At 35.9% G+C, this 245,353-nt stretch overlaps 6 protein-coding genes and 3 long non-coding RNA genes across 11 annotated transcripts; 3 read left to right on the forward strand and 6 right to left on the reverse strand.

Annotated features, from left to right (window-relative positions):
• Positions 1–14,057: 14,057 nt before the first annotated feature.
• Positions 14,058–19,782, reverse strand: LOC121373945. Its single transcript, XM_041500790.1, has 5 exons — positions 19,746–19,782; positions 18,301–18,535; positions 15,518–15,622; positions 15,058–15,123; positions 14,058–14,131 (listed from the first exon to the last, which is right to left on the reverse strand). Exons 2-4 carry the CDS (start codon positions 18,491–18,493, stop codon positions 15,071–15,073), a joined length of 351 nt encoding a protein of 116 aa, XP_041356724.1. The 5' UTR covers positions 18,494–18,535; positions 19,746–19,782; the 3' UTR covers positions 14,058–14,131; positions 15,058–15,070.
• Positions 19,783–23,135: 3,353 nt separating this feature from the next.
• On the forward strand, positions 23,136–27,468 carry LOC121376528. Its single transcript, XR_005958461.1, has 5 exons — positions 23,136–23,235; positions 25,050–25,227; positions 26,039–26,140; positions 26,569–26,648; positions 27,400–27,468. It is a non-coding gene; the product is annotated as an uncharacterized LOC121376528 (long non-coding RNA).
• A 24,175-nt stretch (positions 27,469–51,643) lies between these two features.
• Positions 51,644–54,561, forward strand: LOC121374947. Its single transcript, XR_005958262.1, has 4 exons — positions 51,644–51,975; positions 52,647–52,748; positions 53,632–53,711; positions 54,494–54,561. It is a non-coding gene; the product is annotated as an uncharacterized LOC121374947 (long non-coding RNA).
• Positions 54,562–58,248: 3,687 nt separating this feature from the next.
• Positions 58,249–120,262, reverse strand: LOC121375449 (coiled-coil and C2 domain-containing protein 2A-like). Its single transcript, XM_041502912.1, has 43 exons — positions 120,086–120,262; positions 117,849–117,951; positions 117,510–117,575; positions 115,618–115,689; positions 114,918–115,176; positions 114,520–114,680; positions 112,562–112,654; positions 110,896–110,988; positions 109,828–110,052; positions 108,514–108,532; positions 107,744–107,884; positions 105,362–105,504; positions 104,666–104,788; positions 103,241–103,450; positions 101,872–101,928; positions 100,902–100,969; positions 100,106–100,246; positions 99,553–99,709; positions 98,736–98,846; positions 97,909–98,041; positions 95,614–95,680; positions 94,552–94,644; positions 93,778–93,862; positions 92,513–92,666; positions 91,328–91,478; positions 90,572–90,710; positions 87,498–87,704; positions 84,288–84,377; positions 83,616–83,707; positions 82,631–82,801; positions 81,905–81,962; positions 79,008–79,117; positions 78,297–78,393; positions 76,481–76,579; positions 75,020–75,157; positions 71,001–71,183; positions 70,149–70,238; positions 67,796–67,892; positions 66,201–66,355; positions 64,300–64,422; positions 63,197–63,357; positions 60,591–60,666; positions 58,249–60,207 (listed from the first exon to the last, which is right to left on the reverse strand). The coding sequence occupies exons 2-43, from the start codon at positions 117,945–117,947 to the stop codon at positions 60,019–60,021; spliced, it is 5,196 nt and encodes a 1,731-aa protein (XP_041358846.1). The 5' UTR covers positions 117,948–117,951; positions 120,086–120,262; the 3' UTR covers positions 58,249–60,018.
• Positions 120,263–123,598: 3,336 nt separating this feature from the next.
• LOC121373899 (lysosomal-associated transmembrane protein 4A-like) lies at positions 123,599–133,175 on the reverse strand. The gene is made up of 7 exons (XM_041500707.1): positions 132,976–133,175; positions 129,494–129,665; positions 128,939–129,015; positions 128,227–128,355; positions 127,588–127,683; positions 127,151–127,252; positions 123,599–126,628 (listed from the first exon to the last, which is right to left on the reverse strand). Exons 1-7 carry the CDS (start codon positions 133,075–133,077, stop codon positions 126,551–126,553), a joined length of 756 nt encoding a protein of 251 aa, XP_041356641.1. The 5' UTR covers positions 133,078–133,175; the 3' UTR covers positions 123,599–126,550.
• Positions 133,176–133,226: 51 nt separating this feature from the next.
• On the forward strand, positions 133,227–161,082 carry LOC121375400 (nucleolar protein 10-like). Of its 3 annotated transcripts, none has more exons than XM_041502830.1 (18): positions 133,227–133,538; positions 135,371–135,416; positions 137,118–137,216; positions 140,056–140,171; positions 140,517–140,653; positions 142,137–142,202; positions 144,358–144,418; positions 144,982–145,067; positions 147,055–147,133; positions 147,882–148,031; positions 149,696–149,815; positions 150,196–150,274; positions 151,217–151,344; positions 152,849–152,947; positions 154,104–154,181; positions 155,732–155,908; positions 157,897–158,123; positions 159,881–161,082. In XM_041502830.1, the coding sequence occupies exons 1-18, from the start codon at positions 133,473–133,475 to the stop codon at positions 160,011–160,013; spliced, it is 1,947 nt and encodes a 648-aa protein (XP_041358764.1). In that variant the 5' UTR covers positions 133,227–133,472; the 3' UTR covers positions 160,014–161,082. The 3 variants fall into 3 exon arrangements, with proteins under 3 accessions (XP_041358764.1, XP_041358766.1, XP_041358765.1); XM_041502832.1 differs by lacking the exon at positions 133,227–133,538 and adding an exon at positions 133,645–133,736; XM_041502831.1 differs by lacking the exon at positions 133,227–133,538 and adding an exon at positions 133,688–133,820.
• Positions 161,083–163,471: 2,389 nt separating this feature from the next.
• LOC121375553 lies at positions 163,472–166,574 on the reverse strand. The gene is made up of 2 exons (XR_005958323.1): positions 166,383–166,574; positions 163,472–163,840 (listed from the first exon to the last, which is right to left on the reverse strand). It is a non-coding gene; the product is annotated as an uncharacterized LOC121375553 (long non-coding RNA).
• Positions 166,575–171,368: 4,794 nt separating this feature from the next.
• LOC121376557 lies at positions 171,369–223,019 on the reverse strand. Its single transcript, XM_041504468.1, has 18 exons — positions 222,958–223,019; positions 217,100–217,302; positions 205,075–205,169; positions 202,987–203,283; positions 201,411–201,564; positions 196,388–196,557; positions 194,544–194,689; positions 194,051–194,128; positions 191,478–191,555; positions 189,161–189,323; positions 187,201–187,286; positions 185,383–185,605; positions 183,984–184,138; positions 182,118–182,310; positions 180,505–180,589; positions 179,683–179,743; positions 173,471–173,524; positions 171,369–172,583 (listed from the first exon to the last, which is right to left on the reverse strand). The coding sequence occupies exons 3-18, from the start codon at positions 205,142–205,144 to the stop codon at positions 172,137–172,139; spliced, it is 2,460 nt and encodes an 819-aa protein (XP_041360402.1). The 5' UTR covers positions 205,145–205,169; positions 217,100–217,302; positions 222,958–223,019; the 3' UTR covers positions 171,369–172,136.
• Positions 223,020–225,560: 2,541 nt separating this feature from the next.
• On the reverse strand, positions 225,561–226,232 carry LOC121374505 (swi5-dependent recombination DNA repair protein 1 homolog). The gene has a single exon (XM_041501607.1). The coding sequence runs from the start codon at positions 226,230–226,232 to the stop codon at positions 225,561–225,563; it is 672 nt and encodes a 223-aa protein (XP_041357541.1).
• Between the last annotated feature and the right edge of the window lie 19,121 nt (positions 226,233–245,353).

The following is a 245,353-nucleotide window of genomic DNA, read 5'->3' on the forward strand; positions in this document are numbered from 1 at the left end:
ATGGACCGTCCTTAAATGAAACAAAACATTTCCCTTAAAGGGACTCACCCTAGTTACAGTTATTTGTTAACCATTACGGCGTTGTTTTTTGCTATTAAACCCTATTTTTCACAAATAAAATTGCACTTTACTTACATTTTATTATTTAGACTACACATTTCCATTCACCTGAAGTGTTTTTGCTAATCCTGATGTTTGTAAAACCACGAAATGCGTTTTTTCACAACACGTGCTATCGAGAAAAAACCGTTAAGCAAGCGAGGTCCAATCTATTTTTAGAGGGAATCTTCCTGTGTAAACGTCACAGATGTTGGTATACCACGTGACCGTTATCATTTTGGTTCGGTTTGTTTTCTCGTGCACGGTTCGCGCAATCAACATCCGATTTGTTGTTGTTCATTTGTGAGATTTTTCTTAACAGTTCGTGAACATTTTCAGTAACAATAAAGTTCAGACAAGTAAGTGTCTCAATACAAAACGTTACAAACCCTTAAAACCAATAATTTTGCTAAGTCTTACGATATCTGGAGAGGGGACACAACCAGGACAGAACAGTTGGAACATGTCCAGGAAAGGTGAAAAGAACGCACCCCAAGTCTGTGCGCACTCTGTGAAATTTGTCGTGACGTAGGCATTGTTGTGCTTCGAGCGACATCTACCGGTGACATCAGAATACTAACTTTCAAAATTATTTCAAGCAATTGGGACATGGGGATTCCCATGGTATTTATCGATATAAAACCTGCTTTTTCACTCCATTTGATAAAAACGTGATCTAAGTGTGTTACAGGTTTGTCGATTAACCAAATTATAATTTATTTTCGCTGGAAGGAACTAGGGTGTGCGGCTTTAATTAGAATGTTTAATTATTACTATTTATTTTTATTTTTATTTTTATTATTATTACTACTACATGTTTTTGTTGTGTTTTTGGGGATAGCCATTACGTGATAATTGCGATGCCTTGTTTGTGTTTTGTGTTTTCGTTTAGCAAACCTGCTGTCTAATTAATGAACACACAGAAAACTTTATTGTGTCTTTTATCTGTTTCCTTTATTCTTTCTCTCTTTCAATAATATTTATTTCTGTGCATATTTAAATTGCAAAACTATATTACCGTCGCAACATGCATGTATTATGGAGAAGGTTGTATAACTTGTGTCTAATCAATTTGTTCTTTTAAACAGCAACAAAACATATTTCAATCAAACCATTTGGCAAGCACTGGAACGATGGTCAGTGAAGTCTAGACATTACAAGGATTAAAATCTAAACTGTTTAGGATATAAATGTAACGGAGTTGACGAGTACATCAATTATAACAACGCACCGGCCTCGATAGCGTAGAGGTTAAGCCGTCGGACATATGGCTGGTAGGTACTGGGTTCGCACCTTGGTACCGGCTCCCACCCAGAGCAAGTTGTAACGACTAACCCATTGTCCTGGACAGATAGGGGGCAGGATGTAGCCCAGTGGTAAAGCAGTCGCTTGGTGCGCGGTCTGTGTGGGATCGATCCCCGTCCTCCCAAACAAATTTGGAAAAGAATAGTTAATAAAAGTGTTTTTGAGTATGAGGAAGCAAAATGGAAATCACACATTTCTTCAACTCTAAACATTAATCATTTCCTGCAAATTCATCCAGTCTTAAAAATGCACAATGCTTGGAAAATAGCTCATTCCACTCCTTTACTAAAAGAGCAGGGCCATCATGTCATTAGTGTTTGCGCTTCGAGGAGACCACAGTCATCCCAAGGATCGTGCACTCTTTGTAAAGTGCAATACTCTGATCTTCTTGTACATGTTATAACTTACTGTAACTTACACAAGTTTTGGTGTTCTCTCTTTTTTATTGGTCCAATAGAGCTAAGCACTGAATTGCATAATCTCTCCGACGATAAATTTATCGTACAGTTATTGTCATGTAATTCTCCAATTAATGTTGACGAAGATACCGCAAAATTGTATAGTGAGGTTGTTATTCATTTCATCTACTTGTTAAGTAAAATATATTTTAAAGCATTACTAACTAATCAAATATTTGCATACTGCAGATATTACTATATGTACACCTCAGTGTGTGTCTGTGAGTACGTGTGTGAGTGTGAGTACGTGTGTGTCTGTGAGTACGTGTGTCTGTGAGTACGTGTGTGTCTGTGAGTACGTGTGTGCGTGTGTTATATAACTTGTTTCTCATAATCCTGTAATTGTTTCTGACGTTTACCTTGATTTTCAATAACTTGTCTTTTTTTGTGCTATTTTCTTGTACTATTAATGCTATTGTAACTCTCTTTAAGAGGAATAAAGAATATACATAGGACTATACGTATATTTTATATATAGGACTATCCTACAACATTTGTCAATGGAAAACACCCCTATCGGAAAAATCTGCCGTCTATATTAACTGCCAGTAAGTGAACCACATTATTCTTGGGTGCCAAACTATAGCTATTTTGTGTTTATCAGAATAAAATTTAAGCATATCAATATTTTAAAACAAATATTGAAATAATGTACAAATATCCTTAAAAGGTGCGGATCTAACGGGGTGACATGTGTCTTTTGATCACCACCCTCGGTCTCCTGGATACTGATATTTATCCAGCATAGACAGGACCAGTCTAAAGTGCATTAAAAAAATTAAATAGAACAAAAAAACATAAAAAAAAAACACACCACAAACAACGTATCAACCGACACAAAACAAAACATATAAAAACTAACAAACAAAACACACAAACAAACAAAAAAAACAAACAAACTCGTTTCTGAGATAAAAAAAAAAAAAAAAAAAAAAAAACCCACCAATAACTACGGTGCTATATTTAGGACACACACTTAATGGTTTTTTACTCAACTAATTATATCGAATTATTATCTTGAGATCTTTACTTATCATGAGACTTCGACTCATTATGTCGAACATTCAACTAATTAGGTCCACTTATTATCTTGAGATATCTACTTCTCGACTTATTAAGCTGAGCACCCAACTTATTATCTCGAGATCTCGACTTGTTATGTTAAGTGTTCCACCTATTATCTCGAGCTCTCGACTTGTTATGTTAAGCGCTCCACCTATTATCTTGAACTCTCGACTTGTTATGTTAAGCGCTCCACCTATTATCTCGAGCTCTAGACTTGTTATGTTAAGCGCTCCACCTATTATCTCGAACTCTCGACTTGTTATGTTAAGCGTTCCACCTATTGCCTCGAGCTCTCGACTTGTTATGTTAAGCGCTCTGCCTATTATTTCGAGATCTCGACTTGTTATGTTAAGCGCTCCACCTATTATCTCGAGCTCTCGACTTGTTAAGTGCTCCACCTATTATCTAGAGCTCTCGACTTGTTATGTTAAGTGCTCCACTTATTATCGTGAGCTCTCGACTTGTTATTTTAAGCGTTCCACCTATTGTATCGAGCTCTCGACTTGTTATGTTAAGCGTTCTGCCTATTATCTCGAACTCTCGACTTGTTATGTTAAGCGTTCAACCTATTGCCTCGAGCTCTCGACTTGTTATGTTAAGCGTTCCACCTATTGCCTCGAGATCTCGACTTGTTATGTTAAGCGTTCCACCTATTGCCTCGAGCTCTCGACTTGTTATGTTAAGCGCTCTGCCTATTATTTCGAGATCTCGACTTGTTATGTTAAGCGCTCCACCTATTATCTCGAGCTCTCGACTTGTTAAGCGCTCCACCTATTATCTAGAGCTCTCGACTTGTTATGTTAAGTGCTTCACTTATTATCGTGAGCTCTCGACTTGTTATGTTAAGCGCTTCACCTATTGTCTCGAGCTCTCGATTTGTTATGTTAAGCCTTCCACCTATTGTCTCGAGCTCTCGACTTGTTATGTTAAGCGTTCCACCTATTATCTCGAGCTCTCGACTTGTTATGTTAAGCGCTCCGCCTATTATCGCAAGCTCTCGACTTGTTATTTTAAGCGTTCCACCTATTGTCTCGAGCTCTCGACTTGTTATGTTAAGCGCTCTGCCTATTATCGCAAGCTCTCGACTTGTTATGTTAAGCGCTCTGCCTATTATCGCAAGCTCTCGACTTGTTATGTTAAGCGCTCTGCCTATTATCTCGAGCTCTCGACTTGTTATGTTAAGTGTTCCACCTATTATCGCAAGCTCTCGACTTGTTATTTTAAGCGTTCCACCTATTGTCTCGAGCTCTCGACTTGTTATGTTAAGCGCTCTGCCTATTATCTAGAGATCTCGACTTGTTATGTTAAGCGCTCTGCCTATTATTTCGAGATCTCGACTTGTTATGTTAAGCGCTCTGCCTATTATTTCGAGATCTCGACTTGTTATGTTAAGCGCTCCACCTATTATCTCGAGCTCTCGACTTGTTATGTTAAGCACTCCGCCTATTATTTCGAGATCTCGACTTGTTATGTTAAGCACTCTGCCTATTATTTCGAGATCTCGACTTGTTATGTTAAGCACTCCACCTATTATCTCGAGCTCTTGACTTGTTAAGCGCTCCACCTATTATCGTCGAGCTCTCGACTTGTTATGTTAAGCGCTCCACCTATTATCGCGAGCTCTTGACTTCTTATGTTAAGCGTTCCACCTATTGTCTCGAGCTCTCGACTTATGTTAAGCGCTCTGCCTATTATTTCGAGCTCTCGACTTGTTATGTTAAGCGTTCCACCTATTGTCTCGAGCTCTCGACTTCTTATGTTAAGCGTTCCACCTATTATTTCGAGATCTTGACTTGTTATGTTAAGCGCTCTGCCTATTATTTCGAGATCTCGACTTGTTATGTTAAGCGCTCCACCTATTATCTCGAGCTCTTGACTTGTTAAGCGCTCCACCTATTATCGCGAGCTCTCGACTTGTTATATTAAGCGTTCCTCCTATTATCTTGAGCTCTCGACTTGTTATGTTAAGCGCTCCACCTATTATCGCGAGCTCTTGACTTCTTATGTTAAGCGTTCCACCTATTGTCTCGAGCTCTCGACTTATGTTAAGCGCTCTGCCTATTATTTCGAGATCTCGACTTTTTATGTTAAGCGCTCCACCTATTATCGCGAGCTCTCGACTTGTTATGTTAAGCGTTCCACCTATTGTCTCGAGCTCTCGACTTCTTATGTTAAGCGTTCCACCTATTATTTCGAGATCTCGACTTGTTATGTTAAGCGCTCTGCCTATTATTTCGAGATCTCGACTTGTTATGTTAAGCGCTCCACCTATTATCTCGAGCTCTTGACTTGTTAAGCGCTCCACCTATTATCGCGAGCTCTCGACTTGTTATATTAAGCGTTCCACCTATTATCTCGAGCTCTCGACTTGTTAAGCACTCCACCTATTATCGCGAGCTCTCGACTTGTTATGTTAAGCCTTCCACCTATTGTCTCGAGCTCTCGACTTGTTATGTTAAGCGCTCTGCCTATTATTTCGAGATCTCGACTTGTTATGTGTCACGGGGATCCTATAATACCCATAACTGAATGAAACACGATTATCAAAATATCTCTCCTAACTGTATATCTATTAGATCTCTCTGTAACGGGCGGTTATACCCGCGTGTGGCTCGTCTAGGTATGATCAGAGATAAGATCTATATATAAAGTATATGTAATATAGAACGTTTAGTTCACTAGAAAACACAACAAAAACACTACACACTTTGGAATCTGTATTACTACTACGCACACCAATGTACTGCCGCAGTAGTTAATTAACAACAACAAATAATAACAACCCAGAACTGATCACTTAATTAGTTAATCTCTAGGTGTCTAGTTTACACAATATTGTAATCACTTCACTGTGACACAACACCCACACGTGTGATAATTGAGAAACGCTTCCAGGGGAACTTAATTAATAAAGGAATTGCAACTCTATTCCTAACTGGTTAATTTTTAATTAACCCTTACTACTCATTCAGTAAGGTGTGATAATTGAGAAACGCTTCCAGGAGAACTTAATTAATAAAGGAATTACAACTCTATTCCTAACTGGTTAATTTTTAATTAACCCTTAACTACTCCTTCGGTAACCTTGTAAGACAGAATTAATACTGGTACCTATCACAATAAAAACAATAACCTACAGTTTACCTAGGTCCTCTAGGATGACTGGTTAAGTTTTTATATATATATTAGATCAGTGAGCCTACAGTTTACTGCGTCAGATGACCGGCAGCACCGTCTAAATAATATTGGTATAATACAGTATTAAAATATTTAAAATCACATCAATCACATCAAGGTTATACAACAGAGCAGAAATGATATTTACCAAGTCCGGACGGACTAACGTTCCCCCCAAAAGCGTTCCTATGTTTCTGCCTGATATCTCTAAAACCCTAGCTATTTATCAAAAAACCGAATATCGCCTGGGGGTACATCGCGGTATCTCACGTATCATGAGTTATTTCCCCAACTCCCAGAGACGCATTTTTCTCTAAGAAGACCAGACTGTCTGACGCCTAGTCGCCAAAATCACGGTCATCGAAACCGCACTCGCAGAGGTATTACGTAACTACTGGCCACATGGCCTCCACACCTGGTCTAAGTGCATATTGGGATGCACGGTCGCGCGAAGGTATTACGTAACAAAGTGCCCACCTGGGCTAAGTGCATATTGGAACTGCACACGGCCCTCTAACACAATTAATATCGCCACAGGCGAAAACTAAATTAAGAGCATGTGCCGTCACATTATGTTAAGCGCTCTGCCTATTATTTCGAGATCTGGACTTGTTATGTTAAGCGCTCTGCCTATTATTTCGAGATCTCGACTTGTTATTTTAAGCGCTCCACCTATTATTGCGAGCTCTCGACTTGTTATGTTAGCGCTCCACCTATTATCTCGAGATCTCGACTTGTTATGTTAAGCGCTCCACCTATTGTCTCGAGCTCTCGACTTGTTATGTTAAGCGCTCCACCTATTGCCTCGAGCTCTCGACTTGTTATGTTAAGCGCTCCGGCTATTTTCTCGAGATCTCGACTTGTTAGGTTGAGCGCTCCACCTATTATCTCAAGATCTCGACTTGTTATGTTGAGCACTCGACATATTATCTCGAGCTCTCGACTTGTTATGTTTGGGATTGGGATTGGTAGTACCAATCGTTGGGGCATGAAACAAGGTTGTCCTCCGACGGGAATCGACCCTACGATTCAGCGTATCCCAGACGAACTATCTACCAATAATTTACACACTCATTTTTAGATAATATGTTACTAATTATAAATGACAGCTTTGAGGCCAAATTAGGGTCGAATTTACGAAGCCTGTTTTTCTTAAACGCAGGTGTTTAAGCATAGTAAATGTATATAGTTACACACGTGTAACATTATAAACATACTTTGTAAATTCGACCCTTATGATTTATAGCTCGAATGTTATATAAATGATGCCTACACTAATACTAATGTATGAGTGCAGAGAGAGAGAGAGAGAGAGAGAGAGAGAGAGAGAGAGAGAGAGAGAGAGAGAGAGAGAGTAGTTCGAATTTCTGGTAGTTCGAGTTTTCGAAATTCGTATAACACACCTCAAAACTGGAACTGTATTACTTCATTGCAGATGAATTATTTCGTTTGATATAGGTATAACGGTTCGGACCAGGATTTAAAGTCGCACACCCTAGTTTCAGCCCGCGAAAATTAATTATAATTCTGGTTAATCTACAAACCTGTAACTCACTTAGATCCGTTTTTATAAAATGGAGTAAAAAAAAGAAGGTTTTATATCGATAAATACCATGGGAATCCCCGTGACTCAATTACTTGAAATAATTTTGAAAGTTAGTATTCCGATGTCACCGGTAGATGTCGCTCGAAGCACAGAAATGCCTATGTCACGACAAATTTCCCAGAGTGCACACAGACTTGGGGTGCGTTCCGTTCACCTCTCCTGGGCATGTTCCATCTGTTCTGTCCTCTCCAGATATCGTAATACTTATTGGTTTTAAGGGTTTGTAACGTTTTGTATTGAGATACTTACTTGTCTGAACTTTATTGTTAATGAAAATGTGCACGAACTGTGAAGAAAAACCTCACAAATGAACGACAAGTAAACGACAACAAATCGGATGTTGATTGCGCGAACCGTGCACGAGAAAACAAACCGAACCAAAATGATAACGGTCACGTGGTATACCAACATCTGTGACGTTGAAACGGGAAGATCCCCTCTAAAAATAGATTGGACCTCGTCTGCTCAACGGTTTTTTCTCAGTGGCGCGTGCGTTTTTAAGAAATACAAAAAATGCATTTCGTGGTATTACAAATATCAGGATTACCAGGATTACCAAAAAATACTTCAGGAGAATGAAAATGTATATTCTAAATAATAAAATGTAAGTAAAGTGTAATTTTATTTGTGAAAAATGGGTTTAATTTTGTGCTGTATTGGCCATTCTCAAAGAGAATGTTACACCCCTGCACCACGGTGAGGTTACAGCACACGCAGGGGTCATGTTTGATGATTACCAATGCATCTGATCGTATTTGAAAAACAAAAGTAATTTAAACAATTGTACATATCAAAAAGGATATTACGGAACCCCAGATTTCCCATACATAACGCACATAGTAATGTGTTATATGTGGGACAAAAATAGTTTACTTTGGTTTTTAAGTTAAGTCATAATATAAAAATGTTTTGCATCTACATCTTTATTGACCGGAATTATTAAAATTGCTGTTGGGACTGTTTAGCAACACAGCATAAGAGGATTACACTGTTTTTTAAAGATATATTAAAGTTATGTTTGACATGAACAACAAATAATGTATCATTAGTAAACATTAGTCAAATCATATGTCATTGTGACTAGTATTTACAGTCTGGAAATGTGTTTTGAAATTGGGGGATAGAAAAGGTCCATTTGACAGTGTTGGTTTTATAGTGATGAGGTCAGCGACACAAGCAGTCCTTCAACACTTCACTTTTTACAGTCTGTAGATGGACTGTTGGAGGTCACGGCCAATTACAGTGGAAAACGAATTGAAAAAGATGGGGCGTGTACAATTGTTGGATAGATAGATAGATTGGATAGATAGATAGATAGATAGATAACAATTTAACGTGTCCATATACCACTAGGGTTTCGAACACGCCCATCCAGAGTCCGACCTCCGATAAAATCGGTGGCCTGACTCGGGATGAGGGGAGGATAGAGTTGAAAATGGGCAGAATTTTGAAACTAGCTATTAGTAAAAAAGTTAATAGAATTAAAAAAGAAAAATTAAATAAAAAGTTACAAGCCAAAAATAAAAAGAATTGACTGCTCGGCCGAATATTTAAAAAAAAAATAAGAGAAAGAAGAGAGGATCGGACTATTTAATAATATTTAAAAAAAGAGAATAATTTCGACATATAATTTTGAACGGAGGTCTAAAAGTTTAAAGTCCGATCTATATGGTCCGGGCCGGGGGAGGGGGGGGGGGGGGAGTTTAAGGTGGGCGGAATTTGGAATACGAATTTAGTAGTTAGGTCAAAGACCTAAAGTCAAATTGAGCTCATTCATACAACTCATGTCTGGACAAAAATTTAAGTCCAAAGAACAAAATTAGAGTGCTCGACCGAAAGGGTTTTAGGGTGATTTGAGCTATTTAGACGGGCTGCCAAAATAAAGTGCGTCGGACTGTTTACAAAAAAAAAAAAAAAAAAAAAGTCCAACTAAGCCCTTGAAACGGTTGGCGATTACGGGGACAAGATGAAGTGCTTGGCGTTGAACTGTGGCACCAGTTTCCTCTAACGGTGGGCTAGCAAGGTCTTAGCCAGCTTGACGTAATGGGCGCCGGCGATGATCTTCAGTACTCTGTGGATGGTGTAGTTGTCCATGTCTTCGAAGAGTATTCCCTGTCTGTAGAGATCATCTCGGCGCGACGTCACCACAAGTCCAAACTTCCCGTCTCGTAGTTCCATGGCGTGGATGGCACACTCAACTCCGTCAGGAAATTCTTAAAGTTGCCCTCCAGAATGCCTCCCGGCAGTGAGCTGGTGTCCGAGGTGTCCCCGACCAAGTATCGAGCGTACTGGCTCTTGATCTTGGAGATGGCTAGGCTCCAGGCGCCGTCCCTGTCCCGGGCGGTCGCGGAAGGCCGGGCCTTGGCTGGCTGGTCACTACTCGGTGGGGTGACGGCCTTCCGCTTCGCAGCAGCGCCATCCATAGAGGTCTTGGCGGAGCCCCCCGGGGGTGGGGGACTCGACGCCGACCGCCTCGAAGGGGTTGGAACGGGAGACGCACGCCGTGGAGTTTCGCAGATCGGTGTGTCCAACTGCGGCGTCGACTGGTCCACTGGCTCAGTCTGTTCAGAGGTTTCTGCGTCGGCTGGCACTGGTTTGTCGGGTCCCGGGGGTGGGGGCGGCGACGCAGACAGGACCGCCGCTGGCGGTTGAGCCGCCAGTTTAGGTCCCCCCCCCCCCGAGCCGTCCCTGGTGCAGGTTTCCTCTTCCTCCTTCCTCTTCCCTTCCTCTTCGTCGTGTTCGTTACCGCGTTGCCATACACCAAAGTCACGGTTTCCCGTGAGCCAATGTAAGTGACGCGGTACTCTAACAACGAGCCGTAGCTTGCAATAAGTCCCCCCAGGTGGTGGGGGGGGGGGTGAACTCGAGAGAGCAGAGCGACACGTCTTTCCTCATCGAAGGCATAGCTCGGGACAATTGTTGGTGTATATCCACCAGTAATTATATATTATACCCGAACACTGGAGTGTGTTCCGCACATGATCGCAAGACCTGAATCAGATATTTGTGTTCAGTTGTTAATTCGACGAATGTAGGTCGAACCCATCAAAAATAATAGTTATGTTCCCGTTTAGTAATTCATATTTATTTATATGTAACTGTTGTTATGGTCTAAAATGAATTGTCTACTGACGTGCATACGTGCAGACGCTATCGTGATGGCCGTAACGACGACAGCGATGATGTATACATCAACATTCCTCAGCGCTGCCGTCATGGTTCTGCTGACATGACTAATGTTAGTAATCTTCTAATTACAAAGTTTTGTTGTTGTTTTAGGGGATAATATCCCTGTGTTTCGTTGTTAACTATAAGGATTTATCACACAATTTGGATTTGGGGACGATACACAGTGATATTATCCCTATTCTAATACTACACATATTAGGAGTATCTGTAAGAAATTTTATGTGTTTTTATTAACGAAATACGACAAATTTTAAAAACTTTATTTTCTATTCTTGCGATATTCAGTGAAAACGCTTGTAGTAAGCAAAAGTATGACGTTTTTGTTTTCTTTCGACATGACGTCACTGACTGAGAAGTAAAGGCAAATGTATTAGTATTGTAGTATTGATGATGATCTAACTAGTTTAACGTGCCCATATACCACTAGGGTTTCGAACACGCCCATCCCGAGTCCGACCTCCGATAACATCGGTGGCCTGACTCGGGATGGAGGGGGGGGGGGGGTGGTTGAAAATGGGCAGAACTTTGAAAATAGCAATTAGTAAAAAAGTTAATAGAATAAATAAAAAAAATCGTACTGACTTGCTCGCTCATCACTCATTGAATTATAAGCTACGCTAGCCTTCCCCTTAAACTTAGACACGGCTAACAATGTCCACTTAGACTGCGGCCAATTTAGCTGCTTAGCGGCCCGTTCAAAAAGTTGAAAGAACATATCTACCTCCTGGTCATCAAATACAGGCACTGATCTATAAGCCTCCGACATGTTAAAACCATTTCCTGCCTCCCGTCTAACTTCTTCAGTATTCACATGGCCTCCGCACCTGGCTGGGTGTGTATTAGAAACTGCACACGGCCGTCGCGCAGAGGTATCACGTAACAAGTTGCCCATCTGGGCTTAAGTGCAATTTGGAACTGCACACGGCCCTCTAAAACAATTAATATCGCCACAGGCGAAATGAAATTAAGAGCATGTACCGTCACACTAGGGTTTAGATATATCGGGGAGAAATAGATTGGAAGGCTTCCAGGGGGAACGTTAGTCCGTCCGGACTGGTAATTATATATTTTCTGCTCTGTGTATAACCTTGATGTGATTGATGTGACTTTTAATATTTTAATACTGTATTATACCAATATTATTTACACGGTGCTGCCGGTCATGTGACGCAGTACACTGTAGGCTCACTGTCTTAGCCAGTCATCCTAGAGAACCTAGGTAAACTGTAGGTTATTGTCTTTATTGTGATAGGTACCAGTATTAATTCTGTGTTACAAGGTTACTGAATGAGTAGTTAGGGTTAATTAAAAATTAACCAGTTAGGAATAGTTGTAATTCCTTTATTAATTAAGTTCCCCTGGAAGCGTTTCTCCATTATCACACGTGTGTGTGTTAGCGTTTCTCAATTATCACACGTTATTGAACGAGTAGTAAGGGTTAATTAAAAATTAACCAGTTTGGAATAGAGTTGTAATTCCTTTATTAATTAAGTTCTCCTGGAAGCGTTTCTCGATTATCACACGTGTGGGTGTTGTGTCACGGTGAAGTGATTAGCATACTGTGTAAACTAGACACCTAGATATTAACTAACTAAGTGATCAGTTCTGGGTTGTTATTATTTGTTGTTGTTAATTAACTACTGCGGCAGTACATTTGTCAGCGTAGGTTAATACAGATTCCAAAGTGTATTGTGTTTTTGTTGTGTTTTCTAGTGAACTAAACGTGCTATATTATATATACTTTATATAAGATCTTATCTCTGATCATACCTAGACGAGCCAGCGGGTATAACTGTCTGTTACAGAGAGATCTAATAGATATACAGTTAGGAGAGATATTTGGACAATCATGTTTCATTCAGTTACGGGTATTATAGGATCCCCGTGACACACAATTTATTTTTTTTTAATTAGTCTTTGGTGAATGTTTCTGTATTTCTGTTCTATGAAAATCATTAAACGTTGGAGTGCTTGAGATGCTAGCTTATGAGCTCTTATTTCTCCCGTGTAGTGTTTTCCTGCCAATTCCTAATCAACACCTACAGGGCTAAATGCCTATCCATGTTTCATATACATAAATGTATACCCGAACTGTTCATGTGATGTCAGATAACTTTAGTTCATAGCGATGTGTGAACCTCGCATTATAGGTATAGAGGTTGAAAAATGGGCATATATCTGACATTGGTTAACTTGGGATTGATAATAATATACTTATTGTTGTACTGTAGACTTGATATATATATATGACACAACCTTACTTCTATGTAGTTCAAATTGATGCATCCCTACCACAGTGATCGGCTGAAGAATTATTATTTTAGATGATGCTTCAGATACCTTTACTTTTAGATATTGTTAATGGATTGGACACCCACAAAACATAGTAGTTGGTTTCAAAATGACTGTTGTAGGTGATGCATATGACGTGGTCATTTCTTTTATTTTGGCAGCTATAGCCATCTTGGATTCAAGCAGTGATAAAAACGTAATACAAGAACTGAATTCCTTTCAACCACCTCCACCCCACCCCCATACCCCACTCACCCCCAAAAAACCGTTATTGTCTGGAATGCAAGCTATTAGCGAAGTCTTATACGTCGCGGCCATTTTTATAGTTATCTTGGAGTTAAATTATGACGCAATATCTCATTTAACAATATATTGTTATAAATGAATTCCTTGATCTATAAAACTCAATCACTAACATCACAAGCGTGCTCTAAATGATGTAAAATGTGATACATTATGTCCATGTTCTGGCTACTATAGTAGTGGCCATCTTGAATTTAAATGATGTGGCAATGGCTTGATTAGCTGGTGGCAGTTCAAAATTAATTCCTTGACCCTTAAAACACCATCATAGACATCAACAGTTTTGCCATAGCTAATATATTATATGAGATATTGTCAGCTATGTGGTTTCTCAGCCATCTTGGATGCCATGTTGAATATTTTAAAATGCTCAAGGGTGTCAAGTTTGCAACCATCAGATCCTCAATCAACACCTTCCACAAAGAACAATTGTGGGTACCGAACTGCAAGCTTAAGTTCACTGGCAAGGAGACTTGTTCTAGATTGTGCGCCGGTAACAAACTACTTATTTAATTTCCTTATTTAATCGAGTTAGTAAGTTTTAATAAATAAATAAACTCATGTTTGAGTTATACTCAGCTTTATTAGAGTAAAATAACTTTGTAGATTCAACGATCTCTGAATTGCGCCAATGAACCTGAAATGAGACAAAAAATCTGTGTATCTGTGTATTTATATTATATATATATATATATATATATATATATATATATATATATATATATATATATATATATGACTTATGGGGAACAAACCTAGCCTCCTGTCTATTTCTTCCATGGTCACTTCTCCCACGGTGCCTCACCCCCATCCCACCCACCCACCCCACCCCCACCCCCACCCCCACCCCCACCCCACCCCATCCCCACTCCACCACACCCAACACACATCCAACTGTTCAACCTAAGCTTAACATGGCATTGGTCTTAGAATACATTCCCCATAGCTTTCTTATCCAATTCAGTTATTTCTCATTTCAACTAGTGCTTCACACTGGCACGCCAAAGACCATAGTATGTGATATCTTGTCCATGGGTAAATCAGTAATATGAATAGCTTAATGGAGACGTCACACGATATACGATTGTGACAAGACACCATTACAATTTCATCGGCTCCTATCGTGTCGCGGCACCTTTAGTTTATTTTCTCATATTAAGTCCCAAACTGTTTTAAAATTCTAATAAAACAAACAAATTGGATATGAGCAAAATCGTCAGCTATAAATATATCATCATCGTTATTTTAATTTATCAAAATATTTTTAACTCTGGTCTCCAGTGTCATGATATCAAAGGCCAACTCAGGGGCCGATCTAAAGGGGCTGATCTAAAGGCGGTGACCAGCGCGTCACAACGGTTAAGGAAATTCAGTTTTTAAATCCTCGTATCCTCGTTCCTCTCCCTTGGAAATCTTAAATTCTCCCTTGATACTAATAATTTGGTTATAGGCGTATATATATATATATATATATATATATATATATATATATATATATATATATATATATATATATATATATATATGGATATGCAAACTTCCGTTATACTTAAAATAATTTACTTTCTATTTTACTTTACGCTTCATCCATTAATTGGTGTAATTCTTCAAGGTCGATTTCATCGTTACCTAGAAATAAAATAAAATAAACATTATATTTTATCCGTAAATGTGTTTGTAAAAAGATTTATTAGAATTCAAAATAGATGCTATTAACAATAATATTTCAATATAATTGGTAAAATTAACAGTTGTGTGAGCTGGTCACAAGATTGTAACACTACCATCGATAGTTGTTGGGGTTTGTTGTTGGGGTTTTGGGAGGGGATTTGTTGTTTGTTTGGGGGGTTTTGGGGGGTTGAAGGGGGTTGTAACCGAGCCTGTATCACACCCGCGCTGCATCAAATAGCGTGCACATGCATATGGAAAACGGCCCTTGTACAATTCAAACTCGTGTGTTGCAAACTAGTTTATTAGTGTTTGCTGGTTTTATGCAAAACAAGAATTTATGAAAATACGTTACCGTCAGCGAATCTGAGAAATTCCTCTGCCTCTCTGGTATTTAGTATCGACTCGATTTCCTCCTCGTCTAGTACACCATCCATATTTGTATCCAAGTCATCCGCACCTGAAGACGAACACTTATATAATATTATTACAATAATGGCAATGACCCCAATACCATCGGAACTAATTTTTAGAGTGAAAGAAAACACGTACTGTTCACAAACATAAAAGAGTTTGTTGCCCTTCGTTATCAGTATTAATCGCTATTTATTAGGCTCTATATGCTACATAGCCTCCACATACACACACCCTCCGCTGCCCCCATATATAAATAATACGCACCATATCTCCCTTAATAGAAATAAGGTGCTTATACATATATATATATATATATATATATATATATATATATATATATATATATATATATATATATATAAAATGCCTTTTCGAATAACTGACGATGCGAAATTACAATCTTTTCAGTTCAAATTAATCACCGAATATACTATACTAACAGTAAGCTGATGCAATGCAAACTTTTTGAAACTAAATTATGTACATTTTGTGGCGATACTAAAGAAACTCTTGTTCATTTATTTGTTGAATGTCAGTATGTTAAAACTATTTGGTATTGCTTCCTAGATGACCTAAATGTAAAATGCGGCACTGTCATGCCTAATGCCGCTGAGGTACTTCATTTTGGTCTACCGGCCTCGGTGGCGTCGTGGCAGGCCATCGGTCTACAGGCTGGTAGGTACTGGGTTCGGATCCCAGTCGAGGCATGGGATTTTTAATCCAGATACCGACTCCAAACCCTGAGTGAGTGCTCCGCAAGGCTCAATGGGTATGTGTAAACCACTTGCACCGACCAGTGATCCATAACTGGTTCAACAAAGGCCATGGTTTGTGCTATCCTGCCTGTGGGAAGCGCAAATAAAAGATCCCTTGCTGCTAATCGGAAGAGTAGCCCATGTAGTGGCGACAGCGGGTTTCCTCTCAAAATATGTGTGGTCCTTAACCATATGTCTGACGCTATATAACCGTAAATAAAATGTGTTGAGTGCGTCGTTAAATGAAACATTTCTTTCTTTCTTTCTTTTTGGTCTTTTAATTAATAGTCCAAAAATTGACATTATCAATCTTTGTTTGCTTTTAATAAAATACTATATACATATTTGTAGAATGAAAAAAAACTCAGCCAAATTATATTTCATGTTTAGCTAACATACGTCGTTATAATGAATGAATGAATGAATGTTTAACGACACCCCAGCACGAAAAATACATCGGCTATTGGGTGTCAAACTATGGTAATGCACATAAATAAAGTGATGATCAACATCAATATAAAAATTCAAGGTTTAAACAAAAACAGTGTAAAGAACTGTGCCAAAAATACAAATACAAATATCACAGAATTTTACGGACACCGAATTTTACTCTAAACTTCAATTTGTGCTGTATTGGCCATTCTCAAAGAGAATGTTACACCCCTGCACCACGGTGAGGTTACAGCACGCGCAGGGGTACGTCGTTATAAGCAGATTGAATTGTATTCTCTTTATCTTTACCCCCCCCCCCCCCCCCCCCTCCGGAAAAAGCTAGTAAAATAAGAAAAAAAAAGTGGCACTATCTTAGTAGAGTGCTTCACATGTAATACATATCTCCTTGTATTAATTAATAACTGTGTTTTTTAAGAGAAAATTTAACATGTCATTGTGTACTGTAATAATATGTGTTTGAAGCTCCGAATACAAGATTGAAAAAAAAAAAAAAAAAAAAAAAAGGGGGCTTATACACGCTTTAGAAGTATTAATAGATTAATATTAAAACGTTAATAACTAACTAACATAACATAACATAGCATAGCACAGCATAGCAATGTATACAGCATAGCATATATTGTAGCGTAGTGTAGCATAGCATAGCATAGCATAGCATAGTATAGTATAGTATAGCATAGCATAGCAATGTATATAGCATATCATAGCATATATCGTAGCGTAGTGCAGCATAGCATAGCATATATTGTAGCTTAGTGTAGCATAGCATAGCATAGCACAATTTAACATAATATAACATAGCATTGCATATATATATATATATAACATAATACATATTTCTGTTTATATGTAAATTGCATAAATATATTACTGTCGTAACGTGTACGTATTATAGATATTTGTTTTTTTTAAAAAGAAATAAATTATGTTTCAATTAATCAATCCTAAATCAGAGAACTAAAGTATACTTTATGTGAAGGCATACATTACATATTCTACTAAATCATTTTAATATCATCACAAATTGCAGCATGTTAAATTGTCACTGTTATAATAAAATGATTACTCTCTCTCTCTCTCTCTCTCTCTCTCTCTCTCTCTCTCTCTCTCTCTCTCTCTCTCTCTCTCTCTCTCTCTCTCTCTCTCTCTCTCTCTCTCTGTGTGTGTGTGTGTGTGTCTGTCTGTCTTAAAGAAGTTATTAAATAGACGTATTTTTATTTTATCTGGCGATTTCCAAGTAAATAAGTTACTTTGAGAATAACATGTGAAAACAATATGTATATTTATTATTTTTACACAACATTGTATACATATCTATTGACTGCGCCATCTCACAACCTACTTGCACCGGCCGTTTTAGAAATTATTGTAACATTATTTTTATTACTTTTATTTTGTTTTTTATTGTTATTTTTTTAATTTGAAATACTTTTATTTTTTTCAATAATATATTAGTACACCTAACGCTATGTTTAACTGTATTCGTTATTACACTTTCAAACTAATTTATTACTTCTTTTGCCAAGCACGGACAATGCTTTTCCTTTAACATATTTCGAGGCGTAGCATTTTGCTGTTTCCTTTGCGAGTGGCTTGACTACCCGCCAGATTGGACGAACTATCCTACGCAATCTGAAACGTCCCCAGGCATCAGTACCGCACACGGCCATCACGAGCAGAACAGCCAGGACTAGAGAAATCCTCATCTGAAAAAGTATGAATATGTCCAAGCTGAAATGAGCAGTTGGCTGAAACATATAGACAAGATACATTTTGATTATCAATACAATAAAGTGTTACCTAAAGAAAACATAAATGGTAACAACGACAGCATAATAATTAATAATTTTAAAAAAACAACATTCCAGGAGTACATTAACTGTTAAAGCAATATATGTCCCCTACCGTGGATGTAATATCCACCTGAAAGCCAAACGCGATCTGTAACTTTACTTGATAAAGATATATTAGAATATTATTTCAATACTATGTTCACGAATTGCAAAGAAAATTCCAGATATCTGTGATGGTTGTAGGAGTAACCTATGGGTTGTCAAGTTGGTTAGAATGACTGATATCATTATTAATAGTGAAAGCTGTATACACTGACAAATTAAGGATGTACTGATGAGTAGTTTTATTCCGTGTGTGTGAAAACAGTGAATGCCTAAAACTAAATCATAACCTCCCGTATCTGTGACGAAGTGTCAAATGCACAAAAGACCATATATGAAATCAATAATCAGTTTAACTGTTTATTTTATATTGTTTTGTTGCTATAATCATTGGCGTAGCAAGGATTATATACCAGGACGCATCTATATTGGGTTGGATGGGGTGGCAACGACACTGTCCATGAATTGTGTTATGGGGCGACCGGAAAGGAAATGAGTGTTTTATTTTATCTACGGTTATATGGTTAAGGACCACAGAAATAATCAGAGAGGAAAGCCGCTTCCGCCACTACATTGCCAACTTTTCTAATAGGCAAGGGATCTTTTGTAGGTATCATCTCATAGACAGGATAGTACATACCACGGACTTTGTTACACTATTTGTGGATCACTGGTTTGCAAGAAATAGCCCAATGGGCCCACTAGACCGACCGCGCTTCAGGTGCGCTCTTTATCACCGGGCAACGCCCCCCCCCCCCCCCCCCCCCCTCCCTGGAGCGAAATATAAAAAGTGGTGGGGAAGAAAAGAGATATGATTGGATGGGACAGGAGCCCCATGCTCCACCCTCTGGCTACTTTCAGTTTTAAACAAAAGCAACTGAAATGTGAGGGAAAATGTGGTAATTGAATACCCAAGATAGGGAAACTTTTTGCATAAATGTTTTAAACGTTTACGTATTTATCACACAATACAAAAAAAGGAGAAAATTATGTTTTATGAACTATGCAAGGTTCGTGCCGTTTTAAATATAGATGATACAATATGTGAAACCGAATGTCTTACCTTGATGCCTTGGAAATGGAAACTCCTCAAAGTGTACAACGAGATGGTGGTATTTATTTTGGTTTGGTCCAGGATTTAACACTTTGGGTATTTGCGTTGTTCCACAAACACCTAACTTGTTGCACACCTTGGGATATCGATTTTGGATGCCATTAAGATAGCAATCTCTATTTCCATCACGTTTTCACACTTCCTTCTTAAAGGGACTATCTCGAGTTTGCTGCCATTTTTGACATGTTTCTAATAAACAGTTTTAAATGACTAAAATTACATTTTAAATAATTATTTTGTGTTTAGAACACCCAGTGTGTTTGTGATTGTTCTAATGGTTGCAGAAACTTTTTTTTTTTTGGGGGGGGGGGGGGGAAGCCAGTTTGGACGACAACAAATATTACGATGTCCAGACACACGTTGAATAGACACTGATTTCTAGACAAGAACATACATTGCGTATGTAACAGTAGTCGTTAAAAAGGCTTTACTAGTCGAGAATATGTTACAAGACCAACAAACTCAGTACAGTTAAAAGTTGAAGTTTTTAAAGTTTGTTTTGTTTAACGACACCACTAGAGCACATTGATTTATTAATCATCGGCTATTGGATGTCACACATTTGGTAATTTCGATATATAGTCTTAGAGATGAAACCCGCTACATTTTTCCATTAGTAGCAAGGGATCTTTTTTAGCAGCATCCCACAGAAAGGATAGCACATACCACGGCCTTTGATATACCAGTCGTGGTGCAGTGGCTGGAACGAGAAGTAGCTTAATGGGCTCGCCGACGGGGATCGATCCTGGACCGACCACTCATCAAGCAAGCACTTTACCAATGGGCTACAGTGTCTGACAGTCTCTTTGATGGATAGTGGCGGAACGTAGCAAGAAGGTTGAGGTGCTTGCATCACATGATCGAACCACATCGATGGACTCATTCAGCTGATTGTTGTTGTTTTTCTCGTTCCAACCACAACTGGACAAAGGCCGTGATATTTGCTTTCCTGTATGTGGGGAAATGTATTTAAAAGATCCCTTGCTGCATTAGGGAAAATGTAGCGGGTTTTCTCTGATGATTACGAGTCCGATTTACTTAATGTTTGACATCTAGTAGCCGATGATTAATTAATTAATGTGCTCCAGTGGTGAAGTTATACAAACAAAACGTTTTTGTTTCTTCTATCGACAGACATCGGCGTTTGATTCAGCGTTTGAAAAACGAATGTAAAACACAATTCAAGAACAATTACAGTACATTTTTTGTGGATATACTTTTATGTTAAATAACGACGTTTGGGCGTTATTGTGGATTAACTCTGTGTCTTGCAAAACCATGAATTATATATAGCATGTATTGCTTATTAACTGTAAGTGCTCAACTGAGAGAAAGAAAGAAATGTTTTATTTAACGACGCGCTCAACACATTTTATTTACGGTTATATGGCGTCAGACATATGGTTACGGGCCACACAGATATTGAGAGAGGAAACCCGCTGTCGCCACTTCATGGGCTACTCTTTTCGATTAGCAGCAAGGGATCTTTTATATGCATCTTCCCACAGACAGGGTAGTACATATCACGGCCTTTGATATACCAGTCGTGGTGCACTGGCTGGAACGAGAAATAGTCCAATGGGCCCACCGACGGGGATCGATCCCAGACCGACCGCGCATCGAGCGAGCGCTTTACCACTGGGCTACGTCCCGCCCCTGCTCAACTGAGAGAGCACATTCTATGTTAGTGAGGTGGGTGGGGTATGGGTTGGGGAAGTTGTATGTTGCGATGCTCACTGTGGCGTATTGCACACGATTTTGAATAACTGCTATTGGTTGGGCATGTCACCCTGCCAACACACCATCCCCCACCCCCAGCTGCGCCAGTGATTTAACAGACAATATATTGACTTATTTACCTCCAAAAAATAATACTAGTAGTTAATAGTAAAAGTTGGTGTATGATGGGAAAAAAGATGAAAAGAAATGTTTTATTTAATGACGCACTCAACACATTTTATTTACTGTTATATTGCGTCAGACATATGGTTAAGGACCACACAGATATGAGAGAGGAAACCCGCTGTCGCCACTTCATGGGCTACTCTTTTCGATTAGCAGCAAGGGATCTTTTATATGCACCATCCCACAGACAGGGTAGTACATACCATGGCCTTTGATATACCAGTCGTGGTGCACTGGCTGGAACAAGAAATAGCCCAATGAGCCCACCGACGGGGATCAATCCCAACCAGACCGCGCATCAGGCGGGCGCTTTACCACTGAGCTACGTCACGCCCCATGTATCATGGGAAGTGTGACTAGACTTGATTTAGGAGCCCAAGTAAACTGAAAAGGATTTTCTTTCAAATATCATATTCTATTTTAAAGTTTTGGAAACGCTATAAAGAATGGCCGACCGGTTAAAAGGACTAACCTGAGTTTTCGGCGATTGTTAAGATGATGTCAACCAGCAAATACTCTTTAACGACTGTAGTTACGTATTAAATATATCTTTCTAAATAAAATATTAGTGGTTATGTATTAAATGTGTTTCTCATCATCCTAGTGTTTGCACTAGGTCAAACTTCATTTTATTTTCTAATATATATTTTTTCATACATAAGAATATATTGGCAAACCAAATCCAGTTTGTTCTACTTACAAATATTCGGACGATCAGAAACACTTAGAATATACAGACACTGATATTCAAAACCAGAAAATATATTTAATATGTAACATTTGTTAGCCTACAGAATTGCATTAGTCAAAAACATTTTACATTTCTTTTACGTTCATCTAGGTATGAAAAAAAATCATCTGCAAAATGTGTTTGCGGATGATTTTTTTTGTTCATGCCTAGATGAACGTGAAAGAAATAACAGACAATCTTTATAATTAAATTTAAAACATACTTACTAATACTAACATTAAGAGTTCATATTTTATTTAGAATTTATTATTATTATATATATATATATATATATATATATATATATATATATATATATATATATATATGGTTCTAAACAATAACGGACAATTCTTAAATAAATAAAATAATATTTTTAAAAACCCAGTTTTGAGTAGGAATTAAACTGACGTAACATTAGCAAAAACAAAAACAAAACTTAAGTCTTAAAATAAATGAATATGACTTTAGTTAGGTAAATCGGTTATTTTTCCCCGTGCTTCTGGCAACCAGGATCCGCGTCCAGCGAAGTGTGAAGGAAGAAGTGTGAACATATCGTACCAGTGCATTAGTGTTATGTCCGAATGAAATAGTGTGTCAGTTAGGTTTTCACAATGCAATGATACGAGTTACAAATAGAGATTGGTATCTAAATGACATCCGCCGTCGATATTCCAGGGCGTGATATAAATTAAGTGTTTTAGGAATGACGCACATACCAAGTGTTAAATCCTGGACCAAACCAAAATAAATACCACCATCTCGTTGTACACTCTGAGAAGTTTCCATTTCCAAGGCATCAAGGTAAGACGTTTTGTTTTCACATAGTCCTACGTGTAGGTCTATTTATCTTCTGTATGTCACGACATGGAACATACATTTTGCTCGTTTAATAAAGCTATGTAAAATTATTTCAGAGCACATACTTTCAGAAGATAATAACTGCAAATCAGATATAAATTAATCAAGTTACACAACAAGTTACACAACTTGGGTGCTTGTACATGTAAGCACGTATAAGCAAACACGGCTGCATTTTCTGTCGGCGTCGCAAGACAGTTGAAGACATCATGTATTTTCTATGAAGTCAAAATGATTGTGCCACAAGAATGAATGAATGAATGAATAAATAAATGATTGAATTAATTAATTAATATTAATGAATGTTTAACGACACTCCAGCACGATAAGTACCTCGGCTATTGGGTGTCAAACTAAGGTCAATGTGTACATGAAGTGATGATCAACATTACTATAAAACATTCAAGAGTTAAATTAAAACACAGTAAAGAACTATGGACAGGTGGACAAACCCTGAAAGTAACTTTGGAGAGGTATCCCTGAAAACTGTGAATGAATGAATGAATGAATGAATAAATTAATTAATGTTTAACGCCAGATACGAACAAACATTGGCCATTGGGTATCAAAGCTGTGGGAAAATATAATACAGAAACGAAGATGAGTATAATTTAAAATATTGTATAGAAATCAAAATGTTCTTTAACATTTTTACTTAATTTTGGTTGGAATTTAAAATATTCTACTACATTAAAAATTCTGTTTCCAAATATATCTTTTTCGTCGGCTTCAGATAATTACGCTCCACAACAGTGTGGCACACAGTCAGTGTACACTGACAATGTTCATACTGAGGAGGAGGGTCCTTCTTTAAAATAAACGAATGTTTAAAGTTTGTTTTGTTTAACGACACCACTAGAGTACATTGATTTATTAATCATCGGCTGTTGGATGTCAAACATTTGGTAATTTTGACATATAGTCTTAGAGATGAAACCCGCTACATTTGTTTTCATTAGTAGCAAGGGATCTTTTATATGCAAGATACCACAGACAGGATAGCACATGCCACTGCTTTTGATATGCCACGCACTGGCTGGAACGAAAAATAGCCCAATAGGCCCACCGACGGGGATCGACCCTAGACCGACCGCGCACCAGGCGTGCGCTTTACCCCCTGAACAAGGAATACGGTGTTTGTTATGTTTTACTTCCGCAAATTCACCATTATTTTCGGGGAATAAACAATTATCAAACTCGTGTCATAAATTCCGTATGGCACTCTCGTTCAAGCAATAATCTATATGTATGTATTGATGTATGAATATCTATATATTGTATGTATGTTACATACATAGATATTAACGCACTGGCGCAGAGAATAATTAAATCCTTTCTCACAAGTTGTCCCGTGCCGTTGCTGGGACTCGAACCTATGGCACCGAATCGCCCGCAACTTGCAGACTTGCCACGATACCTTTGGAGCTATTGAGGCATCCATATGTATGTATGTATGTATGTATGTATGTGTAGTGAAACATCTCAAAATCGAACCTTCTGTAAACAGATCTCAAACTTGGACGTTTTCTTACTATTCGTTTTCTAGTGGTGTCGTTAAACAAAACAAAATTTTAAACTGGCGACAACATTTCACATTTACCGTATTTTTAGAGAGAACTTTGACATTCAATAACCGATGATTAATTAAATAATATGTTCTAGTGGTGTCATTAAATAATTTTAAAAAAACACTTTAACTTTCAGCTATAAAATATAATATATTTACAGTAATTTACTGCTTGATTTTCATATCTCAGATGAGGATTACTCTAACCCTGACTGTCCTGCTTGTTGTGGCTGTGTGCAGTTCTGATGCCTGGGGACGTTTTAGAGTGCGCAAAGTGTGGCGTAAAGTTAAACCCCATGCAGTACAAGCAGCAAGATGCTACGTCATCACGAAAACTATCGCAGCCGCTGCGGCACTGGGCAAAAGAAGTAATAAAAACAACTTTGAAAGTGTAATAACGAAAATAAATACAGGCATTTCTAAATATATATTTAAAATAACATAATTGAATTTCATCACAGAGAATTCGCCTTTCATTTCTAATGTATGTACACCTACAAATTAGAAGGTATTTTTTTTTTTTTTAAGTTATTGTAACTAACGTATGGTAAAACATATTTAATATCGGTGTCTGTATATACAATTGTCTCAATGTTTGTGGAAGCTCAAACTTCATTTTATTTCCTAAGATTGTTTTTCCTACGTACAAAATTGTTGAGATGTAATTTGTAGTGTGAGCAACTAACTGCAAAGATGTGGACGAATAGAAACACCTAGTGTATGCAGAAAGTGATATTCTAAATACGAAAATATATTTAATGTATAAGTTTAGCATTCAATATTGGGCTATTTGTCGTTCCAGCCAGTGCGTGCTATATCAATAAACTTGAGACCATTTCTTTAATCGAAGATGTATTGTAGAGGATTCTAGATCAGCTTTTCAGTCATTGTTAGATGGGCTCTGACGACTTTGGAGTCACTAACATTATCGTAATCAGAGCCGGTTTAAGGATCCGCGGGGCCTGTAACACAAATAACAGGGGTGGGTGGGGCCTTTCCCAGGATATATATTTTGCAACCCCCTTGTGGAGAGGGGAAAAATGACCTGGGGAAAATAAACATACACATCACCGCGGGGCCCCCTGAAGCGCGGGGCCCGTATTGCGTGCTATATGTGCTACTAGAATAAACCGGCTCTGATCGTAATATCGTGCATACAACATTAATGATCTTTTGTAGGTGTGGATGAATTTGATACTAACACGGATGGTGTCCTAGATCAGCCAGAACTCGAGTCGTTCCTTAACACCAGGGATGCAGTCAGATTTCTTCAATTGACTGGTAAAAAATGCCAACATTTTGATGGAATTGGTTTTTTTTTATATATTCATCAACAAGCAGAACATTTTTTTAAAACGCAAATAAATTAAGTTTTGTAATCATTCTGACCGGCTGTAAAGAACATAAAACCCAATATGGCTTCTGTCTTGACATATCAATTAATGTTCGATTTTCATGAAATAGTTAATGTCATTCCAGGTTCATTTCTTTAGTCAGGCTTACTGATTTCTTGCAGAATTAGTCAGAACATCTTGATGACAAGCTTATGGCTTATCGGGGGTTTTAGGAGGGGTTTTTTTTAGGGGGGGGGGGGTAATTTGCTTTTCAATATTTTTAAAAGCATTTCTGTTAAATTCTATGATTCGACTGCCTCGGTCTTGAGCAATAATATAATGGCAAATGCATGTAATGTTTTATTTTATTTCTAGGTAATAATAAAATTGATGTTGAAGAATTTCAACAGGCACTGGACCAGGCGAGACGTTATGATTAAGTAAATTTAATAATGGTAAGTATAAGAAGGAAGAAAATGTTTTATTTAACGACGTACTCAACACATTTTATTTATGGTTGTATGGCGTCAGACATATGGTTAAGGACCACACAGATAGTGAGAGAGGAAACCCGCTGTCGCCACTTCATGGGCTACTCTTTTCGGTCAGCAGCAAGGGATCTTTTATATGCACCACCCCACAGACAGAATAACACATACCACGGCCTTTGATATACCAGTCGTGGTGCACTGGCTGGAGCAAGAAATAGCCCAATTGGCCCATCGATGAGGATCGATCCCAGACCGACCGCGCATCAAGCGAACGCTTTACCACTGGGCTACGTCACGCCCCTGGTAAGTATAAGGTCTTATGATAGTAGATAACCAAATTTATACCCAAATGTTCCGTCTTGTGTGGTAATAATCTAGAACACTCAGTTAGTTAAAACAATTGTTTGATGATAAGTTGATAATGATTATTATGATGACGATGACAATGTTGATCCACTTCCGTCCTTCTGTCTGTCTGTTTGTCTGTCCATCAGTCCCATATACAGTTTTCCGGGTGTTTTTTTCACAATGATTTCAGATATTGAAATTGTGTGTATAGCTTTATCATTTTCTGTTATAAGTCAAGTTTGACTTTCATTGCAATTTACCAATTTTTCACGTTGAATTTAGGAGATACGAAATTTGTTGTGCCCCGATAGGGGACATGTATTGGTTTAGCCGTACTCTCAGAATGATTGTTTATTTTTTGTTTCAGGTTCATTGCCCAATACGTGAGATGACGAATCTACAAAATTATTGTATCCTAATAAAGCTCAGAATAACGCGAAATGAGTTTATCTTTATTAATAAGATTAATAAGAAATTGGAATGTTAGAAAAGCTAGTTGCCACCATCGAGGACGTTAGAACAATCCAATCCAATCTAATCCAGTAAATGTATATCAATACAAGGACCGATTTCTCGTTCACGAATCTAACAATATGCATGATTAAAACATTTATCCAATGAAATTCAACTTAAAATTTTGGAACCGAAATAGAAAATTAGCAAGCTTATAATAAACTCATGCTGTCGCTAACAAGCATATGTCACCAAGAGCCTTAGCGGGGAGAGACGAGGCCTATGGTAAAACGCTGCTTTGATGCGTGATCGGTCTAGGATCGACCTTTGTCGATGGACCACGACTGGTATACTAAATGCCGTGGTATGTGCGATCATGTCTGTGGGATTGTCCATATAAAAGATCCCTTGCTACTAATGGAAACATGTAGCGGGTTTTCTCTCTAAGACTACATGTCAAAATTACCAAATGTTTGATATCCAATAGCTGATTAAAAATAAATCAGTGTGCTTACGACATGTGTTCAAATCCCGTTAAAGCTGGCTCACACTTTCATTAATCTTTCTCATCTATCTCCTGCTGCCCATCATCCTAATTATCTTAATATTGAAAAAAAAAAAAATCAATTTCTCGCACGATTTTAATCTGGTTCGACACGGTTTGTCAGTTTCCTCCGACTCTTTTGTCTTCTGAGCTCTCCACACTATCACCTACCTGTCTCAACTTCCTCCACAGTTGTAGTCTGTGTACCTCCCTGCACCCATCTAGCACCCTCGTTCTAGGCCGCTAATAAAGCTCGTCTGACCCACCGCACTAACTAACGACCGCCGGTAGTATGGTAGTATAGTATAGTAAATGGTTACAAGTGTCTCTTAACAAAAAAAAGAAATGTTTTATTTAACGACGCACTCAACACATTTAATTTACGGTTATATGGCGTCAGACATATGGTTAAGGACCACACAGATTTTGAGAGGAAACCCGCTGTCGCCACTACATGGGCTACTCTTTCCGATTAGCAGCAAGGGATCTTTTATTTGCGCTTCCCACAGGCAGGATAGCACAAACCATGGCCTTTGTTACACCAGTTGTGGAGCACTGGCTGGAACGAGAAATAGTTCAATGGGTCCACCGACGGGGATCGATCCTAGACCGACCGCGCATCAAGCGAACGCTTTACCACTGGGCTACGTCTCGCTCCTAGGTTATGCGATAACTTAGTGTTAATCTAACCCAGACACAAAAAATCGGCTCATGTGTGTGTGTGTGTGTGTGTGTGTGTGTGTGTGTGTGTGTGTGTGTGTGTTAGAGATAATTGTAGTGTAGAGATACACGAGATACCCGAGAGGCGGGACGTAGTCCAGTTGTAGGCTAAATCACTCGCCTGATGCGCGGTCGGTTTGGGATCGATCCCCGTCGGTGGTCCCAGTGAGCTATTTTTCGTTTCAGCCAGTGTACCACGATTGGTATATCAAAGGCCGTCGTATGTGCTATTCAGTCTGTAGGTTGACGTCTATAGAAGATTCCTTGCTACTAATGGAAAATTGTAGCGTGTCTCCTCTCTAAGACTGTCAAAATTATCTAATAGCCGATGATTAACAAATCAATGTGTTCTAATGGTGTCGCTAATCAACACAAACGTTTGTGCGGTCTCCAGCTGATATATGGGAAAGCGTGCAGCTTGTAAACGTGTAGTTTGTCAACAGTGTTGTGGTGATTCATACTAGTTGTGGCCCATACAAATGTAGTTCGTTTAGTGTAAAATTAGTTTATTTCGGCCAGGTTTATTGTCCCTTTTCAGGATAGTTGTCCACAGGCTAGCGAAGATGTATAAAAATCATTGGCCTACTGGTATTAATAGAAGTCTTGACTCTTGTGGACTGATTCTATAAAGAAACATGAATTGTGGCCTATTGTTCATACAAATAGACAACTCCATGTCAACAATAAATAGTTTTTCGGAAGAGTTACCTCCCTGGCCGCTTAAGATGGTGTCTCCTGCTCGCATAAAGTAGTAGCGTATATCAGCATGAACGCACTATTACAATCGATGTTTATGATTATCAAAACGAATGAATATAAAATGTTTCCGTACTTATTTATACGACTATTCGAAATTAACATTTTTCAAACTGTAATTTTACTTTTTATATTTATGTTAGAAGAATTAATGAAAATTTTACATCCTTGATCCTGATGACCAGACTTCATGATTTCGTCATGAGAGCTATGTTCCGTAATAGCCTATGTAGTTTTCATGCTGGGGTGTCGTTAAACATATATTCTATTCTATTCTATTCTATTCTATTCGATTCTATTCTATTGTTTTTATTTGATGAATTTGTCTGGGTGTTGCAGTCCTCTGTGACTGTGTAAGGAGGATGTGTTGTCCATAGGGGATCTGCTCGGGAGTGGCTGTCCTCCTATGGACGACACACTAGAGATAGATTCGTGGCATCAGTCACTATTTTACCAAATGCCTATTGGACTCTGTATTGTACAGAGATACGGTCTTGATTGTGCATAACGGTTTTGTCGTTCACATTGTATGGAATAATATTCGAAGGGACATAACTCCGTACAACCAAAGCTTTGGTAGATGTACGATTTGTTAGTATGATGCAGGGAAATGTTTGTTTTGTTTAACCACACCACTAGAGCATATTGATTTATTAATTATCGGCTATTGGATATCAAACATTTGGTAATTTTGTCATATAGTCTTAGAGAGTAAACGCGCTACATTTTCCCGTTAGTAGCAAGGGGTATTTTATATGCACCATCCCACAGACAAGATAGCACATACCACGGCCTTTGATATGCCTGTCATGGTGTACTGATTGGAAGGAGAAATAGTCCAATGGGCCCACCGACGGGGATTGATCCCAGACCGACCGCGCATCAAGCGAGTCCCGCCCCTATGATGTAGGAAACTATCATGTTGACTTCCTGTAAAACAAATTGCAACTATAAAGGGTATTACGCAGGAAGAAGTACGAGTCTGTAAGGAAGGAATATTTCCTATAACGACACATTTAACACATTGTAATCTGTCGGATATCTGGTGAAGGGCAACATAGATAATTATAGAGCAAACCTGCTGCCGTCACACCATGGGTTACTATTTTCGATTAATTAACAGCAAGGGATCTTTTACGTGCACAGTACATATCACGACCTTTGTTACACAGGTACCAGTTGTGTAGCATTTGTCGGAACGAGAAATAATCTAATGAGTCCACCGACAGGGGTCGATCCTGAATCGGCCGTGCATCAGGTGAGTGCTTTAGCACTGGGCTACGTCATGTCCCTTGGTATTATGCCGTATCCCTCTCTTTAGATTGCTGCTGTAGCAGTTAAAAATATACTTTAAAGGGACATTCCTGACTTTGCGGCATTGCAAGGTGTTTCCGACTTATAAAATATTTCTACGATTACTCTTACATATTAAATATATTTTCTTCTTTAGAATATCAGTGTCTGTATATTCAATGTGTTTCTGGTCATCTTAATATTTGTAAGAAGCCCAAACTGGATTTTGTCTTCAAATAATTTCGTACGTACGAAAAACAATATTTTAGGAAATAAAATGAAATTTAACCTAGTACAAATATTAGAACGATCAGAAACACGTTTAATATACAGTTACTAATAATTTATGCAGAAAAATATATTTGTGTATGTCACGGGGATTCTATAATTCCCGTAACTGAATAAAACACGATTATCAAAATATCTCTCCTAACTGTATATCTATTAGATCTCTCTGTAACAGGCGGTTAAACCCTAGTATGGCTCGTCTCTAGGTATGATCAGAGATACGATCTTATATAAAGTATATATATTTATAGCACGTTTAGCTCACTAGAAACACAACAAAACACAATACACTTTGGAATCTGTATTAATCTACGCTGACAAATGTACAGCCGTAGTAGTTAATTAATAACAACAATAATAACAACCTAGAACTGATCACTTAATTAGTTAATCTCTAGGTGTCTAGTTACACAATATGCGAATCACTTCACCGTTACACCACACCCACACGTGTGATAATTGAGAAACGCTTTCAGGAGAAGTTAATTAATAAAGGAATTATAACACCATTCCTAACTGGTTAATTTTTAATTAACCCTTACTACTCGTTCAGTAACGTGTGATAATTTAGGAACGCTTCCAGGGGAACTTAATTAATAAAGGAATTACAGCTCTATTCCTAACGGGTTAATTTTTAATTAACCCTAACTACTCATTCAGTAACCTTGTGACACAGAATTATTACTGGTACCTATCACAATAAAGACAATAACCTACAGTTTACCTAGGTCGTCTAGGATGACTGGCTAAGCTTTATATTACCAAATACTCGTATAATGTTAGAACAAAAAGTCTACGATTTACTTCGTCAGATGACCGAAGACCCTGTCTAAAGAATATTGGTATAATACAGTATTAAAATATTTAAAAGTCACATCAATCACATCAAGGTTATACACAGAGCAGAAAATATATAATTACCAAAGTCCCGTCTGAACTAATATAGTTCGTTCAGTGGACGACGTCCGTGATCCCCTGGAGCCTTCCTAGTTCGTTCTCCTAGATATCTCTAAATCCTAGCTATTTATTCAAAAATCAGAAAACGCCTGGGGGTACAAGGCGGTACCTCCCCCTATCATCTGAAATTTCCCTCTACTAGAGTCGATATATTTCTCTCTGATCGTCAGACTTACTGACGCCTTGGTCGCCAAAATCACGGTCGTCGAAACCGCACTCGCAGAGGTATTACGTAACTACTCGCCACATGGCCTCCACAGCTGGACTAAGTGCATATTGGAATGTCCGATCGCGCGAAGTATTACGTAACAAGTTGCCCACCTGGGCTACGGGCAATGAAACTGCACACGGCCCTCTAACACAATTAAAATCGCCACAGGCGAAACAAATTTAAGAGCATGTTCCGTCACAGTGTATGTAATTACAATCGTTAAAACGTCTCTGTTAGTCGATAAAATCTTTAAAAATTGCAGAAAATTCAGGAATGTCCCTTTAACCATTTTCATAATGAAAATTTGGCAAAACTTAAATTCGCAGACACTAGTTTAGTTAATCTAAAATGGACACTAAGTTGAGTTAATCTACAAACCTGTAACACGTTAGGATGAAGTTACAACATAGTGAAACAATAGTCTGTGACGTTGAAACATTGACTAAAACACGACTCCATACCGTTATTTCTCAGATGCACGTGCGTTTTTAAACATAAATACAATTTATTTTGTGATATTACAAACACCAGGATGACCTGAAACATTTCGGATGTACGGAAAGGAATAATCTAAACAATTTATTTTGTGATATTACAAACACCAGGATGACCTGAAACATTTCGGATGTATGGAAAGGAATAATCTAAACAATAACATCTAAGTAAAGTATGATTTCAGTTGTTAAAAACTGTTCTAATTGTGAAAAATATGGTCCAGTAAATAAATAAACTCATGTTTGTTATACTTAGCTTTATTAGATTAAAATAACTTTGTAGATTCATTGATCTCACATATGTGCCAGTAAACCTGAAATGAAAAATATATATCTATCTAAATATGTAACATGACCCATCTATCTATCTATCTGTGTGTATATATATATATATATATATATATATATATATATATATATATATATATATATATATATATATACACACTTCTAGCCTCCTCCCATAGTGCATCGTGCCCTCACCCCCACCCCCACCACCAATCCCCCAACCGCCTGACCTATATTTAAGATGACATTGTCATTGAATCGTATTCCCCTAAGCGGACTCATTCAATTAAGTTATTTCCCGTTTCAACCAGTGCTTTACGATTGGCATGTTAAAGGTCATGGTATGTGCTATATTGTCAATGGGTAAATTAGTAATAGGAATAACTTAGTTTCTTCTCTCTTTAAAATTGCAGTCACAAACGCGACAAATCTTAACTGGATACAATCAAAACCGTCAGTTATAAATATATGATAATCTTAACTTGAAAACACTTAAAATTGGTCTCGGGTATCATGATATCATACTCAGGGGTGATTTTAAGGGGTGACCCGACGGGTTTTAAAAGTTAAGGCAGTTCATTTTTAAAATTCTCGTTCACCTCCCTTGGAAGTTATCGATTGACCTTTGTAACTAATAATTCGCATATATATAATTACACTTACCTTAATTTACTTTCTATTGACTTTAGGCTTCGCCCATTAGTTTTTGAAATGCTTCGACGTTAATGTGATTGTTTCCTAGAAATAAAATAAAATAAGTATTTTTTTATCGGCAAATCAGTTTGTTAGTATATCATTGCATTGTAATATAATTTGTGAAATTAAACGTTTTATAAGCTTGACACACAACTGTAAGCTTTCAGTCAATATTTCGTTGCGTTTTTTACAGCAATCATATACATGTTCTTATATTAATATGTCAAGTTGAAGGCCAAACAAAATAAAACGAGAAGTTCTAACCCAAAGCTATCCAAATGGCGGTGTTAAAATGTTAAATATTTATACTTTTATGATAGCGTTAAAATGTATATGGATTAGCAGACTATTTTAACAAACGCAAAGTGGAAAGTATTTTTTGACGTTACTACAAAATTATGAATACAAAATCTCATTACGTGTGAAGATTATTTTATTAAAATATAAATTAAAAAACAAAACAACAGTTTCTGAAAAGATGTTTTACATAGCTGGTTGTTAATTCAACAAAAACAAATTCCTGAGTGTACAAATGAAATATTTAGAATCAATATTTGGTACAACAGTAAATTAATAGTTGATAGGAAATCCTTACATTATGAACAGTATATGAAAAATGGGGTTATATTTATTCAAGATTGAATGGTTGAACAGCGTCAGTTTTTAACCTATGAAACATTTAGAAACAAATTTAACATACGATCGAATTTCTTAGAATGCATACGTCAATTATGGAGTGTCACCTTAGTTTGCTTAAATGTCAATAAACCTAGTGCCGTGACCGCGATTAATTTGCATATACATGTAATTTGCAAAGTTATCAAATTCTTAAAGTATGTGATCTGAAAAATATCACATACTTTGAGTGCACTGAAAATGTAAGATATTATATGATATATGTGTGTGTATATATATATATATTTAGAGAATAACTAACGAGCTACGAGGAATTACGGATTATCTGTCCCGAGTTAATTAATGTTGTAAACCCGAGCCTCTGGCGAGGGTTTTACAGCATTAATTCACGAGGGACAGATAATCCGTAATTCCTCGTAGTGAGTTGGTTATTCTCTGTATTACCCATTGTCAATCTTTAACGATTTTAAAAGTATATTTACGTTCTCGCTACTGTAACAACTAACAAGCTCTACCAGCCATAACAATATATTCATACGCGCCGTTACCGGTGCACACCCAACAGTATCCACCAAAGAATAGTTCCAAAAAAACCCGGTCAAAATAATAAAATAAAAACATTTTTAAACATTTGTACATATATTTTGATTTTTAATTCCGTAAATGTTCGTATCGTAAAAAAATATTTGAAGTTCGTAGTAATAGTTTGACCGATGAATGGAATCACGTAGTCCCGGCAGTATGTAATTGCCAATTAAATCTGGTCTTTTTAAAGCCAGCCAATCAGTGACTGTAGAAGCAATCTGCACACTGTGCAGAGATCGAAAAAATATTACCCCGTATATTTGAGCCCATATGGGTAATAAATATAATATATATATATATATATATATATATATATATATATATATATATGTGTGTGTGTGTGTGTGTGTGTGTGTGTGTGTGTGTGTGTATGTGTGTCTGTATGCGTGTGTGTGTGTGTATGTGTGTGTGTGTGTACTCAGCGTCACTACTGAAGAGTCACTCATATTGTTAGTATAGTATAGTATAGTTTATTAGCTTTAAGCCTTACGGCTCATAGGCATATACATATACATTCAATAAACAATGATACAAACAGATAATATATACAATGGGTGATTGTGTAATTGGAGGATGGACAGTTATATATGCTTAGAACGTAAAAAGGTTGCATGTTTGAGAAATTTACCGAGATTACATAGTTCTTTTCTGTTTTGAACTGATAATAATTGTACAATTTTAAACATAGATGGTTTGAACCAATAATATTTTTTTATGTAAGTAATTCGTAAACCTGTATACAATGGACATATCAGAATAAAATGGTATTCGTCTTCTATATCGTCCTTATTGCACAATTTACATTTTCTTTCCGATCTTTCTATACCATAATATCTTCCTTGTTCAATGAGTACTACACATGTTAACGATGCCCGTCCAACACACTAATTATGAAAGAAGGGATGTATGGCCGTCGTGGATTAGGCCCAGAGTGAGCTTTTCTAAGTAGCATTTGCATTTCAATATGAGTAATGGTACTTCCGGTTATAGGCCACAATAAAAAGGTAAAAGGTATGCAAACACATGCACCTACTATCACCCCAACAAATGGGTTGTCTCAACGCATCCATGTCTAAAATTCTGTATGTTGTGCCCGTGCAATGCGTTCTCGACATGGGCATAAAAGTGTGCATGATTGCCATCCACATATTCACGCACACTTCGGTTGAAAATGCGTCGTGTTTTTGCTTTGCTTAATGCTGGCCCTGGTCTTTGTGCATAGGAAACGGATCGAGTCATTTGAAGTCGTTGCCTCATCCACCCAATCACACTCTGACTGACATTAAAGTGCCTCGTTGACTGTGTTCAACCTGTATCCGACCCTTCTCAACATTAGTCAAAACACGACGCATTTTCAACTGAAGTGTGCGTGAATATGTGGATGGCAATCATGCACACTTTTATACCAATTAGTATTCTGTCACACAGCTTTGGATTTGGCTATAAAATCTTCTTTTTTAATTTATGTCCAAAATACTGTTTTTATTGCAAGAACAATATCGAAGAATAATCTGTATTTGAAAGTATCTATCTTGGTTGATAATCTTTTTGTCTTCTTATTTATTGACATAATTGCTATACCAAAAACGTTTCTAAAAAAAAAGAAGAATTAAATACAAAAGGCACTGGATAACATTTAATTTTATTTGAGTGATCTTAATCTGTTTCTTTAACACTATTAACGTTCCCATATACCACGAAGGTCCATCTGTTAGTTCCAAGTATGGGTGACACACGAACATAGAACTCTCAACTTCTGTTAGGATCATTTGTCGGAGTCATAGTTATGAAACGTTTACAGATTTACCGCAGTTTTTTATTTTGTTAATGGATTGTGGATATAAAGAATAAAAGAATAAATGATTACACTTTAAGGGGTTTTTGTTATTGTTGTTGTTGGGTTTTTTAACAAAATAAAAAACGTCACAAACATTCAACACAGAGACGATGGGATTTTTTTACAAATATGGATGATGATGAGATGAATGGTGAAGCCGTAGTATTTCCGTTTCGATATGGGACACTTGATAAGGCAGTGCCGTTTACACTTTAAGGTTAAGAAAGTTATCTTTACAATTTTGTCAGGGTGTATAGTGACAATCACATACACTCTTAGCCCCACGAAAAGTGAACACTCGAGTATATACTATTTAGAGAATAACTAACGAGATACGAGGAATTACGGATTATCTGTCCCGAGTGAATTAATGTTGTAAACCCGAGCCTCTGGCGAGGGTTTTACAGCATTAATTCACGAGGGACAGATAATCCGTAATTCCTCGTAGTGAGTTGGTTATTCTTTGTATTACCCATTGTCAGTCTTTAACGATTTTAAAAGTATATTTACGTTGTCGCTGCTGTAACAACTAACAAGCTCTACCAGCCATAACAATATATTCATACGCGCCGTTACCGGTGCACACCCAACAGTATCCACCAAAGAATAGTTCCAAAAAAAACCAGTCAAAATAATATAAAAACATTTTTAAACATTTGTACATATATTTTGATTTTTAATTCCGTAAATGTTCGTATCGTAAAAAAATATTTGAAGTTCGTAGTAATAGTTTGACCGATGAATGGAATCATGAATGAACAAAAAGTGGTCCCGGCAGTATGTAATTGCCAATCAAATCTTGTCTTTTTAAAGCCAGCCAATCAGTGACTGTAGAAGCAATCTGCACACTGTGCAGCGATCGAAAAAATATTACCCCGTATATTTTAGCCCATATGGATAATAATTGTATATATTAATCAATAACGGCATTGCCACCGGAACTCATTTTTAAAGTACAAGAAAAGAATTCATTAAAACTGACAATGGAACATAAATTTCAGAATTGATTACCGAATTCATAGCGGCACCAATTTTATATTCGAGTAGTCGTGTGTATTACCACGTTACGGTCAAGGCCTTGGTTTGTTTTTATAAGACGCTATAAATGTGTAACAAACAACACACAAAACAATATTTATTGCGAGATGCACTAGCAACCACCACTACACCCTCCTCCGTTTCTGCGGGTCCTTATATAATTATATGACCGGCCTCGGTGGCGTCGTGGTTAGGCCATCGGTTTACAGGCTGGTAGGTACTTGGTTCGGATACCAGTCGAGGCATGGGATTTTTAATCCAGATACCGACTCCAAACCCTGAGTGTAAACCACTTATACCGACCAGTGATCCATAACTGGTTCAACAAAGGCCATGGTGTGTGCTATACTGCCTGTGGGAAGCGCAAATAAAAGATCCCTTGCTGCTAATCGGAAAGAGTAGCCCATGTAGCGGCAACAGCGGGTTTCCTCTCAAAATCTGTGTGACCATATGTCTGACGCCATATAACCGTAAATAAAAAGTGTTGAGTGCGTCGTTAAATAAAACATCTTTCTTTTATATATATATATATATATATATATATATATATATATATATATATATATATATATGTGTAGATGTAGATAGATATACGTAGATATATATATATATATATATATATATATATATATATATATATATTAATTTATTATTAGTGGGGGTTTTTGGGAGGGGGGTTTGGGGGGATAATGACAAAAAGAAAAGTAAAATAAGAAAATCACAGTAACACAGATCGCACATACGACTTGACAGAAATTGTGGCAACTTACATTAAGGTCCGTTTTACATGTCCGCACTATTTTGGAGTGACGCGGAACGAGAAAAACGGACGCATCCAGAAATCGATTCTGTGGTTATCAACAGCAGTATTTTCATTTGAGCGGCGCGCCGCGTCAATAATCGCGCACATATTAGCTTTCATTAGCTGAAATTATACAGAGATTTACATAATAGGTTGTACATTTAAAACTCGTCAGATGCGAAACAGTCTATTAATTTTTGTTTACTTTTCTCCAAAATAATAATGTACTGACGAAAATAATAATGTATAGACGAAAATAATAATGTGTAGACGAAAATAATGTGTAGACGTTCGTTACCATTATCATCAGCCAATCTGAGAAATTGCTCGGCTTCTCTGGTGTTAAGGAACGACTCGATTTCCGCCTCGTCTAGAACACCATCCATATCTCCATCCAAGTCGTCCGCCCCTAACGATGAACAATTATATAATAGTATGCAATAGTGGCAATGGCACCAAATCCGTTTTCAGAGTGAAAGAGTGAAAGAAAACATGTACGATTCATAAACATAGTTTCTTGGCTTCTTTTATCAATATTAACAATTATTTACTATATGCGGCATAACCTCTCCTACCTCCACCCCCACCCCGATACAATTATTACGCACCATATCTCCCCGTAATACAAATAACATAGATATAAACGCTTTACAAAATTTAAAAGTTCAATTTTTAAACGTTAATATAATTAACATGAAAATCACATCGCCTTGGCTTCTTTGGTCGTAGGCTCGAACCCCCACAATGGTGGGAATTTTATTTTACTTTTATTTGGCGACTTCCTAGGACATAAATTATTTTGATTATAATAAAAAAAAAAAAAAAATGACAATCTCAAAACTAACTTTTTGCAATATTATATTATTTTCGTTACTTTTATTTTAATTTTCTTTTATTGGTTTTTATTTTATTTTAATGACACTAAATATTTTTTTAATAATGTACCTAGTGTTATGTTTAACTTGTCTTTGCATTAGGTATGTGTATATTTATTTGTTTTTCGGGGCGGGACGTAGCCCAGTGGTAAAGCGTTCGCTTGATGCGCAGTCAGTCTAGGATCGATCTGCGTCGGTGGGCCCATTGGGTTATTTTTCGTTCCAGCCAGTGCTCCACAACCGGTGTAACAAAGGCGTGGGATGTACTATCCTGTCGGTGGGATGGTGCATATAAAAAAATCCCTTGCTGCTAATCGAAAAGAGTAGCCCATGAAGTAGCGACAGCGGGTTTCCTCTCTCACTATATGTGTGGTCTTTAACCATATGTCTGACGCTATATAACCGTAAATAAAATGTGTTGAGTGCATCGTTAAATAAAACACTTCCTTATTTATTTGTGTTCGTGCTGGATTAGCTCAGTCGGTAAAGCGCTTGCCTGAGGTGTTTGGATGGTGGGATCGAATCCCCTCAGTGAACCCTTTCTTTGATCGAGTTTTCCCTGTTCCAACCTGTGCCCCACGAATGATTTATCAAAGGAAGTGGTATGTACTGTCCTGTCTGTGGAAAAAAAGAGCTATAAAAGAGCCTTTCCTGCTAAAGGAAAAATGTAACGGGTTTTCTCTGAAGGTTATATACTAGTACCAGAAATACTAAACGTTTGAAATTCAATAGGACATGATGAATTAATTAATGTGTTCTAGTGGTGTCGTTAAATAAAATAAACTTTTTATTTTGATTCGTCATCACACTTCCATACTAAATTATTACTTCTTTTGCCACCCAATCCTTTTGCATAAGACCACGCTTTTCCTGTAGCATATTTCGAGGCGTAGCATTTTGCTGTTTCCAATGCGAGTGGTTTGACTACTTGCCAGACAGGTCTAATTATATGGCGGATAGGTCTAAATATTCTGCGCACTCTAAAACGTCTCCAAGCATCAGAACTGCACACAACCGCGACAAGCAGGACAGTCAGGATTAGAGTAATCCTCATCTGAAATATTAAAACTATGAGTTTATTATGCCAAAGATGAAATGAGCCATGACAAGGAGAGTAGTCAGGATTAGAGTAATTCTAAGCTGAAATATGAAACGCAAGCAGTAGATAGACTGTGTTGACCACAGCCACTTGACGTTCAATCAATCCGTTTTACTACTAATGGTATTATATTTTGTATATTTACTTGTTCGGTATGTTCAAATTTCCTGTGTAGTTGGTACCATATACTACTACTACTACTACTATTACTACTACTACTACTACTACTATTACCTCTACCACTACCTACTACTACCACTATTACTACTACGACTACGACTACTAAAATACTGCTATATATTAATGACTAATTATGTATCATTAATGGACTTCATGTACTACTACTACTACTATTACTACTACTACTACTACTACTACTACTACTACTACTACTACTACTACTACTACTACTACTACTACTACTACCACTACTACTACGACTACTAAAATATTGCTATATATTAATGACTAATTATGTATCATTAATGGACTTCATGTACTACTACTACTACTACTACTACTACAACTACTACTACTAAAATACTGCTATATATCACTGACTAGTTATGTATTATTAATGGACTTCATGTACATACCACTAGTACTTATTAATATATCGTATGCCGATGACGTTTATTAATAATACATGGTTAACTAAATTAGTGCTATTAGGGTTGGGCAAACTTGAACTTTTTTCTTAAAGTTGATTTTGCAGAGTTGTTTCTATGGCCATTTTGTAAATAGAATCTGAATCCGATGGAATTGTTGACGTCGCAGGACGTTTGATATCGGTTAATAGCAAACCTACAAAATGGTTGCTACAAATGACAATTTTCCTAATGTTAGGTTTGTTTTTAATATATTTATGGGTTGTAATATATGGTTTGTTATGTTTCTCAAGGTGCTGATCTTAAATATGATGTCCAAAATATGATCTGATGCATGTATATTGATATTTACTGGCAAGGTATAGAATCACATTAATTTTGACTAATATGTTGTAGCCAATTGCCCAGGTGCCAGATCCCAAATGTAAAGATTGGTTGCTGTTCTCAGAGATATCATGCAATATCCCATTGCTGTTTTATGCATTACTGAGTAAATGAAACGAAAAATAAGACGTGAAACATATTTCCGGATGGAACATTATATAAAAAAGAATGGGAATTCAAAGCCCAACAATCTAATGGAAGTATTCTTATGTGACGAATTATATAATTATGTGAGGAACCAACCAAAGGACAGAATTTACAGTTGTAGGTACTGGTAATAATCTAGTGGTTAAAAATGTTCTTGTTGAGTAGATAAACAAATGTAGACCAGCACAATATTTAAAATACACTCTATAATCTACACGACACTCAGTATTATTGTTATAACTTATTCTGATTGCAACAGCTGAAGATATGATTGCATTCAATTCATTATCATATCATTGAGATGCTTTTAAATGAATTTGTTTCTTGTTCCCAATAGGAAGGCAACATTACCGTTGACTGAAGTTGAGGCCATACTATCTAAGTCTGGATTTAAGTCACCGGACTCGTCTATTTATAATTTGGTGCATATAAGTCTCATCTGTTTGATCTCCTTTTTATTCCAGACTCATTCTCAAATTTCTTCTTGCATTTCTTTCTTTTCACCCAAGAGCTTGATACCGATATCCTGTTACGTATTGTAGTGTAGCTTTCATATTAAACCAAAGTCATGTTCCAGCTCTTTTCGATGCTCTTCGCTTTTCTTCATTTATGATAGGCATTCATGTTTATGCTATCATTAAATGTCCTTACCTTCTTGTACCATGTTTCTGTTTTATTGTATTTCTCTTCATCTTTTGAGAAAAACCTTTAGATCAATAAAGGGATATACTGGTATATTTATCCATTCACTATACAGTTCTTAGCTATTAGATTATTTGAAGTATAAACAATTATAGCTTTCATTTCTTTTTATTTGTTTGCATAAGTATTCACATTCCTTCTGGAATAGCCTCATTTTGTAGTTTGGTATTGAATTTGAATGTACATTCTTGTCATTCCGGCCCAAATTTTTTCATGTTGTCCTTTTGCGTTTCATTATCAATATGCTGTATAGCAAATACATATAGGACAGAACCAAGAATGTCAACCAATCTGTACATCTAGGTCAATATTAATGTAATTCTATAAATAAATTAATTCATTATAGGTCACTTCAACAGCATTTTTTTATATCCATATTAAACGTTTGGCATCATATTTGAAATCATCATCCTGAAAACTGTAAGAAATCATATATTACAAGCCATGGTGTATTGAAATACACTTAATGTTGTAAAAAGAAATTATACTTTTTGGCCGCTATTTTGATATTTTGCCATTTACCGATATCAAACGTAAAGATAGGTAAAAACAACAACAACATTCCAACAGATTTGGATATTACAGATAAAATGGCCATAAAAAACAAGTCTGCTAAAAACAATGTCACAGTTCGCCCAAGCCTAGTGTTATGTAAAAGTATTTAATGGTGGTATTTTAAATAGAACAATTTCAAGCAGTAGTATGTACATTTAATTGCTTTTTCTACAGAAACAGAAATGTGTTCGTGGGAATGGACAAACTTGATTGTGAAAATTTATTTACCATAAATAGGTAATTTTTCTAAAATGAAAAAAAAAAAAAAAAACTCAAACCACCCACATAGGAATCACCCCTTTAACATAAATTATTGATTCGCACCTAAAATTAAATAAGCATTCCGAGAGCAGTGCTAAAGAAATACTAGTCCCTTGCCCGGCCCAACAAATATTCGTATCTCCTAAATCTAAGGGTCATAATTCTGTGGAAAAATGGGTAAATTGCCATGAAAGTTAAGCTTGATCTCCAACAGTAAAGCTATATACAAAATTTTATCTCAGTGTCTTCAGGCATTCCAAAAAAGTTTGGAATTTGATTTATTCGTATCTCATAAGTTCAAGAACGATAACTTTGTGAAGAATGGGTAAATCGCCACGAAAGTTACCCTTTATTTATTAATTCATACCATTTTCGTATTTTGTTTTGATACTATAATTTTAAAACCGAAAATTTAATAAAGATGTGTTAGCAAAACGCCAAAAATAAAGCGAATTCTCTTACAAATTAACTCTAATTAATAATGCATGTGCTTTCATAAAATTTATATCAAGGCCCATTTTTAAGCCGTTTCCATATTTGTTATACGATACAAAAAAAAAGAGAAAAAATTATGTTTTATGAGCTATGCAAGGTTCGTGCCGTTTGAATATAAATGATACAATATGTGAATTGTCTTACCTTGATACCATGAAAATGGAAACTCCTCAGGGTGTACAATGATATGGTGGTATTTATTTTGGTTTGATTCAGGATTTAACACTGGGTATTTGCGTCGTTCCTGAAACACTTAATTTGTATCACACTCTGGGATATCGGTGACGGCTGTCATTGCGATACCAATCTCTATTTGCAGCAGGTGTCATAAACAATTCAATTTATACTTTACCATGCAGTGTTTGCGTGACAAGGAAAAATGATCAAACTAAAGAACTTCGCAAAATCGATGTCGCCCAGTAAGAAAAACATAAATTAGTAGTGCCACTTAATACACGATCACGAATGAATATTGAACAACTTGAAAAAAATGTGTCTGAACACTTCTTCGTAGAGTCAATTGCAATTATTTGTTTTTAAACCGACACACTGGTACACCAAAAAAAATCATGCATTTCTCTTGCATACAATAAATATATAAACCGTATTCATAAATCACTTATTTCGCACTAACATAATATTGTCACATGATCACACACAGCTTGGTTAGTGTAAGAATATCGTATCTACAAAGCAACATTCTGTGTTTTCATGTTTATTTAAATGTTTGTGAGCATGTTGTCAGTGTCAGTAAATATCAACTATTTTTTTTATTATGTCCTATAGTTTATCATAATATTGCATGACGTATATCTATAGAATATAAATTCTATTTTATATTTTAATTTTAATGTTATCCGATAATAATGAAAGTTCAAGGTTAGGTATAGTGTCATGATATCTTGGACGAGTTCGCGTTCTACTTGTCTAAGTTCAGTGTTTCTAGAAATAGAATCACGACATCACTGCCCTGCCGAAGTAATTTCGTATTCGATTTTCATGAAACTTCAGATATTTTAATAGAATCATGATATCTTGAATGAATTTGCATTATCTGTGTCAAAAGTCACGTACACTGTTACTAATCATAGACATTACGACGTCACCACCCTACCTACTTCATTTCTCATCTGATTTTTATGAACTTTATATATAGGGATAGGATCACAATATCGTGAACGAGTTCGTGTTTCGTCTCACTGCATCAGTGGTGAAGGCCACTGTTGCTAAACATAAAAATCAGACATGGGGCGATTATATGACAAAAGTAATCGATTACGATTACAATTACTTAAGAATATCATGATTACGATTACAATTACGAGGAAAATGAAAGTAATCGATTATGATTGCGATTACACTGCCCAGTAATCATGATTACAATCATGATTACATTTTCACAAATATGAACTATTTTTGAGGTGATGTTACCAACATAAAATTGTTCACTTGATTTCACTAATTAAGAACAAATAATGGATAATTGTAGATTATTTATTACATCATATAAAAAATCATATCAAAAATGTATTATTATTATATTTAACGACAAAACGTAATTACAAGTGCGTTAATCCCCAAGCTGCTAAAAGAAACCAAAGCATGCCCCTTTAATCGCCGAACTGCTCTAGTTCAGTGTCACATAAAACAAGACATATAGTTTACAGTTATCAAAGGTCCGAGTTGTCAACTATGATCATTTGACAATACATCAAAAGTGTTAAATGCGATCGGTTGTACTGTGGCAGACTCTTTGCTTTTGTTAGTCTTAATGACTGCAGACGGACAGCGCACAATCTTAACCTTGTCTGTAAGCTTGACTGGGTAGCCAAATCCACACACAGCAATAAGTTATTTAACATATATAACCCCTCCCTCAGAACAGAACAGAACAGAACAGAATTTATTTACACTCTGGCCGTTCAGCAACGGCATAGGAGGGCTACATAATATAAAGGAACATATATATATATATATACATGAAGAATTTGGGATTTACAATATAAATGTATATATATATGTACACACATTCACTTCACAATATACGCATGACAAGATGGTGGTTGACAATATATGCAGTAAATGTTATTTTCCAGTATAAACAGTACAATCCTTAAATACTGTTAGTTTGGGTGCATTTTGAGCGTTTAAAGATATTAGTAATAACATTTATTAATTTTGATAAATTCTTTAATACACTGATTCGTTTACTGTTCATGAGTTGTTTGAATTTGAAAGTATTTGGTCGTGTATAATAATATGGATGTAGAAACTGGACCCTGGAATCATGAAAATATTTACAGACGAAAATATAATGGTATACGTCACCAATGTCTATTTCATCACATAGGTTACATAGCCTGTCTTTCTTAGGTATGTTATTCCAGCGTCCAGTTTCAATAGGCAAATAGTGATTAGATAATCTGAATTTCAAAATAGTTGTCCACATCTTTTCAGGGATAATAGTAAAATATTTTTCTAGACTGAGGTGTTCTTTGTAATATCTGTATGTAGTGCCTTTCGATGAGAGTTCTATTTCGTTACTCCATGTATGTAAATATTGGTCATATTGTCTATTTTTTATTTGTTGAGAGAGGACCTTAACTGATACAAAAGATTGGGAAAGCCAGACATCGCTCATTCCTAAATTATTCAGGATATTTTTTACTGTAGTGATCCAGTTATAATTGGTATTATTGCTAAGATGGTCTAATAACATTGCTCTATATAATAAGAAAGATAGTTTAGATTGTTTCCCCGATACAATTCGTGCCCAATAACAGACCATTCGTCTGTATATAGTTAGCTCGACAGGCATTCTCCCCAGCTCTCCATATAACATAAATAGTGGTGTCGATTTTTTTACTGGTAAAATATGTCTGAAATTTTTTATTTGGACAGCGTTTAAGATATCAGTTTTCTCATGTCCCCAAATTTCGCACCCATGTAGTAAAACTGGAAGGATCATCGAGTCGAACATTTTAAGTTTACAGTCGACTGACAGAAAATGTTCTTTGGCTTTTGCAAGTACAAAATACATTGCTTTGGTAGCTTGTTGTTTAAGTCTCATCTTTGTAATTCGGAAATTATTTTTATTAGTAAATGTAATTCCTAGATATTTATACTCTTTAATGTTTTCTAAAGCAGTGTTTCCTATCTTGAAAATATGTCTGTAGTCTTTAGCTGTACCGTTAAAAATAATTACCTTCGTTTTAGTGATATTAATTTTAAGTTTCCATGTCTTGCAATATTCATAAAAGGTGTTTAACGTATGCTGTAGGTCAGATGCAGTTGTTGCTAAGAGGGCTGTATCATCAGCATATAGCAGACAGATAAGTTGAAGACCAACGTCAGTTGGGTTTTCGGGATTATCTGGGATAGGGGAAAGCCCTTCACATCCATGACTGAATAAGTAATCTTCTAAATCATTTAAATATAAAGAAAATAAAACAGGTGATAAATGTTCGCCTTGCCGGATACCGTTGTTGCATGGAAATAGCCCGGAGTGTTGGTTGTTTACATATATAAGTGATTTAAGGCCTTGGTACATCTGGTGTATGATTCTAAAGAATTTGCCGTTTATATTATTATATAATAACTTTTGCCATAGATTAGTTCGTGAAACCATGTCGAAAGCTTTCTGAAAATCAACAAACGCGCAGTACAACTTCTTTTTTCTTTTTTTCAAGATATCTATCAAATTATGTAAGGTGAATATGTGGTCTGTTGTGGAGTAGCCTTTACGAAAAGCAGCCTGGACTTCACTCATGATATTATTTTCTTCAATAAATATATTTTAAACGGTTATTGAGTATAGATGTAAATAACTTAGAACAACAGCAAAGCAATGTGATCGGTCGGTAGTTTTCAGGCGATAGGCGGTTTCCTTTATTTTTAAAAATTGGTATGATGATACCATTGAGCCATTCCTCCGGCAAAACACCGTGCTCGATGAGTATGTTAAAAAGTTTAACGTAAACTGGCAAGAGAATTGTTGCGGTTGATTTAATGTACTCGTTAACGACTTTGTCAATACCAGCAGCTTTATCATTTTTAAGTTGTTTTATGCCTTTTAAAATTTCATCTTCGCTGAATTGTCCATTAATAATACTGTCATTGTTTACTTCATTTAGTGCTTCGTCCATATTAAATTCGGGTGTATTATCCTCATTTGGTTCGCCCTTGTTTAAATTACTGAAGAAATTGAAGAATTCATTTACTGGGGGAACGTTTATGTCCGATTTGCGTGGTCCCTTCAATATTTTATAGAATCCCTTGGAATCGTCTAGTCGTAATGTTCTCATTTTCCTTTCAGTTTTAAATCTGTGTTGTGAGTATGCGTTAGAAATACATTTCTTATAGGACTTACTGGCATTAATTAACCTCTTTTTATTTTCTATTGTTTTGTGTTTTGAGTATAATGTTTTTGATTCATGATACTGCCTTCGCAAATATTGACATCTTACCCCAAACCAGGGTCGCTTATTAGCAGTGGCCTTTTTATCACGGTTGTTAGCGCGAGCACGCACCTGACCAAATGTTGAGACTGCCGAGTCTAAAAATAGATTTTTCAGCGTGTCGGCTGCTTGGTTAACACGTGCTTGTATATCAACAGATTCATCGTCCAGTACTAAGAGGATTGTTTGAACTAAGTTATTATCGATATTATTGATATATTCCTCTCGTTTACTTGGGATCCACTTACGAATGTTACTGGGCGCGACTTCATCACTTATATTCTTCCTAATATCAACATGCGTGTTTGAGTAAGTATTGCATTTATATGTAAGTGCTAATGCACAATGAATATCTGAGAAAAGTGGGTCAAAATCACAGATATCGAAATCAGTTACATTTTCAAAAGCATCACTACAATCGTTACAATGACTTTATTACTTTAAGATACATGTATATTGAAGGATGCTATAATAATGATTAATATATATATATATATATATATATATATATATATGAAGTCACTTCTCCCTCTATACAAAACGGTAAAGTGAAATACAGTATGTTCAACAATTATCATAATATATATATATATATATATATATATATATATATATATATATATATATATATATATATATATATATAATTGTTGAACATACTGTATTCACTTTACTGTTTTGTATAGAGGGAGAAGTAACTTCATCCTACAAATTGGACAAAACTTCACCTCACATTAAATGTTATATCAATTTAATTTCTATTCAATACTGGTTTTGTTGAAATACGGATTAAAAATAAACCCAAACCCCAAAAGATTTCATATAAAATTCATCATCTAAAATCCATGAAGTTTAGTTCTTTTAATTGTAAACAAATCTCCACAGGTATGATTTGAACGCAAGTTGTTTTTTTCTGCTACCAACACTAAAACCTATTTGCATAATACAAGATTAGGCTTTGATGGTATGTAAGATTTGGCTTCTGTTACAAGTATATTTTATACTTTTTTGGAACAAATACGCAAAAATACTAGACATCTTTTGTTATTCAATTACCTTTATGTGATGGTATCAAAAAGAGGTGCATAGACTTGTTTAAAATTGGAGAAAAAAAGCTATCAGTATTGAGTAGGAATTAAGTCGATATTGTATTATTGTAATATTAGTAAAGAACTTAGGCTTTAAATAACTGAACAGGATTTTAGGTAGCTAAATCGGTTATTAATTTTCCCCGTATTTCAATTCCATCAATGGCGAGCGTTCAGGATTCGCGTTGACGTGTGAATGTTACAGGAAGTGTGTATATGTTGAACTAGTGCACCAATTGTCTGTTCGAATCAAACAGGGTGTCAACTAGGACTTTGCAATATAGTATATGTTACAATAGAGATTAGTATCTAAATTACATCCGCCATCGATATACCACGGCGTGCTACAAATTAGGTGTTTCAGGAACGACACAAATACCCAAAGTGTTAAATCCTGGACCAAACCAAAATAAATACCACCATCTCATTGTACACGAGAAGTTTCCATTTCCAAGGTATCAAGGTAAGTCGTTTTGTTTTCATGTGCATAAGTATTTATCTTGTATACGTCACGACATGGAACATATATTTCGATCGTTTATAATAAAAAGTTCATTTTCCTTTCTAGGCACCACCGGACCAACCGGGTGCTCTATTTATTTATAATTTTGACCTACCTGTATAGATTTAACCTTTTAATTATTTAAAAATAATAATGTACAATTAAAATTAGTTAGTTCTTGTTTGTGTGTGTGTGTGTGTGTGTGTGTGTGTGTGTGTGTGTGTGTGTGTGTGTGTGTGTGTGTGTGTGTTGTTGTTGTTGTTGTTGTTGTTGTTCGTGTGTGTGTTCTTTCCGGGGCTTGAGGTAAATTTAGCCTATTATTTTAGAATCCCGTCGAACAGCTTCTGCCAAAGTTTCAATTACTAAAATGTACAAAATAGTGCTGGGAGAATAACCGTTGAAATTGGTAGTCACGTGACCCTCTCCATATTGTTGTATTTTTCACAGAATATATTCGGACATAGAAATTGTATTGACTGGTATTAATGGCGGTGTGTAATCTTAACGATTTTGTCATTTTATTAGAAATTAGATAATAACTGGTACCGAGTTTGTTATTCTATTTATTACCTCAGCTATCTCTAAAAGCCTTTATTTTCGACGCACATGCATGAAGACCAACCTGTATAGAAACTATGTAAACCACTTTACGCATTGTTCTGAGTATTGCTATAACTTTGTAATTTAATCACGTTCATAGATAATTTTCAAAAACAAAAGTTATCTTTATTCTGCTAAAAAAATCTATAAAGAATTGCATTAAAATTACATTTTGTTAAAAATTTAACACCAAAAACAGAGCTGTAAACGCAAACTCTTTAAACTACATGACGTCATTTTGCCAAATCGTGATGACGTCATATTTAGTACCGCCAAGGTCATTGGTTTGTAAACGTCAAATTGTCCAATAGTATTGTTCGTTAGACCAATGCAGAACATTTCTCACTGAGAAAATATGGAAAACATTTTCCCTGTTATGAGTGTCCGCTGGGGTAATAAACTGTATTACAACCTGGATTAATAAAAGTAATTTTACATTTGTCAAAATGTTTTAGATGAAATGTGAATTGTTCATCAATTTATTAATAATAACAACAATAAAATATGCATAAATAAAAATGAATATAATGTCTTCAATATTCAAATATCAACACATTTAGGTAAATAATAATGGAAAAGATGAAAATAAACTGTGAAGCATTTGAATTTTATACTCTTTATTTTCAAGTTACATTTAGAGATATTTTTCAATTTTTATTTTGAGACTACTTGTCTAACTAGCAGTTTTGAAACTGTCACTGCAAAAGCCTAAATAATGAAGCATGTAATGGATATACAACGTAAAGCTACATAATTCCTCAAACCCGTACAGAATCCTACAACAGCATTTGCTACAGTTTTTCCATCAGATACATTAATGTTCATGATATTGCCTGACTCCGCATCAATCTTTAGTCCTGAAGCTTGGGCAGTCATTAAAGCCTTGGAAGAAATAAAGGATCCTATTGTATCCAAATTTATTATTTTTACAGATGCACTTTCCTGTCTCAAACCTTTTCGAAATATGAAGTTGGAACATCTCTTAATTGGGATGGTGATGTGAAAGTGTGTCTTTTTATCCATTGCCAATAAAGATATTGTATTTTGAAAAGGCTGATTCAACTGCCAAGTCTGCTTTGGATTTGCCTCATGCCACGGTTGGTGTGCCTTATACTGATTTTAAACATAGTATCGACTTGGCAAAATGATTGGAACGGTGCTACCAAGCCAGTCTTGGGAGAGTGGCAGTCATCCTATAGGCAGTGCAGGAAGGACGAAATAGTCTTGTGTCGTGCCCGTACATTCAATAGCCGATGATTAATTAAATTAATCAATGTGTTGTAGTTGTTTTGTTAAAAAAAAAAAAAAAAAAAGTTTAACTTTCAGCTATAAAATACAATATATTTACAGTAATTTACTGCTTGATTTTCATATTTCAGATGAGGATTACTCTAACCCTGACTGTCCTGCTAGTCGCGGCTGTGTGCAGTACTGATGCCTGGAGACGTTTTAGAGTGCGCTTCAGAGGAGTGCGCAGAGTGTGGCGTAAAGTTAAACCAATCGCAATACAAGCAGCAAGGTGCTACGTCATCACACACGGTATCGGGGCCGCTGTGGCGTTGGGAAAAAGAAGTAATAAACACAACTTTGAAAGTGTAATAACGAAAATAATTATAAGAATTTCTAAGAAACAAAATGTCAGATAACTGAATTTTATCACAGAATAATTTGGCTTTCATTTGAGATGTATGTATACATGTACTTACAAATTAAAAAGTATTTATTGTATCTTTTTATTGCATGTTTTACTTCTTTCTATTGTAACCGTTTATGTTAAAAGTATTTATTATCGGTGTCTCTATATGCAGTTGTCTTTCTGATTGACTCAGTGTTTGTAGTAGCTCAAACTGTTCTTGTACGTACGGAATTGTTGAACGTTAAAATCTAGTATTGGACACTGCAAACATTTGGACGAATAGAAACACCTAGTGACTAAGTGTATGCAGAAACTGATATTCTAAATAAGAAAAAATATTTTATATGTAACTCGACAAAACATCTTTAATCGTAGATAGATTTTGGAGTATTCTAGATAGCTTTTCTATCAATTGTAGATCTAGGACCCAATTCACTAAACTCTCGCAACTTTGCGATCTCGCAGTGCAATGCTAAAAGACTTGCAAAGAGGATTCTTTGTTGTCTAGCAGAGCCTAAAGGAGCTTTTGTGAATTAGGTCCCTAGCTCTGAAGTCACTATCATCATTATTATAATATCTTTAATAGAAAATTAGCTATATTTTGTAGGTGCGAATGAATTTGATACTAACACGGATGGTGTCATAGATCAGCCAGAACTCGAGTCGTTTCTTAATACCAGGGATGCAGTCAGATTTCTTCAATTGACTGGTAAAAAATGTCGACATTTTTGTGGAAATTGTTGTTTTCTTAAATATTCATCAACAAGCAAAAGAAATTTAAAAACGCAAATAAATTTAGTTTTGTAATAATTCTGATCAGCTGTAAAGAACATAAAATCCAAAAGTCTCGACACATTAATGGCATTCCAGGTTTCTCTCTCTAGTCAGACTCATTGGGTGTTTGCAGAATTCGCTAGAACATATTGGTGACACCGGCCTCGGTGGCGTCGTGGTTAGGCCATCTGTCTACAGGCTGGTAGGTACTGGGTTCGGATCCCAGTTGAGGCATGGGATTTTTAATCCAGATACCGACTCCAAACCGTGAGTGAGTGCTCCGCAAGGCTCAATGGTTAGGTGTAAACCACTTGCACCGACCAGTGATCCATAACTGGTTCAACAAAGGCCATGGTTTATGCTATACTGCTTGTGGGAAGCGCTAATAAAAGATCCCTTGCTGCCTGTCGTAAAAGAGTAGCTTATGTGGTGACAGCGGGTTTTCTCTAAAAAAAACCCACCAAAAAAGCACAGTGTCAGAATGACCATATGTTTGACGTCCAATAGCCGATGATAAGATAAAAAATCAATGTGCTCTAGTGGCGTCGTTAAATACAACAAACTTTACTTTAATTTATATTGGTGACAAGCTTAAGCTCATAATCGTTTAATTTGTTTTAGTTACATTTCAACATTTAAAAAATATTTCTATTAAAGTCAACGCCTCAGTTTTGAGCAATAATATAATGAATGAATGAATGTTTAACGACACCCCAGTACAAAAACACACATGGGGTAGTGGGTGTTAAAAAGGTTAAGTATATGATACGAGCAATAATATAATGTCAAATACATGTAATATTTTATTGTATTGTTAGGTAACGATAAAATTGATGTTGAAGAATTTCAGCAAGCAATGGATGAGGCGAGACGTCATTATTGAGTAAATTTAATAAAGGTAAGTATAAATGGTGATCATAATTTATACCCGAATTTTCTGCATGCCGCGACGAGTGTGATATGATTGCAAACTTCACGAGATGAGATATTAAATTTTCTATTTATTACATAACTTTGGACAATTTACCTTTATTTTTAAAATGCCAGCAACAAAATAGTTCCGGCTTTCTTACATTAAAGATAACACTTTCTACAGTGACGATAACACATTTTAGAGTGAAATAGTGAACTTTTCACTCTAAAATGTGTTATCGTCACTGAGTGACGACTGATAACATTTTTATTTCACTGATATTTTAAGATATTTCACTAAATGTTATATAATAAAATATAGTACACTCAATTAGTTGATAATGATGATGATGACGATGGCGATAATGCTGATCCATCTCTGCGCTTCTGTCTGTCTGTTTGTCCTATATATATATATATATATATATATATATATATATGGAGTAGGAGGGTGCCAAAAGGTGTGGGGGACACGCGCGCGCGTATGAATATATGTATATGTGTGTGTGTATGTGTGTGCGCGCGCGTGTGTGTGTGTGTGTGTGTGTGTGTGTGTGTGTGTGTGTGTGTATATATATAAACCAAAGCTGCTACTATTAGATCAAGAAAAGTGGCCCCCTTGCCCCTCCGCTTCCTACGCCAGTGTATAATTTTACGGATATTTTTGCACGATGCTTTGAGAAAATGTTATATATTGAAATTGTGTGTATAGCTTTATCATGTTGCTTTAGCCGTACTCTCGGAATGATTGTGTATTTTATGTTTCAGGTTCATTGGCCAATACGTGAGATGACGAATCTACCAAATTATTTTATCCTAATAAAGCTTAGAATAACGCAAATTGAGTTTATCGTTATTATTAATAAGATTAATAAGAAATTGGAATGTTAGAAAAGTTAGTTGTCACCATTGAGGAAGCTGGAACAATCCAATCCAGTAAAAGTATAACGTTTTTAAATACAAGGATCGATTTCTCGTTAACGAATCTAACAATATGCACTATTGAAACATTGATCCATAACCAATGAAATTAATCTTAAAATGAATCTTTGCTCATTTTGGAACCGAAATACAAAATGAATCAATGTTTAATAAACTCTGTTGTCGCTAACAAGCATATGTCATCAAAGAGCATTATACATCTACAAAGTCTCCGATACTTTGTTTCTGAAACAAAGTCTCCAGTGGCGGATCCAGAAAATCCATTTAGGGGGGCGGATCTAGGGGGATGAGTCCCCCTCCCCTAAATTTTGCGACAGTTATAATTTTCTTTTTTGTTTTACAATCCCCCTCCAAACCTCCCCCAAAGTTCCTTTGACATTCCGCCTCGTCATTGCCCCCCCCCCCCCCCCCCACACACACACACACAAATAGATTTTCTGGATCAGCCACTGGTCTTTCGGAGACTTTTGACGATACACTTATTTTATTTTGAGAGACTTTGTCTAGTATCTTTGCACAATAGCAGACAAGCAGCAACCTTGGTTGCTGTTGCTACCATTACCATTAGTTTAATAATTTAAAAACAAACGGAGAAGAAAACGCAGGAATTGTATTATATGGGTCCGGAAAGCTTTTTTTAATTATTGAATCTCTTATGTTCCTGTTATAGTATATATTGCTTTTGGTGTTGTACAAGCAATGTTTGTCTTGCCAAAGTCCGGCTAATACTTCAATGTTCTCTCTGTTCCACATAATAGTATTATTACCGGGCATCGCCATTTTGACAATATTATGTAACCAGTCATGTCATGTGATTTATTTATATATTCTGATTGGTAGTTGATATATTGTTTCGGAGACTTCTCTCCGCAAACAGAACACTTGTCGGAAACAAAGTCTCGGAGACTTTTGACGATACATTACGAAAAGTAGATGTATCGTAGGCTCTAAGTCGTGACCCAGGGTAAAGGGCTGGCCTGATGCGCGGTCGGTCTAGGGTCGATCTTCGTCGGTGGACCACGACTGGTATATCAAAGGCCTTAGTATGTGCTACCCTGTCTGTGGGATTGTGTATATAAAAGATCACTTGCTACTAGTGGAAAACTGTCGCGGGCTTTCTATCTTAGACTATATGTCAAAATTAACAAATGTTTGACATCCAATAGCTGATGATTAATAAACCAATGTGTGTACGACAGTCAAAGTCCCGTCAAATCTGGCTCACACTTTCATTAATTTTTCTTGTCTATCACCCTCTGCCAATCATTCTCATTATCGTAAAATAAGAAAACCTTCCAATTTCTCCCACGATTTCAATCTGTTTCGACCCTGTCTGTCAGTTTCCTCCGATTGTTTGCCTACTGAGCTGTCCACATAATCACTACCTGTCTCAACTTTCTCCACGGGTGAAGTCCCAGCACCCACCTGGCATTATCGTCCTCTGCCGATAATGAAGCTTGTCTGGCCCATGGCACTAACGACCGCCGGTGGTAGGGGAGTATAGTAGGTGGTTACAAGTGCCTCTTAACAATGACAGAAGTAACTACTGAACACACTCCGAATTGGTCCGACTAAGCCCACAGCTAAAGCTGATGGGAAATGACATGTGTGTGGCACGAATAGCCACAAGAGTCAAGCACATGTCATGGTTGGAAAGACAAAGAAAGAAAGAAATGTTTTATTTAACGACGCACTCAACACATTTTATTTACGGTTATATGGCATCAGACATATGGTTAAGGACCACACATATTGAGAGAGGAAACCCACTGTCGCCACTTCATGAGCTACTCTTTTCGAGTAGCAGTAAGGGATCCTTTATGTGCACCATCCCACTGACAGGGTAGTACATACCACAGCCTTTGATAAACCAGTCGTGGTGCACTGGCTGGAACGAGAAATAGCCCAATGGGCCCATCGACGGGGATCGATCCTATATCGACCGCGCATTGAGCGACCGCTGTACCACTTGGAAAGACAAGAACTAGGATGTGGTGCCACTGGAGATGGACTGCGACAGACGTTTAAAGATAGGAGGAGCTGCCAAATCGGGAAGAAACGAAATGGAAGTCAAAAGGAGAGAAAGGAAAGAGGGCTGGGATAATATAATTAAAAAACAAAAATCAATGTGCGCTAAAGGTGACGTTAAACAAAACAAACTTTCAAAAGCATTTTTAAAAACTCCATTGTAGTACAGTGTTAATGAGAATGATCATGTCGATTTCATTATGCAAATGTTCTCGGATTTGGCCCCTTTGGGGGTTGTTTCAAAAAGAAAAGTGCACTATAAAATGAAAGTTCATATCTGTGCGGGGTGCTTCATCATTAAACAAAACAAACTTCACGTGTTGGTAGTTTGTTGACCACAGCTAATTTGACCCATCTGACCAATATAAAGGCACTTGTTTCACTTTCTACAATCCTGGACAGGCGTGCGCTACAACAGCTTGTTCTGAATGTGCACGTAAAACCCTATGACCTGACCTGACCTTTCTACAATGTTGGGTTTTTCTGGCTTGAAGAATTATCTCTTCACTTTGATAAACTTTATTTCCATGTACATAATCATCTAAAAAATCATCCAGCTTTCTATTCCACGGACAACTTTTTTTTAAATTTCTTATGGAAAAAAAGTAAATCTTTATGTTTATGATCAGTTTAAGTTCTGAACTGCCAAACAGCCGGACAATAAAATAAGATATAATTATTTTTAACAAGTACAGTGGACTCTGCCAATCCAGATTCAAGGAGGACTGATGAAATCTATCAGACTGGACAGATTTTGTTGGTTTATTTAAAAATCTGAATTACACAGATGCTGGTTTGGACAGAGTCCACTGTACTTACAGCATCAAGCACTGATCCAGGGGTTTGTGAAAGGAGGTGGGTGCGCCGGATATGTAAGAGGTGTTTGAACAGGCTTCTCGTTTTCTTTCTTTCTTTTTTTTTAAAGTTCAGCTAAAAAAGGATTGGTCTCCCACAGCAATTTTTAAAAGAGTTGCCATGGGTGAAACGTCCCACAGACGGCTATTGTGAGCCTGCCTATGGCAATTTTTTTAAAAAGTGACAAATAAACATGACTGAAAGGCTATTTTGCTGTATGTAGACATATTTCAAATGTGCAAATGTTAAATATTGGCAGACAATGTACACATTCTTGACGAGCTTTACTGATGGCAGAAAAGTGTCATTGGTGATGATCTCTACCTACGGCAATTTATATCTCAACGACGGTAATTGTCGTCGGTGCCGCCGTTAAGTTAGAACCATGACAAGGTGTGTGTGAACACCCCTCAGCAACTTATTGGTTTCACCCTCAAGTATTTACCCATTTTAGAGCATGTTTTGGAATAGATAATGAATCATTCCAGCAAACCAAGATATCTTATGTAAACTCTACTACTGAGATGCATCGAGCTCTAACCGTGATTTAGAGATCTAATGAAGCAATATTTCTATCTTTAGTTACTGTAAACAAAAATTGTGCATGTTGTAAAGTGTATTTATTTACATAATACACCAAACAGCAAATGTATAATACAAAAATAAGAATGCGGTTTTACATAAAAACTACAACAAAGACTAATGATATGTTTAATCAATAAATTATTATATAAAATGTAACAAGGCATTATGACAAATCTGTACATATTATGTACAAATATTTCATTTTATAAATAAATTTAATTTAAAGGTGCCACTTGATACAATTTGGATAAAATCTACTGGTAACTAAAAACAATAATATTCGGATAAAACTTTTAAATTAAACTTCCTATATAAAGTCCAAGGCCATACAAAATATGGAAGATATATTTTACCTCTACATGATAGGAGCAATATATTTGTAAGAAAGTGGATTTTATCTTAAAGTGATGGGGTGCAAAATATTTGTAAGAAAGACATCAGAAATCCTTTTCTGAATTTGGATTCTATAAGAAGTGCTTATAATAGCAGGTTGATTGAAGTAGCTACAATAATAATGATTGTAACATATTCAGATTCAGGTGACAGGCTAAACAAAACTTGCCAGACAGCAATGTTAGGTGCCAACTGCAGACTTCATTGCCACCTACTTGTTAGGTTTACAGCTGTACACCTCAACAACCTAAGCAGACATAGCTGCCTTTTTTTTTAAAACAGATTCTTACATTCAAAGATAATTAATCACAGAGGGGTTGTGTGTGGCTATTGAACTTTGAGAGATGCTTACTTTCAGTGTGTTATGTGGTGGTTAATCTCAGTAGGAAAATAAAAGTTCACAGGATGTTTGAATGGCCCTTTTACAAAGCTAGGTATAAGATGAAAATGTCTACCAATTGGTATGCTATGATGGGATAAAATTGCTTTGTTTAAAAAAATATTAATAAAACTTAAGAGACAACATAAAAAGTGACATTAAAACAAAACAAATGTAATCTTATTGCTTATAAAACGCAAGGGGTTTATGCTCAAATTTGATGCATCTGACATTAGTCTGGCTCCCATACAGAATTTAACGGCTTGATGGAGCTACAAGTTTAATTGGATATGGGCACAAAAAATTAAAAAGAAAATGAAAATGAAAATAAAAAGTGCATGCCCATTGTAAAGAATACTTTTAGTATGGACGGAGTCTTGATATAATATGACAATTTGTTAAAATATGTTTGGAATTCACAGGACATAACAATAATATTACATGAATGGATGGAATAATGATTAAAATGTCTCCATTGTGCAAACGTTGAACTATTTAGGTGGCATTATCAAACATTATCAATTATCACAATTTTCACAAATGTACAAACCACATGCTGGATGGAGAGTGGATTAATGCCAGCATACGCTTAAGAATAAAAATAAAATTACAATATAAATATCTCATGCACCAAACAATTTTGATGCTTTTAAGAGGCTAGGGGTGGCAATGAGTTCTCTTTGTAAACTTGTTAAAATGATGATAAATATGAATGGTCCCATAAAGCTATAATCAATAAGCTCTTTATAAGGAATACACACAATGTACATATTCAACTATTAAACTGATGCTCGCACCGACAGGAACTGATGATATTAAAAAACATGAAACAAAATTATGTCCACATGGAATATAACACTTTTGACTCAAACAAAAATATTTTCATCCACATAGGTAATAATGAAAAATATTCAACGTTAAATAATATTCTTTATATTTTGGACACAGGGGTGGATTTACCAGATTAACATTTGGTTGCAGTCCGAGAGCCATAGCGTTGGCATCTTAGTCAGCATAACCTGGCCTAACTTGCTATATGGCCAAGAATACTTAGTCTAACAATCCACCCTGTATGGACGGAAGCCTGGAATTGAAATCAAGCTGGATGTTGCTATCTAATCCTGATGAGTGAAGCAACGTAGACCCACACCGACAGAATGGAGCTGGGATAGGCTTTAACATACACAGCCAGTGCAAACTCAATGTCACTCGTGTCTTGCGCATGTACGCCAGTGGCTCGCAGTGTTTCAATGATGTTCTCCAGGTTGCTGAATGGCATATGCAGTGGGAAGCCAGATACCTGAAACAGTAAAAATCAAAATCGTTTTGAATTATAAGTTGCATTCTTACTTCAGTTTTGGAAGTCACGGTTATTAATATTTCAATTATAGTCACTGTGGTATAATAGAGCATCTGAACAGACACATTCTATTAGAAATGGATCTGAAATGTTAAATACCCAGTACATCCCTAAAGTAATATCCATTTAACAAACAAAAAACTAAATATTCATGAAAAAAATTGAAAAAAGTGTAATTTAAATTTTAGGTAATTTTTCAACAATTCATATTAAATTCAGTCCACCTGAAAACTGAAATGCAATAAAGTGGAGAAAAAGTACACAGAGTACAATAAATGAATCACAATATTACATTCTGACGTTACATGTTAAGATCTACGCACCTTGTACTGACTGAAAGAGGTCTCCAGCTCCTGTAAATATTGTGCATTAGGAAACTTGCCACAAGTCTCCTCCAGCCTGAAATTATAGAAAATGTGGAACATTTTTTACATTTTCCTTTTTAGTCCTGTCACTGTGAATGGTTAAGTATGTATTTTGAGGGACAGATAATTACGGTTCAGATGATATATCTAGACCACAAGAGATGGTGAATTTTTGTTTTAGGGTAAACTTTCTGAATGGAAAGAAAGAAAGAAATGTTTTATTTAACAACGCACTCAACACATTTTATTTACGGTTATATGGTATCAGACAAATGGTTAAGGACCACACAGATATTGAGAGAGAAAACCTGCTGTCGCCACTTCTTGGGCTACTCTTTTCAATTAGCAGCAAGGGATCTTTTATATGCACCATTCCACATACAGGGTAATACATACCACAGCCTTTGATATACCAGTCGTGGTGCACTGGCTGGAACGAGAAATAGCCCAATGGGCCCACTGACGGGGATCGATCCCAGAACTTTCTGAATGGTGGCAGTAGCATAGATAATAACATCACAATTTGCCTTATATTTCCAAAAATCATCAAATACATGTATGCCACTTTTATTTTTCTCTCCTAATTGCCACTAAAAAAAAAAGGCTCTAACGAATTAATATATGTACTAAAGAGATGGCAGCATTTTCCTAATTAGCTGCCAAAGCAATTTTTAATGGTCATCTACATAATATTCATCCTTGAATCTTTTTTAACTTTCAGGGTTTCTGCCAGAGGGTAAAATGGGTATGGCGCCATATCCAAAATTTAAATTTTTTACTTGACATTTTGACAGAATTAATTACTCATCATTATTGTATGATTTTCTTAACCCTAACCCTAAACGTAACCCATTTTCTTTCTGAGGTAGGCCCCCCATACCCCCTGTTAACTGTGGTTGCATTCAATTCCATAGCGCCATACCCAAAAATTTGTTTCTGGCAGATATTATTAAATCTGTATACTCTATATTTCCTTGTCAAACATCATCTGGATTCCCCATAGAACCATGTAAAAAGAGATTTCTATGATCTATGTACCAAAATCAATGAATGTGAAACATTTACTCCGCACATAACCTTGTCTGTCTCCTCACTTCATAAATATAGGGTTACAATTAAAGTTTATTTAACGACACCACTACAGCACATGGATTTATTAATCATCAGCTACTGGATGTCAAACATTTTGTAATTCTAACATAGTCTCAAAAGAAACCTTTTTCCCGATTATTAGCTGGAGAAATGTTATATGCACTTTCTCACAGATAGTACAGCACATAACAATCAAGGTGCATTGGTTGGGTCAGGAAAAAACCTAATCGGAGAATGGGTCCACTGAGGTGATTCGACCCTATGATGCAAGCACCTCAGGTGACCACTCTACTAACAGCTAGATCCCACCAATATTATTTCAAGGCTTTCTCAAGAGTCTCATAGTTGCATAATGACCATAAAAAAAATATATAAAAAATTGAAATGTAAAGATTACACCTTGAATTACATGCTTTCCACAAATTACATCCAAATATCAGTTATATTTTTTACTATTTTATAAATTTACATATTCTAGTACGGTTTAAATTTAAATAGTATTGAACTGGCTGATATTTTAATGGCTATACATGTACAATATTTAATTTCTATGTTGGTCATATTTCTTTAGGCTCGTGTGCAGAAATTTTAGCAGGGGAGGGGTCTAGGCTATGGCAGGCAAAATTTAAAGGGGAGTCCAGTCATACTCCTATTGAGCAGGCTGGGGTGGGGGGGTGGGGCTTTGACCCAGGAAACACACACCCTGCACCCACAATTGAGAAAACTGGAATTAATTTGTAGTTACTTAACCCAAATATGTGTAAAAACATCAAAATATAACACATGCAACTTTGAGAAGGAAGCTGTGGCATATGCTATGTTCATTTCATTTCATTTCAACTTATTTCCGTGCTTATATCCAATTAAGGTTCAAGCACGCTGTCCTGGGCACACCTCAGCTATCTGGGCTGTCTGTCCAGGACAATCGGTTAGTTGTTAGTGAGAGAGCCTTAAGAACTCACTCTGGGTTGGAGCCGGTACCGGGCTGCAAACCCTGTACCTACCAGCCTGTAGTCCGATGGCTTAACCACTGCACCACCGAGGCTGGTGTGCTATGTTTGTAGGATCGTGCATATATACTATTCCTGGCTACTAATGGAAAAATGCAGCAGGTTTCCTTTCTAAGACTATATATCACAATTACCAAATGTTTGACATCCAATAGCTGATGATTAATAAATTAACAAAATAAACTTTAACATTTTAGAAGGAACATTTAAGTTGTCATTCGCTAAATTAACAAATACAAATTAAAGTTAAATTAGGTGAAATTTTTTTAAAATTATTAATTCACCAAAAAGCTAACGAGCAAATGCCCTTTGTGGGTCCACCACCATTGGAGCTGTTTGGCTAATGGAAAATTTAACATTGCTACCGATTTTTAGACCAAATTTAATCAAATTTAATATGTTTTGTGTGGTCAAACTTAAACCATGGGCATGTTATACTTTGTACATGCTAACAATACATACGATGGCAGGATTTTTCTCATGATCTGTGTGCAATGTCTGTTCCAGCGAGTGATAAAGCGTGCTCGCCAATCCATTATCTTGTTTTTCAGTGCCTGTTCGATCGTCTCTTTCAACAACAACACAGAACTTTCGTCTACTGGTTCATATATCAGTGCTTCTGGCTGAAATTTAAAAAAATATATTCACAAAGTTTGGTGTCATAATTACAGTTTTGAAAAAGACATTCAGTAATTTGGTGTACTTGTAGATGATATTAACACAATTATTAATATTAATGTGAAAGTGTATTCTTTGTAGAATAATAATTTAAAATGTTGCTATGGAACATTATGAAAATACATGTAGCTTTAAATAATAACGTAACAATATTTGTGTAACTGTTTATTTTAAACCATCTGGATAAGACAAAAATATCATTTATCAAGTTTAATATCACCTAAATGTCCTTTCTGATGTTGGGATGATAAACACTGACACCATAATGTGATCTAACTGCACAATACTCAACTTCCACATGTTAAAAGGTACACTCACTTTTTTCATCCATTGAGAAATACAATTTTATAAACCTAACTGCATCAGTTTGGCAACTACATGACACTGGATTAATCAGACTAATGTTTACAGTAAACATATTTTAAATATTCTTTTTATTTACAGAATATTTAATATTTAAAACTAATTTGCCATATGATCACATTATGGGTCTTCTTAAAACGTTTGTCCTACTACATTTCAGAGGATAACTTCCATCTGGGTTTCTGTCATGTCATATAAAGAGGATTCGTCACAAGTGTTTTTTAATATATAAAATATCAACCAAAACTATGTTAATTGTAATTTGTCGAGGCTCAACTAGAAAAAGGTTGATATTTTACATATTAAACAAAAACAAGTAGCGAATTCTATGTATCCTTTAACACTTCTAAATCATATTTTCATTCAATATTTAGTAAACTACAGTACTAAAATCACCTCCATCGGCAATATGACGTCATTATTAACTGGGTTAATACACTAAATTATGATATGGGTCTATGAGATGGATATCATGGGTAAGTTATAGGGTAAACTGTAATCAAACAACAGATAAGTTAACAAACCTGAATGGAGCTGAGTCCAGGAGACGGATACCCTTTACCAAAAAATGGCTTCCAGTTGGCCGTTTTACTCAGGTCGAAGTCCAACTTTGCCGGTTTGTCAGCCTCATGAACATTTGCCCAAATCTAGATCAAACACAAACAGAAACCTCTAAACATAATATTGTAAAGTTAAAGTTTCTGTTGTTTAACAACACCACTAGAGCACATTGATTAATTAATCATCAGCTATCGGATGTCAAACATTTGGTAATTCTGACAAGTAGTCATCAAAGGAAACCCGCTCTATTTTTCCTCAAGCAGCATGGGATCTTTTATGTGCACTTTCCCACACACACAAAAGCCTTGAACCAGTTGTGGTGCACTGGCTGGAATGAGAAAAACCCCAATCAGTTGAATGGATCCACAAAGGTGGTTTGATCCTGCGATGCAAGCGCCTCAAGAGAGCATTCAACCGACTAAGCTAAATCCCACCCCAACCAAACTTAATGGATAGTTGTTAGTGGTTAATGAAACCGGCATCAGTGGTGGTGTGGTTAAGCCATCGAACACGGTAGGTACTGGGTTTGCAGCCCGGTACCGGCTCCCACCCAGAGTGAGTTTTAAACCGGCCTCGGTGGTGTTGTGGTTAAGCCATCGAACATGGTAGGTACTGGGTTTGCAGCCCGGTACCACTAGAGCACATTAATATTTTATTTTATCATTGGCTATTGGACGTCAAACATATGGTCATTCTGACACTGTTTTTTAGAGGAAACCCGCTGTCGCCACATAGGCTACTCTTTTATGACAGGCAGCAAGGGATCTTTTATTTGCGCTTCTCACAGGCAGGATAGCACAAACCATGGCCTTTGTTGAACCAGTTATGGATCACTGGTCGGTGCAAGTGGTTTACACTTATACATTGAGCCTTGCGGAGCACTCACTCAGGGTTTGGAGTCGGTATCTGGATTAAAAATCCCATGCCTCGACTGGGATCCGAACCCAGTACCTACCAGCCTGTAGACCGATGGCCTAACCACAATGCCACCGAGGCCGGTCAGTGGGTAGGTATAAGACCACTACACCCTCTTCTTTTTCACTAACATTTAACAACTAATCCACTGTCCTGGACAGGCAGCCCAGATAGCTGAGGTGTGTGCCCAGGACAGCGTGTTTGAACCTTAATTGGATATAAGCATGACAATAAGTTGAAATGAAATGAAAAGGTTAATGAAAGAGAACTCGGTGTAGAGGGCTGACATCTCTTCACTGGGCCATTACATTTCACTCTGAACAGAAACCTGTACTAGGATGTGAAATTGGCACATTGAAGCTGACAGTTTAACAACTATGCCAGCAATGAAAAGGTTAATGAAAGAGAACTCGGTGTAGAGGGCTGACATCTCTTCACTGGGCCATTAGATTTCACTCTCAACAGAAACCTGTACTAGGATGTGAACGTGGCACATTGAAGCTGATGGTTTAACAACTATGCCAGCAATGTCAATATTGTGGTAGTTTCTCAAAGTATCTACTTGAGTAAAAAATTACCTTTTCTAAATACAAAATTAACTTTTTATACCAAAATATTGGTAACAAGTGGGATCCGAGGACTATGTAATCTGATTTAAAATAATAAAATAATTTGGGGACAAATAAAAAATGTATATATATATATTTAAAAGCAATTTAGTAGGTACACTGCCATGTAACCTTGTTTTTAATGCATACATCATGTAAAATATGAAGCCATAATGTAAACACATCTTCACAAATATTTAATACAATTCCAGTTATTTCAACTAAACATTTTTGGCAGTCGGAGGGGTGAGTGATCGAGTATTTTCTCACTCCAACCATGATTAACAGTCCATTTTCTAAACAAGTTGGGGCAGAGGGGGAATCATGAGATGTGAGCTTACATTTTCATGGCTGATGAGACATCCAATAGATAGGAGTGGACAGCGACTATCCCTCTGACTAAAACTCTCGGCTGTTCCAGCGTTCCAGATGGTATACTCTTGTTCATTTTCTTTGGTCATAACATAGCATGTGGGGCCCTCAGGGATGGCCGTTCCTAGAAGAAAAAAATAACTTTTTTGTAGTTCAGTTAGGAGCATTGCCATTAAAGATTTAGAAAAGGGTTATTCTATATAGATTCTTAGCAATAATAAAAACAATCAGGTGTCGAAAATGGTCAGATTTATTTAAATTCAATTTTTATTTGGACAACACCTGCTGAATTGTTCATCTAACATTTTAACAGAAAACTGTGTGCACACCTATATAACCAAACCACTAAATTTTAGTAACCAGAAAAATATCTTTCAGTATAATTGAACTTGAATATGTTGACCACTCACAAAACTTTCATGACCCAATACATAATATATTTACAGTACATACACATACAAGCACGTTTCATTTAATTATTATCAAAAACATAATTAATCATCATCAACATCACAACCATCACCTTCATCACCACCATCATTATAATCATCACCACCATCATTATAATCAACATCACCATCATCATTATAATCACCATCACCATCACCATCATCATTATAATCAACATTACCATCATCATTATAATCACCATCACCATCACCATCATCATTATAATCAACATCACCATCACCATCATCATTATAATCAACATCACCATCACCATCATCATTATAATCAACATCACCATCACCATCATCATTATAATCAACATCACCATCACCATCATCATTATAATCAACATCACCATCACCATCATAATCAACATCACCATCACCATCATCATTATAATCACCATCACCATCATCATTATAATCACCATCACCATCATCATTATAATCACCATCACCATCATCATTATAATCACCATCATCATTATAATCACCATCACCATCACCATCATCATTATAATCACCATCACCATCACCATCATCACTATAATCAACATCACCATCACCATCATCATTATAATCAACATCACCATCACCATCATCATTATAATCACCATCACCATCATCATTATAATCACCATCACCATCATCATTATAATCACCATCACCATCACCATCACCATCACCATCACCATCATCATTATAATCACCATCACCATCACCATCACCACTATAATCAACATCACCATCACCATCATCATTATAATCAACATCACCATCACCATCATCATTATAATCACCATCACCATCATCATTATAATCACCATCATCATTATAATCACCATCACCATCATCATTATAATCACCATCACCATCACCATCATCACTATAATCAACATCACCATCACCATCATCATTATAATCAACATCACCATCACCATCATCATTATAATCAACATCACCATCACCATCATCATTATAATCAACATCACCATCACCATCATCATTATAATCAACATCACCATCACCATCATCACCACCACTATCTTTATCATGATAAACATCACCACCACCATCACAATTATTTTAAGTATAATAAAAACCTATGTACTGACCTGTAACAAGCCAGGTTATTTTGCCCATCGACATGAAGTAGTTGGCCAACAAGACTGCATGTTCCTCCTCATCCCCGGCTAACAACTGAATGAATTGCTGCAAATAAAACAGATCTAAAATAAATTAAAAACTCTGCAAAACGTAATAAGAGTCAGGAGGTACATCTTAAAGGAATGCTTAACCAAGGCTTTTGGACTAGTACATGTATGCATATTTAACAATATATAATGCACATTATTGCTTAATATCAACAAGTATATTATTTAATTAATAAAACAGTTAAATGTGACGGCTATTAGATACAATGTATAATGGACGCAGCCATTTTGTGTCATTCCAGTGTGTAGTACTTAATGCATAATGTCAGGAATGAATCTTAGAACTAGAGAAACAAATCTCACTGGTTTTTGCGAGATGATAAAATAGGCATGCATTGCAATGTTCTGTAATAATATACATCTCAGTAAGCCAGCAATAAGTATATATTATTTTTCAATACAAAATAAACCACCATTGTCAAAGTGGCTACACAACAAGTCGAAATAATTATACCATGTTTTGTCCATGCATTAACCTACGTACTGAAATGATACACAGAGTGTTTTCTTAGTTAATTGGTCTATTCTCTACCTGTGATTCCTGATTGGCAGGTGTGTATTTGATTGGTAACTAAACAAGCCAATTAATTGACGCTGTCTAGACAAAAATACATACTGGTATTGTGTAATATTACCTGTCACTCCTAAAATGGAAATGAACATGGTTTATTACTGTAAATAGTTCTGTAAAACTATTGATTAAGTAGATTTTCCCATCAAAAACTACAGAACTGACCAATTACTTAGTCCCAAAGAAAAGAAAATTATCACTTGGGTATCGTGGGTTGTCGTTCTTGCTCCAACGTAGCATACCAATAGGCCTAATAGTGTACATTTTTCCTTTGGATTATTTCACAGAGAAAAATACTATAACCCCATTTCGTTCCATTAATGCAACTTGAAATATATTTAGTTAAATAGTTTATTATATTATCACATCATTTATGTTGTTTTACAAGTCAGTTTGATCAAGAGAAGCACCTTGTCGAAAATTACTGCTTGAGTATGCATCTTTCCAACACATAAGGCTCATGTTTTAGTTTACTCTCCCTATAAAAGCGCTGACCCTAGTTACATGTACATGTATTGATGGTAAAATATTTGCAGCTAATAACTGTAATGCTTTTTTCTTTAAAGTATTAAATTTCCAATTACTTACCTTTTTGTTACTTATTTGTTTTGTCAAATCTAGTGTGTTTCTGTTTGTCTTTATCTATGCTCAGGAGTAGGGCCTCCAAGAGTCCAAAATACTGGACTTGAGTACTCAAGGGTCAAACTCGACGCGGACCCGAGTAACGACACTAACACTAGATAATGAGACTAAGGAATAAAGTAAAATAGCATTTTGCCATCTTAATTCCAGCGCTGAACATGGATGCCAAATCATGCTATTGTATTGCATTTAAAAAAACACTATATTCAGTGTGGTGGCGGGACGGACGGCCAGTTTAAAAAGAGATACTAGCACATGATCATATAATTGTGTAAACTATATCGCTGATTATTTACTGCTGAAATTATTGTCCTACATTGTCCATTGCATTATATCACTATATTCCACCTAGTATGGGTACTCGAGCTAGACTCGGCACGTGCCAGAGTACTCGTGGAGACCCTACTCAGGAGGGTGAATGCTCATGATTAATTTAACTGATTTCCATCATATCATATCGTATCACATTCATTTAATGTTAGGTGTAAAAATACGGTTTAGCCAGCAACCGCGAATTAAGCTCCTGAACAGTCCTCTACTATTTGTAGTACCTCCAAATGCATTTTATGCAAAACACAAATGCACTATGTTACCTAGAGGCTAGAATAAGATGGGGGAAAAAATGTATGTACCTGAAGAACCAGAATAAGTGGCTTTAAAGAGACACAGCAAAACTTTGGAAATAAATAACATCTTGGAGGGGATGGAGGCTTGAAACCTGTAACTATCACAAACATTTAACCAACTATAAATTCTAAATCAAGTAACAGGAAATCCGTTTCAGTTTATTTTATAATATAAGTGGTTTGGTAGGTGGGGGAGGGGGGAATTCATGCAAGTAATGCCAAATTAGTTTAGCTTATTTTCCACAATAGTTGGATGAAATATTAATAGGGATGGAAATGAAGTCGGATAAAAAAAAAAAAATCTAAAAATATTTGTAAGGTCATGTAAAGTAAGGAGTTATTAAAGAACAAAGACTAGAACAGTTTTGGGATAGTGCTAAAATTCATATTAAAGTGATGATACAGCGATACTCACATCACACGTGCTCCAGATGTCACTCATACCAGGGAAGATAAATGCATCCGAGACAAATGGAATCAATGAAACATACCATGCAACCAGCTCCTGCAAATTAAAACAAAGAAAATAACTACTTTTTGGAAAGAATTAGCAGTAACTAGGTTGGTTTTTTCCATTCAAATTGCTACAAAAAGGCTGGTATATGACTAAAAAAGTAAATGTTCGACTATATAAAACATTTCATAAGTTTATGTATTTTCATGATAACTAGTGGTACATATTTATGTTTATCTACAATTGTTTCTAACAAATATTGTTACATACGATGTGTAACATAACTTATGAAATAATGGTACATCTTTGAAATGATTTTAAAATGTGATAAAAAAAAAAATAATTAGAAAATTTCAATTTAACTTAATGAGAACCAGAAATGAAACTGACAGACAAAAGGTTAAGAAAATGTTGCACGGTTTTGAAAAGTTGTACTACTTGCATCAGCAACATTCAAAACTCAATTTAAAAAATGTATGCAGTAGCCAGACCTCGCTGTGAAAAATACAATTAAGGAAGTGATTAATTGCTTCCCAAAATTAGATTATGAGGAGTCATTTAAAATATTACCACACTGAGCTTTGATATTTAATCATTTTGACATTTTTTGTAGTACTTTGTTTAATTCACATGCTAAGGGAGCTAAATATGACTCTCCCTAGTCTCAGGGTGGGATGGGGATCCAGAGTAGCAGCTCCCGGTAAATTGATGGGTTCTAAGTAGCATCAAGACAAATTTAAAAGTGTACATATTGCATCATCATCAGAAATTTAAAAGAGAACAAGAAGGAAAACAAAAGAAAAAAGTACATACTGGACCACCAGCGAGAATTTCCTCCGGTGGTTTCAGTGATTTCAGATAGCGTGAGACAAACACGGTCTTGCAGTTCATATCCACCACAGTCGTCATGTACTGACGTTTGGGATACTTCGTCTCCACTTCAATCTGCCAAATCTCCGCTCTCTCCAGTAACTTTTCTTTCTCATTGGATGGGAACTGCAGTGAAACATTACAGCTTAAATCAAAGAAGGAAGAATCTGTATTATTACAGTGTTCGACAAATGTTTAAAGGAGACCGGACACCAAACCATATATAAGGCGTAATGAATTGTTTGCCGTCATAAACCACAACACGCAACTACCGCGCTCCCCTTATTGACTAAGTTAAGCGTGCCAGTCTTGGTTGGGGGGGGTTTTCGCCGATTTTCGACGTTTGCCGGAAACTGTCGACAATTGATGAGCTAGACCCGTGACGTCATCGATGAGAGGAAAACTGAAGAAACTACCAAGCAGCATGGACGAACTTAGCGATTCGAGTGACGAAGAATTGTGCCCAGCTTGTGCTAATGGCATTAAACCGTATCAGTTTGAACCACTTATCAGAGACTTTGTCCCTAATCCTGGAAATGTTGTCTTAGATGAAAATTCAGATGAATCAACTGCCGACGAAGACAAGGAAGCCACACGGTCATAGACTAGCATACAAGCATTTTTTAAAACATAATTTTTTATGACATTTTTAATGTAAACTGAAGCAAATGGACCTAATTAGAAGAAAAGCACACAAAATTTAATAATATTTCATCATAAATCTTGTTCAGCATAGATTTAAATATGACACGTCAGTGGATATTCCACAGGCCGATTTCGCAGGCGTCCCCTCCTCACCAAAGCAAGATATAATAATTTAACAAAAAACTTTGTTCTCTTAACTAGTTACCCTCCAAGTTTTAATGTGTGTGTGTGGTTAAACCGTGTATTTTTAATTATTAAGAAAATGTGTTACCAGTTTGCCGAAACCCGGCTGGGTACAGAAACACAGAAATGTTGGAAAATATTATACTGTTGCCGCATACTGACAATCACTTTACAACTAATATGTCTTATCGACACTATTATTATGTAGTCTTTGCATTTATTAATATAAAATACAACAGACCCGTAGGAACTGGGGAGGGGCGGGCCTAGGGGCTTGTTCTCCACCACACACTCTAGGATGAAAATGTATCTTTAAGTTTTCATTACTTTGCATAAATAAAGATGATATAAAGATAAAAATCTAGTTTGTATCCCTCACTAGAGACTGTTTTCCCCCTCCCCCCTCCCCCACTTCAAATATCGTTCCTACAGGCCTATACAAATGTAGATACTATGTAGAGGGTGAGGTTAGGAACCAGTTCCTTTTATCTTTAGGATTTTGTAATCATGATTTCAAACCAACTGTTTCAGGTAATTTGCTCCACATACTGACATAAAACACATTTGTTATATTTTGTTATATATTGGAATAAAATAAAAATAACTACAATATATCCAGTGTTATTTTCTTTAATCATTCATGGAGAAAGAAGGAAGTCCTGATGAAAATATATTACAGGTAAAACAAAATAATATATGATGCTTATTCCATGCGGTAACTATTGTTAATTTTGGTTTAAATTGCTAGATGCCAAAAGTGATTAATTATATTATTTTATGGTAACAGTTGAAAATTAGACGACCAATTGTTTCAACCTCTGCCAAAGGTACCAGGTTTTCTGCCAGAAAATAATTTGAGGGTACATAATAAAACAGGCCCGTAGGAACTGGGGGGGGGGGGGGGGGGGGGGGGGGGGGGGGGGGGGGGTGCCCTCCACTTGTGAGCTTTTCTTTATCACATTAAGTTTTGCCATTGTAACCAAAATCTGATGTAGAGTTTATACCCGGTCTGTCAGTACCCCCCCCCCCCCCCCCTCCCCAAGTCGTTCCTGCAGGCCTGTAAAAACTAAATATATTCAAAGGAGTATATTGGGTGGTTATAGGTTTGAAATGGGTTTTTTATTGAACATTTTATTTCATGCACTTTTATAAATTTTAAACAGCAATTATGTTACTATAATCTATCGAAAAAATAAAACATTATATATATATATATATACATATTAATTTCTGAGATTATTTAGTACATACATGTAAGTTTACCCTCCGCACCCTCTGGCAGAAACCCAGGGTAGGTATTAAAATAATGATTTGGTGTAGAGTATTTTTAATATGACATACAGAAAGCATTGAAAAGTACAATTTTATTATGTTTAATAATCGACATTAGCTTTAAAACTAATTAACCATCATTCCTTCTGGCCACAGTACATATGTTGTTCCTGCCAAAGTGATAGCATTTTAATTTTAATGACAATATACTGAACTGACTATAAACATTGTTAACTAACATAATAATTCACGTTTTGAAGGTGTTTTGTTATAAGGTTAACAAACCAACTAGATTAAGAGACGTTAGTATGTAGTCGTTATGGGCTGTCGGTGAAAATTAATTTGGTAATTATAGGTAAATAAATGTGAAGTTTAAATATTCGTATGTGAACAAATTGCAATATTTAATGTATATCTTAAGTACATACTTGTTTTAATTTTCACATTGTAAATGTACCATAACCTGCTGTATTTAGTTGGTGTAAAGCTCGTTCGACGACAATCATGTGTCCATGTTTTAAAACAACTTTAGTTTTTTTGGAAATCAAAATCATGATGTTGACCGTTTCTTGGGATGCATTGCTGTTACTGTTGCAGTTAAACACTGCACAGTTAACCATCATATAATTACGTCGACAGTATATAATAACACTAATTATCTTGTAAATTAAATTTCCGATAAACCTGGAGACAAAAAAAGAACAGAAAAGACGACTAAAAGGCACAACCAAAGAATCAACACGTATACCGGTATTGCTTGGTAACTCTCACCGATGACGTATTGCCTCGCTTTCGTTCAGATCTATGCATAATCCCGCCCACTTCTGTTTTTACCCCAAACCTAAGACATGCAGCTGACCGGTGCCTTGCAGCAAGCCGGGCGTTAGAGTAATGCGGTCTTTGACGCTAACTTAATCCATTACACACATGTCTTTTGGTGTCCGGTCTCCTTTAAGAAAGTCACTAGCCCTTATAGAAGCTTTGGCTAGTGCCCTATGTATTATAGTAATGCAGTTGATAGTTTCCACTAGTCCAGATAATATATTCACTAGCTGGGACCGAGGGCTAGTGGATTTGTCGCACCCTGCTGTATATCTATAGTCAGGCAAGGTGGACAAATTTGTTTTAATCATTTGGTAAAATTATGATTATATCTAGTCAAACTTGAGCTAAGAAAGTTGAAGTTTGCTTTGTTTAACAACACCACTAGAGCACATTAATTAATTAAATTAATCATCGGCTATTGGATGTCAAACATTTGGTAATTTTGACTGCTAGTCTTAGAGAAAATCGGCTACATTTTTCCATTAGCAGCATGGGATCTTTTATATGCGCTTTTCCACAGACAGAACAGTACATACCACAGCCTTTGATATACCAGCTGCGGTGCACTCGTGGGAATGGAAACTGAACTAAGAAGACACTTTAGTCAAGACGCACAAAACATTATTTTTAGCTATTTTATAGATTTTGATTTTTGTAAATACAAGCAAACAAAATGCCACTGTTCCTGCCCACTCCTCCACCCCCGCCTCCACCCCAGCACCAACTACATGTAGTTAAGAAGAATCAGAGTTTTGTCAATACAAACAAACAACCCGCCACCACTACTTAAGAAGAATTAGTTTTGTCAATATGAACAAACAACAACCTCAACCCCACTCATTAAGAAGAATCAAAGTTGGTTAATAGAGCAAACCACTCTTCCTTACACCCCCCCCCCCCCCCACCACTACTTAAGAAGAATCAGGATTTTATTTATATAAGCAAGCCAACTGACCTCAACCCTACTACTTAAGATGTATCCAGGTGTTAATAATATGAGCAAACCACCCACCCCAAAATCCGCCCCTACTACTTACCTTGTATTTTACTGGTTCTGGTATTTTCAGTGGTGGCTGAGTGGTAATGAACAGCTGCAGGTAGGTGTCAGTAGCTGACTCTTTAGTAGTGTAGCCAAGCAGAATCGGAGGTTTGTTAACACGGAAAATACCATCAATCTGAAATTAAATTACATATCAAGAATTAATAGGTTTGTTAAAGGTGCAGACCCTAGTTTCAGCTTGTAAAAGTGGACACTAAGTTCAGTTAATCTACAAATCTACAACACACATTTGGATATGGTTGTAACAGAGAGAAGCTAAAATCTGTGATGTGGGGAAATGCGGTCTGAAAATACATAGAGCTTGTCTCGATAACCATTACTTCTCAGATGAATATGCTTTTTTAGAATTATGATAAATGTATTTTGGGGTATTGCAAAAACTTGATTAACCAGAACCAATTCAGGTGTATGAAAATTAATATTCTAAATAATGAAATGGGAGTACTTCTAACATATAATTATCAAAAACAGCTTTAATAGTGAAAAATATGTCGTAGTTTTTAAAAAAAACTAGGGTCTGTCACTTTAACAGGGAAAATACTATCAATATGAAATTAAGAATTAATAGGTTTGTTAACACGGAAAATACCAGTAATCTGAAATTAAGTAACATCATGAATTAATAGGTTTGCTAACACAGAAAATACCAGTAATCTGAAATTAAGTAACATAATGAATTAATAGGTTTGTTAACACAGAAAATACCATCAATTTGAAATTAAAGTTACATATCAAGAATTAACAGGTTTGTTAATAGGGAAAATACAATTAATCTGAAATTAAGTAACATAATGAATTAATAGGTTTGTTAATATGGAAAATACCATCAATTTGAAATTAGGTAACATATCAAAAAAATTATCAAATGGTACAAATATACAAAACTGCTATTATTAGAAATGTTTTATATACACTTTGCCACAAACCTTCAGCATCTGACAAGGAGCTCTTGGAATGGGAAAGTGAAGGATAATTTGTTTAACAACACCTCAGTACATTTTAAATTATGGCTGCACCACACTCATGGTTCTTGGCAAGAACATAAAATTATTTAATTGCTTGTCATTTTTTGTGAATTTATCAATGTATTTTATGCTATTTTATACTAAATTTGTGCCTGTTATACTTTGATAAATTCACAAAAATTACATTATAATTACAAACTACACTTCTATTTTGTCACTTTCTAATGTCCTTTCCATGACCCATTTTGCATAATGATGTCATTTTCTGAAGTTTACTGAAGGATAACATTCAGTTTATTAGTGACGTCGTCCAATCAGAATAGAATAAATTGTATAACAGAAGGAGGTTTGTAATTATATTTGCATAAAGACTATACATATATTATGACTGGCATGAATGGGTTAATATTTTTCCATTAATGACAGCCAGATTTACATGCAAATACTTAATTTAGCAAACATCTTGAGAATACCTTTGAATTAAGGTAAATAGTGGAAAATGGAATACGCAGAGATCCAAGCCACTTCCGTTCGATCCGTTGATGAACGGTTGATCTTCTTTCCCCATCATCCTATAAAACAATAGTTATAATACAAACTAAAATATGAAACAGTAAAATCTATATCTTAAACATTTCTGACTAGTCTCAATGGCACAGTTGTTAAACCATAAAGGAAGGAAGGAAATGTTTTATTTAATGACGCACTCAACACATTTTATTTACGGTTATATGGCGTCAGACATATGGTTAAGGACCACACAGGTATTGAGAGAGAAAACCCATTGTCGCCACTTCGTGGGCTACTCTTTTGATTAGCAGCAAGGGATCTTTTATATGCACCATCCTACAGACAGGGTAGTACATACCACAGCCTTTGTTACACCAGTTGTGGAGCACTGGCTGGAACGAGAAATAGCCCAATGGGTCCACCGACGGGGATCGATCCCAGACCGACAGCACATCAAGCAAACACTTTACCACTGTTAAACCATAAAGTATTAAACCATAATGTGTATGGTGATATGTGTTGGGTTCCTATCCTAGTACCGGCTTCAATCCACAGTAAGCCTACAACTCAGTGGGGTTGGGGGGGGTTGGGGGGGGGGGGTGAGACCATTACACTGACTGTTCTCTCTCACTATTAACAAATCATTGATAACCTCTTGTCAACAGTCAACAGTCTGGACAGCTCCAATGTTTGCAACGATCTGTCCATGATGATTCAAACAAAGAAAGAAATGTTTTATTTAACGACGCACTCAACACATTTTATTTACGGTTATATGGCGTCAGACTCTTCCGGTTAGCAGCAAGGGATCTTTTATTTGTGCTTCCCACAGGCAGGATAGCACAAACCATGGCCTTTGTTGAACCAGTTATGGATCACTGGTCGGTGCAAGTGGTTTACACCTACCCATTGAGCCTTGCGGAGCACTCACTCAGGATTTGGAGTCGGTATCTGGATTAAAAATCCCATGCCTCGACTGGGATCTGAACCCAGTACCTACCAGCCTGTAGACCGATGGCCTAACCACGATGCCACCGAGGCCGGTCCATGATGATTCATGCTGGTTAGACCTCACTGGTACTTTTAAAGTCCTGACCAGCAATGTTGCTGCCTATTACCATTTAAGAAGACCACATACTGACCAGACTTGCTTACCCTGAGGACTATCTTCTTTTAACTAGTCCCATGCTATCTCCTAACTGTGCAGACTTTCCTGTTGGAGACGCACAAATTTTGAACCATTGCCAATGGATCTTGTGGGACTCAACACAAGCCAGAATCTGTTAGGAATGAATTTGGGTCATATGAAAGTATCCTTAGTGTGTGGGCTTTGCTGTTAGATATACTAGTTTTGAGCCATCACCACTATATTTTGTGTGGCTCAACATGACCCAAAATCCATTGGAAATGATTGTTGGTCTTGTATATATATTTTAAAAAACCCACATTTGTTTTGTTTGACAACACATTTAGAGCACATTGATTTTATTAATCATTGGCTATTGTATGTCAAACATTTGGTCATTCTGACACATAGTCATCAGAGGAAACCTGCTACATTTTTCTTAATATAGCAAAAGATCTTTTATATGCACTTTTCCACAGACAAGAAAGCACATACCACGGTCTTTGACCAGTTGTTGTGCACTGGTTGGAATGAGAAAAAATGCAATCAGCTGAATTGGTCTTGTACAGGTCATGTCATAGTGATGTCTGCTTTACAGTACTCTGTCAAGAGTAAATTAAAGTACCAGAGATACCTTCCATGCTAATACTAACCTCTCCAACGTTATGAATGACCTCGTCAAACAGATTCAAGTAAACGCTGTCTGTAATCTTCTGTAAAGACTTACAACTGTAGTCATTAGCCGGGGCTCTACAAACAAACATAGGGTATGTTTCATATTTCTTTAATTCAATTGTTTTGTACCAAACTGCTACTACTAAATCCTCAAAAATTAGTAATATGTAGTTATTATAATAAAACAGTTTCCCCCAAAATGTAAAACAAAATGGTGAAGATATTAAATACACATACATTGAGTTTTTATTATTACACCTCTATGTATTCCTTAAACTTTCATTATTAACACACAAATATAAAACTAATTTTCACTCATTTCATAAATTAAAATCAATATACAAATAGTATAATGCAACATAAATAATAAACTTCCTTTTTTACTCTTTTTTTTAAAGCAATACATGTATATTATGTATTTAATTGTTACCATTAAAGATATTATTGTTCAAGATATGGAATAAACATTTAGTTCTGTTATTCACTGAGACATTCTTCACCATAGCAGTAACTCAATGAACCAAACAGTTCATTTGAATACATAACATTACTGCAAACATTAATTTACTCAAGTGCAGTATACTTGATTGGGAACTTCAGATGATCCCATTACAGAATGGGAACCTGCACTTAGTCTGAGCTCAGGATAAGCTCTATGAAATTAAAACGTGGGAACCAGTTTCACTTACTCAAGTACAAGTTGCAGTTCCTCATTGAAGCTGGGATTGGGTCCCTCAATGACACTAGTTGAGGTGATAGTTTCCTGGAATATTGCCTCAACAAAAGGCCGAACTAATGTCTGAAAGTGAAACATTTAAATCAAGATAAAATATGTACCAAATGTACTATATTATATGAAATAAAAGAAGAATTTTTTAAGTCAGATGTGAAGCTTTTTAAGATTAACTTCATCATCTGCCTACAAACACACGTGCATTTTTTTTTATAACAGAATTAAAGAATAGGAATATAGCAGAATGCAGGGATCGATCCTGTGACTGAATGCACTTCAGGCAGTAACTAGGATTGAATTACATTTTACTACTTGCTGAAATACTTTTCTATATATCATACAAAACTTGTTAAAAATACATACAATTATTCAGGTATAATTATCCATCTTCACTTCACAGGGTATATACCACCAAATATAATCCCATTGTTGACTATAGTAACATATAAAACAGCACATGTTCTAATAAATGTATATAAAAGCAACAATCCTTCACCTTTAAGGAAGGAAGGAAGGAAATGTTTTATTTAAGGATGCACTCAACACATTTTATTTACGGTTATATGGCGTCAGTCTTATGATTAAGGACCATACAGATATTAAGAGAGGAAACTCGCTGTCACCACTTCATGGGCTACTCTTTTCGATTAGCAGCACCTCCCACAGACAGAATAGTACATACCACAGCCTTTGTTACACCAGTTGTGGAGTATTGGCTGGAACGAGAAATAGCCCAATGGGTCCACCGATCGATCCTAAACCGACCGCACATCGAGTGAACGCGTTACCACTGGGCTACGTCCCGCCCTTCACCTTTAAAGTAAAGAAGTGATGCTGCTAGTTTTAGATGTAGGAGGAAATATCTCTGACTACCCTCGTTTAGCTGTCTGCCAGGATGGACAGTTGTTAATGCTCTACTTTAAAGTAAAGAAGTGATGCTGCTAGTTTTAGATGTAGGAGGAAATATCTCTGACTACCCTCGTTTAGCTGTCTGCCAGGATGGACAGTTGTTAATGCTCTACTTTAAAGTAAAGAAGTGATGCTGCTAGTTTTAGATGTAGGAGGAAATATCTCCGACTACCCTCATTTAGCTGTCTGCCAGGATGGACAGTTGTTAATGTTCTACTTTAAAGTAAAGAAGTGATGCTGCTAGTTTTAGATGTAGGAGGAAATATCTCCGACTACCCTCGTTTAGCTGGCTGCTAGGATGGACAGTTGTTAATGTTCTACTTTAAAGTAAAGAAGTGATGCTGCCAGTTTTAGATGTAGGAGGAAATATCTCCGACTACCCTCATTTAGCTGTCTGCCAGGATGGACAGTTGTTAATGTTCTACTTTAAAGTAAAGAAGTGATGCTGCTAGTTTTAGATGTAGGAGGAAATATCTCCGACTACCCTCGTTTAGCTGTCTGCCAGGATGGACAGTTGTTAATGCTCTACTTTAAAGTAAAGAAGTGATGCTGCTAGTTTTAGATGTAGGAGGAAATATCTCCGACTACCCTCATTTAGCTGTCTGCCAGGATGGACAGTTGTTAATGTTCTACTTTAAAGTAAAGAAGTGATGCTGCTAGTTTTAGATGTAGGAGGAAATATCTCCGACTACCCTCGTTTAGCTGGCTGCCAGGATGGACAGTTGTTAATGCTCTACTTTAAAGTAAAGAAGTGATGCTGCTAGTTTTATATATAGGAGGAAATATCTCCGACTACCCTCATTTAGCTGTCTGCTAGGATGGACAGTTGTTAATGCTCTACTTTAAAGTAAAGAAGTGATGCTGCTAGTTTTAGATGTAGGAGGAAATATCTCCGACTACCCTCGTTTAGCTGGCTGCTAGGATGGACAGTTGTTAATGCTCTACTTTAAAGTAAAGAAGTGATGCTGCTAGTTTTAGATGTAGGAGGAAATATCTCCGACTACCCTCGTTTAGCTGACTGCCAGGATGGACAGTTGTTAATGCTCTACTTTAAAGTAAAGAAGTGATGCTGCTAGTTTTAGATGTAGGAGGAAATATCTCCGACTACCCTCGTTTAGCTGTCTGCCAGGATGGACAGTTGTTAATGTTCTACTTTAAAGTAAAGAAGTGATGCTGCTAGTTTTAGATGTAGGAGGAAATATCTCCGACTACCCTCATTCAGCTGTCTGCCAGGATGGACAGTTGTTAATGCTCTACTTTAAAGTAAAGAAGTGATGCTGCTAGTTTTAGATGTAGGAGGAAATATCTCCGACTACCCTCGTTTAGCTGGCTGCCAGGATGGACAGTTGTTAATGCTCTACTTTAAAGTAAAGAAGTGCTCTGCTAGTTTTAGATGTAGGAGGAAATATCTCCGACTACCCTCGTTTAGCTGGCTGCCAGGATGGACAGTTGTTAATGCTCTACTTTAAAGTAAAGAAGTGATGCTGCTAGTTTTAGATGTAGGAGGAAATATCTCCGACTACCCTCGTTTAGCTGTCTGCCAGGATGGACAGTTGTTAATGTTCTACTTTAAAGTAAAGAAGTGATGCTGCTAGTTTTAGATGTAGGAGGAAATATCTCCGACTACCCTCGTTTAGCTGGCTGCCAGGATGGACAGTTGTTAATGCTCTACTTTAAAGTAAAGAAGTGATGCTGCTAGTTTTAGATGTAGGAGGAAATATCTCCGACTACCCTCGTTTAGCTGGCTGCCAGGATGGACAGTTGTTAATGCTCTACTTTAAAGTAAAGAAGTGATGCTGCTAGTTTTAGATGTAGGAGGAAATATCTCCGACTACCCTCGTTTAGCTGGCTGCCAGGATGGACAGTTGTTAATGCTCTACTAAGAGTTAGGTAACACTTCAAACTCATAAGATGCTACTTGAACTACTCATATCTAGAACTTACATTATCAAAAATATTTGGTATGGTCTCTCTCCTTGTTGTCTGGCCGCCTGCACCTTCACTGGAATAGGCAATACAATACATGGACTGCTTTTCAAAACATACTGCTAAAGAAGATATATTTTCGTTTATAATTAATGAGAATTTCTTTGCATTGGAGTAACATACAATATTATTGGGACGATTTGGGACTTATAAACCAATAACTTTGTTGGTACTAAATATGACGTCATCGCGATTTGGCAAACACCCAATGACTTCACATAGTTTAGTATTTACGGCTCTCCATTTTCAGTACAGAATTTGGCATAAAATGTTATTTTAATACAATTCAGCACAGATTTTTTTTAAAAATAAAAACTGTTGTTTTTATAAATTATCTGTCAATGTGAATAAAATATAAAGTTACAGCAACACTGTGGCTTACATTGTTTCTATAATTTTCATTTGTCATTTGTTAAAGCTTGTGACATGTGAAATTCATTTTACTCAGGACATAAATGTTATAATAACTATAACTCACTTATTATTCTCTATGTATTACACTAAGGTTCAGTCACAAAAGGAAAAATATTCAGAGTTAATTAATGGGGAAAAAAGTGTTTGGTTAAACAAAATGTAACTGATCATGTATCAGTGAATGTATTACTTAAAATATTCATTAAAAAATATCACACTGTGTATCCTGAAGAATGAACACAGCTTACTGGATGAAAACCGGAGTATTACCTCAGTCCGGACTTGCGCACAGGAATGTCAAATGCTCGGATCACATTGACCAGGATGTACGGAGGAGGATCATGGGGACCTCTTATGATTGGTCGAGGATCAAGCTTCTTGCGCACTGGTTTTAGGGGTCGCTTTGGTTCAGCCATGTTTAATAATTCTGATATGAGATCTCTGTGATAAAAACACACCAAATTAGGTACACTTTGTAATATAAATTCCAAATGGAACAAAATGTTTTCAAACATATTATTATTTGATGTTTTGATAAAATGTGAAAATGGACATACAATTTATTACAATTCAAAAAGAAAATTAAATATAGTTTGACTTGTTTTTATTCTTAAAACTTTAGATGGACATTTCACTCAGATTTGTGTTGAAATTGTTTTGAAATAGGAAGAAATCAGCATTTTATAGATTAAAAATATTACTAAAAATTTAAACAACTCATCCAGTTTACACAAACAGTATTCTCAAATGTCTCCATGAGATCATATATTGTATAAAATTTCAAGGCACACCACAAGCATCTGTCAAATTTTTCATAAAGTATATCTAAAGGAACTAATAAAGATATAGAGGATATTCGTTGATAAAGTATATAAATCCTCAGCAAGCCTCTGATTTCATACTTTCAACTCGTGCTGATAAATTATGATATCACAAGACACTCAGGGGGTATTCTTTTTATCATCCATTATCATTCTTTTCATTTGTGACAATTGTAAACAATGTCAGTAATGTGGGTTGAATGTCACTATATTTGGCAGCGGACAAAACAGTGGTAACTAGCAGAACGACAGTGGCGTGACATCACTAATGATAGGTTTAGCGCTGAAACATAGAGAGTGACATAACAAAAGAAGCGATATCTCCTAGGAGAATATCACTGGAGATATCGATAAATTTGTTTAATAGCAAGCCAGGTTCATAAGGTGTGTAAGAAGTAGTAAATGTGACACTTGGTGAAGTAAACTAAACATACATAAATGGTGGCAGCGTGTCTTCCTTCACGACATCTTGGAACACTTTCTGGTGTGCCTCTTGTCTCAAATACTGCATCACCGTCTCACGGACCTGCGAATTAAAATAGTGTCAGACGAAGTTCTGTACCATAACAGACTTTGCTACCTTAATTCAAATAACAAATTCACAATTATTGGAGGTAGTTTTCTAGTACCGGTATGTATTAATATATGTTTTTTTAAATATACATGTACAAAATTATTGGGCAGTAAAATCCAATCTGAGTTACTACAAACATTAGGAAGAAACACATTGAATATACACGGATTAATATTCTAAGAAAATGAAAATTTGCACATGAAACATTGTTTACCTGTTTTAAAGGGATTGACATATTATGACTTCAAAGCCAAAAATGTCTTTGGGTTAGGGAAAAAACTGAATTCATTAAGGCCGGTCAGTCCTGGGACCAACTGTATTTCAGCCAATCATTTTAGCTGGTCAGTTTAAGCTCACAGAAAGTCTTGAAAGGATATTGTGGGTTTGTCATGCTATTGACAGACAAAGACTGATAATCATGTTGATATCATAAGTAAACTATTTGGGAAAAAAACATGACGATAGGAGTCTTTCAAAGAAAGAAAAAAGAAAAAAAATGGGGGGAAAAAACACGGAAAAAAACACACCATACCTTCTGCATATTCCTTTTTGCTGCAGCATGCCGAACTTCAATATTATCAGATTTTATCATGTTTTTTTCTCTTTGTCTCTTATCATATTCCTAATGGCAAAATTAAAATTAAATTGTAAGATGTTGGCTAATTAATGTTAAATACTTTGTAAATCATGGTCAAAACTGATCATTGTAAACAGTTAATACATGGTCACCATGTCTTGTTAAAAAACATGAAACAATTCGTCATTATTAAATCATACATTAAACATAAAATGTTAACAATATATCAAATATTTAATTGAATATTAAGCTCTTAAGGGCATACAAAGCAAAAAATAAAACTTTGTAAACAAACTACTAAAAACTAGCTCAAGGAACATAATTTTATAATTAAAACAAGATGATCTAAGCAAAAGGTTATACGTCACAAGTCTATTTAGCATTTACTATTTGGTAAACCTAGTTTAACCATTTTGAGACAAACTTATTTTTAGTATAAGTTTGTCCAGACTGAGTGTATTTTAAGATTTTAAACTTTTTAACTTTTTGTTATTTTACCATCGACGTCCCAAACTGCGTTCATCTAACGACTAAAACACAAATACGATATTTATGGAAATATTATTCTATATTTTTCAGCTACGATATGTGAAACAAAATAGATTGCAACCAGTTGACGTAAAAAAATAAAAAGAATTATGATGCAAAACAAATCCATTCTAATAAACAGAAGTGAAGCACCTTCCAGAAAACAGGAAAAAGTGCAACGTTTTTAATTGCATTTAGGCGCATGTGTTTGCAAAAAGTATTGTACAGCACATGTGTGCTTTGTTATTTCTAATAATAATATATGTTCCTTAACTATGCAGAGCTGACAAACACTTTGTTTAAAAAAAAATTTAAAGGTAAAATTCAGTTTGTCAAGCGTTCTGGTCCGGTCCGCATTTTACTAATGCCCATCACTAACACTTGATGTCAATACTTATAGGCATTACATTCACACCAGTGAATAGTTTGTAATAAAAAAAAAAAATGTAGCATACTATTTGCAGATCAAATATAATAACTGAAAACAAATTCTAACAGGGGGCTTACAAATCATAAAAATTAAATGATTTGGCCTTGTTGATCTGGCTTGTGTGAGGTCATGTGACACGCACCGAATGTTAAAGGAAGGGACAATTATTGAGTAATATCAATAAGTATAATCATATAGTTAATTAATAAAACGCTTAAATGTGATGGCTATTATATACAACGGATGTAGCCATTTTGTACCATCCCAGTGAATACGCCCTCTGGTGGTTACGTAATACCTAACATGTCAGGTCACGAATTAGTCTTCGAACTGAAGAAACAAAACATACCTGATTTTTTGCAGATGCATCGCAAGGTTCTGTAATAATATCCATCCCAGTAAGCCGGGAACATAATACAGTTATTTCAACACTTTGACAATGGTGGCTTATTTTTATTGAAAAATAATATATACTTGTTTTGTCCATAAATTAACCCACGTACTGAAATAATAATCGGAGTGTGTTCTTGGTTAATTGGTTTCTTCTTTCCATGGCGTGTATATTTAGACGGTCCCTAGACACTGTGTCTAGACACACTAAAAAGACGTGCCTCTTTTATTAATATCACAAGGTATTGTCTGTTAGCTATGCGGACGCCCCTCAATCGTAATGGACATTATCACTTTATTACTGTAAGTAATTCTGTAAAACCCTTGATTAAGTAGACTTTCCCATCTAAAATCACAAAACTGACCAATTACATAGTCCCAAAGAAAAGAAAATTATCATTTGGGTATTGTGAGTGGTCGTTTTTGCTCGAACGTACCCTACCAATAGGCCTAATAATAAACATTTTTTCTTTGGTTTTTTTTTTAAAGAGAAAAATTCTAGAACTCAATTTCGTTCTATTGATGCAAACTGAAATACATTTAGTTAAATAGTTTATTATACTATCAAGTCATTTATGTTGTTTTACAAGTCAGGTTGATGAAAGCGAAGCGCCTTGTCATAAATTAGAGTTTTTATTTACACTGTGCTTAAGAGGGGTTGGATGGAGCTGATGTCACTTCGCCCCAAGCTATACCACCAGATGTCACAAAAACAAAACAAAATGGGTTTTTATAAATTCTAAAATTACGCGTTTTTCATTTGTTAAAGTGTCAGTATGTGTTGGTGGTTCGGGTATGCATCTTTCCAACACATAAGGCTCTTATTTGAGTTTACCCTCCCTTTAATTCATTTTCCTCCATTTCAAATCAATTTCTACAAGTCAAGTGGACCCGATATTGGTAATTTTAAGGAATAAACAAAAATGACTTAGTAAAATCAATGGTTTTAGGGGTTTGTCAAGGTTTGTATCTAGATACTTACTTGTCTGAACTTTATTGTTAATGAAAATGTTATCGAACTGTGAAAAAAACCTCACAAATGAACGACAAACAGAGAACAACAAATCGGATGTTGATTGCGCAAACCACGCAGTTAGGGACGTTGATGATACTATTTATACTAATTATTTATCTGTTATAAATTTTAACAATTAAACCATTGTAATTTAATTCATTATGTATTGGTAGCAGCTGAAAAAATAAGGCAGGTTTTCAGGATGACATTTTATGTTTTGGTTTACTTGCCTTGTTTACAAGTTGTTTGGAAACAAAACATAACACTTTTTACTGCACATACTAAACTAATCTTTATTATAAGAGATTAATGTGAAGGGATATAACTCCTTGTTGTGAAGGGAAATAACTCTGGTGTAAAAGCTAGCAGTGTAAATCGTATATGAAATGCATGGATCATCTATGGCCGATATCATCTGACCTAACCATACAATAATTTTACTTTACTAAATTCAGGTTTCTTTTGTGACAAATTTAAGTAAGATGAAAAACCCAAAATGTTTTTATTTGAGTGTAAAATTATTACATTAAATTACAGAAAGATAGTCTGCATCATAAACAGTGATTTAAGCATACAGTAACAGATGTTATTTGTCAACAAGAATCACCATTTCAAACATAACTAAAACAAAAATGTCTGCTTTATTTGATTATGCACCAAGCAAACACCAAAACAATTGTATATAGTGATGAATATCACCTACAAGTATTGGCACACCTGTCAATCCAGCTAAATACGTATATAATATATCACTAACAACAAATGCATTTCGGGCTAAAAGCGTATATAACCTGTTACTCACAACAAATGCATCTCTGGCAATTTCTTTCTCAAACGGTGGAATAAACTTGTAGTTTTGAAATTCAGGGACTTCCAGGTCACGCATCTGAATCAAGCGGAACCGTTTGTTTTCATTCAGCTCTTCATCAGTAGCCATATTGAATTCCTCCAACAACTGTTCAAGTCGGAAGAAGTCCCGAGGACCAAGCTGACTCTCTCCTCCTTTAGTCTGAAATACAAAAGAAAAAACCCACCATATACTTATTACTCTCATGATTTATGTTGGAGAACAATAAAAATAAATAAGTAAAGTAACAAATGAGTGAATAATGTCATAAGAATAAGAATAATTTATTTGCATAACACCTGCATAAGGGAAGAGCAAAAATAACAATATAATATACATTTATCTGCAATAACATAAATATACATTAATCATATGACTGTATAACTTGGCATGTGTCATATGATTTGAAAAATCATAGTGATTTAGTGACTACAGTAGCGTAAATATCAAATAATAATAATTTAATCACCGAATCCTTTTGACCACATGTCAAAATTACCAAATGTTTGACATCCACTACACTAGCCGATGATGAATAAATCTATGTGCTCTAGTGGTATTGTTAAATGAAACAAAGTTTTTTGTGCTGAGGATATAACAAAACATTTGTTCATGTGTTAATTCGTTAGTTATGAGTCAGTCTGATTACAGAGAACAGTATACTGTGGGGCAAAGGGGGCATGTGCACCCCCACTTTGTAACAGCAGTGATTTTTTAATATATTTATACATGTATACTGTCAAAATAGAAACGCATAGGTGATAGAGAAAGAAGAAAAGTGTTTGATTTTACAAAATATCATATTTTTGTACAATGTTGCTGAATGACTATGTTTGTTAGTGTTCCTGGAATGGGACAGCATGCCCAAATGCACCCTAAAACAAATTTAACGCACGTTGTGTGACAATTGCAGGAAATCGGCATGAAATGGTCAGATTTTGGTGAATGCACATGAAATTCGGGGGAAAGATTGGGGTAGTGATGGGTATTTAAAGCTGCAATGCTCACAGTGATGCCTCATTTCCATTTCGATTTAGATGAGTTACAAGATGCCAAGACTAAGTCGCACGCTACATGAACATCCATCAGAGCACCATTTCACGTCTCTGGGACAAGTACCAGCAGTTTCAATCAGCTGAAGACCAGCCCAGAAGTGGAAGACCTCGCATAACAACTGCAGCACAAGATTGCTATATCCGGGTTCTGCACTTGCGTTACCGAACTACCACAGCAACGAACACTGCTGGATGCATACCTGGTTTGAGAAGGGTGTTTGCACAAACCATTCGGAACCGACTTCAAGAAGCTGGTTTACAGGCTAGGAGACCGTATGTTGGCCCTGTCCTGCAACGTCAACATCGATATTTACGTGTTCGCTGGTGCAGGGGTGGAACTTGGGAAACTGGCGGCGAGTATGATTCAGTGACGAGTCACATTTCCTTCTACAGCGATGTGATGGACGACAACGTGTTTACAGATGTCACACTGAACGTTTTGCCAACAACTGCATCGCCCAAGTTGACAGATTCGGTGGAGGGAGTGTCACGATGTGGGAAGCCATCTCATACACCAGCAGAAGTGAACTTGTGTTTGTACAAGGCAACCTGACAGCTGTACGCTACCGGGATGAAATTCTTCGCCGTCACATGCTTCACATTTTGGATCGAGAGAGAGAACTCTTACAGCAGGACAATGCCAGGCCGCATACGGCACAGGTACAGAATGAGAACATTAATGTGCTGTCATGGCCATCAAGATCACCAGATCTCAACCCCATTGAACATCTATGGTACGAACTGGACAGACGTGTATGCCAGCGTGACCCGGAGCCTCGGACACTTCCGCAACTGTCACATACATTGCAGGAAGAATGGGCTAGGATTCCATGTGCCCGGATTCAGAGACTCATTCAGTCTATGCCAAGGAGATGTCGCGCAGTGATTGCTGCTGCTGGTGGCCACACAAGGTACTCGTGCGACCCTGTTTGGTGACGAAAACGCCTCGACTGCCGTCAGTCCATAACAAGGACATTGTCACATACTCATGTCAAATTTTACTGTGATACGATCATAAATAACAAAATTATGCCACTTTGTATTTGTATAATTCCATGAATATTTCGCCTATGCGTTTCTTTTTTGACAGAGTATATTTATATACAGTCAAACTTCAGTAACTCAATCTTGAAGGGGACAAGGGAAAAGTTCGAGTTTCAGGGAGTTCGAGTTTTTGAAATTAATATATAAGAGTTCAAAATTTGAAACAGAAGTAAATGATATAATGAACATTGATACATTTCGCAGATGTCAACACATGTCAGAACATAACTAACAAATAAACCATTGAATGCCGAATAACACTTCGTACATGGGTTTTTTCACAAAATTATTTTAAATTATTTAAATTATTTAAAACAAGAAAAATCATTAAAAAGTACTAATGCAAATCAGGAACTAACATTTATAAAAAAAAGAAAAAGAAAGAAGACAATTATTACAAGTGCTCTTTGAAGTTAACCAGACTGTGTCTGTAATTATGTATTACGTAGCGAGGCTCTCCGCTATGTACGACCATCGACAACCAAACTCAGGATTAGTTCTTTCCACTTAGTCGGCGATTTATTATTAGCTTAATCCTTGACAGCCCAGACCACCCGAGACAGGCGGGCTTTGTCTGATTGACCCAATTGACAATTCATTCGTCTTTAAAATACTATTGACGACAGTTTGATCAATCCACATGTGTCAAGTTTTAGAGGTGCATAATTTATCTTTATGGCGGGACCAAAGAATTATGTCAAGAGATCGAGTTTATCGAGTGATTGAAGTTTGAGTTTTCGAAGGCCGTTATTACTACGGTTGTTTGTTTAGTAATTCGGCCGGGACCATCGCTTCAGGTCGAGCGATCGAAATTTTTGAGAGATCGAAGGTGGAGTTATCGAAGTTTGATTGTGTGTGTGTGTGTGTGTGTGCCCTCCCTCCCCCCTTTTGGCACCTTCCTACGCCCGTAATATACGTGTATTTTTTTACCCCAAGCAGGTACACAAGGTCAGCATTGGCCGGATCATTTGGATCAAGACGAGCTTGCTCAAACCATTTAGCCAAGCGTTCCAGGTTCATCACTCCTGACGTCCCGATAGCAGCCACAGGGTCATTGAGCTTCATAGCACTAAACACAGACAAGAAAATAATCACATGAATTTGCGAAAGTGATTGCAATGACAACAACTATGTTATTATTTTATGCTTAATGTTTCTTCTTTCTTCTTCTTCTTGGAATGCTGCTGAATGTTTTATTATACATACTTCTTTTTTTTTTTTAAATAAATTTACAGGTGCAATTAAAGTGCAGAGATCTTCAAAATGATTTTTTTTTTGTAAATACATTAAACAATATGTTATGTACATTACAAGCATTTTCTCAAGATTAGCATAAAATGTTTATCATTCACAACACCAAATTAATTAATCATTACATGTAAGGAACAATTATTTCCGTAAATGTGGACATAATTTCTTGTGCTATGTAATCTGATTTATATATTTTAGATTTTATCTGCAATTAACAATATTGAACATTTAAATCACACTATACATTGTAACACTAAATAGTTATCTGTAAATAAATGTATAACTTAAAAGCAATAATTTCCTTATATTAAAGAAAACAAAGTTATGTTTTTTCAAACAAAATTATTATTATATCAATTTTTCTAAACATAATTTTTTCAGTCAACATGTGACACAATAACTGGCAGGACTGTTGTTAAATAATTTTAGACCTACTGGTAGATGTTGCTTGGAGTGGGGTTGGAGATGGGTGGTATCAGTGGTAAACCATTGTCATCAACACCCCACGACACGCTGCTGCGTAATGTTCCTGTCGTCATCAAGATCACAATGGGACTCTGGGCAGCTTTAAAACTGAATGGAACTCCTGTCATGAAAACAACAAACTGCAATTGGCAATTTACATAATATACTTATTTATTCAATACAGTTTGCAAACACTAAAATAGTCTGTTTATAAAGGAAGAGGATTCTATTGCAATTATCTTCTGCTTCACTTATCAGAATGTATTAAGCCGGGCATAACTGTTGCTTTGCTACAAAATGTTACATTTAAGGATTTTATAATTATTACTACAGTGAAACCTGTCTAAACCGGACCCTGATTAAACTGGAATCCTGTCAAAAGCATCAAGTTTCATGGTCCCAAATGTTTCAAATTCTGAAAGGCAACCCTCTAGAATTTAGGTTTGTTTAACGACACCACTAGAGCACATTGATTTAGTAATCATCGGCTATTGGATGTCAAACATATGGTCATTTTTTGACACAATCATAGAGAGGAAACCCATTACATTTTTTTTTCATTAGTAGCAAGGGATCTTTTATATGCACCATCCCACAGACAGGATAGCACATACCACGGCCTTTGATAGACCAGTTGTGGTACACCGGCTGGAACGAGAAATAGCCCAACAGGCCCACCGACGGGGATCGATACCAAACCGACCGTGCATCAAGCGGGCGCTTTACCATTGGGCTATGTCCGCCCTACAACCCTCTAGACACCGGATGCTGTCTAAATCAGATAAATATTAGGTTCCTTGAGTGATCCAGTTTACACAGGTTTCACAGTATAAACAAAAACAGGGAGATTTGTTTGTTTTGGGGTTTTTTTAATTATGGCTGAAAATAAATAAGTCAGTTAAGCAAATAATTAAGACTACTAAAATGATCATTTAGCAAATGTTGAAAAACATTTAGGATTTTATTTTACTTTCAGCAAAATACACATTTTTGAAAATGTGATTTAAAAAAAAAAATCCCTATCCAAATTTTGTTTCTTACTGATGTTTTCGAAAATGTTTTTTATTATTTACTGGATTCATGAAGTTTGCTATTTTCATGAAATTAAGTAAAAGCTACATAATATTGTTATGGTTATAATAAAGCTGATCTTACCACTACCAACTGCTTCATGACCGAATTGCACAATGTGTTCAGAACTAAATTCAAAGTCATCGAGTTGCACATTCTGTGCCGTGATTGATGGCTCCGGGATACCAGCGTAAAGCCTCGTCAGTAATGTGCTGCCAAGACCATGACTTTCATGGATCTAGGGTGAAAAAACAAATGGATGGATGGATGAATGAATTTATGAATGAATGAATGAATGAATGAATGAATGAATGAAGAGTTTTGTTTAATTATACCACTAGAGCAGGGCTTCTAGATTATGGTAGCCCCATTCCCATGGCTAGTGATATTCAATGTTGGGCTAGTGAATAACTACTATTGCCATGCCCGACGGTTAGTGAAATTTGTTTTGGTCAAATGTTGCACTTAAGTCTATTTTTGTAAATATGAATATCCTGACCCCACCCCAGCCCCCCCAATGTTAGTGTTTTTAAGCTCATCTCCCTCTTTAGGTGAGATATCTGATTATTACTATTATTTAGTCAAGTAGGGCTAGTGAATTTTTAATCGTAGCTAGTAAATTTTTAAAAGCACTGATCCCATGGCTAGTGGATTTAAAACAAATTCTAGAAGCCCTGACTAGAGCATCTCAACTGATTTATTAATCATAGGCTATTGGATGTCAAAAGCTTGTAATTTTGACATATAGTCTTAGAGATGAAACCCGCTACATTTTTCCATTAGTAGCAAGGGATGTTTTATATGCACCATCCCACAGATAGAATAGCACATACCATGGTCTTTGATACTCTGATACACCAGTTATGGTGCACTGGCTGGAACACAAAATAGCCCAATGGGCCCACCAACTGGGATCGATCCCAAACCCGACCCACGAATCAAGCGAGTGCTTTACCACTGGTCTACATCCCACCTTCTGAATGAATGAAAGAAAGAACTAACAAATGTAAATAATTACACATTTCATTTTCAACTTATTTCCGTGTTTATATCCAATTAAGGTTCAAGCACAGTGTCCTGGGCACACACCTCAACTATCTGGGCTGTCTGTCCAGGACAGTGGGTTAGTTGTTAGTTAGGTAGTGGTTAGTGAGAGAGAAGAGGGTGTAATTTATGGTCTTACACCTGCCCACTGAGCCCTTAAGAACTCGCTGTAGGTTGGAGTCTGTAGTCCGATGGCTTAACCACTAAGCCACCGAGGCCGGTCATATAATTACACAAAATACATCACAATATTATTAACAAAACACTGTTGTACACAATTGTGAAAAGTTACATTCGTATCACACCTCGTATTTAATACTTTCTGGCCACTGGACAATCTTCAGGTTATAGATGTAACCAAAGTTCACTGTAAAGTCTTGTGATAGAGGCCTACAGGAGAAAATATTCAGTAAAGTAACAAAATCCTAAAGAATACCATCAATTTCTTTTAAACACAATTCTCAATTTGCAGAAAGTGAAATACTTAAAAGTAATTCTGCTCTTCTTTTTAAAATTCAAACATCTTGGTTTTCAAATTAAAATAAGACAAATTAACCCAAAAGACCAATGCCGTAAGCAAAAAAAATAATTCCATGTTCATTCCATGATTTGTTCACATTATCTTATCTCCAAGCATGTGACCATTAAACCAAACATTAGCTTCTTTTATTTGATCTATTTGAGATGAAAATGAATAACAGATTAAATCAATGAATGTGTTACTCTAGGAATCTATTTTTATTTTATTATTACATTTTTTATGTCAGATTTGATAAAATTTAATTAAATAATCAGTCTTTTGATCAATACACAATGAAAATGAATAACAGATTGAACCAATGTACATGTTATTCTAGGAATCTATTTTTATTTTATTATTACATTTTTTTTATGTCTGATTTGATATTATTTAATTAAATAATCAACTCAGTCATTTTTGTTTGATGTACGGACATTACAATTTACAAAAATAAGCTTTTTGGTTTCACACAACCTGGCCCAGTACAATAATAGTATCATAACAAATTAATTTAAATAGTTACAGTCAACACATTTAAACTAAATTTAAAGTGACCTACTTCAAGGTGGTTTGGCAGACTTGCTTGTGGTTGAAAAACACAGTGACAAAGAGTTTTGTGTGCGAGACGTTATCCCTTCTCTGTTGTTCACCACTGAAATATTAGATTTAATTATAGTAAAGAAAAACTGTTATCAAACACAATATAGTAAAATATGATTAGAGAACTTTGTTTCATTACCAATAGATACATTCTAATACTACTATTATTATAAATTATGTCATAAAAGTTCATAAATTAACAAAACGAGAATTAACTGGACAGGTAGTCCTCCTATAGATAAAGCACATGACAGCGATTTGTGGAAACAATCATAACTTTTTCAAAACATCTATTTTACTCTGCATTGTGCAGAGATATGATTTTGATTACTGTTTTGTCGTTCAAATTACAAGGTATATGGACACGTTAAATACCTAGTCAAGTCAAGTCAAATTACAATCACAAAAATTATTTGCATATCAGGCAAGTGCTCTAACAATTGAGCTATAACCTAAGCCATGACAGAATTAAAATGATCTGTTACTGATGCTCCTAATTAAATGGTTACCCGTATTAACTCTTCCAGTGCATGGCGCGACACGCAATGATGGCCCAGTCCTGTTTCAGCAAGCATGTTTTCTACACATGAACAGGGCTTGTGAATGTTATGAAATGAATGTTGATTGGTTGTTTGTAGTTTCATATATTCAATGAAATCAGCAGTAACATGTTATTGAGAGTTTAAGGGACAAGGTTGGGGTTGGTGTCGGATTTCCACGTTTTGATTCAAGCGATGACGACGACTTTGAGGGATTCACTGCTTCCGACATTTCTGAACAGGTAAAATAACATTTTGCAACTAATATTGATTGGGCAATGACCTCAATGAAATTCACAACATGTATAACATATTTTCAAATAGTTTTATCCATCAATTTGTATGTATTTAAAAGTTACAGCTTAGATAAAGCAATGTTCTAAATTCTATTATTGGTGTGAAATTAATTCAGCACTGGTTGCCCATATAGGATATTCAGGTAGCGCTTGAAGGGTTAAACACATCAACTAACAAAAACCTACCGTGGACACTGATTGGTTGGAGTCACTACTGCGCTGCTAGTCAAAAGCAGCTGGAGTATGGGTTCACCTGTAAAAATATGTTATAATAAATTAAACATGAAATCTTTATTAAAGGGACATTCCTGAGTTTGCTGCAATTTTTAAGATGTTATCGACTAACAGAGACTTTTTAACGATTGTAATTACATATCAAATATATTTATCTGCATAATATATTAGTAGCTGTATATTAAACGTGTTTCTGATCGTTCTAATATTTGTACTAGGTTAAATTTAATTTTATTTCCTAAAATATAGTTTTTAGTACATACGAAATTATTTGAAGACAAAATGCAGTTTGGGCTTCTTACAAATAGTAAAACGACCAGAAACACATTAAATATACAGACACTGATATTCTAAACAAGAATATATATTTAATATGTAAGTTTAATTAAAGAAATAGTTTATTAGTCGGAAACATCTTACAATGTAGCAAACTCAGGAATGTCCCTGTCATTTTAACATGTTTATGTTTAATAATAATCAATTATTATACCCTTGCACGTGCTGTACCTCACCTTGGTGCAGGGGTGTAACATTCTCTATGAATGGCCAATACAGCAATTGAAATTTTTAGTAAAAGTCAACAGCCGATGTATTTTTATATTGATGTTGATCATCACTTTATTTGTTTGCATTACCACAGTTTGACACCCAACAGCCGATGTATTTTTATATTGATGTTGATCATCACTTTATTTGTTTGCATTACCACAGTTTGACACCCAACAGCCGATGTATTTTTATATTGATGTTGATCATCACTTTATTTGTTTGCATTACCACAGTTTGACACCCAATAGCCGATGTATTTTTATATTGATGTTGATCATCACTTTATTTGTTTGCATTACCACAGTTTGACACCCAATAGCCGATGTATTTTTATATTGATGTTGATCATCACTTTATTTGTTTGCATTACCACAGTTTGACACCCAACAGCCGATGTATTTTTATATTGATGTTGATCATCACTTTATTTGTTTGCATTACCACAGTTTGACACCCAACAGCCGATGTATTTTTATATTGATGTTGATCATCACTTTATTTGTTTGCCACCCACCTAACAGCCGATGTATTTTTATATTGATGTTGATCATCACTTTATTTGTTTGCATTACCACAGTTTGACACCCAATAGCCGATGTATTTTTATATTGATGTTGATCATCACTTTATTTGTTTGCATTACCACAGTTTGACACCCAACAGCCGATGTATTTTTATATTGATGTTGATCATCACTTTATTTGTTTGCATTACCACAGTTTGACACCCAACAGCCGATGTATTTTTATATTGATGTTGATCATCACTTTATTTGTTTGCATTACCAGTTTGACACCCAACAGCCGATGTATTTTTATATTGATGTTGATCATCACTTTATTTGTTTGCATTACCACAGTTTGACACCCAACAGCCGATGTATTTTTATATTGATGTTGATCATCACTTTATTTGTTTGCATTACCACAGTTTGACACCCAACAGCCGATGTATTTTTATATTGATGTTGATCATCACTTTATTTGTTTGCATTACCACAGTGATCATCACTTTATTTGTTTGCATTACCACAGTTTGACACCCAATAGCCGATGTATTTTTATATTGATGTTGATCATCACTTTATTTGTTTGCATTACCACAGTTTGACACCCAACAGCCGATGTATTTTTATATTGATGTTGATCATCACTTTATTTGTTTGCATTACCACAGTTTGACACCCAACAGCCGATGTATTTTTATATTGATGTTGATCATCACTTTATTTGTTTGCATTACCACAGTTTGACACCCAATAGCCGATGTATTTTTATATTGATGTTGATCATCACTTTATTTGTTTGCATTACCACAGTTTGACACCCAACAGCCGATGTATTTTTATATTGATGTTGATCATCACTTTATTTGTTTGCATTACCAGTTTGACACCCAACAGCCGATGTATTTTTATATTGATGTTGATCATCACTTTATTTGTTTGCATTACCACAGTTTGACACCCAATAGCCGATGTATTTTTATATTGATGTTGATCATCACTTTATTTGTTTGCATTACCACAGTTTGACACCCAATAGCCGATGTATTTTTATATTGATGTTGATCATCACTTTATTTGTTTGCATTACCAGTTTGACACCCAATAGCCGATGTATTTTTCATGCTGGGGTGTCGTTAAACATTCATTTATTCATTCAATTATTATAAAACAAAAACAAAAAGATTTCCAACCTGGCCTCCTTCGAATCTTTAGAGCTTTTTTCTTGAGTTCTTCCCGAACTTTGTTCTCATCAAAGTGTTCAGGGGGGTCAGGGTCTCGCAGATCTGGAGCATCAATAATATCCTGTAATGCCTTTCTATCCACCTGCACAAACAGAAAGAGTGCCATACTCAATAACATCAGTGGACTATCAGTGGATTATACAATTATATACTCCTTACAAGAAATTAAGCAACTTAAACATGTGTGTTTTTATTATCTTTGCAACTGTATACCAACATATTTAAACAATATCAATAATATATCATACATCCAAAAATGTCAGGATCATAAACTGAACAAGAACGGACAGCTACATGTATCTCATTGCAATTATTGCAATTTAAAAATGTATCAAGTTGATCAAAAATTACTTAATGTTTTCAGGGGAGTACAATTCTAGACTCAACTAATGTCACATATTTATAGCAGTATAATTCCTTCTGAATGTAGTTAGACATAAACATTAATGGTTTTGAAAATGAAACAAAAGGTAAACATATTTAGAATATTAAACATTTTAGAGGCAAATGTTTATTTGTCATTTTGCACTCTAGACTTACCAAACATTATTCACTTTCAAACACATTAAATATACATGTATGGGTCTAACTAAACTTAGCATAGACAAACAAATGCTGCTTTAAAACAGAAAAAATGTCTATTAATGATACTCAAACAATTAAAAATTAGCAATAGCTAATATTCAAAAAGGTAATTACATACAATGTACATGCACTACCTCATAATAACAATGTTAAAAGGTAACATTTTTCTACATAGTGCACGCAAACACTACCTCACTCAAGTCATTAGATGACTTTGATGCTTTTGATGCTTTTGATGCCTTTGATGATTTTGATCCCTGCGAGCCACGTCGTGCTTTTTTCAGCTTCTTTTTTGCTTCTTCCTATCATAAGTAAATGTACTATGGTAAAGCTGGTATCTTCACAGAAATGAATTTTCAGGACATCACAAAAATGAGAATATTGGCAAACAAGTTAATTTTTTCTCTTGGATATTCATCCATAAAACATGAATAAAACAAACCAAATAGATTTGTAAGGTGTAATTCTTCCTATACTAAGGTACTTGCAATTTTATTTGTCAAAATATAAATATATATCAACCAATGGCTGATGAAAAATAAATCAATGTGCTCTAGTGTTGTTGTTAAACAAAACAAATATTTAACTTTAATGTAATGTTTTAGGTTACACAATAATCCATATATATGTCAGCAACTTATACTTCACCAAACAGAATCCCAAATTGAATTATTATGTTAATTGACTTTAAATATTTAAACACATTCATTACAATTTTTTCCTACATTCTGCATCCCTACATTCTCTACCTAATTACAATTCTCTGATGAAGGTAGTGGGAAGGCAGTGGGATGCCGTCGAAACGTAGAATTTTTTTTTAACAAATGTGTTTAAACTGCTGTTATAAAATTTCCGTACAGTGTTTAAATATTTAGTTGCCTCTGCTAAAATTAGTGTCAGTCATATTACTTGGTGTAAAATGTATTGCTATAATGTATAGAAAGGTCTTAATACAGGTTTAAAACTTGCTAACTAAAATACTGTCTAAATCAATAATAATAAACTTGCTTTTTCTTCCTTCTGTTTCTCCAGTGCTACCATCTGCTCGTTATAGATTTCTAATCTGTGTTTGAATTCCTCTTCAAATTCCTCCCTCAATTCACATAGCTCCTCCTCAATTTCATTTTTCCACCAGACCTGATCCTCCACTTTGTTGGTCTCTTCACTACAGTAAGTTAACAGTATTTTATACGAAATTCAAACAATTAATATGGCAGAAAATAGTAAAAATCATAAAGAAAAAGAGCTGGAATACACAAAAGATCAAAACACCAACAGGTCGAAAACTTAGCAGAGAATTTGATATTGGTTGATCTTCTGTTACTGATTTCAAAATTTACATCTATTTATGTTTGTATATACAACAAAGATACGATTCTTTTAATCCTGACACGTGTGTATAGATATTTATTTGTTATGGTTATAAAATTCTGATGCTACTGGTTGGTGGTCTTATGTGAAATAAAGAAATAAAGACTTTCTGATCAGCTTACAACGAACAACATTTTTGTTAAAATACATATGATTTTTTTTAATGACAAATTTGAAAGTGTAATGTTACCTTGTAATGTTCAGTTTCAGTGATGTGTTCGTGTATGCTTGTTCTTCTCGCTGGGTTTTTAGCTCTTTCCACGTGTGGATATTGTTCTTCAATAGTGTACGGTCTATATCCTCTTCACGATCCCGCATTATGCGTGTCTGTCTACAGGGAGAAAATATACTTTACAGTTAAAAGGAAAGGACAGGAATAGTTATTTCCATATTACATACTGACATTTTTATTAGTTTATTTAGTTTGTTTTGTTTAATGACATGACTAAAACTCATGGATTCATTAATCATTAGCTACGGCCGACGCCATATAACCGTAAATAAAATGTGTTGAGTGCGTCGTTAAATAAAACATTTCCTTCCATTAGCTACAGAATGTCAAACATTTGACAATTCTGACTCCCAGTCTTCAGAGGAAACCCACAACTTTTTTCTAATAGCAGCAAGTGACCTTTATATGCATTTTGCTACAGACAGGACAACACATACCAAGGCTTTTGATATACTAGTCATGGTACACTGGCTGGGATGAAAAAAAAAAATAAGAAAATGGGTCAAATTCAATCCTATAACCCAAGTGGATTCTTTTACATGTAATTTCCAGCAGACAGGACAGTACATATCATGGCCTTTGATGTACCTGTCATGTGGCACTGGTAGGTATAAGAAAAAACCTGGTCTACCAGGAACATTTTATTGAGTATCGAGTCATGATTCATTAAGTATGTCTCGGAGATCATCACACAATTTTAAAATACTAAATAGGAGTTGCTATCTAACAACTAATTAAATGTGGTAAAGATTACTTGATTTCATATTTGTAGTCCTTAAGTCTTTTCTCGTAGTTCTGACGATCACTGGCACTCATTTCACTCTGAAAAATACAACACACAACAGTTACCCAGATATTTAAACCTAGAGAGATCACTACACCATCTCATGATTAAAAAATATATTTGCCAGATAACTTAAAGTTTGTTTTGTTTAACAACACCACTAGAGTACATTGATTTCTTATAATTTTGACATAATTATAGGCTTAGAGCAGAAATCTTCTACATTTTTCCATTAGCTGCAAGGGATCTGTTATATGCACCATCACACAGACAGGAAAGTACATACCATGGCCTTTGATATACCAGTCGTGGTGCACTGACTGGAAGGAGAAATAGCCCAATGGGCCCACCAATGGGCATCAATCCTAGACCAAGCGCGCATCAGGTGAGCACTTTACCACTGGGCTATATCACGCCCTTTGCCAGATAAGATTTTCTTTTTATGAAAAGGCTGCATGAAAAGACTACAGTGGACGCAGGCCTCCAGATTTCACTTTAATGAACATTTAAAGCAGTGTGTCATCAAAATCCATGACCTATTATCATGTAACATAGTCCACCATTATCACAATTATCACAAAATGGTTTCCAATGAGTTCTATTGATCACAGGGCTTTAATGAACCAGTATTAGTTGGGACAGGAAAAACTCCAGATACGGTGAGGTGAATTGATCCTACAACCCACAAGCTATAGCCTGCTCTATAATACTTACCGTATTTACATTATATATATATATATATATATTTTTACATCTACAGTTGAATTCCGTTCGCTCGAACACTGTCAGTGTTTGACCCATCGGGCAGTTCGACCTAACCATTCGGTCAACATCAGGTAAGTGTAACTTGTGACTTCATTTTCGGTTTGAGCGTAGCAGTGTATTCGACCCTTCCAAGTTCGACCACACAAGATTGTGCTGTAATGTTTTGGTTTTTTACCTTATTGTTGGTGATGTGTTCTTCTAAATGGAGTTTTGATGCCTTCAAAGCTTGCAGCTACAAAAATATAAAATAAACATTTCAGCACTTGTCACCAATAATATTACAGGGTTGACACGATTCATCAACAAATGAATTAAGCACTAAATGCACTTGATCATCATTAAAAGACCACAATTTAAAACCTCAAACTTTTACATCGTCCTTCTAACAGGAAATTAGGATACTGCAAACTAGAAACACAACAGCTGTAGTTTTAATAAACTCAAAAGTTATTAGTATTAAAATATTTCATAAACAGTCTATTATGCAACTTACAACATAGTGATGTTGTCATTTTAAAAATTAAACAGCCAAAAGGTTGAATTATTTGTCATTTTAGGATATATATATATATATATAGAGATAGAGAGAGAGAGAGAGAGAGAGAGAGAGAGAGAGAGAGAGAGAGAGAGAGAGAGAGAGAGAGAGAGAGAGAGAGAGAGAGAGAGAGAGTGAGTTATTACAAGAGTGTATTAGGAATAAAAATTGTATTATGCGAGCCTCTGGCGAGCATAATACATTATTTTTATTCCTAATATATGATATTGACGATATCGAAATACACGAGGGTAATAATCCTTTATCATATAATCTCAAGCTTAATACAATATGTTTTTGTAAACTGTACACGCAACTTTAATTCCAGTCCGTCATTAGTAGATATTCAAATGACGTAAGAATATGTGGCGTTGTGTATTTTTGAATGGAAATGACGTCATTTTGGATGTCCTTACATCAAAACAAACTAGGGCTTAACGTTTTTTTGTTTTCTGAACGCTGGACAGCTTTCAGTGTCAAACTGCCATTGAAATGTATTTATTCGATGACTATGAATGCATACGTCAATTATGGAATGTCACACAAGTACGTTTGCTTAAATGTCAATAAACCTAGTGCCGTGACCTCGATTAATTTACATCTAATTTGCAAAGTTATCAAATTCTTAAAGTATGTGATCTGAAAAATATCACATACTTTGATTGCACTGAAAATGTAAGATATTATATGATAAATATTTGTTTTTGTTTTTTTGTTTTTTTTGTTTTTTAATGAAATAAGGTCTTTCCCAAGTGGTTTGGCCACTAACATTCAACAAATATCTTCAAGCTTTTTCATTTTTATTTTTGTTTAAACCTTTTCCGCAAATATAAAATATTCCGCAAAGTAGCATGTGACAAGGTATCGATTTCATTAAAACTTGATCCGAGTGTGATCTAGATTGCAGATAACACCAAACGGAAATAGAAAAATGGGTGGTGAGTCCATGATCATTTGTACATGCTAATATATGAAAAAATATGTTGAGGCTGCAGCATTTAGAACAAACCTTTTCTCTTAAAAACTCTGTCATGTTCTTCTTTCTCCTGATATAGTATTGTTCATAAAGATCAAACAGTTTTCCAGCCAGAACATGTTCTCTGCTGAACAAGTGATGATGGCTGAATTCAAGAGAGTTGATGTCCACATCAAGCTGGTACTGGCCACCTCCGTCTATCCCACCGTCAATGTATCGTTGGTCATATTCATGTACCACTGCCTAAAAATGTGAATCTTAACAATGTAATGGTTAAACACATTTATAGCAAAAGAAAAGAAATTAATATTTATTCAGTGACACTAACATACATGTACACTGTTTAATCAGCGGCTGTATTGCAATCTGTGTTAGAGAAGAAATATGCAGCAATAACATACTATATACATTGCTGTGTATTAGCCAACGTTTCAAGTCTTTAAATGCCATCCTGGCCAATTCATAAAGTCAAAACTGTTTTAAACAAAATCATGATATATTAGCAGTGCGTATTGAAACAACAATGCCGAAAACTGATCAGCCACATCAGATTTCCAAAGCTTACTGCTACTTAATTTAACCAGTATTTTTAACAGCCTCTCTATTTTGTTTGTTTTCACTAACTGTCATCTCATATTTTGATCCCAACTGTAGAATTAATTGGTTGTAAGTAATGATTTTTACTTATTGTCATTAATAATAAAATATTACAAACTTTTCATTTTGTTAGGGATATCATTGCTTATAAAACAACAAAAGTGGCAGTTGTTCATAATTACAATTATGTCTTGGGTGCTAAATAATATATTTACACCACCTTTACAAAAACAAAATCTACATTTATTGACTAGTGATGACGAGTATTTGTTTCATTTGAGAGTGACAGAAATAAACTAACAACAAACAGAACAATGTAATCCTACATTAGGGAATAACTTTTTAAAAACCATTATCCTTTTTCAGCTATGTTGAAATCTTTATTAAACTGTTATTTGTACTTTGTTTGGTTTACGAAAACAAATCCCACGATTACTCTCTTGAATGACAGGCCGACATTATCTTGATATATTTTATATTTGAGTCTGGTTCACCTAAATAAAAGTTTAGTCAGCTTCAACACTATATCATCATTTTTGGACAAGATATTAAGGGGGCAACACAGCAATATATAGTAGACTATTCTTAAATATTCAATCCAATTATCAGCAAGGCATTTTTTAGATACTATTTTCACAGAGACTGGACATCGCATATTTTTGTTATTAGCTTTTTTTAGTGTTAATTTAAATATTAGAACATTTTGCTTATTGCAATGTATGCTTAGGTCATCAAAGTGTTTGTAGTATCAATAAATGCATTTTATAAGAAACAGAAAAGAAACATACATGTAACCTCTAAAATTAGTCAGTGGTTTTAAATTAGAAAACACATCCCAAAAGCCTGGTTAATAGGTCATACCTTCTTGAAAACTGTTTCCAAATCTGGATCTGGTTCATCTGGTACCGCTGGCCTTGAAGGTGAAGGTCGCAAAGGATCTGGAAGGGCTACTACTTTCCCATCTTCACCAAACCACACCCGACCCTTCAACAGAATGGAGAACACACAGTTCATGATAACATACATTGTAATTATGCTTTTTAATGTAAGATAACAAACACTTGCCACTACAAAGACAACTCTTTTCTTTATTGCAAGGGATCTTTTATATACATTTCCACATAACCATTCTTACCAATACAAGTCATTCAGGGCTAGCTCTGCGACTCACTAAATTCAGCAATTGCAAATTTTAATTACAATTGGCGAATTTTATTTTAATTTGGTGAACAAAAATTGTGTAATGATAGGTATATTTTTGAAAAATAACTATTGGTCTGCATTTTTAAAATATAATTTTGCAAAATGTTCTCCTTACCAGAGCTAGCCCAGTCACTATAACTAAATAAACATGCAAATAATTCTAAAAAACTGGCCACTGTAAATCATGAAATGTTTACCAAAATTTGATGGTTAAAAAGGTAAGTTTGTCAATGGCACTATTTAGTTAATATGCATTATATTACATTTTAATACTCTATGCTGCATTATTCTAGTGCCATTACTTAAAATATAATTTTTATCCAACGTTAAAGTATTTTATGATAACTTCACTACCTTGTTATCTGGTTGACGTATCAGCCTCTGTTCCATCTTGTTCTGGTTTCGAGCTGGAATCTGGGGACGCACTCCAACATAGAACCCTTCTTCCTCCAGATACCGAGGTTCTACATCTCCAATGATCTTTTCTGAGGCTGGTACTAGAACCGATAGTTAATCACAGATATGAGATAAACCTAACACACACCTTCACACACCCACGCTAATGTTGACTTCAAAGACGACAATTATGTCAGAACTACCACCGATAGTTAATCACAGATATGATATAAACCTAACACACACCTTCACACACACACACACGCTAATGGTGACTTCAAAGACGACAATTATGTCAGAACTACCACCGATAGTTAATCACAGATATGATATAAACCTAACACACACCTTCACACACACACACACACACGCTAATGTTGACTTCAAAGACGACAATTATGTCAGAACTACCACCGATAGTTAATCACAGATATGATATAAACCTAACACACACCTTCACACACACACACACGCTAATGCTGACTTCAAAGACGACAATTATGTCAGAACTACCACCGATAGTTAATCACAGATATGATATAAACCTAACACACACCTTCACACACACACACGCTAATGTTGACTTCAAAGACGACAATTATGTCAGAACTACCACCGATAGTTAATCACAGATATGATATAAACCTAACACACACCTTCACACACACACACACACGCTAATGTTGACGTCAAAGACGACAATTATGTCAGAACTACCAACAAATAAATTAACCCTATAATTAACAATATCAGAGTACATCAGTGGCTACAACAATTCAAATTTATGTTCCATGTAAGAAAAGAAACTTATAATAAGCAACAAGAGAAAAACCAATTTTGAGTCATTCTTAACACAGCAGCACAATGTTTAACTAATAGGTATCTTTCAGACAGGACAGCATGTGCCTGGCTTTGATACAAATGAAATTATATTAATTCATTCATGGTTATTTTTGTGCTTATATTCAATTAATGTTTAAGCACACACCTCAGCTATCTGGACTGTTCCGTCAGATCAGAGGGATAGCAGTTTGTTGTTAGAGGTTAGTGAGAGAAGTCAGTGTAGTGGCCTTACACTTACCCATTGAGTTGTTAAAACTATGGGTAGGAGCCAGGACCAGGAGGCGAACTCAGTATCTACTAGCCTTATGTCCGATGGCTTAACCACTACACCACCAAGACCGGTGCAATTACATTATGTAAGTGACATAATAGTCACTAATTAAATAAGATACTGGGGTATTTTCAGTAAAAACAAAACAAAATTTTCCATATACCGGGTATACTCGAGAAAAAAATTTCCTATGCATGTTTTGCACAAGGTTTGTATTTAACCATCTCGAAGGTAAAATCAATCTGGTTTTTAAAAAAACTATTTATTCATAAATATTAAGAGACAATTTGCACAATTATAGTATGTCCACACAAGTTACAAATTTCAGCTATCTACAAACTTTACAGATGGTTTGAGAGCATTTTATTAGTTAAAAGTTTGTTTTGTTTAATGACACCACTAGAGCACATTGATTTATCAATCAACAGCTATAGGATGTCAAACGTTTGGTAATTTTGACATATAGTCTTAGAGAGGAAATCCACTATATTTTTCCATTAGTAGCAAGGGATCTTTTATATGCACCATCCCACACACAGGATAGCACATATCACAGTCTTTGGTATACCAGTCATAGTGCACTGGCTGGGATGAGAAATAACCAAATGGGTACACCAACAAGGATCAATCTCACACCAACCATGCATCAAGCAAGCACTTTACCACTGGGCTATGTCCCCCCCACCCCCCCCCCCTCCCCGATTTTATTAGGTGCACAGGAAAAAATGTCATGAATATATAATATTAGGTCTCACTACACAGTTCACTTCCGGGTGACAATTCATTCATCATGGTCCACTATAGTTCCTAATTGTGACACATTATGGTTCACATATTCACTTCCAGAAAATGGTGAAGAATTAAAACAATATATATGTCTAATGGTAAGCCTTCTGGCTGTATTTTGCCCATGTTATTCTGTAATACTGTGCATTGACCGTTTGGAACATGGGTGTATAGCACAAGAGACAGCCGGAGTGAATCAGTTAATGAACCACCTGTCTGGAGCAAAAAACTGAGACAGAAATGTTCTCAATTTTGGAGTGAAAATAAATGCTTATATAATGTATGTTCGCAATGGTGTATGTTTGTTAGTGTCAACGAGAACCCGTTCTATTGGCAATCTTCATTTGAAATTGGGCAATTTAACATGGGTTTCAATGGCAGATGACATCTGTGTAGTGAGACCTTATACCGCAGGCTGTGTGGATTCCTTGTTTTGTTACCTGGTCTGCTAGAGGGCAAAAACAATAGCTTCTTCCGCAGTTCTTCCTGCTGTTTGGGATCAATGAATTCAGGCTTTTTCATCACCACCATCCCAAAACCCAACTCATCCTCGTCTTTCTCCCCAAGTAACGGCTGTTTATCTGAAAAGAAAAAAGATAATGTAGTTTGTAAATTGGCTGAAATATATTGAATCATAAATTATGGTATATGTTATATGGACTTTAAGAGTTTTAGCTATCGTTGGTTAAATTGTCAAATACAAAATGAACATGGATTTGGAAAATATATTTCATAATACATTTGCCACACAGATAATAAAAAGAATTAGCATATTCATGTTGGAATATTTTTTCTGCTACTTAAGACAAACTGATGATGGTTATACATTTTGAAATAAAAATTTTAAAATATCTAATATCCTATTTTCCAGCTTAAATTCTGTATATTTACAAATGAAGATTTATTTCCAGATATACCTACTATAGGATATTAAATGAAGGTTGAAGTGGGGGTGGGGGGTTCAACCCATAAGTGAAGTACTATGTTAAAAATCATGAAAATTTAATAATGGTGGTCAGGTACTGAGACTGGCTCTAGGGTTTGGGTTGCACAATGCTCTAAAATGGTGGCCCATATTCAGAAGCATCAACTAAATCTACATCGTTCATTTTTTTCAGAGCATATGGACAAATTTTGACAAATAGCAAAACAAATCTGGAAATTTTTTAAATCCTGTCATCAACCTCATGCAAAAATGATTCATGCTCACCATCTGTTGTTTCTTCTTCCTATAACGATAAAAATAAATAATTTACAAAATAATCTTTTATAACTTGCATCAAAAGAAGGAAGAAAATGTTTTATTTAACAACGTACTTAACACATTTTATTTACGATTATATGGAGTCGGACATATTGGTTAAGGACCACACATATATTGAGAGAGGAAACTCGCTGTCACCACTTCATGGGCTACTCTTTTCGATTAGCAGCAAGGGATCTTTTATATGCACCATCCGACAGACAGGACAGTACCTACCACAGTCTTTTTTACACCAGTTGTGGAGCACTGGTTAACTTGCATCAAATTCACATCCGTCACAGTACTGGTATTGTGAAAAATCAACACGAAACACAAAATATCTTGCCCATAACATGACCATGACACTCACAGGTCTGTAGGAAGGATGTCTGAATTTTATCTGAGAAATTCTAAGTTGGGAAGGGGAGGAAGGCTGAGACATTTATATCTGGTGGCATTAACCACAATTTCCTAGTACCCGGAGAACAAAATACCAATTCGCTAGACAATAATATTCAGCTGTTTAAATTTTTAACTAACCTGGACACAGGGTTCATAAACCTTGGAAACATAAAAATTCCAGAACTTTTTCAAGACAAATTTTTTTTTTTCAAGACTTACATTACTCAATACATCCCCCATATTTTTGGAAAATTTGACAAAATGGACGATCTTTTTGTCATATGCATTGCGAAAGCACGTACTTCAAATGTCGGCAATTGTTAGATTCATCAGATTCCGCCGGTTTCACGCAACAAAAAATTTCTAAATGAGTCCTAGAGACGAATTTCCATACTTTTTCTAAACCAACTTGCAAAAAAGGTATTTTTCCATACTTTTTCCAGGTCTGGAAAATACGTAGATTTTCAAAATTCCATACTTTTCAAAGTTATCCAGACTCCATACGAACCCTGTGGACAGGCAATCCACATCTCTGAAGTTTGAGCAGAGAACAGTGTGCTTACATTTTAACTGGACACAAGCACAGAAATAAATGAAATGTGTTTTGTTTGATGCAGGGAACAAAACTTTTAATTTGTTTAACCATATTTTATTGCTGTAAAAATAAATGGTTTTGGGATCAACCATATTAAGGCCTCTCTCAACATTTTATAAAAATACAAACAGTTAGTATTTACAGAACAAAAACATTAAAATTCTTGATTCACAGTTAATGTACTGAACCACATCTTGTTGCATTTGTAGTTAATTTTTAATAATAAAAAAAAACCTTTTCTGTTAATTTAGCTGATGGATTTAAAAAAATTCAAAATGGCTGACCTGTTCAGCTTCACCTTCAGCCGGTTCAGGCTCTTTGGGTTCGGTTTCCTCTCCTTCTGGCTTCTCTCCTTCTGGTTTCTCACCCTCCGGTTTCTCTTCCTCTGCTGTTTCTTCGGGTTTCTTCTCCGGTTTCACCTCAGGTTTGGCTGGTTCTTCTTCATCCTCTGAACCCCAGTGACGTGTAAAGAAATCGTGCGCCATTTTTATACTTGGCATACCACTATCCTGAGAGAAAACAAAATATATTATGGAACTAAATTCGACAGATTAATATTTACCTAAAAAATGTTATTGAAATGGGAATTAGTTTTGTGTTAAGAGTTTCTGATCTGCCTGATGTGTCGTACATCACAGGATTAATCCAGCTGAATTATCTCCCATTTGCTACTCTGAATGTGGGAAATACCTATTAAAAAATACTACCTGCCAATATGGCAGAAGATATTTCCTTATCTCTTTATCTCGACCATGTCAAAATACCTTAAGTCTCTACCTAAAATTATTCATATTAAGTTTAATGCTACAAAAAAAGATATGCATGGTCTTATTTTGATGAAAACGTTTGAAAGGAAATTTTGGTGAATTGTTATACATTCACCTCCTCTGTATGGGCCTAATTGATATTCATATTTAAAACTTCAGGTGCAAATTCAGGGGGTGTACACCTCCATCGAACTTTAAAGTGACCCAAAAATCCTATATTAACATATGAATTTATATCTTTTTAGTTTGGCAATGTAATATCTTGGTTGGCTGGGTCTTTCAGGGGAAGACCGTTTATATAAAATAAAATAAAATTTTAATGTACTTTGGAACACTGTTAGTGGAACAATGCAGCAAGTTTTCTCTAAGACTATGTCCCAGAATTACCAAATCTTTGACATCCAGAGCCAGTGGTTAATCAATGTGCTCTGGTGGTGTTGTTAACTTTACCCTGGTCTTTGTAAATTCTTCATGTACACAGGACTAATAAAGGATTTCTAGTGTCACTATGTCCTGTCAAATACAAACTCATAAATATATAAGTTTCTATCCAGTGAGAATTACTATATTATAATTGACACATACTTGCATGTCAACAGTCATTCCCATCTTCAACCAGCGTTGTTTGACTTTATTTCGTCTTTCTTCTGCCAGCCTTTCAATATCTATTTCACTCATCTGTTAAAAACAACAACAAAAATACAATACAAAAAAAACAAAAACATTTCAGAATAGTTCAAACTATAGTCTGTCTAATAAAAAAATACTATTTTTGTGTCCAATTAAGAAATCAATCGGCTCAGAATCCGGTCTCAGTGGCGTCTTGGTTAGGCCATCGGTCTACAGGCTGGTAGGTACTGAGTTTGGATCCCAGCCGAGGCATGAGATTTTTAATCCAGATACCGACTCCAAACCGCGAGTGAGTGCTCCGCAAGGCTCAATGGGTAGGTATAAACCACTTGCACCGACCAGTGATCCATAACTGGTTCAACAAAGGCCATGGTTTGTGCTATCCTGCCTGTGGGAAGTGCAAATAAAAGATCCCTTGATGCCTGTCGTAAAAGAGTAGCCTATGTGGCGACAGCTGGTTTCCTCTAAAAAAACAGTGTCAGAATTACCATGTGTTTGATGTCCACTAGCCGATGATAAGATAAAAAATCAATGTGCTCTAGTGGCATCGTTAAATAAAACAAAACGTTTTTGGCTCAGAAATAAATAACTTGTGGTAAATTCTATAGGATGAAAAAGGCGTTCCCTGTGGGACTATAGGTATTTATTTTTCTTCATCTGACTAAAACATCATTTACATGTATATGTAAGTGCATACCGGTAATCATGAATAAATTCATCATTTATTCAAAAATATTTTAATCTTATTTGAAAACTGGAAATGAGTATATATTACATTTGTGCTCACAACCTGTAATTGATGATTCAGTTCGATGTAATTCTTACTGAAAAACAATATCCTCAAAATTCTCTATGTGTCAAACAGTAACATCAAAACAGTTACGAGCTACTATCACCAACAGAACAAACTACAACCATTTTAAGAGTATTGTCCCTACATATTTTAGTATCTACTAAGTTCTAGAGCCATAACTCTGTGAAAAATGGGTAAATCGCCACGCAAGATAAACTTGATCTGTAACAGTACATGATAAAGCTATATACAAAATGTCAAATCAATATCTTGAGGCACTGTGATAAAAGGACCATAAAACTATATGTGGGACAGACAAATGGACAGACAGACAGACGGATGGTGACGAAACCTATAGTTCCCTCCGGATGGACAAGGAAAGGGACTAATAACAATACATTTTGGAGCAGGGCTTCTAGATTAAGGTAGCCCCACTCCCATGGCTAGTGATATTCAATCTTGGGCTAGTAAATAACTAATATTACCATGCCCAATGGCTAGTGAAAACAAAAGTTGTCAAATGCTGCATTTTTTAAATATAAATATCCTGTAACCTACTCTCACCCCCACACACCCCCAATCTTAGTATTTTTAAGCTCCATCCTCCTCTTTAGGTGACATATCTGATTATTACTATTAATTAGTAAAATTACATTTACTTAAAAGTAAAGTAGGGCTAATGGATTTTTAATTGTGGCTAGTAAATTTCTTATATTACTGATCCCATGACTAGTGAATTTTATAAAAATTCTAGAAGCCCTGTGGAGACACTATCATATCAGGTTATACCAATAACGGAAAATATTAACATTGGCAGCTCTCACACACCTCTGTATCAAACCTAGTGAGGGTCGACTGACGCTTATCTTTCAGGCGTCTCTCTTCACGGGCTTCCTCACGTAGCTCCGTTTCTGCTTTTTCCTGTAAAGATTTTAAAACATTGAAACTAAATATTAATCAAATAGAACTACTGTCACATAATATAATGGTAGACAAAACTGCAAAGGAAATAAATGTATGCAGTAAAAACTGTCCCGAAATCTAATACATGATCTCCTAAGTAATTTTCCAAAAATATAATTGTTCTCCTTTTTTGGCCTTATTTATTACTTCTTGAACACTTTTAGCAAACTCCAAAACGAGGATTCTATACCTCATACAAGCAAACATTTTGAGTGTTTTTTGTCAATAATGCCAGTTTCGTTTGACATAAAAAGAAAAGAACAACTGTTTTGGATGTAACAAAAGTATTTTATTTTTACGTGCAATTCCAGACTTTTGGATTTCATGGAAACGATCGGTTTCTGGTACTGTGTCGGTAAAATCACGGAACCGAAATTTCGTTTCCCATGATTATTATACAGAGTATGACTATTCAACGGAACCTAAATACAGTTTCCGATGGGTTCCAAGGCAAAGAACTGAAAAAGTGTTTCCCATAAAATTCCTATGGCCTGAATTCGTTAAAACATTAATCCCCAAACAAACGACCACATAGAACACTGTCATTACTTCTAACAAATACCTAATGAAATATTTATTATATATTACTGAAAGAATGTTTCTTTTATTGATCTCTTAACAGCACTGTTTAATTGCTGTGGCCAAATTCTATAACAACATTAATATTTCTTATGAAATACAGTATTTTACTGAAATAAATTTATTAAAGTTTAAATTGTATCCACAGAGTAAACTAAACACTGGGTTCACATGCATAGGTAATTGGGGAAGACTTGAAACAATTTGTATTTTTCAATTATGGTAAACCCTCTGGCTGGATTTTGCCTATGTTATTTTGTAATACTGAGTATTGACTTTTTTGGACATGGGTATATCACATAACAGATGGCCAGTGTGAATTGGATGCTGTATCACCTGTATGGACAGATACTACATCCAGATAGGGTCATAAAAAAACAGAGATTAAAAGAATCCTTCATATGTATCTATGTGGGACAGGGCTATTCCACCCGAGGGTACATAATTTGTTGTCAGGGACGTGGCATGTACCCGAGGGTGGAATAGCTCTGTCCCAAATGGATACATAATGGAGGATTATTTTTCTCCCATCCAGTAGATGAAAAACAAGCATTTTGGGAAAGCGTGAAAAACCTAAAAAAAAACAAAATTATCTTACAATAAAATAATCATAACTATTGAAAAGATTGTACCCAAAAATGGTTTATAACAGAAGTATAAACCGAAAATGATAGTATAATTTTATTATGGCAGCAGGTTTTTAAGAAATATAAAAGGCATTTCTTGCGTTATTTTGCCGTTTACGTGAGGTCATCCAATGTTAATATCATCTCAAACAATAGAAGTCACTTGGTCATGAAAGACCAATTTATTCCGCAAGTGATGACGTCATGGAATATGCCTGTCTTGCATGGCTAGGGATGGGAGAAATAAATGTTCTCAATTGTGGAATGACAATAAATGCATATATAATATAGCTTTCCAACAGTATATGTCATTAATGCCAACAAGAACTTGTTCTATCAGCAGACTTTATTTGAAGTTGGAGAGTTTAACATCAAGTTCAATGGCAGATGACATCTGTGTAGAGAAACCAAACATGAACACCTGCAATTTTTTATTCTGCTCACACTTTCAGGATCTGAAATCTGATGAAATTCAATAGTAACTGAATTCTTCATTGCTCACTTGAAATTACAATTATTCTGATTTCTAGAATTGCTAATGAGGACCTGAAATTGAATTTAACAATATACATACGAGTCATGAAAAGTTATAAGTTACTGGAATAGTTAGCAATGTACCTTAGCTTTCTGTAATCTGCTCTGCATCCTAGCACGAAGTGACAATCCACGAGAGGTCGGTGGGGATTCTGGAGGTTTCTCTGCTGGTTCCTCTTTAGGTGTTTCTACTGGCAGTGAAGGTATGGACGGTTCCTCCTCTGTGCGTGAAGTCTCGACAGTACCTGATGGAAATCATAAAAATCATAATTTTTCAGCCATAGAAAACATTTACTTTCAAAGAGTATGACTATTTCTATCCAAACACGTTTTTGTACCATTACAATTTAAAACTTACTTCATTAATAATTTACAAATATTTTCAACATTATGAGTTGTTGAAATAATATAATTAGTACCGTACTTTGCTTCAACGGTAGTCTATATAAAACAGAACACCAGTCACAGCTAATGTTACAAACCTTCTTCTGTTCTAGCAGTGGTCTCATCTGGCATAGGTATTGTGCCATCTTCAGCTTCTGTCGGCATGGGAACTGTCCCATCTTCAGTTTCCACTGGCATCGTGGTTGTTTCTTCTTTGACCTCAGCAGCTTCCCTGGCTTCTGCTAAAGCTTCTGCTAGTCCTTCCTTTGTGGTTTCCTCCACTTTCTGCTTGCTCTTCATTTTAACCGTTTTTAACTCGCCACTCACATCATCTTTAGGGGTTGTTAATTTAGACAGCTGGCAAACAGATAAAAAAAAAAAAAAAAAATGCAAGAAATCATCATTGTTACATTTTAATATGCAACAGTGTATGAAAATGTAAGTGCTGTTCAAAAACTGTGCATAATCTGTTCTAAAACAAAATAAAGATTTTTTTTTAACTAATAGTTATATGCTGAATCACACGGACACATTTTTAATACATACAAGACAATTCCATCACCTCAAAGAGTCATCACTTTCTAAATGTAATTCAACATAATGTAAACCAAACTCCCCCCCCCACCCCCTATTGTTATACTGAATACAAAATTACAAGAGGGGGCCCTAAAACTATGCATGAACCTAGATGATATAATTACAACTATGAAATAGAGCTTATATACTACTTATAGGTGTTCAAATATCATGACTGATTTTCCATAACCTGTCTTTTCAATTACACTGTAAAATAGTCACCTCTTTCTGTCGCTGTCTGCGGCGAGTCTTCAGGTCATTCACAAGAGACTTAGCTTGTCCAATCTCTTCAATCTACAAACCAATAAATACAATGTATAACAAAAATAATTACTATGAGAATATCTTTTAAAAATTAAATACTGGTACAAACCTAATCAGTATTACTCTAATTAAATGCAAAGAAAATAATAATATTATAATGTCTTGGTTTGTCATTAAAATTTATGTAGCAACATAATTTATAATTTATTTCAGCAAAGATATAAAAGTAAATATGACATGACTATCAAGACCATTTTTCAACAATGGTATTTTAATTAATACCAGCAACAAAATAAACAGTAACACATTCTTTTAATAGGTAAATTATTATAACTAATAGTAATAAAGTATAACCTTCTGTATTAACAGTTAAGATAGGATGATTGCTTGAAGATCAATGGGTTGAAAAATCTATCAGGGTTCGAATTTCACCATAGCACCGATGGCAATTGTTGTAGGTGCCCTCCTTTCTTGAATTATGCTCCTAAAATCTTACAGCGTCAACGGCAAGAAAAATGCTGCAGTGCCTTACCTGATTTGAAACTGTGCCCTTCAGATTTTTTTTTAAACCCAGCATTTTATTATTTAGCGACGACACAAATGTAATATGAAAAATCTACTTGGCAAGATGATTGGGACATTGCAGTCACGAATAAGCTTCATTCTGTCAAGTCAGTCCTGAGAGAGAATGGCAGTCCTTCTACAGGCAGTGAAGGAAGGATGAAGTAGTCTTGTGCAGTGCCCGTATATTCGGTGCACTCATTTTTTTTTTATAGGATCCTCTTCTTTAATGTGTTAGTAGCATTATTTGTAATATGGTAATAGTAAGTACACATGTAAGTATATAGAGAATACTACACTCAGTACATGAGCAGCCGTTAAGATATCGTTTATCTTACGAGTTGTTTAAAAACATATCCAACAAGTGTAATCTTAACCTATGTCTACATGGCATAATTCAGTACTAGACTATCCATCCTGTGATTCATTGAAAATGAGGATTATTAACTAAAGTTATGTTGCGTTACCCAGTGATCTATTTAGACATTGTATGGTTTTCCACTAACTGAGGGTATTTTGTGTATTATCTCCACAAATGATAAAATAATAGTATCTAATATTATATGACATTTTAAAACAATATCAATTTCTCAGTGCTCAAATCTCATTCTTAATTGTTAAAGAGAGACTATTGTTCTCAGGTCATCATTTAAATCCTTTGTGAATACTATAATTTGATATCATAGAACTTACAAGTACATGTATAACACAGCTGTCTGTCACATTTCTACTTTTATTAAAAGGCATCTGTATCCAACAAATTACACAGCCTAGAGTTCAGAACCATAAAGTGAAATAATTTTTGTCTCAGAAACTTGATACAAAGTACATGTAAGTTGCATTCGTGTCCGTCTTTTGAAGGAAAAGTTAGCCTTGGTGCCATAATTGTTGTTATTAAACCGAAGGCAACACTTGCTGGGCCCTACAAATTTTTTAATTCGACCCCTGACCTATTTTTTTGTGGAAAGCCCTATTTGCATTTTCTCCATATCAACTAGTCCTATACCAACACCATATGTTATCTGTCTGTTCGAAAGAAGAAACAAGAGACTAAATTTTTTCGGTAATAGTTAACAGTAACCTATGTACTAAAACAGATTTTGTTTCCTCTAATTTTCTAGACCAAGTATTGCAGTTGTCATACGTTTGACACCAAACAACCATAGTTTGAAATGTATTTAATTAAACATTCCTTTCCTTTGATCAATGTTTTCGTTGCTACATTAATAAAGGTGGCTGTTTGAGCATATATACCGTCATATAGTTACTACATTAGTTTTTACACGTACCTCAGCTGCCGATGACTCCCCTTCTGTCTGACTAAACGTCTGGTAGGCTTTTTCACCATCCATTTGCTAGTATAGACAAAAACACACATGCATGTTAATTATTCAATATTACATAGTATTCATATATTGTGTAGACTATATCTACTATAATAATTTAAACAGATATAATACATATATATAGTAATAATACATTTATAACATAAAAAAAAAAAAAATCTTATGTATGCCAGTATTCATGTAACAAGTCGTTCAAAATGATCAACATTTTCATTAGTGTACAAGCCATAACCCTTCTTGGATTAATTAATGGTAAAATATGTTACTATTTTTATTACTAACCACGGCTGGATTTGCCAGGCCTTGCTCAGCTTGACTCTCATCACCAAGTAGTTGATGTTTAGACAACCTACGAGGGCGAGGTTTTGGAGGTTCATCCATGTTGCTGAAACAGAAAATGTGACTATACATGTACATTTATATGTACATTGCAAATATCTATCACTGCAGTCTTTCTTCTTTTCGATAGAATATGTAACAATGTGATAAACACATTTAAAGCACATGTACTGTACACTACAACTAGTATTACAGGGCTTCTAGATAATGGTAATCACATGGCTAGTGATATTCAATGTTGGGTCACTAAATAACTACTATTGCCATGCCCGACGGCTAGTGAATTTTTGGGGTCAAATGTTGCAGTTAAGTCTTATTTTTGTAAATATAAATATCCTGCCCACATCCAACCCCCAATGTTAGTGTTTTTAAGCTCTATCTTCCTCTTTAGGTAACATATTTGACTATTACTAGTATTTAGTAAAATTGTGTTAACTTTTAAGTAAAGTAGGGATAGTGAATTTTTAATCATGGCTAGTACATTTTTAAAATCGCTGATCCCATGGCTAGTGGATTTTATGAAAATTCTGGAAGCCCTGTATTAGTAATCTTAATGTAGTAGTGTTGGTATAAATGCTCCTACTGGCAGTAGCTCAGTTGGTAGAGCACTGGACTCTCGTACTGAGAGTCCGTGGTTCGAATCCCCTCAGTGGAGGTTGATTTTTCTGTTACATTTGGCACTGACGTAGAATACAATTATAACCCAGTTAGGACCCATAACAGTTCAACTACTCGTGGTCCACAGCTCCGGGACATAGCTTCACTTGAGGGGGTAGTATGTAGTAATGTTGGTATAAAGTGCTCCTACTGGCAGTAGCTTGTGGGAATTTCCCTATTAGCTCAGTTGTACTCTGTGTAATGCTTTGGCAATCGTCGACAACCAAATGGTCGCAAGCTACTGTGTCTAAAATAAAAAAAAATTCTAAGTCTGATACCACAGAGCTTTAGTTTGATTATTCTTGAGTCCAGCCATGACATTAAACTTACATGTTGTTAACCAGTACCAACACTACACGAAGAAAAACACTTTGCTCTACACTTGAATTGTAGAAAATGTCATGCTAACTGGTGACAAATTCATTGAAGTTATTTCTTTGAATGTCACCCTAGATTTATATATTATCGGTCAGTATAATCTATACTACATGTATGTGGTGACTGGTGTTAAAAATGTCATGTTTCCACTATCAACACACCTCTGCTGCTATCATACCATCACTCAATTTCAATCAACATATGTTTTCGATACTTCATTTGTAACTGCATGTATCGTGAGATTACGAGATCAATGATCAATGTAAAGATATTTAACGTGAAACATAGGATCATTGTTGTATTTGAGCGAGAATTGGTTGGTAGGCATAGAGTGCACAGATTTGATATAGTTTTCTCTGGCTATAATGAGAGCATCATAACTGTCCAAATGTCTGTCTTGGTCTTACGGTTAACAGGGGTGCAGAAAGTACTCGCCCGCTCGCCAAATGCAAGTAAAAATTCTGACGGACAAGTTAAACAATATAACTTCTAGTCAAGGTTTCGGGGGTGGAGGAGCTTGAGTGTCTCTTTTATTTTGTTTGCCATGTGATGTTATTAATAATGTTATTGTCAAATTTATATCTATCATTTGAAGGAAGGAAATGTTTTATTTAAAAACACACTCATTTTTATTTCTTTTATTTACAGTTATATATGGCATCAGACTATCATTTGAAGTGTATATTATAATATTATTAAACAATAATATTTTTATCTATGGGCTGGCAAACTAGTAGAAATACTGGCAGGCTAGTACATTTTAGTTGGTTCTGGTCCACAGGGTTAGTGAAATATTTTCCATTTCTGCACCCCTTGTTAGAGTATTCAAGCTAGACGCCAGGCTACTCTAAGATTTATGCAGCAAACATGTACAAGAGTCTCCATTGGTAGACTGCTGCTGCTACTGTCGCCGCTGTTCATACTTACCATTACAAATACATCTCACTGTACTCAGTAAATATCACTGCCTACTTTTTTGCTCAACAGACCCCTACGTTCTCAGTCTGCATATGACCTGGGGAAACGTAGGCTAGCAATGAGCATGCATGCAGTTGCAATCGCACAGGTTAGGTTTATTTAGACTGATTAGCAACTCAGTAACTGTTACATGACATTTTGCTTAAACAAATAAAAATGATACATACACAAAAATGGAAATTAATATTCCTCCAACGGAATAACATCAAAAATAACCCAGTTAGTTGGAAAAAATCCAGTCTACATTAATTAATCAATGTACTCCCACAAAACGCATGATTCGTTTCGCTGAAGACAGCCTTGACTTAAGAGGGATGTTTCATAAACTGCACTGTTGAAATATGCACAAGACCCAACTTGTCCGGCGGGATAATCGACTGGTTCTCTTTTATTTGTCATTAATAAAACTTGTAAAAGCGTAATAAAATTTAAAATAGAGCTAGCCCCATAGGACAAAAACAAAATCTTTGACGCTTAAGGATAATAAAAAAGTAAATATTAATATCCAATAAAATATGGCATTTTATCGTTTTCATGTACAGTTAACGCTGAAATTTTTATTTTTGCTAAGTTTATAATTTATAAAAGGGTAGTAAACACGATCTAATTAATAAATCACACATCTATATAAATTTATCACCAACATTATCTCAAAACTTCGGGTTCTTAAAAATGTATCCGTCCATCTAACCATCTGTGCGCCCGTCAGTCAGTACGCCAGACTGTCCGTTAGTCCATTCATACATGTAGGTATTTCGGATTTGCATTAAAGATATTGTAAACGGACTAACGCCCACATATATGTTCGACTTTTTCAAAGGATATATCTCAATAGTCGCAAATGTTTGGGGGGGTTTTTATATTTTTTTTATTAATACCTATTATATCATAAGCACATCAGATGTTGAAGTTCACAATGAATGGGGATTGATATATCAGCTCAGGACCGTAGCTAGGATTTTTTGTTTTGGGGGGCAACTGAGTAGTTAATAGTCTAAAATTCCTTAAACAGTTAAGAAGAGAGTTTTCTTTAAGTTTCTATAATGCTTCCCTCCCCCTCCTCCCCCCGCTAGCCAAGGCCCTGCAGCTTTCACGAGATTATCGCAGGGTTTTAAGTACCATATGCAGGTACTGTTTCTTCGAGAAATAATTTGGAAAACTGTTCATTTTAACTGTATAAAATATTTTTAGAAAGAAGCTTGAAAACATCTAACTTGATGTTTTTCGAAAAGCTTGTTCTTTATACCGTTCTATGATAGTTAACTTTAAGGTGAAAATTGCACACAAAGTTTGAAGAAATTAAAATAAATCCAATAGTGCACTCCAGTAGCCTATAACCTCTCACTGAAAAAAACAACAACATACGATTTAAATAATGCTGATCACTGGAGGAATTAAATTATCACCGTGCATGTGTAGGCCTAGTAAGTATTATCTCATAAGGTTAATAATTCTGCATTATTAAAACAATTTAAATGAGAAATAAATTGGGGGAAATGTTCCTTCAGTTTTATCATATGAACAGAGGACAACAAATATACAATGCTATATATACTGTCATTGAATAAAAAAAAAAAAGGAATGTAAATGTTAAAAAGTTTTACGTCAAAGATTTCTGTCAACTATAAAAAGTTAATTAAATATTAATTTGTATATTAAAATAGAATTCGAACTATTGGCGTTTGCACGATTTATATTGGGAGGAGGAGGGGGACACCCATAAAAAGCAAATGTTTGGTAAATCCTGTTAGGATATATAAGGTGGGGAGATGTTTTTGAAGGGCGGGCTTTTGGAACTTTTAGCGACGTTAATCTTTAGAATCATTCCCAATCCATGTGCTCGTCTTGCGAGTCCTCCATTTTATTGTTTTTCTCAATTAAATAAAGTTTGTTGGGGGAGGGGTTTACTGGGATGTATGCTGTCATTGGGACCAATTTAACGCTAAGATGCTTCTCGTTCCGACAGCCTTCACCATCAGGGTGGATTCTTTTTTTAGAAAGATTCCTGGCCTCCACGTCATTTTCTGGCTAATTGTAGTTGACCTGTTTTTCCGAAGACTCTTATAACGGTCATTCTGCAGAACGTCGCGGTTGTTTGCGTTTATTCTTTACCTGCCCCAGCCAGACCCGACCACACCACTAGGCCTAAACAAACCCTGACTACAGATGGTCTAATCTGATTGATTGATCCTTTGAATTAAAAGGTGTTGACTAATAAGCTTGCAATCTTACTCAACAACATTGTCCTATTTTAACTATTTGTTTTCTGTATAAAAAACGATCTGAAGCATTTTGCACCAGATCCCCATCTGTGAACACATTGGGATATTTCTCGTTCCAGCCAGTGCTCCACAACTGGCATATTATAGGCCGTCGTGTGCTATTTTGTCTGTGGGATGATGTATATAGCGGGAGTACTATACGGAATTTATAAAACGAGTTTGTGAATTATTTTATTCCCAGAGCGATAGCGAGGTGCATTATAAAACAATTCCCAGCAAAAATGACGTTCAGGCTAGCCTTACGTTTCTGGACACATTTTCTTGGACTATGCAACAGCATTTTAATAGGCAAACGTTTTTCAAAATGGATGACCAAAACAAAAATGTTTCACTTTGTATTATTCTCAAATAGTCCTCGGACAGTGCAACTAAAGTTCTGAAATGATTAGTACGATTAAACTAGTCTCAACGGACGTAGAAAGTATGGTTCTTAAAGGGACATTCCTGAGTTTGCTGCAATTTTTAAGATGTTATCGACCAAGACTTTTTAACGATTGTAATTACATATCAAATATATTTTTCTGCATAAAATATTAGTGGCTGTATAATTAAATGTGTTTCTGATCGTTCTAATATCTGTACTAGGTTAAATTTCATTTTATTTCCTAAAATATTGTATTTTCGTACGTACGAAATTATTTGACGACAAATTCCAGTTTGGGCTTCTTAGAAATATTAAGACCAGAAACACATTGAATATACAGACGCTGATATTCTAAACAAGAAAATATATTTAATATGTAAGTTTAATCATAGAAATATTTTATTATTCAGAAACATTTTGCAATGGAGAAAAACTCAGGAATGTCCCTTTAAGAAAAGTATTGACTTAATGTGTGCCTTGAACTAGACACTAAACAAGTTTTATCAATAGCTTGTTCATATTAAATGTTTACCACAGTTAACAAAACTGAAAATATTATCAAAGAAACATTTTAATAGTTCTGCCTACAATTTATCTTTCTTTAAATTCCAATGACATACACATTACAGCAAAATTAGTTCCAGTGCGCCAAAAATCTTGTTTATAGTTTCGTGAGAAGTCAAAATTGAAACTAACAGCACCAGCGACTTTTTAATGGTTAACCAATGCTTTGTTTGCTCACAGAACAATTCTGTTTTGTAAGGCTAATAACAAAACGTTTAATGAATGACCACACTGAAGATGCACATAGGCATAATTCTGCCTATGATGATTGACACTGGTTGGTTCCGACCAACACTGCTGCTTCCAGTTATGCTGCCGACTACCTCTCACCCCTTCCAAACCCACCATGTGTTCAGTGATATGCACACAAAAAACCTTCATCGTGTTATTTTCACCACTCAAGGCAGATCCCTGCATATGACACACATATTTCATTGTACATGCAAGTATAAAAACAAGCAATATGCAAGTAATTTAGTTACTTTTTATTAACAGATTCCTGTTTCCAAATGACAATACATTGTGCTGAATAACAATTACAACATTTAAGACTAAACAAGAATTCCACTGAACTAAATGTTTCAGCTACCATAAACTGATTTCATAAACAAAGAATATATTGTGATGTTACATTCACGATTAATCCAATTCTTTTAGAAAAAATTTTTTTAAGCAAAAACACAATTTAATAAATTATAATATTTTAAATATGCATCGGGATGAACATTTATAGATGCAACTATAAACCAAGTTTCATTCATCAAGGCTTATAGTTTGTGAGAAACAGGACTTAAATGCCAAAACTCAATATTGACAGAGATGCCATCAGAAAAGTAATACATTTATCTTGCCTTTTGACTTTGTCACGGAAAGACAAAATCACTTCTTTGAAGTGTTCCTTTCCTCCTATCAATAGGGCAAATATATGCAAAAGCAATTCCCAGAATGTCTTTCAGGTACTACATCCCAGTGTTTACAAACATCAAAACAATTACTGTAAATCATAAAATATTAATCAATTTACATTTTACTGTAAATGTTAACCGATAAATAAAAATGTTAATATTATATACCTAAATGAAACATCAATACAATTACTGTAAATCATAAAATATTAATCAATTTACTATAAAATGTTAACTTGCAAATAAAGATGTTTATATTATATACCGAAATGAAAATGTACTAAACACTTTATAACACAACACTCATTGTACGAAATCTCTCCGATTTCATTTAATAAACAGATTAAAATCAACTGCATATCAACTTGTCACAAATTAGTGTTTAATGTCCATAATTCTGTAGTCATGCAAATCTCATAGTTCATACATGTGTTGTATTTTTTTTCTATTTTATCAGATTTTCAAGTCTCAATATCGAGTTCTGCAAATGTATGAATGTGTTGCATCTACTACACACCTATAGAATGAAGTCGCACATCGAATGGCCCTTTGGGGGGGGGGGGGGGGGGGGGTGTTGTCATTCATAGATCAGAGTCTGGCTGGAGATTTTCAAAGCTATGATATCATAAAACATCATAGCTTATATCATCATAGCTTACAATGATTTTACGATACTGTAGCACTAAGATAGCTTTGAAAATATGGACCTTGCTCCAATTAATGTTGCTCATCAGGTGGTGGTCAGAGTGGATTCTTGTGTAGACATCAGGTTACTGATCATCCCCCCAAAATGAGTAACGCATGCGACATTGCATGAATTGCAAAACTACCAGTGCCAAGATCTTAAAGGCGAAAAACGTCACGATCATGAACTGGCCTTCCATTTGTTTGGATATGTTGAAATATGAACTGTCTGGCACAATGTGTGGTTACCTTTTCAAAGCCATTCAGTAATTTTCAGCTTGCATACTTTAATGTAACTAATAGGTTAATACTTTAATGTAACTAATAGGTTAAAAGTAAGAATATTTTTAGAACATCATTATTTGATGATTTACAGCAATATATACAATTATATACATAGAAAATAACAAAATAATATGCACCCAAATATAAATCATAGAACAATTCTACTATACATGTGCGAGCAATAATAAAAAAAATAAAAAATAAAATATTGGAGAAAACAAATGAAGAAAAAGACCCTCATAATTTATCAAAAACATGAAAAAGTGAATAAAAAAAGCTCTATAACAAACTTATGATCACATATTGTTTCACATGACCAAATTTAATATTATTCAGTTAATAAAGTACTGTCTGGTCCAGGAGGATTTTTCTGTTTATATGTACATCACTTTTCTAATTACCAATACATTAAGAATACAGAATATAAACCAGGGAAAGCAACATAGAAAATTTAAGCACAGGCATGACTATGTAAGCTATGTTTTAACGAGATATAGTTTTATGGGCATTGCTATGACAATTCCAAATTAAGAACTTTGCATATATCTGTTATGTATTTGTACGGATTCTATATAAATTTAGTACAAGAACTATACATTACTCTTTCTTTATATACCGTAGCAGTCCTCACTTTGTGAAAATAATAATTGACATTATTTGTATCTTGTATTTTAAATATTGTTTGTTGGATTTTACAATGAGATCCACTAAAAAACATACAAACCAAGTACAAAATTCATTAATTTTTTTAATTTTGGTGTAGTTTGCATCATTAATAATATCCCCAATTCATTACTATCAAAACACATCAGCACACTTGAAAATTCAGTAAATCATATCCTAAATCTAATGAAAACTTAAAACCCCAAACCCAGTCATGATAGTAAGTGTGCCCAATTTTGATTACTGTTCAAATAATTACATAAATGATAAGAGCATCTTTCACTTTGTTACCAACATAAGCATACACATATTCACCAAAAACCATTAAATAGTGTACTAATAAAATGTTAACACCTGTATTGTACCTGTAAGTTTTTAACAATATCAAATACACACCAAAAAACATTTTGCAACACATTGGAAATTTAAAGAAAGCACAAAGAAACACAGATATATAATGCAGACAAATGTCTTCAGTTTTAAATTATTTTTCAACTTTTCTCCATCTTCTTTACTGTGACGTGCTACATAAGAATCTGCTTTGAGTTTCTTTTTGTGTTGTTTAACAGATTCATATTATGAGTTACAACAACTTAAACATTCTTAAATCGGATCACCAAAAACAATTGACATTTTATCTTTATGAAACATTTTTACCAAAAATACAGTACACATTCATTTTTCACTGCCATTATTGTTTGTAAGTCACAATTAAAAGGTGATGTCACTGTTATTTTGAAGAAAAAAAAAAGTGAAATAAATTGCAAAGATTAAGAATTTAAAAATTTAAAATAAATATTGTACTTTTGTGAAAAAGAAACAGTATACAAAGGTTATTAATTTAAATGACACACTGCAGCTGTATAGGTCACCACTGCCCATTATTTACTGGACATAGGGTGGAGGGGGGTTGGGGTCCATCTGCATTTTGATAGCATCTTCATACTTGGGAGGCAGCAACATCTGTGGAGAAACAAAACAAGGGCATGTTACAACAAATTAATATTAAAATAAAAAACACACAAGAGATATGCAAATATGCAATTTTTACGTCCACAGGAATGTGTGTTGATTGACACCCTGCATTGTTCATTATAATGTAAAAAGTGTCACACATAAAATATGACACAACGTCAAAAGTATCTGCAAGACATCCATTGCTACCACGCTGTTCAGTTTCTCTTTACAGTAAGGTAACAAGAAAATGAAAGCATCAATGTTATTTATAGTAAATGAAACAGGAAAATGAAAGCATCATAGTTATTTATAGAACATGTAACAGGAAAATGAAAGAATCAGTTATTTATAGCAGAACATTTTATTCAAATAATTACATATTTCATAAAAGTGTCTTGAATGCTTATTGTACAAAACCTGATATAATTTAAACCCATTTACACAATGGCCTGAAAATAATGATACCAAGACAAAAAAATAATCTAGCCCAGTTTACTTCAGAAAACAATGGCCACCCGTTGTACAAACCTCAGCATCTGCGCCCGGACTGTACTGTCTCACTACTCCTCGGTTGGCATTTCTCATCTGCAGATACTTGTAGCAGGCCCACACCACACCGATGAAGTAGGCCTAAAACACAATAGCCAATCTTAGACAAGACGCTAACATATATAGCAATTATTGAAAAATGTACACAGCAACAGTAATGTATTTTGATCAAGTGGTAGATAATTCTGTCTAGATTTCTATTTTAATTTCTTCTTGACATTTAATAAGCAAACATTCCATGAAAATGGCAGAATATTTTTTTTATCAGCAAGAACACAGTTCTACACTTATTAATATACCAGCAAATTTATGATTGTTGGTTTCAATATCTTAATTTTTTTCAAAATTATTCTTTTTTTTATTTTTATAAAAAGATATAAATGCCATGAAGGCTAAGGAAACAAGAGTTGTCTCACCTTGATGCACAGGATGAGGATTAGTACCGTGACGAAAACCAGCATCAGCCAATCACTGTCCATCTGCATGACTTTGTCCATCCCGGGCATGTCGGACTGACCAAAACAAAAACACAAAATTAACATGATGTCATTTTAATAAGAATACAAGTAAACATTAAAGAGCTTAGATTTACCCACATACTAGCAGGTAAAATAATTACAGCATTGAAATTAGTTCAAAAACTGTTGTTGAAGTTATCAAATTTCAATAAAATTGAGAACTGTAGTGTTTTCAACAAAATATTATGATTAAATTATTAAGCTTATTTAACATTCTTAGTCAAAGTTATTTTCTTGACAAAATGGAAGCTTGTGTACTATACTGTAATAATGACAAAGCTCTAAGAATTGAAAAAAAAAAAAAGACGAAGAAAAGATTATGATACATTATGACCAACTTAATGATGTCCTAAATTGACTTCATTAAAAGGAAATGGGTTCCACATAATTAGACATGCGTAAACAATCGGCCAGACAAAACCATCATTCATGCAATTTTCAGAGGCACATATTGCATGTTCTCAAGCACATATGATTCAGTTGCCCAGAAATTAAATAATCCTAAAGCCTTTCAACAAAAAAGATTCTATACACTACCATTCCCTGCTGGTGAATCCACAGTTTGATGTTTGGAGCGTACGTGAAGTAGCCAACAATAGTCAGACAGCTGAGGCAGAAGTCGAACACTTGGAGGCAGAAAAATGGCATCAGATATCCAGGTCGACTCTTAAAAACAAGACAAGTAGATGCATAAACATTATATTTATTCCAAAAAAAGTTGCTTGAATAAACCTGCAAACACAACTCTTGAGTTTGCACAAAAATGGAGAGAAGAGAGGAGTGTAAAGTATTATAAACTAATGTCAAATATATTGCCAGCTACAGACTTAATAATAAAAAATTATAACAAAACTATTTACAAGAAAGATGTTTAGTAAAAAGTATTATTTTACAACAAAATAAGGGCAACAAATGGTTAAAGAGATCCTAGCAAATTGTTAAGATTCACTAGCCACATATATTAACAAAGGGTAGAAATAAGTTGATGAAACCTCAGCATAGGGCTATTTGGTATCTAACATACAAGTGTGCACATACATAAAATGTGAGTAGAAATTGTGATAACTACATTGTTTAAGATATAATATATTGATTACAATACAGTCTAGCATATTTTCCCAATGTATTTCACATGGGTGGCTTGACAATGTTCAATTTTAATCAAAATGTTTAAACATTATTACTGTTATGTAAAAGATCATCTATTTTAATGAATATAAAATAAATAAAAAAACACTGATTTACTTACTCTGACAACGCCATAGATGAGGGCCACAGTAATGATAAGTGAAGCCAGTGTAATAACATATGCCACACACATGTCATCTGTAAAACAAACAAAAAGTGACAAATCAACACAAACCACAAAATGGTCTAACCATGTTGCTTTAAAACATCACCATATAAGTTTTAAGTAACAAAAATAGAGTGAAATAAAAAATATATTATTTGCTATTTCCACCCAGTACCCCATGGCTGGTATATATCAAAGGCATATGGTCTGTGCTGTCCTTGCTACTAATGGAAAAATGTAGTGGGTTCCCTCTGAAGACTACAATTCAAAATTACCAAATGTTTGACATCCAACAGCCAATGATAAATATATCAATCTTATCTAGTGATGTCGTTGTCAAAACAAACTTTAACTTTATTTGCTATAATCCATCACACCTAAAGAAGTTGTTTTGTCTTAATGTCTATTGTGAAGAATCATTTGCTAAAATGGTGGGTTTGATGAACCATGGTCTTTAAAAGTATGACCATAAATAAAAAAAAGTTAACAGCAACCAAAACAAAACTAAACCTTTTGAAAATGGCTTCTTCATGAAAGCAGAGTATGAATGAAATCCAGTGTCTGCTCCTGTTTCTGTAACCATGATGCCATTGTTGTTGAAAGTAAGATCTTGACGGGGCTTCAGGATGTCTGGGTGAAATGAAATCAGTATCAGAGCTCCAATAAGGAGAACCTGCATCAACTGTTACAAAAAAAGAAAAAAAAGGATTCACTTAAAAATCATCCGTTGTTATATAGATGAAGACACAAATGTGCATATGTTTATTTACATTTACATATACTGAGAGAAAGCAATAAGGGAATATTTGGTACTGTAGACCAAATTTCAGCCACTATTAGTATTAGCATCGTAATGTCTGTATACAAAATACACTTCTGTAATGTTAGAATGAACTCAGAAATGTGGGAATGACATGGTTAACTTCCTGACACTATGCATAAGAGTTCTAGTTGGTCACTATTTCCTGAAAGTTTTGGTATTTGGGTTCATTATCAGTACATTAATGTTCCATTTGGATATATACTCAAAGGGAAGTTATTGTGACATGGATTGTTTGGAGTAATAAATTTGTGAATGGATTTAAGGATGTAAACCAGAGAAAATGTGCATGAAACAGCTCAAAGAAATGCAACCAAGCAGTTGTTGCAGCGATTGCATGCTTTGTGCAAGAATCATAGAATATTTGGGAGAAATGCTGTCCAGTGTTTACCGTAAAAGGCCAGACATTCAGTTGCAAATCATTGCCACTCTGTACAGCCTTCAGAAGTCCAGAAAAACCACAATTAGTGAACTGTTTGATGCAATTTCGTCATGCCACGCCTCAGTTAAAATGACAGATGGCGAGTCATAGGGATGCTTCAATCTGGGACCTCGCACGTCAATTCAACGTCCACAAAAACACCATATGGCACTAATATCAACAAAGCAACCAGGTCAGGGACTGTCCCCATAGCGGCCGACCACCCGTTACAACCCCTCGCGTTTAATGGCCTCAATTAGACGACAGTACCAGGCCTGTATCAATGCTCAAGGTGGACACACTCGCTACTGACTGTGAACTTTGTTCTGGACCCCCTCTAGTGGCATATGGCAGGTGCACCCTTTTCATGGACTATTGCTCATTTCCATACCTTCAGACATTTCTCTTTCCATGTTATAACACAGCAGTAAAAACGTATCATCAATTATGTTTGTTTTTTGTGTGTAACAGTAACTTTTGCCTTTTAGTATAGTAGGACAAAAAGGTAAACAGTGGAATTAAACATTGCAACTTACAAAATAGCATTAAATAAATTACACTGTATCTCCATGTTGACAATAGATCTCTTTCACATTCCCACAAAGAGTACCGTCCCTTGCCGAATTGGACAGTAATGAGGATATATACAAATTGGGGGGCATGATCGACAGTTGTCATGAACGTCGTAAGTAGCTTCGTAGGAGCTGTGAATCTCTAGCGACTAACGTAAATATTTCGTATAAGATGTTAAAGCTGCACACCCTAGTTCCATCCAGTGAAAATAATTTGGTTAATCTACAAACCTGTAACACACTTAGATCACGTTTTTATCAAATGGAGTGAAAAAGCAGGTTTTATATCGATAAATACCATGGGAATCCCCATGTCCCAATTGCTTGAAATAATTTTGAAAGTTAGTATTCTGATGTCAACAATGCCTACGTCACAACAAATTTCACAGACTTGGGGTGTGTTCGTTTCACCTCTCCTGGACATGTTCCAACTGTTCTGTCCTGGTTGTATCCCCTCTCCAGATATCGTAAGACTTAGCAAAATTATTGGTTTTAAGGGTTTGTAATGTTTTGTATTGAGAAACTTACTTGTCTGAACTTTATTGTTACTGAAAATGTTCACGAACTGTGAAGAAAAATCTCACAAATGAACAACAACAAATTGGATGTTGATTGCGCGAACCGTGCACGAGAAAACAAACCGAACCAAAATGATAACGGTCACGTGATATACCAACGTCTGTGACATTAAAAATAGATTGGACCTCGCTTGCTTAACGGTTTTTTCTCGACAACACATTTTGTGAAAAAATGCAAAAAATGCATTTCGTGGTTTTACAAACATCAGGATTACCAAAAAGCACTTCAGGTGAATGGAAATGTGTATTCTAAATAATAAAATGTAAGTAAAGTGCAATTTTATTTGTGAAAAATGGGGTTTAATAGCGAAAAACAACGCCGTAATGGTTAACAAATAAACGTAACTAGGGTGTGTCCCTTTAAAATGGCTGCGAAAAACAGTCTACTAAAGTTTACATCGGAATGGTTTAAGACCAAAAGCAGTGAAACATTAACTTAGACGAAATATCTGGAGCCGCCGCCTGCCAAGGGTATTTTAACAACGCAAAATTAAAAGATTCATACAATAAAATTAACTTTAGTGGAATGTGTTTTTTACTTTTAACAATTAGAATTATAGTTAAATACGCAGATTTCCAGTGGTTTAATTCTCCACATGTATCAGTATTTAAAATTTAATAAAATATGATTCCCCTTCCCCCTAAAAAACCCAACAAACCCCTAACTCGCATAGACCTTTATCACAGCTCTATTTTCTCCTTATCGTTTCATTTAAAAAAAAGACAGTCATACAACTACTAATCAATGTTACAAGTCTATCCACAAATTATTTATTTATTTACTTATTTATTTATCTTATTTTATTTTCACTATCATTTATATCAGATACATACAATTTCACTTGAAATAATATATGATATTTACGAAGTTTTAAAACATATATGAGCCGTCACACACGAAAACCTACAACTTAGCATGACGTCAAAAACCGAGTAAACGCGGCTCAAAGTTTGACATCATATGTAAACGTGGAAGTAAAAGTTGACATGCTGTTTGCGTTGTTTGTTTTGAAGAATCTGGAAGATGACATCTTCTTCTTTACATGAAAATCAGTTTGAAGTAAACATATATCTGTATGTACAACAGTGTTTGGTTACCTTTACTTTTGACACACGCCCCGTATATCTGACGTCATGGGACGCCATCGTTGATTTTCAATCGATTTTAGAAATTGCTAATTAGGGGCGTAATCATGGAACCCTATGGAGTTGCAAATGATCATAAAATATGTCCGGCAGGATCCACGAACGTGCTGAAAGTGCTAACATGTTGAAATAGTGTTTTTGAAGGCGTAAGCCTCTATTTTTCGAAAGTGATCCGGAACTGGACAAAGTAATCCGCAACTGGCGTAAGTACGCCAGCTCGAACAACATTGTTTTTGGTTTGGACAATAGTTTACGGTTAGGGTTAGCGATAGTTATATAAAATATCTTTTAAAACAATTTGTTCTATAAAACCAACAATGTTTGAGTTCAAATCCAGGCCTAGCACTACATCGTTTGTAGTAGTGGGGAAAATACGGAACTCTTTCCGAAAGGGTTAATTTGACATCCTTGTAACGGCTTGTTTAAGTTGTTAAATTCAGTAACTTCTTGCTTACCAATTGCCATATTCCAAGCAAAATTGTCCCAGTCTTGACGTGGCAACAAAAACAACACCGATAAGAATTCGGATCGTGCTGATCAAACTTAAATTTCATCATGAAACCGTTTGTTATTGAAGTGATTTTTCAAATAAAATAACTAAATAACAAAGATTTTGTTTTCTCTAAAATTAGTATGTAGCAATGGTGTCACTTCCTGTTTCATATTATCAGATTCATACGCGTGCGCATAAAGAAAAAACCAAAATATAGAAAGTAATTTAGTTTAATTTCGCAGCTCTGAATTTCTGATGATTTTTAAAATAATAAATTATATCTCGTTTTATATTTTTAAAAAAACAACAAATAATTCGTCATTTTCGCCTGGGACATTTTTACCGAAATGTTCCGAATATAATTAGGGCAGACAACTCTTTCACAAAAACATGGAACGTAAACACACGTGTTTTTATTTATCGTGTTTTACTTAGTATTGCGAAGTACGACTTGACAAAATGCAAGTCTCGAATCCCAACAACATAAAGATATATAATCTAAGTGCTGGAAAGTCGCTTCCAGATGTAAGTCATCTCGTACACACTGATTCACACAGGCGGTGTGGGTTTTTGTAGCGCCTACTAGCGGTGTGTGTGTGTGTGGGGGGGGGGGGGGGGTTACATTCGTATTGTTATTATTATTTGTTGTTGTTATTGATGTTATATAATTATTCTAATGATGACACCAGATTGTTTGCAGCCTTCTGAGAACAGAACATTTGTGTATTAAGCCATTTTTATGGGTTATGCCAAAAAAGTTACAGTAACCCTAGTTCATCAAGATAAACCTCGCGTGCAAGCACAACGGTGAGGTTTATCCTGTCTATCCATTCCGACATTCCCAGTTTCTGGACAATGGTTCCGAGGAATTTTGCTCGAAACAAAATTGCGGTCAAATTAACGATTACCATCACATTTCCCCACCCTAATCGTATATTGTGATCTTTTTCGAGCTCACTGAGACCAAGAAATACTTTGAAACGATCTTCACTTTGAATTAAAGAAAAAAAGTCTGACTTTACCGAGCGGATTCTAGCAGCCAATTACGCTGGCAGACAATATCAGCTGACACGCATGGCGACGTTCTAAACACCGGAATCATACGCCTTTTCGAAGACCTTTAAGACATAAAAATGAGTCTTAGTTGTTATTTTGATTTTGTGTTTTTTTATATAAAGATACTCTTTTAAACTCTGAAATTCTTAAGTTATAGTGAATACTAATAATTAGCATAACAGTGTGTTTAAAAGTGTGGGAAATATAAGTAACAATTGAAAGGCGTATGATTCCGGTGTTTAGAACGTCGCCATGCGTGTCAGCTGATATTGTCTGCCAGCGTAATTGGCTGCTAGAAAGTGGCTGCTAGAATCCGCTTGGTAAAGTCAGACTTTTTTCCTTTAATTCAAAGTGAAGATTGTTTCAAAGTAAGTATTTGTTGGTCTCAGTGAGCTCGAAATAGATCACAATATACGATTAGGGTGGGGATATGTGATGGTAATCGTTATTTTGACCGCAATTTTGTTCCGAGCAAAATTCCTCGGAACCGTTGTCCAGAAACTGCGAATGGCGGAATGGATAGACAGGATAAACCTATGATCAACAATAGTCCCTTTTGAGAGCATTGTTTTGGTTTCATACACAATAAATATAGCATATCTCACCATAATTTCACTTCATAGCCACATTTTGTAAATTGGGGTAGGTCGTAGCTCAGAGGTAAAGCGCTTGCCTTATGCACAGTTGGTCACGGGTCAATCCCTCTCGGTGGGCCCATTGGACTTTCTCATTCCAGCCAATGCTCCACAACTGGTGTAACAAAAACAATCTGTGGTATATACTTATATCTCTTGCTACTAATCAGAAACAGTAACTCATAACGTGGTGACAGCAGATTTCCTCAGTGTGTGATCCTTAACCAAATGTCCGACGACATATAACCAAAATTATATATATATATATATATAGACTTTTGATGATATCAGGGCTTTAGATTGCATCAAAGTCAAGGTGATAAACATTGTGCCCAAAATACAATTGCCCAAATTAACTACAAACCAGCTGACCTCAAAATATTTTACCTCAAAACCACTGAAATTAGATGAAAATAACTTGAAGAAATGCATTTGTGAATATTGACAACTCTACAGCAGCTGTTAATGACAGTACTGACTTAAAATTCAGAAAAGACAAAAGTCCCTGTAGTGCCCAAATTAGTCAAATCTAAAGCCCTGGATATATGATTATTAATTAGTGAACCTGTGATTCACTTGTAAGCTTTTTAAGTTTCATTAATAAACAATGTTATATGATAGTAACTAAAGACTGCAGCTCTTATGTGATTTTTATCTGAATTGCAGTGGTTGTCTGAACAAAAGAGACGAAAGCTTCAGAAAAGTAATGTTGGTATGTATGATTTTGTAACATAATTTGTAATATTACAAGTATCTATAGTAACTTGGATAAAGTAAGCTATATATGTATTTAATAAAATCGGGTACAATGTCAGGGATTTTTCCAAAGTCATGTTGCATCACAAGCTCGGGCCCTAATCTAGAACTGAAAAAAGGAGTAGTAGTGACTTCTCCCCAGTGGCGTATCTACGGAAAATAGCGCCTATGGCAAGCACTGAAATGGTGCCCGTGTCCAAACATCTGACACCCATCTTTTAGGGTGTATACTACCAAATCAAATCCCATAGATGACAATAGTAACATATATGGCTAAAACTGCTACCTGCAGCGTATCAGTCAACATAAACACCACAGATATAAATACTATCACCCCTCTCCCTTAAAGTGAATCAGAAAAAATAGGGGTTAAGCTGCTCATTTCAAAGATAACGGGTAACCCCATACATGTTTCAAGCACAAGGCTACTTGACACAGTGGTACTAGATGAAATAAAATTACACATTTTTTGTCCAGTTGAAACAGTTTCTTTTTACAACCAACACACTCAAATTTATCACCAATCACAGGTTTAAAAGTTTATTAAAAGTTTAGTGCACCTCAAACTTTGACCCAGCTGGAAGTTATTTGGTTTAGTACTACCTATAGATAACGATACTATCTGAGGATGGCTTGTCTGACTTAAATAGAAATTGCTGTGGTGCCCCCTTTCAAGTGGCCCCCAGGACGTGTCATACCTGCCATACCCTAGGTACGCCACTGCTTCTCCCTTCCCAGAAGAAAGGAGAAAAGTTTGATAAAAATAGGCAAAGGGAACATTTATCGGTAGATTTTGTAACGTTTCACCTTGTTCCACATTCACTCAGAAAAATTCTGAATTATACATTCGGTTCTAATCGTAATATTTCGATATACTACTACTTCCGGTAATAATGAAAAAAAAGAAATAATTGTATGTTTCTTTAAAAACGTGACAGTGTGTTGTTATGTAAAAATTAAAGTAATAATTAGTATTTTCTGGCATTACTGAATTGAATGTGGTCTAGAATTAACAACGCTTGACTGGTCACTGCAAACTGTGCGACATGGCTAAAGTAAAAACACAGACTGACAAGGTGCCAAGTGAGCTCTGACACTAAACAAGTCACGGTCTTGATGTCTGTTGTGTGATTTTGTTTTCGAAATAGGATTAGATCCAAAATATTACGGAGACTTTGACTTCTCACTACGGCTAATAATTTGGCGACTTGAGCCGACTTTCGGTGAAGAAAACATTAATTTCATTGGCTAGATTAGGGCCTGCAGCTATGGCCCTCATCTGTTGATGTGTAAGCGTCTTTTGTTTGGTAAGCACCATACATTCGGTACTGTCTAGTATACACTTTAAGTATTGAAATACAGTAAGAGAGTAAAAAATCTGCATGTTTTTGGTAGTTATGTTAAATACTCAGTTACGCATTGCATATGTATGATAGTAGGCTTCCTTCCTTTCATATGTCTTTATTTATGCATGAAGTTATCCACATTTTCATTAGTAGGTAGCAGGTGATGATTTTCAACAGCCACCAACTGGTGCAATTCGTTTCTGTCGGAATCAGTATGGAAATATTAATAGACTAAGTGTGTATTTTGTAACCGGAATATTAATTTATTTGATTCATTCCCATGTACATAATTTTTCATCTTTTTTTTTTAGATGTACAGCGAAGAATTGAACTTATTCAAGATTTTGAAATGCCAGCTGTCAGCAAGTGTATACAAGTATCGAATGATGGCCAGTATATTTTAACAACAGGTACATGTAGAAGCCACAAAATTTGATGTACTGATCTGTGTTTTAGAACCCTTTTGTGATATATTTATTTAGTATCATTCCTCAGACAAAAAATATGTTGGTTTAAATGGGGGTTGTTGTTTTTTCTCATTGTAAAATTAAAAATTGCCCATTTGTTTTTGGAAATTATCATGGATGAGACGTATCCCAGTTTTAAGCATTCACCTGATCAGAGGGTAAAACGGGTATGGCTCCATACCCAAATTGGTTTGCAGATTTTGACAAAATTAATGACAATTATCATTACTGTATGATTTTCTTAAAACTACATTCCCTAGAATATTTTTATTATTTAAGCATATAGAACAGAAAATCCAATTACGTTTGGTGCATATATGACGCCGCACTCAGCATTGGTTTCACTATGCTGGCTTATCCAGGTCAAAAACAAAGCCAGTATTTTGAAAGTGGGACACTTTTGATGGGCTCGTACTGTTCTCGGTTTTCATTGGCTTATCACAAGTATAGAATTCCCCAACAAGAGATCACGTGAGATTTTGCAATTTTTGAACAAATTTAACTGTCTTGATTGAGGGGTAGTCTCATATCTCCAAAACATATTTATATCCATAAAGGTATGGTACAACGCCTTCCAGGGGTCGGTGAGTGGGGGATTTGCCTTGAAATTTTGACAGTGGCCAGCTGTTGGCATACGCGTTACATGTAAGGGGGTGTTACTAATTATGTAACACTCTAGGGGTAGAGGAAGAGGGTACTGTGTTCGATTTACGTAATATTTTTCAAGACTATATGTTATTTTTATTCATTACTTAGACCTAAAAAGGTGTTTTTTGGAAATGCTCGGTCAGTCTAGGATCGATCCCCTTCAGCGGGTATATAAAAGACCATGGTATGTGATATCCTGTCTGTGGGATGGTACATATAAACGATCCCTTGCTAAAAAAAAATGTAGCGGGTTTCCAAGGCGCGTGTGCAGGGGTTTCAGCGGTGTTGGGGTTATAGACTGTTGAGCGAAGTTTATATGGGGCCATGCTCCCCCCAAAAATACATTAAATATTTTTTTTAAGCTTCGGCAAGTAAGGGTTTCGACCTCCAATACCCTCCCCCTGCACATGCACCCAATTCCTCTCTAAGATTATATGTCAAAATTACCAAATGTTAGACATCCAGCAGCAGATGGAAGGAAGGAAAGGATATGTTTTATTTAACGACGCACGCAACACATTTTATTTATGGTTGTATGGGGTTGGATGATTATTAAATCAATATGCTTTATCTTTGATGTCATTAAACAACCCCCCCCCCCCCCCCCCCCCCCCCCAACTTTACCCTTTCCAAACAAAATAATATTTATTTGAATTTGTCGATTTTAACACGTAAAATAAGTTAAAATGTTCATTGTCTACTTTAGTATATTTTATTTAAAAAATATATACATGATTAATGTGTTACTAGTATACAAACTAAACTTTGAAAGTTCTACTAACACTATAAAATATCAATTCTGAAATAGGAAGGTACGACTGTCGATAATACGTTGTCAAGATCAAACCGGTTTTAACTAAAGACTCTAGTACCGTATCCTCAACCGAACGTTCTTTGTACAGCGCAAGATTTCTCTTTTAATTTTTTGAGACGAACCCTACAATTTGAAATTGACAAACGCACGTGTTAACTGAAACTGACAACAGGCTGTCATTTGTGCTTTGCCGAGCTATGGCGGCACAGGCGACGAATCAAGCGTATACGTTTGACGATATCCGTTCATAGCGAACACACATGGCTTTTTTAAAAGTGCATTTGAGCTTGTATTTCACATTTGTACATGATGTTATAATATGGTAACCAGAGAATGTAACTTTAACTCTAACTGTAAACCTAACCCATTTTGTTTCTGGGGGAGGCCCCCATACCCCCTGTCAAGTGTGGTTGCATCCAGCACACACATTGTAAATATTCAATTCCATAGCGCCGCACCCAAAAAATGTCTTTCTGATAGAATTTAGAAACCCTGCTGATGTACAGTTGGTCTGGAATTGATCTCTGCCAGTAGGTCCATTGGACTATTTCTCATTTGAGCCACTGCACCATGACTCATACATCGGGGTGGGGTGGGGGTATGTGCTATCCTGTCTGTGGGATGGTGCATATAAAAAATCCCTTGCTACTGATGGAAAAATGTAGCAGGTGTACTTTCCAAGACTAAATGTCAGAATTACCAATGTTTGACATCTAATATCTGAATATTAATAAATGAATGTACTCTAGTGGTGTCATTAAACAAAACAAACTTTTAACTAAAAATTATCAGTTCTAATTTCAGTTTATGGATGAAAATATTTAACCTAACCGTAGATCTGAAGTTCAAATAAATTAAAACTTGAAATAAATCACTATATGTATATACTCTTCAAGCGGTATTGTTTTGGTCTGATTTGTTTTCTTCTTTAGGACTGTTCCAGAAATTATTAAATGCCTTCCAAATAAAGTTGAATAGAGTAATTGGGCATTATTTGTTTGTAAAACATTTCCTGCAGAACTATACAAAAACCTATATTCTTCCTATTTCCATCACGGATCATTATTAAAATAGTTATTATAATGCAGTCATGTTGTCTGTAACAATCACTGGAGGGGCTGCAAAATCCAACGATTAAAATACTGCTGTCCTTAAAATACATATGACTTTTGAAGGAATTTAATGGAAGTGTATTTTATGGACTTTATATGGTGGTTATAAAAGTAATGATGAGACTGTGTTTAATTCAGTACTTAACTAAAAACCTTAAGGTATTCATTACTTGATCTATTTTATATAACTCATTGCTGTTTTACCTAGGAACGTATAAGCCGCGAGTGAGGTGCTACGATGTCTACCAGATGGCTCTCAAGTTTGAGCGAGGGCTCGACGTGGAAGTGATCAAATTTAGACTGCTGTCGGATGACTATTCTAAGGTCAGCCATCATTAAGAATCAGTGGAATGGAGGAATATAAATGTGTTTAGTACATGATCAATTATAGATTGAATGCAGAAGTAGAAGCATTCTCTGCAAGAAATCGTCTCTGTTATATCCAATTCATATAACTCAAGTTGAATATTGAATTATGTATCACAAATTTGTTTATCAATCATTTACAGTACATGGACTAGGACGGAAAATAACCCAAAAGGAGATACGTCTACACAGTCTCGTTACATGTTCCTTCTAAGTTCAATCAATCTTTTGTAGCATATTGAATTTGTCCACATTTCTTGATAAATATTTGTAAAAAACATTTATAAAATATTTACTTTTCAGATTGTTTTTCTGCAAGATGAACGGTTCGTAGAATTCCACTCTCAGTTCGGACGATATTATCGCACAAGAATACCCAAATATGGGAGAGATTTGGCCTATCACTCTGCAAGTTGTGACATGTATTTTGTTGGTGTTGGGTATGAATATGTTATTATTTCTGTGTTTTACTTAAGAATTGACCGCAATTATTTTTTGATTCATGCAAGTACGAACCAAAAAAACGATGTGCACACTTTTGTATGACACTGCGTGCACATTGTTTTTTTCAGTTCATACTTGTGTAAACTTTATGTCACTTAAGAATGCAACTGTTCATGCACTATTATTTGAATCAAGTGGTTGCCAAATGACATAATTTTGATATGTGACACCATTTCCGCTAGTTTTAGCTGTGTGGATTTTGACGGCTTGTTAACTTACGTTGGAAGGATTTGTCCAATTTGTATTTCATGAATATGAATTAAGGAAATGTGTTAAACATTTACACTGTTGGGTAAACCATTTAATTTTTGTTAACACTTACAAATAAGTTTCAGGCATGAATGTTTCAACATTTCTTTGACCACTGACCATGTCTCATTACATGAGCGATGATATTTTTCATCAATGCATATGTCTACTCTGCTATAGCATTTTCCATTAATTTATCGAATAAAAAATGTACTATTACATGGTATTTGTATCACAGTTGTATTTCTTTTTGTATCTTTCACATGTGTTTTTTTAAAAATATATAAATATGGTTGCTTGAATAATCCAGCTAGTTACAGAAAAGTAGTGCAAGTCGAGGGTGGGGGATAGTAGGCGTGGCTTAATTTTGTTCGGTTTATATAAATATGAACGAAAAAAAGTAAGCACTTCTCGACCAATGAGATTGCTGTGAAGTATATAGACGCAAAGAAAATTTCATTATTTTACTATAATTTGGTTTGTCTCATACTTACATATATGCAAAGTGGACATATCCCTTATGAGTACCCACATAATTATATTTGACCATATTAATATACATACAAGCAAGTCACCACTTGTGTATTTTTTATGTTAACACTCACACATGCATTATTCTTGTATTCTTGCCTGTTGTTAGGAATGAAAGTTGGCCGTCTTTTGGCACGCCAAAATTAAAAAAAAATAGAGGCGTATGTCCTCAGCTGAAAAATATTTCAGTCTTGTTTGTCAAGGGCTGCTTTCATCCCTGTGTTGTGGAAATCATGAAAGGCGTGGTATTTGTATAGTGATGGTTGTAAGAACAACATCTTTTTTTAAAAACAATATGTATTCAAATAAATGAAGTGGATCGGCAAACAGGCGATAAGCCTATATAAATACCTCTCCATGAGAGGATGTTACATACTGTAAAAATTTTAATGAATCACACAAAACATAACATTACAAAAATATCAGTTCATTTAAATTTTATGTTGGCCTTATCGTGTAGTGTTTTTGTTTCCAAGTGGCAAATACAGCGGAAGCCACAGTGTCCGCAATTACCCGAATTTTCCTGAAAACCTAACTGCTATAAGACATCAAGAACTTTATTGTCCTTAATTCAATTTGTGTTTGATGTGAAAAATTTAAACTTACAGAGAAAGGAACTATCTGCCTTTTTTTTTGCAGCCATGAAATATTTCGACTGAACCTGGAGCATGGCAGATTTTTATCTCCATTAGATACTAATGCTACGTGAGTATAACCATGCCATTTTAATAAAATCTGACATTTTTAGTTTTTCACCTATCAGGTTAGTTTGTTTTGGGATTGTATTATAAAACAATATTATAACAGTACATGAATATATAATAAATTATTCTAAAGGGATATAACCTTCAAAAATGTAAATAACTTATTGATTTACATTTTTAGTCTCAAGGCTTTTTTTCAAAAAGGCTTTACAAATTGCTGAGAATTAAGTCGGAGCCATCTTTTTTATCCATTGCATTAAAAAAATTAAGAGAATAATTATGTTGAAAACACACCGGATCTGGGCCTAGCGAGTATGTTACCAATAAAAATTAAAATGCACTGAATTGAATGTGACAAAACACACAATGTCTAGGCTGACGCAAACTACATATCAGGCAACAGACAACAGAACATGTTCTATGTTTTCGCACTGCCAGACTGGCAGCTGCACAATATTTAAACCATACTCTTTCATTTTTTCTTAATAAACAACAGGAAAGGTACTGTATATATTAATCAGTTGATTATTCATACTTATTGTTGGTGTTTATAGAAATATATATATATATTGATAACATAATACAGTTAAAGACCCAGACGTCAAAATGCACCAGCCATGGTGTATTTACCACACTCACCAGACCCAGACCCAGATCCAAACCCAGCTTCAGTGTGTTTTGGGCCTCAGTGTTTTCATCTACAACAATACCAGGGCTCACGTGACCGGGCGAAGCGAGCCCAAACTTCGCTCTGGCCAGCCTGACTTCGCCATGCCAGTCACCGTAAGGCGAAATCTGTGTCACCTTTTTAAAAATAGCCATCAGTTGCAATGTTGAATCACGGATGAATGGTGAAGAACTTGAGGAACACCTATTCATAGATAATAATTAAGTGTTAAGTGTCTGACAGTTTGAAGAGAGACTGGCGCCACAATATCATGTGACAGGCTAACAGATAGACGGTCTAGCTCAGATAACACCCGTGTCTGACACTAATAGTTGGCCTAAACATGCTACTGACTGTTGAAGCATATTGTCAGGCAATGTTTAATGTATATGCATTCATAATAAGTGATGACCTGTCCTACACACCCAACGGCCACTTAAACTGGATCCCAAGTCGCTAAAGTGCCCGTGTTAAGCGGCCACTGTAAATTCTTTAAACATTTTTTTTCTTGTAAACAACAGTGACACGGTGTAGCAGATAAGCAATTTCCACACTTTTACGGATACTAGTACCCATTCAGTCTGACAACTACACAGTGTATTAATTAAGAAACTGTGACGGTGGAATGCATTTAATTGCCTCTGGGTAATCTAAGCTTGACCGTGGTAGATTAATCTACTAGGACAAGACTCAGCAGGTAGGTATTAAATGAAATGAGAAGACAAACTTGTGAAAAAATTAATTCTAAACGGTTAAAGTAGTGCTTTTCAATTACATTTTATTATTTATTAATAAAACAACCCATAGAGCACATATCCATCAACTAGCAGTACAGACGATAACAAAAAAAAAAGAAAAAAAAAGAAAAAGATACAGATTGTAAAAGTTGCACAATGTATTAAGATAACTCCTTTTTGCGTATTTTAGTTTTTGCATTAAAAATTCAAGTCTGCCTGTTGTTAAAAACTTCGCCCTCTCTAAAGTTTGAGAGAGAAGTGACTTCGCTCTGTTATTTTGACATCGTGTGAGACCTGAATACATGTCTAATGTATTTCATGTTGTATTCTTCATCTAGTGACTTAACACCAGGAATGAGTTGCTGCAACAAATGCCTGTCAGTTGATAATTAAAGTCTACTGTGTTTTATTTTGTGTTCTTCAATTAATATTAACAAGTTTGACATCACAGAGCTGAAAATATAACATTCTTTGACCATGTGGTAATGCAGCATATTGTAAAATAATCCCAGAAAGTTGTTTTCCAAAATGTTTCTAAAATATATTAATTTTTCTGTTTTACAGCATTTATAAGGAAGGATATTTTTTACCTAAAATTATATTAGTTACTTTTAGTACTAGTAGTAGAAGGAGAGTTATAATTGGTAAAAGAAAAGAAGTGCATCTTGAAATGATAAAACAATTTTAAAATGTTGTGGAAATAAAATTAACTGCATTTCTTTATTTATATACATGTATCTATTTATTTACAGAGAAATCAACTGTTGTGAATTCAATCCACTGCATGATCTACTAGCATGTGGTACTAAAGAAGTAAGTTTATTATTTATTTCTAACCCTTTTAATTGAACTTTATAAAGCAAAAAAGTTAAAATAGTTACATGTGATAGACATAGAAATAAATTTTTAAGGATAAATTGACAAAAATCTGTTAGTAGTATTTAATACAAGTTCTTGAAAAAAATATGTCCTTTGTAAAGACCATGTAAGACATCAAATTCTGCTAAGTAATCAAACTACGAAGTACTGCAACATTCTTGTTGGTCAGTTAAATAAATGCCAAACAGCAAATTATGTTCACCACACCACAAAAACGAGATTTAAAGAAAAATAATGTTTGGCTAATCAGGGACGGATTATGGGGGTTTCCTAGTTCCTAGTTGCACGGACCCCCCCCCCCCCCCCCGACCCCCAGCTAAAAAACCACCCAACCCCACCAGGTAGATCTAAATTGATGTTCACGTAAATTTATAATTTCAAATTATAAACATTTACATATAATGTTTTCGCTTCCTATTTATTGCACAAGTTTATTTTGTGCAAGAAATGTGGAGAGGATCAACCAAATGGATTTTTACTATTTGTCTTATTTTCAGGGCATGATAGAGTGCTGGGACCCGCGGTCAAGGACAAGGGTGGGAATGATGGACGTAGCTTTAGGAAGTTTAGTCGACGATTTAGAGTGAGTGGGAACAAGTATAAACTTTGAAACTGAGTCACCACAAGTGTCAGCTTGATGACTTTAATACATTAGGTTACGTTAGGAGTTTTCAGTTATTGATACACTGTGGGGGGAATATTAATCAGGCTTTGAGATGTACAACTTCGGATGCAGTCTAGCTAAGTCAGTAAGGTGCTCACCTGAGGTGCTTGGGTCGGTGGATCAGTTCCCTGGGTTGACCTGTTCGCTCATTGGTTTTTAGTCCCTTACCGGTCTAACCGGAGGGGGCTATAGGTTTCATCTCCGTCCTTCTGTCTGCCCGTATAGTTTCTGGATGTTTTTTTAGAATACCTTGAGATATTGAGCTGAAAGTGTTTGTGTAGCATTATCATGTACTATTACATATCAAGTTTGACTTTCATGGATATTTACCTATTTTTGATGGACTTATGGCCCTTGAACTTAGAAGCTATGAAAATTAGTTTTTCTGACTCTTTTTTTCTTCTTCAGGCTTTAAATTTTGACCTGAATTTCCATTTTTTGATGGAGTTATGGCCCTTGAAGTTAGGATATGAGAAAAAAAAAAATTCCAGCCTGTTTTTTTTTTTTTTAGAAGGCTTTGAGATATTGAGCTGAAATTTTGTGCATAACTTAAAGCCGCACACCCTAGTTCCATCCAGCGAAAATAAATTATAATTTGGTTAATCTACAAACCTGTAACAGACTTAGATCATGTTTTTATCAAATGGAGTGAAAAAGAAGGTTTTATATCGATAAATACCATGGGAATCCCCATGTCCCAGTTGCTTGAAATAATTTTGAAAGTTAGTATTTTGATGTCCCGGGTAGATGTCGCTCGAAGCACAACAATGCCTACGTCACGACAAATTTCACAAACTTGGGGTGCGTTTCTTTCACCTCTCCTGGACATGTTCCAACTGTTCTGTCCTGGTTGTATCCCCTCTCCAGATATCGTAAGACTTAGTAAAATTATTGGTTTTAAGGGTTTGTAACGTTTTGTATTGAGACACTTACTTGTCTGAACTTTATTGTTACTGAAAATGTTCACGAACTGTGAAGAAAAATCTCACAAATGAACAACAACAAATCGGATGTTGATTGCGCGAACCGTGCACGAGAAAACAAACCGAACCAAAATGATAATGGTCACGTGGTATACCAACGTCTGTGACATTGAAATGGAAATATCCCCACTAAAAATAGATTAGACCTTGTCTGCTCAACGGTTTTTTCTCAAACGTGCATCCGTTTTCAAGAAATACGAAAAATGTATTTTGTGGTATTACAAACACCAGGATTACCAGGATTACCAAAAAACACTTCAGGTGAATGGAAATGTATATTCTAAATAATAAACGGTAAGTAAAGTGCAATTTTATTTGTGAAAAAAATGGGTTTAATAGCGAAAAACAATGCCGTAATGGTTAACAAGTAGCCATAACTAGGGTGTGTCCCTTTAATAATGTACTGTTACAGATCATGTTTGACTTTCCATGCAAATTACCCATTTTTGACGGAATTATGGTCCTTGAACTAAGGAGTTATGAAAATCTGTTTTTCGGACTTGAAGATCTTGAGATGAAATATTGTATATTTCTTTATCATGATCAAATTTATCTTTCATGGTGATTTACCCACTTTTCACAAAGTGAAATTTAGGGGAAACAAAACATTGTTGCTTTTGGTAGGGGACATGTATCGCTTCAGCAGTACTCTCATAATGCTTGTTATTCCTGTCCCAACCAGTGCCCCATGACTGGTATATCAAAGGCCGTGGTATATCCTGTCTGGAACAAATGTAGCAGGTTTCCTCTGTGTCATAATAATCAGATGTTTGACATCCAATAGCCAGTGATTAATGATTAACATGTGATTTTGTAGCTTTATAGATGCAACTATGAATGTCCAACTATGGTTGACAGGACATTTAATTTTGCAAACGTCTTGTTTATATATGCAATCTCATTTTTAAAAGTTTGTGTTTCAGTTTGCCTGTGATGCCCTCTGTAACTGCTTTGAAATTTCGAGATGGTCTTACGATGGCTGTTGGGACCAACACAGGTCACGTGAGTAGAATTAATTCTTGTTTTTTTTTTCTTAAAAAAAAGGAATATCAAAATTTGTCAGTGTTATTTCGAACAATTTACAATGACAATTTAGAATGCTTTTGAATGTAATTGATATTTTCTCCCAACACAACAAGCATTGTATACCCAGAGGAGTATGCTTAAACTTTACCATCTTAGTTACAAACTAGGTCTGTGTAACTAACAGTCTTTATAATAATGCCTCCTAATTTTATCTAAGGAACCTTTGACATTGCAGTATACAATTTTGTATTTATTTTTATCCATATGTCCCTTCTTGCCTTAATCTCTCTGTCCCTTACTTTTGTCAACTGCCTTTGTCGTCTCTCTTTCTTTACTCTGGCTGTCTCTCTTTGGTGTGGCTATCTCTCTCTCTCTCTCTCTCTCTCTCTCTCTCTCTCTCTCTCTCTCTCTGTCTCTGTCTCTGTCTCTGTCTGCTGTCTCTGTCTCTCTGTTTCTGTCTTTCTCTCTGTTTCTCTCTCTCTCTCTCTCTCTCTCTCTCTCTCTCTCTCTCTCTCTCTCTCTCTCTCTCTCTCTCTCTCTCTCTCTCTCTCTCTCTCTCTCTCTCTCTCTCTCTCTCTCTCTCTCTCTGTGTGTGTGTGTCTCTCTCTGTGTCTTTCCCACTCCCTCTCCTTTCTCTCTCACTATCTCTCTGTTTCTGCTCTGTCTCTCAGATGACATTTATCTTTACCCAGTGTTTTAAATGGTCAAGTGCATGTTATTTCAGATTCTGATGTACGACTTGCGTTCCAACAAGCCGGTTCTGATTAAAGACCATCAGTACGAGTTGCCAATCAAAGACATTGAGTTTCATGACCAGCTGGACCTGGTGCTGTCTATGGACACCAAAATACTCAAACTTTGGGAAAGAAAAACTGTGAGTACTCCAACCTTTTTCAGAAACAAATTGAATCTGTTGTATTCCAGCCTCTTTTAGTGACTAATCATATCTGTCTTATTCGTTTTCTGAGTAAATATTTTGGACTTTGATTAGAAATACTAGTTTGAAAATGTATTTGTGTGGGTGTTTGTAAAATTATTTTGTTCTGAATGTACCGGCCTCGGTGGCGTCGTGGCAGGCCATCGGTCTACAGGCTGGTAGGTACTGGGTTCGGATCCCAGTCGAGGCATGGGATTTTTAATCGAGATACCGACTCCAAACCCTGAGTGAGTGCTCCGCAAGGCTCAATGGGTAGGTGTAAACCACTTGCACCGACCAGTGATCCATAACTGGTTCAACAAAGGCCATGGTTTGTGCTATCCTGCCTGTGGGAAGCGCAAATAAAAGATCCCTTGCTGCCTGTCGTAAAAAGAGTAGCCTATGTATTGTACATTTTTCAAAAAAGCAAGCAGCTTTGCTCTGTAGCATACTTCTATTCTACTGCAAATGATATCAGACCTTTGACCGGCAGATTATAAATAAGTTACTTTGTTACTGACATCATTGTCATTAACTCTTTCACCACTAAGTTTTACAGTCTTGACCTTCCCTGCACACTGAGTTTAAATAGCAGATTTATGATCATGTTTGTTAAAGGATAAAACTACTTGTTTTATCATTAATTTTAGTTATAGGCTATACATTTCCAGAAAGGTGAATGGACGGCTGTCTAGATAAAAAAATAATACTTTCAAAATGTTAGATTCAACAGGTATAAATCTGGTAATTACAGGTAAACTATGCATATTACTCGCCTATTTGAGTAGGTAGGACTGGTAATTTATAAAAAAAACCAGTACAAATATTTTTCTTCTTGGATAATTAATTAATTAACATTCCAGTTATAATTTTAAAATATATATTTACAATGCTTTTGCAAAATTAAGCTTTCATTTCATAACAGAAATTTTTCTTTGTTGTTAGCAGGATCTGTACTCAATGTTGGTAAATTACACAATTTTTTTCCATACACTGTATTGGATAAAATAGCGAAAAGTACTCTTTTCCACTTTTACGGGCCCCGGATTTTTAGTAAACGTTGATTCTGCAGGTAACCAATGTGTCCAGGTAAACTCAGGCGGCGTTAAAACAGTGGCAAGTCATCTTGTAACTCGCCATCGGTATCATTTTCTTCTAAATTGCCATGTTTAATGACATTTCGTTCACGATCGCCAATCTCGATTAAATCAAATGCACCAAAGTCCAAATCCCACATTTCATCATCGGGAAAACCCGTCATCTGAATCGCAACCATTGTTTACAACAGACGAAATTTCGTCACCTCGGTTCATGTTTAATTACAGTCGAATATCAGTATAAACTTGGAAAAACTCATTCAAAATTCGCTAGAACATGGGCGCAGCCATTACAGTGTGTCACATGGCAGCTATGGTCGCGCGAGATTTTGTCTAATTATAATATTGACGCGTCACTCGGCGCCAAATATGAACAGGTGTTACAAGCCGCTAAACCGGCCTGTCGTGGTGAGAGGCACTGGTATCGCTAGCCGGTATACCGGCCTGTCGTGGTGAAAGAGTTAATACACACATTGGTAAAATTTATTACAAAATAATTTTTCCTTTTGATATTGTTATTTTCAGGGTAAAGCATTTACAGCAATCGAGCCAGGAACAGATCTTAATGACCTGTGTCAGGTGCCCAGCTCGGGACTCTTGTTCATGGCCAATGAGGCGCCGAAAATAATGACATACTATATTCCTGTAGGTATATCTGGGTTGTTGTGTTTTTGTTTGTTTTTATGGACTGCCAGTCAGATTGTCAGTTAAATATTACAGCCAAATGGAGAATTGAGAATTAAAACAGATAATATATTGATTGGACGGGGTATTTGATACTTAATTGTAAACCTTTGTTATTAATTTATGTGCATTCAATCAAACCCACTTCTGCACAGTTTTCAAAACAGAAATTACTCTATAATTACACATTTTAATCGGCATTACAAACAGCAAATCTGTATACCTGTTGCATTTGTCTTTATTTATGTCTTAGGTGGCTGCTTGACACACATTTTTATTTGACTGTGTCATAAAAAGAGTATATCATATTTACCTGAAGTATGTCTTCCATTTTCTTTCAGAGTCTTGGAACAGCTCCACGCTGGTGTTCCTTCCTGGACAATTTAACGGAGGAGCTAGAAGAAAGCAGTACGCTAACAGGTGAGAGGTGTTTGGGGTATAATTTTACATGCTTTAAAAATGTCAAACATTTGGTCATTCTGACTCGTAGTCATCAGAGGAAACCCGCTACATTTTTCCTGTCTCAGCAAGGGATCTTTTACATGCACTTTCCCACAGACAGGATAGCACATACCACAGCCGTTGATCAATTTTGGTGCACTGGTTGTAACAAGAAAAAATCCATGAGTTGAATGGATCCACTGAGGTGGTTTGATCCTGCGACGCAAGCACCTCAAGCGAGCAGTCAACTGACTGAGGTAAATCCCACCCCTACTGTTATTAAGTAAGCCACAAGTTTCCTGGTATGTATTTATAGGATAGTAAATGAGCTTCATTTTGTTTTATGTTTATGTCCCAAGTGAAATGATTTTCAGTTGTCAATAGCTTGTGACACTAAAAATTACTTCATGAGGGACATAAACATGATACCAAATGATAGCAAGTTTAATATCCTATATATTACCCATAATGAATTTCAATTTAGTCACTGAACTCGTTTGACTGATGTTCTGGTAAGGTTGTAGTGCACCAATTGTATGGGACGTAACACTTTGATATGAACCCGAAAGTTGGTTTTGTTTAACAACACCACTAGAGCACATTGATTTATTAATCATCGGCTGTTGGATGTCAAACATTTGATAATTTTATATTATAGTCTGAGAGAAGAAACTCACTACAGTTTTAGCAAAGTAGCATTTTAGCAAAGTAGCAAGGGAATTTTTGTATGCACCATCCCACAGACAGGATAGCACATACCATGCCCTTTGATATACCAGTCGTGGTGCACTAGCCGAAATGAGAAATAGTCCAATAGGCCCACAGACTGGGATCGATCCTAGACCGACCTTGCATCAAGCCTCATTGATATATGAACCAAGATATTTTTAATCATCTGGGTAATGAGTGTTTTTATTTCAGTGTATGATGACTACAAGTTTGTGACCCGCCAGGAACTGGAAGCTCTTGGTCTGTCTCACCTCATTGGCTCCAACCTGCTCAGAGCGTACATGCACGGATTCTTCATGGACATTCGACTCTATCATAAGGTCAGAGTTCTTATTAAAACTCTTTATGTTGTAGCGATGATTTTATGAGAACTTGCATATCATTATATATTTTATTACATACCAATTCAATCTTACTATAGTGATAAAGACATTTTGAAACCGTGTAATAAATCTATTTTGTATCGCACATATGTGCGATCTGGACCGGAACTTTTAAATAGGGAATTCCCTTTTTTAGTTTTACTGCAGTTAGCGCCTTTTATTTACTGACGTCATATATGATTTAAACATGACGTCACATTGTATTTGAAACATTACACAAGGCTGCCACAGAGTATGATACTTAATGTTAAGTAAATAACTGTACATGAAAGGAGTTTTGATCATAGATTTAACAATAGGTTGTTATGACGTTAAATTAAAAACCGTTTTTGTAAAACATAAAAGAAGGTATGTAATAAATACAGAACTGCACATACGTTGTTTTCGCTTCCTATTTGTTGCACTTGTTTATTTTGCGAAGGAACATACCACTCGACCACTAGACAGTCTCGTGGTATATATTCTTATTCAAAATAAACTTGTGCAATAAATAGGAAGCGAAAACAGCGTATGTGAAGTTCTGTATATGTATTACAGGTTCAGCAATATTTTGAGGAAGACTTTTGACGAAATATAGATCATCATATTATGGTGATATCGGGGAACATTGTGTTTTTAAAATCTTGTTAGCAATACATGTATTTCTCGTCAATTGAAAATTTATTAGCAATTACATGACATTGTACTGTTTAATGTTTTATAATTTTTATAGTAATCTCTGAAACTTACATGGTAAATCGCAATGCGAAACTAAACAAAATGTTCCTTGGATAAAAGTTTGATATAATGTCTAAAATATTTTGATAATCTTAAATTGTATTTAATAATATCAGTCTGGGTATTTTTTTACAACTATGAACGGAGTCAAATGAATTGTCAAAGCCAAAAGACTGGTTTTTTAAATTGACAAAATATTTGGATTTTTTAATTACCAAGTGTAGTAGATAATATATTATTTACCTTTTGAATCATAATATATTGGTATACTGGTAAAATCACACATCAGTATTATTTTGTTTTTGTTCTATTAACACCACATTTCATAACTCGTGATTATTTATATAGATAATTCTTTTCATGATATTGTATTGTATTTTATTACACACCAGTGTAAGATATTGCTCATGTCACTCTATATCTAACTAGTTTAATATTGGCGTGACGTGAGTGTGACGTAGATCACTTGCTGACCCAATTCATAGAAAAATAACATGTAGTAGGTCTCGACATCTGTTTATTTCTGTATTGTGGCTTGTTTGCAGTTTGTTTGTAATGAATAAAATACTAAACTAGTTTGCCTGTCATACCACTTTCATGAAACTCGCTTGTCAGATACCAAAACTGTTCACTCTTTTCATCAAAGTGATATGACAGGCAAACTTATATATATATATCAATTTTTTTATTACGAATGATTAATCACCTGTCTGCTCCTTTTCAGGCAAAAGCAATTTCAGATCCATTTGCTTACCAGAACTATCGTAAGAGCAAGATCCGAGAAAAGATTGAGGAAGAACGAGTAAACCGTGTTCAACTCAAGGTAAGTGACAGTAGCGGGCGAGTTCAGGGTGTTAAGATTTGTGCTTGTTAAAGTCCACAGAAAGAAAGAAAGAAATGTTTTATTTAACGATGCACTCAACACATATTCACCTTTTAGCAAACTATCCAGACTTTTGACTTGGAGTCAGGACTTTTAAGTTTTATAAACAAGGGACCAGATGTCAATACTGCTATCATGCTTTTTATTAGATTATAACTAACATTTCGTCCTTATAGTGGGAGGGGCTAGTAAGAATGTTGCCCAGTAGTAGAAAACAAATTCCTGCCCAATGAACTGCATTAGCTAGCTTTTGTACAGGGCTAGATAAATCTGTCTTGCCCTTGAACTACTTTCTAAATGCACCGGGTATGGGTGACTGATGTCATAACTTAAGAAAACAATTTGATTTACTTATTTGTCAAGCTGTAATTTCACACTGAATCAGAGGTTTAAAAATGTTTTGACCAATTAACATTTTCAACATAATATAGTGAAGTTGTTACATATCTATGTTGTTGCAGAATGGAAACATTTGATAGTCCATCTTGAACAGTGCCATAATTATCACAGAGAACCAGTGACTCATCACGTTAACAGCTTTATTGTCCCCTACCGGGCCAACCAGAGGGGACTATAGGTTTCGTCTCTGTCCTTCTGTCCATCCATCTGTCCTACATATAGTTTTCCTGACGGTTTTTTCACAGTGCCTTGAGATGTTAAGCTGAAATTCTGTATATAGCTTTATCATTACTATTACAGATCAGCTTGACTTTCATGGCGATTTACCCATTTTTCACATTTATGGCCCTTGAATTAAAAATTTGAGATATTAACATTTGTTGGACATTGTAGGGGACATGTATTGCCGTAGCAGTACTCTCAGAATGCTTGTTATTAAATTGTTTTCTTGCTTCATTATATAGTAATATAATCTACCACCTATATGAGGTATAGCTAAGGAAATTCCAAACCAAGGGAAAAAATGTTTTTAATGAGCCACGCTTGAGAGATAGACTGAGAGAGAGAGAGAAAGAAACAGAAAGAGAATGAAAGAATGAGAGAGAATGAAAGAATGAGAGAAAGAATGAGAGAGAATGAAAGAATGAGAATGCTTACATGATATTTCATTATTGATATTATTTTTTTGTATTTATAGAAACTTCCCAAAGTTAATCGTGATTTGGCAGAGAAATTGATGATCGAGGATGAAGAAGGATCCAAAAAGAAAAAGAAGGTATAGGAATATATAACCCTGTGATAAACATACACCCTGTGTTTATGAAAAGGTCTGTAATACAGGTACAAACTGAAATCCGAAACCAAACTATGAGCACAGTCACTACTTTTTATTTTTAAAACAAATATCAAATCTCTTAAGTTATTATGAGCATAAGATTTGTTAAGAATACTCAGACATATGTTTTTAAGTGATGATAAATAATTAAACTGGAAACATGCAAGGACGATTGTTTCGTTTGAATCCTGCTTGCACTGCTAGTTTTTAATATCCCATTTTCCATTCGCGTATTATATTTAGGTCATCATTTACAAAGTCATAACGGGTTGAGCAAAATGAAATGGGTTAGCTGAAATTGTTTTTGCATAATACACAATGGTTTACACAGTTTTCAATTCTTAGAGGCCTGCAGAACAATGAATAAATGGTTATCAACATCACAGTATGTAAAATCTGTTGTGTGTCAAAGAAATATATAAAATAATGGATTAGTATAATCAGATGTAAAAGTAAGCTAAATGCATAAAAAAAGGTAGAGCAATAAGTAATGTGAGCCTGGACTTTATAATCTTCTGTATATATTAAGTCTTTTTAAGATTCTTAGGTTTCCGTTTGCTACAAAATGAGTATCTAGTTTATAGTTAATCAATATGCTGTGGTGGTGTTGTTAAAGAAAACAAACTTTTAACTTAAAGTTGACACTGTACAGTGCCTGTAGTAACTTAGTTGACACTGTACAGTGCCTGTTGTAACTTAGTTGACACTGTACAGTGCCTGTTGTAACTTAGTTGACACTGTACAGTGCCTGTAGTAACTTAGTTGACACTATACAGTGCCTGTTGTAACTTAGTTGACACTGTACAGTGCCTGTAGTAACTTAGTTGACACTGTACAGTGCCTGTAGTAACTTAGTTGACACTGTACAGTGCCTGTAGTAACTTAGTTGACACTGTACAGTGCCTGTAGTAACTTAGTTGACACTGTACAGTGCCTTGTAGTAACTTAGTTGACACTGTACAGTGCCTGTAGTAACTTAGTTGACACTGTACAGTGCCTGTAGTAACTTAGTTGACACTGTACAGTGCCTGTTGTAACTTAGTTGACACTGTACAGTGCCTGTTGTAACTTAGTTGACACTGTACAGTGCCTGTAGTAACTTAGTTGACACTGTACAGTGCCTGTTGTAACTTAGTTGACACTGTACAGTGCCTGTTGTAACTTAGTTGACACTGTACAGTGCCTGTAGTAACTTAGTTGACACTGTACAGTGCCTGTTGTAAATTAGTTGACACTGTACAGTGCCTGTTGTAAATTAGTTGACACTGTACAGTGCCTGTTGTAAATTAGTTGACACTGTACAGTGCCTGTTGTAAAGTCATTTGAGTGGAACGGCCATCTCTTGTAAATTAGAGACACCTCAAAGAAAATACGAAGTTATCCAGATTTCATCCTCCCCCCGCACCACAAAACACTTTCAGTAAACTAGTGTGTGATAGTTTTGTTTTTATGATTGTGAAGAATAAACAAATTCACCCTTTTTGTTTCAGAAACTGACAAGCAGCATTATGAAGGATGACAGGTTTTCTGCCTTGTTTTCAAATCCCGATTTTCAAATTGACAAGACCACTGATGAATACCGTCTACTCAATCCAGTTGTGTCAAAACTCGACAAAAGCAAGAAGAAGAAACAGGAAGTTGTTGAGCAACAGTTTGATGAAATTGACGTGAGAATTCCAGTCTAATATTTAAATTTTTTGTAGCATGTTGCTGTACTCTGATAATAAATAATGATACAGTGAAACCTGTCTAAACCGGAACTTGAACATACCGGAATCCTGTCAAAACCGGCCAAGTTCCATGGTCCCGAAATTTTTTGCTATTTAAACCATGTATAAAAACCTGATAAAACCGGAACCTCTCAATTCCGAAAACCGGATTGATTTTTCGCTCAGAAATGTTAAATCCTTAATAAATTAACCTGAACAAACCGGCATAGTGTAAATGAATGAAGAGTCAACTTCGCGTGAAAACACAACTTCCAGCTAACAAAGCCGACCGGAATTTCCACTGACCAACATCCGGTGTTACGTCACGGGTCACCGCTTTCTGCGGTCTCAGCCCAGAATAGCAGACAGAGTAATTAATGCTTGATTGTTTCCAATTGTACTGTCTGAAACTGTCGACTTCTCACCTTCAAACACATGCCCGCTACTCACGCCTTACGGTTTCCGCCTTTGATTTGGTCAATGCAATTTAACATTGAAATACAGGCACAGTTAGAGTAAAATGATAGAAAAAACTAAACTTCAAGTAAAATGTACACACGTGACATAATATTTTATACACTGAATAAACACTAATAGGGAATTTTATCATTTCTGCAATAGAAACGAGATATACACACACTGAATTTTGCTACACTTGACTAAATTAGGAGAAAAAAAATGTCACGGCCACCACAGGCTAAACGTAGGCGTGTAGAATTATCTTTGAAGGTAAAATTTGACTTGATTAAAGATTCACAATCGCTACCAAAATTAAGTCAAAAGGATTTGGCAGCAAAGTACGGAATTGGCGTTTCTACTGTATCAGACATTTTAAAGAAGAAGACCGATTATATTCAAGAATATGAAAGTAACTCTAGTGCCAAGAAAACGCGGTTCAAAACAAGCTGCAAATGTGACGAACTCAACGAACTGACATGGAAATGGTTTCAGCATGCACGAGCAAAGCATATCCCTATATCCGGACCAATCATTCAAGAAAAAGCTTTGAAATTTTCATCTGATCTGTCGATTCGTGATTTTAAGGCATCTAACGGGTGGCTAGAAAGCTGGAAGTCGCGTTTTTCAATTCGACATTTCAAGGTCAGCGGTGAAAGTGCCGGTATAGATAGCAACGTGGTTGACGATTATAGAGAGAGAATTCCGGACATTGTTTCCAGTTACATCCATTGTTTTGGGAAATATAGTGTGGGGAATCGGATGTAATTCTGTGTGCAACCAGTCAATGTTTAATTAATAATAATTCAATTCCCTTTCCATCTATTCAATATAAGGCAATCTGACTTTTTAAACAGTGTGTTTAGTTGGGAGTTTTGCCTTCATATATAATTTATGCTAAAAACCTGGATGGTGTAGTTTTTTCTATATTAAAAGATACAAGACGAAAACTTGTTGGACAAAATAATTAATATGTTTATCTAAAATAGTTTCACGTCCTCATGTAAATGCTAGTTAAATAACATGTTTCATTTGTGTATTAAATATTTGAATTATAGCTTGCCAATATACACTTTTGTTTTATTAAATAAACATAAACATAAATGGAATATAACAGGAAATGTATTCATTTGTGCACTAAAAACCACCGAACTAGAAGGGAAGTAACTCTGTACTGTACTGTTTTACTTTATCACAATTCTGCATTCCCCTCACTCTGTAAATACAGTTACTCCTAACTTCAATTTATTGTCTCCTCTTTACAAAGTGCTACAGCGAGACATAGATATTATTTTTCTGATAATGGCGGCGGCATCTGTGGATGTAAAAAAAACATGCCATTGAAAAAAACCATGAATAATAGTCCATGGGCAATTAAAGGGGATGTAGGCAAGATAGTTAATTTTGCAGAATTCTTGTGACTTTCTACAACTATTTTTGCTAAAACACTTGAAACATATTCTCCCATTTTAATAATGTTTAAATTACAGGATGAAGTTGAAGGTCGCCCCAGTGAGGATGATAGCAGCAGTTCTGATGATGAGCATGTGTGGACGGAGGAAGTGAAGAAACAGCACCGCCTGGTGTCACGAGAACACAAGGAGAAGCAGTGGGCCGAGAGACAAGAGGCGGCCATCATGAAAACCAAGTTCTATGAAATCAAGGAAGGGGAAGAGTTCAAGTCACTGCAAGACAAACGGAAACAGAAAGAACTCAAGTGAGTTAATCATTTACATAAAACAAAATGTGTCAAAAGATGTCGGCCACTATCGGCCTCTGTTATGTTAAATATGACTTTCATCTGTAGAGGGGGAGATGGGCTATAAAGTTCCTAGTTGGGGTATCACCCTGGTTCACCTATTTACAACAGCTATCTAAAATGTAAATCGCTGACTCTAGATTCCAAGGTATGTACCTATTCTGTGATGGTTATGCATCACATGCCAAAATAGCTTCTATCACATGCAACATTTTCCCAACTTGACTTCCAAGCCACGCTACATCCTTGACCTGACTAAGAGCATCCTGGTTATTTGGGGTCGTTTTAATACATAGGGGACATTTAGGGTTGACATATCTCCTATTATATATTAAATATTTATTGTTTGTTTTGTTTTACTTAGAAAAACACTACCAGCCTCATTGGCGTCGTGGTTAGGCCATCGGTCTACAGGCTGGTAGGTACTGGGTTCGGATCCCAGTCGAGACATGGGATTTTTAATCCAGATCCCAGTCGAGACATGGGATTTTTAATCCAGATACTGACTCCAAACCCTGAGTGAGTGCTCTGCAAGGCTCAATGGGTAGGTGTAAACCACTTGCACCGACCAGTGATCCATAACTGGTTCAACCTGCCATGGTTTGTGCTGTCCTGCCTGTGGGACAGGGGCAAATAATAGATCCCCAGTGGCCTGTCATAAAGCGAGTCGCCTATGTGGCAAACAGGGATTGATCCTCGTCTGTGGGCCCAGAATGACCATATGTTTAACGTCCAATAGCCCGTGATATGTACTATCAATGTGCTCAAGTGGATGGTGTATATAAAACAAAGTTTACTCGTTTTTTTAGAAAAACACTTGCTGAGAGGGTGGCCCAGAGAAATGGTGACTCGCAAATTAAAACTCAATATAGGTGTGGTGGAAACCATAAATGACATTTACTCTAAATAACTGTACATTTTATATAATGTGTTGAGTTCAATATTTAAGCATTTAGAATAGATCCTGCCATTGTGGTTTTCTTCCCATGATACAGAATTCTTCAGGACATGTTTGCTATTATTTGCTATCTTGGTGACATATAACTTCGAGTCAACAATAACCAATACTGGGGGACCTCAGATGTCTGCCATTGAAAATGAAAAATTCTTAAAGGGAGCATACTCTGACTCCACAACCACTCACACCAAAACCCACCCCTTACGCATAATGTTTGTTTTGTTTAACAACTCCACTAAAGCACATTGATTTATTAATCATCGGCTATTGGATGTCAAATATGAATGAAGAAGAAGAAGGATGTCAAACATTTGGTAATTTTGACATAGTCTTAGCGAGGAAACGTGCTACATTTTTTTATTAATAGCAAGGGATCTTTTATATGCACCATCCCACTGACAGCATAGCACATACCATAGCCTTTGATATACCAGTTATGGTGCACTGGCTGGAACGAGAAATAACCCAGTGGGCCCACTGATGGGGATCAATCCCAGACAGACAGCATATCAGGCGAGTGCTGTACCACTGGGCTACCCCTATGCACATGCCGTATCTGGTCAGTTATGTTTACAGTTGCTAATATTGTTAACAGATTGCCATTCTCATCCCTCACTTTCACTCTCACATTCATTTGACAAATTTCAACATTATTTAAAATATAATTTAATTTTAAAACATTGTAAGTTTGTATATTTGAGAAAAAAAAGAAAAAAAGATGTTATAATTAATCAGCAATTGTTTTTTGTTATTTCAGAGTCGATGGGAAACAAAACGACTTGAAGAATCTGAAAAACATCATATTGAACGTAAAAACCTACGTCGGTCGGCTCATGACATTACAAAGAGTTTCAAAGACAAACCTAAATTCTGGATGGGAAAGAGGATGAAATGAGAAGAAGAAACTAGTTAAGCTAGTTGTTGCTAAACATTATGTCTGGTCAGGACAAAATATATCATTACCAACATCATATTTCTTGGCAATGTCGGGGTTGGTTGTGACCATTGTGAAATAACTAAACATGAAGTGATTTGTGAAGCATATTTTGACAACCAGTGAAAATTGTGAAATTTTCAGTTTGTTGTGTAACATAAGTACACTTTTCATCACACTGATTGCACTTCTTAAACACTTGTTGAGAACATCATTACTTAGTTATGATATCACACAGCAATAACACAAATATGTGTGTATTGATTTAAAGACATGATTGGCTGCTCCTAGATAATGACCTGGTCACCACAGCCATACCTGATTGGCTGCTCCTAGGCAATGTCCTGGTCATCACAGCCATACAATTCAATGAAATAAGTACAACTGTTATGTGTCATGTATTTTAACCTGAAACCGATTGCTCTGTTATGCATAAATTAATTGCAAGAGCAATTACTGTAAATATGTTTGAGCTGGAAAAGATGTTTAAATTTATTTTAAGTATATCAAAGAACACTGTATTTATGTCCATTAAATACAAGTATTTTACAGCTCATTTAAAAACATATTCAAATTGCTTTCACTCGTTAGAGACGTCTTGAAACAAGTCGCAAAATAAAATTGTACCTAACGGCCACTCATATAGTAGTCTCTATATACAGAATATTGAGTTTTATCATAGTTTACAAGTTCACAAAATGTAATTCCCTCTCCCCTTCAGTACATCAAAAATGTTGATTTATTAAGTTATTTGTGTCAATGTTGTTATAATACTAGCATTAACCTCATGCATGCTGTTTGTATGCTTGTAAAAATTATATAATTGTGAATGTGCATTATTGAGAATGTACAAGATCTAAACTTGCCCCGTGCTTATAAACCTTTCAAAGTCCAGTTTTATAAGCATGGGGCCTGGATACCTTCGTTACATCAGGACAACTTTTGATTACTCTAGTTTCAGTATTTTTAACAACGGACCAATGATTAACTAAAAAATATTTTGCAATAAAAGTATTTGAAATTCATACTCAATTTGTTCTTTTTACAATTTGTTCAACATTAAATTTTGGTGAGATTCTCCATTATTTCTATCCATTATGACCACCTTGAAAATGGAACACTTTTGCTGCAACTGTAAAAACTAAATTCTCAATTTAACAACCCTATTAATTATGTTCATAAATATTTTTTATTTATTTAGCAAACATTTGCATCTCCGAGGTCTAAAATCTTCACACACCATCCCACACTGTCCTGTCTTATTTCCAGCAGGCCATAGTTGTTAGCAGGGAATATTTCTTTTGGCATGCTATTAAAACAAAATAACAGCAGGCCATATTTACTTCCTATTTTTGTGCCGTTGTATAGCATTGCCACAGTATTAAACTTCAAACAATTTTAAAAGCCTTGGACCAGGTCTCAGTATTTTAATACCAAGCAAAGTATAGAAAACAAATGCATGTAGGTATGAAATATTAAATTTTTAATTACAAATAAATAAAGCGGTGGTGGTTACAAACAGTGAATATCATGGAACATTTTGTGCAGTACTGCTTAAAGATGTATCAAAATCTATCTTAAAAAATGCAAATAGTCCAGATTCAAAACAAATGCAGTAAAATTATGTATATCAATTATTATAAAGTACTATAGCAAACCACACATTCTGTTTAGCTGTTTACCACATTAGGAATTACAAAAGATTTTTTATTAAAAATGTTTTGTTCATAAAGGGATATGTTTGAAAAGATGCCATTTCTTTCAAGATGTTGAAAAGTTGTTATTTGCATTCACCCGAGCATGGGGCGGGACGTAGCCCAGTGGTAAAGCACTCACTTTATGCGCAGTCGGTTTAGGATTGATCCCCGTCGGTGGCCCCATTGGGCTATTTCTCGTTCCAGCCAGTGCACCATGACTGGTATATGAAAGGCCATGGTATGGGATGGTACATATAAAAGATCCCTTGCTAATCAAAGAGAGTAGCCCACGAAGTGGTGACAGTGGGTTTCCTTTCTCAATATCTGTGTCGCCCTTAACCATATATCCGATGCCATATAACCATAAATAAAATGTGTTGAGTGCGTCGTCAAATAAAACATTTCCTTCCTTCACCTGGGTACATTGTTTGCACACAACATTTTGGTTCGGATAATAAATGACTTAAAACTCAAGAAATAATTTTTATTTGTTGGAGCCTAATTAATATTTCACTTGACTTATAAATTAATATAAATAGAAGCTTGTATATTAATAGAAGCTTGTATATTTTCTGTATCTAAATATAGTACATGTGCCTAGAAATGGCACTGAAATAAACCCCACATAATTTTGAATGGAATAATGGGCAATTAATAAATAAAAATACTCTAGGTAAATGATTCAATTTAACAGAATGATATGATTACATGACATTGTATAATTTATTCAACAACAGTAATATGGAACACTGAGTTGTAAAAACAAAGTTAAATGATATATGGGGTTAACAATGAATTTAGAAGTAAATATTAAAAAAACAACAACATTAAAATGAAGATAGAATAAGATATAAAGTTCAGATGTAAAAACATTTTGCTTTAAAACGGTATAACAATTTTATAGTTTCTGTTCAAAATTCTTAATGTTTTGTCCTATTAAGCCTATAATGTCGGTGGGCACATTGTGCTATTTCTTGTTCCAGCCAGTGCACCATGACTGGTATATCAAAGGCTGTGGTATGTACTACCCTGTCTGTGGGATGGTGCATATAAAAGATCCCTTGCTGCCAATCAGAAAGAGTAGCCCATGAAGTGGCGACAGCAGGTTTCCTCTCTCAATATCTGTGTGGTCCTTAATCATATGTCCGACGACATATAACCGTAAATAAAATGTGTTGAGTGTGTTGTTAAATAAAACATTTCTTTTTTATTAAGCCTATAATGTTCTAACAACTTGATATATTAAAGTGACAGACCCTAGTTTTTAAACACTACGACATAGAGCATTTTTTTCATCATTGAAATCAGACATTAATTAGAATTTATTATTTAGATTATCCATTTCCGTACATCATAACTGGTTCTAGTCACCCTAGTGTTTCTAATACACAGTTTTCATATTTTTAAAATGCACATACCTTTGATAGGTAAAGCTTCTAGATACAAGCTCTAGTCTTTTTAAGGGTATTTCTCCATTTCAATGTCGCAGATTCTTGTTTCTCTCAATTTGTAACTTTACTGAAATGTGTTATAGGTTGTAGATGACCCAAACTTATGGTCCACTTTCCTAGGACTAAAACTACGGTCTGCGACTACAAAATAGTGTTCAATGTACAATGGTGCAAATACTTATTACCATACAATACCATATACTATCAGACTAAGTCATTTCCATAACTCGATGAAAAACAATCCAAAGAAAAAACAACACTGAAAATTAACATTTAAAAAAAAAAAATCTACATTTTAATGTTCCTATATATTAATAACACACATACATATCTATAACAAAGTATTTTAGTCAACACTATATGATCACTCAAACTATTAGTATTAAAGGTGCTATGTCAAAGTTGCAGATAATGGCCGTTTCTGCCAAAAATATTTTTTAATGTTTCCTTGGAAACAAAGTTTATGCCTATATAAAATTTACAATAAAATAATTCCATTTACTAGTAGAAAAAAAAAAAGTATTTTAGGGGGAATCTTGCAAGTGTGTCACACGCATTAACTAGTGATGTCACTGTTTTATGTGTACACATTAAACAGACTACATTTTTACCACAATTCTTTGAAGACAACTGGCCTCAGACTACAATTAATTTCGCTATATGTTTCTATATAGCCTTAGTGGCTATAACATTTTTATTAATATCAGCAGGCCCGTGAAGTTTTGTATGTACCTTTGCCTGCACGGGGGACACATACCCTGAAAAGGACAACCCCTGTTGTCCAGCTCTTTCTCCCAGCATATTGGTTTAAACAGACACACCCTCTAAACCAGGCCGGAGTACACCCATTTTACACAAAAAGCACTACTTTTGCATGGGCCGGAATTACCACAAACAAGTCTTCAATGTCAACAAGTTACACATGTTTACAAACTACATGCTATCCCCTGTCACTTCAGTCAAACAGTTGCCACTTCATAGCTGTCTGCCATGAAATAATCACAGTCAAACAGCAGACTACTTGCGCGGTGAAACTTCCGGATTTTGGACAACCAAATGGGAAGATAACTGTAATCTGAGGCCTATCAGTCCATTTTTCCCCCTAAAAACTGGCCCACACTAATGCATTCCAATGATATACATATTAAAGCAATGCTCGGTAAGTATCGGTATGTCACCTTTAAACTGAGAGTATACAGAGGCTGTGTTAAAACACCTACCACAGTGCCTTGCCATGGCCAATTTTAGCAATGGAAACTTGAGGGACACCAACTTCAAAATGTAATAACTTTATCAAATTTTGGAATTTCTTCATACAATGAGCAGCTATTTTTTCTTCTACATATGTTCTATCTGCACAGTGTTGTCTTGGAAAGATTTTGAAATATTTAAAGGAAAAAAAATCAATCATTAGATTTTACTTCATTTTTAATTTAATATTAAACTTAAATTTAAATTTTTGAGAAACAAAAAAATCTAAAACTGTAAAATTTTGCATTTTAGATATGATAAGTGGAGGCTTAGTAAAGATATGGTGACTGAATTCATGATACATTATTAGAAATGTGTCAGAGGGATGGTGAAAGTCACAAAATTGGGGCCATTTGCAACAAATGTTTACACACTAATTTCAGGGAAAATTAGACATGATAGGCCTCATATTCAATTTTGACCTGCTGTATTTACTTAATCTACTTCATTTACTGTATTAGACATGTAGCCACTTTGTAAAAGGCAAAACAGTCCATATAAATGCATATTAATATGAATATGCCCTACAGATATTACTTAGGTATACACCATAATATTTTTTTTGTTGACGACAACTTTGAAAATGAAAGATTTTGTCACAAAATGCTGATATAAATCCTACCAAGAGGTACTTGCACCATATTTTTCAGTTTCCAGTGATAACTGTTAACAAGTGTAGTCATGTGCCAGTGTCTGGGATACCTCAGTGTAGTATTTCTTGATTGGAAGGATGTTTGTAGTAATGACCACTGAATATGCATTATGGATTATTCTGCCATATGTATTACAAGCCAAATGTTAACCTTTTTGGCACATTTTCTGCAATAAACTTGACAAGTATACCAGCATCTGATTACTGAACACAATAAATACATTCAGACAGCATAGAATATTAGCCTATTAGATTTTCTAAGGATAAAAGACCATTTTTGAAAAATGACTGAAGTGTGTAATTTACATAAATGTAGGTGAAATGTATTATTAGAGTACTTAATCTTGTTAAAAACTGTATACTATTTATTTAAAGTGTTTAATTACATTTAGTAGTGATATATTCATTATATTTAGATCTTCTGTCCAATTGCAATAATTGAGAAACTCATTAAAATTCAATATGTAAAAAAAATTAAAATCTCAATATTGACTAACAAAATCCAACTTTTGCTCTTTTTTACCAAATTATTAGCTCAAAACCGTTAAAAAATATTGCAACAACCTGTAGTAACATCAGAGGTCATCTTATGCTATTTTGGAGGATACTGAAATTTAAAAGTTGAACATTTTAATTTTAATTTTTAATAAATTCAAAAAAAATGTTTTTTAATTTAATAAAATATTTAGAAAATAAATAAATTAGTTTTCATATTCCTTGTGGTATGCACAATCAGTCTGTGTAATTTCACCTCTCTGGTTATAATACTTTCATCAGAATCAAGCATTTAACTGGTGTAATGTGTGAACTATATCAGGCCTCAGACCACAATTAATTTCGCTATATGTTTCTATATAGCCTTAGTGGCTATAACATTTTTATTAATATCAGCAGGCCCGTGAAGTTTTGTATGTACCTTTGCCTGCACGGGGGACACATACCCTGAAAAGGACAACCCCTGTTGTCCAGCTCTTTCTCCCAGCATATTGGTTTAAACAGACACACCCTCTAAACCAGGCCGGAGTACACCCATTTTACACAAAAAGCACTACTTTTGCATGGGCCGGAATTACCACAAACAAGTCTTCAATGTCAACAAGTTACACATGTTTACAAACTACATGCTATCCCCTGTCACTTCAGTCAAACAGTTGCCACTTCATAGCTGTCTGCCATGAAATAATCACAGTCAAACAGCAGACTACTTGCGTGGTGAAACTTCCGGATTTTGGACAACCAAATGGGAAGATAACTGTAATCTGAGGCCAACTGACAAAGAAACAAAGATGGTGACCATGCTATATTTAGCCACAAATTATTTGGGAAACCCCTCTTGTTGTCCAGTACAAGACTTAAAAAAATTATTATTCCTGAGTTAATTCTGGAACGAATGAATGAATGAATGAATGTTTAACGACACCCCAGCACGAAAAAGATATCGGCTACTGGGTGTCAAACCATGGTAATGCAAATAAATAAAGCGATGATCAAGATCAATATAAAAATTCAAGACTTAAACAAAAACAGTGTAAAGAACTGTACAAAAACACACATATCACAGAATTTTACGGATACTGAATTTTACTCAAAACTTAATTTTGTGCTGTATTGGCCATTCTCAAAGAGAATGTTACACCCCTGCACCACGGTGAGGTTACAGCACACACAGGGGTTCTGGAACGATTACACGTGGGATCGATTAATTTGTAGTTATATATTACAAATAAAAGTGAAAATAACCAAATATTGTAGTTTCAACTTTGACATAGGACCTTTAATTGTTAACTATGAAAAAAACACTTCTTTTTTTTAATTACATTATTATCTGAAACACTAGTTATAATCTGAGAACACAGTTATCAACTCTCCATTTGATAATTCCAGGTGAGTAATTTCACAAAAGGTGATCAGTTGCGCACACATAAAAATTCAGCATCATAACAACACTAATCTAATTATCAAAATGATGAAAGGCAAGTGCAGAAACCCATCACTTTGCACATTTTGGCAAGTGTAAGCAACTTCACCTCTCATGTAAGAGACCTGGGCCCATATTTCTGAAGCTATTGTAGTACTATGAAATCGTAAAACCACTGTATGCTATGACATCATTATAGCGTGTGGTGTAGATGGTGTAGTGACATCATATTCATAGCTTAAAATGGTTTTACAATTTTACTAAGATAGCATCAAACATCCCTAGCCTAAGAATAAGTAAGAAAAAAGACAAAAGAAAAAAGACTTGGCACAAACGGCGTGGTTCTAAAAGACAAACATTTAAATAAAAGAACAAAATGATAAAAAATTGTTTAATGTTTATATCTACTGAGGAACCACTTTTATCTGGATGGTACGTTTTTTTCTCAGAGTGGACCCGATAAACATATTTCTGTACAAATGAAACCTTAATGTAATTTTCATATCCTTCAATTAGCTTTGTTGTGTCGGGGGAGTTCTCTAGAAAATCACACCTATGAATAGCACAATCTTCAACATTATACTAAAGACGTGATCATCTAACCTGAATTATTCTTTAAAAAAACAGCTATTGTAGTGTGTTCTGGTCTAATGTCCATGTCACACTTTAAGGTATCATTTTCAAAGGAGCCAAGATCATGTCTGATTGTTTGTCAATTTACACGAGTCATACTTTTTCTACTTGTCTTAAAAATAATGTGCTAAAATATTCATCAGTTTTCAATAAAGTTACCCAATACAACAATTAACAGCATTAAACTATGATTGATTGATTGATTGATTGATTGATTGAATGAATGAATGAATGAATGAATGAATGAATGAATGAATGAATAGATGAATGAATAGATGAATGAATCAATGTTTACTGACCCCCGAGCAAAAAGTATACATCAGTTAATGGGTATCAAACAAAGGGAAACATATAAATGAATGAAGCATTAAACAAGTGCATGAAATAAAACATTAAATTGATGCATGCTTTGTCACTTATAAATTGATATCCACTATTTATTACAGGCTAACTTTATACAGAAAATAACTAGTTAATGACATCAGATATCTGCTTTATCCTATGAAGGCAAGAATGGGAAATTCCACGAGGCCATGACAAGTGGAATTTCTCATTCGGCCTGAACAGGATAAAGCTGATATCTGACATCATCAACAAGTTCTTATCTTTATCCTGCAGACCATAAAAATTAAGGGGAAAAGCTATTATTTCTGTTATTTCAGCCACATTGTCCTAGAGGTCAAATAAAGTTAAAACCAGACCAAATTTTTTTTTGCCAAGTTGTATGCAAATACCAGAAGATGACATTACATAACTTTTCATTTCCATTAAAGGCTATTTCAATTTTATACAAATAATTGAAAATCCTGTATTAAAATAATGTTTTGACTAAACTGAAAACAGACCAAGAGTTAACTCTAGAATAGTGATGTAATTCATCTGCAGAGGTGATGTAATTTGTAGAACTGGCTCTGAAGTGTACGTACTAACATTAAAATGACATCACTTAATAAGGCATTCTTGTTTTCGTATAAAGTTTGAATGTATTTTGTAGGGCTGGGCGGTATTGAAATTTTAGGCTTGGGTATCGATATCGGTATTTTTGAGGTGATTTATCTCGGTATCGGTATGGTATTCAGTATTTTCGGCTTTAAATGCATGCTTGAGATAAGGCTCACCTGCTAATTTCATCTAAATACAATTAAATTCCATACACAAGGCTCTCGTCTGATTTATACCAACCCATTTTGCGTTTGTCAGATATATTATTAGTGCTTTACTAAATGCCAGGAAATATTTTTCAATACCGAAATTATACAGTAGAAGAATTTAGGCCATCCCATTGGCTTTTGGGATGTTCGGACCAGACTACTAGCCGCAGGGGGGGGGGGGGGGGGGGGGGGGGGGGGGGGGAATTGCACTTGTTTGAAAACAGGTAATGTGGAAAAGAAATTGCTCTGTACAGTAAATTGGTATTGACATAATACTGATACTGAATGTATATACGGTATACCGCCCAGCTCTAGTATTTTGTAAGATGCTTACCTGAAAGCAAACGTAGGAATAACACATTACCCTCGTCATTGGGAATACAAAGTATACAGTAAAATAGATTTAAAGCATAAAGCTTATAGTTCATAATTTTATTATAAATTTAGCCTTTAACATGTGTAATGGCACATCCCTCCCACTCTAAATAAATGTTGTCAAAAATTGTATCAGTTTAAAAGGCTCACACTCCCATTCACAAATTAGTAATAAAGTGAGAAATAAAATAGGAACCAACTTTTCTTTTTATGTACATGTAGGTGCATTGTTGTTAAATTTGTGTTACTTCATCATATAATGTACTTACTTGAAAAATAATTTCTTGCAAGTCTTGCGATTTTATTATGTTTGAAAAATAAAATAAATAATCACCGTATGCATTTAGAGGTTCAATTAGATTTGGAATGGCCAAAAATAAATGATTTAGTTTTGCCATAAATAAGGATTTTACAACCGTGTTTCTTCCTAATGGTGTTAAAGTTCTACTTGACCAAATATTCATTAAAGACTCAATAGCTTTCACTTTATCAGTATAATTAATTTTAACTATATTTTCTAAATCAACATCAAACTTAATTCCCAATAAATTCAACTGGTCTGTCCAATCAAGTTTCCATTCTTTACATAATTTATAACGACTGCGTTTTTTTGATCTTATCCAAATCAATTTAGTTTTCTCCACATTTACTTTAAGACCTGAAAATCTAGAATAAAATGTTACAGTATTCAGAATAGCATATAGGCTTTTCTCCGTTCCATCTAATATTACTGTTGTATCATCTGCAAATTGAGTAAATAAATATTCAATGTTACCAAGTTTTATTCCTTTTATATTATCATTGTTTTTTAATAGTCTGGCAAATATTTCTACAGAGAAGGAAAATATATGGAGGCACTGGATCACAGTTCATAATTTTATTATAAATTTAGCCTTTAACATGTGTAATGGCATATCCCTCCCACTCCAAATAAATGTTAGCAAAAATTGTATCAGTTTAAAAGGCTCACACTCCCATCCACAAATTAGTAATAAAGTGAGAAATAAAATAGGAACCAACCTTTCTTTTTATGTAGGTGCATTGTTGTTAAATTTGTGTTACTTCATCATATAATGTACTTACTTGAAAAATAATTTCTTGCAAGTCTTGCAATTTTATTGTTTGAAAAATAAAATAAATAATCACCGTATGTATTTAGAGGTTCACAAAAATAAATTATGATTTACATCCTTAAAACACTGGTGCCTATTTGCATGATTACAATTTGACTTAATTACCTTGGTAAGTATTTTAATGTCATGAACAGGACATAGATTGCTGGTGGCCACATATTCATGCAAGGTTTGATGAGATCCTATATGAATTGATGAGAAAGATGTGCTTTGGAAATGAAAAGTTTACAGATGGACATTGAGACAGAAGGACAATGGCATACCATAACACAACCCATCAAAGACGGTTGTATAAAAAAGTGACCTGTAGATCCATTTCTTTGTGTATAAGTAAATGGCTTTGTATAAATGTGAATTGTTTTTAATGACACCTACCATCCCTAGCCCTAAGACAGGGAGGAATGGTTTTGAGTCTAGAACAAGTGAACTATATTAAATTTATAATTTGCCGTGTTCTCGCTGCTCCATTTAAGTGGGGCGCCCTGCCCCGCTATTCCATTTTGCCGCCCTCCTTTCATGTTCTTCGCCCTCCTTTATTTTTGTGCGCCCCTCTTTATTTTCCAGCACCTATCTCCGCCATTTCCAAATGCACACTTTTTTCCACACAAAAAAACAACGATCAGTCTGCACACTGGACATCAAAGGAAATAAGACGCGTTGTGTACGAAAAAGCAATTGACAAAACATTTACGACAGTTACCGTAACGTAATTTAACAGTATTTTTAACAGCCTCTATTTTGTCCCATATCTGTATCCATTTGTATGTTTAATAGACACAATAAAAATTATATTTTACTTAACCCCACTTATTTGGTGCCAAATTTGTCATGTGATCAGAACGGTCATTATGTCTTTTGTTTCCACTAACTATCGTCTGATATTTTGTCCTCCGTTGCAGATATAAATTGGTTGTAACTGATGATTTTTACTTTCTGTCATTTCTGTCATTCTGTTTATTCAGCAGTTCTTTGTAAAATATTGTAAACTTTTCATTTTGGGGGGATATGAACGCTTATCCAAACAACGGAAGTGGTAGTGTTTATCATTAAAATCATTTATCTCGAGTGCCAAATAATATATACACTGCCTTTACAAAAACGAAACTACTTTTTATCAGCTGGCGATAATATTTTAAAACTTTGATTGGTTCAGCAAAACCTGAACTGTCTGTGAATGTCAGACCGATATCATCTTCGGTTCAGTTAAAAGACGAGTGCTTGTATTTCGTCTTTACTTTTTGCACTTTTTTGTAGCCAAAATAAGGAGTATGTCTTTTCACAAGTCTACCAACACACAACAATATGGTAACCAAACTTGCCACCATCACCACCTTTTTTTCTTTTTTTTTGCTTTTCTAATTCAGATGAGACATGAAAAAATGGATAGCTCATTCTAGTGGACAAGTGGATGATGAATGTTAATGGTAGAGCCATGCATGAGTATGATCATGCAATAATGTATATTACAAGTTTTGTATCAAATAAATGACATTATGAAAACAGATCTTTGGCTCACAGTCTGAGTGAACACCTGTGTCATTTTCTGCGACCTGTAGTTTTGGATCACTCATCTTGTCATCGTTGTCCAACCAGCTGAGATCATTGACATTTTCCAAGAATGTTTTTCTTGGAAATTTCAGAAAATTCTTTCCAGAAATACTACCATCTGGAATTATATCCCAGATGCTTCAGAAGAACATTTTGTTTCTGAAATTCCTGAAGTTCTGTTATCAGGTATTTTAGCTTCTTCACATGCATTTTATGTTCTATGTCAGAAGTACCAGATAAACTACCATGTGGGGAGTCCAAGGAAGTTTTCTAACAGGTTCCTGAAACACTGCTATCAGCAATTGTCAAGAGTTGGCTTTCGGAAATTCCTGAAGCACTGTTTTCTTGTCTTTCATTGTTAAACAATGTCTCTTGTGTGTCACAGTCGGTATTCCAGAGATCATCATGGTGAACATCACCAACATTTACAGTTTTGAGACATTCGGCACGATCTCCGTGGCCACCACTGGTAGTTCTCTTGCGTCCCAACAAGCCTGTAAGATGGGGATCACTGCGTGCTGGCAAGAGATTAGGAACAGAAAAGGACAAAGGTCTCTTGATCAGTTTAGCAAAACTGCTGGACTGACTGCCATTGCTGACGTGGCTCTTTCGGTCTCTAGAGCAGGACGAGATGCTGCTGTTGTGTCCACTGTCTTTGGGCATTGGTTTCTCCTTGTGCTTGTCCCATGCAGTTGGAGTTAATTCTTCTGACAGTTTCTGTAAAACAACAAAAAGAATTCTTAAGGTAACGTCAAAAGTATTGTGCAAAAATAATAAGACAAATATGCAGGGAACAATGTTTCACGCACACCAATGTTCTGTTCAAATGTCGATTATATGTTAAGTTATCGCATCCCACAAAATTGCAAACTTATGTGTGACCAAAACTTTATTCCTGTATTAAAAGATGCAAGTATTTGGACATTTCATGCCCAGGGCCCCGTTCCACAAAGTGATCTTAGCGCTAAGATCACTTTAAGTGCATGTGTCAGCTGGGCAGTTAGGTGATCTTGGGGCTAAGATTGCTTCGTGGAATGTGGCCCAGCTATCAGTATAATCAACTTATAATTCATTGGTTATGTAAATAAGTCACTGGTTATGCCAAAGACTAAATGTTGTAGCCATTTTGTATAAAAATTAGCAATTGGCTCATTTGGCAATTTACAGGGTGAACCCCGATAATAAAAACTGTTTGATGTGTTCAGGTACTCATCCTGAAATGGTAGCAATATACAAAACAAGGTTTTGTTTGTAAAATCCCTAAATTTCAAAATGATTGGTGGACAACCTATGTATACGATGTGAAGTGTCAATCAGTGCTCAATTCAACAGAAACATTTTTCAAGATGAAAAGCAGAATAAGTGCCTTTAACCATACATCTTATGGACATTCTCAATAACCAGAAATGTTAATAAATCATAGTTATATTGCATGACATCATTCAACAATTATGTTACACTTAAAACAGTTAAACAATGCATTATGCTTGCCTTCATTGAGTATATAAATAATACAAGTTATAAATGATACAAATTAAAACCTATCTGATTTTGTTTTAAAATATGAATGGTGGCAAAGCTTCAAAGTTGCACATTTCAGTTACCGTGGAACTGGTTTCTTCTTCATCAAACTGTGTCTCTGTGAAGTTGAACAGTATCTGAAAAAAAGAGAAAACATTTGGTGTTTTTAAAATATTATAATACAGTTGAGGATAATACAGAGAATCAGTTTAAGCAAGTCATAAAATAATTTAAAAAGTACCAAACACTAAATATCAATGTTGAACTGAATCTATTCAGCATATATGAACAGCATTCTATGGTGTGGAAATAATCGCCAATTGATCTTAATGATTTGGTTTACAGCTCGTAGAGACTGGGTTCAAGTCATAGTTTGTGTTCCAATCCAGAACAAGTGCACCACTAGCCTCATTTACATTTTGATGTCAAACTATATATATATACAGTCGACCTTCGATAACTCAAACTTTGATCTTTCAAAAACGTCGATCTCTCGAAGTGAAACGGCGGTCCCGGCCGAACTGCTATACAAACTAGTAATAACAGACTTCGAACACTCAAACTTCGAACATTCGAAAAACTCTATCTCTCAAAGTAATTTTTTGGTCCCACCATAAAAAATTTAGGGATATTGCACTTCCAAAACTCGAAGTTTGTGGAGTGACTGAGCCTTTTAACTGTATCGGTAATACTTTAAAGAAAAATGAATTGTCACCCAAGCCAAGCGTGAGCGCCCTGACTGGTCTCGGCTATCGATCATACACGCGGTAATTACAGAATAATAGATCGCCAACTATGCGGAACGAAATGATCCTACATGCCTGCATTTGGTTGTCGGTGTTTGTACATGGCAGCGGGCCTCGTTACACAAAGTACGGATAGTCTTGTAATCTTCACAGAACTGTTGTAATAACAATTAACGCTGTTTGTTTTTTCTCTTAAACGAGTGAATCATGTCAAATTTGTTATTTGCTATTTAAGTATGAATTCAAAATGATTCATTACTAGTCATTTAGTTATGTTAGAAACTGATACATCAGAGATCGAGCAATCTGGGGAAGGACCCAGCAACGGGGGGATAGCCAGATCGGTTAATAGTCACGCTTTCTTGTCATCCAAGCAATCTGGCGAAGGGCCCAAAAATGGGGGGAAAAACCCAGATTGGAGACAGAAAGAAAGGGTGTGAAGAGAAAATTAACGGTAAAAGACATTTAATTTATTAATAAATACAATAAAAGTACATAGAGATGTACGTCAAACTGATCGGATTTATCTCGTTTCTGTTAATATTTACTTAGTTTTATCATATACACAGAAGGAATGTGCTAACATCTGTGTGTTGGGGACAGGGATGGAGCAGCAAACGTGTCTTCCGATATCAACGAAATGATAATACTACAATGCAGTTTCACTTTGGGTCTGCTGTACGAATTTCGAAAACTCGAACTCCCTGAAACTCGAACTATTTTGTCGTCCCCTTCAACTTCGAGTTAACGAAGTTCCACTGTATGTATATATATATATATATATACATATATATATCAGACCTGTCAACCCTCCCGGATTCCGCGGGAGTCTCCCGGTATTTGATCAAATCTCCTTTAACCTGTGCGGGAGACAGTTTCTCCTGTTAAATGACATTTTTGTAAGCATAAAAAAAAAATCGATCCTCTTTTGTCAAAATAACAGAAGGGAAGTAACTCTGCCTTTTTTTCTCATTCGGAAAATGTCGACTACTTTCGGTTTCTGAGAATGTAACAGGCCGAATTGTCCCGACTGTTTAACCTTTGCCGAAGTGAGAATTGTGGGATAGCCTATTCATATTGTTAAAAAAGCACATGGAGTTTATAAAATGACGTGTTATTATAATGTTTGTTGTCATCGTAATGGCTACGAAGCGTGTTGCCGCTAATTCAACAGGCTGTGTATTGACATTCAGTGTTGCCATATAAAAAAAAAAAACTATCCAATTTAGTTCTAATAACACCTCTGAATTGTAAAATGTCTTCCCACTGGATTACATAATGCAACTATGACGAATCTGAACTGCCAGACTCCCGAGTTGACAGCGATACACACGATGCATGTTAAAATCATATGTCACAGCAAGACAACGAAAAGACCAATTAGCTGTATAAACATACTTGTGTCAGTTAATTTTGGGAAAGAGTACCGTATTTTCCCCACTATTGGGGTATTGAATTAACCATATGAACTGGGTATTGCATTAAACACTACAAACGATGTAGTTCTAGGCCTGGATTCGAACTCCAGACCATCGGGACTGTAGCCGACCACTGTATCCACTCGACCATGCAGTGGATCAACAAGTGAAACTGCATTTTAATACTTATAAATCTCATAGGGTGTATTTTGACGGAATGAACCGAACGTGTACGGAATAAAACGAAGATTTAGTCCCATGATGCCTCATTCTGTCTTCTGTGCTATATTTCTTCCAAAAGCACCATCAAAAGCACCCGTGTGGAAGAAATTTTATACAGAATAGTCAAAATGTCTAATTTTTCAAAGGCAAAACATAGCGATACTGGATTACGAAATATAAACTTCATGTTGGTTTTACAGAACAAATTGTTTTAAAATATATTGTATATAACTATCGCTAACCCTAACCCTAACCTTAAACTAATTCCAAGAAATATTTCTTTAAAATAGAGGTGGGGAAAATACGGTACTTTTGCCAAATGTTGTGTTTGACATTGACATAAAGTTACTCACGGAAATGGGTATAATTCCGGTATATTTCACACGATGTCCGTAATGAGGTTTTACTTATGATTAATGAAAATACAATGTTTATTGCATCATTATAATGATTTTAAATAAGTACCACGCCACCGTTCCTCATTATAGTAAAAACTGAATATTAATTTTTAAGATTTATATAAATTTGTCTTTGGTACATGGGTACACTAACCACAAATGATAATGTAACGCAACCTGTAAGGCTGTAAGTGTAATACCGTAAATGTACTAATTAATTTTTTTATTTCTTGTTCATGTTCTTAACATTTTTGGATAAAAAATTTTTTTTTTTTTAAATATGTATTAAATCATAATAATATTTAAACTTTAAAAAAAAAAAAAAAGCCAAGATCTAAGGTTAATAAGTATATATGACACTATAAAGTATTCATATAACATATTGTAATAATGTTTTTTTTAAAATCTTGCGATTTTGGGTTAAATTGTGTGAATTTAAAAAATCTCCTGCTTTTTCAACACACACCTCCTGCTTTCTCTTGACTAAGGTCTGATATATATATATATATATATATATATATATATATATATATATATACATACATACATATATATATATACATGTATATATATATATATATATATATATATATATATATATATATGAAGAGTTCAGGCGCAAAACGTGATATAAACCATTTTGTATCTAGTTTTTAGTTAAAGCCACTATTGTATGTCAGTAAGGGCTAATCGTAGGCCCGCTGTTTTGCTGCAAAACGTGATTGATCCTTATGAAATTGTATTGGGTAAATCCCGTTTTTGTTTATCAAAACGCGATATACGCCAATTAAAACCCCCATTTTTACTGAAAATTAAAAATGGATATATCACGTTTTGCGCCTGAACTCTTCATATATATATATGGAATAACTGGTTACTGTCTTAAGATATCAGCTTTATCCTGCGAAGGTTAGAATGGCGAATGCAGTGAGGCTCCGCTGAGCTACATTCACCATTCGACCTTTTATTCTGCAATCCTACAGGAATATTCGGAAAATCATTAATTATTCTAGTTTTATGTACGCAAATCAAATATTGTCAACCTAGCAAGGCTTTTGTCGTATGACGTCATACAAGATATATGACGTCATTATTTGTCAGACGCTAGCTACATTCTGTCACATTAAAAAAGCATTTCTAAACTCTAATTCATGAATAAATATACAAGTTTTGTATTATTATTGCAAAAATAAAAGATATTTGTCTTTACTGTACTTCAACAAATGATTTAAAGAGTATGTTTACTGAAAACTACTTTGAAATACTCGAGTTGAGTCGGGCTAATGTCACGTGACCTATATTTTTTGTCAGTGATCGAAAATATAGAGATTTATCTAGTCATCATATCTTTCCAATATGTACAGTGATTGCTGGATATATATATATATATACTCAACAACGAAAGTTTAGCTAATGTTAAAGAAATGGCATAACATTTATAAATTAACCTATTTTTATTAATTAGTATTCACATCTGAAATGTTTACCATTACAAACAACATAAACTCACCAACCTTTGCCTTAACACAACAGGAGGACCTGGTTTTCTTTTAACTTTATTAAACCAATGCAAATTTAGACATCATAAAATATATTTGCTAAACTTTCATTGTAACATTAAGCAAACACAAATGCAGAGCCAGCCATATGTGAGACGACAATAACCTAACATATAAACTACAAGGTACACATCACTTTGCCCTGTCAATGACTGTCAAGCAAAATCGATGTTGCCTTGTAAAAACAAAAAAACTACTATCACAGTTTACTATTGCTTAGTTTACAGTCACGATAGAATGGTGAAGAAATTAAAGAAAGCTAGGTCTGAACCCTTCTTCATAGTGTCAACTGCAATTATCTGAGCTTTTGAAGTGACAATGTGGCTTTCTACGGAACCTTACAACACAGTCAGAAAGATAGATCTAGTCCAGATTACACAAGCTAAAGAAATACAGATTACATAGATGCTAGTTTGGAAGAGTCTACTGTTTTTGATTATGTAAACATTATAAGCTGATAAATTCAAATCTCAACTATAGGTAACACTAAACAAAATAGCATCCGGTTGAGACAAACTTCAAAGTGCACCCAACATTTGGTAGCACATTTCAAACTACTAGTCCTGCTATTGATGATAAATGTGACAATGTTTGTTGTCCAAAAAATTATTTTTATCTCGGAAATAAATGTAAGCAATTTTATTTTATCTACTACCACTATGTCAGTACCCTAAGCTTGTGCTTGCATGGGGTATGTGGAAAAGTATGTACCGTATATCTTCGCCTATAAGTCGAATTTTTTTCACCCCAAAATTATTTTATAACTTGGGGGGTCGACTTATAAGAGGGTAAAAAAATTTCACCAAAAAATATTACTGTTTTGGGGATTATTTTACAAGTTTTATTGTTGAAGTATGCCATGTATTTATACTCAAATATGTTAATTTGACACATTCATTTTTTATAACCTATTTTTTTGGGCATTAGAACGGTTTTGGTTATGCGAAAAGCTTCAAAAGGCGTACGATCTCACTCACATGCCAAGACAACAGTCCACTTAGTTAAATTAACAGTCATAACTAATAGTAAAAATGTAAACAATACTAACTACCTGTTGCCTGAGTTTATTTTGAAATCTGGTCACTGGCATTAATGGTTGTTCAAACAATGTTTTGGCGGTGATTAACTTCATGAATATTACTAAGCTTTCCCTTAAAATAGACTGATCTCTGCAGTTCACTTATCTAGAGCAATAGGGACACACATCATTTGGTACAAAAACCAGTGTACTTTCCAGAGTTATCCTCCTTACATGTATTAATATGGCGGCAAAACGTGATACTTTCAGTTTTATCGTAGTGATCTGTTGTCAGTGTTTATAAATAAAGTTGTTGTCTGTGCACAAAACCATCTGTACAGTACTATACAGTAACAGTCAAACAGCTTTCACTCTCTACTAAGGGAATATTTCGTTTTGATGCTATGTAATAATGATAGTTTGATTGGAATAGTCTGATCATATTGCGATGTACAAAACGTGAAAACCGAAGTTTGTAAACTAATTTTCTTTTGTTCAAATATTATTGTTCTCATGTGCTGAAAATAAGAAATATTTCAATATTTATAAGTAGTTTTTCATGGGTCGACTTATAAACGGGTCAATAAAAAAATAAGTTTTCAGGGCTTGAAATTAGGGACTCGACTTATAGCCGAGATCGACTTACAGGCGAAGATATACGGTATTACAGTTTTGTGTGAAACTAGGGTTAAGTTTGTTTTGTTCAACACCATCACTAGAGCACATTGATCATTTATAGTGTTAAAATATACAGGTCATAGTTTGCATAATGTTTCAAACCACATACACTGTATGTTAACATTGTCATTTATGAGATTTTATTTGGTATAGTACAACCTATAATACTGCTATTTTTACAAATAGATGGAATGAAAGGAATGTTTGTTTAATATAATATAGAGCAATCAAATACAAGAATTTAATTTAAACTTACTTGTGATTTATATCTAGGAAATGACACCATTTGCTTTTTTAAAAACTTTCTGCACCTGGAACTACAAAACATATACTATGTAAGGAATGATATCAAGATGAAACTCAAGAGCTAAACTGATCTTGCATGTTGACTTTACATGTGTGGAAGTCTTAAATATAAACAACATAAGACTGTGCGATTGTAACATTTATTGTAAGATCATATTAAATTTCCCTTACATTCATTACAATTTAATGTCATCCCATTGGTCCAGCCGTAGCAATGCAAATTTGTTAATTTCTCGATGCACATAAAAATAACATTGTTAGGGAACATCATATCAGATGGCATCACTTTATATTGGTACTAAAACATGAACTTTTTGTGTTATTAGAAAGTAAGTTTCAAATTTAATTATAAGAATTGTCAGTTATTTCTTTTACGCTCACCTGAGTATGAAAAAACATACCCTGATGAACGTAAAAGAAATAAGACAATTAATCCTTAAATATATCCATGGTTAATTAGAAATAAACATATAGAGTAAATTAGACCTAAACCTTTAAACATTTTTTTTGTGGGGGGGGGGGGGGGGGGCGCATAAATTAAAAAATGCCCACTAACTGAACCCATCCTTTAAAAATATTAATTATGTATAAATTGAAAGTGATAATATTTGACGTTCTTGCATGTATGAAGCACAGAACCACTTTACACACTGTACCAACAGCTTAATTCACTACGCCATTCTGGTTCTGTGTTTCAATACACTTTACCAACATAAAAAATCATCAAATTCAATTTATAAATAAAATATTTTCAAAATCAACTTTTTCTTACCATTTCCAGAGGATAAAGAATAGGATCGAAACAGGAATTAGTACACCAAATATAATTCCTACCACTGTTGTAGTTGTCATGTGACCTAAAAAATATAATTAAAAAAACACCTGGTGAACTTGGTGCATTGTAATGTGTACATATAAATTCAAAGTATATATATATGTTTTTTCTCTCATGCAAACAACATTAGCTTAATACATTTGTCTGAAACAAAAGCAATCATTATCTTAATTAATTTTCTTTAACAATAGGGTGGAATATAGCCCAATGGTAAAACATTTTCCTGATGTGTGGTTTGTCTACTTTCTCATTCCAGCCAGTCTCAAGGGGATGGTGCACATAAACGATACCTTGCTGCTAATTAATCGAAAAGAATAGCCAAGGAGTGGTGGCAGCGGGTTTCTTCTCTAATTATATGTGGTCCTTAACCATATATTCAACACCATATTACCATAATTAAAATGTGTTGAATGCCTTGTTTATTCAACTTATTTTCATGCTTATATCCAATTAAGGTTCAAGCACACCTTCCTGGGCATACACCTCAGCTATCTGGGCCATGTCGGTTAGTTGTTAGTTGGTAGTGAGAGAGAAGTCTGGGAGTGAACCGGTACCCAGTACTTACCAGCCTTATGTTCGATGGCTTAGGCCTAATCACAACACCGAGGCTGGTAGTGCATTGTTAAATAAAACATTTATTTCTTTTCTCTAGGTAGTACTAAACCAAATAACTTCTGGCTGGGTCAAAGTTCGAGGTGCACCCAACTTTTGATAGAGAAGTGAACACCACAAGTCCTGTGATTGGTTATAAATGTGAGTGTGTTGGTTGTAAAAAATAATAGTTTCATCTGGGTAAAAAAAAATTGTAATTTTATTTCATCTAGTACCAATGTGTCAAGTAGCCTTGTGCTTGAAACATGTATGGGGTACCTGTAAAAATAAGTACTCGAATTTTGTGCGAAACTAGGGTAGTCATAGACGCTACCCGTTATCTCAGAAACGAGCAGCTTGACCCCCATTTTTTTCTGATTCACTTTAAGTGTTAGGGGTGGTAGTATTTATATCCGTGACGTTTATGTCGGTTGATACGTTGCAGGTAGGAGTTTTAGCCACATATGTTACTATTGTCGTCTATGGGATTTGATTTGGTAGTATACACCCTCTAACAACACAGCCGAACCTTACCAAACACCCCATTATCATATTAACCATAAACTAATTACAACAGATTTAATGGGCTGAATTTACAAAGCCTGTTTTTGACAAACACAGGTGTTTAAATACCGTAATTGTAATTATAATAGCTGCACATGTGTAAGAGAAAACATTATTTGTTTTGTAAATTCTGCTTTCTTGTTTGTCCTAACTGTGAGGTATCTGAATTAAGATATTTTTTAAAATTTATAAATTTGCTTGTGGTGAAAAAGAGAATACCTAGCAAAATTACAATTAATAAATGAAAAAATTAAAGAACAAGAATGACATTAAAAAAAATATCAACGTTTAAATAATCATTTTCCACCCACGATTCACTGTTGCATCAAAGAACCCTTCCAAATATAATAAAATGACTGTTGAAAATATTGTAATATATTCCTTTGCGTTTTTACCTGAAATTTCATTGATGATAACTGGTCCTTGTGGATTTTTCTCCCAGATCAAGCCACTAGAGATACCTTGTGTCTCCATGGAAACAGCAATTCTCCAGTCACAATTGGCACAAGTCTCAGGGTTACCAGAGAATGGTATGTTGAAATTAATGTCTGTCTCCGAATTGATCACCTTTTTGTCACCGATTTCATTCTGAAGCACAAATAATTATTTTTGTTACATGGCTTATTATATTTTAATTGTTAAAAAATTACTAGAAAATATACCCACTGAATACTGAAATTCAACCTTTTGGTGTAGTTCTTTGTTAAATCACAAACTTTGATTTGAAGACATTTTATCATGCGATATTTAATCTCTTAACTCTGGTCTTTCAGGATCAGGATGTAGCCCAGTGGTAAAGCGCTTACTCGATGCGAGGTCGGTCTGGGATCGATCCCCGTCGGTGGGCCCATTGGGCTATTTCTCGTTCCAGCCAGTGCACCACAACTGGTATATCAAAGGCCGTGGTATGTGTTATCCTGTCTGTGAGATAGTGCATATAAAAGAACCCTTGCTGCTAATGGAAAAAAATATCTGACGCCATATAACCATAAATAAAATGTGTTGAGTGTGTCGTTAATTAAAACATTTCTTTTTTTCTTTCTGGTCTTTCACTTGAACTGTTTTCATCCAACTGGCTTTAAATGCTGAACTTCTGTTTTTATGTTTAGCTTTCTCTAGACAATGTCAACACTTAGTTGACGAAACGCTTAGATTTTAAACTTGTCGTTTTAAACTGAAAACTGTGGAATTGGTTAGGCAAACAGAGTGTGAGACTGGATGTATGAATTTCAAAACAGATAGCCATGAAATATTTTACCAATGTAAATTGAAGTTAAATTGATGAATATATTTAATCATTTAATTACTAAAACGCTAATTTGAAAATCAAATGAAAGCAATTATTTTTAAGTGACTCTAATTATGTTATATTTTGTTTGGCTAACTGAAATTTCAATTTGGCTACTAATTAAAAGGACACTCTAGTTTTTAAACACAAGGGCATAGGTTTCAATGTTAGAGCCATTTTTGACCACTGAAATCAAACATATTTAAAAAAGTAAGTTATGGAGAGAAGCTCTGATCTATTTTTTAAAGGTATTTCACTCTTTTAACGTCAAAACTCTTGTTTCACTCTACAATAACTTTATCCAAATGTGTTGCAGGTACATTTGTGCATGTATATATTTACCAAACTTAGTGTACTTTTTCACAGGCTGAAACTAGAGTCTGTGGCTTTAAAGGTGCACTCTCAAAATTTCAAAAGTCATATTTGGCTATTTTCACCTGCAGGTAAAAATAGCCAAATATGACATCTATTTGTAAATACATGTATTTGTGACAAATAAATACAAGTTAATTCATCTCAGTTATGATCTTAACATAATCAACTGACAAATATAAAAATTGTAAGGTTTTAGCACTCAGGGTTAAACAGTTTTCTTGAGAATCTTTGGCAAAGATATTTTTAGTCACTATGTAACTTTGAGACAACGCCTTTAATTTGTAGCCCAGTGGTAAAGCATTTGCTTGATGTGCGGTTGGTCTAGGATCGATCCCCGTCAGTTGAACCATTGGGCTATTTCTTGTTCCAGCCAGTGCTCCACAACTGGTGTAACAAAGGCTGTGGCATGTACTATTCTGTCTGTGGTATGGTGCATATAAATCGGAAAGAGTAGCCCATGAAGTGGTGACAGCGGGTTTCCTCTCAAAATACCTGCGTGGTCCTTAAACCTATGTCCGACACTATATAACCGTAAATAAAATGTGTGGAGTGTGTCATTAAATAAAACATTTCTTTCTTAATTTGTTCCCATGTTCACCTGACACTGGACTAGATTTGTATGTTCATAGAAAGATCCGTAACACCAGTGAACTCGTGTGACATCCGCTGTATGTGAACCCGGTTGTAGCTGCCAATGTACGTGTAGTTTATTGTTGTCAACTGTTTTCTCAACAGAAACTGGTCTTGATGGCACTAAAAAAACAAAAAACAAAACCAATTATTGCTAAAAATAAACCCTATCTTTAATAACAATATACAAGGTCTGATGTGCAGTCAGTCTAGGATCGATCCCTGTCAGTAGGACCATTGGGCCATTTCTCATTTCAGCCAATGCATCATAATAGGTATATCAACGGCCGTGGTATGTGCTATCCTGTATGTGGGATGTTGCATATAAAAGATCCCTTGCTACTAATAGTTTACAATCTTAGACTGTCAGAATTACCAAATTATTAATTACCAATTAATAAATCAATGTGCTCTAGTGGTGTTGTTAAAGAAAACAAACTTCATCTTTAATTTTCAAGGCAAAACAGTTTAACTGAAATGGGACATAGCCACTTTAGCTACACTGTCAGTGGTATATATAATATGTATGTATAATATATAATATATAAGGATATCAATGGGTGACGAAGTGATGATTCAAAACCTATTGCTATGGATGGAACTTTTTTGGCCAAAAGTTGCTTCAAGTCAGCGAGTTGTTAGCAGTATTGAGAAGTCGAAAGTTAAAACTTAAAATTTTTGTTAAAACTAGACCACATTGATTTATTAATCATCAGCTACTGGATGTCAAACATTTGTTAATTCTGACATATTTCCATTAGCAGCAAAAGATATTTAACAGTGAGAAGTCAAAGTCACTGTAATATTTGGGACCTAATCAGATTTGAAAAACAAAATGATACAACTGACGCCAAGACTGACTTGTTTAGCTCACTTTGTCAATCTCTTGTTTCACTTCAACTTGAGACTGTATATCATTGCATGTCATACCATATTCATTTAATCAGTCAGTTGTTCGATTCTTGGACAGATTCATTTCAGTCGTACCAGAGAATACCAATTTCTACAGTTACTTTCATTTTAATTTAATAAAACTGCATGTTGACACATATGCGTATGAGACAGGGGGCGGGGGGTGGGGCAACTGTCCCACCTAGGGCTGAAGCAAATCTTAAAATTTGGCAGTAATGATAATATGAATAAATGTTGTTATCCAGATTCAAGCATTTTTGCTTAATTGGGGCAAAAATCAGTCTGCCCACCCCCCCCCCCCCCCCTTTAAAAATGGGAGCCTATACAGCTATGTGTTGACATAAAATGCCGATGTCAGTCAGACCAGCCATCTAGATATTATCAGTGTACTGACTTGCATTATTCATTGTATTAAGGCTAAAATAAAATAAAAAAGGAAAAGAGCTTAATCTTGCCTTTGGCTGGAGAATTGACTTCAACAGCAGACATCTTGTGTGACGCCCCTGCTTCAGTAACTGCTTTAATTGACAAGGACTGCAGTCCATATGAACACAACTGTACGTCGTCAACTTTGAGGACAACAGACAATTCTGTTCCATTTACAGACACCACCTGAGATCCCCTGATAACACTGTAATTCTTTATATCCCTGCTGCCCCGCTGTGGTATTGGTATTTCCTGTAACAATAAAACAACAAAAACAATATTGCTGCAGTTATTTTACATTTCATGCAATAAAATATATTGTAAACTGACTGGAGTGTGTTCTATATTGCGATTTGTTAATTACATTCTTTTTCCGGGATCAAATGAAAATAATACCTGGAAAGCTAATGACGGCATTACAAAGTGACGTCATTAGCAATTGGAACAGGCAAAGTTGACGATTCAAGGGTCTACAGTTAGATTGTAGCCAGGTATTTTTTTCAAGAAATGCCAAATATACAGTTAGTTCTGTAGGAAAACGATTCAGTTTACAATGGACATAACTATATGGAGTTTTTAGATTTGTGGGTGTTATTGTCTATTTGATGCCCGCAAATGTTTCATTTTTTACCTCAGGCTAACGCCTTCAGTCAAAAATGACATTTGCGGGATCAAATAGACATCAGCAAGTCAAAAAACTCCATATGGTTATCTCCTAAACAACAAATGTTCTGCTGTTATCCGATTTGCTGTATTTGATTGGATGACATCACTAAAACACTAAAAGTTATCCTTTGATAAACCTCAAAAATTTATGTCGTAATGTCAAACGGGAATTAAGTCAAACAGGCCATGGAAAGGACATTAGAAACTGATTTATTATGTATTTTTAACTAAATGTGTCTTTTGTAATTATAACAATAGTTTGTCTTTTTTTTCATTTATCGATGAAAACAGTCACAAATTTAGTATAAAATAATTTCCCATCACTACACTTCACACAATATTTTTGTAATTTGTGACTGTTACGTTGATAAATTCACACACAAAAAACGGCAAACAACTGTTATATAATTACAAACTTCCTGCTGTTATATCCCCGCTGATTGGAAGACCTCAAAAGATGATGTTATTAGGTCAAGTGGGATATCACTACATAAAACAGGTCATGCAAAAGATGCCAGAAAATTAGTTTGTGTATTTTTAACTAAACAGAAGTGTTGTTTGTAATTATAAAAATTGTTTATCATTTTAAACAACTTGTGACCATTATACATTGACAAATAAACAACAAATAGTAGTAGTGTTTGGAGTTGAATAAAATATGATGATCCATCATCAGTCTGCACAAAGAAATCAATGATTAATAATTGATTAAAATATACATTTATCTATTGGGGTACTAAATTTGTTACTTTACGCCAAATTTAGTTGGTGTTAGTTTTCTTTTCTATATTATTTTCTATATAACTTTGTTGAAGAAAATAATTTAAATGTTGATATACTTCAAACAGTGTTTCATTTCTTTGTTTATCATTGGTAAACTAGGAACCATGGACTAGAAAAGAAGCAACCCTGTATTGTACTCGACCATGAAACTTGTACTTAATTAATTGGTAAAATGGTTGTCTATGACTAGCTAGAGACTCGGTTGTACTTTATCATGAACTTAAACTTGATTAAATAGTTCAAACTTGACTAATCAGAATATCACTAGCTATCAGCATTTCATGTTTCATATATATATAGACTGAATAAGTTACGATTGCCAGACACACTGCAGCATATATCTCAACCAAAATGGTTTGTCAGCAGTTGTCATAATGGCAGATATAATATAGAACTACCTTCCAATATAATGCTAGAAAAAGTTCTTCATCTTCACACTCCAGGCTGTAGGACCATGGATGTACCACAGGAGCAGCTGTTGGAACTGAAAAAACAATGAAACAGATGCCACTGGAACTGAACATCCTGATGATCGAAATGCATGCAACTTTGACCAAACTAATCCTATTTTTTCTATTACAAACACCATGATGACCAGAAACACTTTGATGTATGGAAATTAATAATCTACACAATAAAATATTTACATAATGTCTGATTTCAATTACTAAAAATGGATCTAATTGTGAAAATTACATGATAGGGTTTAAAAACTAGCATCTGTCACTTTAACTATAGCATTTACAAGTGTTTATTTTGAATCGTAATTTTTTTGATCTCCTACAGCCAGTTAAATAATTCTAATGTGGCTATATTCTTCAGGTATGTCTATTCAGTGTCTATGTCTGAGACGGAAGGGAATTTCACACAAATATTTTGTGAGATCTTTACACATTATACACTATTTCTTAAGTTAGACACTGTGAATACATGGGCGTCATTTGCAGGGAAAAGTCGGGGGGACAATTGGGTTCTAACAATATTTCGTGCGACTAATCGCGAACGCCCTAGGTGTGAAGTGACTCTCGGGGTGTCTGGGGGCATGCCCCCCCCGAAAATTTTGAAAAATGAAGGTCATTGTGGCTGTCTGAGAACATTATTTAGAGTAAAGTGGGGGGGACATCAGATATTCTGTCCTCCCACTGCTAAAAGTGGGGGGGACATGTCCCCCCTGTCCCCCACCAAATCACGCCCATGTGTGAATACTGCGAGTTTTATGGTAAATCACACAGTGATATCCTACACATGGCCTTGGATGGCTCCTCCATTCAGGACAAGAAAGGTTAGGGTGGGTGGGAGAAGGCACCGTCTGCAGTGGCAGGTGCAAGAGAGCACTAGCAGCCCGACCGGGAATCGGTAGCAGGTGATGGGTTGGTTTGGGTGTTATGGAATTTGGAATGTCCCGTAGGATTAATGCCAAAGGGCAAAAGTGTGCAGTTTGAATGAAGGAAATTAGGTGCATTTTTTTATCAGTCTGCCAAATGGAAAAAGGAGAGCGATATACGTTTTGGAACTCAGTTGCTCGTTACTATTCCAATTAAAGCAGCAAGGGATCTTTTATATGCAGAATCCCACATACAGGATAGTACATACCAGTACCAGTTGTGTGGAGCACTGGCTGGAACTAGTAATAGCCCAATGGGAAATATTTTATGTAATGACCATTTCGGTAAAATTGTCTATTTGCAGGTAAGTTTAGTTTGAATCAAGTCAATATAAATACACTATCGGTTTCCTACAGAAGAGTTTTGAGATCTTTCTAGCATGTACATATCAGACACAACAGAAGCAAGTAGACATTGGGATCAAACTCAAAGCAAGTTTCTAGGGGGATTCGGGGGTATGCTCCCCTAAAAATGTGTAAACTAGACGTCCTGAAATCAAATTTTCTGCATGCTACAAGAAAAATTCATCTTTGCCTTAAGGTTTACTACCAATAATAACTTTGATTCAGAATTAAATTTGAGAATTATTAGTGGCTAGAGCCCCCTAGCTCCGCCTGCACTGCCATGCATGCGTGTCATACACATTTTGAATCAATTAATTATAGGATATTAAACAAGCTTCCATTCCGTATCATGTTTATGTGATATAAACTTTAGCGAGTGACAATGAACATTATTTCATGAGGGACATAAACATGATACGAAATGGTAGCGAATTTAATATCCTATTTATTACCCATAATCGATCTTAATTTATATCACTCAGCTCGTTTGGTTGATGTTCCTTTAAGGTTGTCATGCGCCAGTCGAAGACATCACAAAGTGTTACGTCCCACTTGGCGTTCTAGTGAGATGTATCACTTTGATATGTACCAAGATATTTTTAACTATATGGGTAATAATAACAGTTTACCTCCTTCTTCCGTGCTGATTATCTTGCACATAGGTTCACTTGAGTAGCCAGTCCCATCAAGAGGGGTCGACAAAATGCTGACTGTGTACTGGACACCAGATATCAACCTTTTACTGCGTATTGTTTTATGCAATACTGTTTTGTCGATGCAACATTTTGTGGCCTGTAAGTAAACCACATTAACTACCAATAATAAACAAGAATGAACTTAAAATCAAATGTGTGTCCTACCATAAACTGACTCTGGGAATGAAAAAATTATTTCTGAAAGTCAAAGTTGTTTTGTTTAAGGACACTAATAGAGCATATTGATTAATAATCAGTTATTGGATATCAAACATGTGGTAATTCTGAAACACAGTCATCAAAGGAAACCAGCTACATTTTTCCATTAGCAGCAAGGGAAATCTTTTATATGCACTTTCCCACAGACAGGAAAGCACATACCATGGCCTTTGACCAGTTGTGGTCATTGGTTAAAATCAGAAAAACTCAATCAGTTGAATGGATCCACCAAGGTGGTTCGATCCTGCAATGAAAGCACCTCAGGTGAACACTCAACCAATAGAGCTAATTCCCACCACAAATAATTAATGATGTAACATTCAGAATTAATCATGATTAATAAATCATTGGCTGTTGAATGTAAAAAATTCAATAATTCTAAGACATACATCTAGTCTTCAAAAGATACCTATTACAATTTCCATCAGCAGCAACAGACCTTTGCCTGACAGGTCAGCACATACCTGGGCCTTTGATATACTATTTGTGGGGCACTGGATGGGATGGGTCCATTGACGTTCAAGACCATGACTCATGCCCCACAGTGAAATGGTCTACCAAAAACTGGTACATGTCTCACAAGTATAGTCTACATGTAGTTTGGTTTCAAAACCATTAACATTATACCTAATGTAAATTCATATTTAAAATTATGTTGGTTTTAGATATCAAACACAAATGACTTTAGTGAAGTGACTTCGGCATTTGAATGATATTTACTACCAGAATGAGAATACACATAAAAATTAACCCCTTCATACACTTGATCTGTCACACATCCTTTGTTCTTCAAAGACCTTCACATCTTCTATTTTCATTTCATATTTATTGCACAAGTAAAATAAACTTGTGCAATAAATAGGAAGCAAAAACAAAGTATATAAAGTGCTGTATTTAACAAATACATTCTTTTGTTTTTACTAAAGTTGTTTTTACTTTAATGTCAAAAGATGTGACATAACAACACTTTCTTAAATCTATGATCAATACTCCTTCCATGGAGTTGCTTAACATTACGAATCATACTCTGTGGTAATCTGTAAGTTTCATATAAGATAGGACGTAATTTGTAAATCATATAGGGTGTAAGTAACAAGAGGTACCAATTCCAGTAAAAATAAAAAGAGAATTCCCCATAATACAAGTTCCAGTCCAGAATGTACATATGTGTGATATAAGATAAATTTATCAAAATTTGAAAATATCTTTATCACCATAGTAAGAATGAATAGGTATGTAACAAATGTTTTTATCACCCAGAGGTTAGCTATAACAGAATAGGGGTTTTTTAAAGTTCTGTTTGCAAAATGTATCCCATGATAATGGATGATTTACATATCAATAACCGTATCAGGACTGGACACAAAAGGTTGAACCAGCACATGCATTAGGCGTTCCGGCTAGTACCCTCTTCCATGTGCTTCTGTAGAGAAGGCAAAACAGACAACTGAACATGCCATCCAAGACTGCAAAAATATACCGGGACACTATCTGAAACTGAGGGAGATTACCTGGACAACTACAACAACACTCCAGAAGAAACTGTACGGTACAAAACGTGATCTACAGAGGACACTATCATTTATAGTCACAGCTGGCCTCAACGAGTAGTCATCAAGCAAACGAAAAGCGGAAGAAGAAGAACTAATAAATATAAATATTATGATGTCACACATTAGCAAATATTCAAAATGTACCCTGACACTGCCATTTTATATTCTGGGGACAATAAAATTTAAAAGAAAAAAGGAAAAAAGAAAGAAAGTGATCAATGCAGCTTTAGTACATGAATTTCATATATTATGACATGTAAACAATCATAAAAAAATGAAATTATAGTTATGTTGCAAATGTATGAATCGTTAATAAAGAAAGCATTCTTACTCAAATGCGAAAGAAGATTTTTTTTTTCAAAATGTCATATATATTTAAAATTAAAATAATGTTTGATATCCTCTATTTAGCATGTGAGACATAAGATATTTAGAGTAATATTTAGTTTATCCTTTCAGCAGCTTGAGAGTAAATTTACCGTATGGATTACAGATCCTGCATCATGGCAGCCAGGAACAGGTACATCGATGGTGAGTGATGTCAAATTATCTCCAGTCTGAAACATAAGTCATTTGTTAATAAATAAACAGAACCACATACAAGTTGTTTTCCCATGTTATTTATTAAACAAGTTTATAGTCAGTTTGTTTGGTTTAACGACACCACTAGAGCACATTAATTTATTAATCATTGGCTAATGGGTGTCACACATTTGGAAATTCTTACTTGTAGTCATCAGAGGAAACCCGCTACATTTTTCCATTAGTAGCAAGGGATCTTTTGTATGCACTTTCCCACAGTTGTCTGACCACTTGTGGTGCACTGATTGGATAGAATATATAGTGTGCAAGATTTATACCACTAGACCGCTATATGCAGTCTCATGGTATAACATTCTTGCACACTATAAAAAGAGTGCAATAAAAAAACATGGTGAAACAACTGCAGAAATTTTTGGGTATGGCGCTATGGAATTGTGGACCTCCCGCAGAAAGAAAATGGGTTACATTTAGGGTTAATGTTAAGAAATCATACAGTAATCATAAAGAGTAATTGATTTTGTCAAAAAGTTAATTAAAAAAATAATAATCCACCAAAAAATTTGGGTATGGCGCCATACCTATTTTACCCTCTGGCAAAAACCCTGAACTGGTATGTGGTTCTGTATTTTTTACACACCACCTTTCTATATTATGATTAACAAAAATTTAATTAAATAACACAACTTACTTTGTCTGGAAAGTTGGTTGAATTTTATGGATTTGACATTGGCTAGGAACATTATGTCATTTGGGTGAACACATACTACTTAAATGTTATTTTTCTATCACACACATGTTCAATAAAATATTATTGTTATTGCACGGTCAGAATTGTCTTTATTACTATAGTAAGATTAAATGGGTATGTAATAAAATAACTAACACACATAAGATTTTTTAAATCATTGCTAAATATATTGATGTAGTGTTTACTGAAGACTACAGATATGGTAGTAGAGGTGCTGGAATTCTGAAGGCAACTACTTGTTGAAAGGCATTTTTAATACAAAATATGGATTTTTTGAAAATTTACAAGTCCGGCTGCATCTGGTATTATGATATACTTCCCCGGCTGCATCCGGTATTATGATATACTTCCCCGGCTGCATCCGGTATTATGATATACTTCCCCGGCTGCATCCGGTATTATGATATACTTCCCCGGCTGCATCCGGTATTATGATATACTTCCCCGATTGCATCCGGTATTATGATATACTTCCCCGATTGCATCCGGTATTATGATATACTTCCCCGGCTGCATCCGGTATTATGATATACTTTCCCGATTGCATCCGGTATTATGATATACTTCCCCGGCTGCATCCGGTATTATGATATACTTTCCCGATTGCATCCGGTATTATGATATACTTTCCCAGCTGCATCCGGTATTATGATATACTTCCCCGGCTGCATCCGGTATTATGATATACTTCCCCGGCTGCATCCGGTATTATGATATACTTCCCCGGCTGCATCCGGTATTATGATATACTTTCCCGATTGCATCCGGTATTATGATATACTTCCCCGGCTGCATCCGGTATTATGATATACTTCCCCGGCTGCATCCGGTATTATGATATACTTCCCCGGCTGCATCCGGTATTATGATATACTTCCCCGATTGCATCCGGTATTATGATATACTTCCCCGATTGCATCCGGTATTATGATATACTTCCCCGGCTGCATCCGGTATTATGATATACTTTCCCGATTGCATCCGGTATTATGATATACTTTCCCAGCTGCATCCGGTATTATGATATACCTACCCGGCTGCATCCGGTATTATGATATACTTCCCCGGCTGCATCCGGTATTATGATATACTTCCCCGGCTGCATCCGGTATTATGATATACTTTCCCGATTGCATCCGGTATTATGATATACTTCCCCGGCTGCATCCGGTATTATGATATACTTCCCCGGCTGCATCCGGTATTATGATATACTTCCCCGGCTGCATCCGGTATTATGATATACTTCCCCGGCTGCATCCGGTATTATGATATACTTTCCCGATTGCATCCGGTATTATGATATACTTTCCCGATTGCATTCACATGTCTCAGAAACTTAGTACTGCAATTAGATAATTATTACTGGCATAAACAAAAGCAAAAGCAAGAAAGAAAGAAAGAAAGATAAATAGCAAAAGAAAGAAAGAAAGAAAGAAAAATAGCAAACGAAAGAAAGAAAGAATGAAAGAAAGAAAGAAAAGTGAAGAAAAAAGAAGAGACAATTGTTTAAGTTATTTTCGTAATTTTATGAATGTTTGCATTACATTTTTTAATGTATTATGTATCACTAGTTACTAGACTTTTAGAGCACACCTCAATACAGTGACCGTGAACTGTGACATAGAGGCAAAATGTGAAGTCGTTTAAGATTTCATGATCCTATTCATATATATCATGTTTCTTAGAAATCAGATGAGAAATGAAAGTACTAGAGTGGTGATGGCATATTTCCATTTTTAGTAACAGTGACCTATTTACCTTATGTATTAAAGAGTGATGGCCACGACAGCTAGGAACAGCTACATGAATAGTGGGTGGTGCCACATTATCTGCACACTAAAAGAAAAATAACTTATTAATAAATATGAAATACACATTTTGAGACTTTGCTGTGACTTACTATTTTTGTCTCAAAGAGATAAAACATTAATGCAGATGAGTTGTTACTATATATACTCAAATTCTCAGAAATGTCTAGACATATGTTGTTGTCAATATAAATACAAAGGTTATTCCTAATGTATTTATCCATATAATGCTTTCTATCTACAAATGTTTTGATAACATTATATAGTGTTTTTAAAAAAAGGAAAAAGCAAGGTGTTTATTTTGTTAGGAGAAACAAATGGAAGTCTTTTTAGGGCTGAAAACTCTGGGTATTCCCTTTAACTGGAAAATGACATTTACAAACTCTATGTCTTTCTGGATTTCCATGTGAACCGTAATATTTGTTTTCAATTCATCTACTTACCATGCAAGTGTTGTTTTCCCATGTTGTTGAATATAAGATGATAAATAATAACTCTTTATCAAAACACTCTAGAGGTGAATGCCATCGTAAATGAAGACCTGCCCGGTTAGACTTGACATGAAAATTTGCGACGTTATTCGGCTTTACTGAAAACAACATAAAACGCATCATTCCATTACTCTCTAAATGTATTTAAACATACGTCATACTTATTATTTGATTGACAAGCACTGTAACCAGTTAACAACAGTCACAATAAATATAACACATCTTATGGTAATTTTACATTAAATCCATATTTCGTAAACAGTACAATTTTGTAATTACAGAGTTGTTTTCAAATGCAGGCAAGTGTGTTATATATTATGTTATATTTATTGTGTACAAAGCCACAACAAGGGTGTGAAGAGTGACTTGTCGACCTTAAATATTAAATAAATATATGAAACTAACATTCAAGTGATTTACATTAAATTTAAATCAGATCAGACTTTTCCCATTCTATAAACAATATGTAAGACTAGACGTTCAGATTCTGAAGTAAAACGGTTTTAAAACATGGAACTACAAGATCTATTTTTATGCTGGTAAAGTTGAAAACAAAATTCTCAAGTTTATGTAAACAGGGTTGTATTTCTCAAATTTTACTTGACACCATGGCTTTGCATGACTTTTGGAAATTTAGTGTTGTTTTACAAAACAATTGAGAATTTATTCAAATTAATATATTTATTTTGCTTTATAAAATGTAATAGGGGAGGGAAGAGGTATTTGTCAATTGTTATATATCGTTTTCAAAATAAATCTTTAGAAAATAATAAAAATTTAAATTAGTTACATTCAGACTGGGAATTTGTACTGCAAAATTGGGAATCAAAAATGATATAGCAGAATGGTATCGTTTATCGGAGTCTACAAACATAGCTAAAAAAAACCTGGGGTAAAGTGATATCAAGTTTCCAAACAGGAATTTTTTTTTTCGTGGGTTTCGAGGGTAACTAGTCAGCATCGAAAATATAAATCCTTGAAAATATTTGAAATAATCAACAAATTCTATCTAAAATTTTTATTATGAAAACCATAACACACTGACAATTTACCGGAACATTTTATTTCCTGTCATGCGCAGTCCACCAGATACGATAAGAGAATAGTATAGTCAAGACAACAAGTTAGAATTAAAAAAAAGTTATTGTGTGAATCTCACTGTTTGTAGAATATAATGAAATATTTTTATATTTCGTATATTGTTTTTGTCAATGTCCGCCCACACTGCATCAGTGATTCTGGGGTGGATGAATGCAGATTTCAACATTTCCTGGCATATTTTTAATTCTGCCATAACTTTCATAATCCACCTTGCATGAATTGGTTTTATCGCCGAAGTACGCATTTCGATCTTGATGTCTGTTACAACTTCGCTGTCTTTCATAGCCAGGGAAACCTGCTTTGAATACCATGTGGTGAACTCACACTTTAGGGCGTCCTTAAGTGGTTTGTTCACACATATGTCGTAATTGGCTTTACACAAAATCAAAGACTGTGATCAGTTGTCTGGCGAATAGCATACCGGGTATCACAGTGGCCAATTAGGCTACAGGTAACTGTTCTATTGTTTAACTTTACACGTCGGTGGTATCGAACAACTGGCAGCCGAGGTGAAACTTTAATCAACAATAGCAAGTATTCTCGCAACTAGACTTGCTAAAACTCGAAAATAAAATCACTTTCAATTTGGATTTGGCAAACGACGAAAATAAGAAACCTTGAAATGTTTTTATACCCCAAACCACGAAAAATTAAGACCACGAAAATTTCCGGTTATACAGTAACTAAATTCTCACCAAGATTCAAGGGATCCACCAGAGTCTGGATGCTAGCACTTCCTATGAGATTTACAGCATTTACTTTGACTGTGTATAGAGTCTTTGACAAGAATTGTTCTTTGATAAGACATTTCATGATTCTATCACCTTCATGCTCAACACTGTCACATTTTCTGTAGTCGCCATTGCTAAAAATAAAAATAAAACAAATCCATGTATTAAAGATTTCTCGTCGCCGGTTTAAACCTCATTTGCGGTTTAAACTCGGCTCATCTAAAATTCTCATTTCTCGTTGCAAATCAAATTTGAATCTTGGATCAAAATCTTCTTAAACCATGTTCAAAGTAAACCTCCAAATCGGGTGTTTAAGGTCTTGATCCATGGAAATATGGCCGACTTAGATATCGCGGATCTTGAAATATTGCAATAAAATTGCCATATCGTGAAACGTACCACGTGTTGTTAACGTACAGTCTGGCCCATTTTATGCATACAGTGAATATGAATTCCTGCAACGATTCCATTTATCAAATTATGTTCCGCAATAAATTATAACTTATAAACAGTGGCCATAACATTACAGTCATGCAGCAAATACTATTGACATTGAGGTTTCTTGGAACAGGTTCATTTCAGATAGTCCGTACAGTTTGACTATTGCAGCATCACATACATGTAGATAATACGTATAATTTCCATCTGGTGATGAGGTAGATCATACCAAATAAGATATTTTCACATATAGTGAATTCAAAGGGGTTGTAGCTGCAATACAATACACACGTACCATTTTCATTTGGTGTGACATCATCATGAAAGTTATTGGGTAGAGGATATATACATTTTTCCAGCAGGCCTTTAATTGTTTGGGATGGCGGTACGCAGCCCTTTGGAAAAACGTCCTCGTGGTGTTTGGTCGTTCTAGGATAGATCCCCATCGGTGGGACATTTGGGCTATTTATTGTTCTAGCCAGTGCACCACAAAGTGGTGCATATAAAATGTAACTACTAATGGAAAAATGTAGCGGGTTTCCTCTCTAAGACTACATGTTAAAATTACCAAATATTTGACTTCCAATATATTACCAGTATTTTGACAGACTCACTTTCATGTCTCTAAGCTATACAAAATATGAAGCTGGAACATTCCTTAATTGAGATGTTGATACGAAGGTACGTTTTTTTTTAATTTATTACACGGACCTTAAACATGATATTAACCAACATATTTTTTTCAACTTGGCAAGATGATTGGAACGTTGCAGTTGCAAACAAGCTTAATTCTGTCAACCCAGTCCTGAGAGAGTGGCTGTCCTCCTGTGGACGGTGGAGAAAGAATGAAATAATCTTGTGACACATTCACTGACAATTTTTTGGTGGAGTGTAATCATGTTTAACAGATGCGAAAAGATGTATTTGGGAGACACAGTGTGATGGAATCATTTCGATTTCACCCACAACTTATTTTGAAATTTTTACATATTGACTTTTATTTAAAAACCGGCCTCGGTGGCGTCGTGGCAGGCCACTAAGGCTGGTTACTGGGTTCGGATTTTCGAGGCAATTTAATTACCGATCCAAACCCTGAGTGAGTGCTCCGCAAGGCTCAATGGGTAGGTGTAAACCACTTAACCGACCAGTGATCCATAACTGGTTATTTATCTGTCAGCGCAAATAAAATATACACCACATTTTCTAAAACATACTTGTGATATTTATACTAAAAACAGTCTCTTTACACTGTTTTGACGTCCAAAAGCCGATGATTTATATCAATGTGCTTAGTGGCGTCGTTAAATCAATTCATACATTTTTTTTTACAACATTTTGACACCCTTGTGATATTTATACTTTAGCACAGATGTTTTAAATTTTATATTTTTGTTGATCCATTCATACTTTTTTTTTACAACTGTTTCATAGCCATGTTTTTTGTGCCAAAAGCTCTAAAAATCTAGTGATCTGATGTCGTTAAACAAAACACACTTTAACTTTCATTGTTTGGTTGTTCGGTTGTGGGTGTTTTTTGTCAGCGTTATATTTGATTATTGACGACCAGACATTTTCTTAATCCCTTTTGCTTCTGCCATCTGTTTTCTGTTTATCCTCGACTATATCCCGATGTTCATTAATTAAAGCAATCAGTATTTCCCGTTCATAAGAACTGTAATTGTTACAATGTTTTGCCATAACCTGATAGAAAGAAGAAACAAAAAAGGGGTACATGAAATGTACGCAACATGGAACAGCCAGGTTTTGCTGAGCGAGATAATGAATTCGCACGTGAAATGGGATCTTTAATGATCGGTGGTCTATATTGAACTAGGTTTGAGTGATCGTGAGCGTGGATTTAAACCTTGCATATTTGAGCGGTCGACGAGAAATCGGCCCTAAGTTTGGTTAAACTACAAATCTGCAACACATCTGGAACAATAGAGTGAAACAAGGTTCTGTGATGTAGAAACGGAAATATACCCTTTAAGGAAATGTTTGATTTAACGACGCACTCAACACATTTTATTTATGGTTATATGGCGTCAGACATATGGTTAAGGACCACACAGATATAGAGAGAGGAGACCCGCTGTCGCCACTTCATGGGTTACTCTTTTCGATGGGGATCGATGCTAAACTAACCGTGCATCAAGCTAGCGCTTTACCACTGGACTACGTCCGGTCCCTACCCTTTAAAAATAGACTAAAGCTTGTCTCTGTAAGTGTTACTTCTAAGAGGTACCTGCATTTTTAGAATTACCATGGATGTATGGAAATTAATATTCTAAACAATTAAATATAAATAATGTCCAATTTCAATTATCAAAAATGGCTTTAATAATTGAAAATATTTTGCAATGTTTAAAAACTAGGATTTGTTACATTAAAATTAAATTACATCATACTGGTAATCACACTTTCGTTTTTGAGACCCATGGAATCAATTTAACCTAACAGATCTGTGCAAAAATATTGTGTCCCTACTAGGGGTGTAATGATATACTCAAATATTCGGTGCACTGAACAGCAATCTGTATCGTAGTTGCATTCGTATATGTCACTAGCTGAACCGAATACATGAATATATATATGTAATGCTAACTGTATAATTTATGTTTTTAATTCACACTAATAAAATGTCCGGACCTGTTTTATAGTAGATCAAGCACATTGACCAATCCTGTTTTATTCAACGCATTGGACTTGCATGGTGGAAACACCACAGTGTGTTTTTCCACCGTGTAGCCATGTAGCCATGTAGCCAAATATCTCTTACACATCCCAACAACAAGTGTGCCAAGATAGTGCGTGTTCAGCACTGCTGGGGATGTGGTAACAGCACAGGGAGCTGCACTTTCCTGTAAAAATGTGGACATGTTAGTGGTCCTTAAAAAGAACACATGACTCGGGACAGATAAACCCATGATTAATCAGTTTTTACTTTAAAAAAATATATACTGTTCTTCCTTTCTGCAAAATCTTAGTGATATGTATTAAATTTGCCACCATGTGTATTTGTTACACCCCTAGTCCCTACGTTGGCAGTGTTCAACAAATGTCTGAGAAAGTCACTAGCCCTTACTTTGGCAGTGTTCGACAAATGTCTGAGAAAGTCACTAGCCCACACAGAAGCTTTGGTTGGTGCCCTATAGATATATATCACATACCATGTATACATTAATTAATGAAGGGAACTTTTATATCCAGGGTTCTCATTCAAAAATATGAACTCATGACTAAAAATATTGAGTCCCCTACAAATTTAAGGAGTGCACATTATGATTTTTCAAGTCCACATTGGAAGATGAATTTATATACCCAATAGTATTATAGTAATAGTAACAGAGAATACCTGAGTAATATCACATACACATTAGTACAGGGATGTCATTTTTCAATTTACAAAGTAACATTATGTTTATTTCACTGATGATGCCATTTAATTTTCAGTCAATTTAGATTTTTTTTATTTTTAAAATACATGTATGCCACAGCTACAGCAATGGACATGAATACAATATTGCGTCCCATCCATGATCAATGCGTCAGGTATCCCCAGGACCTCAGGTCCATGAATTCCCTGTGTACCTCAATCATATTATAGCAAACAATATATAATGACATCCAAAAGAAACTTTAAGAAGAAAATGTATTTAATTTCCTTAATTTGGATAATGAAAATAAAACATTGGCCAAATACATTTCAGCTTTTATGCAGTGTTTCTGCCAGAAAGAAATTTTTGGGTTTGGCGCTATGAAATTGAATGCAACCACAGTAAACAGGGGATATGGAGGGACTCCCCCAGAATGAAAATGGGTTACATTTTGGGTTAGAAAATCAAACAGTAATGATAACACTAATTAATTTTGTCAAAAAGTTAAAATAAAATCTGCCAAAAAACTTTGGGTATGGTGCCATACCCGTTTTACCCTCTGGCAGAAACCCTGTTATGGAATAAAATTTTGTTCCATCATGTCCAAACACCTCTCATGAATATATGTTTTAGACATGCAACACCCCTTCATAGTCCATTCCTTGATGTGGTGAGGGGGCTTGTATGTCTTTGGCTTTGGCTTCTGTTAGGGACATCCAAGCTGGCCTGGTCAATGGGTAGAGGCTAGACTGATATGGACTAAGGGTGAAGTAACCCTAACAGAAACCTCGAGTGCTGAAGTCAGAGGTATTGGGCCGCACGGTGCACTCTAATAGATGACAATACCATGAAGCAACAGCTGCTATGACTACATTTCTGGACAATAATGACGTGATCGGTGCTCACCCTGTGATGACTCACCAGGCAGGTGCAGCAGTGATCTACAGAGAACAGTATCATTCATAGTCACTGCTGGCCTCAACATGTAGTGAACAAGTGAACGAAAAGGAGAAGAAGACATGCAATATCTTATGTTTTCTCTTCAGTAGTCTTTCAGAGTATTGGTATAGTTTCCTTTGGATGTCAGTATATTAGATTTTTTATTTTTTAAGTTAATTTGAAAACTCTAATTTCTCTACTGCCTAGGCTACTTAATGAACAACATTACTTACTAATACCTAAATGTGACATTCCACGAGATATTCCAAGCAGTAGGAATGTTGCCGAGGTCTGCCTCCGTCTTGACGATGTCGATACGACAGATCATATGTTCCATGTTGTAGCTTGTGCAGTTTGCAGGAGTCAGCAGTGGTTTTGCTGGCTCATCTATGATTCATAAGACAACAACAAAAATAAAATTAACAAATATTCTGAGAGTACTGCTAAAGTAATACATGTCCCCTACCAGGCCCAACAAATGACTGTATCAAGGGCCATAACTCTGTGAAAAATGGGTAAATTGCATGGAAGTTAAACATAATTTGTAACAGTTCTAACTTGATAAAGCTATACACAAATTTTTAGGTCAGTATCTTGAGGCATTGCAAAAAAAAAGGTTTGGAAAACAAATTTCTGTGGTCTCGTAAGTGCAAGGGCCATAACTCTGTCAAAAATGGGTAAATTGTCATGAAAGTCAAACTTGATCTGTAATAGTATATAATAAACCTATAAACAAAATTTCAACTAAAGTATTGTGAAAAAAACGTCCAGTAAATTATATGTGGGACAGACCGACCAACAGACAGACAGACTGACAGACCGACAGAAGGAAGGAGATGAAACACTACAAACTAATAACAGAAAGAGTAAATGATTATGTAACAACATTTCATTTCTAGTTATTTTTGTGCTTGATAATAATATCCAATTAAGGTTTAAGCATGCTGTCCTGGGCACACACTTCAGCTATCTGAGCTGTCTGTCCAAGACAGAGGGTTAGTGGTTAGCTTTTAATCGTTAACTCTGAGTGGGAGCCGGTACCAGGAGACAAACCCAGTACCTAACAGCCTTAATGCTGATGGCGTAACCACTACACCACTGAGACTAGTTATGGGTAACATCTGTGAACACAAAATAAGCAATTTCTGAACGATTAACATCAGTATGACAATACTTGGTCTACAGAGTGAGAGAAGAAAGCCTTACAGTTAGGTACTGGCTTTACACCATGATACCAGTTCCAACACCGAGTGAATTATAATGGCTCAATGGTCAGGTATAAGACCCCTACTCTAACGTCTCACTCAGTGAGGTGTGTACCCAGGACAATGTGCTTGAACCTTAATGGGATACAGGCTCTAAGATTTCACGGAAACGATTGTTTTCAGTACTGTAAAATCACCGAAAACCAAAATTTCAATTCCCATGATTTATTATATCGAGTACGACTATTCAATGAAAATAATATAAATAATATAAATACAGTCAAACCTCTCAAAACTGGACCCTCTGTAAACCAGAATTCCCTCAAAACTGGATGTTTTTCATGGTCCCTTTTTAAATATCTGTACGGAAGAGAACCTCTCTAAACCGGATACCTCTTAAAACCGAACTTTTTACTTGGTCCCAAGGGTGTCCGGTTTAGAGGAGTTTCACTGTAGTTTTTTAAAACCAGTTTCCGACGGGTTCCCATGATCACAAGGCATGGAACAGAAAAAATGTTTCCCCATCAAATTTAAAATCCTATGGCCTGGGGATATACATGTCTGTAAGTACAAAACTAAATTGAAATAAATGCATGAGAATTACCTCCAAAGACGAGCTCAGTGACACTCCTTGCCCTGCAGTTTATTCCATTCTTCTTCTGCAGACAACAGATGTAATTTCCACTGTCAGATCTCTGGGCTTTAATTATTTCTAGCTTGATGGAGGTGGAATTCACGCGTGTCACAATCTTCTGACTGGAGTTTTTCAAGTCCTCATTATCGTAAAAAAATGTCAACCTGTTGATGTTTTTCTTGTTTTTTAAGTTCCCATCTATTCTACAACTAATTGAAGCAGTTTTTCCAGCTTTCCAAAACTGCTTGTCATCAGCAGGCAGAATTTCTGTCGGTAGAAAATAAAATAAAATAAGAATAAAAATAAAAAAGCACTAACCACCCATCTTAAATTGTAGGTGGTGGATCTATATAAAAAATAACTTCCACCTGCCACACCACATCCATGGGATCAATTCTAGAATAGTTAAATTAACTTACTGTAAATAAAATTTAGCGGAATCCAAATTAGCAACATGAAACGTTAGTGAGGCCGTCATATCAAAAGCTTAAAAATGTTTTTAAAAATTAAAGTTTGTTTTGTTTAACAACACCACTAGAGCACATTGATATGTTTATTTATTAATTATTATTAATTAATCATCGGCTATTGGATGTCAAACATTCGGTAATTCTGACTCTTAGTCATGGCCTTTGACCAGTTGAGGTGCACTGGGTGGAACGAGAAAAAACCCAATCAGCTGAATGGATCCACTGAGATGATTCAATCCTGTGACACAAGCACCTCAATAAATTCGTTAAAAGTTTATGCTTGCTAACATTTCCCGATTTACGACTAAGCATTTTAACCACGATAACAGAGTAACTGCATAGCACTATACTTAATTAAGTTAATAGTGTGCCTGTATATATGACAGTGTGCTAGAACCTTATGTTCACAGTGAAAGACTGAAAATGGAGAAAAAAACCCAACACCCAATAACCTGACTGCGCAGGATCCAGGCTCAGTCGGTAGAGTACATGCCTGAGGTGCTTTGCTCATACGATCGAAGCCTCTTGGTAGACAAATTTGTTGATTGGACTTTTTTCACATCCCAACCAATATGATCCATGTGGTATGTGATGTCCTGTCTGTTTGAAGTGCATATAAAGAACACTCGCTACAAATTTCCTTTAAGACTACCGGGTATATGTTAAAATTATCAAATGTTTGAAGTGCATATAAAAGAACCCTTGCTACAAATTTACTTTAAGACTATATGTTAAAATTATCGTATGTTTGACACTCAAAAACTCAATGGTGTCGTTAAACAAACAAACTATTTGAAAATTTTGATATATATATATATATATATATATATATATAGTGAAACCTCGATAATCCGGACTCCGGTAGTCCAGAAACCCAGCCTTACGGACAGCAAAACCAAAAAACTAACTTCTTATGTTGTAAATGTGTCCGTTAATCCGGAAATTCAGCTTCCGGAACCGGACGGCCATTATTCAAAACGAACTGTAAAAAATAAAAGCTTAATACTTCGTTTAACCGGAGGCCATTTAAGAACTTGAAATCGTTTGATCGCAGATTAATTAGTAACTGCACCATTGCTGTGTGAACCGTAGCCGTCAACATGGCTGCACAGGGTATCACACCTCAGTTTTGTTTGAAGCGTGGCTGTGTAGTGTTCACTTATCTGCGGTCGTTAACACATGAAGCCCCTTCAGCAAATGACGCAAGACAGCATATTGAATCGCTTGTGAGGTACTTTGAAACCATTGGAGATTAATCGAACTTAGAACTCATATTAAAGATGCAGATGTCGTTTGAATCAAACTGTTCGGTTAGACAACCAATCATCACAGAATATTTTATAAAGCACTGAAACTACGGGAACCAAAGCTGTGTACTGTATACAATATATGTTTTAAAAATAAAATGTGTATTTGAATTTTATATTTTTTACTTTTTCATTAGTGGTTTGTAATTCAAAAGAGATTACTCTATGGACGATTCAGTACTCCGGAAATTTGTTAGTCCGGACGTTTTTTTAAAAAAAACCCATACTGTCCGGATTATCGAGGTTTCACATAATATATATATAAAAAATGTATCACTTACCAACTTCTATCGCAGAACAACTTGAAATGGCAAAAGCTCCAAACAGAAGAATAAGGTGAATGGAATCCATATAGTCCCTATAATGGGAAACAATTCTGAAAAGAAATCCAACACAAGAAATGAAATTAGGTTATTCAAATTAAAGAAATATAAGTAAATTTACTATTAACAGGCCTGTAGGAATGACTTTGGGAGGTGGGGGGGCACTGATGGATCGTGTACAAACTCTATATCAGATTTTGGTTACAATGGCAAACATTAATGTGATAAAAAATAAATAAAAGTCTCACAAGTGGGGGGCACGTGCCCCCCGGCTCCTACGGGCTTGATTAATTACTGTTTATTTGTTAAAGGGACAGTGTTCTAAGTTTGCAGTCACTGCCACAAAGTCTACAAGTGGGGGGCACGTGCCCCCCGGCTCCTACGGGCCTGATTAATTACTGTTTATTTGTTAAAGGGACAGTGTTCTAAGTTTGCTGTCACTGCCACAAAGTCTACAATTGCCTATTAAATACATTTTCTTGTTATGAATACATGTATATGTACACCAAATGTGTTTCTGGTCATCCTAACGTCTGTAGGAGCTCAAAATTTATTTTGCTTCCAAATACATACTTTTTAGTACATAGAAAATCATTGCGATGTAAAATCAAGTTTAGACAACTATAACCAGAAACATCTCTTATGTGTGAATAGAATCTATCACTGAGGGACAAAAACATTTTGTCCTGAGGGTTGGAATTGCCATATATATACCTCACAACGGTGACCGACTCTTTTTCTTGTCCATTTAATTACAGTAACAAAACATTAATTTTGTAAGCTACATACGGTTTGTTTACTGTTGAACGATTCGTAAACATTTCACCTACAAACAATGAAACTTGTTTAATCATATGCTGAAAAATATAGTCCAACTTGTGCAACGACATAAAAATGCAACTTAACAATAAATATAAAGTTGAAAATATCAATTTGTTTAAATATTTTTAAAACGATGATACAATGTGAAATGGCAAACAGAATTTTGAAAACCATGAGTTATGACGTCAATCGTCGTAAAACATGAGTTATGATATCACGCACATGTAGAAATCATCTAGCCCTCGGGTTGTACAGATTTATCTTGCACCGTGCAAAAGCTGGATAACCCTGTCCAGTGGGCAAGAAATATATATATGTACATAGACTGCTATATATATTCTATACAAGAAATATATATATGTACATAGACAGCTATATATATTCTATACAAGAAATATATATATGTACATAGACAGCTATATATATTCTATACAAGAAATATATATATGTACATAGACAGCTATATATATTCTATACAAGAAATATATATATGTACATAGACAGCTATATATATTCTATACAAGAAAATGTATTAAATGTCATAAAAATAAACCACATACACATATACATGTGTATGTATATACGTACGTCTGCTGCATGTACTTATGCTAAAGAATAATATTCAAAGAAAACACGCACATCTAACTTGTATGGTACACAATGGCTTTATATATACTGTATTATGACATCTATACAGTATTCCTCAAGAATGTTAAATAATTATTCATGGCTATTTATAAAAGTTACTATAATTCTTAGGGAATAAATCAATTAATCAATTAAAAACAAAAATATTTTTAAAGCTGACATCTTTTGGATTAAAAATAGAGGCACCTACAATGTTTGTACAGGGTTGAAAATTTACATGAAAACCATGGTCAATTGAAGAAAAATCTTACTAGCCCTTCTCAAATTCAACTAGCCCTCCAGTTATCATAATGAAATTTAACGGCCTAGCCAAAATCAAAATTAGAATGTTCTTTGCTGAATAATAACCATGTGCTCACCATATATAGTCTGTTTGCTTCAAAAGGAAACCGATGAATTAGCATGTAACTTCATAATGAATATGTAAGGGAAACGGAATTAAATTGTGTTGAAAATAGGTGATATGGATTTATTTTTTAATAATTAATGTTTTATTATATGGGTTATAGATTTGTTTATTTGGTAATATTTTGTGAATTGTAATTTGGTAAATATATTTTGTAATTAGTGTAGATTAAGTTGGGTATTAATTAAGCATTGGCTGAATTATTATTATTATTATTATTATTATATTAAAGTTAAATTATTTAAGATTGTTATTTTGAGAAGTCCTGAGTAGACTATATTAAGGGGGAGGTACTACATATGTAGGTCTTACTTGGGAGACAGCCAAAGGTACCATACATGCCTAACTTCTGTTCGAGTAGATCATGTCTTTTGTTCTGTGTTAGGTTTGGTAACAGTGGCTTAATGGTTGTGTGGTTTTGTATTAGTGATTTTATTTGCAGCAGAAAGGTACTATGTTTGCCTGAGCTATGAACATGTCTTGTTTATTAGGTTGTATGGAGTTTCAAGGTGTCAATTGTTAGATTTGGGGTAGGATGAAAGGTTTGAAGCAATCTTATTCCTAATCAATGTTTTGTGTTATTTTATGTTAAGTGTAAGTAAAAGCTGATGCAGTTAATTTTGTGTTTTCATTTCGCCTTCTGCACTAGACCGTAGTGAAACTCTTTATCATAGACAGCTACCTTGAAAGCCAGATCAGATAAATCGAATTTGGGAAACTAATGAACGGGTTTAAGATACACAGAGAGATCTAGGGATTCCTGTTACAGATTTTGGGGGCTTAGCTGGGATACTCTGACTGAAACATGGCTGAAGGTAGTTCTTTTTAGGAGGATTTAATTAATTTTTAAGATGTAGAAAGAAAAGGTAAATCTGAAAAGCATAGGGCAGATTTTTCGTTTACTCCTGAGAATTTTCCAGTGAAAATAGGTTGTCATGACAAAGAGACAGGTCCATATAAAGTTTTAGGCAAGATGTCAGACGTAAATCACAAAATTCAGAAGTTCCCTGATAGCAAACCATTAGTAGTGCATATTGATCATATTAAACCATATGAAGGGGTTCTTCCACCAAATGCTTGGGAGGAAATGGAAGTATCTGACAGTCAGTCTGGTCATTTTAGTAATGAAGAAAGTCCTTCTGTTATGGAATATGAAGTGGGAAGTCAGGAAGTCTGCTGAGGTTGGGGGTTGAGCCAGCATTTGGTATGTATAAACAAACCAAGTGTGGTAGGAACGTAAGAAAGCCTTTGAAGTATTCTCCCTAAAAAGTCTAATTTCTTTCTGTTCCATTCATGGAAACGTCTTTTCTAACAAACATTGAATAAACAATTGTTTCTTTAATTTCTTTGGTTATAATGTCAGATATTTTAGGTAAAATGTTGATGAGAGTAAGAATACCAAGAGGTAGGCTTCCATAGTCAATACATTAAGCCTATAGTCTCGACATTGTACCTTTTCTCTGTATAAGGATTTAATAGTTTAACGCTTTGGTGTAGATCAAGGAGAGTAAGTGTATTTCTTAAAGTACATTTCCGTAGTTGATCACGGTGTTCATCAAATTTGGTTAACTATTGTCCTTCCTTTTTTTTTTTTTTCTTTTTCGTAGTGGATCTTGAAAGAGGTGTGACTGGACTTGTGTCTGTCAAGAGGTGGTGTGAGTCAGGTCAAGGGATGGTTGTAAAATTCTTGATCTATTACTTTACTTACTTTGTAACAAACTTTCTCAAAAGAAATATTCTTATTTCTGGTGATTTTCATGTGAAAATAATTTTTGTCAAATAAAATAGTTTATTTTTTCTTTCCTTTTATATTTTTAGATGAATTTGGAAATGTTAGAGGTGGAAGTGGACTCTGACGAGACTCACAATGCCATCTGGGCACACTGGAAAAAAGTTCCATCGACGAACTGTCCATGTTTTTAGATGTGCTACATGTACCTTTAAACATCCACACGCCATATTTCGAGAGTTCATAAGGATGAAGAAATTGGCCAGTTCCAGACCTCCAAGGAAGATAATCGTCTGTTCTGTGACCCCGGAAACAACTTGTGCCCAAGGAGAAAGAGGGTGGTTCATGAGGACAAAATGGAAAAAGCCAGGCAGAAACGTGTGAAGCTTGCAAATGACTTGAAGGATGTTGGCATTGTGCCGAATCCTTATGTTTGCCGCGATGAATCGATCATCACCAGAACAACACCGGAAGGGAAGAAAATTTTAATTCGGACTGTAAAACCAGAGTGGATGAACCCATAACATGTTTTAACCTATGAACTTTTCGTGGAGACCACAAATGAACTGCAAATATTACATATTTGTTTTTTTAAGTTGGGGGAATGTAAGGGAAACGGAATTAAGTTGTGTTGAAAATAGGTGATATGGATTTATTTTTTAATAATTAATGTTTTATTATTGTAATTTGGTAAATATATTTTGTAATTAGTGTAGATTAAGTTGGGTATTAATTAAGCATTGGCTGAATTATTATTATTATTTTTTTTTTTTATTTAACCATTTTTGTTAACATAACCATACATACATATGAAAAACATTTACATACATACGTACATACATACATTCAACAACATCAAGATACAATTCTTACTACAACAGCAATGTTATATGAAAGTGAATATGGAAAAAAAAAAAAAAAAAAAAAAAAAAATAAAAAAAATAAAAAAAAATAAATAAATAAATAATAATTAAATTTATTCCTTAAATAAATTATGACACACTGACCAAATTAAACACATTTATCATATTCTAAAGGCTACACTTTTTGTAATATTATAATATATATCTAATTCTTTTTTAATCCATTCCATATTTGGAATACATGTATAACTTTTCAAGTGACTCTTAAATATAATCTGCTTAGTTAATAATATAATTAAATTAATTGGATCATTGTTACTTGTTGTAAAACCCAAAATTACATTTTCTTTTGTAAAATTTATTGATATACCCGTTTTTTCAAGGATATTATTATTAAACGGCCTAGCCAAAATCAAAATTAGAATGTTCTTTGCTGAATAATAACCATGTGCTCACCTTATATAGTCTGTTTGCTTCAAAAGGAAACTGATTAATTGGCATGTAACTTCATAATGTATACTGTAGATCTTGAAATTAATGCGATCAATGCGAGCTCGCCTACCATGGGTCCAGCCTCTGACATAGCCAGTGGGTGGTTCCGGGGCAGGATCACTTTTAAAACAAAGATTAAAATTCTAATACATTTATAAAACAACTGGAGCACAATTCATTGTAGACGAGACATACTAATTGTACAATAATCTAACAAGATGCCAGCCATGCTTGACGATTGCAGGGTCTTTGGACATCCTATCAAAAGCTGACATGATACATTGCGTGTGAATGGGTTTTATCACGTTAATCTTGAGGTCGACCATTTCTTTGATTTAAGTGTTCAAGTTCACTGCAACTTAGTTGGATGAATTGTTCTTTTGTTATGACTTTGAAATATGTCTACATTCTCAGGAAGATACAGTTGTAATGGTACATATACTCTTCAAAAAAAGAAACGCAAAAGGGTACAAATGGGTTATAACTCCGATTTTATGTTTCCTACCGGTTCATGCTTTGTGAATATAAGGTCATTGCATGTCCCAAACACATTCCCAAGGTTACATTCGATAAAACGCAGCTACTGTACAATAAAGTTCCAAAATGTGAATATTCGCAAAAACGCAGCCACGTGCAAACCATGACACCACTGCACGTGCGTTGTCTGCACGTGCAACATGAACACCGACAGTATAAAAGTGCAGGGTGTTCGCTTGCCTGGCCTCTGTATCTGGCCGACAGTTGACAATCCAGGACATGCCACGTCTCAGTGAACCGCAGAGAAACAATGCCATCGGACGACTAGAACGGCCGTTGCCAGGGCATTCCATGTGTCCCCAAGCACCATCTCCAGACTGTTGGACTGTTACCAGCAACATGGATCAACACGTGACCTCCCTAGATCCGGTCGACCACGGGTCACTACCCCCGGGCAGGACCGCTACATCCGGGTACGCCACCTTCAGGAACGATTGACTACTGCCACCTCCACAGCCGCAGCAATACCAGGTTTGCGCAGGATATCCGACCAGACCGTACGGAACCGCCTACGTGAGGTAGGAATTCGTGCCAGACGTCCAGTTCGAGGTGTCATCTTAACACCACAACACTGTCGACTCCGACTGCAGTGGTGCCAGATTCATCGACAATGGCCTCAACTGCGATGGAGACAGGTGTGGTTCAGTGACGAGTCCCGATTTCTGCTCCGACGTCATGATGGAAGATGTCGCGTGTATAGGCGTCGTGGTGAACGTTATGCGGCAAACTGCATGCAGGAAGTGGACAGATTCGGCGGGGGGTAGTGTCATGGTGTGGGCAGCCATCTCACACACTGGCAGAACTGACCTGGTCCACGTGCAGGGCAACCTGAATGCACAGGGCTACATTGACCAGATCCTCCGGCCACACATCGTTCCAGTTATGGCCAACGCCAACGCAGTGTTCCAACATGACAACGCCAGGCCTCACACAGCACGTCTCACAACGGCTTTCCTACAGAACAACAACATTAATGTCCTTCCTTGGCCATCGATATCACCAGATTTGAACCCAATTGAGCATCTATGGGACGAGTTGGACCGACGCCTCCGACAGCGACAACCACAGCCCCAGACCCTGCCTGAGCTGGCAGCAGCCTTGCAGGCCGAGTGGGCCACCATCCCCCGGGACGTCATCCGTACTCTGGTTGCTTCAATGGGCAGGCGGTGCCAGGCAGTTGTCAACACACGCGGAGGCCACACCCGGTATTGACTCCAGATGACCTTGACCTTGGTGGTGTGTCCTATCACTTACTCACAATGGACTAGAGTGAATTGTGAACAATCCTGCAACATTGGTAATTATCGGACTCACCATTCAATAATTAAATCAATTCTCCAAATGTTACGACAATGTGGTTTTGCGTTTCTTCTTTTGAAGAGTATATATGCTGATGTTTAACCAGATTTATGTAACCATACCCATTACGTAATTGAACGCTGCAAAATATGCTTGGAGTTGATCTCACCAAAAACACTAAGGACTAAACATGTTAACTGATGTGTACACAGATATGTTAATAAGTTGATCTCATTGAAGACAACTGTAACTTGGATTGAACCAAAAAGTACACGGACGTGTGTTGCTAGGAAAGTAATATTTCAAAGGGAGGCCACACACATTAATTTCATGTCACATTTTAGTCTGCCCACCGTCACTCACATTAATTTAGGGATGCGTTAACTTCAAGATCTACAGTATGTAAGGGAAACGAAATTAAGTTGTGTTGAAAATAGGTGATATGGATTTAATTTTTAATAATTAATGTTTTATTATATGGGTTATAGATTTGTTTATTTGGTAATATTTTGTGTATTGTAATTTGGTAAATATATTTTGTAATTAGTGTAGATTAAGTTGGGTATTAATTAAGCATTGGCTGAATTATTATTATTATATTAAAGTTAAATTATTTAAGATTGTTATTTTGAGAAGTCCTGAGTAGACTATATTAAAGGAGAGGACAATTAAGGCATTTGGCCTGGTATGCATATTCAACGATATATAATGCACATTATTGCTTAATATCAATACGTATAATCGTATAGTTAATTAATAAAACGGTTAAATGTGACGGCTATTATATATAACGGGTGCAGCCATCATGTACCTTCTCAGTGAGTATGCCTTCTGGCGAGCTGGTGGTTACGTAATACTTAACGCGTAATGTCAGGAATGAGCCTTAGAACTAGAGAAACACAATCTTCCTGGTTTTTTGGGGGATGATAAATAGTCGTGCATTGCAATGTTCTGTAATAATACACATCCCAGTAAGCCAGCAGTAAGTATATCAATATATTATTTTTCAATACAAAATCGAAAGTCGAAACAATTAACAATGTTTTGCCCATGCATTAACATACGTACTGAAATGATACACAGAGTGTTTTCTTAGTTAATTGGTCTATGCTGTTAGTCGCTTCTACCTGTGATTCCTAATTGGCAGGTGTGCATTTGATTGGTAACCAGACGAGCCAATTAACTGACGCTGTCTAGACACAAAAATACATACCAGTATTGTGGAATATTACCTGTCGCCCCTAAAATTGTAATGGACATGGTTTATTACTGTAAATAGTTCTGTAAAACTATTGATTAAGTAGACTATTCCATCTAAAACCACAGAACTGACCAATTACGTAGTCCCAAAGAAAAGAAAATTATCACTTGGGTATCGTGGGTTGTCATTTTTGCTCCAACGTAGCATATCAATAGGCCTAATAGTGTACATTTTTCCTTTGGATTATTTAACAGAGAAAAATACTATAACCCCATTTTGTTCCGTTAATGCAACTTGAAATATATTTAGTTAAATAGTTTATTATATTATTACGTCATTTATGCTGTTTTACAAGTCAGGTTGATCAAAGAGAAGTGCCGTGTCGAAAATTACTGCTTTTGTTTACACTGTACATACAGGAGATGGTCAGGAGCTGACATCACTTCGCCCCAAGCTATCCCACCGGACGTCACAAAAACGAAACAAAATGGCTGCCCCCAGTTAGCAGGAATAATCATGGTTTTTTATTAACTCTAAAATTATGCGTTTTTCATTTGCTAAAGTGTCAGTATGTGTTGGTGTTCCGGGTATGCATCTTTCCAACACATAAGGCTCTTGTTTGAGTTGAACCTACCTTTAAGGGGGAAGTACTACATATCTAGGTCTTACTTGGGAGACAGCCAAAGGTACCATGCATGCCTAACGTCTGTTTGAGTAGATCATGTCTTTTGTTCTGTGTTAGGTTTGGTAACAGTGGCTTAATGGTTGTGTGGTTTTGTATTAGTGATTTTGTTTGCAGCAGAAAGGTACTATGTTTGCCTGAGCTATGAACATGTCTTGTTTATTAGGTTGTATGAAGTTTCGAGGTGTCAATTGTTAGATTTGGGGTAGGATGAAAGGTTTGAAGCAATCTTATTCCAAATCAATGTTTTGTGTTATTTTATGTTAAGTGTAAATAAAAGTTGATGTAGTTAATTTTGTGTTTTCATTCCGTCTTCTGCGCTAGACCTTTGTGAAACTCTTTATCATAGACAGCTACTTTGAAAGCCAGATCAGATAAATCGAATCTGAGAAACTAATAAACGGGTTTAAGATAAACAGAGAGATCTAGGGATTCCCGTTACAAATACAGTTAAAAATTAAATTCATATAAAAACTCAAATAACATGTTTTGAAAAAGAAATCCAGTATAAATAAAAATGTTTCTTTACAAATTACCATTAAATTATACCAATTAAATCTCGTTTTTAATACAGGGGTGAAGACAAAATGCTAGAACAGCCAAGATATGCAGCTTGACTTGCAGTCTCTGAAGTAAAAAAAAAAAAGCAGTACAAAGAGAATAAAGGTAGAACTGTGTGTGCTGAAGCATATAAAACTTGTATGTGTGTGGTAGTCCTCTTTGTGGCAATGCAAGAGGGATGAAATAAACTGTGGCAATTAAAGGGGTAAAATCTCCAATAAAGGATTTCCTTGGGAGTAGCTGTCCTACAGATGAAGCATGCACATGTGTACGTTTAATTTGGAGATATTGTAAATGCTACAGTAGTAGGCTACTAATAAAATAAATATCGAAAGAAAAATAAATCTGAAAAAAAAAAAAATAATAACAATATTTTACCAAAATATATGATGTACTTAGTTATCATATTACAAAGCACAAAACAAAGTACTTATTAGTTATTACAGTAATATATGGACAGTTATGTCAACATGTAAATCTTGGTATTACTTTAGATCTGATCTGTTCTTATTTCATGCAAATCACTTAAATTTAAAACAATGCCGACAACGACCATCAATTAAATGACCTTTGGAATAAGCCCTGTAGTATTTGTAATGGAAAATTTCATTTTTATTTTTAAATGCGTACATGTGCTCACTTTTGTGTGAGTTAAAACTACAAAATAGATTTTGATTTTGTTCCAGAATAATGTAAGTTAAATTAAATATGATTCCTTTTTACCATAACATTGAACAACAATTGTCAAATAGTAGCTCTACTACTAGATAATTACCGTTTGGCGTATCCAGTCCATTCCAGTAACCAGATGACTTCCAGATTTTAAAAATACATGCTGTGTCTTCAATATGTTTTGAGCTCTATTTTCAGAAAGACCTGACCCAAAGCCACAAAAGCTGAGTCTGGCACTGTACAAATACAGAGCCTGTTCTATGTCTTCCACTGTCAGATCTGTAGTTTGCACCAATGTTTTGTCAACTTCGATTCAGTTTCAGTTTCTTTCTTTTTCAAATGGTACCATACTCGCCACACCCTAAAATCTATGTTTGCCTAGCGGACTATGTTTGTAAAATTCTTAGCCGCCTTTAGCCAATAAAGGTCACCATGGTCAACCGGGCGATTGCTAATTTTCAACCCTGTTTGTATATATACATTAACATGCATTAAATGTATAAGCTATTCTACCCAAAAACATTCATCCGACCAAGCTATTAAATTCATTAAATATTTATCTGTCTAACACTCAATTTGAGGGGCATGCAGGGAACATATTTTGTTTTCAAAATTTATTTTAGCAATATTATTTCTAGTCAATTAAATATTTATTAGCAACTGCTGTTTAATGTTTTAAAATTGTGTAGCGATCTCTGAAATGTGTGTACATAGCAAATCGCAGCATGATCGATACTGAACAAAATGTTTCATGGCATGTCAAAATTTGGTTTGGGATATATGCATCTCTAGAACACAACCCATGAATCTGCATCTGTATTGAATGATTATCATGCTTCATTTTGTAAAAATTACTATCACTGGTCACCTCCTTAACCTTATGGTGAGCCTAGATGGCACATGTATGTTTTATACAAATGAAGCTTTCAAATACCCTACCGGTGTCTCCCCTGGGTTGTCATGCCACGAACTGAATAGATCAGGCCCTTATAAGGGCCCCTGTGGGCAACCTAGGGAGACATCTCAACACCAACTAAGTCCTAGTAACGAGCTACTCTCGGCAAACTAAGTTCAAAAACATATATAGCTCCCCCTTTTCCATTTGGTGGACCGATCAAAAATGTGCCTAATTTCCTTCAATCAAATTGTGCACCTTTTTCCCTTTGGCATTAATCCTACGGGATATTCCAAATTCCATAACACCTAAACCAACCCTCCCTCTGCTACCGACCCCGGTCGGGCTGCTGGTGCTCTTTTGCATTTGCCAGTGCAGGCGGTCCCTTCTCCCACCTACCCCAACCTCTCCTGTCCTGGACGGAGGAGCCGACACCTGTGCCCTTGATAGGTATGCGCTAAAACAGTTTGCTCTGAATGTGCACGTTAATCCCTATACCATACCCTACCAGTATTCCATTGTAATACATGTAGATCTTGATTTGATCCGTATGAGATGGTACCTTTAGCTAAGAACTTAGGTCTTGCCATATCCTGAATCATCATTTTAACACCAATAACATGCATCAGTGAATTGAAACTGTATCTAAAGATAGCTCCAAATTATGTAAATATTCGGCCGAGCAGTCAATTTTTTTTATTTTTGGCTTGTAACCTTTTTATTTATTTTATTTATTCTATTAACTTTTTTACTAATTGCTATTTTCAAAATTCTGCCCATTTTCACCCCCCCCCCCCCCCCCCCCCCTCCATCCCGAGTCAGGCCACCGATCTTATCTATCGGAGGTCGGACTCGGGATGGGCGTGTTCGAAACCCTAGTGGTATATGGGCACGTTAAACTAGTTATCATCATCATCTAAAGATATCATTTACTATATACTAGTATACATGCAGCATTCGAAATAAGCACTTACTGTCCATTTATCATGACAAGTGAAAATGAACTCGTACAAGCTATGTATGTACTGTACCTAACTCGTTGTTTAAAAACGTATCAAACTCGCTTTTGCTCGTTAGATACATTTTAAAACAAGTCGTTGTGAGATAAATGGTATCTAACGGCCACTCATGTATTACTCTCTATATAATGTAATGAAAAGATATGATACTACTTACCACAAAGATGTTTTAACTAAGAGTTTCCACATTGCATCATTTACACACTGAGAGCCTCATGTCCACATCCGCAATTTCTGGACTACAGGAAATAACTACTTTCAAGTTGGAAGAACAATTTTTAACTTGTGCTTCAGCGTACACATATACATCAGGTTCATAATGATCAGTAGCCTTCAGACAAATATCCTTGTCGTGTCTGCCTGAAATTGTTAAATTAGTTTTAGATATTACAAAGAACTGATAAAATACAAATTGAATTAATGAATAATAATTTGCACAAAAATGTCAATACTTATAAATATATCTAACATTTGGTGACATATATTAACAGTTTGTTTAGTATAACAACACCACTAGAGCACACTGGTTTATTATCGGCTATTGGTTGTCAAACATTTGGTAATTTTGACATACAGTCTCATGGCGTCAGGCATATGGTTAAGAACCACAAAGATATTGAGAGAGGAAACCTACTGTTGCCACTTCATGAGCTACTCTTTTCGATTTGCAGCAAGGGATCTTTTATATGCATCATCCCATAGACAGAATAGTACATACCACGCCCTTTATTTCACCAGTTGTGGAGCACTGGCAGGAATGAGAAATAGCCCAATGGGTCCACTGACAGGGATTGATCCTAGACTGACTGCGCATCAAGCAAACACTTTACTACTGGGCTACATCCCGCCCTTACTACCAAACAATTACAGATAACTGTTTTAAAGAGAGACAGATAACTGTTTTAAAGAGACAGATAACTGTTTTAAAGAGAGACAGATAACTGTTTTAAAGAGACATAACTGTTTTAAAGAGAGACAGATAACTGTTTTAAAGAGAGACAGATAACTGTTTTAAAGAGAGACAGATAACTGTTTTAAAGAGACAGATAACTGTTTTAAAGAGAGACAGATAACTGTTTTAAAGAGAGACAGATAACTGTTTTAAAGAGACAGATAACTGTTTTAAAGAGACAGATAACCTTTGTATGTCCGATTATTTCGTCTGTTATTAAGCTTATGATTCTGTTACATTTTAATTGGGGATCATGAAACGATTAATTGCAGTTCACAAAAATTGTGGTTTTAGGCCCATTGTTTGATGCACCGTTTTCCAATTTGCGTACCACGGTTTATTCCAATTTATAAAAAAAAATATTATCATTATCTTTTTTAAAATGGTGCATGTATAAATGTTTCAGTACATTGCTGGTAAAGTATTTCGGCCAATCACAATCTCGATTCCCTAACACCTGACATGTTTGTATGTATGGAGGATGGTGTCCTGCACTGAACCCACAAAATTTATGACATAGTAAAAATGCAATTTTTATTTTTTCTAGTAAAGATATAATTTACAATTATTTGGCAAATGATCATTAAAAATAAAGTATTTTGCTCTTAAAATAGTTTATTAAAATGTATGTATGGTATCTGGCGTACTTGTTCTACTTCAAATACTTGTGGCAAATATCATGCATAAATTGAACGGTGGACCAAATATCAAAAATCAAATCGTAAATAAAAAACCCTAAATCGTTCCATCCTTAATTTTAATTCCATGATGCTCTAAAATACATCACAGAAGTCCTGATTTCCCCACACACTGTCCCAAACCTCCTCTAACCCCATGATGTTTTATGTCTAGCAGGCCACATTTTTCTTAGCAGGACATAATTCTTTTGGCCTGCTATTGTAAAATATTATAACAACAGGGCATATTTTACTTTCTATTCTAAACCCTGCAGCATAAACTGTATTTTTGTCACAATTACACAACATTACACATGCCTGTCAACTCTCACGCATTTGTAACAAACATCATGTGCAACATTACTATGATCTCACATTTTGTTCTAAAAATAAAAATATTTTATAATCATAGTTTATATTTTAGAGCTGAATGGAATTATATGCTGATTATGCAGGTCTCTAAATTTGTTACCTATTAATAATAATACAACATATTGAACCTATCCTCGGTTCAATACCAACAATCACTTGTGGGTGCTACCGATGACTGACTTGTATGGTTTAACATTAACCGTATTAATTAGTAAAACTTGCACTCGCTCGATTTTTTTTGGGATTTTTTTCATAGAGATTTCCATTTTGGACAAACAAACAAACAACAACAAAACTTAGCCCTGGATCCGTCCAAGAGCCTGCAGTCCTTGGACCCCGATTTCTAATTTTCTCACACCTATGAATTGGCACAGGTTAACAGCTCTGATTACATAATGCTCTTTCGCAAACAAACCACATATCAAGTGAAACATGCATATAGATGTTCTGTAACACTGTGCGTACAGGAGTTGGTCGGAGCCGACGTCACTTCGCCCCGAACGCCACGAAAACAAAACGAAATGGCTGCCCCCAGTTAGCAGGAATTATCACGGGTTTTTTTATCAATATGAACTCTAAAATTACACATTTTTTATTTCTTAAAGTGTCAGTATGTGTTGGTGGTCCGGGTATGCATCTTTCCAACCCATAAGGCTCATGTTTGAGTTTCTCCCTTTAAATGGAATGTATATATATATAGTGACTCCTCAGGAATATTTTTGGGCACAATTATCAAACTAAAGGTCCATGGTATCAGATTTACTAATGTATGTATTTTGTTTCAGACACACTGCTTGGTTGTCAAAAATTTACAATCTGTTACATAGAGTGCAAGGGTGCAGAAATGAAAAATATTTCACTAGCCCGACAGACCCGAATTAACTAAAAGTTACTATCCTACCATAATTTCAACTAGTTCGCCAACCTATAGAACAATATATTAATGTTTTACAATATTATAATAAACACAGTCTTCATTCCAAATATATATATTATGACAAAAACATTATTAAGGACACTTGGTAAGTGATCAGCATCAAGGTGGCAAACAAAATTATGCCCCAAACTTTGATTCACAAATCAATATATATTTTGAAATATTATTATTCTAATAAAGACAAAGTTTTTCACAGTTCTTTTATATAGATTTACAAATTAAAAAAAAAAATACTGTCGGTCAGAAAAAGACAAATCATCCGTCAGACTGGTACTTGAATTTTTTAACTCGTCCACGAGAATTTTCATTCACATTTGGCCAGCAGGCGAGTACATTCTGCACCCCTGGAGTGTGCTCTAGTCTTATCCTCATGATCTCTTGAGACACATATACGTATTTATTTTTTTATTGTGTACACGTCCAAAATTTAATTAAACAACTCGAGCAATGGATAAACGAAGCTGCAGACATTATACCGGTATTTACATTTGTATCTTTTCTCGTACCAGTTTTCTTCTTGGCCTCTCAAAGAACAATATCATAATTGACATTATTGCTCTTTTGACAAAGCAATTTATATATACATGTAGTTCAACATTTCTGAAGAAATCACTAGATATTAAAATATTAAAAATTCATATACATTCTTAATATATATTAGAAAAAAAAAGTATTTCAATAAAATCAAATATAATGAATTTATTAAAAGATGGAGTGTATACCATAAGTTGTTTGAATAAATATCTCTGACGTCATCCACCACTGACAGTATCTAAGTATTTATTATCATATATACATGTATAAGAAATTTTTAGTGTTTAGTAGGCTACCGAGTGAGGTTCAATGACGTGTTGGCAAGAGGTTTGTTTTAATACTTTTATTTTATATTAATTATTTTTGATCTGTGTATGTATGTATAAAAAAAATATATATACTCTGTGAAAATGACCAAAAATTAAAAAAAAAAAATTCAAATAAAAAAGAAGAAAAAAAGAAGATCTCTTGAGAGTGGTGTCAAGAGCTTACCAACTCCCTTTCCTCCAACAATTTGAATAATATAATGAAAACCCAAGGCAGAAACAGGATGTTGCTGTAAACTCAGGGGAGGCACAGACGGTACGGCCATAGCCGTACCACTTTTCAAAGAGGTATGCCATAGTCGTACCACTTTTTTTTTTTGGTGGAATATATTCCTTGTATCTGTGAAAATGTTCTTCACAGTTGAATTTGATGAAGTGTCTGAGCTTTCCAGACGGTTCGTCCACTGGACAATTCGTCCACAGACAATTCGTCCACTCACCTCGGACAATTCGTCCACTCGACTGCATTTTTTCCAAACATATTAATAGTTATTCCTTTGACATTGTAATCGTTTCTTAACATTATTTTGTGGTATACTATAACCAAAAAAGTAAAATAGAGTTAGAATTCAACATTACTACCCAGTTTTTATTAACTGTTTGTATTCATTATCATGCGGATGATTCATCCACGGACGATTCGTCCACTCGCTCGTACACGATATGGTAAATAGGTAATGCAAGCCTCCGCATCGGAAGACTTTATTACCCCCCGCCCGTCATGTTCTCCTTCAATGGCGTAAATTCTATCCACTGTACCCTCCCTCGTCACGTTATCCCCATATGCCTAATAACCTCGAAATAAAATTAAAACTTGTTGTCTTCTATTCCAATTTAATTAAATGTACATTAAAAAACAATTCAACAAAACAACAAATGTCATTCAAAAGTTAACATATTTGACAGTAGTAGAAATGCACAAGCGAATGTTTTTGGTCAATTAAATCAGTGTAGAATCGATGAATGGTATTTCGTCGTTGTTAACTGCACAAATCACTGTAGGAGATTATCCATTCAAATATCACTGGAAGAGAAACGTCCAACAGTCAGCCGACTAATGAATGGATAATCTCGTAACAGCACGAATCAATTCTTTGGCAGTAATTTCGTCATTGGTGTAGCGTCTCCAAATGGCAAAGAATTCTCCCTGCCGGGTCCTATGCTTCAGCCGTTGCATCCGTCCATACACCCCTGAGCGTGCTGTAACCTCACCGTGGTGCAGGGGTGTAACATTCTCTTTGAGAATGGCCAATACAGCACATATTGTACTAAAAACATCCTACGACATGTAGCGTGAAAGGCGTACATTATAGAAACAAACAATAACCGAATAAATAAAAACACCAAAGAATTATGTCTGCAGAGCATTGTTACAAAAACATCTACCAAGCGTAATCTAATGCAATATCATTTATTTTCACCTTTGTAAATTTATGACACAGCAAAAAAAATATGGGGTAAAATATATCTAATAATTTATTTAGCCCCCACGTACATGTAGTACACATTATTTAGGCCGTGGACGAAATGTACTGGGGAAATAAAAACCCAGTGGACGAATCGTCCGGAACTGATTTTGTGTAGTGGACGAATCGTCTCGAGTTCCTCAGTGGACGAATTTTCAGTGGACGAATCGTCCGTGGACGAATTGTCCAGTGGACGAATCGACTGCATCCCGTGTCTGACAATCTAGAGCCGTACCACTTTTTTTTCCATTGTGTCGGCCCTGAAACTAACTGTTACAATTAGGTTAATAGCTCAAATTGAGAATGGGTTGGACAGAGGCGAATCTAAGGGACCCCCACCCCCCACCCCTGCCTTTCCAAGGACAGGGACGAATCTAGGGCATCCGCCCCCACCCCCACACTTTTTTTTGTAAAATAAAATTTTAAAACATTCAATGTTACATTGGGTTGCCCTTTTCACGGGTTGGTCCATGTGTCCTTTCTTTCTTAGTCCCCCACCCCACCCCCAAAAAATATCCTGAATCCGCTCCTGCAGGGAGTGCAAATGGATATTTGCAGTCTACCAGCTGTGTCACGTTGAGACTTGAGTCATGAGTGTGGCCCCGACAGTGGCAGGTGCACGCGTCGACTCAAGTTGCCGATAATCCTACCCTGATTTATTTTAAATAGATTAATACTATAATTATAATAGGGTGACAATTCAACAAAATAGACTATATATTTTCTGTAACATCTAACAAACTTTACAAACCTCAATTTATAGTAAAACAAGACACATTTCGGTTCTAGTTTCGATTTGAAACATATTCCGCCTGTACTAAGGTCTCACTACACAGATCACTTCCGGGTGAGAGTTCATTCATCACGAATCACGAGTTCATTCATCACGAATCACGATTCATCACGGACCACTATAGTTCCTAATTGTGGCACATGTTATGGTTCACATATTCACTTCTAGGAAATGGTGAAGAATTAAAACAATATGTATGTTTAATGGTAAGCCTTCTGGCTGTATTTTGCCCATGTTATTTTGTAATATTGTGCATCGACCTTTTGGGACATGGGTATATAGCGCAAGTGACAGCCGGAATGAATCGGTTAATGAACCACCTGTTCGGACCGGTACTACAGCCAGATGCGGTCATATAGCAAAAAACTGAGACGGAAATGTTCTCAATTTTGGAGTGAAAATAAATGCTTATATAATGTATGTTCGCAATGGTGTATGTTGTTAGTGCCAACGAGAACCCGTTCTATGGGCAATCTTCGCTTGAAGTTGGGCAGTTTAACATGGGTTTCAATGGCAGATGACATCTGTGTAGTGAGACCTAAATTGTTTATCCGGAGAGCTATGCAGTTTACGTCACTTCCTTCTTTCAACAGTAACTGGGTAACAGGTCGTTTCGTATCACTATAGGTAGCAGAGAAGTAAATCATAACACACTGTCCACTATATTAACATAAATTTAAAAAAATAGAAAAAGATAATTTTCCCAGGTGAATCACACATGTAGTGATGATGGCCAGTCCTTGTTTTGTGCAGCAAGTATGTCTGAACTGGGTGATGTCAACCTAAATCTGGAAATAATCTCTTATTTTTGGAGGCACCCCCCATTTTGCCATTTCACGGCTGCTAGGAAGTCTCTCCACCCCGACCATGTATTCATACTCGGTATGTACAAATCACTCATGGAAAGTGAGATCTCATTCAACACAACTGTGCACCATAAATGTAGGTGCAATTCCTGTCAAAGATCCAATTTCTTACCTATTTTCAAACTCATAAATTATTTTATTCAAATAGGGGGTGTATTTTAAAAGCACTTTATTCAAATAGGGGGTGTATTTTAAAAGCACTTTATTCAAATAGGGGGTGTATTTTAAAAGCACTTTATTCAAATAGGGGGTGTATTTTAAAAGCACTTTATTCAAATAGGGGGTGTATTTTAAAAGCACTTTATTCAAATAGGGGGTGTATTTTAAAAGCACTATCTTCGTGGGCAACACGACGCTCATTGGCAACACGACGCTCATTGGTCAATTTACTTCTCTGCAACCTATAGGAGGGTACCGCGATATGTGCTAAAAATAGCAATATTACCCATACCTCTGTGCGGCCGGCCGTGGTGCCAATGGTTAATATTTTTTGTTTTACTGTTAGTAGACACTGCATTATTTTGATAACATGCAGGATTATTTTGATACATTGGATAAGACGGCAAAAAGAAGATATGGAAAAAACTGCATATATTGGGAAGCAGGATTCGTACACTACAAAATCGCCGGTGGAAATGGCTTCAGGACCCCCATTTCTATCCATCATTTACGTATGCAGATCTGATAAATTACCTGATTTTTAGCCAAGCTCTTTTTATACGCTGAAGGACTTCCAGAATTATAAGGGACGGTCCATAAATATCGATGTGCTTCACAATCCGAACAATGTTCGGAAGGGGGGGGAGGGGGTAAAAGGGGACCAGACAACTCGGACCCATGGACAACTCGGCCCAGACAACTCGGCCTCGGGGCCGAGCTGTCCGAGACAACTCGGCCCCGAGTTATTGATACGGGTTCATTGATACTTGCGGAAAGCGGCTATATGTCGAAATCAGATTTTCAAGTAGCAGAATTGAACAGTTTATCCTAGTATTTCTCAATCAATACAGTATTCATATGCCAAAGCAGTAAAATTACGACAGTATTACAGGTGCGGTGTTGCCATCGTGAACAAACGTCGCAGCGTAATGCATGTTGTCTGGGTCGAACTTCATTGGAACAAAAGGAACACGGATATGTCGGCATTTTGTTGGAAAGTGATATTAGAAAGCGGGAAACGGGAAACTCTTTTTACGTGCCCCTATCCACAGAGGTTCAGGCACGCCCACCACGGATTTAGCCTCTGACTTCGCCAGTGACTAACTCCGGAGCAGGAGGGGGGGGGGGGGGGGGTAAGTTTGAGGTGGGCGGAATTTGGAATAAAGCCATTTAGTAAGGTCGACGCGAGCGCGGACCAAATAGCAGACACTTCGTAAACTTGAAGTACACCGAGTGGGAGCCGTGCTCTGATTGGCTGAATTTCGATTCCTCGGTGAAGCCTGTATTTTACCTAAGTCTACAAAGAGTAACTGCATCCAAAACATGTTCGGACTCTAAAATTTAACCAAAAATAGTTAAGACTGCTCAGCCAAAAGGTTTTTAAGGTGATTTTGAGCAATTGAACGGGCGCCAAAATAAAATGCGTTAGACTACTTATAAAAAAATAAACATAAGAATTTTGATCTGCTTCCAAAACGTTTAAAGTCTAACTAGCCCAAAAAAGAGGTTGGTACTCACGGAGGTAAAGGTTGTTATCTAGGGGGTTCCGATGTAGTCTTGGATGTCAAGGTGCGGGAGGAACTGCCGGTAATCGGAGTCTGCTAGCGACCTGGTGATTGGACGGTAGTGTGGACCTGCGACGGTTTTCAGGACACGATGTAATGTCGGGTTGTCCATCTCCTGTAGTAGCAGACCTTGATTGAATTTCCCATTCCGGCGGATGGTTACGCAAACTGCGTTCTGTCCCTCCCGCATCTTGAGCCGGTGCACCGCGAATTCCCCCTCGTTAAGTCCGTCGGGTAGTGGTTGATAAGCCTGCTCCTTAGGGCGGCTAATCAAATGGCGTACATCGGAGAGGTTCGTCTTCACCAGCTGCTGGTAACGCTGTTGGAGACGGCCGGCCTGCAGTGACCACCATCCCTCTGGTTCTGTCCTCGGCTGCGGCGGTTTGGAGGGGCGAGTTGGCTTGGGTGGTGTTGAACTCGGGGGAGTGTTCGCCTTCCTCCTCTTCACAACTGGCTCCTTCCGGGCCTGCGCCTCAACGGGTGTCGTCGGTGGAGTCGGCGATACGTCCGGAGGCGCTTGAGTAGGGCTAGGTGTCGGAGGCCGATTGGACGGGGTGACACAGATGGCTGCGTCAGGCTCGTCCAATTCATCGTCTTCCAGTGGGACGGTAGCCGAGACAGCCGGGGCCGGAACCTCTTCCATCTGGGTCGTCTTCTGGTGAGCGGTGTTCGGCGGTCTAACAGAAGGAGTCGCCGCCGGCGGTTTAGCCACCGGTTTTGACCCCCCCTGCGCCGCCGCTGGCACACGTCTCCTCTTCCTCCACCTTCCTTTCTTCTGAATCCGGTCTCCGTACACCAAGGTCACGGTTGCCCGTGACCCGGTGTACGAGACCCGGTATTCTATCGGCATTCCATAACTATTAATCAGTCCCCCCAGGTTGGGGGGCAGATCGAGAGAGCAAGGGCTAACGTCCGTCGTCATCGAGATATTAGATTGGAATGGATATTAGAAAGTGATAAGTCCAATAATTCGGACGGTTATATACATTATTTGAAAATGGCATCATGCTCACCAATTGGAATTACTTCTTAAAAGCAGGAAGTCAGGAGGCTATATCCGCGAGTGTTGTTACAACGATAAATAACTTTTGCATGTTTTTTCTGGGATCATCTCCAATGTTTAGGTCACTGATTGTAGAACAAAAACAAATTATTCGAACAGCGGAAACTATCTTCAAAGATAAATGGATCAGCAATTTATCAATCCGACATGACACTTCGTTTCGGGACGTTTATGTTAAGGTGAGACTAATTCAAAACTAACAAAAAACACACTCTTTTATTTCTGTGAGAATGTTTTAATTTAAAAAACAACACTTGTTCAACAATATTTTTCAACAATATACAATATTGTGCATGTGCCGAGTCGTCTCTGGACTCCGGGCCGAGTTGTCTTGAGGTGGGCCGAGTTGTCTCAGAACTATGGGCCGAGCTGTCTCGACGTGGGCCGAGTTGTCCACGGGTCCGAGTTGTCTGGCATTCGGGGTAAAAGCCATGTTCGGATTGCTGTTTAGGTAAAACATCGGTCCATCGAAGGTCAATGTTTCGTACACATTATATCAATGTTTTTATGTTAGGATTAGGGGAGGGGGGGAGGGGGTCAAACCCAATCCTAACATTGTTAGGATTATGAAAACCATTGACATTTATGGACCGTCCCTAAAAGTTTGGATGCATATGACCGTTTTGTGTGTGGTTGGGGGAGGAATGTTGGTGTTTACATCCACGATTCAGTCCATGTGATATGTGCAAGGGTGATGCATTCACAACGGCTTAATAACACATCGCTTTATTCGTGGATTATTTTCGATAAAGCTGGAAAAGTTCTTTGTGCCCATTGTAATTGTAAAGCAGGACTTGGCGAATCATTTTCTTATATGGCATCCACGTTATTTTATATTGAAGCCAGTGTAAGGTTAAGGGAAAGCAGCACTGTGAAACAGGAACCAGCCTACTGAATGTTGCCTTCATCACAAACTTCTGTTGACTATGCACCACTTAAAAACATTAACTTCACTACATCTAGAACTTTAAAAAAAACCCAGCTGGTGAGCAAGAAAAAAGTATCAACTGCTGTCCAGTCACTTGACAATTGGCTATAGGAAGGGAGTGGCAGTGAAGAAAGTGAAATGTTTTAATAAAACTAAAAGAAAATAACTTTTCAAATACAAACTACTGTACACATTTACAGGTATTTAGTATCACTGGTGATGGATTTATGAACATTGAATTTAATTATAAAACTATGTGAACTATGACAAACTCACCAAAGAACTCGCCAAAAAACACGTCTGCAGTTTTCTTATCAATACTAACTGATATGAAACCCAAGCTGCACTGATGAGCCCTGCGAGGGCGAAACGTGTACACAGTCAAAAAATGGGGGAAAAAATTACAGGCCTCAATATTGCAAGTTAAATTCAGTTATGATGATTATAATTTAACAACACTTTTTTAGTGATTAGTTATTTTGTCAGCACCTATATAGGTGTCATTACTTTGTTACATAGGGTCTGGGACGTAGTCCAGTGGTAAACTGTTTGTCTGGTGTGGGATCGATCCCCATCTGTGGGCACATTGGGCTATTCCGTGTTCCAGCCAGTGCACCACGGCTGGTATATCAAAGGATGTGGTATGTGCTACCCTGTCTCTGGGTTTGTTTTATTCAAGTAGATGGACATTGGTTTTGATTGTATTCCCCTCCCCCCCCCCCCCCCCCCCCCCCCCCCCCCCCCCCCCCCCCCCCAGTAGATTTACACTTGTCAGGATAAACGGATAAGTGTTGATTTTGTACGCGTCTTGCTACTTGAAAACAAGTAGTGGGTTTCCTTTCTAAGACTATTTGTAAAAATTAACAAATGTTTGACATCCAATAGCCGGTGATTAATAAACAATATGCTCTAGTGGTGTATTTTGAATGGTGTTTATTAAATGACTAATGAAATTTTTACTTTTTGGTGGAGGACATAGTCAGGGTTTTTTTTTTTTTTTAAACTGTTCCAAAACTGGGCAGCACATACCACTCATATGGTAATCAATTTGTTTTAAAAAATGTTGTGCACAAGTACTAGGTAGAACACAGGCGACCAATATTTCTTACACCATTACCTAGTTCATTAACATGTTTCGCCCCTCCCAGGGCTCACCAGTGCAGCTAGGGCTATTCACTAATCAATGCCTGAAAATTACCAATATTTTCAACAGTGACTAGTAATAAACTGCAAACATGTTTGGAGGATTATTTTTGTTAATATATAGAGTTCTTTTTGGAGATAATTATTTTTCAAGTGAATCTGTTTTGAATGTATATTTTCCCAGGGTATTCAGATGCTAATTATAAATGTCCTAATAAAACATATTTACAGGTGTGTGATGGCATTTCCATTCTTCAGTCAAATGGAACAACTGATGGGTACATAGAGCCTATTTGTAACGGCACAACACACACACAATTTTATCAAAAACTGGGTTTGAACTGTCAAGTTTTTGTTATAAGATAATCAATAGGACATGTCCTAGTTCATAAAAATAAACTCGAATGTAAATGCACATTGAGTTTATACAGCCGGCGACATTTTCCATTAGCAAATACAGAGCCGTTCGGAACGAGAAATGACTTCACCGTTCCTTTTCCACATAAAAGATTGTTCCGAGTTTCATTTTCCTCCCATAATGCACCGCGCGTTTTAAACCCAGGTCATACAGTCGGTCGTTTTTCCTTTAATTCAAAGTGAAGATCGTTTCAAAGTAAGTATTTCGTAGTCTGCATATGCCCGAAAAAAATCACACTACACGATTAGGGTGGGAAAAGGTGGTATCAGTCGCTATTTCGACCACAATTCCGTTCCGAGCAAAATTGCTCGGAACGGCTCTGTATTTGCTAATGGAAAATGTCGCCGGCTGTATAAACTCAATGTGCATTTACATTCGAGCTTATAGCTGAAACTTAAGCCAAAATGAAAAGTTTGGGCCAAAGCCTCCTTCGTCTTTCACTTTTTTCTTTAGTTTCTTCACCCTGGTGCGTGATAATGCTAGGAAGGCCCCCCCCCCCCCCCCCCCCCCAAAAAAAAAAAAAAAAAAAAAATCCTTGTCTCTCCCGTAGCGGGCATTACAACTAACAATGCCACAAGTAGTCGGCATTATGTTGGTTCAGGACGAATGAAATCTAACAATAAGATTCGACAAGTAGGCCTAGCTATTATTAGGTGTTGATGCCTTCCAACATGGCCGACCGCTATGGATCGTGGGTAATCTAGAATGACGCGTAACCCTCTATAGTTGCCCGAGTCGTTTTGAGCATGGTCGATCCGTACCTCTGAGTCGTTTCGCCCCATATTTCGATTCACCCTAATTTTTTGATAATATACTGACAATGTATTCATAATTAATTTATGAACAGTCACACTGCATACTACTGATGTGCTGTCAATAGGCCTATGGCTCATTTTCGAGGGAAATCGATTTTTTTCCCCCTTGAATTGAGTTCCGAAATTACACATCCAGTATATGTATCTGTTTAGCAAAAGTGTTTTATTATATCATCAACTGAATCAATAGCACAAAAGTGTGTGAGAGAGAGAGAGAGAGAGAGAGAGAGAGAGAGAGAGAGAGAGAGAGAGAGAGAGAGAGAGAGAGAGAGAGAGAGAGAATATGGCAGGGTGGGGAGTGAATTTATATGGGCGTGATTGCGTGATTCTGATCAACCAACAACCCTTTTCATGTAATTATCTCACCATGCGTTTATTCCCATGTCACTATATATATTACGTATTATGTATTTTGTATTAAGTACTATGTATTATCCATTAATCATTGTGCATTGTCTTTTATGTATTATGTATGTATGATAATCTGTACTGTTCGAACTCTACAAGAGAAATAAAGCATATATATACATCCAGTATGTATCTGTTTATGAACAGTCACACTGCATACTACTGATGTGCTATCAATAGGCCTATGGCTCATTTTTGAGGGAAATCGAAGCTCTTAGAATCATAGCTAAAGTTCCATCAAATACCAGCGGACAGAGCTTAGAAGTTGAGTTTAACATTATGCCACTGAAATATCGTCGCAATCTTCAACATCTTAATTATCATCTAAAAATCCACTCTCTTAAACTAGATCACCCAGTTCAGGAACTCACTCCTATCATAGCTAAACCAGGACTAGTATTCAAAACCAATCAAAATCTTAATGATTCTTTCGCCACTAAAGCTAGTAAAATAGAAGTAGGTATAGATAACACGCCAGTGGCACTATACCATATCAATCAGCCAGTCGAGTGCCACACACCATATCTAATTAAACCAGCTACGGATTCAACTCCCAATCTAATTAAAATTAGCTCCACTATTACATGTGGATCTAACACCAGCCAGTTGGAGCTCATGTCCACCAATCAAAACCTTACTTGCAGAATCCTGCCAGTGATTTAAAAATAATTTGAAAACATTCCGAATTATCCTGAGGGTATACGACATGTTTTGTGTGAATTACGAATGCCTTAAAACATGTTTTATTTTATAAAATAAATAATTTGTAATGGAAAACTGATTTAGTTGGGGTTTTTTTAATAAATAAATAAATAATTTTTAATGTAAAATTGAATACTGATAACCCACCCCGTACGTATTGGTATGGTTCGCTGTACTGCGGCCACTAAAATAGACGCCCGATATTTTTAGAATTTGTATGCTCCCAAATAACGTTATAAAAGGCGAAGTGTGACTGATCAATATTTAAATTATTATTTACAGACAAAATGTTACCTGGACATTGGGGACTAGGCTACACAGTGTTGTTAGTTTTAAATCACTGGCAGGATTCTGCAAGTAAGTTTTTGATTGGTGGACATGAGCTCCAACTGGCTGGTGTTAGATCCACATGTAATAGTGGAGCTAATTTTAAATAGATTGATTCAACTCCATTTCCACCATTTAAGAAAATCCTGTTCGAAGCCGCAGCCAACGAAAATTACCCTGAGCACATCCATATCTACACGGATGGCTAAAAAAATCCAGGTAACGGTAGGGTTGGCTTCGCAGTAGTTGAAGAAAAAATATCTAAACACTCTAAATTAGTTAAATACGCCAGGCTGTCGGATAACCTATCAGTCTATACAGCAGAACTGACGGCCATCTATAAAGCCCTAATCTGGATTAAAACTAAACAATACTCGTTGTTTTTTCAGATAGTCTTAGCTCTATCCAATCACTTCAAACTAATAAATCTACCAGGTCAGATATCCTCGCAGCCATCCACAATAAACTTCATGAACTAAACCAGCTTAATTTAACAGTAGTATTCGAATGGGTCGCAGCTCACGTAGGTATAATTGGCAATGAAATAGCTGACTATGCAGCCAAAACTGCACTTTCAATCACTAGTAAAATTACAGCACTACCTTTAGGAATATCAGAACTAATGTCAAAAGCAAGAAAACATTATTTAATCAATAGCAGGCCAAGTGGGACCTAACAACCAATACATGGCACTATAACATCAAACCACTAGTCAACTCTATCCGACCTCAACACTTAAACACTTATGTGGATAAAATAATTACTAAATTGCGCATAGGTAAATCTTCGCAGCTCAACAGCTGCTCTTTCACCAATAAAAACCCTGACTGTGAGTGTGGCACCCGGGAAGACATGAAACACTATCTCCTGGATTGCACGCTACACAACAGCCAGAAAAAACCTAATGATAGAATCAATAACCGAAGCCAACCACAATAAACCAATTACACCTAACTTTTTACTTAACCCTGATAAATATCTAAAACATAAAACCTTCAAAGCAGTATATCAATTCGTCCAGTCCACCAAACCAAAACTATAAGTGCCACGTACTGCCCGCCTTGCCAGCGTTCGGTCGACGTGGACCACCAACCCGACTGATCGCAGGCAGGATGGGAAACCGTAGCACACTCATCGGGCTCCGTACAGTCATAAAGTTCAAAACTAAAATTAGAAAATGATCGCAACCACCCGCCTGTACGTCTCCCGGAGGGAAGAGCGACCTTCTGCACTCGACCGACATGCATTCCAATCCGGGGGACCAACGGAGGGAACGTGGCGATCTATAATTAAGATAAGTAATTAATACGCTACTTAACTCGTGACACCCGTGACTCCCTGGATGGAACATCCACCCTACACACTCGAACAGACCACGTATTCTAACCCGGGGAGAGAACGGTGAAACGATAAAAGTAAAAGCATATACCTAGCCAAATTAGCTGGCACAAATTCAGCAATAAATTAACAATTACTCAAAACCACCCGCCTGTACATCTCTCGGACGGAAGAGCGACCTTAAGCACTCGACCAAACAAGCACTCCAACCCGGGGATCAACGGCGGGATGGTAGCGAATGATTTAATAACCGCTAGATATGACAATGCTTGAATCGTGACATCTGTGACCCCCTTGGTGGAACATCCACCCTACGCACTCGAACAGACCACGTATTCCAAACCCGGGGGAGAACGATGAAACGACAAAAGTAAAAGCATATACTCAACCAAATTAGCTGGCATAAATTTAGCAATATAAATTAACAATTACTCAAAACCACCCGCCTGTACATCCCTTGGATGGAAGAGCGACCTTAAGCACTCGACCAGGCACTCCAACCTGGGGATTAACGGCGGGACGGTAGCGAGTGATTAATAACCACTAGATATGCCAATGCCATCCAGACCTAACCACGATAACCATATTATTCTACTGTAATATGTTCATGTTCTGAAGCTCGTGATTGACAACTGGCAACGGGCAACGGGCAACTATATTTACGTGCCCCTATCCACAAGGGTTCAGGCACGCCCACTACGGGATTAGCCTCTGACTTCGCCAGTGACTGACTCCGGAGCAGGGGGGGGGGGGGGGGGGGGGGGGTAAGTTTGAGGTGGGCGGAATTTGGAAAAAAGCCATTTAGTGAGCGCGGACCAAATAGCAGACACTTCATAAACTTGAAGTAACACCGAGTGGGAGCCGTGTTCTGATTGGCTGAATTTCGATTCCTCGGTGAAGCCTGTTTTTTACCTAAGTCTACAAAGAGTACTGCATACCGAAACATGTCTGGACTCTAAATTTTTAGCCAAAAATAGTTCAGACTGCTCGGCCGAAAAGTTTTAAGGTGATTTTGAGCAATTGAACGGGCGCCAAAATAAAATGCGTTAGACTATTTATAAAAAAATAAACATAAGAATTTTGAACTGCTTCCAAAACGTTTAAAGTCTAACTAGCCCAATAAAAGAGGTTAGTACTCACGGAGGCAAAGGTTGTTAGGAGGTTGGGGGCTACGGCGAGCCGATGAAGTCGGTGGCGTCCAGATGTGGAAGATCATGCCGGTAGGGAGAGGCTGCTACCATCTTTGTGATGAGACTGTAATCGCTCCCCGCAAGGATTTTGAGGACACGATGTAGTGACGGGTTGTCCATCTCCTTAAGTAGCAGCGCTTGATTGTATCTTCCCTTCCGGCGAACGGTGACGCAAACTGCGGTGATATCCACATCAACCTGGACTCGATGGACAGCAAATTCCCCTTCATCGGACTCGGTCGGTAGCGGATGATATGCGCTGTGCTTCGGCTCACTAATGAGCTGGCGCACGTCCTCGATGTTAATCTTCATCAGCTGTTGGAACCGCGGATGGAGTTTGCCGGCCTTAAGTGACCATGGTCCCTCTGATTGTTTCTCTGGATTCGGCGGTTGAGTCGGGCGACTTGGCTTGGCTGGGGTGGCACTCGGGGGAGTGGTCGCCTTCCTCTTAACCACAGCCGTCTTCCGGGCCTGGGTCTCAACGGGTGACACCGGTTTAATCGGCGACAAGTCCGGAAACCCAGAAGTAAAGGCAGGCGGATCGGGTCTGTTGTATGACGAACTGCAGATAACTGAGTCCGGCATGTCAATTTCCTCGGTTCCTGTAGAGGGGACGTTGATGACTGGGGCCGAGACCACTTCCATCTTCGTCTTCCTCTTCAGTTGAGTGGCGTTGGGCGATCCAGCAGACGGAGTCGCTGCCGGCGGTTTAGCCGCCGGTTTTGTCTCCCCCTGCGCCGCCGCTGGCGCACGTCTCCTCTTCCTCCACCTTCCTTTCTTCGGTGGTACCGGGTCCCCGTACACCAAGGTCACGGAAGCCCGTGACCCGGTATTCCAGTAGCGCTCCGTATGAGACCATAAGTCCCCCCAGGTGGGGGGGTAAAGCGAGAGTACACTGACAAACGTCCATCCTCATCGTGATCAATTTCGAAGTGGACAACTGGCATACACCACCCGCTAACGACACATTAGTTGTTGTTTTTTTCTTTCTTTCTTTCTCACTAAGACAGGATCGAAGTCGTAGTAACCCAATTGGCTAATTAACCAGCCAATCAACATCGTTAGATAATCAACCAAGATAGGACACCATCAATTATCGCCTATTTTTTGCAGCACTCTCATTGGTTCAATCCAGCCAATCACAGATCAAAAACCCCACTACACCTAACTGTAAATAAACTGCACGAATTTGTCTTTGCACCCGCACCATGTTTTTTTTTTATTACTGATGCATTCCATCCTAGCTAACTAAGGTAAGTCAACTAGGGTTCCAGAAGCAAAGACATGCAGGAAAACCGATACCCAACTATCCAGATAGACTGAAGACAAACCAAGTAAGCCTACTAAAATCCTATATTTAGGGGGCGGGAATCAAAATTCTTCAAACTAAGTACCTAGATTGGTGCATATATGTATACAATTGCTACTTGCCACCGTTAGTTTCGTTTTATTGCATTGGTAATAAAGTTAAGTATGCCAAGCACTAGGCTTTTAAAACCAATACCTACACTATAAGGGTTTAACCCTTCAAATTAGATAGCTAGGCTAGTTTAACTCCTCCGTCATCGTATTCAATGCTATACAAGGACGGAGGGGGATGGGTGGTCATGAATTACCGTTGAACTCGCTAGAATAGGGACTTAAGACAATAGGTACAACCTTAACACAAAACTAGGATTCACACACATACTACACGCTCACTGCATCAGTACACAGGGTGCATTGACTAATGATAACAATGCACCCGCCCCCATTTAATGGCCCAGCACGTACTCTAATAAGGAACTGGACAAAAGAATACCGGTTCCGAGTACAGAATTGCAATGCACCCGGGGGAAGCAATTGCAATCCACCCAAACCCCCAATACTTGCTGCTGGTAATAATATACTTGCTGATGCCTCGACCAGAAGCGGTCAGGCCCTTTATAAGGGCCCTATGGGCAACCTAGGGAGACACCACAGCATCGTAGAGGTCTAAAATTAACGAGCTACTCTCGATTCACTAATATCAAAACCTATATTATTACCCTCCTGATGAAGATATAGCGGTGTCGTACAAATTTCGTACGCACCTGCAGGTGCGTATTACAAACTGTTTTGATTTGTCAACAGGGAACAGAGTTAATTTCGATTGGTTGGACAGCGACCTTATTAGCATAACGGGACTATTTTTTTCATTCATAATTAATGTCAAGGTCAGTAACATCCACAACTTTTACTACAAATGTCATTCATTAAAAGTTGATGTAAACTGGACCGCGCGAGAAATATTTTTAAATAAAAAATAAAAATAAAAGAATGAATAGAACAATAATTAAACATATTCATTTTATTTATTATGTGGATTTTTGGTCTACAAATTGTTATTGTCAGTTGTGATTTGTGAATTCATCATTATTAAGGTCTACATTAAGAAACATATCCAACGTTAATATTTTTCATATGATATATTTGACAAAAGGTAGTTTTTTATTTTTTTAAACTTAATTTAATATTTTTTGTAGAATTATGAAAAAGTAAAATATACCGACCTGTAAACAGCGTTGTTTGCTTGTTGTAGAAATTTAACAGGGGTCAAGGTTAATAGACCAGTTTTTATTTTAATGTGGCGATGCATTGTAATAATATAGCTAATTTTGAATTTGAATGACGTCAGAATTCAAATGACATCATTTTGCACCTCCTTACAATAACCACAAACTGGGTACATGACGTTTCCGTTTTAAGAATGCTGGAAAAAATCCAATGCAAAATTCCTATTGATTTTTTTTTTTTCGAACATTACTGAAGCACCTGCATGTGTTTGAAGAAAATTCTGTGATTGAAAAATTGTACATTTTACGAAATATGGATTTCAAGTGAAATTACGGTAAGATATGCTATATTTATTGTGTACAAAGAAAACCAAAACAAGGGAGTGAAAAGACACAAAACTGCAAAAACACTTATTATTCTCTTATTGGTTGGATTTTTGGTCAACAAATTGTTATTGTTAGTTGTGATTTGTGAATTCATCATTATTAGCATAACCAATGCCAGTGGGGTAACGGGAACATTTGTTTCTTGGGGGCGTTTTGTTAAAATATGGAATTATGCATTAGTTTTACCCATTTTTCACCCAATATGAAAATAAACATATATTGATGCATGTACCTTACAGCTTTCTTTAAATTAAAAAATGAAACCCGATGGAAATTTATGGGAAAGTAGGCCTACGTCTACACCACGCCCCTGAAAACGTCACTGAGAAGTAGCGGAAGTACAACGAACTATTTCTCAATGCGGCGGTACGTAGTCGTGCACCGGCTAGCTATGCAAATCAACATCCGGTCTTGAAATAGGCTACAAAATTGATTGATTGATTTATTTATTTTTCATAATTTGCGTGATTTAAAAGAGGGTAATAAATAAAATACCACACTTTTTTTCGCTAGATATCATTTTTACGAAAACCGTGAACTTCCCAAACGTATCTGACCTCACTTTCGTTCGGTCAGATACGTTTGGGAAGTTCACTCGTTTCGTAAAAATTATATCTAGCGAAAACTCGTATAGTATTCTATATTTAGCTCGGCCATTTACCTTTCGACCGACCGTTCAAAATTGCGCCACATTCCCTCAATCAAAATTGCGCACCCTTTTCTCTTTGGCATTTAACTGCTCATTCAAATTCCATAGCACCACCACCACCCAAAAAAGGCCATGGTTTGTGCTATTCTGCCTGTGGGAAGCGCAAATAAACGATCCCTTGCTGCTAATCGGAAAGAGTAGCCCATGTAGTGGCGACAGCGGGTTTCCTCTTAAAATCTGTGTGGTCCTTAACCATATGTCTGACGCCATATAACCGTAAATAAAATGTGTTGAGTGCGTCGTTAAATAAAACATTTCTTTCTTTCGTTACAAACAGTGCACCACGACTGGTCAAAGGCCATGGTATGTGCTTTCCTTCTGTGGGAAAGTGCATATAAAAGATCCCTTGCTGCTAATGGAAAATGTATCGGGTTTCCTCTAATGACTACGAGTCAGAATTACCAAAATGTTTGACATCCATAGCCGATGATTAATTAATCAATGTGCTTCAGTGGTGTCGTTAAATAAAACAAACTTTAACTTTTTTGCTTACCCCCCCCCCCCCCCCCCCCCCAACGTTTTCTACCCATTTGAGATGATTTTGTCCTCGTTATATTCCCCAAAATATACCTCTGCGGTAAAATATTGTGTTCTTCAAGTGGAAAGTTTCATGGGATTTTCAAGAGGACGGTCTACAAACCTTGGCACCCCTACCCTTAAAATATTGCTCCTGGCGTTCCCCCTGTTTCAATGTTACCATAACATAATTTGTCCAGGACGTAGCCCAGTGGTAAAGCGCTCGCCTGATGCGCGGTCGGTCTAGGAACGGTCCCCGTCGATGGGCCCATTGAGCTATTTCTTCTTCCAGCCAGTGCACCACGACTGGTGTATCAAAAGCTCTAGTATGTGCTATCCTATATGTGGCATGATGCGTATAAAAGATCCCTTTCTATTAATGAAAAAATGTAGCGTGTTTCCTCTCTAAGACTATATGTCAAAATTACTAAATGTTTGACATCCAGTAGTCAATGTGCTCTGGTGGTGTCGTTAAACAAAACAAACTTTGTCCAACATTATTGGGTTTATTATTTGTATAAACATTTGAATGATTCTTGAGTATTAATAAATATGATAAATTATCATCTACTGATTATAAGTTTTTGTGGCAAAGATTGCATTTAATTCATGAAAGTAAAATGACATACGGTTTTGAACCCCCAACCCCCCCTCCCCCACACCCGCTCCACAACGTTTTGCAACGCACCCCATGATCATCGTTTTGGCCTGAAATAGTCTGGGAATTCAAATCGTCAAACGAATGCTATTGAGCTAAGACATAATTTCCGTTGCTCTGTTTGTGATTGTAAGACTGCACCGATCAAAACTCGTCTACACACGAATCATATTAGGTTACAGTTTCTTTCATGTTCATGTTTTAGATAAAGGGGTTTGTTCAGAGGTGGGTGTGTGGTTTCTATGCGAATTCTAAAGAAATAACATTCACACGGATATGAAATAAACAGCTATGAATTAAAGACTTACAAAAGGTTTTCAATATGAAAGGAACAAAAAAATTGCATTACAACAGTTACAATATTTGGTATCTAACAGGGACCTATCTAAAGGGGATGCCTGGGGTGCGCACTCCTAACCAGAACTCCGAAGTGTCTCGAAAATCCTGTTTGGTGGATCAGTGGATTTATCTCTTTAGTTCTAGTGAGGACGATGTAATTAAAATGTTGGTCGGTTGCATGTTTCTTGGTAACATTACCATATAGTACACAATATAATGTACGTTAGTGTACTTTTTGGATTACTGTTATGTTCATTTTAGAAACTGCACCCCAACCCCTAGAAAAATGCTGCACTTTTGCTCTAATAATTATATATCAGTGGCGGATCTAAGGCGACAGTTATATATTTTTTTGTATTATTATTATTATTTTTTTTTATGTAGGAGAATCCGAGGAATCCCTTCGGGAACGTTTGTGGCCTTCGGCAACATGTCATTGGGGGCCCTCTGAATAGATTTTGTGGATCCGCTGCGCGCGCTGCCACATATGCTGTCGAGTGGTAACACTGGATACATTACATGCACTTTCACAGACAGGACAACACAAACCACGGCCTTACATATACATGTACTAGTATGCGAGCAATGGGTGAGGCAGAAACAACCCAAAAGGTTTACGAAGGGTAATCGATTTAGCCCATCGCTCTCACTGACATCCAATAGCCGATGATTAATAAATCAATGTGCTCTAGTGTTGTCATTAAACTATACATTTAAAAAAAATTCTACTGACATTTAATGCAACATTACATATTTGTATTTTATACAAAAAAACACTTTACAACTCTAATGGTGAATTAAAGTTCGTCTTCAATACCAAGTGTTCCTTTTACTATATATTTCTTCTTTTCCTTCGTTTAGTATATGAATGAAACTAGAAACCATTAAAACACACACACACACACACACAGACACACCACACGCACATATCCTCATACACACAACCTACACACACACAAACACGCACACACAATCTATACGCACACACTCACACAACGTACACACAAACATACAGCATACACACACACACACACACACACACAACCTACACACACACACACAACATACACACACAATGTTTATAAATGTTGCATGTTACAACAACATTAATTAATGGTATGAAAGAAATCCAAAAACAAACATGAAAAACGGATATAAAAAGTCCCCAAAGTACTTACTCTTACTGGGTGAAGATAAACGAAGTCTAGTTTCGTGCTTTTTTCCTTGTTCAAGTTCAACCACTCGACCTTATGAATTTTTATCAAAGCCAGAGGAGAGAACGTTGATATTCAAAAAAGTGAAAGTAGAGCTGTAATCTATTGGTGAATATCTTAGAAGGCAACGAAAACACTAAATCAGCGACAGGGCAGGCGTGGTGGGTGGGGTGGGTCGGGATAGGCGTACGAACTCAAATTTATGTAGGTTGATTTTTGCTCGAATTAAACAGCTCTTTAGGCTTTCAAACTAATCAGCAGATTCACTGTATTTTTACATGTAGCGGGTTTCCTCTCTAATATTGTGGGTAGAATGATGGAAATATATGGTGAAAAGATTTTAGGCCAGCTCATTTTCCTTGAATTCCTTTCTATTTTTTGGGTCCAACATGAGTCTGTCTGTGCGTGTGTGTGTGTGGGTGGGTGGGGGGTGGGGGTGGGGTATTACCCCGTCTGCTTATGTGGGTCGTGGCGGTGGAGCATGTGTTACCCACTCCATGTTTAGGAAAAAATCTACTTTAAAATGGTCTGATTATGATTCAAAAGTCAAACATAAAGTTAAATGCGCTCAAACCATTTATTTAATGTTTTGTTGTTGATGGCATATGGATGGCTATGCACAGTATTATATATAAACTAAACAAATATATAATTTGTCTCGTAAAAAGGTTTATTGTATCGTATATTCCGATTTATAACGACACAAACCAACTGTTATTAGGTAAACTTTTGTGTTCTTCCTGATCTGGTAATATTATAGCCGAGTCTTGTGACTGGTACTTTGTAGCTATTGGATCTGCGTATTACAATTATGTGTTTGTTATTACATAGACATTACAAGGAAGTATATATATTTGGAGAACAGTCATGACTGCAATGCACATATATTAGTAACGCAATTTATTAACATATAAAAGCTCCTCATTTATCAAGGAATGGCTTTAGTTCCGAGTAAACAAATAATTCCATTGAATATGATATGGCGAATGTTCGATCTTAATAAATGCTGACGGCAGAAATATAAATAGGCCTACACGTAAACGGTAAACGTTTTGTATCGGTTTTTGTTTCAGCCATTTCTTTTATGGAGCTGGCGACAAAGTATCGATCAATCTCGGTAGATTCGTTGTTTTGTTTGATTCTTTTTTTTTTCTTTTTTTCTGCCTCAGTGTTTTGTATGAAGGGAAGCGCATCTATATCCCATATTACTATTCGGTTGAAGGGGTGTTGGTAAAACGCGGACCGGACCGTGAAAGATATCCAAAAACAAACACGGAAAACGGATATAAAAAACGTTCCCTGAAGTATTTACTCTTACTGGGTGAAGATAAACGAAGTCTAGTTTCGTGCTTTTTTCCTTGTTCAAGTTAACCACTCGACCTTTTCAATGTTTATCAAAGCGATAGGAGAGAAAGTAGGCCTACAGTTCTTCTAATCTATTGGTGAATATCTTGGACAGCAACGAAAACGCCAACCATCAGCAGAAGGGCAGGTGTGATGGGTGGGGCGGGTCGGCATAGGCGTACTAACTCAAATTTGAGAGAGCGAGAGAGAGAGAGAGAGATTGATTAAGATCTACAGTAAGTCACTTGTTCCAGTGTTATACAGTATTTCAGTTCGTCTTAAAGGGACATTCCCGAGTTTGCTGCAATTTTTAAGATGTTATCGCCTAACAGAGGCTTTTTAACGACTGTAATTACATATCAAATATATTTTTCTGCATAAAATATCGGTAGCTCTATATTAAACGTGTTTCTGATCGTTCTAATAGTTGTATTACTGAAACACATTAAATATACAGACACTGATATTCTAAACAAGAAATTATATTTAATGTGTGAGTTTAATCGTAGAAATATTTTATTAGTCAGAAACATCTTACAATGCAGCAAACTCAGGAATATCCCTTTAAAACCACAGCGGTCAGTAAATAAAAATGTCAATAATAATGCACAATTTTCAACACCATCAAGAAATAGGTTTAAAATACGTTAAAATCCCTAAATCTTGACAGCACAGATGCGTACATCAATGTCGTTGACTACATCAAATATTAAACAAGGCGAAAACCGAAACGTGGACGTTGAGCAGTGAAACAGATCAATATGTTTAAGACACTGTCCCCCCACCCACCCATGAAGTGGCGACAGCGGATTTTCTCTCTCAATATCTGTGTGGTCCATAACCATATTATGTCCGACGCCATATAACCGTAAATAAAATGTGCTGAGTGCGTTGTTAAATAAACTATTTCCTTCCTGTCCCGCTCCCCACGCCCGCACTCCCCCCGCCTATCCTAACCATACATACAAAATATGTTGGTATGTGAAACGCTATGAATAAAGCCATTCTTTATCATATAATATGACTTCGTTCTCTTTGACTAATATTTCTTTATCGTGTGGGAAATCTAAAGGACGTTTTTGACAAGAATTCGTGACGTTTGTTTGTGGATTTGTAAATACATGCTAGTTGTACCTCGACATGTAATTGCTGGAATATGAGAGGACTCGGTATAGAATTTTAAATGCGTGATTATCACAGGCGGATTCAAGCGAGGAATGTGTTTATGTGTGTTGTGTATGCGTTTGTATGTCTGTGTGTGTTTTAATGTGTTGATGCATGCATACGCGTTTGTAGTCTACCATACGTGTTTTGTATGATGTCTCTCTCTCTCTCTCTCTACCGGCCTCGATGGCGTCGTGGTTAGGCCATCGGTCTACAGGCTGGTAGGTACTGGGTTCGGATCCCAGTCGAGGCATGGGATTTTGAATCCAGATACCGACTCCAAACCCTGAGTGAGTGCTCCGCAAGGCTCAATGGGTAGGTGTAAACCACTTGCACCGACCAGTGTTCCATAACTGGTTCAACAAAGGCCATGGGAAGCGCAAATAAAAGATCCCTTGCTGCCTGTCGTAAAAGAGTAGCATATGTGGCGACAGCGGGTTTCTTCTAAAAAACAGTGTCAGAATGACCATATATTTGACGTCCAATAGCCGATGATAAGATAAAAAATCAATGTGCTCTAGTGGCGTCGTTAAATAAAACACACTTTTACTCTCTCTCTCTCTCTCTCTCTCTCTCTCTCTCTCTCTCTCTCTCTCTCTCTCTCTCTCTCTCTCTCTCTCTCTCTCTCTCTCTCTCTCTCTCTCTCTCTCTCTCTCTCTCTCTGTGTTTGTGTGTGTGTGTTTGAAGTGGTATCAGTTTTGTTTATTGTAGCTCATAAAACATGTCCCGCTAGAACTCGGATAAGACGTCAATAAAACACACTTGATCCAGTTATGACTTGAAAGCAATCTCGAGCACCAGAATTTTATAGTGTGCCAGGATTTGGAGGGGGTGGGAAGACAATAAAAATACGAAAGGTGCTATTTGTAGTTTCAAAGTATTCTTATTTTCCACCTGGAGACGTCTTTGCAAGCCATGATACCATTTCGTATAACTGCATTTCGTAATGATACCTCGGCTTGCGAAGATGACCTGGAGTCGATTTTGTTTTTAAACCCACTCCCTCACCACCACCACCACCACCACCACCACGTACAGCCACTTTTAGCGCATGCTGTAACCACTAAGCTACAATGTACTTGCCAAAAAAAGGTTTTTGTTTAACGACACCACTAGAGCACATTGATTTATTAATCATCGGCTATTGGATGTCAAACATTTGGTAATTTTGTATATATAGCCTCAGAGAGGAAAGCCGCTACATTTTTTCATTAGTAGCAAGGGATCTTTTATATGCACCATCCCACAGACAGGATAACACATACCAAGGTCTTTGGTATACCAGTCGTGGTGCACTGGCTAGTCATAAATAGCCCAATTGGCCCACCGACGGGGATTGATCCTAAACCGACCGCGCACCAGGCGAACCCTATATACCACTGGGCTCGTACTTGCCGAAAACCAATAATAACAAACACGAACAATAAATATTACCTATTTTAATACTTAAACATAAGACCTCTGCACAATTCCAGACGACACTCAGTGGTGATTTATTATCTCTTAAACGGACAGTCCTGAGTTTGCTGCAATTTGTAAGATGTTATCGACTAACAGAGACTTTTTAACGATTGTAATTACATATCAAATATATTTTTCTGCATAAAATATTAGTGGCCGTATATTAAACGTGTTTCTGATCGTTCTAATATTTGTACTAGGTTATATTTTATTGTACTTCCTAAAATATTTTTTTTTCGTACGTACGACATTATTTGAAGACGAAATCCAGTTTGGGCTTCTTGAAAATATTAAAGACGACCAGAAACGCAATGAATATACAGACACTGATATTCTAAACAAGAAAATATATGTAATATGTAATTTTAATCGTAGAAATATTTTATTAGTCGGAAACATCTTACAATGCAGCAAACTCGGGAATGTCCCTTTAAAGGGACTATCCTGAATTTGCTGACATTGTAACATGCTAACGATATATACAGAGTCCTTTTGGTGGCTAAACTTATCTATTAAAGATATATTCTTGCTTAGGATACCAGTCTGTATAAGCAAAGTGTTTGTTCCCGTTCGCCCCAAACGGATTTTACATTCCAATAATTTTGTACGCGTGTGAAAACAAAAACATATGTTACGAAGTAAAATGAAACTGACCTCTACAAATATAGGCACACGACCGCAAACACACTGAATATAAACACTGGTATTCTAAACAAGACAGTCCCTTTAACAATAACATTACGGTATATCCCACAAACACTTGCATGCTACTGAACATATACCACTGTGGTAGTCCGTATAAATGCAAGTCACTTTCGTTTCAATTGCATTACAATTAAAGTTCAAGCATGCTTTTCTGGGCATACATCTTGACTACCTGAGCTGTTTAGTGTGAATGCTAATTAAAATGATTACTTGTGAATAAGAGAGAAGTCCGTATAGTAGTCTCACAACTTCTCGATGAAGCGTTGGTCCTGCAATATGAATACAGCGCCTTTCAGGTAGTACTAAACCAAATAACTTCCGGCTGGGTCAAAGTGCGAGGTACACCGAACTTTTGATAGAGAAGTGAACACCACAAGTCCTGTGATTGGTTATAAATGTGA

The sequence above is a fragment of the Gigantopelta aegis genome, chromosome 6 (genome assembly GCF_016097555.1).
Source record: "Gigantopelta aegis isolate Gae_Host chromosome 6, Gae_host_genome, whole genome shotgun sequence".
NCBI lineage: Eukaryota > Metazoa > Mollusca > Gastropoda > Neomphalida > Peltospiridae > Gigantopelta > Gigantopelta aegis.

Bases quoted from the DNA above. Each gene is read 5' to 3' on its own strand.
- LOC121373945 (XM_041500790.1), bottom strand. From the start codon at position 18,493: ATGAGGATTTCTCTAGTCCTGGCTGTTCTGCTCGTGATGGCCGTGTGC. The intron at 15,623-18,300 runs GTAATAAATTAG...GTTCGTCTTCAG, and splicing joins GTCCGTGCTTGGCAAAAGAA to GTGCGGATGACTTGGATACA. The intron at 15,124-15,517 runs GTAACGTATTTT...TTTTATTTCTAG, and splicing joins ATTTCTCAGATTCGCTGACG to GTAACGATGAAATCGACCTT.
- LOC121375449 (XM_041502912.1), bottom strand. From the start codon at position 117,947: ATGGATGAACCTCCAAAACCTCGCCCTCGTAGGTTGTCTAAACATCAA. The intron at 105,505-107,743 runs GTAACAAAACAA...TATCGGTTCTAG, and splicing joins TTTGCCCTCTAGCAGACCAG to TACCAGCCTCAGAAAAGATC. The intron at 71,184-75,019 runs GTAAGTAGTAGG...GTTTCACTGCAG, and splicing joins CAGAACCAGTAAAATACAAG to TTCCCATCCAATGAGAAAGA.
- LOC121373899 (XM_041500707.1), bottom strand. From the start codon at position 133,077: ATGATGAAATTTAAGTTTGATCAGCACGATCCGAATTCTTATCGGTGT. The intron at 128,356-128,938 runs GTAAGTAAATCA...CTTGTTTTTAAG, and splicing joins TCATCTATGGCGTTGTCAGA to AGTCGACCTGGATATCTGAT. The intron at 127,684-128,226 runs GTAGTGTATAGA...TGTTTTGGTCAG, and splicing joins GGATTCACCAGCAGGGAATG to TCCGACATGCCCGGGATGGA.
- LOC121375400 (XM_041502830.1), top strand. From the start codon at position 133,473: ATGCAAGTCTCGAATCCCAACAACATAAAGATATATAATCTAAGTGCT. The intron at 142,203-144,357 runs GTGAGTATAACC...ATTTATTTACAG, and splicing joins CCATTAGATACTAATGCTAC to AGAAATCAACTGTTGTGAAT. The intron at 158,124-159,880 runs GTGAGTTAATCA...TTGTTATTTCAG, and splicing joins CGGAAACAGAAAGAACTCAA to AGTCGATGGGAAACAAAACG.
- LOC121376557 (XM_041504468.1), bottom strand. From the start codon at position 205,144: ATGGATTCCATTCACCTTATTCTTCTGTTTGGAGCTTTTGCCATTTCA. The intron at 196,558-201,410 runs GTAAGTAATGTT...TTTTATTTTTAG, and splicing joins AATGTCACATTTAGGTATTA to CAATGGCGACTACAGAAAAT. The intron at 172,584-173,470 runs GTAACTGAAATG...GTTGTTTTACAG, and splicing joins AAGAAGAAACCAGTTCCACG to AAACTGTCAGAAGAATTAAC.
- LOC121374505 (XM_041501607.1), bottom strand. From the start codon at position 226,232: ATGGAAGAGGTTCCGGCCCCGGCTGTCTCGGCTACCGTCCCACTGGAA.